The following is a 288,358-nucleotide window of genomic DNA, read 5'->3' as shown; positions in this document are numbered from 1 at the left end:
ATGCACCTGGAGAAAAGTGTATGTGGGCAGGGGTTCAGGGGTGCTATAGAGGGAACCAGGATAGCAGGACAGGAGGGAGATACATTGGGGATGCTCTCTACTCCCTTGCTCTGTGCCGTTCATTCTTAAAACTGTCCCTTACATCACGTCCATTTCCATCAATTCACTCCCCTGTTTCTCGTTACTCATGCTCTCTATATACCCCCCCCCCCCTTGCCACAACAGCTTTTGAGTATGAGAAGACCAACCACGTTCCGACGTCGCGGAGGATCGGGACGAGAGGGGAACGCAGGCGCAGGAACCCGGAGCAACAGTGTTCCCACACATTCTCGTCAGCAAACAGGAGAAGAGGATAGTAAACACACAAAGGGAGGCCTCGACCTCCTCACTTCAACACCCAAATCAAATGTTACGCTGGAGCTAAAGCACCAGGGTGCTGAGAATACAAAATACTCAACAGTTTGGCTGTGTCTCTGACCACAATGGGAAGATAGATTATTATCCCTGAGGGGGAAATTGGTTTTGCTGTTGAATTACCCAGTAAAATAGACATTTAAACAAAGCAGGACAAGGCCAGTAGATAAAGGATACATTGCATAAGGATGGCAGAGTGCCACAGTAAGAATAGACAGAGAGATAGATTTAAATAGGTAGTTTGTGTTAGACAGTGCGTGTCTCTTAAACTATTACAGACATTCATGTGCTGTTCACACAGAAACCAGCTCTAACACGCACAAACACACGCAAGCACACAACGATCTCTGTCCATTAAGATCACCTGCAGTAGAACTGTATTTAACAATAGAGGAAGACCTCCACAGAGACCAGACCTCCAATAGGGACTGGCTTTGTTGACTGTGTAGAGTACAGTGGGCAAGACAAGAGACACCCTGGCAAGCATTCAACTCTCCACCCTACTCTGACATGTCAATATGAGGAGAGACATCACTCACACACATAGTGACTGATACACACAGAGAGAGAGAGAGTCGGCAATACACACACACACACACTAAAATACAACCTGTGCACTCTCTGCTTTTGCAATATCAGCATAAAGACGTAGAAGAGAAAGAAAGCGAGAGAGAGAGGAATAGAAAAAGAGAGAAAGTGTTTAGAGAGAGGGCCATATGGGGTTGTTTATGACGAGAACGGTCGTAGGGGCGGGCAGCCCATCCTCTAGGGGTTCTTACTATAGAGGGTAATTGAGCTGCTGACATGTGTTCCTCTGCACCCAAAACAAAAGGCAGAAGAGACAAATAAACTAGCTATTTGCCCAGGGAAGTAGATCTGGCCCTTTCAGAGAGTAGGACTCACTGGCCTACTCACTGAATAAAACAGTACATCATCGCCATGGAGGCGTGACAGGGAAATGCTAGGGCCAGACCCAGCAGATGCACACGGGGCATAATGGTTAACTGAGAGCTTTTGACCCCAGCTGGAGTTAACAGTGTGGGGAGAAAGAAGGGAGGATGGGGAGGAAGAGCGGAGTGGGGCCTGGCTCTCACTTGACTTTCTAAGGAGCCCCCAGGAGTCTGTGCCAGCTGCCTGGGAATGAGGAAGGGAGGTAGGAGGGAGGGATAGAGAGATGGAGAGATGGTGAGAGAGACAGAGAGAGAGAAAGAGAGAGAGAGAGAGAGAGAGAGAGAGAGAGAGAGAGAGAGAGAGAGAGAGAGAGAGACAGAGAGACAGAAAGGGGAAGACAATGGTAGACAGGGAGATATGGGAGAGCTGTCTGCAGAGATCACACACAAAGAGAGCCAGCGATATGACATTAAAAAGGATGTATCACTCTCTAATATAGCTGAAGTGACAAAAAGCCCCAAACGGCCCTGTGCAGGACATTATGTGGACCCAGTGTGGGGCATCTTATTATTTAGTTCCAGTGGGGTGGAGTGAGGTGACAGTTTCACGGTGGCATTGCCACCCCCAGAGAAGGGACAAAGCAGCGGCACAGCACCCATGCAGGGCCACATGAACAGGCCAGTCTGCCACACGCTCCCCCCCAGCACCGACTAACCCCTGCCCAGCCGCCCAAGCCACCCGCTCCCCAGGTGCATAATGACCCTAGTGGGCCTACTCTCACAGTTTCACACCAAGCAATCACCATCATCATTCCAATTCCCTTTAGCATTACACATCCATGCAGGATTTCCATGTAATATAGGATGTCTATGTAATATGTTCTATAGCCCAGAGGAACGGAATGGGAGTCCATTAGCTGTCATGGTGAACTAAACATTATTCTAACCCTCTCTTCCTGAGGAGGAGATAGTTTTAACAGGCAGTGACCCCAAGCCGCCCTCTGACCCTGCCCAAACCACACTGCCATGTACTGCCGGAGATGGGAGGGGGACAGGAGAGGGGCGGATGGGGGCTACCTACCCCTTTACAGCCCAACATCACCTCTCCACAAAACATCATAGGCAGTGAACGGCCAGAGAGTTCAACCACCATTCCTCAGTTTCTCTTCTTTTCCATAACAAATGTTCTTGGCTGTGATGTCTGTCTTTCTTTCTTTCTGTTTCTCCCTTTACTGGTTAGTCTGTCTGTCCTGGTTTCCTTAGTTTTACATTTTGACATTTGTGGGATTTTTCTAAGCTTCTCTCACAGAAGTGAGAGATTGGTCGAGTCGAAGACAGTTGAGATGTACGAATACTGATGAAAAAACAGCTGCAGATAAAAGAAAATTGTGAGAAGACAGCTAAAAAGAGTCCCTTCTACCGTGTCCCTTCCCTTCTACGCTGAACTAAACTGCTATTCAACAACAAAAAAGCCTGGCTAAACAAAGTTAAGTGATTGACAACGCTGTCTGGCTTTACTCAATTAACTATCTCATTGTGTCCGAACCTTTTTTGCCAGGAGTCCCTTTGCCCTTGGCCCCCCGACTCCATTCTCTTCCAACTCCTTTATCCTCAACCATCACAGAGATTTGCTTGGCTAATATTTCCAAGGAAATAGAGAGCTCTTTTTATACAGGGACTCCTCTCCTTAACCTTCTATTGGTCGCTCTTCTCTTCTCTCTTCTTCTCTCTTTCTCTTTCAGCCACTTCAAACTGTCTCTCAGGGCAGTGGGGAGAATGTGACGGAGTCTATCAGCAACGAGGGGCAGGTCCAGGGCAGGACCCCGCTCCCTCACTTCAAAGTTGCCCTGCATTCATTAATTGTCCTTTGAATGATATCATGCCGATCACAATGAGGGTGCCAGTGGAGAAAGAAGCATTAATGAAGCATAGAGCCATTCACTTGCAGATAAGCCAGTCTTGAAAGTGATGCTGTGACGTAGGCTAAAGTGAATGTGGTGTGTATAGCTAGGGTGAGAGGAGTAAATCTGGAAGTGAATAGGAGGGGGGATGCTTTTGAATGCAACACTAACTGATGCAATCTGTTGCCACTAGCATAGCTACATTCTCAAAAAATGCTGGCCAGCAGAATCTGGACGTCGCTAACTAACCAGCTGACAATATTTTAAATGGTTTGCAGGAAACGACAATACACTGCAGAAGTAAAAAATAAACTACAACTTTTTTTTTTTAAACGATCACTAACTTTATCTTTATCACTTTATCCAAGAAAACAAGGAAATTCATGCAAGGGGGAAAAGTTGCCACGAAACAGATAAATATGGGACTATCAAGCTGTTTCTCTGTTTGGCTTGTGGTGACATTCAGGCACGTCGCCCGTGATTCAAGTCAGTATTCCACGTCCATTCATGTCTGAGGAGGTTGGGAGATGTGGTGGAAACTGGCAGTAAGCACTGTTACCTTCAAGTAGGTTTGGGTGGTGCTAGACCATTGTGGACAGGGATGGTAGAGGGGAATAAGCATAAGAGATTAGGTGGAAACTGGCAGTAAGCACTGTTACCTTCAAGTAGGTTTGGGTTGTGCTAGACCATTGTGGACAGGGATGGTAGAGGGGAATGAGCATAAGAGATTAGGTGGAAACTGGCAGTAAGCACTGTTACCTTCAAGTAGGTTTGGGTGGTGCTAGACCATTGTGGACAGGGATGGTAGAGGGGAATAAGCATAAGCGTCTTCCTCTGACTCCAAAAGTGGCATGTTCAAATCCAGCAATAGAAAGTTGTTTTTTATATATTTGTTTTAAGCCTATCCCAAACCTTAATCATTCAAAGTTAATGACTAACCTTAACCATTCAGAGTTAATGCCTAACTTTAAGAATGTGAGTTCATGCCTAAACTTAACCTTAAACACTTCAAAATTGGACAAATTTGAAATTTGAGAAACATGGATGATGGACTAATCCTGACGTGAGACTGTGAGAGCTTGTAGGACACCTAACACCAAATTCCCTAGGATACATCCACTATTAATCTATCACTGAGGTTAAAAACTCTTAGCCCTGGAATGAATTCTGATCCATCCATCAATCTCCTAGAAACAGTTGCTATATTCCAGGTATTGTGGCTTTGGATTTCTGGTTTAGCATATTGTAACAGTACAGTTCCACTGGCCAAGTTCAGTTGGGTTTACATAAGTAGTTATAACCCAGGCAGAGAGAAAGCCATGGATCACACACAGAGTCAAAACCCAGCTTTTCTCTACTCTAGGATTTCTCTGTTGCTCTGCCTGGAGGCAGAGATGGAAAGTAGCCTGTAGAAAACATTCCATTGGTTGCAATGAGGCTTTCGTTTGTTGTGACTGGAGACTCCCATCTCCCATCTCTCTCTCCATCTCTCTCAATCCCCCTGCTTAATTCACTAAAACAGCTTAAAAACGCATGGACTGTTGACAAATGCACAACATTAAAGAAATACAGAAAATCAATGTCTATCTTCCCTGATGGTTTTCCCTGTTCATCTTCCTTGATGGTTTTCCCTGTTCATCTTCCTTGATGGTTTTCCCTGTTCATCTTCCTTGATGGTTTTCCCTGTTCATCTTCCTTGATGGTTTTCCCTGTTCATCTTCCTTGATGGTTTTCCCTGTTCATCTTCCCTGATGGTTTTCCCTGTTCATCTTCCCTGATGGTTTTCCCTGTTCATCTTCCTTGATGGTTTTCCCTGTTCATCTTCCCTGATGGTTTTCCCTGTTCATCTTCCCTGATGGTTTTCCCTGTTCATCTTCCTTGATGGTTTTCCCTGTTCATCTTCCTTGATGGTTTTCCCTGTTCATCTTCCTTGATGGTTTTCCCTGTTCATCTTCCTTGATGGTTTTCCCTGTTCATCTTCCCTGATGGTTTTCCCTGTTCATCTTCCCTGATGGTTTTCCCTGTTCATCTTCCCTGATGGTTTTCCCTGTTCATCTTCCCTGATGGTTTTCCCTGTTCATCTTCCCTGATGGTTTTCCCTGTTCTATCTGAGGGGGTATCGGTGTATTCCTGACCTGAGCTTGTACTAGGCTATTATTGACTGACTGTGTGATATACATGGGTCTATTGACATTTCTAAATGCTCTGGGAGAATTGGCATTATGGAACGTTCTAATTGGTTTATATGGTTTGCGTATATACATTCAGACAAATCATATCAGTCAATGATATGATTAAACATCAACCAAATGTTTGCAAAGTATGCATATTACAGTGTATTCATGCTACGTTGAAAAATGTCTCACTTTCTCCGTAATCGATATCTTTGTCTCTCTCCCTGTATCCCTCTCTCTCTGCTCTCTGTCTCTTTTTCTCAACCTCTACTCTCTCTCAGTCCATGCCAAAGTAGTGGGGAGCCATTTTCCCCACTTTATTTACACAAACAAAGTCCTACTCAGTTTCTTTGACAAAAGCTGCTAAATCTTTCATGTTTTGTCAGCACTTGATTCCTCCTGTCCCCTGGCTATTTGCCTGCCCCAGGACAATGGAGCCAGGAGAATGGGAGCAGATTGTTGGAATGTGCCTCAATGAAACCAATTATTACATGTTGACTGCGTTCACCATGGCAGATTTGAAAGAACTGGGCTTATTCAATTTGGCACCGCAGGACTCCATTTTAAGAGAACTTACCCCTTTGACTGTTTGTATTTTCTTTTTTTCTCCCCTCCCTCCTCTCTTCTCTCTCCCCCATCGTTTTAAATGGAATCTGTAAGAGAAGGCCACTCCTCCATCATGAAATTGGTTACTTTTACTTAGCTAAATGAGGCTAAAGGAGTGTCATTGGTGATATAGTCATACAGACTATACAGAGGAACGGTGTCATTAATTAGGGGCCACTTACTAGGATAGTATTTATTGATTAATAAATGTAACCATCTGTTCCGTTCTGGAGGCACTTTTCATGCCAGTATCCTTTATGGAACTTGCTAATGCCAGATTTGGGTGGATATGTTTCTAGATATTTTTTTCATCAACATTAATTTGTTGTTAAAGATACTATGTATTTACTATTTCCTGTACTAATGCCTCTCACTGCTACTTCTAGTACAAGGTACAACCGTTTTTATAATGATAACACAACCATTTTAATTAAGGACACGCAGTAAATCAATTGTATATAGTTATATTTTATTTCCGCTAAACTTCATTATTACAGTTAAACAGGAAGTGGAATCATTCAACATCAGATTCATTTCCTGATTAAAAGCGCAACATTTCCAATTTGCTTGGGGGCATCCTTTTCCCAGAATGCTCTAGGTTCCCTGTAATACCATGCAGATATAGTAGCTACCCAGTCCCAGTATAGATACTTTTATCCCGGCCACAGAACTCTGCAGTGGCCTTTTACCAGACAAATAAATCTAAACGGAGCAGCTTTGATCTCGGCACTTAAGGGAAGCCAACAATGGAGGCCGAAGAGAAAGGGGCAGAGAGCAACAGTCCTCTCTCTCCCACAACTATCGCCTCTACAAACACCCACTTAATCAATATTTGGCCAGAAGACACAGTCCTCATACCCAAAACAGCCTTTTCATATTCTAATTAAGAGCTTTAAAGGACAAAGAAAACAATAAGACCAACTACTTCCACAGACACACAGAAGAGGGGAAAAGGAAAGTCATATTTTGAGAAAAAACGTTTCAGATATGCCATTATCAACAGTTGAGTTTGCACTGAGTTTATAAGTTGATGTAGTCATTATGGATAAGATAATGTTGCTAATGCGGGTGATAATGTAACTTTTTACAATGTCTTCGTCCGGTTCATAGGCCTATCTCACAATATCTGCAAGGCTGTCTAATCTATCTAAACAAGGCATCGACACGAATAGATTACAGAGAAAATTGGAGAGAATAATATCAGATATCGAAACACAATCATAAAGGAGCACCATAAATGCAACAAAATACAAGCCTACAAATTCGTTCCGACCCTGCAGGAAAGACCTTAACCAAACTGGCAGAGTCACTTTTAAAGGTTAATAAAGTCAATTGACTATCCTGATCTGTATTCGCGATGCCTCGCCTGGAAAGAGGGAGGAAAGCGGTTATATTGCATGAATGCGCGCGCCCCGGGCGAAGAGGAAGGGGGCGGGCTTTGTCCGGAGATGAAAGTGGGGAAAAATAAAAGATTTGAGTTTAATCTACTAGAAAAGGTTTTCACTGCGATGACTGATGCAGTACGGACTAGTAAAACCATGCATAAAAGAGCGATGTGGGCTCAATCATTTGAGGATGCTAGGAGGGGAGGTACAATTTTTTATATATTTTTTTATATATATATATATATATGTTTGATAGTTATTTATCTAATGTGGCCTTTCAAGTATTTGCTCTAAGTGGAACGAAATAGATATATTTAATATATATATACATATATTTATATATATATATAAACAAAGCAGGCAATGGGCACTGGGCACTTCAGACATATTTTATGAACTACTACATTACCAACAATATTATGCTCACATTTCTAGAATTGTATAACTATGTAAAAAAAATGTAAATAAGCATGTCAAGTCCATTTAGCCTACTATAAGCATAATGGGAAAGGCCTATGATATCATAGAGCCTACATTCCCTAAAACCCAACAGGTCACTAATCAACAGGTGTTCGGGGAAAATCCAGGTCACAGGGAGAAAGTAGATTTATCTCGGACTCGGAATGGTAAACGCCATCTCCTGACGCTGAGAAGCACTCCAAAGTAACATTTTTTAGGTGAAAACTGCTTTTTTTTTCTCTGGGCGCGCAGTCTATAAAACAGGCTGGATTTGCTATCGGTGTTATCTGAATTATTCATCGCTTATTGCGGGTCCATAATGTCTTCTCCCAGCCCTTTGTCAGCGCATTTTTTCTCCCTTTCTCTCCACATTTTGAAAAGCTTTGGCGTCTTTTTGTACACCACTGAGCCGCTTGCTATAGCAGACCTTTGTGCGCGAGATGCCGAAGTGTGAGTCTCAATGGACTCTCGCGCCTTTGTCTCCCAAGTTCATCCTCAAGTGCCGGATTGTGTGCAGAGGAACCGTCTCTTTTTATGGGAGACGGAACAGTTGGGCAAATGTTTGATCAACTTCATATGGAAACGTTTGGCTTTTGTAAAAGTTTCGTTTGGAAATAATAGCCTACAGGCATACAATTCAGAACTCCAAATTCATAAACAATAGACTATGTTGCAAAAATGTACATAATAGTTCTCTGTCAAGTGCCATTGGTTTTTGAATGTAACGTTTTTTATGTTCAAGTTAAAAAATATATAATATACACAGGACTCATTCCGCTTTATAAACCAACCGTAGCCTAAGAAAATTAATTTTAAAAACAATTCTGGTCAACAGATTTACTAAACAATTTCTGGACGTATATCATTTATTCCAACTTTATTCAATGCATGATTGGGAAATTGCGTAATGAAATAGAATAACTGAAAATGAAAGATAATTCCTATTTCCACAAATCAAATTGTAGGACTATTCCAATTCATGATTATACTTTATTTAGGCTACACCAACTGAGTCTTGTCTATCCTCTGAATTGAAATGGTACAGATATCTTCTAATTCCGTATCGTTAAGAGACAAATAGAAATTTTCCCCATTCTCAATTTCCCTAAATGTTCCACCAACAGACTCAAGAGGCCAACAAATAAACAAACCTTTACGAAACTTCTAAAGAATAACTCTACACATATTTTATCAAAACCTAATATAGAAAACTGAGAGGAAAAACAAGTATACGATGGTACTAATTCTGAAATAAAAAATAAGTAGGCCTATCTGTATCATAATTGCACACTTGTCCAATAGAACTCAACATCGTCGCCTAGGCCACATCAACATCGCCAGTGCTCTGCACTGCTTTAAATTAAAACCATTACTTACATCTATCCCCGAGGATGCCGTCAATGCTGTGTTTCGCCCTTCTTTCGTTCTCTTCCAATTCCCTCTTCTCGATTTCATCATCGTCTTCCTCGTCTTCTCCTGCACCTCCCCCGAATTTACAACGCATGGTGCGGCTGATTGAACTCACTTTCGAAACAAAATGTAAAATGATAGGCCTACGTTATTTTTTAAATGCCTGCAGGAATACGGGATAATGAGCAAACTTATGTCAAAACAGGTATTAGACATACTAACATGTCATATTGCCATTATAGCACCAGTTGATTTGTTCACACATGGTATTCATGTGTTGTTTTTTTAGGCAATGCATGGCATACTTTTAAACTTTCAGATAAGTTTACATGTACATTCAAATACTGTTTTCGTTATTTAGCCAACTGCGGTTATGATTTCTTAGGCCTAGGCTAGTATATCCTCTCTTGCCGAAATATTTGAGGCATTGCCTTTTTTTACTACGCAAAAGTTTAGACGATTTCAGTCAAGTAGGCCTATATCCTACCGTCCATGTTTGTTTACTATGAATGACATTATTTGAAAAGTGTAGATATATTGTAAAATATGCATTTTTAGTAATGTTGTACTTGTACAATTAATTTTAGTAATGATGTACTTGTACAGTTACAAATTGGTCAAGAAAATCAAATAAAATGTAACTACCTGAGGGGACGTTGTTTCTGTCGCAGATGCCGTCTTTGAGTAATGTATCCCTGATTTCCCAGCTGAACATTCCCGGGTTGTCTCTCCTGTATTCCTCGATCTTCTTATCCACGTCTGGGGTGGATGTCTGCTTCATGCCAAGAATGCATACACATTTCTTTCAATATATTGTTGTTGCAAAATACGGTTTCCTTTCTGAATAAATGAGACATTGCACAATATAAAATAAGTACCGTAAGGGGTGTGCCTATGCTTGCTTCTGTTAGAGTTTGATTGTTTACTTGGTTTATAAAACCTAGGTTTTGACTCTACATCCACTTGGTGGGTTAATAGAGTGTGTAAAAGTGCGTGTAAAACACCCCCCAAGTGTCCTTATCAATTAAAAAAGTAGGCTATTTCAAATTGGGAATTCATTAATAGCGTATGACAATTCCATAAATTATACCAACTGTAGGCCTACATTATTACGTGTCCGTTTAGATAGCACGTTACTTTTATGGCCTGTCATCTCCCATTAACTCTCTCGTGTCGTTAGTGATGATGACAGTGTTAGAGCATATGGGCTTGGTTTAAAGTTGAAACAATAAATATAAAATATTCTGCTATTAATTATCGTTGCCTATTTCAGGCAGGTCTTGCAATCCGGTTCTAGGGCCCTCACCTTCGGTTTGCTGCCTCCGATGGCCCCGGGCCTGATGGAGCCGGTCTCCTGATACCGGCAAAGGATTTTGGACACGCAGCCGTGGGAGACTCGGAGCTGGCGGGAGATGACACAGGGTCGAATGCCGTGGTGGGCCATCTCCACGATCTTGTGGCGAATGTGGTTGGGCAAGGGTCTGCCGTTAATAAACACTCCGCCGAGTTGATTCACCCGGCCCTGGCCTAACGGGGTAGAGACTGGAAGGAGGGAACGCATGTCATTCAATAATAACAATTTCTTCAACAAAAATAACAACAGCTGCAAAAAAAGCCCAAACAATCAGGCCTATATTTATTCATTCAACCTTTATTTATCCTGATTAAAACGAGGCTGTTTTTCAAGAGAGACCTGTTGCAAGAACATTTGTTGATATCTAAAATACCATTTAATCTAGCTAGATATAGGCAAAGGGTTGATTGGTATTGTTTTTACACTATACCTAATTAATAATGCACAGTGTAGCTACATCGATAAATATCAAAATCATAACATGAGCATTGTCGTTGTTTTGATAAAAGCTGCTATGTCAATTCAACGGAATCATGGGTTGCTACATGGCCTAGTAGTGTAGCCTAAAATGTTTATCACTGTCAAAATGCTAGTTCGTGTGTAGCCTAATTGTCTGTTGAAAGGCAAACAAAATTATTTATAGACGACCAACAATTTTGCATCTGTTCGAAGTTGACAAAATATCAACACTTGCTATCTGATTGAATCAATTACAAACAAACAAAATCTTCCAACACGCAAGAAACATGCACTTAGTTCCATTTGGACCCATATTTATTTGCAACTGCCTACCTTCCAGAGAGTAGCCTCCCCGCGGGTAGTTCTGGTGGTGTGTCGGGCGCATCATTCTCGGTATGCCCCCGGCTAGAGCTGTCATGTCTCCTAAACCTCCGCAAACAAAGCTTTGCGCTGGACCAAAATCAACACCAAAACGGGAACTTCAGAACAATTCTGGGATCCCCCCAAAAGTTATAGACTACACTTTGGCTTTGATGGAGCAACAGGACAGCCTCCACGTCCTAGGGAAAAGCAAGTTGCTTCGTCAAAATAACAACAACATGCAAATGAAAACACAAGATAAATCCTTTGAGAATGGTACATTTGTCGATATCCAATATGGAGAGTGAAAATAGTGGACGTTTGACAAAGCGATGTTTGCCTCTGTTGAAATTGGAAGACGCTTAGATGGAGTTCTTGTTGACACTTGATGTGAATTGAAAAGATGCGTGGAAGTGAAACATTTTAGAAGATGTTTCTCTCATTTCTACCCCAGTCTTTCCAGGCCTCTGATTGGCGTAGAGGCGAAAGTCCTGAGGGCCGAGGAGACTTTTTGATTGGCCGACAGAGGAAAATGTATCATGTCGTGGCCTCACTGGTTCAAGGCGATGTGTTTTGAGTCTTGCGGTGCCCTCGAGCTTTTTGTTTTACAGGATCTGATCCAGGATCAGCCCTCCATCCAATACATTATATCTGGTCCAACCATGTCGATGGATGAAGATGCGTCTTTCACTGAAGGCTACGCTACCCCCTGAGTCTGTAAGTAAAGAGTCACTCATGTATCCATTTATTATGATGTGACTAAAATCACATACACAAACACAGTTTGTTAATGCTATGCACAGTGATGCTACAAACACAGGAATGTATTGTACTATTTAGACAGTATTGCACTAATTAGAATAAAAGGAGCACCGCTCGGTCGACCCAGCAGGATATGACGCCGGGAGTGCAGTAAAAGTTGTCTGTAGCGAAATAAGTACAATTGTGTGAAGACATTATTTATAACTTCATGAGTGTCAACTGACCCCCCTTTCTCTCTCTCTCTCTCACAATTAAATTCAAATAGTTTTTTTGGTATGCATGGAAACATGTTTACATTGCCAAAGCAAGTGAAATAGATAATAAACAAAAGTTAAATAAACTATCAGAAATTAACAGTAAACATTACTAATAAATAAACATAAATATCGTGTTTGTTCACTGGTTGCCCTGTCCTTATCTCTCGCTCTCGCGCGCGCTCTGCCTCTCTCTCATCACACACACGCGCGCGCATACGCACAAGCACGCACGCACACAATTGTTCCCAGTTCAGAAGCGCAGTCTTTGTGGAGGCTAATTGAACACGTCCCGTCAGTCAAAAAGCTTCTTCCATTCACCACTCCAATCAATCAAAAGGATCGAGATCATTCCAAAATATGCCTTTGAGTTAGTTCTATGCAAACAACGGGTTATTTGTCTCAAAATTCCACATAGCCTAATATTACCCACCGATTGTTTGGTCACATTTCCAATCAGTAAACTGAACGAAAATACAGTTTTGTATGAGGATATGTATATGAGAGATGTAGGGTGGCTCGGGGTTAAACGTCCCCCTCCTGTAATTTTCACAGAAACCACTTTACCTGGATGCCACTAGTCTTGCTCAACTTAACATTTAATCTGTCTCAGCTCAACTTTTTAAATCACTCCCCCAAAAATATTTTGAGGTTCATTTATCTGTTTTTTTTGTCATTTAGAAAATATACGACATGTCCAAAGTATGTGAGCATCCCTTAAAATTAGTGGCTTCCTCTATTTCAGCCACACCGGTTGCTGACAAGTGCATAAAATTGAGCACACAGACAAGCAATCCCCATAGACAAACATTGGGAGTAGAATGGCCTTACTGAAGAGTTCAGTGACTTTCAACGTGGCACCGTCATAGGATGTCACCAACAAGTCAGTTTGTCAAGTTTCTGCCCTGCTAGAGCTGCCCTGGTCAACTGTAAGTGCTGTTATTGGGAAGTGGAAACGTCTAGGAGTAATAATGGCTCAGCCGCGTCTGTCCTCAGTTGCAACACTCATTACCGAGTTCCAAACTGCCTCTGGAAGCAACGGCAACACAATAACTGTTCATTGGGAGCTTCATGAAATAGGTTTCCATGGCAGAGCAGCCACATTTAAGCCTAAGATCACCATGTGCAATGCCAAGCATCAGCTGGAGTGGTGTAAAGCTTGCCGCCATTGAACTCTGGAGCAGTTCTCTCGAATCACACTTCGCCATGTGGCAGTCCTACATACAAATCTGAGTTTGGCGGATGCCAGGAGAACCCTACCTGCCCGAATGCATAGCGCTGACTGTAAAGTTTGGTGGATGAGGAATAATGTAAGGGGGCTGTATTTCATGATTCGGGCTAGGCCCCTTGGTTCCAATGAAGGGAAATCTTAACGCTACAGCATACAATGGCATTCTAGACAATTCTGTGCTTACAACTTTATGACAACAGTTTGGGGTAGGCCCTTTCCTGTTTCAGCATGACAATGCCCCCGTGTCCAAAGCGAGGTCCATACAGAAATGGTTTGTCGAGATCGAGACCCTCGGTAGGCCAGTTGTGCACAAGTTCTCATTTACAACTGCGACCCGGCCAAGACAAAGCAAACCGACGAAAACAACGACACAGAGTTACACATAAACAAACGTACAGCCAATGACACAAAATAAAAGAAAAATGTAAACATCTATGTAGAGGCAATCAATGTAAATCAATGATACCTAATATTAGCATTTTCCAAATCATTGTCCAAATAGTAAGTAACTTCTTTGAGTTACACAATCCATTTTGAGAAACTTCAGGATGATTTGGACAGGAAGGGCGAATATAAAAAGAGGGACAGTGGATCAAAATCTCATCATAGCGGGTGTATTAATAGTGAGATAGTACAATGCCATTTTGTTTGGATATTTGATTGATCTATTTAAAATAGGATATCTTAGCTTTTAAGAGTCAATTATTTAAAAATATCTTTGCCTGTAGAGGGGGGCGTTTTGACCTGATAATGGGTCAAAACGCCCCCTTTCTAAAGATTCTACTTTTATTGAATAACAACAGCAACAACAAACATTTTTGCCCACTTATTTCCGATCAAAATGTGTTTGCCTAAGGATAGCCAGTATGCACATATCTAAATATCTTTCTGTCAGAAATTTGACATTTCTTAAGGGGGCATTTTCCCCTACAGGCTACTTGTGGCAGTCGTGGCAGTTTGGGGCCTGGAATATAGTCAACTTGATCAACAATTCATAATCCCACATTAACTATTTTGTCATGTTTTTTGTTGTTGCATTAAAGGGATTTGGGCATATCAGCAGCTATTACCCTATTGTGCTCTATAAAAGGCCAATGACAACGTGGTCAACTCCAACAGATTGAGCCCTACAACATTACTGTGGTTGATATTCACCACAGCTGAATTTTGTTGACAAAAATACTTCTGTGTATAAACAGAAAAGTCTATTCGAGAGTGGTTTTCCTTCGGAATATTGGATGGCATAATTGCCATCTCCGTATCTCTGAGTGCGCGCCCGGGTGCACCGCGGACCTTAATAAGAGGTGATTATCGAGCGTCGCGGTCCCAGGTGCTCCATAACCGGATTAAGGCCGTCACTGTGGAGCAAGGAGCCGCCATACCAAGCTGGAATCTCCACAAGGGAGAGCGTCATTGGATATGATTTTAATTGATTTTGCTGGGATAGCTGAACACTAATAAATGCTTCTGATGAGTAGGCCCTATGCCTAAAGCCAATCATAGCCTAGTATTTGCATAATGGTGTCACTTCTTTATCAATGGGAATAACTTCGTTATATGTTGTTTTTAGCGATGTCCTTGAGGTGTTAAAAAAGAGCAACAGATGATTAGTATGTCTTATTCATATATCTACATATTAAAAAATACATGGAATATTAAGCATATTATTATTACTATTATTATTACAATTGGGGCTCTTATTATTTCTGATAAATATCCATTAATAATAAAACATTGTATGATTTTAAAAAATCTTACACAATGTTAACTATGAAGACAAACAGGCATAATAATAATAATAATAATAATCGTTAACATTCTTATTGAATATCCATTACTAGTATAGGCTACGGCATTAAAAATCATTAGGAAAGTGGTTGTTTGCAGCTTTTCTTCTAACCCTGTTCCATGACCATTGCTGTCGTTTTTGTCACCTGAGAACAGAAGAAGAATGACTGTTAGCCAAAAGACATCTTAGAGATGGAAATGGGGTATCCCATAGTTAATGAAGGCCTGCTTTTACGTTAAACCTTTGGGGAACTGAAACGTCTCTTCCAAATGTTGTCTTTCTACAGGAACGCACGAGGGGAATATGGTATGGACACGGGAGTTATTTCACGTGCAAATGGAGAAATTGCTCTCTTTCTCAGAGTTTCAGCACAAAAGTCTACATGTGGAACTTCTTCGCCTAATGGTCGACTAATTCAACATTAGGACCATGCATGACCTATGGTTCAACCACACGTTGGTGTAACTAACACATGCTTGCAAATGTTCGATTATTGACACAGAGACATGAGAGATCATTTGACTGTTTTGTGGTCTTGTTGAACTGTGACAATTAGCCATGTTTTATGGTCGGAGGCGTATGCGTTATTTGTGATAATCTAATGTACTAATATGGTAAACGTTATAAAGAATTTTCGCAATATATCTGATAACACGATTATTATTAATTTTACGGGCATGGGACTTAACCTTCCAATCGTGCAGTAACAAAACATGTTGGCCTGTTAATAACGTAGTAATAATGATAATAATAATAATAATGATCAATCATAATACAAATAATAATATATCATAATAATATATTGTGACATTTGAAACATGCACTACAGTGAGATCTCTGAAAAGTGTATTTCTTTGCAGTTTTCTAAAGAAATGGCGTGGCTACTTCTTACAGCAACAACCCCAGCATGTAGCCTGATAATGTTTTTGTTCACAGGGTTCGAGGTGAGATACATTCCCCTTTCCTCCTACACAAATACATCCACGAAACATGAAGGACTTACTGAAACTCTATATCGCCATAAAAGATGGAATGGTGCAAAAACAAAGTTATGATACGAAGTTTGATTATCATGAAAGGGATACTGGATATCCGTGTCAAATCAATTAGTGAAGGGGAAAATCTAAGTCAGAAATTTCCTCGATCAGTCAGAAATTTCCTCAACAAAATGCATCGGAAAATGAAGACCAAAATGCCTCAGTGTAGAAAATAAAACTCGTTGTATTCAGTGCAGGCTCAGAACCAACATAACCTTGTGATGTATCAGAGAGCAAAATGTATTTAAAAAAAAAGAAAAACAATAAATCTGTCACGTATAGGCCGGGAGGAAACAAGAAAGTACCGTTAGGAATTTGGTCTGGTTCTGATCTCAGAATTCTGTCATTTTCGATATAATAAACCCACATCTCATGGTATTTTGATTCATTTATTTATTGACGAGTTCTTTCAATTATGAAAGATGACTTGTGTTTTTGGGAAATTGTAGCCTAATATAAATACATTGTTCAAAAGTCTAGTTCAATCTGACCCTTTAATAGCAACAATATAACAGTATGAATCAGAAAATTAAAAAAAACGTCAATTTTGGAGGTTTCGAGTTTTTCTTTTCAATGATCCCTTTTAAAGTCAGAGGTGCATAATGTGGGAACCTAATCATTCTCCCATTATGATGACAGAATACCATGCGTTTACAGTCGGAACTTATTGCTGTGATGACTTTACACACTGTTTTCAGGTCATTAAAATAAATAAGGAATGGTTGATAGCCATTTCCCATTTACTTTGAGTGTAAACAACGATGTATTAAGTCCACAGATAAATGTTTGCCACTGTGACAGGGGCGGTAATTCTCACATGAAAGTAACATGCCTTTATATAAACCAAGTACTGTCATAGCCAATTTTTGTGTAGGCTACACTGTCCCCAAGATATGATATGTGTTAAAACAATAGCCTATCAGCAAAGCCCAGTCAGAACTTTAGCTCTCAATGCAACCATATATGGATATTTGCAAAAAGGTTGCAAACAAAGAATAGCTTCTCAGGGACAAAATATTATTATGGTTATTGGTCAATTGGTTGCCCATATAGCCTACAGGTAAGGTAGGACTTGTGGGCCTAAGCTCATTCAACAATGGATATGTTACCTCTAATGTGTTTGATGTTATCAATTACATGCAATCTGAGGCCCGTCACCCAGAGCTCAAACTGGGGGCATTTTGCATGACAGTGAGCCTATAAAGTGGATTTGGTGAGCAGAAGAAAGAGAATAAGAGAGAAAGATGAGTAGAGGGGCATGGGAGCCCTCAGGCCATGCAGCAGTTGACTTTAATACTATTAATGACCATAGATGATGACTGGAGACAATGGTGAGTTTATAGTTTATTAGCCCTATGGTGAACTTATATGGCTATACCTACACCCCCATGCATAGCCCTCCATCCATACCCCCAGGCTACTGTGTGAGCACCTTGGTCCTCCTCCTGTATACCCTAAACTAAACCATAAGCTCTCAATTGACCTTTCACCCTGCAGGAGCCTGGGTCATCCTCGCTCTGATGTTGGCATCTTGATGTCAAATACCACCGTTGGTTCATTTAAAAATAATTACACTACTGTAATACTGAATCACATGCTATCATGGTCCAAACACACCAACACAGTCATGAACATTGCACGACAAAGCATCTTTCTCCTCAGGAGCCTGAAAAGATTTGACATGGGCTCTCAGATCCTCAAAATGTTTTACAGCTGCACCACCGAGAGCATCGTGACTGGCTGCGTCACCGCTTGGTATGGCAACTACTTGACATCCAACTGCAAGACGCTACAGAGAGTAGTGCGTCTTGGATATAGGTCTTTAATACGTCTTTAACAGTTTGCATCTAGAGTGTCTCCCCTCTTCAAAGGGGGAGACACTCTAGACCCAATTTGTTAACCTGCCCTGCCTTTCTAAAATCTTTGAAAGCCAAGTTAACAAACTGATCACTGACCATTTTGAATCCCAAGTACCTTCTCCACTATGCAATCTGGTTTCCGAACTGGTCATGGGTGCACCTCAGCCAAGCTCAAGTTCCTGAACGATATCATAACCACCATCGATAAAAGACAGTACTGTGCAGCCCTCTTCATCGACCTGGCCAAGGCTTTCGACTCTGTCAATCACCGCATTCTTATCGGCAGACTCAACAGCCATGGCTTCTCAAATGACTGCCCCGTCTGGTTCACCAACTACTTCCCAGACAGAGTTCAGTGTGTCAAATCGGAGGGCATGTTGTCCGGACCTCTGGCAGTTTCTATGGGGGTGCCACAGGGTTCAATACTCGGGCCGACTCTTTTCTCTGTATATATCAATGATTTCGCTCTTGCTGCTGGTGATTCTCTGATCCACCTCTACACAGACAACACCATTCTGTATACATCTGGCCCTTCTTTGGACACTGTGCTAACAAACCTCCATACGAGCTTCAACGCCATACAACACTCCTTCCGTGGCCTTCAACTGCTTTTAAATGGTAGTAAAACTAAGTGCATGCTCTTCAACCGATTGCTGCCCGCACACCTCCCGCCCGACTAGCATCACTAGTCTGGACGGTTCTGAGCTAGAATATGTGGACAACTACAAATACCTAGGTGTCTGGTTAGACTGTAAACTCTCCTTCCAGACTCACATTAAGCATCTCCAATCCTATTTCGCAACAAAGCCTCCTTTACTCATGCTGCCAAACATACCCCCGTAAAACTGACTATCCTACCAATCCTTGACTTCGGCGATGTAATTTACAAAATAGCCCCCAGCAATCTACCCCCCACTGCAACCTGTATGCTCTCGATGGCTGGCCATCACTACATATTTGTCACCAAACCCACTGGCTCCAGGTCATCTATAAGTCTTTGCTAGGTAAAGCCCCGCATTACCTCAGCTCACTGGTCACCATAGCAACACCCAGCATGCACTCCAGCAGGTATATTTCACTGGTCATCCCCAAAGCCAACACTTCCTTTTGGCCGCCTTTCCTTCCAGTGCTCTGCTGCCAATGACTGGAATGAATTGCAAAAATCACCAAAGCTGGAGTCTTATATCTCCCTCACTAACTTTAAGCATCAGCTGTCAGCGCAGCTTACCGATTCACTGTACCTGTACACAGCCAATCTGTAAATAGCACACCAAACTACCTCATCCTAATATTATTACTGACCCTCTTGCTCTTTTGCACCCCAGTATCTCGACTTGCACATCATCATCTGCACATCTATCACTCCAGTGTTAATGCTAAATTGTAATTATTTCACCACTATGGCCTATTTATTGCCTACCTCCCTACTCTTCTGCACACACTGTACATAGATCTTTCTATTTTTTTCTATTGTGTCATTGATTGTACATTTGTTTATGTGTAACTCCACAGAGTTGTGTTGTTTTTGTCGCACTGTTTGCTTTATCTATGACAGGTCGCAGTTGTAAATGAGAACTTGTTCTCAACTGGCCTACCTGGTTAAATAAAGGTTAAATAAAAAATTGAACTGTTATGCTTATTGTGATATAGTTTGATATACGCAGAATTCAATATAATTCCCAATGCAAAAACCAAATGATGCCCCTGGTGCATTTGGAAAGTATTCAGATCCCTTGACTTTTCCACATTTTGTTACATTAAAGCCTTATTCTAAAATGGATTAAATTAAATTAAAATCATCAATCTACACAATACCTCATAATGACAAAGCAAAAAATATATATACTTATTATTGCACATTGCACCACAGATGTTTCTACAACTTGATTGGAGTCCACCTGTGGTAAGTTCAATTGATTGGACATGATTTGGAAAGGCACACACCTGTCTATATAAGGTCCCACAGTTGACAGTGCATGACAGAGCAAAAACCAAGCCATGAGGTCGAAGGAATTGTCCGTAGAGCTCCGAAACATGATTGTGTCAAGGCACAGATCTGGGGAAGGGTACCAAAACATTTCTGCATCATTGAAGGTCCCCAAGAACACAGTGGCCTCCATCATTCTTAAATTCAAGAAGTTTGGAACCACCAAGGCTCTTCCTAGAGCTGGCCGCCCGGCCAAACTGAGCAATTGTCAGGGAGATGAACAAGAACCTGATAGTAACTCTGACAGAGCTCCAGAGTTCCTCTGTGGAGATGGGAGAACCTTCCAGAATGACAACCATCTCTGCAGCATTCCACCAATCAAGCCTTTATGGTAGAGTGGCCAGACGGAAGCCACTCCTCAGTAAATGGCACAGGACAGCCTGCTTAGAGTTTGCTAAAAGGCACCTAAAGGACTCTGAGATCATGAGAAACAAGATTCTCTGGTCTGATGAAACCAATAATTAAGTTTTTGGCCTGAATTCCAAGCTTCATGTCTATAGGAAACCTGGCACCAGATCGCTGCTCCCGAGTGGCGCAGCGGTCTAAGGCACTGCATCTCAGTAAAAGAGGCATCACTACAGTCCCTGGTTCGTATCCAGGCTGTAGCACATCTGGCCGTGATTGGGAGTCCCATAGGGCGGAGCACAATTGGCCCAGCGACGTCCGGGTTTGGCTGGGGTAGGCCGTCATTGTAAATAAGAATTTATTCTTAACTGACTTTCCTAGTTAAATAAAAGGTTAAATAAATAAAATTAAATAAAAATGCTGTGGGGATGTTTTTCAGTGGCAGGGACTGGGAGACTAGTCAGTATCGAGGGAAAGTTGAATGTACAGAGAGATCCTTGATGAAAACCTTTTCCAGAGCACTCAGGACCTTCGACAACAACCCTAAGCACACAGCCAAGACAACGCATTGAGTGGCCCACCCAGAGCCCGAACCTGAACCTGATCAAACATCTCTAGAGAGACCTGATAGCTGTGAAATGATGCTCTCCATCCAACCTGACAGAGCTTGAGAGGATCTGCCTAGAAGAATGGGAGAAACTCCCCAAATAGAGATGTGCCAAGCTTGTAGCATCATACACAGGAAGACTCAAGGCTGTAATCACTGCCAAAGGTGCTTCGACAAAGTACTGAGCAAAGAGTCTGAATACTTATAGTACCAATCAAAAGTTGGGACACACCTACTCATTACAGGGTTTTTCTTTATTTTTAGTATTTTCTATATTGTAGAATAATAGTGAAGACATCAAAACTATGAAACAACACATAGAGAATCATGTAGTAACCAAAAAAGTGTTAAACAAATCAAAATATATTTTCTATTTGAGATTCTTCAAAGTATGAATGAGTAGTTGTGTCCAAACTTTTGACTGGTACGGTATGTAAATGTTATATTTCAGTTTTTTATTTGAATACATTTGCAAAAATGTCTAAAAAAAACCTGTTTTGGCTTCATGGGGTATTGTGTGTAGATTGATGAAGGGAAAAAACAATGTAATACATTTTTTAATAATGCTGTTATGTAACAAAATGTTAAGAGGTCTGACTACTTTCCGAATGCGCTATAGCTACATATCGGTATGATTCCTCATAGAAATAGATACATTGTATTATGGTTTTCTTGGCAGTCTACTAATTTTCGTGGTTGTAAATAGAACTATACGTATTGAAAAGTGTTTATTGAAGTCTGGTATTGCTTCCTTGATTACATGGGTCGAATTTGATCCACAGAAGTGTATTGTGCATATCACAACGAGTTGCTGTACTTATGAGCGGTTTTCTATGTTTGAAGAGGGCCTATAGGCGTATTTATTTGGCAAGACAGCTGTGCATGGCTGCATCTCACTGTAGCAGGCTGTATGTTTTGGTTATTTAGATCTCCAGTCGTCTTTTGTTTACTGCGTTTGTTTACTGTTAATGTGACAAGCCTAAATAATAATAATAATAATATAGCTCGTGTCATGCCTTTATGGATCAGATGTTTTGTTTACTGGGCTTATTTGGGACTGCTGTTTTGTTCTGTTCGCATTAATTCGTTCTCATTCACAGTTGTGTCTTTATTCTAAGTCAAACTGCTATTCACTATGTTTGTTTGCATGCATGAATAACAAGGCTACTACTTTCAGCATTTAGTTTGCATTATTTTAATAAGACAGCTGTGTGTGCGGCTGCATTCACATAAGATGTTTGTAATAGGTGAACTACCCTATCTATCTTGTAGCTTATATTCATTACCAAAACGGCCTTGCTTTACTGTGTAGGGCGCTGTCCATTGTGCTGATACAGTACAGCGGAGATAGGCTACAGATTTCGCGTCCACCTGTCACTTCAAAAACCCTCAATGATTTTGGAGTCTCAGCATTTGTTTATTGTTATATAGCGCAATATAAGCAGAATTCAATATCATTCCAAAATGTTACCCCCTCACCGATTTCAACTGCCCTCTTAGTCACTTTATCCTGACGCTCAGTCTGGTGTGTTAATTTGTTTGAGTGTGTGTGTCTCTGTGTGTCTCTGTGTGTGTGTGTGTGTGTGTGTGTGTGTGTGTGTGTGTGTGTGTGTGTGTGTGTGTGTGTGTGTGTGTGTGTGTGTGTGTGTGTGTGTGTGTGTGTGTGTGTGCAGGGACGGACTTGGACGAAAGAAACCCTTGAGCCCCACTGTTAGCCAGATAATGATCATTTTGTGCAACAAAAAAAACATATCTTAGACAGGCACACTAAGCTAAAGATGGACTAGCCCATCTGGCATTTGCCATAAATGTGTGTATGTGTTTGTTCTTTTTTTTGTGCGTGCACATGTGTGTACAAAAAGTACTTATCACGTCGTAGTGCTATAAGAAATGTCCCACCATGGTGCCTCATCAACCTGTAACCTAATACCTTCACCATTGTGGGAGTAGATTTCCCCCATCAACATTGGAACCCCATATCTCTCCCTGATCTAATTGTGAATAATATCATTATTTAATCTCTCCATCTAGGGAACTCGATGGAAAATGTTTTAGTGTGAACAATATTCACTTTGACAGGGAGTGTATTTCCCACCATGAGAATAAGAAAAAGGGATACCAAGTAGAGGATGTGGGTAGCCTACCATCTCTGCTTGATGATGTGGAAAACCCTGCATTGTTCTCTTTATAAGACCAGAACCTAAAACAGTACATTCTGTCAGTGTAAAGGCTTCCAATGATAGGCTTTTATAGTAGCTTAGTGTATCACAGATTGTGACAAGTACATTGAGATTCATGCAGTATCAGTGAGCTGCACAGAATTCAGTCGTTTCATTGTATGAAACATTGTACAGTGTAACTGTATGAGCCACAGGAGGGTGCCAGTGGTAATCCTTATTCTGATTTGAGGCTGAGATTCGCACCCTCTGGGCCCAGTTTTTCAAAGGTTATCTATGCGGAATTCGGCTATCGGATAGGATTAAATGCATAGAAATGGAATAAATAGAACGGAAGTCCCATTCATGTCAATGATTTGTGAGTTCTGTTCATCCTATGTCTATGTATTTAATCCTATCCGATAAGCGAAATCCAGATAGATAACTTTGAAAAACTGGGCCCAGGTGAGGCAATGTAGTCATAACAATCAATATGAACTACAAATACATGTACACTTATCCAGTAATGCCAGATCAAAAAGGAAGGACAGGGCTGGCAGATCAAGACTCAAGGATCAATTCTATTACAAATATAACACTTGAGCACGGCCTGAATCAATGTCATATAAAACCATCTGAAGGACTACATCCTAGGGTCCGGCTAACTAAGAAACTGCTCTAAATCCTTTCTGCCATCAAATAGTACTAACCTATACCTAACATCCAGGACAGCAAGGGCAGATGACAATTGTTCATTAGCTTTATTCTTTGGTTCATGTGAATATGGGTGACACATTTGACACAGAAGAACACACAATCTGACTATGAGTCATGACCTAGCCTACATTCAGGGTGACATGACAGGCCCACCAGAGGCAGATGTGGAACACAATGTGATGCAACACTAAATAGGGCAGACATTTTACACAATTAAATTGGTCCAATAATATGGGATCACTAGCATGTGATACACCCCCCTTCTATGTCAACCAGGCTACTGAAAGGAGTGTATCATAGTTTACTTATTGTGTATAACAAACTTGAGTATATATAGTATACCCTACACTATAACCTAATAACTGACACGTCAATAAATTAATACAACGAAGTGAACACATTTTAAATGTAATCTCATAAAACATTTACATGTCTCCTGCTGGCATTGGAGGAGGCAGCACGCCCGGGTTCCGGGTCAGGCCTGTATCTCAACCAGCACACCAACCACGTCATAACAACAGAGAACATGGCCATGATGCTGGCTACAGACAAACAGATAGGGCCGACTGGAGACGGAGGGTTGTTGAAGTTATGCACGAATATGAGTCCCAGAAACAGCAGCACAAGCATGGAGACGAAGCCGAAAATGGCGCACACACAGCCTGTGGTTAGCACGATGCGCCTACAGTTCTGACAGCTCTCGTATCCAGCACTGTCGTAAGAGTTCGCAGCGGCATTACCTCCGACGACAGCTACAGACGGGATAGCCTGGTCCTGCGCAGCTACGGCTGCCTCGTTCGCCACCTCGCGGCGGTACGCGGCAGTGAGCGCTGGGTGCAAAGGAGGAGGATACGGTGGCAGGATGTCCTGCGGAAGACTGTCATCCTGGATGTAGAATGGATAAGCATCGGTAACTTTAGTGTTGTTGGGCAGGTTGTGTATCCTGTACTCAGGCACCGGGGTCCGGTGGCGACAGAGAGGGCAGCCGATGCGCCATCCTCGGTCCTCACGAAGGTGGAGAGTATTCAGACACTCCTCACAGAAAGTGTGCAAACATTCCAGAATTTTGGGCGTGCGACGGTCCAGGTCGAAGTAGTTATAGCATATTTTACACTCATATTCCTCATAGAGGGAAACATCTTCATACACCTGCGCCCCGATTCCTTTAGTTCCTGCTACACTCTGCGCCTCTGCCATGTCATCCTCGAATGTTTACATGCTCAAAATAACTTCTGATGTGATGCGATCAAATGATTTCCACTGCCTCTCACCCGGGCTCACACAGACGCAGTGAGTTCCATCGCCGCCATTCTGTGTGGTTTTGTTATCATCAAATCCCGGAATAGAGATATAATACCGTAATACGACGCAATGGGAATTTGATGAGGTAATGCTGGGGGTTTCCTAGCTGAGTCGGTGAAGAAGCGGCAGCTGTTTTAGCCCTCTCTCTCACAGAGGACAGGACAGAGCAGCATTCACGGTTCCCTTCCCCCGCTGCTGAAGCTCGGCATGAACCAGAATCTAGGTTAGAGTCGTTCCCCCTGTAGAGCTGTTTGGTTCACAAGTCTGGGGCGCAACTGGGGTACTGGCACAACCCAGACCAGTGCCAGATTAGGCTACATGATCAGATTATTCAGGTTTAAACCCGTTTAGATCAAAACCTGTTACATACTTAAAGGAATTAACCCTTACTGCAAAACACCTAATCTATCCTCCTGCCAAGTACCTATTTGCGTAGCCTACAGCCTATCTGAACAAACAAAAACAATAGGCCTATTCGTAGTTTTAGAGATAGGCCTACATCTTGTCGTTTGAGTGAAATAGTTAACAATATCTTTATAGTGATCAGTATGCGCACTGCTGTTTTAGACATTTCAGCACCACACTTGGTGGACAGCGCCAGTGATTCTAATCAGCACCATGCGACGACACCTCCCGCCTGCTAAATCAAATCCTATTTTATTTTATTTGTCATATTCACATGGTTAGCAGATGTTAATGCGAGTGTAGCGAAATGCTTGTGCTTCTAGTTTCCCGACAATGCAGTAATAACCAACGAGTAATCTAGCCTAACAATTCCACAACTACTACCTTATACACACAAGTGTAAAGGGATAAAGAATATGTACATAAAGATATATAAATGAGTGATGGTACAGAACGGCATAGGCAAGATGCAGTAGATGGTATCGAGTACAGTATATACATATGAGTAATGTAGGGTATGTAAACATAAAAGTGGCATAGTTTAAAGTGGCTAGTGATACATGTATTACATAAAGATGGCAAGATGAGGTAGATGGTATAGAGTACAGTATATACATATGAGATGAGTAATGTAGGGTATGTAAACATTATATTAAGTGGCATTGTTTAAAGTGGCTAGTGATACATTTTTTACTCATCCCATCCAGAAAAAATGCTGACTCAAATGAGTTTTACAGGATTTTTGCCCCCTGTCATAGTTTATTGACCAACATGGGCAGCAAATAATGAAATAACTTATTTTTTAGCCAGTGCAGACAATCTGAACCAGTATCATAGGCAAACACTGACACAAAGTGAGTCGATGTGGAGTGTGTAGAATGTGATTTCAGAATGTGCAGTGTGGGCTTCTCGCTGTCTGTGTGTATAGCCTGAAGATGCCTTATACTGCATCATACAGTAGGGCAAAAAAGTATTTAGTCAGCCACCAATTGTGCAAGTTCTCCCACTTAAAAAGATGAGAGAGGCCTGTAATTTTCATCATAGGTACACTTCAACTATGACAGACAAAATGAGAAGAAAAAAAAAATCCAGAAAATCACATTGTAGGATTTTTAATGAATTTATTTGCAAATTATGGTGGAAAATAAGTATTTGGTCAATAACAAAAGTTTCTCAATAGTTTGTTATATACCCTTTGTTGGCAATGACAGAGGCCAAACATTTTCTGTAAGTCTTCACAAGGTTTTTACACACTGTTGCTGTTATTTTGGCCCATTCCTCCATGCAGATCTCCTCTAGAGCAGTGATGTTTTGGGGCTGTTGCTGGGCAACACAAACTTTCAACTCCCTCCAAAGATTTTCTATGGGGTTGAGATCTGGAGACTGGCTAGGCCACTCCAGGACCTTGAAATGCTTCTTACGAAGCCACTCCTTCGTTGCCCGGGCGGTGTGTTTTGTCATGCTGAAAGACCCAGCCACGTTTCATCTTCAATGCCCTTGCTGATGGAAGGAGGTTTTCACTCAAAATCTCACGATACATGGCCCCATTCATTCTTTCCTTTACATGGATTAGTCGTCCTGGTCCCTTTGCAGAAAAACAGCCCCAAAGCATGATGTTTCCACCCCATGGTTCACAGTAGGTATGGTGTTCTTTGAATGCAACTCAGCATTCTTTGTCCTCCAAGCAAGACGAGTTGAGTTTTTACCAAAAAGTTATATTTTGGTTTCATCTGACCATATGACATTCTCCCAATCTTCTTCTGGATCATCCAAATGCTCTCTAGCAAACTTCAGATGGGCCTGGACATGTACTGGCTTAAGCAGGGGGACACGTCTGGCACTGCAGGATTTGAGTCCCTGGCGGCGTAGTGTGTTACTGATGGTAGGCTTTACTGATTACTTTACTGATTTACTGATTGTTACTTTGGTCCCAGCTCTCTGCAGGTCATTCACTAGGTCCCCCTGTGTGGTTCTGGTTCTTGTGATCATTTTGACCCCACGAGGTGAGATCTTGCGTGGAGCCCCAGATCGAGGGAGATTATCAGTGGTCTTGTATGTCTTCCATTTACTAATAATTGCTCCCACAGTTGATTTCTTCAAACCAAGCTGCTTACCTATTGCAGATTCAGTCTTCAATATCTTCTACAATTTAGTTTCTGGTGTCCTCCAGCTCTTTGGTCTTGGCCATAGTGGAGTTTGGAGTGTGACTGTTTGAGGTTGTGGACAGGTGTCTTTTATACTGATAACAAGTTCAAACAGTGGCCATTAATACAGGTAACGAGTGGAGGACAGAGGAGCCTCTTAAAGAAGAAGTTACAGGTCTGTAAGAGCCAGAAATCTTGCTTGTTTGTAGGTGACCAAATACTTATTTTCCACCATAATTTGTAAAGAAATTCATTAAAAATCCTACAATGTGATTTTCTGGATTTTCTTTTCTCATTTTGTCTGTCATCTTTTTAAGTGGGAGAACTTGCACAATTGGTGGCTGACTAAAGACTTTTTTGCCCCACTGTGTATACTTTAACTGTTTAATCCCAGCCCCAGGCTTTAGGTTACACTCAGACTCGGTTTGTTGTTCTGCACACACACCCACACACACACACACACACACACACACACACACACACACACACACACACACACACACACACACACACACACACACACACACACACACACACACACACACACACACACACACACACACACACACACACACACACACACACACACACATACACACACACACACACTCATCCTAATCAATAAGACTAGAACCTCCAAATGTATGGATCATCAGGTGAATTTCATGTGTTGATATGTGATGTAGATTAGGCTGTATCTGACAAATTGGAGGTAAATGAACACCATACCTTGAATAAACATTTTCAGATGTCATTTTATGTTTTTATTGATGTTTTCATTATTGTATTTTGCCAATATCAGCATCAGCAATAGCCAGCATCTCTTTGACATGATAATTTAAGTGAAAAATGATCCTCAACCCTTGACCTGTCTGAGTTAACCCTTAGGTACAGATTTGTATTATGTTGTCAGTCAGTCAGCCTCCCTGTTAGCTAGGTGTGTTGGAACAAAGCACAGGTTAAGTGTTCAGTGTCTGACAGAGCCTCTGAAGGAATTGGTGTGTGTGATTGTGTTGCATATTCTGTGGGAGGTTGTACATGAAGCTGATGTGTGTGTGTGTGTGTGTGTGTGTGTGTAGTGTGTGTGTGTGTGCATGTGTTGTACGTGAATGCATTACTTACGTACACGTTCATATACTGCATGTATCTGTGTGTCTGAGTGTAACCTACAGCCTGGGGCTGGGATTATACAGTATAAGCAAAACAGCTTTCAACTCAACTAGCACCACCAGCTGCAATGTAGCCAGGCTACAAACAGCAGGACCTGGTCCCTCCCTGTACCAACCCCATCTCATTTGGGATTAACTCTACCTCAGTTCACCATGGGGTTGTCTGTGCCTGTGGAGGCCATAGTGGAAAGCAAGGCTGATGACTGTAAGGGTTTGTAAGCAAATAAAGTCCATCTTAAAACTGAGAAGTAGGAGGTGAGAACAAGGAGTGTAATAAAGGTCTCAGGCAATGGAGGAAGAGTTGGCCAGGATCTCCTCACTGCTCAGAACTAGGGTTCATCTGATTCACTTGTGTCAAATATACAATTCTCTGTGTGTGTGTGTGTGTGTGTGTGTGTTTGTGTGTGTGTGTGTGTGTAACTTGATGGCAACATTTCTTTAATGGGGGTAAATTATGGTCATTTAAAAAATAGCATTAGTTGAAGTCAAAATGTCTTCATCCATCTTGTGAAAAGCTATTGGATGAAACGATCACAACAAATGCAGCTTAAAGCAGTACATCGCCCTCTATTCTCCTATCAGAGATCTCCATTGTCTCCGGGGGGGTAACTGTTCCCCAAACTCTCATTTTAACTAGTCATCTTGCCTCTCTGATTGATTCTGATATAGAACATGCCTGAAAGAATTCTGGCAACAAAGTGGGTATTTGTTTCCCGTTTGGTATTGTTTTAAGAGGAGAATGGGCTGGGTAGTTAAAGTCTGTCTCTTTCATGTCCCTCAAAGGGGCTCCTTCACTTGGTCATCCAGCCGGTGAAAAAGGGCACTTAAATGCCAACGTGACAAAAGCGTGAGAAGAAAGAGAGGGTGCCAGGCTACTGGGCTGCCATTGGGGAGCCATAGATAACACGGTGTCTGGGAAAGGGGGCTTCGTTTGGGAGAGACTGCAGGGCTTAAAGTTAAAGATGACTTTGAAATCTGCACTCCACCTCCTCTCTGTCCTCATCCCTCTTTCCCTCCCTCCATCACTCTCTCCACCAGCCACCCTCTCTCTGAAAAATAAATCTGCCGCCAGAGAGCAGGGGATGAGCCAGGAGAAGATCCTCTTTAAGACGACAGAGAAGGATCCTTTTGTTCCTCTAATCCACCTAGCCCCTCTTATCCCCCTCCTTACACCCCCCCCCCCCCCCCTCCCCTTGGCACATTTCAAGCCCAACTGGACGTCAAAGGGGCTGCATGCTCAGGCAGGGACTCAATGGTTACATTTTTCATTCTACTTCATCACTCAGAAAAATGGGATAATCTGAGCGTTATTTTTTTATACATTCTCTCCCCTTGTTTTTTAAGGGTAACAGACATAAATATCTGTATTTGGGACTTTAATTGTATATCTTCATGATTCTGAACTGCTCTCAACTGTAGCTGGCAGTTTACCAGAATTTAGCCAGCATTTAAGTTAATAGGAGCTTGATCTTTGCAGTCTTGCTATGGAAACCATACAATCATCTCTATAACAGTGCCATAGCAACCATAATGAGAAACATCACCCCAATTTCTTGTAATGTAATCTAATTCCATTCATTCATACAATTCCCCATTGACGCTTTACCATTCATCATATATTATGGTGGGTATTAGAGAAATGACTAAACACATTACTCATCATCATAATCATGAAATAATCACATGACATGGGTCAATATTGATGCTGCTCAGAGTGACTCCCAATGGAGAGTCTGTCAGCTAGTCTAAGCCTGTCAGGGAGAAGAGGTCATCACCTATGGTTAGGTCTCAGGATACTATGCATTTCCCTCTCTTCCTCTGTCTGCCTTTAGGGTCACCACTAAGTGTGCACCTAGGCACCAGGGCAAGCAGCTCAAGTGCGTGTCGGTGTCATTATCAGATTGGACACACATATTTACAGAGGAGACGAAAGTGCTTCCTCGGTTTATAACATCTGCCCTCTGATGGTGGGTGAATCATCTTGATGACCTAGATGAGAAAGGAATAGCCTGGGGACATCTATTACTGCCTCCTTGTACACACAGATGCTGTGTGTGTGTGTGTGTGTCTACTAACACGTGTGTGTCCATTGTTTACATGAGTATGTTGGGGAACCTAACCCTATTAGACACATGGTCAATATACACCATGTGAAAGGATGATCGTTCTTGCTTTAATAAGCATGCCAATACCCTGGAGATGTTTGGCTGTACTGAGTGGATATCATCAGTCTAGGGTCAGGGGGTCAAGAGGGGCTTACCTGGCCATTTCACTTGCATGTCGTTTCTAAGGTGAGCATTCGCTCTGTAGCTCTTTCCACATGCGAAAATCCGAATTAAATTTCACACTTCCTCTTTCACTCCCTCTCTTTTGTATTACAACCCTATTTTCAGAGCTGTAGTACTCAAGGCCGTTCTCGAGACCATATATTGAGTGTCTTGGTCTTGTCTCGGTGTCGGATACATTTGTACTCTGTTTTTACTTGGTCTCGGACAGTGAGGACTCGTAATTTCTTCCAGAGACCAGCCGAGACCAGCGGAGTAAAAAACTCATAATTATCCGTTTCCATTCAGTCAGCGCATAAAACCGCTTCGCCTGGCCAAATATATACACTCATTTCTTGAATCATTAATACAGTATCTTAACAGCCTTTATATATATTATAAACATGCTTGCGCAGTGGCGAACCTACAGGCCTTCAGTGTGTGACAGGTTCGTGATTCTGAAAGGACAGCAACCGTAATAGCAGCGCACTCACGTACGATAGCGCACTCTTTGTAAAACAAAGGGCCAGTGGTGTAGTGGAGACTATACGCAGGTATAAGCCATATGCCCGTTTCCTTTCATTGCTATACTCACTTCTTAATCCCTACTGATGCTTACCAAAGTTGAAGTGGAGGTATAGGACTTATCAATTATGTAGTACAATAGAGAAACCATGCACAAATTAGCCTATACAGTCGCAAATCACGTGAAATATATTCACATTCGCTCCGAACACAGCCTAGTTTAGCGGAATATTATCTGCAGACAGGCAGCATGAGTGTGCAGCTCTCAACTGTTTTTTGTTGGCATGGAGCAGCTCACAGAAGAATGACATCGGTAGCCGGTAGGGTAGGAAAGACGTTTCAACTTATGATATTTACCAGTAAATGCTACCTAAGACAATAATGAGTATGCAAACCAGGTATTGAAAAAGTCCGAAGTGTTGGTTAGTAGGCTATTTGCGATGCGCAATTGTCATCATGCATCAGGGGCGTAGACATGGATGGGCCTGGGTGGACAAAGGCCCACCCACTGGGGAGCCAGGCCCTGACAGGCCCACCCAAACAGATTGATGTGTTTTAAGCATTGTTGTGGACTTAGACAATCACATTTTTGTATTTAAAAAAAAAACATGATTTTGAGAGTGAAAATCTGAAAAATCTATAGGAAAACTAATTTAAAAACGGGGTGCCTTTCCTTCGCTGGGCGGGCCATTTGGAAACTTTTTGGCAGAATTTGAGTATACCCACTTCTCCAGGCACCACTACACCACTGCATAGGACAGATGGGAAGACAGCAGTCACACACAGCATGATGTTAAAGGACAAGAAGTCCATAAAATTTGACATAATAAGCCAGTAGGTTCCAATCATAAGAATACAAAAACACAATCATTAGGCATTTCCCAATATTTGTTTTCTGCCTCCATTCAGGGTGCACTGTTTCAGTTTCAATGACTCACTATTCTGGAAAAAAAACAGACAAATGTAACAGGCTGGGAATGTCAATACAATCAAACTAGCAAGGGCAATGATCACAAGTCAGTCATAACGTGGCTAATAGGCTAGCGTATCTATTTATATAGCAAGCTAAAAACACGGAGCCTAACGTTAGCTAGCTAGCTATCTTCTAGGAGGATGTCATGTCCTGCCATTGGAGGAGTGGGTGAGTGACTTTTAGCTATACACAGCTAGAGATGCAGTTGTACTTTGGTTAGCTAGTTCAAAAATCTATTGCATTTGCAAAATCACTCTGGCTATCTACTCCGATTTCAGAGCACTCTCGTCTGAATGTGTCAGAGTGCAGAATAACTGATGAATTTACAAAACGCAACATCCGCTGAATATGACGTAGACAAAAAAGTAATTGTTAGTCAAGAACTCTCTACATAACATGTATAAACAGCCTAGCCATCTCTGCTACAACAAGTATTTACTTTGAAAAAATGTAACCTTTATTTAACTAGGCAAGTCAGTTAAAACAAATTCTTATTTACAATTATCTACACCAGCCAAACCCAGATGACCCTGGGCCAATTGTGCCAGATGTGATACATCCTGGATACGAACCAGGGTGTCTGTAGTTACGCGTCTAGCACTGAGAAGCAGTGCCTTAGACCGCTGCGCCACTCGGGAGCCCAAAATCATCAGAGTGAGGTGCTCTCTCATTTGTATCTGGAAGTAGCTAGCTAGCAAGCTAGCCAACTTTAGCCAGTTACCTTGCGTGCTTAGTTGGGACAAGCATGCATTGGCAGGCAAGCTGCAGAACGACGAGGAGGCTACAATTCCCCATCGTTTATCAGTGAAATTTTGACGTCCAACTAGCTGAAAAAGTTTGAGAGAGTTTATCTAATGTTCCTTCATTAGATTTTAGCTCATCTTTTTCATTTTACCTTTACTTTACCAGGTAAGTTGACTGAGAACACATTCTCATTTACAGCAACAACCTGGGGAATAGTTACAGGGGAGAGGAGGGGTGGATGATTGAGCCAATTGTAAACTGGGGATGATTAGGTGACCGTGATGGTATGAAGGACAGATTGGTAATTTAGCCAGGACACCAGGGTTAACCCCTCTGCTCTTACAATAAGTGCCATGGGATCTTTAGTGACCACAGACAGTCAGGACACCCGTTTAACGTGCCATCCGGAAGATGGCAGCCTACACAGAGCAATGTCCCCAATCACTACCCTGGGGCATTGGGATATTTTTTTTAGACCAGAGGAAAGTATGCCTCCTACTGGCAGCAGAATCTGGTCTCTCATCCAGGGACTGACCAGGACCAACCCTGCTTAGCTTCAGAGGCAAGCCAGCAGTGGGATGCAGGGTGGTATGCTGCTGGCATCTTGCACTGGCATCTTGCCCTGGCAAGCATTTGTTGTTGATCTTGTTGTTGATGTGCATAACTGAGGGGGAGAGAGCTTACCTTTTCATGGTGTGGTTGATCAATAGGACTGTAAAGTTCCCAAATGTAAGAGGACTCCTCCTGTGGTGTTTACATATTTGCAGAAATCCATTCAGGTGGATTTTGTGGCTTTTGGCGAATGCGTTCTAATGATCTAAAGTCACGCTGTTGCAACTGCCTGTAAACACACAGTCCAGTTCAAAGTGAATGATGGCAGAACCAACTGCCTGTAAACACACAGTCCAGTTCAAAGTGAATGATGGCAGAACCAACTGCCTGTAAACACACAGTCCAGTTCAAAGTGAATGATGGCAGAACCAACTGCCTGTAAACACACATTCCAGTTCAAAGTGAATGATGGCAGGCCTTACTGCCTGTAAACACATAGTCCAGTTCAAAGTGAATGATGGCAGGCCTTACTGCCTGTAAACACACAGTCCAGTTCAAAGTGAATGATGACAGAACAAACTGCCTGTAAACACACAGTCCAGTTCAAAGTGAATGATGACAGGCCCTACTGCCTGTAAACACACAGTCCAGTTCAAAGTGAATGATGACAGGCCCTACTGCCTGTAAACACACAGTCCAGTTCAAAGTGAATGATGACAGAACCAACTGCCTGTAAACACACAGTCCAGTTCAAAGTGAATGATGGCAGGCCCTACTGCCTGTAAACACACAGTCCAGTTCAAAGTGAATGATGGCAGGCCCTACTGCCTGTAAACACACAGTCCAGTTCAAAGTGAATGATGGTAAGCCCGTGTGGCAAATGGCTTGTTTGTATAAAGGTCTACTGTAGCTCTGATTGGCTATAGTGCACCAGTTTGTGTAGACTCCGGTCCTAGGCAAGACAGATGTATATATTTTTTTATCTCAATGTCTATCAATTGTCCAAACCCATGGCCGCTTCCTACTCTATATTGCTATAGAATTTTCACAAATGCCTTAGTATACTTAATTCCCAAACATTCTAAGAATTTATGAAAATTACCATATCTAAGTGGTCACTTGTCAGAAAATGATTGAAAAGGTGTCATATTCTTCCTGGGGATGTAAATTAACAGATTTGAATAAGATGTCATGTTGCTAACATGCTGTCAGTTCCACTTTAAATGCAACAATGTTTCAAGGGTGCTGCAGATTTGGCATGGGTCCCCAGATCCTCAAAAGGTTCTACAGCTACACCATCGAGATTGCATCACCGCCTGGTATGGCAACTGCTTGGCATCTGACTGCAAGGCACTACAGAGGGTAGTGCGAACGGCCCAGTACATCACTGGGGCCAAGCTTCCTGCCACCCAGGACCTATATAATAGGCGGTGTAAGAGGAAAGCCCATAAAATTGTCAGAGACTCCAGTCACCCAAGTTATAGACTGTTTTCTCTGCTACCGCACGGCAAGTGGTACCAGAGCGCCAAGTCTAGGACCAAATGGCTCCTCAACAGCTTCTACCCCCAAGCCATGAGACTGCTGAACAATTCATAAAATTGCCACCGGACAATTTACATTGACACCCCCCCCCCCCCCTTTTGTACACTGCTGCTACTCGCTATGCATAGTCACTTCGCCCCCACCTACATATACAGATTACCTCAACTAGCCTGCACCCCCGCACACTGACTCGGTACCGGTGCCCCTGTATATAGCCTCCACACTGACTCGGTACCGGTGCCCCTGTATATAGCCTCCACACTGACTCGGTACCGGTGCCCCTGTATATAGCCTCCACACTGACTCGGTACCGGTGCCCCTGTATATAGCCTCGTTATTGTTATTGTGTTACCTTTAACTTTTTATCTACTTGGTAAATATTTTCTTCTTCTTGAACTGCACTGTTGGTTAAGGTCTTGAAAGTAAGCATTTCACGGTAAAGTCTACACTTGTTGTATTCAGCGCATGTGACAAATAAAGTTTCATTTGATAGGCAAGTACTTTTATAATTGCTCTGGATGTCTTTTATGATCAATTTATGCCTTGTAAAGTCTCAGAAATGTGCAATATCTTACCTAAAAATGCATTATTAGGCACACAGTCAATTAACTTGAAGTTCAACATCTCTTATCTCTATTCAAAATTGTATAATTTTATTCTCAGAAGTGGGTGATGGGTGATTAATCTCCATACAGTTGATGAATGTCAGAGACAAATAGAACTGCACTGCCCAGTCATCAGAACATTATACATGTATAGTGCCTACCTACAGTGCATTCGTAAAGTATGCAGACCCTTCACTTTTTCCACATTTTGTTACGTTACAGCCTTATTCTAAAATGGATTCAATTGTTTTATTTACCTTATCAATGTACACACAATACCCTATGACGACAAAGCAAAAACAGGTTTGTAGAAATGTTTGCAAATCTATAAAACATTTAAAAAATGAAATATAACATTTACGTAAGTATTCAGACCCTTTATTCAGTACATTGTGGAAGCACCGTTTGCAGCGATTACAGACTTGAGTCTTCTTGGGTATGACACCAGCAGCTGGGCACACCTGTATTTGGGGAGTTCCTCCCATTGTTCTCTGCAGATCCTCTTAAGCTCTGTCAGGTTGGATGGGGAACGTCGCTGCACAGCTATTTTCAGGTCTCTCCAGAGATGTTCGATCGGGTTCAAGTCCGGACTCTGGCTGAGCCACTCAAGGACATTCAGAGACTTGTCCAGAAGTCACTCCTGCGTTGTCTTGGCTGTGTGCTTAGGGTCATTGTCCTGTTGGAAGGTAAACCTTCGCCCCAGTCTGAGGTCCTGAGTGCTCTGGAGCAGGTTTTCATCAAGGATCTCTCTGTACTTTGCTCTGTTCATCTTTTCCTCGATCCTGACTAGTCTCCCAGTCCCTGCTACTGAAAAACATCCCCACAGCATGTTGCTGCCAGCACCATGCTTCACCATAGGGATGGTGCCAGGTTTCCTCCAGACTTGACACAGAGTCCTTTAGGTGCCGTTTTGGCAAACTCCAAGCGGGCTGTCATTTGCTTTTTACTGAGGAGAGGCTTCCGTCTGGCCACTCTACCATAAAGGCCTGATTGGGGGAGTGCTGCAGAGAACATTGTCCTTCTGGAAGGTTCTCCCATCTCCACAGAGGAACTCTGGAGCTTCTTGGTCACCTCCTGACCAAGGCCCTTCTTCCCCGATTGCTCAGTTTGGCCGAGCGGCCAGCTCTAGGAAGAGTCTTGGTGGTTCCAAACTTCTTTGATTTAGGAATGATAGAGCCCACTGGGTTCTTGGGGACCTTCAATGCAGCAGAAATGTTTTGGTACCCTTCCTGTCTAGGCGCTCTACGGACAATTCCTTCGACCTCATGGCTTGGTTTCTGCTCTGACATGCACTGTCAACTGTGGGACCTTCTATAGACAGGTGTGTGCCTTTCCAAATCTTGTCCAATCAATTGAATTTACCACAGGTGGACTCCAATCAAGTTGTAGAAACATCTCAAGGATGATCAATTGATACAGGATGCACCTGAGCTCAATTTTACATCTACTATGTAAGTAAGTTATTTCAACAAAGAAAAATAATTTTAAAAAACTGTTTTTGTTTTTTCACTCTGGGGTATTGTGTGTAGATGTAACGGATGTGAAACGCTAGCTTAGTTAGCGGTGGTGCGCGCTAAATAGCGTTTCAATCGGTGACGTCACTTGCTCTGAGACCTTGAAGTAGTAGTTCCCATCGCTCCACAAAAGCCGCGGCCCTTTCAGAGCAAGGGGAACTACTACTTCAAGGTCTCAGAGCAAGTGACGTCACCGATTGAAACGCTATTTAGCGCGCACCACCGCTATCTAAGCTAGCGTTTCACATCCGTTACATAGATAGATGAGATAGATGAGGAAATTTTTTATTGAATCAATTTCAGAATAATGCTGTAACGTAATAAAAGGTGGAAAAGTCAATGGGTCTGAATACTTTCCGAATGCACTGTACTTTCTGTGGCAAGTGGACCAAATGATTAAATCACGCTACAATAGCCTACATTCCCCTCTGAGCATTGTTGTTATTGTTCTGCTGTTTTTTATTATTATCATATTGTACATAGACCTCTGTGTGACCGACCGGGCACAGTCAAATAATTTGGTTGCAAAATGTACTGGACTGCCGTACACATTAGAAGGCCCTGCCTACACCATAGTATAATTATTGTGATGCATAATTGCCATGGCAATTTTGAACGTCCAGTCAATTAGCGTTATGGTTAATGTAGTCATTTTAAAGATTCAAAATTGACGCTGAATCTCCCATAGTAACTGTGCCATTCCTAACACAAAAACAGGGCATGCAAGAGGACGACTCGCTTCTTTTGATCGTAAAATGAAGAAAATAGGAGCATCATTGTAGGAGAAGACCCTCCCGCAGCTGAGATGCTCAAGGTATTATAATATACAGTGGGATCCGAAATTATTGACGCCCTTGATGAAGATTACCGAAAATATGCCTACTGTATAAAATAAATAATTCAAATACTGAACTATATTGTATGCAAACATTTTGGGTAAATTATATTATTTTGTAGGCTACTAATACAATTGCTCAGTGAAATAGATTTTGTTTAACAAGTAATATTCGTTTTTCTCAAAAAGGTAGGGGTCAAAAGTATTGACACCCCTGGTTTGCAATACCTTTCAGTACCTCACCTTGTGAGGATAACAGCACTTAACATTTTTTTATTTGTACCGTCCATCATAATTTTACATCCAACCACTGAAAATCGCATGAGCAATTCGACACAAATAAATAGTCAATACACAACAAAAAAATTGGAAACACATCGGAATATAAAGTGGCCAGTGGCATGTAAGAGGAGAACGTGCTTCTTTTGTTCGTAAAATGAAGATAATTGGAGCATAATTGTCGGATAATAAAATATGCAGTGGAATCCAAATTTATTGACGTCCTTGATAAAAAATGAGCACAGATATTTGTATACAATAAATAATTCAAATACTGAACTATATTGTATGCAACAAAAAAAATGAAAATGATATTATAGGCCTACTAATACTGCTCAGAGAAAGAGATTTTGTTGACAAGTAATACTTTTTCTCTCAAAAAGGAAAAGGGTCAAAATTATTGACACCCCTGTTTTCATTACCTTACCTTGCGAGGATAATGGCACTGAGCCTTTTTCTCATGCTTAGAGAACACATTGGGAGGGATCTTAACCATTACTCCATACAGAATCCTTCAAGATCTTCCTCTGCGGTTATGGACTGCACTCTTCAATTCTAACCACATGTTTTCAATGGGTTTCAAGTCAGGAGACTGAGATGGCGTACGTGGCCAAAGAGCTAAATGTTCATACCATAGAACAAATGTAAAGAGTGTGTAAAGCTGTCATCAAGGCAAATGGTGGTTACTTTGAAGAATATAAAGTAGATTTTGATTTGTTGAACACTTTTTTAATTACTATATGATTGCTTATATAACACATGTGTACAAAATAGTAAAAAATTTAAAACCCTTGAATGAGTAGGTGTGTCCAAACTTTTGACTGGTACTATAAATCCAGAAAGAAATGGATAATTGGTCACAAAATCACAATTTTGCAATGGCCATCTGTCACATGGGCTGACGCTGGAGAGACGAAGCAGGTACGGGGAGTCAAACATTTAATAAGGAACGGACATGGAACGAGACAGGAACAGTGTCAGCATAAGAGTAAACACAGACAAAAAAAACAATAAATGCAGCAGCCGGGGAACAGACCAATGGAACTGACAAATATAGGGGAGGTAATAAACAGGCGATGACGGAGTCCAATATCGCTGAAGCGCATGACGAGGGAAAACAGGTGTGCGTAATGGATGATAGGAGCACGTGATGCAGGGCAGCCTGGCGTTTGAGGGCGGGGGGCGGGAGCAGACCTGACACCATCTCAGTCTCCGGACTTGAAACCCATAGGGGTAGGACTCCATAAGCACAAACGAAGGACATCAATGATGTACAAAGGATTCGTTTTAGAGGATGTGTTCTCCAACTAATGGGAATGTGTTCTCCAACTCATACACCATCTTGTGAAAAGGCTCAGTGCCGTTATCCTCACAAGGTGAGGTATTGGAATGTATTGAATACAGGGATGTCTATCATTTTGACCCCTACCTTTTTAAACAAAATTACTTTCACTGAGAACTTGTATTAGTATAAAATAATATAATTTCCCACATTTTTTTGCATACATTATAGCTGAGTATTTGAATGATTTATTTTATACAGTCATTTTTGCTCATCTTTATCAAGGGTGTCAATCATTTCAGACCCCACTGTAAATTATTTACAGTTTATAATAATGCCTGGTTGGATCTTGAAATTATCCTAAAAATGTTATATTTTTAAACTAATAGCCAGCCTATCAATTTATATTCCTGTGTCTATGTTCTTCCTTAATTGGCTGTCAATGTTGTGCAATGTTACTGCTATAGAGTAAACGTTTGTTTATGAATAAATGATTTCCTGTTTATAATGGTTGGAATCCAACCTTTGGATCAAGAAATGATTGCAGGCCTATGTTGCAAATGAGCACAAACTAAACCACATGGTGCAATACATCTGACTTGACTGTCGATAGAATGTGTCAATGTTTTCAAACAATACATTGTTTTAATGTATTTTTATTTATTTGTTGGGCCTAATGCAAAACATAGTTGAATATTGTATTTTGCGCTGTGACCCATATTTCCATAAGAAATCAAATCAAAATGTGTTTGTCACATACGCCAAATACAACAGTGTACAGTCGTGGCCAAAAGTTTTGAGAATGACACAAATATTAATTTTCACAAAGTCTGCTGCCTCAGTTTGTATGATGGCAATTTGCATATACTCCAGAATGTTATGAAAAGTGATCAGATGAATTGCAATTAATAGCAAAGTCCCTATTTGCCATGCATATGAACTGACTGCCCCCAAAACATTTCCACTGCATTTCAGTCCTGCCACAAAAGGACCAGCTGACATCATGTCAGTGATTCTCTCATTAACACGGGTGTGAGGGTTGACGAGGACAAGGCTGGAGATCACTTTGTCATGCTATTTGAGTCCGAATAACAGACTGGAAGCTTCAAAAGGAGGGTGGTGCTTGGATTCATTGTTCTTCCTCTGTCAACCATGGTTACCTGCAAGGAAACACGTGCCGTTATCATTGCTTTGCACAAAAAGGGCTTCACAGGCAAGGATATTGCTGCCAGTAAGATTGCACCTAAATCAGCCATTTATCGGATCATCAAGAACTTCAAGGAGAGAGGGTCAATTGTGGTGAAGAAGGCTTCAGGGTGCCCAGGAAAGTCCAGCAAGTGCCAGGACCATCTCCTAAAGTTGATTCAGGATCGGGGCACCACCAGCACAGAGCTTGCTCAGGAATGGCAGCAGGCAGGTGTGAGTGCATTTGCACGCACAGTGAGGCGAAGACTTTTGGAGGATGGCCTGGTGTCAAGAAGGGCAGCAAAGAAGCCACTTATCTCCAGGAAAAACATCAGGGACAGACTGATATTCTGCAAAAGGTACAGTCATTTTCTCTGATGAATCCCCTTTGCGATTGTTTGGGGCATCCGGAAAAAAGCTTGTCTGGAGAAGACCAGGTTAGCGCTACCATCAGTCCTGTGTCATGCCAACAGTAAAGCATCCTGAGACTATTCATGTGTGGGGTTGCTTCTCAGCCAAGGGAGTGGGCTAACTCACAATTTTGAATGTTACCAACACATCCCCGAGAGCAACTTCTCCCAAACACCCAGGAACAGTTTGGTGACGAAAAATGCATTTTCCAGCATGATGGAGCACCTTGCCATAAGGCAAAAGTGATAACTAAGTGGCTCGGGAACAAAACATCAATATTTTGGGTCCATGGCCAGGAAACTCCCCAGACCTTAATCCCAATTGAGAACTTGTGGTCAATCCTCAAGAGGCGGGTGGACAAACAAAAACCCACAAATTCTGACAAACTCCGAGCATTGATTATGCAAGAATGGGCTGCCATCAGTCAGGATCTGGCCCAGAAGTTAATTGACAGCCTGCCAGGGCGGATTGCAGAGGTCTTGAAAAAGAAGGGTCAACACTGCAAATATTGACTCTTTGCATCAACTTCATGTAATTGTCAATAAAAGCCTTTGACACTTATGAAATGCTTGTAATTATACTTCAGTATTCCATAGTAACATCTGACAAAATATCTAAAGACACTGAGGCAGTAGACTTTGTGAAAATTAATATATGTGTCATTCTCAAAACTTTTGGCCATGACTGTAGACCTTACTGTGAAATGCTTACTTAGAAGCCCTTAACAAACAATGCTGTTCAAGAAAGAGTTGTAAGAAAATATTTACTAAATAAACTAAAGTAAAAAACTAAATAAAAGTAACACAATAAAATTACAATAACGAGGCTATATACAGGGGGTACCGGTACCGAGTCAATGTGGGGGGGTACAGGTTAGTCAAGGTAATTTGTACATGTAGGTAGATAAAGTGTAAATGGGAGGGTCAATGTAAATAGTCAGGGTGAACATTTCATAAATTGTTCAGCAGTCTTATGGCTAAGGGGACGAAGTTGGTAAGGAGCCTTTTGGACCTAGACATGGCGCTCCAGTACCGCTTGCCGTGTGGAAGCAGAGAGAAGAGTCTATGACTTGGGTGACTGGAGTCTTTGACAACTAGACACAGCCTAGTATAAAGGTCCTGGATTGAAGGAAGCTTGGTCCCAGTGATGTACTGGGCTGTACGCATTACCCTCTGTAGCGCCTTATGCTTGGATACCGCACAGTTGCCATACCAGGTGGTGATGCAACAGGTCAGGATGCTCTCGATGGTGCAGCTGTAGAACTTTTTGAGGATCTGGGGATCCATGGGGATCCATGCCAAATCTTTCCTGAGGGGGAAAAGGCGTTGTCGTGCCCTCTTCACAACTGTCTTGGTGTGTTTGGACCATGATAGGACCATGATAATTTGCTGGTGATGTGGACACCAAGGAACTTGAAACTCTCGACCTGTGTTCGGCCCATCTTTTCCTGTAGGCTACAATCAGCTCCTTTGTCTTGCTCACATTGAGAGAAAGGTTGTTGTCCTGACACCACACTGCAAGGTCTCTGACCTCCTCCCTATAGGCTGTCTCATTGTTGTCAGTGATCAGGCACTGTTGTATCGTCAGCAAACTTAATGATGGTGTTGGAGTCGTGCTTGGCTACACAGTTGTGGGTGAACAGGAAGTAGAGGAGGGGCCTAAGCACATACCCCTGAGGGGCCTCAGTGTTGAGGATTAGCGTGACGTGTTGGTGCCTATCCTTACCATGTTGGGGCGGCCCATCAGGAAATCCAGGATCCAGTTGCAGAGGGACGTGTTTAGTCCCAGGGTCGTTAGCTTAGTGATGAGCTTTATGGGCACTATGGTGTTGAACGCTAGGCTGTAGTCAGTGAACAGCATTCTAACATAGGTGTTCCTTTTATCCAGGTGGGAAAGGGCCATGTGGAGCACGGTTGAGATTGTGTCATCTGTGGATCTGTTGGGGTGGTATGACAATTGGAGTGGGGTTGAGGATCCCGGGATGATGGTGTTGATGTGAGCCATGACCAGCCTTTCAAAGCACTTTATGGTTACCGACATGAGTGCTACGGGGCGGTGGTCATTTAGGCAGGTTATCTTCACTTAAGCAGGGACTTTGGTGGTCTGCTTGAAACATGTTGGTATTACAACCTCAGTCAGGGAGAGGTTGAAAATGTCAGTGAAGACAATTGCCAGTTGGTCCACGCATGCAATGAGTACACGTCCAGGTAATCCAAATGGCCCCGTGGCCTTGTGCAGTTGACCTATTTAAAGGTCTTGTTCACATCGGCTACGGAGAGCGTGATCACACAGTCATCCGGAACAGCTGGTGCTCTCATGCTTGCTTCAGTGTTGCTTGTCTCAAAGCAAGCATAACAGTAATTTAGCTCGTCTGGTAGGATGTTGCCTGTAATCCATGGCTTCTGTTTGGGATATGTACATATGGCAATGGCGATTTTAACATGTAAATCTTGGTGGGGGAAAAAAAACAAAAGTGGAATGAATGCCAGCAAAGCCACTACACAACACAAAACTAAACAATACATTAATTGCACTATAATGGTGGCAAACGGCGCCCACAAACTGTTAGGGCCTACCTAAAGCTGTCCCAACAGCAGTCCCAACATCTTACTACTGCTACACCTGGCTATTAGCAGAGCCTTGTCTGGCAGTGAACAGTTTATTCAAAAATAACTTTTAAAAAAACATAGCTGATATGGCTGACTTGATTAAAACAAATGTGGTTTCTAATGACAATTGAGATGTACAAACTATGGCATAAGGGGACGACAAACGGATAATAGGCTATCCGTAATATCGATTAAGAGAATAAGCGAGCTAGGACGGACAATATAACTATTTGTTATATTACACTTTTGAAATGTACAGCGACAGAATTAAGGACATGGGCTGTTCTTACAGTGCTCTCCCTGTACACCAAGTTAGAACCGTAGGATAAATAAAGGGGGCATATAAGCAGATAATGAAAGCTCTTACAATACACAATGATTACATTTCTCTAAAGCAGTAGAACAATCAGAACAGTAAGAGGGACAAGGAAGAAGAAGGTGAGGCACATGGGCTAACATTGTACTAAACAACATATTAACTTATTATTTGTATTTTTACCCCTTTTTCATGGTATCCAATAGTTTTTTAGTAGTATCTTGTCTCATCGCTACAACTCCCGTACGGGCTCGGGAGAGACGAAGGTTGAAAGTCATGCGTCCTCCGATACACAACCCAACCAAGCCGCACTGCTTCTTAACACAGCACGCACCTGGCAACCTTGGCATGCACTGCTCCCGGCCCACCACAGGAGTCGCTGACAAGGATATCCCTACCGGCCAAGCCCTCCCTAACGACGCTAGGTCAATTGTGCGTCGTCCCACAGACCTCCCGGTCGCGGCCGGTTGCAACAGAGCCTGGGTGCGAACCCAGGGTCTCTGGTGGCACAGCTGGCACTGTAGCGCCCTTAACCACTGCGCCACCCGGGAGTTTATGAAGCAGCATTCAATACATTTTTGGGCTCACATTGTTGTGCTCGTCTCACTTGAAGAGGAAGGTGGTGCGGCGGTCCTCCAAGTTGTTTTGAGCGAGGCACAAATCATGCTTCATTGACAGCATGGCCAATGTTGAAGTTTATCATTTAAAACTTGGAAAAGAGCCCCTTAATCCCATATTTGGGACCACACAGCCACTGTCACTGATTCCTACCAAACCACTCGTTGAATTTGCGATTTCCAACTTGTTGTGTAATGCTTATGTCCAATGGCGTAGCCGGACGTAGCTGTTCTGTCCTGCCGATGCACGGAAAACGTTGCACGTTGGACAATAAAACGGATGATAGAGGCGGGTTACCCACTCACCGACGAATTATCATAAAACACCCCGATCTCCGCCCCCTATACCTCCGTCTTTTCTTCACGCAAATGACGGTGATTTGGGCCTGGTGACTCATTAAAGAAAGAATCTTTGTCCAGTTCAAGATGAGTAATCACTGTTCTGATATCCAGAAGCTCTGGAAGAGACGGTAGCAGCAACATTATGCAGAAAATACAAACAATGCGAAAATACAAACAATGCGAAAAAACACACAAAATAGCACAGTTGGTTAGAAGCCGTAAAACGGCAGCCATCCCCTTCAGTGCCATTCTTTTGACCTAATGCAAATCAGAGTTGAAAATTGTATTTTGCTCTGTGACCCTTATTTACCATAAGGCTTCAAGATCATGATAGGCCTAGTTAAATTTTGAAAATGTAAATTTTTACATTGAATTCATGGATTTTTACACCGGAGGGTTCCAGGAATGATTATTTCCCCTATTACCACCCCTGATTACAACTATATTTATTTGGTTGACTGAACTGTGCATTGATATTTTAGTAAGCTTGCCATGGAATAGCCTATCCTATGCTCCCCAGTCAGAGTATGTGAGCAGGACGGAACTTGGAGCAGAGCAAGGAGCGGAGCGTGCCCAATTTGACTGGTGTATGGAGAAAGATTTCAAAGGCTGGAGCCTCGGCCTTCTAGCCCTCTCCATTTCGCTTCCTTCACGAGCTCAGGGCATGCCCGGTCCAGCATTCATTTGTAGTCTACATGCGTGTTGCTATTGCCCCTTTCTTTAGCTACTGTCATGGAGTTAACAAAATAATTTCATACAGAAACTGATAGAACACAAAGGTGCTAAATCAAGGTGACTTACGAAGATGAGGACCAACACCAAGAGAGGGAGTGCGGTGATTTAGTGTCCACAACTAAATAATCATTTTGGAATCTGAAAATACGCTTACGTAGTACTTACTCTGTGCACATGCTAAAATAAAGGAACGAGGTAGGTAGATAACTAAGGGTGTCATTGTAGCCAAGTATTTATAAACTAAAAATCAGATCTCTTAAACATTTCCTTACTTTTCTTTCTATTATCTATACAATAGGACAGGGTTCGTCAACTATAGGTTTGGCCTCGGGACAATTTTTTTCTGAGATAATAGTTGGTGGGCCAGAGCATAATTAGTATATAATATTATCACAATGAATTTGCCTACACTACAAATTGAACAACATTTGTAACACATCTGATTAGTGCATAATACATTCAGAGACAATAACATAATAATTTCGATCTGATTACCATGTAAAATCACCATGTCTCTATTACAATGATTATTTTTGTCTATTTCTTTGTGCGTTGGTGAGGAAAACAGGTCTACGTAGCCTACTAAGTCTACACTAACGTAAACTCACGTAAACTCGTACATCGCCTTGGTCCGTACAATTGCCCTTATTTTAGCGCCCCAAAAACGTAATACTTCCAGATCAACTGTAATGTCAATACTATTGTAAAGAACAATTTCTCCCCTTTCAAACAGAATCTATTACATGACCTAAACGCTGCCTGTTTCGGCATAATTCAAGCAGGCAATGAGCCCCGTCGGGTCTTTTTAAAAATGGCGGGTGGGGAAGCGAAACTAATGCTTGATAGTGAGAAGGAGAGATGTTGTGTGGGAAAATGGCTTTTTTTCACTTGATCTGTCCAACTTATCACCTTATCGCCTCTAAAATGTTAATAAAACACTATAAAGAGTTTCTATAATGTGTCATTACATACCTATTTGAACATTTGTGTCGAATTTCAATAGGGTTTTTAGGGGGTGCTAAAGTGATCTTAGAAGTAAACAGCGGCTTTGAGAATGATGATCGCATGCAATAATGACCAAAAAAATGAATCCCCCTTAACCCGTCCATTTCTTGTTTTTAAAGGATGGGAGAAGTGCTACACCTGGTGGAGAGAAATTGTTAGACATAAATAGTAGCTTTATGCGTGCTGTATGTTACGACATGACACGTGTCGATGTAACGGAGGGTCAGTTTTTTCTACTTTTCTCCAATACTATAGAGCCATTACCATGTCGATCAACGCTTGAATAGAACCTAGTTCACACCCCCGATTTTGAAGTCAACACAGTCGCTACAGTCCCATTAGTTTTCTTTGTAGCTTCGTTTGAATGTCGCGGTTACGCACATTTGTACGGAATGGGGTGAGTTTACGTTACTTTTTTACGTCAACATTCGTTCAAAACAATTAGCTTGATAGCAAGACAAAAAGTCACTCAAAAAGTATCAAAGAAAGGTAGATAATGAAAATCGAAGTGTGTCTTATTTGCAATGAAAATGTCGCTGTTTGCAAAGGCGTCATTATTAGCATGTCCTGCCCCGCCTCAGACAGGGGCTGGACGCAGACACATTGAAGAGTTAACTGCAAGCTACACACACACGGTTGACATGTTATGTCACTTAAACGGGTTACATATGCAGTTACAAGGAGGGAAAACAGTCGTGGATATGGTGGAAAAACTTGAGGCCTTTATTATTAGGAAGCTTGAGGTTTTCGATTTGGACATGTAATCTGGAAGACTACTGCATTTCAGCACACTTATGAAACGACAGGCAGAGGGACCAGGCCACAGCATTGTCACAGAGGTGATGGAAGATTTCAACAAGCAGCTGAGGGACAACTTCTCCACCAGATTTGAAGACTACAGCATGCCCAAGGATATCATTGCGTTTGTACGTGATCCGCGGAGAATTAAAATCAAATCATGTTTTTATTTTTTATTCATTACATTCATGTGTTTACCAGATGTTATTGCGGGTGTAGCGAAATGGTTGTGATTCTAGTTTCGACAGTGCAGCAATATCAAACAAATAATAGTTAACGATTTCACAACAAATACCCAATACGCATAAATCTAAGTAAAGGAATGGAATTAAGAATATATAAATATATGGAGGAGGAATGTCAGAGCGGCATAGACTAAGATACAGTAGATAGTATAGAATACAGTATATACATATGATATGAGTAATGCAAGATATGTAAAGATTATTATTATTAGTGTCATTATTAAAAGATATTAAATTAAAGTTATTAAATGATCCCCCCCTTGCTAAGAAAATGATACCCTCGCTGGATGAGGCCGAAATTCAAACTGAGCTGATTGAATTCCAGACACCGAGCCAAATCAGGGAAGAGCTCAGGAGTGCGGAGTCCTTGTGTGCGTTCTGGGTGACATGCTCAGAGGAACACAGCACATAAAGAAGCGTGCATTTTATGTGGTAACAATGTTTGGATCGACTTACACATGCGAGTCCTCATTTTTCTATATGAACGTAATATAAACTCACGACAGGAATCCGGCTTTCACATAGGTCAATCGAAGAGTGCCTACGCATCAAAATCACATCCATCTCACGGTGGATCGCTCATTAATGTCTCAATCAAAATTACGGATTGCCTCTTGTCCGCTCATCCTTCCCTTATGCCATAGTTTGTACATCTCAATTGTCAGTAGAACCACATTTCTTTAAGCAAGTCAGCCAAATTAGGCTGAATGAACTGTTTTGCTGCCAGACAAGGCTCTGTTGATAGGCAGGTGTGGCGGTGGTAAGGATTCACTCCATGGTGCTGAAAAGAAAGCTCTGCTGTTGGGACAGCTTTATGTAGGTCCTAACGGTTTCTGTGCACTGTTTGTCACCGTTATACTGCAATTAATGTATTGTTTGGTGTTGTGGTTTTGCTGGCATGCATCTAAAAAGTTGTTTTTTTTTCCAAGCAAGATTTACATGCTAAAATCGCTACTGATCTCATGCGACATCCACAAGATCCTGTCCGAGGGGAAATTCAACTTTTTCCGTTGAGTAAGTAACTTAGTGGCCTATATGACTGTATTTGGTAAATACTAACATTACTGAGTGCTTATCCAGGGATATTTAGGTCTCAAACTGACAGTATTTTCTGTTTGTTAAAGGAGCAGGGCAAGCAGGCTCTCACGACACAGATATTTTATTTATTTATTTTATTTTACCTTTATTTAACCAGGTAGGCAAGTTGAGAACAAGTTCTCATTTACAATTGCGACCTGGCAATTAATGATATTCAGACACAGACATTTACTTTTTTTCTTTAAATTATTGTTTTATGTAAGATGCTACATTTTTGGCCAGTTGCAATTGTAAGTGGGCCTAATGAAAAACAATTCCATTTCTAATAGGACATATTTTTTTTTTGTGAAAGATGCTGTAAAGCCTCATAGCCGACCTCCGTCAGTTACATTATTTTATATAGGCCTAGGCTCGGAAGAAATAAGCCCTCTTGTTGTTTATAAAGTCTAATAAAATAAAAAAAGATTGTTGAAATGAGTTACGCGACTGGTGTAGGTTTCTCCGTCTGTTGCTGTGCAACACTTGCATACCACATTAGCTATATTTTCAGCACCAGGAGCTCGCTGTTCACCTCCTATTGATTGCGCTGTGGTTGCATCTGTACGTTTCCGCTCCACAAAATGGGCCGCTGCCTACCTTATTAGTTGACTGTCTCCTGCATACTCTCTCCTTATGAATTGATTGAAAATGTAACTTTTGTAATTGTTGAGGTAGGGTAACTTCCTTCTTTGCTTTTGGGAGTTTTTTTTTTAAATAAAAGAATATTCAGAATACAAATTTTTTTTTGGGGGGGGGGGGGGGGGCAAATAATATACCCGAGCCCGCAGTTGGGGAACCCTGCAATACTGTCATTGATTTTGGCCCAATAGGCCTGCATATTCCCACGTTCAATGGGCATTCCGTTTTGATTGGGTTATTTTCCTAAAAACCTTTAGGCCTATCTATAGAAAGAAAAAAAAACTCTGCCTGTCTGCCCAGCCTGCCACTTGCACCATCACATGAGCCTGAAGCCACAGACTGGCCAAACTCGTGATTCTAAAAATGAATTCTAAAAATGAACTCAAAGGCATTATTAAGTCATTTTTCGTTTAATATGTATTTCATTCTAAGTAGGTCACTGCCTATATGCGCAATTTATAGACTATAATGATTTAATTTAACTAAATGTTGTATATGCTGAGGGCTTTATTTCCCAAACAGCCTATTGTGTCGCCCTCGCAAATGCTTCACAATGTATTTATTTGTAGGCTTAGGCTATAGCCTTCAAATAATTGAAATAATATAGCCTAAATAATTCATTTTCGTTCCTTCTTACGCTCCCTGTCTGGCGCCTGACCTATTTAGAGTGTTCATATGCTGTATAAGGACATGGAGCACCTGAGCGCTCAACTCCGCTCACATGCTCTGTTCTCAGTACCCAGGTTATAATTTATTACAGATTCATGTACAGGCGTGTGCCTTTCCAAATCATGTCCAATCAATTGAATTTACCACAGGTGGACTCCAATAAAGCTGTAGAAACATCTCAAGGATGATCAATGGAAAAAGGATGCACCTGAGCTGAATTTCGAGTCTCATAGCAAATAGTCTGAATACTTATGTAAATAAGGTATTTCATTTATTTGTTATTTTTTATACCTATAAAAACCTGTTTTTCACTTTGTCATTATAGGGTATTGTGTATAGATTAATGAGGAGTTTTTTGTATTTAATCCATTTCAGAATAAGGCTGTAACATAACATTTTGAAAAAGTAAAGGGCTCTGAATACTTTCCGAATGCACTGTATGATAAAATAAGACACGACATATAAACACTTTAGAGAAGTAAATGTTACATGATTAGATAATGAAATATTGGTTAATTCAAAGTAACAATTCATAGAGATCAATATGTAAACATTACACAAGATCAATACATTTTGGTGTTTGTCTGACTTCCTTGCAGAGGGTACATGGAAGAGAGGCTCCCCTGACAGATTCTCTTAATGCCCTGTTTGGGATCAATGAGGATACAATTCTTCAGGCCCTGGGTGATCAATCTAGCTCTTCTGGCTTACCTGGATTGGCCAGATCTGTTGTCAGAGATGTTGTGAGTCAGGTGAGCCATGCAAGCCACTGAAAAGATGATATCTGTTATCTCTGCCAAGCTACAATGATTTGGTCACTGGACAGGTTGTGCCTCAAGCAAAGACCACTCCATCTAAGGAGGACAGGGACATTGAGGCTTGCCTTACACCATTGTCAGGAGAGATCATGGCTGTCATGGTTGACTCAGGCGAATGCCAGGAAAGAGCAAGGAACAATGAATGTGTTCGTGACATCACACACAAATATGTATTTTGGCATTACGGGATTGTGTTGGTGGTCTTAATCTGCAAAAAATCTCTGACAGCGATTGTATACTCTGGCAACATGTTGAGGCAAAACAATCTCATACTTTCACCTTCTGCTTGGATCTCCTTTAATGTCAACCATTGAGAAACTCTCTAGTGTTGACCTGAAGTCAGAAGCCTCAATATCAAGAGGTTCTTCTGAGACTTCAAACAAGAGCTTCCAATGTGGTGCTTCCATTTCTGACTTAAAACTTTACTCAAATCAAATCAAATGTTATTTGTTACATACACATGGTTAGCAGATGTTAATGCGAGTGTAGCGAAATGCTTGTGCTTCTAGTTCCGACAATGCAGTAATAACCAACAAGTAATCTAACCTAACAATTCCACAACTCCTACCTTATATACACAAGTGTAAAGGGATAAAGAATATGTACATAAAGATATATGAATGAGTGATGGTACAGAACGGCATAGGCAAGATGCAGTAGATGGTATCGAGTACAGTATATACATATGAGATGAGTAATCTAGGGTATGTAAACATAAAAGTGGAATAGTTTAAAGTGGCTAGTGATACATGTATTACATAAAGATGGCAAGATGCAGTAGATGATATAGAGTACAGTATATACATATATATATGAGATGAGTAATGTAGGGTATGTAAACATTATATTAAGTGGCATTGTTTAAAGTGGCTAGTGACACATTTTTTACCTCAATTTCCATCAATTTCCATTATTAAAGTGAGCTGGAGTTGACTCAGTATGTTGGCAGCACCCACTCAATGTTAGTGGTGGCTGTTTAACAGTCTGGTGGCCTTGAGATAGAAGCTGTTTTTCAGTCTCTCAGGTCCCTGCTTTGATGCACCTGTACTGACCTCGCCTTCTGGATGATAGCGGGGTGAACAGGCAGTGGCTCGGGTGGTTGTTGTCCTTGATGATCTTTATGGCCTCCCTGTGACATCGGGTGGTGTAGGTGTCCAAGAGGGCAGGTATTTTGCCCCCGGTGATGCGTTGTGCAGACCTCACTACTCTCTGGAGAGCCTTACGGTTGTGGGCGGAGCAGTTGCCGTACCAGGCGGTGATACAGCCCGACAGGATGCTCTCGATTGTGCATCTGTAGAAGTTTGTGAGTGCTTTTGGTGACAAGCCAAATTTCTTCAGCCTCCTGAGGTTGAAGAGGCGCTGCTGCGCCTTCTTCACAACGCTGTCTGTGTGGGTGGACCAATTCAGTTTGTCCGTGATGTGTACGCCGAGGAACTTAAAACTTACTACCCTCTCCATTACTGTCCCGTCGATGTGGATAGGGGGGTACTCCCTCTGCTGTTTCCTGAAGTCCACGATCATCTCCTTTGTTTTGTTGACGTTGAGTGTGAGGTTATTTTCCTGACACCACACTCCGAGGGCCCTCACCTCCTCGTCGTTGTTGGTAATCAAGCCTACCACTGTAGTGTCATCCGCAAACTGTTTGATTGAGTTGGAGGCATGCATGGCCACGCAGTCGTGGTTGAACAGGGAGTACAGGAGAGGGCTTAGAATGCACCCTTGTGGGGCCCCAGTGATGTGGTTCAGCGGGGTGGAGATGTTGTTACCTACCCTCACCACCTGGGTAGCACAGACTATTTATCACCACCCGCTGAAAAACCTGAGAGTTTTTCAGTCAGCATCCGCAATTGGATCTGAAAACCACTGTTGCATCGATGCCTACAAGCCAAGAAAAGCATCATACAAATCTTGGATACCATCCAAGGGGACAGGTCTTGGATACCATCCAAGAGGACAGGTCTTGGATACCATCCAAGAGGACAGGTCTTGGACACCATCCAAGAGGACAGGTCTTGGACACCATCCAAGAGGACAGGTCTTGGACACCATCCAGAGGACAGGTCTTGGACACCATCCAAGAGGACAGGTCTTGGACACCATCCAAGAGGACAGGTCTTGGATACCATCCAAGGGGACAGGTCTTGGATACCATCCAAGGGGACAGGTCTTGGATCCCATCCAAGAGGACAGGTCTTGGATACCATCCAAGAGGACAGGTCTTAGACACCATCCAAGAGGACAGGTCTTGGACACCATCCAAGAGGACAGGTCCAAGAGGACCTCAGGGGAGCTGGTACGACTCCATGACATTGCGGGAACGGTGCTGGTAAGTGTGGAGCTAGTTCGCAATGAGGACAATAAAGAGGGGGATTGGCAAGAGCCTCAAAGGCGTTCATCTCATTTATCTACAGTGTCAAAGGCCTCAAGGTTGCAGAAATTTTACAATACCCCCATACTCCCAGGAACTCCAATATCAACTGAGTTGCTGGACAATAACTTTCCTGGATAATCGTTAGAAGCACATGTATTGAGTGGCCAAAGAAAAACCATGAATGACGTGGTGAGCATTATCATTGAAAATCCTGAAGTGCAGCAGCAGATTCCTTCTCCAGACTCTGATCTAACAGGGCTGGAAGAACTTATCTCAAAGGAGAAGATTCATATATTGTATCATGACATTGTGAATCAACTTGAGAGCCTCATTCGGGGGCAGAACAGCATCTGACTTATCAAATCGGTGGCATTCGACTGTTTAACTGCACAAGGAGAGAAAACCAAGCGGGGAAGCCCTTCTCCTCCAAACTCATCTAATGTTCACTGAGCAGTCAGTGAAGCGACTGCTGCTTCCTTTGATGTTCCATCCAGAGCATCAAGCCACCGAAGCTCAAGTTCCACTACTTCTCAAGTGACTGTCCTAGATGGTAGTAGCTCTCTGGTGTCTGGCAGATTCACGATGATACTAAGAAAATGTTCACAAGGGCAACCTGTCACCTAGTAATGGACAACGTATCTGGTGCCTCTAGTGCCACAATGGAGGCGGAACATCATGGAAAAGTGACTCTCCCAGCTGAAATTTGACCAGTTAAAGTGGCCGACAACATCCATAACAGAGAGGCATCTGTCTTAGCCACTGGATTTGAGGAGGCCCGGAGTGATTCCAATTCTTCTCAGGCTGTGAGGCAAAGGGAGGTTCAAATTCCTCCCAAATATCACCAAGTTCAGAATAACCTCAAGGTAGGCCTACACCAGAAATGTTCCTGGTTTGAGTTTCATTATGAAGTATTGTTGTAAGTTGTATTAGGTAGTAATAAAGGTAGGCCTATTTGTTATCTTGCTACACAGTATGAACATGTAACAAACTTCATACTTGTCTCGTTTTCAATGAACAACCCTTTGAATTGCTGTTGTAAAAGTTATGGGGTTTTAAGAATGTCCTTTGTGATTAATTAACATTTTCTTTCTTTTGCATCAAGCGGGGCAACAAAAATTAAGTCCAGCCCTCCAAGGAAGCACAGGACAAGATTAAGGTTCCCCATGAGGAGGAGCATTGCATAAGTAAGTCTGTCAGCTAATCTATAATGTTATTGCAGTTCTATAGTTGCCATGACACCCTAGTAGCAGCTGAAGTACCTGATCATTTTCTCTTCTCTCTCTTGCACTCCCCATAGTGCCGAAAGCGGGAAATTATTCCATCCACCTCTCAACCCTAGGAGAAGAAACAAAAACCCTCCATCTTTGTCAGGATGTACTCAACCATAAACAAAGGCCTTTGCAACTCCTTCAAAGGTTCATCCATCAAGTAACAATTGTATCAACAAGAATCCCGGGAAACATATTCCAGTTTGTGTTAGCGAAACAATCCTGTAGCTTAGTATCTGCTTCATTCTTCACTTCCATATTGAGCACGTCACTGGTACTTCCTGTTTGAGTTTTTGCTTATAAGCAGGAATATGGTCAGATTTGCCAAATGGAGATTTCCCAAATCGAGGGAGAACTTTATATGCATCTCTATGCGTGGACTAAAGGTGATCTAAAGTTTTATATTAAAGTCTGTATTAAAGTCACCAGCCATTAGGAGTGCTACCTCTGGGTGTGCTGCCTCTATCAATAGGTCTGTCACCTCCGACTCATTGAAGTAGTCCTCATCCAAATTGAGGGTAGGGATAGTTGTTCTGCTGTCCAGAAACTCTTTTCGGTCATAGGAAACGATGGCGGAAACATTATGTACAAAAAAAAGTTCAGATGAGTGCAAAAAAATGCACAAAATAGCACAATTGGTCAGGAGCCCATAAAACGTCTGCCATTACAAACATGAATAGGCTATTAGGCTACCGGTAGCAAGGCTATAGTATAGGCTAATGTCCAAGGTGCTCATGGAACACCCTTCAATCGTCAGCCTCAGCTGGTTGCTGCCCAGATTCAAGCTTCCTTCATGATGATTCAATCGTCCTTCATGATGATGAGTTACTGTCTGGCAGAGAAGGCGAAAGGAAGTAGGGATGCACTGAAGTGTTAGCCTACTGTAGTAACTGAAATTTGGCCACTGACTGTAGGCCTATAACTCTCACATGTATAGGAGTGGATAAATGTGATTTCTTTCTTTCAGCATCTTGAGAGAACGCAAATCAAAGTTAGGGAGCATGAAAAAGTGATGTCTTTGTCAGCGACATACAAGCAGACGTACTGAAATCTTATCATATTAATGTTGGATCATTTTCACAATTTTTAATTTCCTTGAAACCGGTCAAACTGATATAATTTGGAAATTTTGCAGGGGAAATCTTTCCACTGTTTTAGAGTTAGGCTATTTTAGGCATTTTCTCCCCGGTCCATACCCAACTTCGCTCAGGGAACAGAAAACTTGAACAATGTCACGATTAGGCTTATTATTGATGCATTCATTCTATCGATTTATTACATGGTTCTAGTAAGCACTATTTTTTGTGTCTTCTAGGGCAACAAGTAACGACAGAAGACGTAACGCTACATCAGTGGAGGCTGGTGGGGGGAGCTATAGGAGGACGGGCTCATTGTAATGGCTGGAATGGAATAAATGCAACAGAGTCGAACATGTGGTTTCCATATGTATGATGTGTTTGATACTGTTCCATTTATTCCATTCCAGCCATTACAATGAGCCTGTCCTCCTATAGCTGCTCCCACCAGCCTCCTCTGAGCTACATGTAGGCTTATCTAATTATAGACAAGTTGGGTAACACATAGCCTACCAGATGTCGGAAATTTATGCAGAAAAATATATAAAATATGGGTGAAAGTATTAGGCCGAGTTGACTGTCAGGGACCGTGACGTGCATGGAAGGCAGTGGACATCAATCAATTCAGGCTACAAGTATGCCTAATGAAAATCGCTGAATGTCATTACACTTTTCATGTTTTAATAGACGTCTCTTTACATTCATCAAATGGCGTGTGCACAGTGCACTGTTTTAGATGCTGGAATCATTATAGGGTGGATCGAACGTGCGCAGACAAGCCTACTTTTCAAAGTGATTTGTTTGACAATCAGATAAAAACATCATGCCTGGTTGTGTTCGTGCCACATTAAAAGGTAATATATTTGTACATTATGCTCATTAAAAAAAATCTCATAGGAGGCTCTACACCCCTGTCAAAAAATTGTTCCGCCATCCCTGCTGTCCAGCTGTTAAATCAAATTTAAAGCCAATTCTGAAAATGCGATCCAGAAGCTTCATATGGAGGGTGTGACGCAATTGCGGAGCCTCCCGAGGCTTGAAAGGAGGCCAAATGAGCTGCATAGTCAATCCAACATCTGCATTGATCATGCAGCATTTAGGGCATTCATATGTCTTGCGCTTATAGGAGCAGTGCAGAGCTGTTGAGCAGAGCTGTTGTGAAGGAAGTTGTCAAAGAAGTGAGTTTGTGTTTATACAGGACCTCCCACTCGCACCTACCGCCACACAGTCTTCTCAATGCTGAGCTATACAGAGCTATATGGAGCCCTCCACATTGTTACAAAAGTTGAGAGGCACACAGCAATGTGGTACAGAGCTTGATTTGGCCTCTGCATGCCTCCTGAGGCTACGCAATTGCATACGAAGCCTCAGACCATATTATGGATCAAGCATGAATTGGCTTTAGAAGGTGCTGCATGGCCAATCTGTGTCTGCATTGGCCGTGCAGCATTTATGGTGATATGGCCTCTGCAGAAGTCAGAACATTCATACTTCTTGAGCTTCGCAGAGCAGCGCAGAGCGGTTGTGAAGGAAGTTGTCAAAGAAGTGAATATGTGTTTATACAGGACCTACCGCCCCCAATCATGTCAATGTGGAGCTATACGAAGCCCTCCACATTGTTACAACATTTGAGAGGCGCACAGCGAAGTGGTACGGAGCTTGTTTTGGCCTCTGCATGTCTCCGGAGGCTCCGCAGTTGTGGCACACCCTCCAAAGGAAGCCTCAGACCACATTTTCAGATCAAGCATAAATTGGCTTTTACAATGTGGAGGGCTCCACATATCTCCATATAGCTCCACATTGACATGATTGGTTGACGGTAAGTGTACATCCTGTATAAACACAAACTCATCTTTTTGACAACTTACTTGACAACAAACATGGAGAACTTTGATGAAAGGCTATAAGAACAAGTCCCCAAATAAAAAAAACATTGTTATGATACCTCGTGTTGGGTTTTCAAAGACATGAATATGAGGGTTCTGGGGATATATGCTGTAAAGAGGTCAATGCAATGCAGACCATAGGGGATAGAAGGATTGGCGCACATTCAACAAATCTGATCTAACAAATGAATATTTGTCTAATCCGTCATTATTGATGTTTTGTAACAGGCCCACAATATGGTTACTAAAATCCGATTTGACTATATTTGGCTGTTTTTGCTGCGTAACATTTAGAATTTTTGAAAACATGACTGCTAAATGCTAACTCCCATTCATATAAACTGGTAGCATTGCTAGCATACAGAAATTAGTGGTGGGTCTAACGGTTTTTAACTGTAATGCAGTTGATTGATGACGATGACATAAACATGTATTGGGAATGACATCCATACAAGCATTATACTCCAAATTTGACCTGAACATAGTGTGAAATAGACATATAAACAATAGCCTAATTGTAGGTTCATTTTGCTGGAAGGTAATGGGGAGAATTGGGACGGAGATGCAGCTTGGAAAAAGGTGCAGTCTTTTTACTTTATGCTATCTTGTCTGAGCTCCTATGTCAAGCACTGGGAAACGGACTCCAACATCTCAGAAGAGGTATGGTCTTGTCTTTTCGTTTAGCCAGTTGCTTGTAATTAGCTGGATGGCTATAGAGATTAGCCCTGAATCACTAGAGTGGTGCAGTGCAGACCAATTTATTGGATGCATATGGCAGCTTCCCGAAGCGCAAGAAGTATGAATATTCTGACTTTCGCAAAGGCCACATCACAGTAAACGCTGTACAGCCACTGCAGACATCAGATCGACCATGCAGAGCATTTTACTGCAGCCAAAAGTCACCTGCATCCATGTGTGATGCACTGAAAAGGGGTCTATAGCACAGAGTTTCTAAACCCAGAGATGCAACATCGTGAGACTTCCAAGAACGCTTGTGAAAGAGACCAAATAGACCAAGCCAGGGTTTAGGGTTTGAGAAGTCAAAGAGAATTAAAAAAGTACTCCTTAGTTCTACATTTTCTCAAAATCTAAAGGCACAACCTAAATTCGAGCAAATGTCTTAAGTAGTTGAACATGTTATTACTCCAACCTTGTGAAAGTGACAAACTGACACATTATCATTTTCATCAAAAACAACTTTATATCAAAGGAGTGCCTTTGACATGACGGCCTGGATATGCACAGTAGGGCGCAAGATGACCGTTAGACCCGATGATGTGCTTCTACACATGAGCTTAGTTAGACAATGTCCACATTACATCTCCTACAAGTGTAATCTGAGATTTATATTGGAGAAGCAGTTTTATCTTCATACTGTACTGTCTTTGTCTACAGACTTTCGATCAGCGTTCTCCATGTTTGTTGTCAAGGAAGTTGTCAAGGAAGTAAGTTTGTGTTTATACAGGATGTACCGCCCCCAACTACCGTCAACCAATCATGTCAATGCAGAGCAATATGGAGCCTTCCACATTGTAAAAGCCAATTTATGCTTGGTTTGGAGGTTCCATAACAGGTTGTGACAACACTTCCTTGACAACTTGCTTCAGAACAGCTCTGCTCTGCTCCATGAAGTGCAAGAAGTAGGAATACCCTAACTTCTGCAGAGGCTGTATCACAGTAAAAGATGTTCAATCAGACATCTGCAGTGACTGTACAGCATTTGCTGTGGTGTGGCCTCAGCATTCATACTTGTGCTTTGCAGAGCAGAACTGTTGTGAAGGAAGTTGTCTTGGAAGTGAGTGTGTGTTTATACAGGACCTCCCACCTCCATCTACCTTCAACCAATCATGTTAATGTGGAGCTATATGGAGCCCTCCACATTGTTGCAAAATTTGTGACTCATGGCAATGTGGTATGGAGCTCGATTTTGGCCCCTGCAAGCCTCTGGAGGCTCCACAATTATGTCACACCCTCCATATGGAGCCTCTGGCCCACATTTTCAGATCAAGCATAAATTGGCATTATAGATCATCAGATCATTGCACTGGCCTTGCTCTGGCGTGCTGACCCTCGTGAAGTCGTGAAGTGGTACATCATCATCATCATCATCATCATCACTATCGGCACATTCGGCAGGTCCTCCTCTCTGAACGCCAGTAACCCCGTTGACATCACTGCTGCCTCTAGCACGCGCCACTTTCAGCGGTCCAATCGCAGACAGGAGAACTGCCTCTGTCTTGACAACTTTTCCCCATCACTTCCGGGCTGATAACAAGGGCCATACATGCCCGCAGATTTCCACTAAAATCTCTTAGTTTGATGTATACATTGGTACCATTGCTTTGATGTTTGGGCGTGACATGATGACAAAAGCCAGCAAATGATTTTGGTGTATTGACGAAATTATTCCAAGAGCCGCGAGAATAGCGGGCGAGAAAGCGGTGAGATTGCATTGTTTTTGCTCTCGATTCTTGCAGATGTGCTGCAATGTTAGCTAGCTAACGTTAGCTGGCTAGTAATACTCTTTCGTTGCTTTCTACCTATCTTTCGACAGATCAAATGTTATTCTTTGTAATTGAAATGAGACCAATGTCAGCTGGCTTTGGTCGAAACGTCTTTTTGGTATTAGTTAGCTTGTGTGTCTCTCTAATCCACAGCACACCTGTAATGCCGGGCTGATGATGGTGATGCTAACGTCGATAGCATTTGATAGGCGCTGTCTTGCGTCCCTCCACCTGTCTGGCAGTGTTAAAGTCATCTGCTATGTAGCTAGCTAGCATAGACGGTGGTTGTGACAAAATGGATTCTTCATGGCATTTTGAGTGTATTGATCTACCCATTTATGTCACGTTTGATTGCATTTTATTAGGGTTGTTTGTTAAATAACGTAGGCTATGTTTTTGTCTGTTTTATCTAACTAGCTAACATACCGGTAGCATAACAGATGGCTATAGTCTGACTGTGTGACCCAGTTTAGGATGGTCAGGTACCTTGATTTGATTAACCTATGCCAGTATGCCAGCAACTGATGCTATGGCACCACATGAGCCATAGTTCACATATAGGTAACTGTTGTGCAAACTGTTTATGATGACGCTGGTGGACAGTGGTGGATTTCTCCAGATTATCTGTCCTTTTTTGTTTTTAATTAACAACAGACACTATCTCTTTCAAAGACTCTAGGAATGTTGTCTTTACTTTCTGGTCGAGTGAAGGTAGACAGTTTACACAGCAGAGCATGCCTTCTGAGTGATTGAGAGTTCTGTTTTTGAGAGCAGAACCAGACTTGACCTAGGCTTTCCCTAACCATAACGAAAAACAATGACTCATTTGTTTACATTTACAGGAATAGGCCTAACTAGATATGTCTGTGCTGTTAGGCCTGAATTTCAGTTTGCATCCCATTAAGCCATATGGTCTGCCAGCCATTATTAATGTGTCATGACTCATGTACATGGAGACACAGAGTAGCCTAAAACTTGACTGGTTGGTCTCCTGAGGTATGTCCTTAGGCAGTTATTAGCGGGCAATTCCACAGTAATAGAGTGACACCGAGACTCTGATTTCTTTTCACTTTAAAATGTACAGTGCATTCGGAAAGTATTCAGACCTCTTTTTCAACATTTTATGTTTCAGCCTTATTAAAAAATGGATTACATTGATGAGGGGGGGGGGGGAAACAATCTACACACAATACCCCATAATGATAAAGCAATTTTTTTTTGAAAATGTATTAAAAATAAATATCTGAAATAAACATTTACATAAGTATTCAGACCCTTTACTCTGTACTTTGTTGAAGCACCTTTGGCAGTGATTACAGCCCAGAGTCTTGGGTATGACGCTACAAGCTTGGCACACCTGTATTTGTGGAGTTTCTCTCATTCTTCTCTGCAGATCCTCCCAAGATCAATCCGGTTGAATGGGGAGTGCCGCGGCACAGCTATCTCTTTCCCGAGATATTCGATCGGGTTTATGTCCAGGCTCTAGCTGGGCCACTCAAGGACATTTTCCTGAAGCCACTCCTGCATTGTCTTGGCTGTGTGCTTAGGGTCAATGTCCTGTTGGAAGGTGAACCTTTGCCCCAGTCCGAGGTCCTGAGTGCTCTGGAGCTACTGAAAAAACATCCTCACAGCACGATGCTGCCACCACCATGCTTCACCGCAGGGATGGTGTGAGGTTTCCTCCAGACATGAAGCTTGGCATTCAGGCCAAAGAGTTGAATCTGGGTTTCAGACCAGAGAATCTTGTTTCTCATGGTCTGAGAGTCTTTAGGTGGCTTTTGGCAAACTCCAAGCTGGCTGTCATGTGCCTTTTACTGAGGAGTGGCTTCCGTCTGGCCACTCTACCATAAAGGCCTGATTGGTGGAGTGCTTCAGAGATGGTTGTTCTTCTGTAAGGTTCTCCCATCTCCCCAGAGGAACTCTGGAGCTCTGTCAGAGAGACCATTTTGTTCTTGGTCACCTCCCTGACCAAGGCCCTTCTCCCCCGATTGCTCAGTTTGGCCGGGCAGCCAGCTTTAGGAAGAGTCTTGGTGGTTCCAAACTTCTTCAATTTAAGAATAATGGAGGCCACTGTGTTCTTAGGGACATTCAGTGCTGCATATTGTTTTTGACCATCCTTCCCCAAATCTGTGTCTAGACACAATCCTGTCTCGGAGCACTACGGACAATTCCTTAGATCTCATGGCTTGGCTTGTGCTCTGACAACACGGTCAACTGTGGGATCTGATAGACAGGCGTGTGCCTTTCCAAATCATGTCCAATCAAGAGAATTTACAACAGATGGAGTCCCAACAAAATTGTAGAAACATCTCAAGGATGATCATTGGAAACAGGATGCACCTGAGCTCAATTTTGAGTCTCATAGCAAAGGGTCTGAATACTTATATAATAAGGGATTTCTGTTTTTATTTTTTATATTAAAAACCTGTTTTTGCTTTGTCATTATGGGGTACTGTGTGTAGATTGATGTGGAAAAAGTTAACTTAATCCATTTTAGATTAAGGCTGTGATGTAACACAATCTGGAAAAAGTCAAGGGGCCTGAATACTTTCCAAATGCACTGTATGTCAAGTAAAAACCAATGATTGCACATTTCCAAAAAATGTAACAAAAAACACATTTACTTGAACAAGGTGCAGATGCAAGGTTTGGTAACAGAATGGCAGTTTGTGCTGTTTGTGCTGTGATTCTGTTATCAAACTTTGCATCTGCACTGGTCTTCAAGTAAATGTGTTTTTGTACACATTTCTGTGGAAATGTTTAAGTTGTCCATGTGCAGAGTTGTAGTGTTTGTTGAACTTTGCAGTCATCGGTTTTTGCTTGACATACATTTTTAAAGTGAGAAATCTGAGTCAGTGTCACACCATTACCATGTAATTGCCCTAACCTCTAGCCTCTCTACTATAGAGGCTGGACCTGTATATCTGCTCTCGGGTGACAAAGCCTTGAATTTCTGGTGAATGAATCAACAGAAATTTGACGAAGAGCTGTGGTACTTTGCATCAGTAGCTTGACTATCTTATTGTATTCTGACTTGGTGATGTGTGCATCAACATCATAGGCTGCTGGTTTAAGAGTCAAGAATGCACAATCATTGACCGGGGTACAGACAGAGTTCTCTTCTGGACGGTCATGGGTTAGTTTAGCCTCAGCCTAGCTTCCCACACAACATGTACGAATACCTACTTATTAAGGGAAGTGTGTGTAACGGGGTTATTCTACTTCTCTACATGCACAACTAGGCCTATAGTCTCCCTTGAGGTTAATTACTTTTTATGGAACAAAATCTCTTGGGAGGAAATCTAGCTCAAGTATAGTAGCAATGCTCTCAATGTGTTATGGAACCCAATCCTAGTTTTGAAGCATGAACACTGAGATAAGGCAAAGGGCTCGACAATTGCAGAAAGAGACACTAAGATGTGATCTAAACAACCACAGATGGTTGAATCACAGCCTTGTGGATATAATCTGTTATCTCTTCAATTAAACATTTGTGATGGTAGTAATTAGAGGTTGACCGATTAATCGGAATGGCCGATTTCAAGTTTTCATAACAGTATTTTTGGGTGCCGATTTGCAGATTTAATATATATATATTATACCTTTATTTAACTAGGCAAGTCAGTTAAGAACATATTCTTATTTTCAATGAAGGCCTATGAACGGTGGGTTAACTGCCTCGTTCAGGGGCAGAACGACAGATTTTCACCTTGTCGGCTCGGGGGATCCATTCTTGCAACCTTACAGTTAACTAGTCCAATGCAATAACGACCTGCCTCTCTCTCGTTGCACTCCACAAGGAGTGCAGTAAGGTAATTTGCTAGGTAAATTGCTAGCTAGCAATTAAACCTATCTTATAAAACACAATCAAACAATCACTAGTTAACTACACATGGTTGATGATATTACTAGATATTATCTAGCGTGTCCTGCGTTGCATATAATCTGACTGAGCATACAAGTATCTAAGTATCTGACTGAGCGGTGGTAGGCAGAAGCAGGCACGTAAACATTCATTCAAACAGCACTTGCGTGCGTTTTGCCAGCAGCTCTTCGTTGTGCGTCAAGCATTGCGCTGTTTATGACTTCAAGCCTATCAACTCCCGAGATGAGGCTGGTGTAACCGATGTGAAATGGCTAGCTAGTTACTAGTTAGCGCGCGCTAATAGCGTTTCAAACATCACTCGCTCTGAGCCTTCTAGTAGTTGTTCCCCTTGCTCTGCATGGGTAACGCTGCTTTGAGGGTGGCTGTTGTCATTGTGTTGCTGGTTCGAGACCAGGGAGGAGCGAGGAGAGAGACGGAAGCTATACTGTTACACTGGCAATACTAAAGTGCCAATAGTCAAAGGTTAATGAAATACAAATGGTATAGAGGGAAATAGTCCTATAATTCCTATAGTAACTACAACCTAAAACTTCTTACCTGGGAATATTGAAGACTCATGTTAAAAGGAACCACCAGCTTTTATATGTTCTCATGTTCTGAGCAAGGAACTGAAACGTTAGCTTTCTTACATGGCACATATTGCACTTTTACTTCTCCAACACTTTGTTTTTGCATTATTTAAACCAAATTGAACATGTTTAATTATTTACTTGAGGCTAAATTGATTTTATTGATGTATTATATTAAGTTAAAATAAGTGTTCATTCAGTATTGTTGTAATTGTCATTATTACAAATAAAATAAATTGGCTGATTAATCGGTATCCGCTTTTTGGTCCTCCAATAATCGGTATCTGCTTTTTGATCCTCCAATAATCGGTATCGGCGTTGAACAATCATAATCGGTCGACCTCTAGTAGTAATACCGTAAAGATAAGTACGAGATTCTACAAACTATAAACAATAGCATAGCCCCATGCACTGTAGTCTTATCTAGCAATAGTAGCCTAATAGTAGTAGTAGAAAATGTTGTTATTATTACAAAGAAGGTTGGTAGCACAGGTTGCCAATCTGTTTAATACCAAATAGAAATGGTTTCCCCAAATGCGGATTCAATCTTTAAATACTTGGACTGGACTGACATGTTGTAGCCTATTGGGGAATGGGGAAATTCACGTTGTTAATATTTGAAGAAGTGTCATTCTGATGTTTGGCCCAGGGTACAGTAGGCAATATTTTCTGATAAGGTTTAGAGAGGTGTGGATGGACATGGGTAGGCCTAAAGTTCTTTTGTTTGTTATTCCACTGCAATAGACCACTTATTTGTTTCCCAGCAGTGGCTGAATATCCTTTGAAAACAGTTTGTTATTTCAACCACAGTGATGCTTTGTGTAACGGAGACCCACCAAGCCCAACCCAACCCCAGGTCGTATTTGTTAGGGAACATCGTAGTAAAACATTTTGCAACAGAAAACAAACATTTGTATTTCTTATTGGACAGGTTTAAGTCGCCCCACCCTGTTTCTTCCATTTGGTGCCAAATGAATGACCCACCCACACCTGGCTTTTGTGTCCTTGTCCCAGAGAGGGCGAGAGAGGAAGTGAACAGGAATAGTGCTGCTGACCAAGGAAGAGGCTGAGGAGAGAATAGGGATGTGCCTCCTCCCCAGACATTGATTTATCACATTTTCATGCCAGTCTACACCCTGTCCCTGCAGCTGGCTCGTGCAGATAGTATACAGACCCAAACACAGGATGGTGCAAGATACACAACCCAACAATACAGTTTGGTAGAGCTTTGTCTGCATGCCATATTGTTGATTGGTTGTTGTTTTGTAGGTTCACCGTTGATTAGATGTTATCTGATACCTGCTTGCCTAGCATGACAGCCAGTTTTGGTACGTTACTAATGTTTTGTTTGAGTCTCATTTAAAAATAAAACAACATTTGATCTGTCTATCCCTCCCGCTCCACCGCCTGTCTTCATCTCTGACGTGTGTTGTCTGTTCTCTCCCTACAGGTAACCTGACTCTTCTACCGAGCAGCGTCTGTTAGTCCAAGCAGATCCACCAAAGGGACCACCAGTGCATGACAAGGAACACAACCAGTCTCCAAAAGAAGTATCTGGGTGTGTCCCTCACCCTTCCTGCCCTGCCCACCTCAACTGACTCCACCCCCTGACCCTTGAACCCTGACCTGCAAGATGAAACTGAAAGAGGACATGAACCCGCTGCTGCTGCAAGTCTTCCGCTCAGTGGTCTGGGTCTGCTCTTTCATTACCTTCCTGCCATGGTACTTCCTCTCGGGTGCCGGCACCAACCTAGACCGGGCACGGCGGGTCAAGGCGCGGTCGGTGAGTGGGCGTCCAGCGGGCCCTTACCGGGCGACCAACCAAGCGGGCGGTATCCATCAGAAGCTGGTGTGGTCCTTGCACCTGGGGGTGGACACCCTGGACAAGGTGATGGTGCACGGGGCGACCAGGTTCCCAGAGAGGGACTGCCTGGGCACCAGAGAGGTGTTGAACGAGGAGGACGAGCTCCAACCCAACGGGAAGGTCTTCAAGAAGGTGAGGAAGAGAGGGGAAAAGTGGATTTGAATAGCTTTCTGGATGTAATGTATGATATGTTGTGTTTTATGTTGTACATGAGAAAGCCTCCTCACTACTGTTGCAGTAGTACTAGGAGGACATTAGATGGCACTGTCTGACCACTTTCGAACGCTGCAGAGGTTGTGTATGACTCTGGTTTTTAGAGTTAATTCTGGGATAATAGTGCTGTCGGTGTGTGACTGTTTAGTAGCGCACTACTAGTATGTGTTATTTGTGAAGGTTATCCTAGGGGAGTATCAGTGGATGTCATACGAGGAGACCTACCAGGCAGCAGTGTGTTTTGGAAGTGGTCTGGCTGCGCTGGGCCAGAGGCCTCAGTGTAACATCGCCATTTTCTGTGAGACCAGGGCTGAGTGGATGATAGCAGCACAGGCCTGCTTCATATACAACTTTCCATGTGAGTGGTTATGTGACAGACCGTAACACACATTATAGCAGCACAGAAACACACTCACACACCTTCTTTCGTAGGATGAATCTCTAACCCAGTGTGTTATTCTACCAGTGGTGACGTTGTACTCTACTCTGGGCGGAGCGGCCATCGCCCACGGTCTCAATGAAACAGAGATCACCCACATCATCACCAGCAAAGACCTGCTACACAGCCGTCTCAAGGTAGGCTCTGCTCACCTTGTCCTGATTACTTCCTGCGATGCCATATGAGACAGTACAAACTCCAGCCAGATATTGAAATATGCCCACATTTTAAATGGTGTTACCCCATGTCCTGTTATGGCAAACTAGATGGTTTATATTGAAAATATGCCCACATGTTATGAATACGTTCACCCATAAATATGCATTGGAACTAGGGCTGTTAAAGTTAACGTGAGATGTTTACCGGCTGAATGTTTTGGGATGCTGTTAATTGCGTCTCCATTTCTTCACCGCATGGATCCTTTTAAGCGTACGTGTTTCTTCACGGACCATTTTAAGAGCTGAAGATTGTGTGCCTCTAGCCACACTCATGTAGAAGTTACGCCAAATATTACCGGACCAATGTTTTTTCTTCGGATTCGTGTGTGTGTCGCGGGCCGTTTGAACTAGTCGTGAGCCTCTCTTTTTTTGTTTGATAACTTGTCCCCTGACTAGGCTATGCACACATTTGGCACAGGAAGAACTGAAAAAGAATAGGATACTCAAAGAGATGCTTAAAATGTAGGCTGCATATGCAAGAGTGGTGTGTGTGAAGTTCTCTGAACAGTACAGATGGTTACAGTATTTTCATAAGTGTTGGACAAGTTTAACATTTCTTTGTATCCATAGAGCCAGTTCTTTTCTTTCCTATAGTCACACGTATTTACAATGCCTGACGTGTTAACAGTACTTAAAGCTGTGTGTGTGTGTGTCTGTCCAACTGCAATGTAGTCGATCTCAAACACGCATTTGACTTACTCAGTCAATAGCTACTTACTCTCTCCTCTCCTCCTCCCCTCTCCTCCCAGGCGATCCTGTTAGAGGTGCCTCGGCTGCAGCACATTATCGTGGTGGACAGTAAGCCAACCAGCTGGCCTGGCTTCCCCCGCGGCATCATGGTCCACAACTTGGTTGCCGTGCAGGAGCTGGGCTCTCGACCCGACAACAGTAAGGCGGGAGGGTAGGGGGTGGGTAGGTTGTATGTTGGGGTCTATGTGATGTGTGACACAGTATAGTACTTCTGCCCTGTGTTCTTGTTGACTCTATACCCATATGGTGATATGTACCCTCTCTGTCATAGCCTATCAGATTGTATTAGCCCTGTGCGTGCTCTCTTGACAGAAAGATATCCGTACTCTGATGCTCCCGCATTGTGCAATGTTCTGACCTGAAGGTCTTGGTCTGTGTGACCTCTAACCTCCCTGCTGCTCCCCTCTCCGTCTATGTGGCTGTGTGTAGTGGCGGTGGCACGCCGGCAGCCCCTGCCCTCTGACATCGCTGTCATCATGTACACCAGCGGCTCCACCGGCATCCCCAAGGGTGTGATGATCTCCCATAGCAACATCATCGCGGGCATCACGGGCATGGCAGAGCGCATCCCAGACCTGGAGTACGTACAGAGCACTAGGGTGTCTTCTAGATTCTCTCTCCTTTTTTTCCCTCGCTCTCAATGCCCCTTTCCCCTCATGTGCCCTGATCACTGTCTCTCTTTTTCTCTTTTCATTATTCTCTCTTTGCCACCTTTTCCCCTATAGTATGTCAACCTCTCTCTCTCTTTCTCCTCTCTTCTCTCACCTCCTCAGCGTCTCCTTCCCTCTGTAGTATGTTGTGTGTCTGTATGTTTGGCTATTGAATAAAATGGTTTTTGTTTCCATTCGTGCAGTGAGACAGACACCTACATTGGGTACCTACCGCTGGCTCATGTTCTGGAGCTCAGTGCAGAGATGGTGTGTATCTCTCACGGCTGCCGCATCGGATACTCCTCCCCACAGACGCTAGCAGACCAGGTACACACACACGCCAAGCACACACAAGCCAAGAAATAATCCCACGCATGCCAAGCACCACCACCAGATCTCTTCTAAGCTCTCTTCCTGTTCTCTGCCCTCTCACTGATCCACTCTCTCTTTCCTCTCTCTTCTCTCTCCATCCCAGTCGACAAAGATTAAGAAGGGCAGTAAAGGAGACACCAGTGTTCTGAAGCCTACACTCATGGCTGCTGTACCTGTAAGCACCCAATCAGACCTCTTTTACATGTCCTTGTCTCCAAAGCTACCATAAAATATATAAACGGTTAATATTCAGTTAGAATTTGCACTGGTGTTTAATTTATGACTTGAGTAAGATACACAGAACGTTTTGGCATGGCCCCTTTAATTGAAGTGGTATTTTTCCTCTTTCCTTCTCTCTCCCTCTGTCTCCCTCCTATAGGAAATCATGGATCGCATCTATAAGAATGTGATGACCAAGGTGGAGGAGATGAGCAGTGTGCAGAGAACCCTGTTTGTGTTGGCCTACAACTATAAGATGGAACAGATGACCAAGGGCTACAGGACCCCGCTCTGTGACAGGTAACACACACCTATTGCACAGCAAAAAAAACAAATGAATGTGCACGCACGCGCGCATACACACACACACAATGAGTAATGATTGATAGACTATAATTCCACTTTTTCCCCTTTCACTTGCTCAGTGGTGCGCACAACAATCAAACCAATACTCTCGATGTAGCTTGGGGCATTGCTGTGGGGGGGGGATCTTGCATTAAAAAGAAACATACGGTTCACACAGATTTTTACTGTGTGGTGAATGACTTGTTGTTTGCCTTGGTGTTATAGTTACAGTGCCATCAAAGTATTCATACCCCTTGACTTATTCCAATTTTTTAATTTTTTAATTTGTATTAAAAAAATCCAAAGAACATAATTCCACTTTGACATTATGGGGTATTGTGTGTGTAGGCCTGTGACAAAAAAGAATCTCAATGGAATTCATGTTTAATTCAGGCTGTAACACAACAAAATGTGGAAAAAGTCTGGGGTGTGAATATTTTCTGAAGGCTCTGTATCCTCTGACTCACTGTCATATCCTCTTTCCAGACTTATTTTTTTTCTTCTCCCCCCACCGCTCTCTCTCTCCAGTCTGGTGTTTAGGAAGGTGCGCTCATTGTTAGGAGGTCACATGCGGGTGCTGTTGTCGGGCGGCGCGCCCCTTTCTGCCGCCACACAGCGCTTCATGAACATCTGCCTCTGCTGTCCCGTGGGCCAGGGCTACGGCCTCACTGAGACCTGCGGAGCTGGCACCATCAGTGAGAGTAAGAGGGAGGGTTAGAGGGAAGGTAGATGGAGGTCTAATAAGAAGGGAGGGAGGATGAAGGAGAGGGTAGGATGTAGACTCCCGCTGCCTGGGAGAGCGGGATGGGGCGTGATGGAGAGAAAGCCAAGTGATTGTACACACTAGTGTGCTATGCTATGTTCTCACACTTATTTTTTCACTCTGTGTCAGTGTGGGACTACAGCACAGGCCGGGTCGGAGCTCCTCTGGTCTGCTCTGAGATCACCCTCAAGGACTGGGAAGAGGGTGAGTACATGGCATTGGGACTGTAGAATGGGTGATAGTAGGGGAGGGCTGGGAAGAGTACAGGTGAGACTGGAGGGTGGATTTCGGTGGGTTGGGCCGGGAGGTTGGGGGCTTGGGTGAATTGGAAGGGGTGGTGCTGAAAATAGCCCTCATATTCTCCTTCTCTTCCCCAGGCGGTTACTACAGCACAGACAAGCCCAACCCAAGAGGTGAGATTGTGATCGGCGGGCCCAATGTGACCATGGGTTACTACAAGAACGAGGTGAAGAACCGCGAGGACTTCTTCGTGGACAGCAACGGCCAGCGCTGGTTCTGTACGGGAGACATCGGGGAGCTTCACCCTGACGGCTGCCTCAAGATCATCGGTGACGAACCAGGCGACCAAGAGAACATTCTAGACTAGAGACCCCTAGCTTAGGCGCAGAACATGTTTTCATCAGTAGTGGAAGGGGGATTGTGGTGTGTGTGTGTGTGTGTGTGTGTCTAACAGTGTGTTCCTCTTGTGTAGACCGAAAGAAGGACCTGGTGAAGCTCCAGGCTGGGGAGTATGTGTCTCTGGGGAAGGTGGAGGCCATGCTGAAGAACTGCCCTTTCGTAGACAACATCTGTGCTTACGCAAACAGGTAATCATTGCACATATGACTTTATATGCTACCCGTGTGACTAGACTCTATATACACTCCCATACCTATTTATATGGATGGTGAAACTGACACTTTTAATTTGGCGCTATACCTCAGCATTTTGGATTTGAGATCAAATGTCTCACAGTACAGAATGTCACCTTATATTTGAGGGTATTTTCATAAATATCTGTTTTACTGTTTAGAAATGAAAGCACTATTTGAAGGTGTTAAGACAAATGCACTTATAAGTAGTCAAAAGTTGACTATTTGCTTCCACAGTCATTGCAGGCAATAACTACATCAAGCTTGTGACTCTGCATACTTGTTGGATGCATTTTCAGTTTGTTTGGGTTGTTTCGGATTATTTTTGTGCCCAATAGAAATGAATGGTAAATAATGTATTGAGACATTTTGGCGTCACTTTTATTGTAAATAAGAATAGAATGTTTCTGAACACTTCTACATTAGTGTGGATGCTACCATGATTACGGATAATCATCATTGAATTGTGAATAAAAAGTGACTCCAAAATGACGCTACATTATTTAGCATTGGGCATGACATAATCTGAAACGCAAACAAAACAAACTGCAAATGCATCCCATAAATGTGTTGCGTGCTAGGAATTTGGGACCAAATACTAAACTTTTGACTACTTTAATAAACTACAAGTGAATTTGTCCAAATACTTGAATCCTTCAAATGGGGAGACTAGATACATAGTGCATTTATTTCCAAACAGAAAACAGGTGTGAAAACACCCTAAAATATAAGGTGACATTCTGTACTGTTGCCTCATATGAAACACTTGATCTCAAATTCAAAATGCTGGAGTACAGAACCAAATTAAAAGTTTTAGCGTCTCTGTCCATATATATACTGTACATAGGGGATTTATTAGGATCCCCATTAGCTGCTGCCAAAGCATCACATGAAACATGACATAATACATAGGACAAAACATTATTAGTCAAGGACTGAAATACTTCCATGTAAAACGTGTCACACAGCCTGCATGTCACTACATACAGGATTCAGAAAGTATTCAGAACCTTTCCTTTTTCCCAATTTTCTTTACTTTACAGCCTTATTCTATAACGGATTCAATTGTTTTTTCACCCTCAATCTACACGCAAAAACTGGTTTAGAAATCTTTGAAAATTTATTCAAAATAAATAACTGAAATATAACATTTAGATAAGTATTCATACCCTTTACTCAGTACTTTGTTGAAGCACCTTTGGCAGCGATTACAGCCTCGAGTCTTCTTGGGTATGACGCTACAAGCTTGGCACACTTGTAGTTGAGGAGTTTCTCCCATTCTTCTCTGCAGATCCTCTCAAGCTCTGTCAGGTTGGCTGGGGAGCGTTGCAGCACAGCTATTTTCAGGTTTCTCTATAAATATTAGATCGGGTTCAAGTCCAGGCTCTGGCTGGGCCACTCAGGGACATTTAGACCTGTCTCAAAGCCACTCCTGTATTGTCTTGGCTGTGTGCTTAAGGTCGTTGTCCTGTTGGAAGGTGAACCTTGGCCCCAGTCTGAGGTCCTGAGCGCTCTGGATCTGTTTTTCTTTAAGGATCTCTCTTTACTTTGCTCTGTTCATCTTTCTTTTGATCCTGACTAGTCTCCCGGTCCCTGCTGCTGAAAAACATCTCCACAGCATGATGCTGCCACCACCATGCTTGAAAAAAATTATGAGTATTTTTTACTTCACCGTAGGGATGGTGCCAGGTTTCCTCCAGACGTGACGCTTGACATTCAGGCCAAAGAGTTCAATCTTGGTTTCATCAGACCAGAGATTCTTTTTTTTCATGGTCTGAGAGTCCTTTAGGTGCGAAGCGGGCTGTCATGTGCCTTTTACTGAGGAGTGGCTTCCGTCGGGCCACTCTAACGTTAAGGCCTGATTGGTGGAGTGCTGCAGAGATGGTTATCCTTCTGGAAGGTTCTCCTATCTCCACAGAGGAACTCTGGAGCTCTGTCAGTGACCATCGGGTTCTTGGGCACCCCCCTGACCAAGGCCCTTCTCCCCAGATTGCTCAGTTTGGCCGGGCGGCTAGCTCTAGGAAGAGTCTTGGTGGTTCCAAACTTCCATTTAAGAATGATGGGGACTATCAATGCTGCAGACATTTTTTGGTACCCATCCCCAGATCTGTGCCTCGACACCATCCTGTCTCTGAGCTCTACGGACAATTTCTTCAACTTCATGGCTTGGTTTTTTGCTTTGACATGCACTGTCAACTGTGGGACCTTTTATATAGCGAGGAGTGTACCTTTCCAAATCATGTCCAATCAATTTAATTTACCACAGGTGGACTCTAATCAAGTTGTAGAAACATCAAGGATGGTCAATGGTAACAGGAATAAAATGTATTTAATCAATTTTAGAATAAGGATGTAATGTAACAATGTGAGAAAAGTGACACACTATCTAAGTCTAATACATAGTACAATACACTATCAAATGGCTCTCTCTTCACAGTCCCCTTTGTGCAGTAATGTGTTCTTTAATCTGTTTTTATTAGTGGTTTTATTGTTAGCTAGCTTTTAGTTTTTGAGATATTTAGCACCAACCTATTGCTAGTTACCCTTTCTAAAACTGACTGGAGCTCTATATTAAGTGCCTGAGTTATTTATTTTACTACTGCTGCCGACGTGTATACTGTTGAGACATCAGCGTACAGACACACAGGCTTTATTCAAAGTCAGTGGAATGTCATTTGTAAAAACAAAAATCAATAATAGTCCTAGCTGGCTGCCCTGCGGTACACCACAGTCAAATTAATTTGCATGAGTGTGGCTTACATTAACGAAAACCCTCTGTTCTATTAGATAAGTAACTCTATCCATAATAAGGCAGAAGATGCAAATCCATAACAACAATGTTTTTTTAGCAATAGGTTATGATCAATGACATCAAAAGCTGTACTGAAGTCTAACAAAACAGCTTCCATAATCTTCTTACTATTAATTTCTTTCATCCAATCATCAGTCATTTGTGTCAGTGCTGACCTTGTTGAGTGCCCTTCCCTATAAGCATGCTGAAAGTCTTCATTTGTTTTCTGTAAAATAACATTCTATTTGATCAAACACACATTTTTCCAAAGTTTACTAAGCACTTGTAACAGGCTGTTTGAACCATTTAAAGGGAGCTCTGCTATTCTTGAGTAGCGGTGACTTTTGCCTCCTTCCTTGTATGGGTGCGCACTCTGTTTTCTAGTCTTTAATTGAAGATGTGGCAAACAGGAGTCACAATGTATTCCGCTACCAACCTCAGCAATTTACCACCCAGGTTGTTGGTACCAGGGGGTTTGTCCTTATTTATAGATAGCAACAATTGTTTCACCTCTTCCACACCCACTTTTTGGAACTCAAAACTACAGTGCTAGTCTTTCATTATTTGGTCCATTATGCGTGAATATGAAGGCTCAGCATTTGTTGTTTGCCTGTCAAATGAAGTTTGCTAATGTGGTTAGCAATATCAAAGGGTTTTATGAGCCATCTGCCTCAATGAAGGATGGAGCTGAGTTTGCTTTTTTGCCTAGAATTTAATTTAAAGTACTCCGGAGCTTTTTACTATTCTTCTTTTATATCATTTGTCTTTGTTCCATAGTATAGTTTATTTTTGTTTAGTTACGTGATTTCTCAATTTACTGTGTTTGCCAGTCTGCTGTGTTGTCAAGACTTATTTGCTATTCCCTTATTATCTGTCTCTTTGTCAACTCTTTCCATCTCTGTCTCCATCTCCTGTCTGTGCCATCCATGTTCTCTCTCTCCATCCTATATCCTGGGGGTTCCCAACCTTTACCCCCTCATGGACCCCTATTTCAACGAGATGTGTTAAATGCACCACCAGGTTCCTGTAATTCAACGTAGTTCAACATATCTATTGTTGGGTGTGCTATTACATGGTAATAATCTACAAAATCAAGTCTTGCCCATATTTGATGTTATTTCCCTACCAAATATATTGTAATTCCCATTCAAAGTGAAGCCCCCCCCCCCCCCACCCCCTTCAAATCAATGAGGCCCTGCTATTCCCCCAGGACACTTTGGTGACCACTAGGTTGGGAACCACTACTCTATCCTATTCTGACTCATCTTTCTCTCAATCTCAACCTTTTATTAACTCATAGTATTCTTATTGCTGCTCTAGTTTCAACTGTTCTGCCTTATTATTATTCGACCATGCTGGTCATTTATGAACATTTGAACATCTTGGCCATGTTCTGTTATAATCTCCACCCGGCACAGCCAGAAGAGGACTGGCCACCCCACATAGCCTGGTTCCTCTCTAGGTTTCTTCCTAGGTATTGGCCTTTCTAGGGAGTTTTTCCTAGCCACCGTGCTTCTACACCTGCATTGCTTGCTGTTTGGGGTTTTAGGCTGGGTTTCTGTACAGCACTTTGAGATATCAGCTGATGTACGAAGGGCTATATAAATACATTTGATTTGATTTGATTTATTAATCTAATAATATAAAATGGAAATACAGATCTACTGTATTTGCTTAATAAAACTAATGCTACTTCCCTCCTCTCTTAGTGACCAGTCATATGTGATTGGCTTTGTGGTGCCCAATCAAAAGCAGCTGACCGTGCTGGCGGAGCAGAGAGGGTTACGGGGCAGCTGGGAGGAGATCTGTAACAACACTGACATGGAAAGAGACGTCCTCCGCATCATCACCGAGGCCGCCCTGTCAGGTAGGATGGAGGGGTGGGAAGGTATGGAGGGAAGTAAGCGTTAGTTAGGGAAGACTGGGGAGGGAGGGAAGAGGAAATGGAGAAAGGGGAGACTGATAGAGAGAGGAAAGGGGTTTCTGGTTGTATCAAGAGTATTGTTTCTCCTCCTAACCCTCACCCATCTTCATGGTCATGACGTATCTAAAGTCCAGTGTTGTTTCCCACAGCCAAACTTGAGCGCTTTGAGATCCCTAAGAAGATCCGTCTTAGTGCAGAGCCCTGGACCCCAGAGACTGGCCTGGTTACGGACGCATTCAAACTCAAACGTAAGGAGCTCAAATCACATTACCAGGATGATATCGAAAGGATGTACGGTGGCAAGTAACACACACACACACTTTCTAAGACACACACACAGGTAAAGACATATGCAAGGAATCTAAAAAACACTACCACGATGACATGGAGACTGGAGAGGATGTACAGCGGCAAGTTAAACACACACACACAGAGGGAAAGAGGAGGAACGACCCATTGTACTTCCTCAACCTCTTGACTTCCCTTCCGACTAGTTACAATCAAACGGAAAATAATTGTCAGTCAATCCAGACCCCCAACAAAGACGGAGAGGCCAAGCCAGTTGGAGTGACATCCGTTGCTTCTCTTCTTCAAAGGTTTTTCTGGGTCTGTGTGTTGTTATGATGACGATGGCATCGTTGACATGACCCGGCGAAGACACAGGAAAAAGACTGCTTCGGGCACTATGTCCCCCCCCGGCATGTGTGTAGTCCAGACACCCGATGGGAGACTGGTTTGTTGTTGTGTTACTGTGGCCTGAGTCGTGTTCGGAAGAAAACTGACAAACGGAACGACTACCTAAACTTGTCCAATAAGAAACACTTGTTTTCCGTTGCAAAATGTTTTGTTACAGTAAACACCAATGAATATGACCCTGAAAAAGGAGGCCCTTCGATTTAAATGTCCCATATCCAGGTTTGAGTCTATGCTGGGATCTCTTTTCTTGTATATGTTTTTTTTGGGTGTAGTGATATTTGTTGTTCTGTTCATGTTTCATTACGGTTCTTTAACTTATACGGTTTGTCTTCATTCGCTTCTGAAGCCCATTCAATGAACATCCTGTGTCTGAGAGAAATCAAGTGTTTCAAAGCCATGAAAGATTTTTTTAAAGCAACTCGCATTCTTAATTTGCTTTTCTTATATTTTTCTGAACGGTTTGTTTCTCATTTATATTGTTTTTTTCTCCTGGTTCTATTCTATTTTTCTATTGGTTCTATTCTATGGAAGAGTATGTGTTTAGTGATTTGACTAGATGAAGTCCTGTCACTCTTTTTTTTCTGTGTGTTAGTGATGTAATCTCCTTCTGGCTCTGTTCCTCTGTGGCTGGCTGATGTGATGTTCCTAGGTTGGCTCGTAGAACCTGTTTGTCATAAATAATCAGTGTTGGGGAAATTACTCTGAAAATATAGTTTACCAAGTTACCAATTACTTCATACTGGAAGAAGTTAGGATACACTAAAGCTACCCTTCAGAAAACTATTTCAGTTAGGTAGAATATAGTTAACTGCATATCTAAATCTGAAATGTCAGTGACTACAAATGGCAAGACAGATCACTCTGGAGTCAGATGTTAACAGAATGTGTAAATTAGCCTATTAAAAACAAAAACTGTTTCAAGGGATAATTAGGCAGATCTGAAAAAGAAAATAATTTTCTACTTCCACCATACTACATTTTTTGTGAAAATAAATTATGTAGCCTAGTTCCAGTAGTTAGCTACACCACTACATGGCAAAAAAGTAATGAACTACTGAAAACACTACCTACATTTGAATTTAGTTCACCACTAAGCTACTGCAAAATGCTGTTAAATTACTAGTTAAACTACATGTAGTTCACTTCTCCCAAACTCTATGAATAATGTAGTCTGATCCTCTGACTATTATTGGGATGCATGAGTTAACCAGAGCAAGAAGAACTGATCTGGGACCAGGTTAGTAATGATGGTGAAGTGTCCAAGGTGGCTTCAGGGAAGTAGAATGAAGTTGCCCCAAAAGCTACGTTTTTCTTGTCTCCCCTGTGGTTGTGGAGAGGATAAGCTGATCCTTGATCTGTGCCTAAGGGCAACTTGTCATCATGGGCTGTCAATCCTACTGAGGCTCTTATTTCTATCACTTAACCAGCAGGGGCCTATATATATATATATATATCACTTAACCCTGCTGGTTAAGTGATAGAAATAAGAGCCTCAGTAGGATTGACAGCCCATGATGACAAGTTGCCCTTAGGCACAGATCAAGGATCAGCTTATCTTAAAATAAATTGGTGATCCTAACTGACCTAAGACAGGGAATTTTTACTAGGGTTAGTAAAAACAGGCTCAAAAATGGCCAGAGACAAAGAACTTTATATATATATATATATATACAGTTGAAGTGGGAAGTTTACATACACCTTAGCCAAATACCTTTGAACTAAGTTTTTCACAATACCTGACATTTAATCCTAGTAAAAATTCCCTGTCTTAGGTCAGTTAGGATCACCACTTTATTTTAAGAATGTGAAATGTCAGAATAATATTAGAGCGAATTATTGATTGATTTCATCACATTCCCAGTGGGTCAGAAGTTTACATACACTCAATTAGTATTTGGTAACATTGCCTTTTTAAATTGCTTTATTTTGGGTCAAATGTCAAATGTCCAATGTGTTGGGTAGCTTTCCACAAGCTTCCCACAATAAGTTGGGTGAATTTTGGCCCTTCCTCCTGATAGAGATGGTGTAACTGAGTCAGGTTTGTAGGCCTCCTTGCTCATACACGCTTTTCAGTTCTGCCCACAAACTTTCTATAGGATTGAGGTCAGGGCTTTGATGGCCACTCCAATACCTTGACTTTGTTGACCTTAAGCCATTTTGCCACAACTTTGGAAGTATGCTTGGGGTCATTGTCCATTTGGAAGTATGCTTGGGGTCATTGTCCATTTGGAAGTATGCTTGGGGTCATTGTCCATTTGGAAGTATGCTTGGGGTCATTGTCCATTTGGAAGACCCATTTGTGACCAAGCTTTAACTTTAACTTTAACTGATGTCTTGAGATGTTGCTTCAATATATCCAAATCATTTTCCAGTGTAGTCATTGTTAATGTTGTAAATGACTACAAACGACTATGACTACATAGGCGTACAGACTACATAGGCGTACAGAGGCCCATTATCAGCAACCTTCACTCCTGTGTTCTAGCGGCACGTTGTTAGCTAATCCATGTTTATCATTTTAAAAGGCTAATTGATCATTAGAAAACCCTTTTGCAATTATGTTAGCACAGCTGAAATCTGTTGTTCTGTTTAAAGAAGCAATAAAACTGGCCTTCTTTAGACTAGTTGAGTATCTGGAGCATCAGCATTTGTGGGTTTGATTACAGGCTCAAAATGGCCAGAGACAAAGAACTTTCTTCTGAAACTCGTCAGTCTATTCTTGTTCTGAGAAATTGCCAAGAAACTGAAGATCTCGTACAACGTGGTGTACTACTCCCTTCACAGAACAGTGCAAACTGGCCCTAACCAGAATAGAAAGAGGAGTGGGAGGCCCCGGTGCACAACTGAGCAAGACGACAAGTACATTAGAAAGTCTAGTTTGAGAAACAGACGCCTCACAAGTCCTCAACTGGCAGCTTCATTAAATAGTACCCGCAAAACACCAGTCTCAACGTCAACAGTGAAGAGGCGACTCCGGGATGCTGGCCTTCTAAGTGACCCCAAACTTTTGAACAGTAGTGTATATATAATAATGTCCAAACGTACAGCTAGGGGTGTGTGTGGTTTGTGCGTGTGCTGATGTTTGGGTTGGTTTCTGTGTGTGTGTGTGTGTGTGTGTGTACTTACTGCCCTGAGCTTGTTCCAAGTTCCCCATTTTTCTGAAGCCCACTGGATGCCCACTCACATGATCTGTGTCAGTCTGTTACCTTTCAATGTTTTCTCCAGTAAAACAATGGTACCTACCTACACCGTATGCTGCTCAACCAGGTCTGTAGCTCCATAAACCATATCACATGAACTATCTGGCTCCGTAAACTACAAAACCCTGTAAAACTGGCTCAAACCTGCCATGTTACTCCTGAAAATGATGTCCAATGTAACTCAAGCATGTCTCCAAGAGAACCAATGAATTGTAGTCCAGATCTGTAGTTGTTTGGAAGACTGTGTGTCATACACTGGCACTGTCTACTCCATTGGACCCTTCTGATATTACAGTAATACATCCTCCTATTTCTATGTTACAGCTCTGTTACTATGATTGATGAAATACAGATTAAATGTGCAATACTTATACAAAACACAAATTCTAAAACTAAATGATGTAATGGAAAAATGCAGAGAGAGAGAGCCCCTCCACAGTGTATGAATGTATGGGTGCGGGCCTGTCTCTTTCCAGACAGACAGAAGGGCAGACAGTAAACATTGTTATACAAGTAGTAGCGTAGTCTCTATGGAGTGATATTAGTGCCAACAGAAATGTAATCTGAATTCAATCATTTTAAATGTAATCAAATTTGTTGGCACTATTATGACAAAATACCAATTTTTCTGGATTGTGAAAGTACTGTGCTGATGACGATACCCAATTATATTGGGAACTCTGTAGTGAAGACTAATATTTTGGCCTTAACTGTTGTGAATGTAAAAGAAAAGAGACACTAATCAGGTTTCCATCCGAGCTTCTTATGCGAGTAAAGTAGGTCAGATAAAAAATGTCACGACAAGCCTGATGGAAACAGGAAATTTGCAAATGTGGACACAACTAAATACGCCTTGCGTGGGAACTTTTTGTGTCAAACTAATTATGGCGGTGGAAACGCCTTTATGCGCAAATATTGATATAATAACCATGTCTAAGTAAACTTGGAGTCGTGCAATGGAATGTTGTGTGGTCCTCCCACTACGACTTGGAAAAGCATGCAGTTTATTAGGCTACAGATGAAATAAGTTATGATAAACTTCACAGGGTGGTGAAAGTGCACAGTGATGAGCTTGATGCTCTTTTCCAATAAATATTGAGCATCTTATTCTTGTGACTTGATTATCGATGACTGGCTGCCATTCGACAAATAAAAATAACCTCACTCTTTTGTCCCTAATAATCTCATGTGTAGGCTATACCCGCACTTTATCGGCAAGCTGTTGTTTAGAGCGCAAGTGCCAAGCCCAGTGTGCGCATTCACCATATAATGCAACATTTATTGTGACAAAACCATCAGTACAGTTTAAAATGCGATGGATTTTAAAATATTTTTTATGTACACTATGTCATCACGCACAGCCTTTTGTCTACAACAAGTCAATTTGATGGAAACACTGGTGGGAAACTGTACATCTTTTCATGCAGATTTTAGAATATTTGCATGATAATCTGTCACTAATTGGATACAACTTTTAGCTAATGATGAAGAAAAAGGTACTGCAGGTGAACAGTGATTTGGGTCACATGATTCCTTGTGAATATATTTACATTAGTTTTATCGATAAGGCCAACATTTCCCAACTTTGATTAGGTATTAGTTATTTTGGATACGCACTTCAAAGGTATGTCACATCCTTCCCCAAAAGGACCTTTCTATGGATTTAATTTCAGGAAGATCAAAAACATCATAAATATCTTTGGGTCATATGTATAGGCTGCCATATTGTATCTGTTGTCTGCAAATTAATTACTGTGTTTGATTTGTGCAATGTACAGTCTAGGAGACGATATTCAATATTTTGTCAACGGCTGTACATTTTGAAATGTATTGACTTACATTTCTTGTATTTGGGATTGTAGGCGATTTTAAATATATATATTTTTAACAAGGGTCAATAACACTAGTGGTTATCCTTAGTCTCAACTGGAGTCTTCAGCTGTCCCAATTAAACATTTCATCACTTGATTTGTCAACAATTCTGGGCAAATAATATTGTGAAGTCCAAAGACAGTTTAGTCTGGTGAATTTGAATGATTTATACTCGTTATCTGTGAACACAGCTCTGGTACACTCACAAATCCACTGATAGTATGAACAAAGTCAAAGAAAGTCCCCTTCTCAGAGGTTTGATATCGATTGGAATATCAGCATTCAAACACTCCCCTGTTTTGAGTCTAAAATACTGCTACTGTTTACGAATGGGGAACCCAGATGCAGGCTAATTCCCTTCTTACATTTCCTGACATTTCCTTCTCGGGACATTTCATTGGTTCATTGTATTCAACTCCCAACCAGTCGATCCAGTCCGCTGCTCTGCTATCCCATACCAGCCTACAATTGGTGGGTTGTCTTGTTACACGGGTCAGAAGATTTCTACATGGTTCATAGGAATATACAAAGTGCTTTGTCCGAGTGTTTGTCTCTGAGGATACACGTGTATATACATAATGTGTCCTAGTAGTGACGTCATCCACAAACTACTTTGGCATCCTTCGGTACATCAGTGTGGTGTACAGATGAATTTGACCACTCCTATTGTTTCTCGTACTGTAAATATGTTGGGAGGGGAAGGGTTAATATGATCAAAGCTTTTGAAAATATACCAGTTGTACAGGTGTAATACCTCCTGTTGTTGACCAGTTTTTGGGGTCTTTATCATTCTCCTTTTGTGTGGGTTACTGGCCTTTTCACAAGTGTCTCGTTCCTTATTTATTTGTAATTTGGCCTTGTCAAGAAAATACAAGTTTGTGATTGGTATAAAAATGCTCATATTTGTATGTGTTCCGTTTCATTCATAGTTATGGGGATTATATAGATTCTTGTGGGTGTCTTTTTGAATGATTCTGTACATGTATGTATAACACCTGTACATTCCATCACAGACAGTGACCCTCACAACGGTCCTAAGGTTAGGAGAATTAATGTAGCTGGTTAGGAGAATTAGGTTAAGGTTAAGAAAAGGGCTAGGGTTAGCTAAAATGCAAAAAAAATATCAACTTTTGATGTAAATTTGACAAGCTGGATCCCTATTAGCTATGACCAGCTTGAGTAGAATTGTGTCTTGAAGCTAGCGTTTCTATGGCAACGAAGCCCAGGAGGAAGTGTGTTTTAAAAATATATATAAACTAGGGTACCGGGGAGGAATTCCTACACCGGATATCTTGTTACAGCTGTTAAGTCATTGATAATCTGCCATTTTGTTTGTCATTTCATTAAGTTATAAGCAGGGTCATAGCTATATTCAATAAAATTCACAAGTTGATTTAACCCTTTATCATGGTCGGTGTCTTGACGGATTTGTCCAAAATCGTATGACAGAAAACATTAACTTCTCTGTTCTTGCATTTTATGGCAGTGTAAATTGTTGTTATGTCATATATTAAGCATTAATCAGTTACATTAGACATTGAACTTGAACCATGTAAGAATTCTGGATCTAGCTGTGTCACGAGATTTTTATTTTAAATATATATATATATATATATATATATATAGCGATCTCAGAAATGCAGTGTAACTACGTAACATTTTGTGTCTCCTTATGTTACTTGGTAAAAACAGTTTGTGCACACAAATCCAAAATAATAAATGCAGTTGAAAAAGCAAATGCTTCAAACCCGAAAGAGAGACCTTGATACTTCAAACCTAAATTGATGCTGTCATTTACGTGGTTCTTCAAAAATGAAGCATAGTTGTTGGATGCAGTAGAGGTGTCATAAAACCTAGCTGTCCAAGGGGATTTTATGGAAACATTTCAAATAAGGGCTGTGTTTCGTGTAGGCTACCCTGGTGTGCCGTTTTGATAATCATGTAAATCTCTCTCGGACACGGTGACTTTTGTCAATATATTTGGCTCTATTTACTCTGATTCGAAGATGCGCATTAGCATCAAAGTAGACATCATGCAACACTACAAATCCCTGCACGTCATCTGTAGCTGACAACAACAGGTTTGTGTCAATTTAAAACTTGCACAAGACAGTTCACAGAATTTTAAAGAAATGTAGCCAACAGTTAATCCACAGGTTCTGATCGGTTTCTTCCAGATCATGACATGTTGTAGTTCTTTATGATAGCCACATTAGCAGCTAATTAGCGTTTCATTTTCGGGGATAAATACAGGCGAATACAGTGGGGCAAAAAAGTATTTAGTCAGCCACCAATTGTGCAAGTTCTCCCACTTAAGATGAGAGGCCTGTAATTTTCATCATAGGTACACTTCAACTATGACAGACAAAATGAGAAAAAAAAATCCAGAAAATCACATTGTAGGATTTTTTATGAATTTATTTGCAAATTATGGTGGAAAATAAGTATTTGGTCACCTACAAACAAGCAAGATTTCTGGCTCTCACAGACCTGTAACTTCTTCTTTAAGAGGCTCCTCTGTCCTCCACTCGTTACTTGTATTAATGGCACCTGTTTGAACTTGTTATCAGTATAAAAGACACCTGTCCACAACCTCAAACAGTCACACTCCAAACTCCACTATGGCCAAGAGAGCGGACAAAGGACACCAGAAACAAAATTGTAGCCCTGCACCAGGCTGGGAAGACTATTCAGTGCAATAGGTAAGCAGCTTGGTTTGAAGAAATCAACTGTGGGAGCAATTATTAGGAAATGGAAGACATAAAAGACCACTGATAATCTCCCTCGATCTGGGGCTCCACGCAAGATCTCACCCGTGGGGTCTAAATGATCACAAGAACGGTGAGCAAAAATCCCAGAACCACATGGGGGGACCTAGTGAATGACCTGCAGAGAGCTGGGACCAAAGTAACAAAGCCTACCATCAGTAACGCACTACGCCGCTAGGGACTCAAATCCTGCAGTGCCAGACGTGTCCCCCTGCTTAAGTCAGTACATGTCCAGGCCTGTCTGAAGTTTGCTAGAGAGCATTTGGATGATCCAGAAGAAGATTGGGAAAATGTCATATGGTCAGATGAAACCAAAATAGAGCTTTTTGGTAAAAACTCAACTCGTCGTGTTTGGAGGACAAAGAATGCTGAGTTGCATCCTAAGAACACCATACCTACTGTGAAGCATGGGGGTGGAAACATCATGCTTTGGGGCTGTTTTTCTGCAAAGGGACCAGGACGACTGATCCGTGTAAAGGAAAGAATGAATGGGGCCATGTATCGTGAGATTTTGAGTGAAAGCCTCCTTCCATCAGCAAGGGCATTGAAGATGAAACGTGGCTGGGTTTCTGTACAGCACAATGTGACACCAGCTGATGTAAGAAGGGCTTTATAAATACATTTGATTGAAATTTGATATGTAAACTTCTGACGCATGCGTGTGTGCGCATAACAGCAGCAGTCTGGTTCGGCTTTGTACCGGTCCTTCTGGACAATTCAGTTAAAATGACATACCTGAGACAATCCGGTCTGACCCAGACCCATGACATTATTTAGAATTCTGGATCCGGACCATCTCAAATCCTGGATAGAGTCTTGGGTATTCGGGTGTAGATGGATCTGTGAAGACCTCTAGGAGACCATACGTGGCTGTTACCTCAGCTCACAGGCTTTGTTTTGTGTGCATGTGTTTATGTAGTGTGCACATGTGGTACAGTATATTCAGAAAGTATTCAGACCCCTTCACATTGTTACAGCCCTATTCTAAAATGGATTGAATAAATTTTTCCCTCATCAATCTACACACATTACCACGTAATGACAAAGCAAAAACAGTTTTGTAGGCATTTTAGCAAATTTATAAAAAAATGTAAATACCTTATTTATGTAAGTATTCAGACCTTTGCTATGAGACTCAATTTACCTCAGGTGCATCCTGTTTCCATTGATCATCCTTGATGTTTTTACCACTTGATAGGAGTCCACCAGAGCAAAAACCAAGCCATTGAGGTCAAAGGAATTGTCCATAGAGCTCAGAGATGATTGTGTCGATGCACATATCTGGGGATGGGTACCAAAAACATTCTGCAGCATTGAAGGTCCCCAAGAACACGGTGGCCTCCATCATTCATAAATTGAAGAAGTTTGGAACCACCAAGACTCTTCCTAGAGCTGGCCACCAGGCCAATCTGCGCAATCATGGGAGAAGGCCCTTGGTCAGGGAAGTGACCAAGAACCCGATGGTCTCTCTGACAGAGCTCCAGAGTTCCTCTGTGGAGGGAGATGGGAGATCCTTCCAGAAGGACACCCATCTCTGCAGCACTCCACCAATCAGGCCTTTATGGTAGAGTGGCCAGAAAGAAGACACTCTTCACTAAAAGGCATGACAGCCCGCTTGGAGTTTGCCAAAACGGCACTTAAAGGCTTCTCAGACCATGAGAAACAAGATTCTCTCGTTTGATGAAACCAAAATGGAACTCCTTGGCCTGAATGCCAAGCGTCACGTCTGGAGGAAACAAGGCACCTGGCCAATAGGATCCCTACGGTGAAGCATGGTGGTCGCAGCAGATGTTTTTCAGTGGCAGGGACTTGGTGACTAGTTAGGATCGAGGCAAAGATGAACGGAGCAGAGAGATCCTTGATGAAAACCTGCTCCAGAGCGCTCAAGACCTCAGACTGGGGCGAAGGTTCACCTTCCTACAGGACAATGACCCTAAGCACACAGCCAAGACAACGCAGGAGTGGCTTCAGGACAAGCCTCTGAATGTCCTTGAGTGGCCCAGCAAGAGCCCAGACTTGAACCCAATCGAACATCTCTGTAGAGACTTGAAAATAGCTGTGCAGCGACGCTCCCCATCCAACCTGGCATAGTTTGAGAAGATCTCCCCAAATACAGGTATGCCAAGCTTGAAGCGTCATAACAAGACTCGGGGCTATAATCGCTGCGAAACGTGCTTCAACTACTCTTTTCTCTGTATATATCAATGAAGTCGCTCTTGCTGCTGGTGATTCTCTGATCCACCTCTACGCAAACGACACCATTCTGTATAAATCGGGCCCTTCTTTGTACACTGTGCTAACAAAACACCAAACAAGCTTCAATGCCATACAACACTCCCTTTTAAATGCAAGTAAAACTAAGTGCATGCTCTTCAACCGATTGCTGCCCGCACCCTCCCGCCCGACTAGCATCACCACCCTGGACGGTTCTGACTTAGAATATGTGGACAACTACAAATACCTAGGTGTCTGGTGGCAGAGTAGCCTAGTGGTTAGAGCGTTGGACTAGTAACCGGAAGGTTGCAAGTTCAAACCCCCGAGCTGACAAGGTACAAATCTGTCGTTCTGCCCCTGAACAGGCAGTTAACCCACTGTTCCTAGGCCGTCATTGAAAATAAGAATTTGTTCTTAACTGATCTTGCCTAGTTAAATAAAAATAAAATAAAAGACTGTAAACTCTCCTTCCAGACTCACATTAAGCATCTCCAATCCAAAATGAAATCTAGAATCGGCTTCCTATTTTGCAACAAAGTCTCCTTCACTCATGCTGCCATACCCTCGTAAAACGGACTATCCTACCGATCCTTGACTACGGCTATGTAATTTACAAAATAGCCTCCAACACTGTACTCAGCAAATTGGATGCAGTCTATCACAGTGCCATCCGTTTTGTCACCAAAGCCCCATATACTACCCACCACTGCGACCTGTATGCTCTCGTTGGCTGGCCCTCACTGCATATTCGTTGCCAAACCCACTGGCTCCAGGTCACCTATAAGTCTTTGCTAGGTAAAGCCCCGCCTTACCTCAGCTCACTGGTCACCATAGCAAATCCCACCCATAGCACGCACACCAGCAGGTATATTTCACTGGTCATCCCCAAAGCAAACACTTCCTTTGGCCGCCTTTCCTTACAGTTCTCTGCTGCTAATAACTGGAAAGAATTGCAAAAATCACATCTCCCTATCTAACTTCAAGCATCAACTGTCAGAGCAGCTTACCGATCACTGTACCTGTACACAGCCGATCTGTAAATAGCACACCCAACTACCTCATCCCCATATTAATTATTTTGCTCCTTTGCACCCCAGTACCGCTACTTGCACACTCATCTTCTGCACATCTATTACCCGTGTTTAATGCTATACTGTAATAATTTTTCCACTATGGCCTACTTATTGCATCACTCCCCTTATCCTACCTCATTTGCAAACACTGTATATAGACTTGCTCTATTGTATTATTGACTGTATGTCTGTTTATTCCATGTGTTACTGTGTTGTTTGTGTCACACTGCTTTGCTTTATCTTGGCCAGGTAGCAGTTGTAAATGACTCAATTACTGACAGTTGTGGCTGCTTTGTGTGATGTATTGTCTCTACCTTCTTGTCCTTTGTGTAGTTGTCTGTGCCCAGTAATGTTTGTACCATGTTTTGTGCTGCTACCATGCTGTGTTGCTGCTTGTTAGGTTGTCGACTTAGGTCTCTCTCTATGTAGTATTGTGTGGTCTTTGTCGTGATTTGTGTGATTGTAAATGAGAATTCTCTTAACTGACTTGCCAAATTAAATAAAGTCCACCACCCAATGAACACAACTGTGGGAAGCATTGGCGTCAACATGGGCCATCATCCCTGTGGAACGTTTGACACCTTGTAGAGTCCATGCCCGACAAATCGAAGCTGTTCTGAGAGCAAAAGGGGGTGCAACTCCATATTAGGAATATGTTCCTAATGTTTTAGACACTGCACCACTTCTGACCAGAGCCGAGCCCCATTACATTTTAATCCAGCGTTTCCCAAACTGTCCTGGGGACCCCAAGGGCTGCACTTCTTGTTCCTTTGCCATAACACTACACATGATTTAATTTGAATCAGTTGTGTAGTCCTAAGGGAAAAAACAAAACGTGCAGCCCTTTGGGTCCCCAGGATCAAGTTTGGGAAAAATGGTTTTAGTCATTTAGCAGATGCTCTTACCCAGTGACTTACGGGAGCAATTAGGGTTAGGTGCCTTGCTCAAGGGCACAGATTTCTTTCACCTAGTCGGCTTGAGGCCTGGTAAGACATTGTTTACTAGATAGGGTTGCCATTTGGTATGTCATCACCAGTTCCAACAAATCTCTATTAAACTGTAGTTTAGATTAACCCATCACCACTAAGCTCAGGGTCGCACATGAATAGTAAACAGAAGAAAACCGACCAAAACACTAGAACTTGTCCAATGAGACATTGTTTTCGGTTGCAAAATGAACAACCCTGCATCTCCTAGGATCTGGAGTGAGGGTTCCCCAAGGTACAGATCTAGCATCAGCTTCCTCTCCCCCAATCCTAACCTTAACCATTAGAGGGGGAATGCAAAACTAAACCAAGATCAGTGTCAAGGGTAACTTCACCCTACCATGAACACATGGGACAATGTGAATTTGAGACAAAAAACAAGACATGCTGGTCCAAACAATGCCCTGGGATTTATTTGTGAGAATTCAGGAGGATTTTCTCGTTCATTTAGAGGGTCTCAAAGAAAAAACCTCATGGATCGATTATGATGCCATTGGAATGGGCATTCAGATTGTGGTACAAAAACTAACCAGTAGCCTTGCTAAGTACCGTACTCTTCACAGAAGAGAGCTTGTATTTCCAAGAGGAAGGCACCCGATACGCGTTGTTTACCTCGGCCTGGCAGCCTTCAGGAAAATTATTCTAAAAGCAAACAAATTTATTTTTATACATTTTTCCTTGTTATGTATAAACTGGAATGATACATGTAGTCAAACAGTTACTGCATTAGTCTCCCTTATATTTCATCAACAAGTAACAAAATAATGAAGTTTCATTAAGGAGCATCAAAAAAACAGAAGGGGGGGGGGGGGTTTACAAAAATATTAAAAAATTAAAATAATTGGGGAAGGCATCTTAAACAGGTAATCCGACAACAAACCAGAGCTAAATCATAAAAGCAGCATTAACCCAAACAAACTAGTGCTTAGATAAGTCAGACAGCAGTGACTTCTGAGAAGAAACTTCATCCTCATTTTGTTACTTGTCTCAAAAACAATTAAAAATGGAAGTTCTTAAGCAACCGATTACCCACCGACTGACAAACTGATGCCTTAAATCCACAGCCACCAACTCTGCATGAATGCATGTCACCATTTGTTTCCATGATACAATGAACCAACAACCAGGAATCTGTGAGAGGACCGCCTGGTTATGTTCACAATACACAAAATACAGAGAAGTTCATAGCTACCTAAACACATCGACTACAGCACGGGAAGCAATGAGGGAAGAGTTTACAAAAAAATAACAATTAAAACAAAAAACTGATTTTTTCCCCCTAAACACTGCACAATAAATAGATAACAGCAGGTTCCACACCATGCACTGACGTGACGACACTGTTGTACAACTCCTCACACCACTTGCAGTTTGTCTTTTGAAAATGTTTAATCCCCAAGTGCAAAACATCACAAATGAACAATTTCTGTATTCAAGTAATGTTATATACAAGGGTGGTAGGGTATTACAAATATGCACTACTGTACATACAATTGCCATATTCATAATTTACAGACGTTGATATTTCTTAACAGTAAAAAAAAAGAGAAGACAAGCATTGCAATTAAGTCCCAACAGTTGCCATGGAAACAGTGTTGCATGCTGTGTGTGCACATACCACTGCCCCTTCCTTGCATTCACAACTCTACGATGCATAGCACCTAAATGAGTTCCCGGCTGAGCCCTTAGTCCTGCCTGTGTTCGGAGGCTACGTGACCTCCATGGCCACTGTGTTGTCCGATATGCTGTTTAGTGCTGGCTTGTCTTGATCCTGATTTTCCCTGGATGCAGGTGGAGAGAAAATATAAACAAATCAAATTCAAAGACTGCTCAACAGTATCTACATTCATTATTGACTCAAATGGACCGGTAGGTAATATTCTTGAAGCAGCAGTTTAAGCCACGGTGATCTGAACACTTGAGTAATGGTCCATTTCTCTACACTGTGTCCCAAATTGACTCTATTCCCTCTGTAGTATACTACAGCTCTATCAGAGCCCTGGTCAATAGTGCACTATGAAGGGTTTAGGGTGCCATTTGTGACAGGCACACACATCCATTCCCTCCCCCCCTCTCACCTTGGCACAATGTCCATTGACGGGGTGTTTGTGGAGACCTTGGGCATTTGACAGTTAGCGGCCAGCTTTAAGGCAGATGACGACACAGCGACGTGGGCGTGGCTTAGTGTCCGGGGTATGTGGCGCTTGGTGAGGGCCCCCCCAGCAGGACCCCCGAGTGAGGACATGCTCAGACGGAGGTTGTTGTTATTCCCCATCAGGACCTGAGTGGCGGTGGACTTGGCAGCATTGGTGTGGGGGGTGCCGTTGTTGAAAGTGCTGGGCAAGAGGAAGGGGGAGGAGGGGGTAGTGGTGGTCAGAGGGCTAGGGGTGGAGGTGGGGGCAGAAGGCGACAGAGATGCTGTGCTAGTGAGGTTCAAGCCCTTGTAGACACCTGTTGGAAGGGAGAACAGAACACAAATCATTAAGTCTGCATGGTTCTCGCTGAAGCTATACAAGCAGTATCCCCTTTGATCAGTTCCAACCTTTTGTTTGCTTCTGTGAAAGCTCTGCGTTTAATTGGAAAAGCACTTGCACGTCTGAGATTACTTGTTGAAGGTGAGTGGGAATTATTTGCTGATATGTTGAAAGAAAAAGAAACTTGCACACTAACTTTACCAGATTGACATTGGCTACATACCGGCCTTATGGCATTGGTCAGTTTACAAAGTCCAAAGTAATACCTACAAAAGCAATGTGCGAGTTTCTCTTTTCTTTCAAGCTCTTCTTTTAATACAAACGCTTTGGTGCAGTCAATGTTACCTGAGGGTGAAAGGACCCCGTTGACCCCACACCCCGGCCCTTCCTCATCCTTAGTCTTCAAGGCCAGCAGCTGGTCTGTGGTCACCAGGGCAGTTGCAGCAAACTGGGCACTGGCAGAATCTAACATCTTGGAGACCAAAACCTGGAAGAGGAGGACAACAATAACTTATTAACACAAAACTGAAGAGACAACCTGAGATGGCCAGAGAATGGAGCTATATGTAACATGCATCTCAAGAGTAGGAGTGCAGATCTAGGAACAGGTCCCTCCTAGATCAGTAATCGAATACTGAACAGCCCAGGTCAGAGAGCAGGCTAACCTGTGTGCTGTTGGCAGTGGAGGCGGCGCTGTTGGCTTGTTGCTGCTGTTGGATCTGCTCAAGCTGCTGTTTCTGCATCAAGGCCAGCTGCTCCTGATGCTGCTGGTATTGTTGGGCGGTGAAAGCTGCAGGAAACGGAGAGAGAAAAGAGAACCGGTCACTTCAATATGGGGTGCAACCAATTTTCCGTCCAATCTTTTTGTCACTGCAAATTTCAGGTCTGCTGAGCACAAACTTGAATGTTGTGAAAATTCTGTGCAACTTCCAGCGTGCGTTTACTGTGAACACGGAGGTTGAACCCGCTTTAAGTTAGTTTCAGACATTGGTCAAGTAGGCTACTGTGGATGATCATAATGTAGACCTACCACCAAAAAACTATGGGGAATGCATCCCATAACATGGAAATAGGTGTTCTATCACTCAGCCTATACTAGCAGCCAATGTAGACCTATATTCCATGAGACTTTTGAAATAAAAACCATGCAGGGCTCGACATTAACCGGTTTATCCACTTGTCCTTCAGACAAGGTGACTGAAAATGTGTTGTTTGATGCAAGAAACACCTTTACAAAATAAAATGCATTAGTATCCCCATACCATTATTTCAAAGAAATCAGAAATGATGCTACCCCTGTGCCCTTTGGCTACTTAGCTTATTCAAGCCAGTCTCAAAATACAACACTGCCGGTTGAAGAACAAAAAAAAGCTCTTTACCCAACTCACTTTTCACATAGGTCTAATGTACATGTTCTGTGTTCTGTACTCTTGTAAGAAGCAATCACTACCCCATTGCTCACTACAAATGAGCTATAACTCCCTAACTAGTAAAGGATATGAACAAATGTGCCCAAGTCGCTACATGCGCTTGTTTTGAAAGCGAGAGCTGCATCTACTCACGACTGCTCATACTGTAAACAGTCTAGTTCAAAGTGACTGGCACAGATATATTATGGCAATGGTCTATTTGCATATAGGCCAACTGCAACTCTGATTGGTTACGACACACCGATCTGTGTAGAGTACGGGCCTGAGTTATGACTGTCAGTGCAATAGAATCCTACTCCGATGTGTTCTGCCTACAACAAAATGTCATGCAAAGTTTTGCACAGTTCCTTTTGTTTCTGGAATGTTGCATTGAAAGCTTAGAATCAACACAATATTAGCCACTAACATAAGGAATTGTTTTTAAGATGGTCATACCAAGGATTATTTATATTTAATTTCAAAATTTAAGACCCCTTAAGGTATCAAACATTTTTTGGGATGAATCATTAAATTTGGCATTACCGCTGTCAGCCAATAGAAACACATTGAATAACATTCCCCCCAAATCTAAAGTTTGTTCTGATGTGTCCGTCCTACAAAAAAACAAAAACAGGAAACAATATTTTTATGTACAGTGCATTTAGAAAATATTCAGACTCTTTTCCACTTTTTGTTATGTTACAGTCTTATTCTAAAGTGGATAAAACATTTTTTTAAAGTACTCAAATCTACACAACCCTTTGCTATGAGACTCAATTGAGCTCAGGTGCAGCCTGTTTCCATTGATCATCTGAGATGTTTCTACAATTTGAGTCCACCTGTGTTAAATTCAATTGATGGGACATGATTTGGAAAGGCACACCTGTCTATATAAGGTCCCACAGTTGACAGTGCATGTCAGAGCAAAAACCAAGCCATGAGGTCGAAAGAGTTGCTCCAAGACAGGATTGTGTCGAGGCACAGATGTGGGGAAGGGTACCAAAAACATTATGCAGCATGGAAGGTCCCCAAGAAGAGAAAGGCCTCCATTCTTAAATGGAAGAAGTTTGGAATCACCAAGACTCTTCCTAGAGCTGGCCGCCCGGCCAAACCGAGCAATCAGGGTGGGCCTTGGTCAAGAACCCGATGGCCACTCTGACAGAGCTCCAGAGTTCCTCTGTGGAGATGGAAGAACCTTCCAGAAGGACAACCATGCAACAATCCCTGCAGCACTCCACCAATCAGGCCTTAAATGGTAGTGTGGCCAGACAGAAGCCACTCTTCTGTAAAAGGCACATGACAGCCTCTCAGACCATGAGAAACAAGATTCTATGGTCTGATGAAACCAAGATTGAACTTTTTGGCCTGAATGCCAAGCGTCATGTCTGGAGGAAACCTGGCACCGCTCATCACCTGGCCAATTCCATCCCTATGGTGAAGCATGGTGGTGGCAGCATCATGCTGTGGGGATGTTCTTCAGCAGCAGGGACTGGGAGACTAATCAGGACCGAGGTAAAGCTGAACAGAGCAAAGTACAGAGAGATCCTTGATGAAAACATGCTCCAGAGCGCTCAGGACCTCAGACTGGGGTGAAGGTTCACCTTCCAACAGGACAACGACCCTAAGCACACAGCCAAGACCATGCAGGAGTGGCTTCGGGACAAGTCTCTGAATGTCCTTGAGTGGCCCAGCCAGAGCCCGGACTTGAACCCAATCGAACATCTCTGGAGAGATCTGAAAATAGCTGTGCAGCGATGCTCCCCATCCAACCTGACAGAGCTTTAGACGATCTGCAGAGAAGAAAACTCCAAATACAGCTGTGCCAAGCTTGTAGCGTCATACACAAGACGACTTGAGGCTGTAATCACTGTCAAAGGTACTTCAACAAAGTACTAAGTAAAGGGTCTAAATACTAATGTGGTATCATTTTTTTTTGCTTTGTCATTATGGGGTAGTGTGTGTAGATTGAGGATAAAATAAAAATCAATTTTAGAATAAGGCTGTACCGTAACAAAATATCCCCTTATTTTAGGCACCAAACTATCTCCATACATACACTTCCATTCATTTTTCAAAATGGCACCGGGGCCGTCAGACAAGTCTCGAGGCTGCTACTGGCAGAAAAGGCTGTACAGACTTCAGACGAATCTTGTGGGCATCCAAGAGCAAAAAGGAGAACACCATCGTATTCATGAGACTCATCTTTCAATAGTGGTCATAAATGGTTTAGGCCAAACCGTTTGGACCCCACACACCATTTTGTGAAAAGACCAATTTTCAGGATGTCTCATGGTCTGATAAACATCACTCTAGCTCTGCAACCTTTCAGCACAGATGCGGAAGGGCGATATTAGCGGATGTGGTGATTGAGACGCAGCGCACGGAACCCGCTAGCGGGCTGAAATTCCACAACATATAGTGATCGCTACATAGTCATATTAAACATTCATGAAAATACAAGTGTCTCACATGTATCGAAAGCCTAGAATCTTGCTAATCCAACTTTGTCAGATTTAAAAAAAGGATTTACTGCGAAAGAATACGATGCGATTATCTGAGCATAGAGCCCAATAAATAAAAAAAACAGCACAGGTGTAACATAATCACAAACTGCATTAAAATAAATAGTTTACCTTTGACGATCTTCGTCTGTTTGCAATTCCAATGCTCATTGTTACACAATGAATGATCTTTTGTTTGATAAAATCCGTTTTTATAGCCTAACACGAAACATTTTGTGAACCGCTTGTGTCGTGAATTATCATGCTAATGCCCTTGTTTGAAATTAATATAAAATATTATTTGTGATTCTTTTTTACATTTTAGAAGCAATATATAAACATGTAATGTGAGATGCGTGTCTGCCGCCCCACCCAAACCCACATGAAATAGCTTATTTGATGCTGTTGAGGAGAGGGCAGGACCACATAAATGGCCAAAGTGAAATGGAGACAGTAGATACAGCTGGTCTGTTGTAATATAATAAAGACAGATCTAGATGAAATGTCATAATATAAAAGAGAGTAGATCTAGCAGGGAATAGTAATATAATAATATATTCAACCTTCAACTCTATATATATATATATATATATATATATATCTGTTTATCATACCTGTTGATACAGGGCTCATGTGAAACTATTCTAACTGAACATTTTCTTTCACAGTGACATGGAATCTGGTGTCCTGTGTGAATTTAAGTATGCTCTGTCGAATTCTCCTGAGCCCTAGGACCATGCGTCAGGACTACCTCGCATGATGACTCCTTTCTGTCCCCAGTTCACCTGGCCTTGCCGCTGTTCCAGTTTCAACTGTTCTGCCTGCGGCTATGGAACCCTAAACTGTTAATTTTTACTCTTGAGGTGCTGTCCTGTTGCACCCTCTACAACCACTGATCTCCACCCGGCACAGCCAGAAGAGGACTGGCAACCTCTCATAGCCTGGTTCCTCTCTAGGTTTCTTCCTAGCCACCGTGCTTCTACACCTGCATTGCTTGCTGTTTGGAGTTTTAGGCTGGGGCTATATAAGTAGATTTGAATTGATAAAGGACTGAGGGTCTTCCAAATATTGAAAGTGTGTTATTTTGTAAATGTGATATATATATATATATATATATATATATCACATTTACAAAATAACATGTATATATATTTTTATTTTATTTTTATCAATACGTTTTTTTCCCTCCATTTGGGGGGGGTGTGTTAGAATACCATTTTGGTATTTTGTATATAGTTATTTGTTTCAAAATGTATACCTTCACCAATTTGGCCACTTGGGTACATTTGGGCAACTTGTGTGGGACACCTCGGTGACTTCATGATAAATGTCATGTAGCATTTTGGAAGTTATCATTCTGAAACTTTGCACTAGTACTGTTGCCCTCATGTTTTTCACTGAAATTGTCCCCATCATCCTATCTGAATGTTTGTGTTCATATTTTTGTGCAGTATACATGTATGTAGGGGTAAAAGTGACAAGGCCATCAGGATGGATAATAAACAGATTAGCAGCAGCCTATGTGAAGTATGAAAGTGTGTCTGTGTGAGGCATCAATATACGCGTGCAAATAGCCCGGTTAGCCATTTGATCAGCTGTTCAGCAGTCTTGGGGGGTGTAGAGGCTGATCAGGAGCATTTTGATCCCGAAATTGGCGCTCCGGTCTAAGGCACTGCATCTCAGTGCAAGAGGCGTCACTACAGTCCAGGCTGCATCACATCTGGCAGTGATTATGAGTCCCATAGGGAGGCGCACAATTCTCAGAAACAGACTCAATGAGGGTGGTATGAGGGTCCGACGTACACAGGTGGGGGTTGTGCTTACAGCCCAACACCGTGCAGGACGTTTGGCATTTGCCAGAGAACACCAAGATTGGCAAATTCGCCACTGGCGCCCTGTGCTCTTCACAGATGAAAGCAGGTTCACACTGAGCACATGTGACAGACGTGACAGAGTCTGGAGACGCCGTGGAGAACGTTCTGCTGCCGGCAACATCCTCCAGCATGACCGGTTTGGCGGTGGGTCAGTCATGGTGTGGGGTGGCATTTCTTTGGGGGGGGGCCGCACAGCCCTCCATGTGCTCGCCAGAGGTAGCATGACTGCCATTAGGTACCGAGATGAGATCCTCAGACCCCTTGTGAGACCATATGCTGGCGCGGTTGGCCCTGGGTTCCTCCTAATGCAAGACAATGCTACACCTCATGTGGCTGGAGTGTGTCAGCAGTTCCTGCAAGAGAAAGGCATTGATGCTATGGACTGGCCCGCCCGTTCCCCAGACCTGAATCCAATTGAGCACATCTGGGACATCATGTCTCGCTCCATCCACCAATGCCACGTTGCACCACAGACTGTCCAGGAGTTGGCGGATGCTTTAGTCCAGGTCTGGGAGGAGATCCCTCAGGAGACCATCCGCCACCTCATCAGGAGCATGCCCAGGCGTTGTAGGGAGGTCATACAGGCACATGGAGGCCACACACACTACTGAGCCTAATTTTGACTTGTTTTAAGGACATTACATCCAAGTTGGATCAGCCTGTAGTGTGGTTTTCCACTTTAATTTTGAGTGGGACTCCAAATCCAGACCTCCATGGGTTGATACATTTGATTTCCATTGATAAGTTTTGTGTGATTTTGTTGTCAGCACATTCAACTATGTAAAGAAAAAAGTATTTAATAAAAATATTTCATTCATTCAGATCTAGGATGTGTTATTTTAGTGTTCCCTTTATTTTTTGGAGCAGTGTATATATAGACGTGGACTGTGTGCTTGTCTATGGAACGGCGTGCGTGCGCAGATAAACCAATAACCTCAGGCCCTACTCACCAGCTGTGGGGGCCGTGTGGCCAGCTCCTCTCAGGGGGCCAGTGGTGCCAGCCAGGGTAGCGGTGATACGACTCTGGCCCCTGCCCAGCCTCCTGAACAAAGGATCTGTGATTGTGTTGTCCTCATCGTGTAGTGATAGTGTCCGGGGCCTAAAGTGCCTCCATCGGCTCGACTTAATGTTCAACAGTATCCGACTGAGGTCCGCAGAAGAGGAAGAATAAGAAGAGGTTCTGTCCGAGGTATTTGTTTGTGAGGTACTAGCAAACTTGTCTGTGACTGGAGAGTGGGGCGGCAGGTCAAGCATTTCAGAGTCCAGCCCATGAAATACATTGTCAAAGTCTGTGTGCGCCCTGTCCAGCAAAACCCTGAGGGAGAGAGAACAGGGTTAAGTCCTTCTGTTAGCAAGGCATTCATTCATGCCATTGGTCACAGAAAACTATTACATTGATCTCACATCAACAGATCTTAATATGAATTGGAGAGTGGTTATATTTGTCATGACACATCACTCAGCTGTTTACCCAAACAGTGGAGGCGGCAACCCTCCGTTTGAATCCCAGATTGCCCCTTTCACCCTACAGTAACCTACCTGCCCCCCCGTCCCAGGCGGCGTCGTGCCATGCCAAGGCAGCGTGGTGGCACGGTGAGAGTGGTGAGGCAGTAGCGGTAACGAGTGTCTCCCAGACCTCCCTCTGACGGACTGACCCACGGCCAGCTGCCGCAGTGGTCCAACCGAGACTAGTGAGACAGACACAGGAGGAGCCATTAGACATAGGACAAGTTTTAGACATGGTCTCTAGCTCAGTAGAGCATGGAGCTTAAAATGCCAAGATAGTGGGCTCGATTCCTGGGACCAGCCACATGTAAAAACATGTACTCATGACTAACAAGTCTTGGATAAAAGCGTCTGCTAAATGGCATATTATTTATAATGCAAGTTACAATACATGGCCAGACAGAATGCCACAGGGACAATATGATTACATGCGTGTTCAATTTCCTGCATTTTGTTTTGAATTAAATACAAAAGTATGTGGACACCCCTACAAATCAGTGATCTCTGCTACTTCAGCCACACCCGTTGTTTGACAATTGAATAAAATCGAGCAGACAGCCATGTAACCTCCATAGACAAATATTGCCAGTAGAATGGCCTAACTGAAGAGCTCAGTGACTTAACGTTGCATCGTCATAGGATGCCACCTTTCCAACAAGTCAGTTGATCAAATGTCTACCCTGCTAGAGCTGTCCCGGTCAACAGTAAGTGCTGTTATTGTGAAGTGGAAACGTCTAGGAGCAACAACGGCTCAGCCGCGAAGTGGTAGGCCACATAAGGAATAATGGTCTGGGGCCGTTTATGGTTCGGGCTAGGCCACTTAGTTCCAGTGAAGGGAAATCTTAACGCTACAGCATACAATGACATTCTAGATGATTCTGTGCTTCCAACTTGGGGAAGGCCGTTTCCTGTTTCAGAATGACAGTGCCCCTGTGCACAAAGTGAGGTCCATACAGAAATGGTTTGTCGAGATCAGTGTGGAAGAACTTGATTGGCCTGACCTCAACCCCATCGAACACCTTTGTGATGAATTGGAATGCTGACTGCGAGCCAGGCCTATTGCCCAACATCAGTGTCCGACCCCACTAATGCTCTTATGACTGAATGGAAACAAGTCCCTGCAATGTTCCAACTAGTGATGCACTGATACGGCATTTTTGGCTGATAGCGATATCCGATATTTTTCTTGCCCCCAAAAATTATACTGATAACAGATATTTAAAATGTTTGTGACCTTTTAAGCATTCTAGTACAGTTAAATAGTTACACAGCGGTCTAAGGAACTGCATCTCAGTGTAAAAGGCTTGAAAGACACTGGTTCGAATCCAGGCTGTGATTGGGAGTCCCATATGGCGGCACACCATTGGCCCAGTATCGTTCGGGCCGTCATTGTAAATAAGAATTTGTTCTTAACAGACTTGCCAAGTTATCTTTTTAAAAAGTTAACCAAAAAAGTTATTTTGTTGGCATTTACGCATGCCCCCATTACCAGTAAAACATAATCATAACGTATTACCTTCACTTACTTGCTGTTTCGTTCATTTGTTCAGTCGTTCATTCTCAACCAGGATTTCTATGGAATGCCGTTTGGGTCTTTGCGTGTCAAAAAGAACACAGTAGCACTGCCGAAGCATCATTTGTTTGACCGCAACTCCTGGGGTAGCTAGCTTTAGCGTGGTACCTAGCTAGCACCAATACAACCAACCTAAAAACATTGACCAGTAGAAACTGTGGTAATTTTCATTATTCTTAACAATGATTTAGGAGTCTTTGTGATTAAGTATTAGCTAGGTTGCCACTTGTTGCTCGGCTATTGAAATTTAACTTTCTATCCTAAGCTGTCAATTATATGCATATTCTAGCATCTGGTCCTAAGAAATAGGCGTTTTACTTTGGTAACGTTATTTTTCCAAAAATAAAAACAGTGCCCCTTAGTTTCAAGAGGTTAACGCTGATGTTAACAAATCCAAGCAGGAGGTGACTCATGTTTTGAAACCGTTGTGTTCCTATGCACCCCTATTGGCCACTGAAAGGGATATCAACCAGATTCCTTTTTCTACGCATTCCCTAAGGCGTCTCCAGCATTTTGACGTAGTTTCACGCCTTTATGTTGAAGAATGAGCGTAAACGACTACATTGCGTCAGTGGCCAGCTGAGGGCTCTGAGTGATTCTTGCGTAAAAGACAGAGGTAGTCATTTTTCCTCTCGCTCCTACTGAAAAGCCAGGTTGATATATTATTGAATAGATATTTGAAAAACACCTTGAGTATTGATTATAAAAAAACGTTTGCCATGTTTCTGTCGATATTATGGATATAATTTGTATTTTTTTTCCCGGCGTTGTCGTGACCGCTATTTCCGGTGGATTTCTGAACATAACGTGACAAACAAATGAGGAATTTTGGGTATAAAAATAATCTTTATGGAACAAAAGGAACATTTGCTGTCTAACTGGAAGTCTCGTGAGTGAAAACATCCAAAGCTCAAAAGGTAAACGGTTAATTTGATTGCTTTTCTGATTTTTGTGACCAAGCTTCCTGCTGCTAGCTGGACATAATGCTATGCTAGGCTATCGATAAACTTACAAACGCTTGTCTTGCTTTGGCTGTAAAGCATAATTTCAAAATCTGAGACGACAGGATGATTAACAAATGGCTAAGCGGTTTTTTCACTATATTTCACTTGTGATTTAATGAATATGAATATTTTCTACTAATATTTTTGGACCGTTGCGCTATGCTAATTAGTGTAGTTGATGACAATTCTCCCGGATCCGGGATGGGTAGTTCCAAGAATTATTCAACTAGAAATCAGAACGATGTTGGCATTTTCAGCTAATATCGCCCAATTCCGATATGTTCACCAATATATCGTGCATCCCTAGTTCCAACATCTAGTGAAAAGCCTTCTCAGAAGTGTGGATGCTGTTACAGCAGTAAAGGGGTGAACCAACTCCATATTAATGCCCATCATTTTGGAATGAGATGTTCAACAAGCTTTTGGTCATATAGTATATAATGTACAGATATTGGGTACAAAATTTACTTGTGTAAATGTACAATAAAGTTATCAGATGAGTCATTTATACTCACAGCATAATATTGACAACCTGCTTTCCTTCGGAATGAAAAGGAACCATCGGGGTCATTCTCCTCCTCAGCTTCTGAAGAGCCAGAGTGCATCTAGGAGAGGGAGAGCAGTCAGGTCACCAAAAGTACATTATGACCAATTAAAAAAAGTTTCCCGCACAGATGTCCAAGGCCCAATCCCAAATCCACCCTAAGCACTTGGAGATTTGACAATAATATGGTCATAGCACCATCTTGCCCTCTGATAGTCTAGGTGGAAGTCTCAACATATTGCTTATACTAATCAAATCCTCTCAGATCTACAAGTGCATAGGACGTTGGGTTGCGTCTCAAATGGACCCCTAGACCCATGTCTAACCGCTCTGCCTACCTGGGAGTGCAGCTCATCATCTGAACTGGGGAAGTCATACTGGTGGACGTCCTTAGCGTTGAACACAGAGGGGCCAGAGTAGTGAGGGGCAGCAGCTGACAGGGGTAAGACTTTAGGCTTCCTCTCATACTTCCTCTTCTGCCTGACGACCTCAGTCTTCTCCGGCTAGAAGGGAAGGACAGACATTTCAATTTGTCACTCACTTGCAATTTCTTGGGAGGGAAAGCAGGAAAAAAAAACTTTAGTAATTGGCCCGTACTCACAAAGTATCTGAGTAGAGATGCTGATCTAGGATCAGGTCACTGTCTCCATTGTGATCCAAAAGGCAAAACTGATCCTAGATCAGCAGCACTCCTACTAGGAGACACTATGTGAATACGGGCCAATGAGAGATCAACCTCTTTTTTCTCTCCAACTCACACACCCACCTTGGACTTGTACTCCTTGAGGTCCATGTGGTCCTGATGTCTGTACTGGTTGCTGTTGGTCAGCGGCGCCAGGGGAATTATATGGGCAGGCTTGGCCAGAGCTCGCTGGGCCAGCACTTCAGCCATGATCTCACCACCGAAGTCCGACATAACGTTCCTGGAAGGGCAAAGGTCAAAGTCATAATCAACAATTTTAATAAAATAACTGGATTTCAATCAAATCACCAGACAAAACTATTTTGGAACAGAAGTACAACTCTATTAAACAGATCCTAACTATTCCACTACAGTAGTACCATAGAGATCCTATAGGCCTAATCAATGTTGGCAAGATGGCTAGCAAACATACACTGCTCAAAAGAAATAAAGGGAATACTTAAACACAATGTAACTCCAAGTCAATCACACTTCTGTGAAATCAAACTGTCCACTTAGGAAGCAACACTGATTGACAATAAATTTCACATGCTGTTGTGCAAATGGAATAGACAACTGGTGGAAATTATAGGCAATTAGCAAGACACCCCCAATAAAGGAGTGTTTCTGCAGGTGGTGACCACAGGCCACTTCTCAGTTCCTATGCTTGCTGACTGATGTTTTGGTCACTTTGCTGGCGGTGCTTTCACTCTAGTGGTACCATGAGACGGAGTCTACAACCCACACAAGTGGCTCAGGTAGTGCAGCTCATGCAGGATGGCACATCAATGCGAGCTGTAGCAAGAAGGTTTGCTGTGTCTTGTCAGCGTAGTGTCCAGAGCATGGAGGCGCTACCAGGAGACAGGCCAGAACATCAGGAGACGTGAAGGAGGCCGTAGGAGGGCAACAACCCAGCAGCAGGACCGCTATCTCCACCTTTGTGCAAGGAGGAGCAGGAGGAGCACTGCCAGAGCCCTGCAAAATGACCTCCAGCAGGCCACAAATGTGCATGTGTCTGCTCAAACGGTCAGAAACAGACTTCATGAGCGTGGTATGAGGGACCGACGTCCAGAGGTGGGGGTTGTGCTTTACAGCCCAACACCGTGCAGGACGTTTGGCATTTGCCAGAGAACACCAAGATTGGCAAATTCACCACTGGCGCCCTGTGCTCTTCACAGATGAAAGCAGGTTCACACTGAGCACGTGACAGAGTCAGGAGATGCCGTGGAGAACGTTCTGCTGCCGGCAACATCCTCCAGCATGACCGGTTTGGCGGTGGGTCAGTCATGGTGTGGGGTGGCATTTCTTTGGGGGGAGGGGGGGGGGGGGCCGCACAGCCCTCCATGTGCTCGCCAGAGGTAGCCTGACTGCCATTAGGTACCAAGATGAGATCCTCAGACCCCTTGTGAGACCATATGCTGGTGCGGTTGGACCTGGGTTCCTCCTAATGCAAGACAATGCTACACCTCATGTGGCTGGAGTGTGTCAGCAGTTCCTGCAAGAGGAAGGCATTGATGCTATGGACTGGTCTGCCCGTTCCCCAGACCTGAATCCAATTGAGCACATCTGGGACATCATGTCTCGCTCCATCCACCAATGCCACGTTGCACCACAGACTGTCCAGGAGTTGGCGGATGCTTTAGTCCAGGTCTGGGAGGAGATCCCTCAGGAGACCATCCGCCACCTCATCAGGAGCATGCCCAGGCGTTGTAGGGAGGTCATACAGGCACGTGGAGGCCACACACTACTGAGCCTCATTTTGACTAGTTTTAAGGACATTACATCAAAGTTGGATCAGCCTGTAGTGTGGTTTCCACTTTAATTTTGAGTGGGACTCCAAATCCAGACCTCCATGGGTTGATACATTTGATTTCCATTGATAATTTGTGTGATTTTGTTGTCAGTACATTCAACTATGTAAAGAAAAAAGTATTTAATAAGAATATTTCATTCATCTAGGATGTGTTATTTTAGTGTTCCCTTTATTTTTTTGAGCAGTGTATATACACCCAAGCAGATATTGTATACATGTTGTATACATTATTTTACCATATTTGATCAGTTTCCAGAATGAAAGTTGTCCTGACTAAGAGGACTGGCATCTGAGCAATATGACTTAAAAAGAAAAACTTGTACATCTATGAGTAGTACCCACCTCTTCTCTACGATCTCCAGGGTGAGGTGCAGCAGCTCTCTCTTGCTCTTCTCCCTCCTCTTGATCATCTCCAGGATGGTGACGGCTCGGCTCAGGTCCCGTCGCAGTTTCAGCATCTTCTCATATCCAGCCTCCTCGTTCTTACGGTTCTGAGGGGGGCAATTTCACCATTAATTAACTAATCTGCTGTCAATAACCTAGGGTAAGCCTATAAATCAGTTGAAATGGAAATGCATAGGGGTACACACACACACACACACACACACTTGGGGCCAGTTTCCTGGACACAAAGCCTAGTCCTAAACTAAAAACCATGCTCAGCAGGAATTTCTAATGACCAGGACTAGGCTTTATCAGTGTACGGGAATCGTGTCAACTACCCCTTATAATATTATCAGAGACCTGGCCGTGCCAGGACAACAACCTCTCCCTCAATGTGATCAAGACAAAGGAGATGATTGTAGACTACAGAAAAAGGAGGACCGAGCACGCCCCCATTCTCGTCGATGGGGCTGTAGTGGAGCAGGTTGATAGCTTCAAGATCCTTGGTGTCCACATCACCAACAAACATGGTCCAAGCACAAAAAGACATTTGTGAAGAGGGCACGACAAAACTTATTCCCCCCCCAGGAAACTAAAAAGATTTGGCATGGGTCATCAGATCCTCAAAGGTCCTACAGCTGCACCATCGAGAGCATCCTGCCTGGTAAGGAAACTGCTCGACCTCTGACCGCAAGGCACTACAGAGTAGAGGTCGACCGATTATGATTTTTCAACGCCGATACCGATTATTGGAGGACCAAAAAAGCCGATACCGATTAATCAGCCAATTTTGTGTTATTTTTTTTATTTGTAATAATGACAATTACAACAATACTGAATGAACACTTATTTTAACTTTATATAATACATCAATAAAATCTATTTAGCCTCAAATAAATAATGAAACATGTTCAATTTGGTTTAAATAATGCAAAAACAAAGTGAAGAAAGTAAAAGTGCAATATGTGCTATGTAAGAAAGCTAACGTTTCAGTTCCTTGCTCAGAACATGAGAACATATGAAAGTTGGTGGTTCCTTTTAACATGAGTCTTCAATATTCCCAGGTAAGAAGTTTTAGGTTGTAGTTATAGGAATTATAGGACTATTTCCCTCTATAGCATTTGTATTTCATTAACCTTTGACTATTGGCACTTTAGTGTTGCCAGTGTAACAGTATAGCTTCCGTCCCTCTCCTCGCTCCTCCCTGGGCTCGAACAAGCAACACAACGACAACAGCCACCATCGAAGCAGCGTTACCCATGCAGAGCAAGGGGAACAGCTACTAGAAGTCTCGGAGCGAGTGACGTTTGAAACGCTATTAGCGCGCGCTAACTAGCCAGCCATTTCACTTCGGTTACACCAGCCTCATCTCGGGAGTAGATAGGCTTGAAGTCAAACAGCGCAATGCTTGACTCACAACGAAGAGCTGCTGGCAAAACGCACGAAAGCGCTGTTTGAATTAATGTTTACGCGCCTGCTTCTGCCTACCACCGCTCAGTCAGATAGTTGTATGCTCAGTCAGATTATATGCAACGCAGGACACGCTAGATAATATCTAGTAATATCAACCATGTGTAGTTAACTAGTGATTGTTTGATTGTGTTTTATAAGATAAGTTTAATGCTAGCTAGCAAATGACCTTGGCTTACTGCATTCGCGTAACAGGCAGTCTCCTTGTGGAGTGCAACGAGAGAGGCAGGTCGTTATTGCGTTGGACTAGTTAACTGTAAGGTTGCTATATATATATATATATTTTTTATTCGGTGCATTTAAATACAGATTTCCGATTGTTATGAGAACTTCATATCGGCCATTCCAAATAATCGGTCGACCTCTACTACAGAGAGTAGTGCGAACGGCCCAGCTGCTATCCAGGACCTCTATACCAGGCGGTGTCAGAGGAAGGCCATAAAAATTGTCAGACTCCAGCCACCTTAGACTGTTCTCTCTGCTACGCTACCGCACGGCAAGTCTATGTCCAAGAGGCTTCTAAACAGCTTCTTTACCCCCAAGCCATAAGACTCCTTCCTGAACATTTAATCAAATGGCTACCCAGACTATTTGCATTGCTGCCCCCCCTTTACAGTGCTGCTACTCTGTTATTAGCTATGCATAGTCACTAATAACTATACATGTACATATTACCTCGACTAACCACTGCCACCGCACATTGACTCTGTACCGGTACCCCCTGTATATAGCCTCGCTATTGTTATTTTACTGCTGCTCTTAAAAGATTTGATATCTATATATTTTTTTTTAACTGCATTGTTGGTTAGGGCTTGTAAGTAAACATTTCACGGTAAGCTCTACTAAACCTGTTGTATTCGGCGCATGTGACAAATAAAATTTGATTTGCCCTGGTCTAGAGGTGGGATCCTACCTTTCTGGTCTGCATCTTCTCCGTCCTTCTGCGAAAGGCCACGTAGGGGTCTGAGGTGCTGGAGCCGTCCCTTTTCTCCTGCTTCACAGTGGGGTGCAGCGTGCCGTGCTTGCCGTTTTTCCTCTTCCTGGTCCAATAGTCAAACACTTCCTTGATCAGCTCGTCATCCTCCTTCAACAGCAGCTTGGCCTCCTGCAGGCTCACTGCCTGATTGGGAGAAGAGGTGAGGGAGGAGCAGGGAGTCACATTTGGGAGGCGGCAGAGTCTCTGTTCTGATCCCCTGATTGTAGAGTAACAATTTCTGGTTTCTGTAGCGTGACACAGCTTGATGTGCAAGACAGTACACCCCCTGGACAGGATGCTAGTCTGATGCTATGACTGCCCATTGTAGGCTACTCCCCCTTATCCCATCAAATGCACCCTATTCCCTGTGTAGTGCTCTATTTTTGACCAAGGCACTTAGGGCTCCCGTCAAAAGTAGTACCCTATATGTAGGGAATAGTGTGCCATTTAGGATGCAGATTCCAAGACTTACCTGCTGCCCACTGCCTTTCTCCAGACGGTCGACCATCTCCTCAAACTGCAGGAAGGTGATCTCCATCTTCTTCTTTAGTTTGTGAACAAACACCTCGTCTTCTGTGTCCAGGTCATAGTCCGGCTGCTCTGTGTCCAGGGTGAAAGCTACAGGTGAGAGAGGGAGAGGTGAGAACTTCAGACATGAGAATGGAGTAGAGATGGGGTGACAAATGTAAAGTTAGACAGACCATACCGATCATTTTCACAGGTACTTTGCTGATATTGTTCATGACGATAAGTAGTCTATACTAGAGAAATGTGAAGTTTGAAATGAAATATATTTGCTAATATGGGTGATTAATTGTTAACCGCTCTAGGGTATGTGGGACGCTAGCGTCCCACCTGGCCAACATCCAGTGATATTGTAGAGCACCAAATTCAAATACGGAAATACTCATAAAAATTCAGAAAACAAAGCATATTTTACATGGGTTTAAAGATGAACTTCTTGTGAATCCAACCACAGTGTCAGATTTAAAAAATGCTTTACAGCGAAAGCAAACCTTACGATTATTTGAGAATAGGCCAGCAGACAAAATCATTAACCAGTAACCAGCCAAGCAGAAGAGTTACACAACTCAGAAATAGAGATAAGATTAATCCCTTACCTTTGATGATCTTCATATGGTTGCACTCAGAAGACATTCATTTACTCAATAAATGTTCCATTTGTTCAATAAAGTCTCTTTAACCTCTTGAAGCTAGGGGGCACTATTTTTATGTTTGGAAAAAATAACGTTCCCAATGTAAACGGCCTATTTCTCAGGACCAGATGATAGAATATGCATATAATTGACAGATTAGGATAAAAAAAACTCAAAACCGATATTGCAGGGGAAACCCTGAGGAAAATCTAACCAGGAAGTGGCTTCTATTTGGAAAACTCCATGTTCCATAGCCTCCCATTGCTCCATTTAAAGGGATATCAACCAGATTCCTTTTCCTATCGCTTCCTCAAGGTGTCAGTCTTCAGACATAGTTTCAGGCTTTTATTTTGAAGAATGAGCGTGAACGACCACATTGCGCAAGTGGATAGGTGGGGGCTCTGAGTGAATTGTGCGCAAAAGAGAAAGGCGGCCATTGTTACTCCCGGTCCTGGTGAAAAGCCAACTGTCCCGGTTGATATATTATCGAATAGATATTTGAAAAACACCCTGAGGATTGATTATAAAAAAACATCTGACATGTTTCTGTGGACATTATGGATATAATTTGGAATTTCTGTCTGCGTTGATGTGACCGCTCTTTCCGGTGGATTCCTGGGCATAACGCACCAAACCAACGGAGGGATTTGGATATAAAACATATCTTTATGGAACAAAAGGAACATTTGTTGTCTAACTGGGAGTCTCGTGAGTGAAAACATCCGAAGATCAAAGGTAAACGATTCATTTGATTGCTTTTCTGATTTTCGTGACCAAGTTACCGGATGCTAAGTGTACTTATTGTTTTGTCAAGCGATCGATAAACTTAAACGCTTGTATTGCTTTCGCTGTAAAGCATCATTTCAAAATCTGAGACGACAGGTAACAAAAGGCTAAATAAACTGTGTTTTGCAATATTGCACTTGTGATTTCATGAATATTTTCTAGTAATATTATTTGACTGTTGCGCTATGCTATTCAGCGTTGCTGATGACAATTATACCGGATCCGGGATGGGTGGTTCAGAGGTTAAAATCCAAAAACCTCAGTTTTTCCCCGCTCGTTTTCTTCAGTAATCCACAGGCTCAAACAGTCGAAAAGGGCAGACAAAATAAATCTAAATTGTATCCGTAAAGTTCATAGAAACATGTCAGACGATCCTCAGGTTGTTTTTAGCCTAAACGATCGATAATATTTCAACCGGACAATAAAGTCTTCAATATAAAAAGGTTGACAAGAAAGGCACTCTCTCGGGATTGCGCATGAAAATGCTCTGACACAGCAGGGTCCACTCATTCAGACTGGTCTTACTCCCTCATTTATCAGAATACAAGCCTGAAAGAATTTCTAAAGACTGTTGACATCTAGTGGAAGGCATAGGAACTGCAATTTGAGTCCTAAGTCAATGGATACTGTAATGGCATTGAATAGAAAACTACCTCCTGAATGGATTTCTCAGGTTTTCGCCTGCCAAATCAGTTCTGTTATACTCAGACACAATTTTAACAGTTGGAAACTTTAGAGTGTTTTCTATCCAAATCTACCAGTTATATGCAGGCTGTTTAATTTGGGCATGCTTTTCATCCAAAATTCCAAATGCTGCCCCTACCCTAGAGAAGTTAATGAAACAATTGATAGCTACAACAACCTTGAAAATAGAACCAGTGTAAATTTTCAACAATTTGGCATGCGGCTCACTCCGGAGAACTCTTAACCTCTCTGGGATATTTGGAACACCTGGCCAAAAGCTAGTGAAAATGCAGAGCGCCAAATTCAAATAAATTACTATAAAAATCAAACATGTAAGATACCAAATTAAAGCTACACTTGTTGTGAATCCAGCCAACATGTCAGATTTCAAAAATACTTTTTGGCGAAAGGAAACAATGCTTTTATCTGAGGGTAGCACCACCGTATACAAAGAAAGAAAGCATATTTCAACCACGCAGGCGCGACACAAAACGCAGAAATAAAAATATTTAATCATGCCTTACCTTTGACGAGCTTCTTTTGTTGGCACTCCAATATGTCCCATAAACATCACAAATGGTCCTTTTATCGATTAATTCCGTCCATATATATCCAAAATGTCAATTTATTTGGCGTGTTTGATCCAGAAAAACACTGGTTCCAACTTGCGCAACGTGACTACAAAATATCTCAAAAGATACCTGTAAACTTCGCCAAAACATTTCAAACTACTTGTGTAATACAACTTTAGTTATTTTCTAAAGTAAATAATTGATCAAATTGAAGACAGGATGATCTGTGCTCAATAAAGGAAGAAAACAAACTGACGCTAGCTTTCTGGTCACGCGCCTCTATCAAACAGTACACATGAAGTGACACTCGTTTTGAACAGGGCTACTTCTTCATTACACAAAGGAAAAACCTCAACCAATTTCTAAAGACTGACATCCAGTGGAAGTGGTAGGAACTGCAAGCAAGTTCCTTAGAAATCTGGATTCCAATGAAAACCCATTGAAAAGAGAGTGACCTCAAAATAAAAATCTGAATGGTTTGTCCTAGGAGTTTCGCCTGCTATGTAAGTTCTGTTATACTCAAAGACATGCTTCAAACAGTTTTAGGAACTTCAGTGTTTTCTATCCAAATCTACTAATAATATGCATATCTTATCTTCTGGGCATGAGTAGCAGGCAGTTGAATGTGGGCCTGCTTTTCATCCAAAATTCCAAATGTTGCCCCCTATCCTAGAGAACTTAAGGTCTGCCCACGCCTGCAAAAGCTACGCGTCCATGACGCCCCAGTGTAGCTCTCCTGTTACCACTGAGCACACATGCTAACGTAGTAGCATCACAGTAGACTGGTGCTTAAGCCAATGCATATCCATTCCAACAGTTCAAAAGAAGAGCTGGATGCTCCCCTTTCCTATTACGGGATACAGGAGACCTTCTAGCCCATCTTCCCAGTTTGACATAATGCTGACTTATGTTCTGAGCTACTAGTATTACAAGACTAAAGCAATGGTTGTATTGATTGGGGTAAAGTGATTCATTTACATTTGGCCGGTTCAGCAAATCAAGCCAGAGAAACTTTATGGCAGCATCTTGGCAACTGCATTTAAATGTAGCTTTCAAAGCCCAAGACGGATGACAATGCTGAATCCAAAACTAACACACCTTCATATAAATCAATTAAATTCCAATCATGTTAGATTGAGTTTTCGGCAGCCTCTACTAACAAGGTAATGTGAATTAACGCAATTGCCTAGCTATAATGACACAGAAAAAGGTTGTGGGGAAAAAATTAAGTTACATATTGCAATATTATTTTGGGAGGATATAGATATGACTAAGTAACAATTGTTGTGCTTCTGTAGTTAGCAACAACAACTTTTCAGAACTTATTTCCCTTACTGATCAAAATTAGTTTGTCTTTCCTCTCTGCAGCAGACATATGGTGAGCAATATGTTGGGAACATCAAAGCACATTATCGAATCGGCACCTAAGTATCGTGATATTATATTGTGAGTTCCCTGGCAATTCCCAGGCCCATCTCACATCGGACAATAATGACATAAGCCCAGGAAATACAATTTAGCTGAGCTCTTATCTTGAGCAATAACAAATAGTATGATTCATGTACAAGAGGATTAGGCCTACTAAATTACTACAAAGGCTAGATCCCGCAACGCTTAAGAATTATGCCTTACAAGTCAACTACTACCAACAAAACTCCTTGCCATAGAGTGGTGGGGAGGAGGAGTCTACAGAAGCAATTTGACCTTTCATTTTCCAGATTCAGGTTCACTCAAACAACATTTTACTATTGACAGTCTCAAAGTCAGCTGTAATTGTATATAGATTGGCTCTCCTTCAATATGTATTAGTTAGTCTCTGAATTGGTTCATGCAACTTTGCCACCAGGGCATAAAACTACTCATCACTATTGCCTAGCAACAGATAAACCACATACTCAGATGTTATCAACACCTCTCCATAAACCAAGCTGAGGTATGACCAAATCCCAAATGCCAAATCCCAACTTCCTAGGGACTTGTGGAGATCTAAGAGGATGTGCCAGCTGCAATCAATATGGAAACAGTTCCACCCTCTGATAGGCTAGGTGGAAGATTCATCTTATACCAATCAAATCCTGTCAGATTGCCCAAAGTGCATAGGGAGAGTGTTTGGGTCGATTTGAGATTGAGCGGTAGTATAGGCTACTAGAGCCTTGCAGCCAGGTCCACTACTCACGCTGTATGTGAATAAGCTGCTTTGGCATCTTGAACTCTCCGGGGTAGAGGGACTCGTAGTAGGCAATGTTGCCGTCTGCCTCCGGGACAGGGATGACCATGTTGTGTTTCTCTCCATACACCGACTGAGCCGACATGGCCCTCTGGAGATGGTGTTCCTAGAGAAAGAGATCTTAATAATAAGCAACACATTCGGCAGAAGCTTTTATCTGAAGCGACTTACAATCATGCGTGCAAACATTTTCATGTGGGTGGACCCAGCGGGAAACAAACCCTCGATCCTGGTATTGTAGTCACCATGCTCTATCAACTGTGCCACACAGAACCAGAGAGAGGAGTAGAGGAATGAGGTCAAATTAATGAACATACCTCTGCCCAACAGGCCCTAGGATTTAACAATCAAATCAGACCACTTTAATAGGTCAATTGACAGGGTCAGCTGGAAGTTGAAGTAATTGACGCCTAGAGTACATAAGTCAGAGTGAATCTCAAGCACTGTGCAATCTTATCCGTTTGCTAGGATTAAATCAAGGGTCAAATCATTACTGATAGAAACAGAATCACCTTCAGAGTTTAGGTGATTGTTTTTCTAGTACTCTCTCTCTCTCACAAAGGACTGGAAAATGGAAAATATATAACAGCAGGACTTGGAAAGGCCAGGGTAAAAGTGCTGGAATGGTAGTCAGTCACCGATTTACTAGGCTATTCCCCAGGTGCAAAACCCAAGTACACTTTATATCCAAGGCAATATGTAGGCTTAACTCATACCAGTTCCGTAACTAAAAATTCATATTCTTCGGTTTCAAAGTCTGGGAGCTAGTTTGGACCAGGCACCTGGCAGATTATGCACTTTACAGCAACAAATAATGACCGTCATCTCAAATCACTACAAACCACCAGTGGAACAGGGTTCCATTAGCCGGTAAAAGCCAGCTTATGGCCAATAAAAAATGAGTGATTTATAAAAAAAAAATTTAACGTTTATTTAAAAAATGCAATCCCATTGCAATGTTTTCCACGAGTAGCTAGCCAAATAGAAAAAGTAGTCTGCCAGGCAACCACCGACTGTTTGCTCATTGCTGTTGCTCTAAGATGGCAACGCCGAGCAAATGCACCAATTGAATCTCAACAAGGAAACAGTCGGTACTGGTATTTGATTAACAATTATTGAAAAAGTATGGATTTCAGAAAACAAGGATGTGCAAGCAACTACAGAGGACAAACATAGGTACACGGTGGGCATTCCATAAAACATTTAAGTATTGACCTTCGGTGAATCAATGTATTCAGCGCTAGATTCCATAAAGCCTGGTCTCTTACCAATGTCTGCTTTTTACCTGATCCAAATATTTATGCAATAATGGTATAACTGATCAAACTTCTATAGGCCACACACACAATATTCTGCCCTTATGAACTCATGTATTTTAGTGTGGTATTGTGTTTACAATTGAAAACACAAAATGTATGAATTTAGTGTATTGCTATTTGTTTTTGGATATCGTCTAGGCCAGGGGCACTCAAGTACTATTTGAGAAGGTCCAGTCACAAAGGTCCAGGTGGATCATGTAATTAAAACGGCGTAGTAAACGCCCACCTCACAAAAAAAACTGTTCACACCCCGCTTATTGGCAGAGGGAACATTTTGCAGTTGAAAGCAATTATACACATTTAACATGGAGAAAATCTTTTTTTTTACATTTAAAGGCAAATTTTCTGCAATTCTACACATTCTTCCATGTCTTATGTGTGGTTATATGATACCAGGGGTCGAAGCCCAACCTGCGGTCCATATTGACCACGTTCTGGGTCCTGATTTGGTCTACCAGTTGAGAATTGAGGGGGGGGGGGGGGGGGGGCTCTTGGCTCATATGACCTTTAACACATCTTTTGAGATTAAAGTATTTCACTGCCAGATATGAATTGCCACAAAGATCAGAATATCAACAAGTGTTTGCAACTCTGGTCTATGAATTGCAGTTTGCCATTTATTTCACTGATCCAGATAAATTCTTTAAGGCCTAATATGCAGCCGTTTTTATCTCAATATGGTGAGTGGCGGACGATTCTCCTCCATTGTTTAAATCTCTAGTTTGGGAACACTTCGGCTTCCCAGTAGATTTCAACGGCGATGGACAGAGAGTTATGGATGAAACGTTAACAGTACGTCACCACTGTTCAATAGCCTATGTAGCTGCCAACACCTCAAACATGTTGACACGTTTACACTGAAATTACCCCACTTTTCCTACCACCAAAGCAAGACAGAAATGCAGAGACAACTTCATCTCCTCTGCATTCAAGCAGCTTTTCACAGTCGATTCTGACCATGCCATTCTAGGTGGTTGAGAACGTGGTAGTACCTGCTCTAGCCTATATAAGCAAGCCAAAGTTGTTAATTTCACTGAACAAAAATATAAAAACGCAACAATTGCAAAGATTTTACTGAGTTACAGTTCATAAGGAAATCAGTCAATTCCTTTGGCCCTAATCTATGGATTTTACATGACTGGGAATACAGATAAGCATTGTCGGTCCCAGATACTTATGTTGTCTCACTCTTCAAAGTTGCTGGATATTGGCGGGACTTGGAACACTGTCGTACACGTCGATCCAGATCATCTAACATACTCAAATGGGTGACATGTCTGGTGAGCATGCAGGCCATGGAAGAACTGGGATATTTTCAGCTTCCAGGAATTGTGTACAGATTCTTGCGGCCATCACGAGGTGATGGCGGCGGACGATTGGCACGACAATGAGCCTCAGTATCTAGTCACGGTATTTCTGCATTCAAATTGCCATCGATAAAATGCAAATGTGTATGTAGCTTATGTCTGCCCATGCCATAACCCCACAGCACTCTGTTCAATGTTGACGTCAACAAACCGCTTGCCCACACACTGTCTGCTATCTGACCGGTAGAGTTGAAACCAGGAGTCGCCTGTGAAGGGCACAGTTCTCCAGCGTGTCAGTGGCCATCGAAGGTGAGCATTTGCCCACTGAAGTCCGACACAATGCCTAACGTCAGTCAGGTCAAGAGCCTGGTGAGGAGAACAAGCACGCAGATGAGCTACCGAGATTATTTCTGACAGTTTGTGCAGAAATTCTTTGGTTGTGCAAACCCACAGTTTCATCAGTTGTCCCGGTGGCTGGTCTCAGACGATCCCGCAGGTCAAAAAGCCAGATGTGGAGGTCCTGGGCTGGCGTGGTCATTATGGTCTGCAGTTGTGAGGCTGGTTGGAAGTCCTGTCAAATTCTCTAAAACAACATTGGAGGCAGTTTATTGTAGAGAAAGGAACATAAAATTCTCTGGCAACAACTCTGGTGGACATACCTGCAGTCAGCATGCAAATTGCACGCTCCCATTAAAAAAAACATCCGTGGCAAAAACGTGACCCCAAAAACCCAAAATGAACCGTGGGTTCGGCGAACCACTACACCCCTACCAGCAACTACAAGGAAATAACACTGATTGAACGAGCACTAAAAGTGTACAAAAATTTGATCAGTTGCACAATATATAAACCACAATACAATACATTGACAACACTTGGACTTTAAAGAATCCTGTACGAGTCTGCCAACTTCCACCGGCTTCAAGTTTCCTTTTAAGAGGCATTTTCTCAGCTATCTGCAACACAGAATTGACTGAAGAAGCAGTCATTAAACATGGGCTTTTCTACACAGAAAGGAGCAGTTGACTACTCCACTGTCAACACGGATTAAAATCAGACGACCTACAGTGCCTTCTGAAAGTATTCACACCCCTTCACTTCTTCAAAATGTTACAGCCTGAATTTAAAATAGATTAAATTGAGATTGTGTCACTGGCCTATACACAATACCCCATAATCAAATTACGGACTCTTCTTTAAATCTGCGTATTCCTCCAAAGCTTAGTTGTCCTGAGTCTGCACAACTCTGCCAGGACCTAGGATCAAGAGAGACACTCAAGTGTTTTAGTACTATATCTCGACACAATGATGAAAATAATCATGCCCTCAACCTTCAAGCTGCATACTAAAAGTGGCAGTAATAAAGCCTCTTGAAAAAGCCAAACCTTAAACAAGAAAATATTTTTTTAAACTACAAATAGGAATCTCCCATTTCTCTCAAACTTTTGGGAACAATCTGTTGCGCAGCAACTCACTGCCTTCCTGAAGACAAACAATGTATACGAAACGCTTCAGTTAGGTTTTAGACCCCATCATAGCACTGCTCCTAGACCTTATTGCTGCTTTTGATACCACCGATCACCACATTATTTGAGAGATTGGAAACCCAAATTTCGCTGAAACACAGTGAAGCCCGAAAATTGCCCTCCCTGGAAGTCTGTGTTTTAGACATGTGGATTGCGGCAAGTGTTCTACTTCTAGATTCAGACAAAAAGAGATTCTTGTTCTAGGTCCCAAGAAACAAAGATCTTCTGTTGAATCTGACAATGATTCTTACTTTCTGATTTTTGCAATGTTACTCTGGACCCTGATCTCTTTTGACGAACATATCAAGACTGTTTCAAGGACAGCCCCCCCCCCCATCTACATAACATTGCAAAAAGCAGAAACGTTGTCAAAAAAAAAATGCTGAAAAATAATCCATGCTTTTGTTACTTCTAGGTTAGACTACTGCAATGCTCTACTATCCTGTGTGAATTTAAGTATGCTCTCTATTTCTCCTTCGTTCTTTCCCTTACCCAGAGGACCTGAACCCTAGGACTATGCCTCAGGACAACCTGGCATGATGACTCCTTGCTGTCCCCAGTCCACCTGGCTGTGCTGCTACTCCAGTTACAACTGTTCTGCCTGCGGCTATTGAATCCTGACCTGTTCACCAGACGTGCTACCTGTCCCAGACCTGCTGTTTTCAACTCGAGACAGCAGGAGCGGTAGAGAAACTCTGAATGACCAGCTATGAAAAGCCAACTGACATTTACTCCTGAGGTGCTGACCTGTTGCACCATCTCCAAACACTGTAATTATTATTATTTGACCCTGCAGGTCATTATGAACATATTGGCCATGTTCTGTAATAATCTCCACCCGGCACAGCCAGAAAAGGACTGGCCACCTCTCATAGCCTGGTTCCTCTAGGTTCCGACCTAGGTTCTGGCCTTTCCAGGGACTTTTTCCATGTCACCGTGCTTCTACACCTGTATTGCTTGCGGTTTTAGGATGGGTTTCTTGTACAGCACTGTGACATCAGCTGATGTAAAAAAGGGCTTCAAAAATACATTTGATTGATGTCAAAGTGGAATTATATTAACAAAATAAAGATAAAAAGCTGAAATGTGTTGAGTCAATAAGTATTCAACCCCTTTGATATGGCAAGCACCAACAAGTTCAGAAGTAAACATTTGCTTAACTCATAAATTGCATCGACTCACCTTGTGTGCAATTATAGTATTTATCATGATCTGAATGACTACTTTATTTGCTGTACCCCACATACAATTCTTTAAAAAAGGTCCCTCAGTCAAGCAGTGAATTTCAAACAGATTCAACCAAAGACGTTTCCCAATGCCTTACTAAGGGGCCCTATTTATTGGAAGAGGAGTTAAAATAAAAAAGTTGAAATTGAAAATCAAGGAGCATGGTGAAGTTATTCATTACACTTGGTGTATGAATACACAGTCAATACAAAGATACAGGCATTCATACTAACTCAGTTGCCGGAGGGGAAGGAAACCGCTCAGGAATTTCATCATGAGGCCAATGGTGACTTTAGACCTAATAAGACTAGATTCGTTTTACTGTGGGAGGTTGGACAAGGTAATTATATACACGAGCATAAAAACTCCATCATTAGTCCCGTCCAAATATGCGGTGGCAGAAGTTTTTACATGGGAGGAGAGTAACAAATCCAGCCAGAATAACCTACTGTTTATTGGAAAAAGCCACGGTCCTCTGAAAATACTAGCCATGTGCAAATCGACATCCATGTGTTTAGAAAGTATGTCTGAGTTTGACAGGTGTTGCTCACAGTTTGAGCAAGAAAACTGATTCGATAAATTGAAAAACTATGCACTATACAGTGCATTTGGAAATTATTCAGACCACTTAACAAAATCTTTAAAAGTTAGGTCACAGCCTTGTTTTTTTCCACCCTCATCTACACACAATACCCCATAATGACAAAGCAAAGACAGGTTTTTAGAAATGTTTGCTAATAAAAAAATCACATTTACATAAGTATTCAGAACAACAAGTGGCTGGGCCAGTCAAGGACATTCAGAGACTTGTCCCGAAGCCACTCCTGCGTTGTCTTGGCTGTGTGCTTACGGTCGTTGTCCTGTTGGAAGGGGAACCAACACCCCAGTCTGAGGTCCTGAGCAGGTTTTCATCAAGGATCTCTGTACTTTGCTCCGTTCATCGCTGCCTCGATTCTGACTAGTCTCCCAGTCCCTGCCCAGTCTTGGCATTCAGGCCAAAGACTTCAATTTTGGTTTCATCAGACCAGTGAATCATGTTTCTCACGGCATAAGAGTCCTTTAGGTGCCGTTTGGCAAACTCCAAATGGGATGTCATGTGCCTTTTACTGAAGAGTGGCTTCAGTCTGACCATTCTACCATAAAAAGGCCTGATTGGTGGAGCTCTTCAAAGAATGTTGTCCTTGTGGAAAGTTGTCCCATCTCCACAGAGAAACTCTGGAACTCTGTCAGTGACCATCAGGTTCTTGGTCACTTCCCTAACCAAGACCCTTCTCCCCTGATTGCTCAGTTTGCCCAGGCAGCCAGCTCTAGTTAGAGTCTTGGTGGTTCCAAACTTCTTCCATTTAAGAATGATGGAGGCCACTGTGTCCTTGGGGACCTTCAATGCTGCACAATTTTGTTGGTACCCTTCCCCAGATCTGTGCCTCAACACAATCCTGTCTCTACGAACAATTCGCTCGACCTTATGGCTTAGTTTTTGCTCTGTCTTCTGTGGGACCTTATATTAGGCAGGTGTGTGCGCCTTTCCAAATCATGTCCAATCAATTTAAATTTACCACAGGTGCTCCAATCAAGTTGTAGAAACATCAAGGATGAAAAAATGTAAACTGGATGCAACGGAGCTCATTTCGAGTCTCATAGCAAAGGGTTTTGTTGGTCAAAAAGTTAGGATACACCTACTCATTCAAGGGTTTCTTTATTTTTACATTGTAGAATAGTGAAGATATCCAAACTATGAAATAACAAATGCAATCGTGTGTTTGCCTTTGCCTGGTTGAGGGAATGCAGAGTGCGTGCAAAGCTGTCAAGGCAACGGGTGGCTACTTTGAAGAATCTCAAATATAAAATATGAGTAGTTTAACACTTTAGTTACTACTTGATTCCTTGTTCTGTTTCCACTATTCTACAATGTAGAAAATAGTAAAAATTAAGAAAAACCCTTTAACCTCTTTGGGACCGAGTAGCTTGGATGAATAATATATGCTATATATGCCAGTTGCTAATATATGCATATTATTATTATTAACAGTTTCTAAAACTGTTTGAATGATGTCTGTGAGTATAACAGAACTCATAGCAGGCAAAAACCTGAGAAAAATCCAACCAGGAAGTAGGAAATCTGACATTTGTAGTTTTCCAAGTCAATGCCTATCGAATATACAGTGTCTATGGGGTCATATTGCACTTCCTAAGGCTTCCCACTAGATGTCAACCGTCTTTAGAAACTTGTTTCAGGCTTCTGCAATAAAGGAGGGGGGAATGGGAGATGAATGAGTCAGTGGTCCGACAGAGTTAGCTCTCGTTCCAGTGCTTTTCTACAGACAATGGAATTCTCCGGTTGGAACATTATTGAAGTTATGTTAAAAACATCCTAAAGATTGATTCCATACATCATTTGACATGTTTCTATGACCTGTAATGGAACTTTGAGTTTTTGTCTGGACGTAGTGCTCGCGCCTCATGAAGATGGATTACTGGGCTGAACACGCTAACAACAAGTGGCTATTTGGACATAAACAATGGACTTTATGGAACAAATCAGTCATTCATTGTCGAACTGGGATTCATGGGAGTGCATTCTGATGAAGATCGAAGGTAAGTGAATATTTATAATGTTATTTCTAACTTCTGTTGACTCCAACATGGCAGATATTTATTTTGCTGGATTGGGCTCTGGAGAGCCATACTCAGATTATGCTTTTTCCGTAATAAAAAAAAAATGAATTCGGACAGCGGTTGCATTAAGGAGAATTGGATCTAAAAATACCATGCATAACACGTGTAACTTTTAGCAATGTTTATTATGTGTATTTCTGGGATTTGATGTGGCTATCTGCAAAATCACCAGATGTTTTGGAATCAAAACATTACTGCACGTAATGCACCAATGTAAACTGAGATTTTTGGATATAAATACGCACATTATCGAACAAAACATACATGTATTGTGTAACATGATGTCCTATGAGTGTCATCTGATGAAGATCAAAGGTTAGTGATTCATTTTCATCTCTATTTCTGTTTTGTGAGACTTCGATCTTTGGCTGGGAAAATGGTTGTGTGTTTTTGTGACTTGGCGCTGACCTAACATAATCATATGTTGTGCTTTCGCTGTAAAGCCTTTTTGAAATTGGACATGATGGGTAGATTAACAAGGAGTTTTTCATTTGCTGTATTGGACTTGTTAATGTGTGAAAGTTACGTATTTAAAAAAAAAAAAAATGAATTTCACGGGCTGCCTTTTCAGCGGAATGTTGTCGAGGGGTTCCGCTAGATTTCCACGTTTAACATTTTACTTCATATTATGAGGCACGTCTTATCTTGCTTTAAGGTGGCCTAGCAAAAACCCGACAATAGAAACATGGAACCAATTATATTATGCCATTGAAACAAGTAGCCTATTTCTCTCATGTTCTATTGGTTTTCAAATCAACTCGTTGTTCAGAAGTCAGTGGCACAATCCTAGTCATATTAGCAACCCATCCGAATTGTTGAATCTTCAGATGTCCCCTCTTATTTCTCATGGATATTTTAATCTCCGTCACATGAATCCACTCACATGTGGGGTGCGCTTTTGGAAACGGTTTTCCCGCTAATTGCATTACGGAACAAACATCTGCGAGCAGCCTACTGCCGGGTGTGCATTACTATGCTTATGTGAAGAAATAATAGTATATGAACACTAAGCCAAACGTTCTGGTCTGCTGCATCAGCCTGCTTTTCAAAAGTGTAATTATTTTATTTATTTTTTATATACTGGTTGTATGAATTTGGGCATCATCGTCCCACAACGGTCCCAGACAGGTCAATTGTTCTACTATGGGGGAATAGTAGATTGAATTAAGCTAGTGATTTTGCTGTATCGTCGGTAGATGACGTAATGACGCCACAAAAAATATAGCACTACACGTACAACACAGCCCAATGTATGCTGTGTGGATCGAGCAGTCAACAAGTCGAGCAGTCGTTTGAAAGAGTAAGAACATTTCAGCGAGACAATGCAAAATCCATTAACGCCAAGATAATGGAATTCATTGCCCTTGACAATCAACAGTTCTGTCGTGGATGATGTTGGCTTTCGCCGACTGGTCGAGCACCGGTACACACTACCAAGTAGGCGCTATTTTTCAAATGTTGCCATACCGGAGTTAGACAGTATTGTTGAAACGCACATCTGAGTTAAAGACCCCAGCCACGCCAGTCAGACTGTTCTCTCTACTACCGCAAGGCAAGCGGTACCGGAGTCGCAAAGTCTAGGACAAAAAGGCTTCTCAACAGTTTTTATCCCCAAGCCATAAGACTCCTGAACAGGTAACCAAATGGTTACCCGGACTATTTGCATTGTGTACCCCCCACCACTGCTCTTTTACGCTGCTGCAACTCCATTTATCATATATGCATAGTCACTAACTATACATTCATGTACATACTACCTAAAATGGCCCGACCAACCAGTGCTCCCGCACATTGGCTAACCGGGCTATCTGCATTGTTTCCCACCACCCGCCAACCCCTCTTTTTACACTTCTGCTACTCTCTGTTCATCATACATGCAGTCACTTTAACGATACCTACATGTACATACAACCTCAATAAGCCTGACTAACAGGTGTCTGTATATAGCCTTGCTACTCTTTTTTCAAATGTATTTTTTCTGTTGTTTTAGTTCTTTACTTTACCTACACACCTTTTCCCCCCCCGCACCATTGGTTAGAGCCTGCAAGTAAGCATTTCACAGGTTGTATTCGGCGCACATGACAAATAAACTTGGATTTACTTGCTACGGGCGTCACTGCTATTAGCTTCACGACTGACATTTGGACCAGCGATGTCAGCCCCATGAGCATGCTGAGTCTGACAGCACAGTGGGTCTACTAGGATTTCATACTGGGGAAAGCCGTATTGCATGCTCAAGAATGTTGGACAAAATGGTAAAAATGGAAACCGTGACAGTGCGCAACGAGGAAGAGGCCACAGAGAGCTGAAACTTCACTGCTTGACGAAATCCTGGTTGAGACTGAACAACGAAACAGCTAAGCAAGTAAGTGAAAGAAATAGGTTTGATTATGTTTTACTGGTAATGGGGACATACGTAAATCCCAACAAATTAACTTTTTGGTTAGTCAGTGTGTGTGTCCACTATTTAACTGTACTAGAATGCTTAAAAAGGCTGCAATTTTTTTTCTTATAAAATCGGTATCGGGTTTTTTGGCAAGGAAAATATCGGCTTGGACAGTATCCAGATTGGCACAAAATCGGTATGACATAACGGGATATGCGGTAATAAGGGGCACTGACCACAACGGCCACTGTTTTCAAACCCCACTGATGCTCTGTAATCCGAAGGTTAGCAATGCTAACAAATCCCATAGAGAATGCTAATTAAATGCTAACTAGTGCGTTGGGCTGGAGGCGAAATAAACACCTATTTAGACGAGGTGCTGGCTAGTGGAGTATAACACTTGAAAAAGAAAAAGGAGAGCCGCACACTCTAGAAGCTCAGATGCAATAATTGAGCTCCTAGAGTGCGGTTCTCCTTTTCTTTAACTAGTGCATTGTGAACATTTTGTACAGTTTGTGGCCTAAACTATATAAGTAACACACAAAAAATGATACTCACAGTTTGCTGTACGCACAAAACAAATATTAACCAGCAATGCTCTTGATCCAGGAGAGGATTATGTGCTGTTACCAAGCAAATGCTCGATTTTGATAGAAGCTTACCACCTAGCTACTAAATTAGCCTACCAAATGCACAACTTCTGAGCATTTAGTACATTTTAGACAGTTGATAGTGAAGGTATCTAGCTGGCAAACATTTAGTTGTGAATTCCATACTGTAATTAGATCACCTGGCGCATGATGCACAACAGTGAATGACTCACAAGGTCCCGGTCTCTCGTCGTTGTGTGCGTGTAAACAAAAACCACGTGACTGTGGACCACCGTAAAATTCAATGTGACAGATGAAATGAAGAAATGAACTTTATTTCCAAACTTATTGCACATGTTGACTACAGGTACTTAAAAAGTAGTTACAAATATTAAAATGTATTAAAACTTCAGAAATAGTTTCAACGGTATTGAAAAAGCATTGCGGCTTTATCGAAATACCCCGGTAAACCACCCAAGCCTACTCATTATACATTACATCCCATCCCCCAAAATTGGACTATAAACTGTGCCTTCCTGTGTTATACTTATGATAAAATGTTTATTATATTCTTTAATTTAAGTACGTATTCTTATCGTTTATTGTGGTTGCATTGTCGAGAAGGAACCTGCAAGTAAGCATTTTGTTGGACAATGTATAAGTACCCCGTGTATACGACCAATAAAACTTGAAACGCTGCTGCATCCTCGAGTTGCATGTTCTTTTAAGATGAATTACCATCATCTGAATAGGATTTCTGTCATCCTGAAGAAAAGTGCCGGGGGGGGGGTACTCGTCTGACAGTAGTAAAACTAACGGGCCTCTGGCTCTCAGACCTGGGCATTGTGCCATTGGCAGCCTGTCAAGACAGCAGAAGCACAGCGTGGTCCCAGATTTGTACATATAATCTCTCCGGAGTGTGTGATTATGGTTTCACTGTGCCGCTCGCCACAGCTCTACTCTGGGGTCCCTAGCAAGCTTCAACTAGGGCCCAAGCCTCTGGTCAAAAGTAGTGCACTATAAGGAAGAGTGCCATTTGGGATGAAGCCATAGTTAGTCCCCTCCAGGATTCCACGATTGATCAACAATTCCCTGCATATACACTAAGTACACCTGCTCTTTCCATGAGACTTATTAATTCCACTTCAAAAATCAGTGTAGTTAAAAGGGGAGACCAGTTTTTAATCCTTGAGACAATAGACATGGATTGTGTCTTTTCAATGATGGTGAAAGTCACACGTAAGTGTCAAGTGTAGACAACCAGAGGGTGAATGGGCAAGACAAAAGATTTAACTGCCTTTGAAACGGTGTATGGAAGTAGGTGACCGGCACACCGGTTTGTGTCAAGAACTGCAACGCTGCTGGGTTTTCACACTCAACAGTTTCCAGTGTGTATCAAGAATGGTCCACCACCCAAAGGATATCCAGCTAACATGACAACTGTGGGAAGCATTGGAGTCAACATGGGCCAGCATCGCTGTGGAACGCTTTCGACAGCTAGTAGATGCCATGCCCTGACGAATTTAAGCTTTTTTGAAGGGGAAAAAGGGGCAGGGTGCAACTCAATATTAGGAAGGCGTTCCTAATGTTTGGTATACTCAGTGTAGAGTGTTGAGGTGGTGTTTACCGTGTCCAGAAGATACTTCATCATTCATTTTCTGTATTCAGGGTTCACTCAAACATCATTTTAAGCTTTGTTTTACTGACAGTTGTAGCTGATTTTGGGATTGTATATCAATTTGCACTCAAATATAAGCATTCTGATTTATTTGTTTCAGTCTCTGAATTGTTTAATCAAACTTTGCTGCAGTCAAGTCTCCTAAATTAGCCTAGTCCAAGCTTGTTTGACAACTTTGCTAGCGCTAGTTAGAAATACTACAACCTCAACTTCAAAACTCCTTTGCTAGTTCTACAATTATGTAACTCAGAAATTCACTGGAAAGAAACTTAATTATTTGTTTTATAATTCTGTTGAATGGTAATGACTGGTTTGAGATATGTCGGAAGACTACGGCGGCAAAGGATATCATGGATGTTAGCTGGATGTTTTTGACTTGGAACTGTGACACCGGGCTCTCCCCGCTTGGCCTGATGTGATATGTAGTGATTTTGCCAAGATAGATATATATATAGTCTTGTACCCTTAACGTTTTAAAACTTAATGTTGTATTTGTTGATTAAAATCAGACTTTAATAATATAATGAGTAATCCAGGAATGTCATGGGTTAATTGACACAAGAAAACAGCAACTCTACAGAGCATGACTACAATGAATGGCTAAATACACAGTGTACAGCAGAGCTCCTACTCCTCACCACACTGTTACGAGGGCTTGCAAATTTGACCAATCACCACAGTATCTCCTCTTAAATCAACCAAATCATTATAATAATACCGATAACCTTCCATGACAATCACAGCCCTAGTTGTATATGCCAAATAAAGTGAGCTTCTCTCTAGGCTTGGGCAGTATACGGGTATTTGGAAAAAGCCACGGGACAGTTTAAGTTAAATACCTGCAGTCAACTTGTGCAATACGTTAGCATTCATTGTGACGCTTACTGTGGTTCCCCAGAACAGGTGAGCCAGTCATGTGTTTGTAATTAGCACAACAGGAGAAAGCGAGCTGGTGAGTCTGTAAGTGTTCTTTATCTATCAGCGAGTGTCTGTTATGCGGCTCACATGAGGTGATGAAGTCACACCTGTATGCAATTCACTACTAAATGTTTGCCATCTGATATCTTATGACTTTCTGCCAGAAGTCAAAGAGCTCTGGATGAGTTCTGTACAGTTGCCATTTTTTCCCCCTGTGCTTCCTAGAGTTTTTTCCCTTCTCTGTTCTTCTCCCATCTGCTCCGTGTACACACGATGCTCTTCCTTCACAAATGCATGCGTCACAACTTTGTTTATTTGCACAATTTCCCTTGTAAAATGTCCACTCACCGAAAATAACATTCAGTAGCTACTAGCTATGCTTATATAACTTTATGAGCATGATTTAGCTGTCTACTCCTGCATTTTTGTGACCCTTGTGTGCCATGCTGGTAATACCATAAATCACAGGATGAGAAGGACGATATGAAAATCTAGATTCCGCCCAAACCTACTTCTCTCTAGTTGCAAAGGGTTGGCGGTAGCGTAGGTGAAGAGGAACAGAACCCTTCCCATACAAAGCAACGAACACCATCTCTGCTGCCCAACCCAGAATATTAGTAAATCCTACATGGACAGAGTCACCTGCAGGTTTGCCTTGGCTGCAGCACACAGAGGCTAAATCGATGCCTTAAGTCCACACTACAGAAACCTTTGGCTACATCCCGATTCTCCACCCTTCTACCAAAGACTGCAATTGCACACTCAGTCATGATATCTTCCTCCAGCCAATTGGTACTACATTAAATACATGACTGGGAGTGTAGACTTTGGGAAAAGTGTGGAGAATCGTGATGCAACCTTACTCTTCCCAAGGGCTGAGAATAGTGCACTTCCCAGCAAGTTTGTTCCTACATTACAATAGATATGTGGTTTGCATAGAAATCAATAGACTGTTAGCATTCTCCAAGGCTTGCTGAGAAAATTGTTGACAACCAATTACATTTTCAGTACTCTGGAATCGGCTCCAAAGGCCAGCTCCAATATAGGCTATGCAGCTTCTAGATACTTCAGTATTTCCATTGCATTCATCCAAAGCCTTGAAGGGGGGGGGGGTACACTTGCTGCCAAACATAAGGACATGACCGAAACGTCGGCGACTACTAAGCTTTTTTTTTTACCTTCAGTTTTGGGCTGGATTTGTCAATGCGTCATTCATATATGCATAATCTTTGATCAGAATTACTGTTTTACCTCCACCACAAAATCCCTAGTTCGAAAGCAACCATTTTTCTGGAAGCTGTGCTGCACCATGTTCCCCCATGTGTGCCAAGTCTCCTAACAATTGGAGTTCAACCAATGAGCTTCAGCCCCTGGCCATATGAGTGACAGCTAGCAAGATGCACCCACCACAGCAGAGCGAGAGCAATGATGTGGTGCACATATTTTACATAGTAGGTAGCCTAGCGGTTAAGTGTGTTGGGCCAGTAACCCAAAAATCTGCCGTTTTGCCCTTGGGCAAGGCAGTTAACCCTCAACAACAACTACTCCCTGGGAGCTGATGACATGGATGACGATTGAGGCAACCCCCACAACTCTGACTCAGAGGGGTTGCGTTAGATGCAGAAGACACATTTAAGTTGAATGCGTTCAGTTGTGTAACTGGCTAGGTATCCCCCTTTCCACCTAGCATTCCATTTTCAGGGACCACTTTTGGCTTGTGAGCACTACTTTAAAATCTACTGGCTAAAAAGTACCAGGGAATACATTTTATCAAAACACTCCCTTTGTATAGGCTACTTCCCTAGCGATGGCAATGGGCTAGCAGAGGATAAACTGACTGAACCATCCGTCTCTCCCTCCTCCAGACCACAACAGTCTATCTAGAAATAGGCGATCCCTTAAAATGTGTATCGATTGCTGTCAGGTCTGCTCTGGGGGCCCACGGCTGCTCCTCTTGTCCTTCTGCCTACCAGGCAGCTACAGTTCCAGCCGTTGTAAATGTCACTTAACATGGCCTGCCACAGGGGGCAAGGACTGAATGACAGGGCCACGGAGAATCAGAACATCTAGGGAGTAGAATTCATAACTTGACTACTGTTAGACTCTGGAGGAGTACAAAAAAAATGGGCCCTGGTGAAAAGTAGTGCACTGTATAGGGTGAGATTTGGGATACACACAGAGCATGCCTGGAGAGAAGAACTGGTTATGTAACTCCACTACTGTGAGACTAAGAAGTGGTCTACACAGCTACTTCTATAAATTGTTTCCTGAAACCATCTGGGGACATATATAATGCACGCCTCAGGGTAGGAGTGCTGATCTAGCGGCAGGTCCCTTTCAGTCCAAGTAATCTTATTCATTGTGATCTACAAGGAAAAACTAATCCCAAATCAGCCTTTCTACCCCTGAGACTCTTGATAAATACAGCCCCTGTGCTAATCTCACCAAGGCTCAACACCTCTGAGGGGAAGATGATATGTCGCTGAATCCCAAAGTGCAGCCATTTCCCCTATATAGTGTAGTACTTCTGACCAGAGCCCTATGGGCCTTGGCCAAAAGAAGTGCACTACATAGGGAGTAAGTTGCTATTTGTGGCAAAAACCATCTGGCTCTCTCAAAGGATAACAGGTCATAGATAGTCACGCATTTGTGGTGAAACCATTTATCACCTGATTTCAGATGTATCACAGCAGAGATTTGGGTCAGGTAGGCTAGCCCATCACGCAACACATTACAGGTGAATGCGGTCACAGCAGTGAGAAACTGGTCGACTGCCAACGTGTGTGTTCAAGGAAAACTGGCACTCAGACAAAACATATCCCTCCAATTCCCTCTGCATCATGTCTCAGACATCGACCCAGTGACAGTGAGTTCACCCAACAAACACTGGCTGTGTGGACTGACACAGTTAACCGTTATAAAAAGTTGAGCAGCCAGGTTAGGCACACGCATAGCGCAAGCTAGAGCGTCGATTCCCCCACCAAAACATCCATTAAAAACTACTTTGTGACATAAGGTGGATACCATGCTTATCTCATTTCCCATGCCAGTCACTGAGAAGCTGTCTGTTGCCAGACAGCTCCCCTTTGACAGGGTGCTCAGAATACTGCATAAATAAACAGACCACTCCGATTGTTATGTGCCTCTATTATGCAACACAGTACATAAGAATGGAGTGGAGGCTTCTTTGTGAAAAGGCCCACTGCTGGGACTCCTGCTGTGAGCCTCAGAGCTCAGATACATTGTGTCATAGAGGAATGTCAAGAAGACATGTCCTGGCCTAGCCATAAATAAATCAACACATTCAAATCGAAATGTGCAATTAAAGTAGTCCTCCAGCAATAAAATTAAAACATGTTTTAAATAAAACTTCAGTTGAAGTGCGATATCCCAAGTATAAATACAGTAAAGTACACAAAGGGTGAAATAAAAAGGGTATTTTAGACAACTGGTCTGCAGGGAGTGGGAGCATCTTACCTTAGAGAAAACAGTGTAGGTAGGCAATCACTAGAAACAGGTTTCAACTGAAGCATGGCATGTATAAAATATGGAAACAATATTTATTTTTTTAACTAATAAAACTACAAAGCTGGCTATACAAGTTAGTGCACTGAAATGTAAACACAGACCGGTCCAAGAGACATGACAGCGGATAACCAAAAACAGAAGCTACATGTCATATTGACAGGTACAAACGTCCACATCATAACAAGGCCACGTGCCTAGCCTAGCCTTGAATCCTTGAGCGTGAAGCCAAATATGAACCTAGAGGTGCCCAGCAAAATACAAATTGTATATCGCCAACCATATGCTTATTGAAAGTAAAGCAAAACAGTGCAGCCATGAGTGATTACTCTCATGCATTCGTTGGCGCGCTAATTTATAATAATTCAACAGATCACACCGTGAGTCAATGCATAGGCTATTTGGAGAGCACACTTATGGTTGAAACTAAAAAGACAGACGATCCACGCAAGGCACACAAAGTTTTCATCCCCCCCCACCCCAGTATCGCCATCATCCCACAGGCACAGTTTGAGGACATATACAATTTCCGATATTTAGCTCCCCCTTGCACCGGTCCTTTGCCATTACGCCAGCACAAGGCCCATCCCAAAGACAGACAACAAAATGTCGGATTGACGGGAGTCACGTGATTCCTTTGTACTTTGAAAATCATCTCAAGTGAAAACAACCAGCTAAAACCAGAATATAGTATAATATATAGAACTAATAACTCGTAGTGATTTGTAAAGTGTATTAGTGTATTATTAGCATGGTATCTACATCACTTTTTCGTCGTCTTATTGAAAATACAATTGGCAGCCATTTTGTGCAAACTTGCGCAGAAAAAAAGAGTAACACCTCTCAGAATATAAAAATAAGTTAACGTGTTTCTTCTCAAAATGTTGAACTATAAAACATACCGATTCCTCTTCTTTTTCCATCCCCGTCGGCATCTGCGGCACTGCCCGGTTAATAGATGCATATTCGTGCAGGTCTGGTAAATCCTCACATCGGAAGACGGGTAGTGGCTTGGACGCGTCCAGCGCCCGTGCCCGAAACGACAATTTACTCATTTTTTATAATTCGAGATGCAACATAAATCTATCCGATCTCCTAAAATTCACAACGGTCTCTTGTTGCGCTTTCATGGATGACTGTTGTTTTTCAGAAATCTACGGTTCGACTGGTTGAAAGCTATATTTAGGGCGTCGAACGGAGCCGGGAAGGCCCGGATCTTGGTCGCTCTCTTTCGGTCTATTTTTTCCAGAGGCTTCGCTGTCTATCGGTGGTTGAGTACGCCATGGCCAACATGGCGGACATTAAAAACTCTTTATAACGCTCCGTTCGCACAGAGCAGCCCAACCCACCGATCATCGAACAGCCATTCCCACACGGTTCCGAGCGCGTGCGCGACGGTGGGGGTGGGGCGAAGCGCCCCCACAGTAAACAAGTAAACAATTTGGAGAACTAGTTTGATTCAGGTTACATATGGGATTGCAATAACAAAGGGGCATTAACACTACAGAATATTTCGCTGCATGTCCCTAATTGATTGCAAACTAAATAGCCTACATTTGCCAATTCATCATCAGTGACTAAATAATTCTGAATTGTCACAGTAACATTATATTTATTTCAACCTTTATTTAACCAGGGAGGCCAGTTAAGAACAAGTTCTCATTTACAACTGCAACCTGGCCAAGATAATGCAAAGCGACAAAAACAACAAAGTTACACATGGGATAAACAAACTCACAGTCAATAACACAATAGAAAAATATATATACAGTGTGTGCAAATAAGGTAAGAGTGTACCTGGTGTATTATCATGCACATTTTTCTCCTGCTTCTGTTTTACGTGTGATTTGTACATTTAGAGGGGGTTTGCTGTATCTTGCTGATGCAGTGATAACACACCTAGATCCTATATAAAATGTCAAATAAAACCTTTGAGATGAAGCACGAACAACAAGTTTTTTTTAAATAACTATATTATAAATGTAAAATAAACCATCACTAAATAGTGATCATTCACTAAATAGTGACTAAATTACCAGTAAGGTAAAAACTGAAAAGCTTCCAAAAGTATTTTCAAAGTTAAAAAATGTCACCTTCTTGTGATAAATCGTATAACAGTGGCCCTCTCCAACAGAACTCTGTGGGTCCTCTGTATCCCACAGTAATTTTAATATTTGGAAAAATTAAGAATCTCAAAATAAAGGGTTCTGGTACCTTGAATAAGTAAGCCTTTCCAAGCCAGAGGCTCCTGCCCTATGGACCAATCTCCAGTTTCTTTAATGTAAGCCCAATATTGGACTAAAAGGAGCCTAACCTTACTCCTTAGTCCAAGGACCTTACATGTTCTGTTTGGCTCTAGAAGCCAAAACAGCCAATACTCCCATCTAACGTGAATCAATTCTTAATAACGGTATCACTCTAGAAACATAAATCCCTCTTTCATATTTCAAAATAACTTCAAATGTAAAACACATACTTACTGTACACTGTTTTAACTCAGTTGCAGCCGACAGTATTTTACAATGACAACACGTTTATGGCATCCGTCTTCCGTTTACACACTGGTCTTCGGAGGCACAGACAGCTAATTATCCCTAGTCCACTGACTTCTGTCTGTTTCCGTAAACAAGTGCTGTAACATGGAAATATGACTGTGTGGGAACCCTAACCCTATAAAAAAAAGGTGTGTATCAGGGCCTCCCGAGTGGCGCAGCAGTCTAAGGCACTGCATCACAGTGCTAGAGGTGTCACTATCACGACCACAATTAGCTCAGCGTCGTCTGGCTTAGGGGAGGGTTTGGCCCGGGTGGGGCTTTACTTGGCTAATCGCGCTCTAGTGACTACTTGTGGCGGGCCGGATGCCGGTGTTGTTAAGAAGCGCGGTTTGGCGGGTCATGTTTCAGGGGACGCCTGACTCGACCTTCGCCTCCAGAGTCCATTGGGGAGCTACAGCAATGAGACAATATCGAAGGGGGAGATTTTTAAAATATATATTATTAAACAGTGTGTATAAATTTAACCTTTTGTTTTGTGAAAGATAAGGTCCTTACGCTTCCAAAACTGTACCGCATGCGTGTTAATGTTCAGACCGAGCGTCACGGCTCTTAACAAAAAACTCCCTTGGACAGAAGATGCCTTCGTCCAAATGACTCGCGTGTAATTTAATGGATCTGAGAGTCATGATCACAGCGTACTGCTGGAAAGTATGCTAGTCTGTCACAGGGCCTTAACCCTATAACTCCTTAATGCTGAATGGCAAGCAGAGGCATCTGGTGCTAAAGCCCATATTATAAAAACATTATCTGGGCTTACCTATAGTAATGGCAGACATCGGGTCTAGCCAGGATCCAAGAGTTGTAGATTCCACCCCGGGTAATCCATTTCAAAAGACAGCATTATTGGGATCTGAATGGGAATAAAAAACACATATGAGTTATAATTTCTTTGAGTGTTGGTAATTATAGGGGTCATCAAATCAAATCAAATTTTATTTGTCACATACACATGGTTAGCAGATGTTAATGCGAGTGTAGCGAAATGCTTGTGCTTCTAGTTCCGACAATGCAGTAATAACCAACAAGTAATCTAACTAACAATTCCAAAACTACTGTCTTATACACAGTGTAAGGGGATAAAGAATATGTACATAAGGATATATGAATGAGTGATGGTACAGAGCAGCATAGGCAAGATACAGTAGATGATATCGAGTACAGTATATACATATGAGATGAGTATGTAAACAAAGTGGCATAGTTAAAGTGGCTAGTGATACATGTATTACATAAGGATGCAGTCGATGATATAGAGTACAGTATATACGTATGCATATGAGATGAATAATGTAGGGTAAGTAACATTATATAAGGTAGCATTGTTTAAAGTGGCTAGTGATATATTTACATCATTTCCTATCAATTCCCATTATTAAAGTGGCTGGAGTTGAGTCAGTGTCATTGTCAGTGTGTTGGCAGCAGCCACTCAATGTTAGTGGTGGCTGTTTAACAGTCTGATGGCCTTGAGATAGAAGCTGTTTTTCAGTCTCTCGGTCCCAGCTTTGATGCACCTGTACTGACCTCGCCTTCTGGATGATAGCGGGGTGAACAGGCAGTGGCTCGGGTGGTTGATGTCCTTGATGATCTTTATGGCCTTCCTGTAACATCGGGTGGTGTAGGTGTCCTGGAGGGCAGGTAGTTTGCCCCCGGTGATGCGTTGTGCAGACCTCACTACCCTCTGGAGAGCCTTACGGTTGAGGGCGGAGCAGTTGCCGTACCAGGCGGTGATACAGCCCGACAGGATGCTCTCGATTGTGCATCTGTAGAAGTTTGGGAGTGCTTTTGGTGACAAGCCGAATTTCTTCAGCCTCCTGAAGAGGCGCTGCTGCGCCTTCTTCACGATGCTGTCTGTGTGAGTGGACCAATTCAGTTTGTCTGTGATGTGTATGCCGAGGAACTTAAAACTTGCTACCCTCTCCACTACTGTTCCATCGATGTGGAGGGGGGTGTTCCCTCTGCTGTTTCCTGAAGTCCACAATAATGTCCTTAGTTTTGTTGACGTTGAGTGTGAGGTTATTTTCCTGACACCACACTCCGAGGGCCCTCACCTCCTCCCTGTAGGCCGTCTCGTCGTTGTTGGTAATCAAGCCTACCACTGTTGTGTCGTCCGCAAACTTGATGATTGAGTTGGTGGACTGGGACATGACGCAATACGAAACATGTCCCAGTCCACGTGATGGAAGCAGTCTTGGAGTGTGGAGTCAGCTTGGTCGGACCAGCGTTGGACAGACCTCAGCGTGGGAGCCTCTTGTTTTAGTTTCTGTCTGTAGGCAGGGATCAACAAAATGGAGTCGTGGTCAGCTTTTCCGAAAGGGGGGCGGGGCAGGGCCTTATATGCGTCGCGGAAGTTAGAGTAACAATGATCCAAGGTCTTTCCACCCCTGGTTGCGCAATCGATATGCAGATAAAATTTAGGGAGTCTTGTTTTCAGATTAGCCTTGTTAAAATCCCCAGCTACAATGAATGCAGCCTCCGGATAAATCGTTTCCAGAGAGTTAAATAAAGTTTGTTCAGAGCCATCGATGTGTCTGCTTGGGGGGGGGATATATACGGCTGTGATTATAATCGAAGAGAATTCTCTTGGTAGATAATGCGGTCTACATTTGATTGTGAGGAATTCTAAATCAGGTGAACAGAAGGATTTGAGTTCCTGGTAGGATGGGACTGGGACAGCGATTCCAATTGCAAAGAGCAACTTAAATCAAAATGTGCCTCAGAGTAGGAGTGCTGATCAAGAATCAGTCCCCCCGTCCATGTCATCTTATTCATCATGATCAAAAAAGGCTAAACTGATCCTGAAATCATCACTCCTTCACCAACATCCTTTAATACAGGCCCAGGGCTAGGAGTACCTTGAGCAAGCCACTCCACAGGTGTATTATGTTAATTACCATCATTCCAAACAACTTGGCATTGGTCATCACAGATTCCTTCAGTCGAATTTCAACTACTAAGGGTGCGTTCGTAAATTCACTCTGGCTATCTACTCCAATTTCAGACGAGTGTGCCAGAGCTCAGAATAACTAAGGAATTTACAAATGCTCAACACCTGTTAAATACAGCGGGTGTCAATAAAATTCTGCAAAAGCGCATAATTAAATTGTCAGCAGCTAAATTAGTCACCAATGCTCTGGATAACAAAAACCAGGAGGCTGCTGAGGGGAGGACAGCTCATAATGGCTGGAATAGTCAATGGAATTGTCAAAGACATGGTTTCCATGTGGTTGATCCCACTCCATTGACTCCATTCCAGCCATGATTGTAAGCGGTCCTCCCCTCAGCAACCTCCACTGATAAAAACAGCCTAACCAGCACTGCTAGGGCGAGATGTTCTCATTTGTGTCTGGAAGTAGCTAGCCAACTAGCTTGGGTGCTTGACTGCTGTTGTGAGGTCAGAACGCTCGGATCAACCCTACTCCTCAGTCTGACCTTCCAGTGTGTGCGCTGAATTTACGAACGCCTAGAGCGCATTCTGGCACGGCAGATTGAATTTACAAACACACCCTAAATCTGAATGTGTGCAGTTCCTTTTTAGATCACTGGTTGTTGGCTGGCAGTGTTTAGCTATCAAATGCATTCCTTGATGGCATTAACGTAAACTAGTTAGCTATAACGTGACATTCAAATTAACGTTAGTGGTTATAAAACGGTATTGCCCAGTTGATACATCAGATTTTAGTATGACACTTTCTGGAAATGACCGTAACGTTAGCTGGCTGACCTTTTTTTCCACACAATATAAAAAAACACTTTGTTTTGCATTTCGCACGTCAGAACGAACAACCTTTGAAAGCCAATGACAAGTTACAACACAATCGCAAGCCAAACAATAGAACACAGTTTTACTTAGCTAGACAAAAACAATGACGTCAGCTAACTAGCTAGCTAACAATGAAGCTGTCTCGCGACTGTAACGTTAGCCAACCACCGATGTCACGTCGATCAGCAAGCCAACTTGCCATTCGATTAAATTGTAATAACTGTAACTGTCTAGCTACCCATCTTGCAAACAAACCGATTTTCACGAGACAGTTTCGATCAGTAAATTGATGAAGTCAAAGATATCAGAAAAACGTACCATTACATTTACTCCAGGATGGGTGATAACATTTCTGATGATCATGAGATTGAATCCCCAAATGGCCAGACGGCATAAGTGAAACGTAGCAAACAGTATCGTCAAAAAATCTCAATGGAGTTGTTAGGAAAATACTATTTAAAAAAAACTGATTTTCGTATCGGAAAGCCTCCGCCGAACTAATCCGTTGTTGAAATCAGGAAATTACAAGGTTAATTTTAAAGAAGATTAGCTAGCTATAAAAACTAGCTGGCTAACGAATAGGAGAAGATAACTGTCTTGTTGGGGGTTAACAACTTTGCCACAAAAGACGCATCCTGATTGGCCGGCGGCTAGCACCAATCACCTGTAGAGCGCGCTGTGTTGATGAGCTCAAATCCCAAAAGGAGAACGTTCCATCTGTTGTAGCTACATAGTATAGTGAACACGAGTCCTCTATCTAGGTGATTACCTTGGGAATGGACTACCTAACGGACACATGAATAATAAACGCATAGAAAAGCTGTCTTTTTCAATTGCAGTGCTGCCTGCTGGTGCCTGACTTCATTCAGGTTCGGATAGGGAGAGGTCAATCTGTACAAAACTTACCTTTCCACATAAATCAGTGAATTTACCTGGGATTTACATTTTATGTGATGGAAAAAATAATAATTCAACCAGGAAGACCCTTTGAGGTCAGACCTCTTTCACAATGTAGACATTTTCCTAACACTTTCAACCAAAACTAATTTAAACTATTGGGCATTCTCCCAACCAACATTGGAGTGCAGGTCCCTCAAACCCATTTAATAGAACGCTGTGCCTCCAACTCCTGGTAGCAATGTTCAGCACCACTGTATCCTGTGGAATGCCCTTGTTCCCCTCCCTGGCTGCAGTGGCAGTGTTGCTGCCACACAACTCAAGCATCCAGTGGTGTAAAAAGTATCCAATTATCACGCTTGAGTAAAAGTAAAGATACCTTACCAGAAAATGACTCAAGTGAAAGTCACCCAGTAAAATACTTGAAACTCTAAAAGTATTCTGTTTTAAATATACTAACAGTTGAAGTTGGAAGTCTACATACACCTTAGCCAAGTACATTTAAACTCAGTTTTTCACAATTCCTGACATTGAATCCTAGTAAAAAAAATCCCTGTCTTAGGATCACCACTTTATTTTAAAAACGTGAAATGTCATAATAATAGTAGAGAGAAGGATTTATTTAAGCTTTTATTTCATCACATTCCCAGTGGGTCAGAAGTTTACATACACTCAATTAGTATTTTGTAGCATTGACTTTAAATTGTTTAACTTGGGTAAAACATTTTGTTTAGCCTTCCACAAGCTTCCCACAATAAGTTGGGTGAATTTTGTGCAATTCCTTCTGACAGAGCTGGTGTAACTGAGTCAGGTTTGTAAGCCTCCTTGCGCGCACACTTTTTCAGTTCTGCCCACAAATATTCTATATGATTGAGGTCAGGGATTTGTGATGGCCACTCCAATACCTTGGCTTTGTTGTCCTTAAGCCGTTTTGCCACAACTTTGGAAGTATGCTTGGGGTCATTGTCCATTTGGAAGACCCATTTCCAACCAAGCATTAACTTCCTGACTGATGACTTGAGATGTTGCTTCAATATATCAACATCATTTTCCTCATGATCTCATTTATTTCGAAGTGTACCAGACCCTCCTGCAGCAATGCACCCCCACAACATGATGCTGCCACCTCCGTGCTTCTTGGTTGGGATGGTGTCCTTCGGCTTGCAAGCCTGCCCCTTTTTCCTCCCAACATAACGATGGTCATTATGGCCAAACAGTTCTATTTTTGTTTCATCAGACCAGAGGTCATTTCTCCAAAAAGTACGATATTTGTCCCCATGTGCAGTTGCAAACCGTAGTCTGGCTTTTTTTATGATGGTTTTGGAGCAGTGGCTTCTTCCTTGCTGAGCGGCCTTTCAGGTTATGTCAATATAGGACTCATTTTACCATGGATATAGATACTTTTGTACCTGTTTCCTACAGCAACTTCACAAGGTCCATTGCTGTTGTTCTGGGATTGATTTGCACTTTTCACACCAAAGTACGTTCATCTCTAGGAGACAGAATGCGTCTCCTTCCTGAGCGGTAGGACGGCTGCATGGTTCCATAGTGTTGTACAGATGAACGTGGTACCTTCAGGTGTTTGGAAATTTCTCCCAAGGATGAACCAGACTTGTGGAGGTCTACCATTTTTTTCTGAGGTCTTGGCAGGTTTCTTTTGATTTTCCCATGATGTCAAGCAAAGAGGCACTGAGTTTGAACGTTGGCCTTGAAATACATCCACAGGTACACCTCCAATTGACTCAAATTATGTCAATTAGCCTATCAGAAGCTTCTAAAGGCATGACATAATTTCTGGATTTTCCAAGCTGTTTAAAGGCACAGTCAACTTAGTGTATGTAAACTTCTGACCCACTGGAATTGTGATACAGTAAATTATATGTGAAATAATCTATCTGTAAACAATTGTTGGAAAACTGACTTGTGTCATGCACAAAGTAGATGTCCTAACCGACTTGCCAAAACTATAGTTTGTTAACAAGAAATTTGTGGAGTGGTTGAAAAACAAGTGTTAATGACTCCAACCTAAGTGCATGTAAACTTCTGTATGCATTATCATACTGAAACATGAGGTGATGGTGGTGGATTAATGGCACGATCTCGTCACAGTATTCTGTGCATTTAAATTGCCATCGATAAAATCCAATTGTGTTTGTTGTCCATAGGTTATGCCTGCCCATACCATAACACCACCACCACCATGGGGCACTCTGTTCACAATGTTGACATCAGCAAACCGCTTGCCCACACAGCGCCATACACACTGTCTGCCATCTGCCTTCTTGTTTTAAGTGTCTTGTTTCAGTTATCGAAATTTTATTCTGAATGGGCTTCTGAAAGGTACAGTTGAAACCGGGATTCCACCGTGAAGAGCACACTTCTCCAATCTGCCAGTGGCCATCGACGGTGAGGATTGCCCCACTGAAGTCAGTTACGATGCTGAACAGCAGTCAGGTCAAGACCCTTGTGAGGACGACAAGCACGCATATGAGCTTCCTTGAGAAGTTTTCTGACCGTTTGTGCAGAAATTATTTGGTTGTGCAAACCCAGTTTCACCAGCTGCCCGGGTGGCTGGTCTCAGACGATCCCGCAGGTGAAGAAGTTGGATGTGGAGGTCCTGGGCTGGCGTGGTTACACGTGGCCTTTTATTGTTCCCAGCACAAGGTTCACCTGTGTAATGATCGTGCTGTTTAATCAGCTTCTTGATATGCCACACCTGTCAGGTGGATGGATTATCTTGGAAAAGGAGAAATGCTCACCAATAGGGATGTAACAAATTTGTGCACATTTCAAAGAAATACGCTTTTTGTGAGTATGGAAAATTTCAGGGATCTTTTATTTCAGCTCATGAAACATGGGACCAACACTTTACACGTAGCATTAATATTTTAGTTCAGTGTAGTTCATCGATCAATAAGAAAGAGTTCCAATCCTCTCTTCCTTTCCCCACTTTGACCACTCCCAGACAATAACAATTCTTGCTTGAGAAATTGCTCTTCGCTAAGAAGCTATTTGTTTGTTTTTGATCATTTTAATTGAAAACAATCACTTAATTGTTACCCAGAAATGATTGGATATTGAGATAAAAACAGCTGCATTGGACCTTTAACTGTAGAAAACATGTGGGTAGCATAAGATGGGCAGTGAGTAGAAAGCTGGATTCCCTGAACATTCCCTGGACATTGTAACCTTGGATACATTCCACTGGATTCTCTCTAACAGTAAGATAAAGCAAGGACACATTAAACAATCATTAACACACACACATGCAGCATGTAGCAATGTTAGGGCAATTTGTATTGGAACTTTATTTAATAAATGAGTTTAGAAATAAAGTATTGCAAAATGTGAATTTGATTAAATAAAAATACCCTTTAAAAACAAAGAGCACGGCGTGTTCTTACAACTGTTTTAAATTTGACAAAGATCTGACTGACGTCATTCCCATAACACTGATGTTTATAACTGAAATGTAATTACAATTATTCAATGGAAGACGAGTTTGATCAAACCATCAAATTAGAAAAGGATTAAGGTGAGAATGATTTGACAGCAAAAAAGAAAGCTGGGGCTTTAGGTCAAGTAAAAAAACATTCAGAACCCCATTCAGAATTACATTTCTGAAACAAAACACTTAAAACGAGAAGGCAGTGAGTTATGTCATATTTGGCATTGCTATTAATGAGGAGTTTAATAGGGACCTGAGTCTTCTTTAAAACAAAAAAATGTAAACCTGAAACCCATAATACCACTACTGTACTTGATGTCATTTCATTTATAAAGATTCACAAATATCGTGACAAACCCCAAAAATGATTAAACTGATTGTTCAGGTTGAAGAAAGTCATTGAAAAGAAACATACCTTTGCTTCCAGACCTTTTCTGTCACTAAAATATGGCTTAGACAGAATCCATTGCCTACAAACTGTACACATAACAATTTATTGCTGTCCCAATGGCCAGCTATCGCTACATATCTTGTCCAATATCGACATCCAATTTCACGCTCAAAACAGAAAGAATGGCTCCACGGTTCTTTTAAAGGCACAACCTCACCTTCAATGACCCTACCAATCTAGTGGCAAAATATCACTTTTAAAGGATTCTCTCAAGTTCCACAAACAAGTTAAAACCCAAGTTTATACATACTGTACAATTCAAACAATGCATAGAAAAAGCAGTTAGTAAAACATACTGAAATAGTGGCTAAATGCCCTGCTATTATTTGGCAACTAAAAAAACAAAAGTGAACATAAAAACACCCCTCCTTCATTGTTCTTTTGCATACAGTGTTGTAATGACAGAGGAAGCTCCATCATTTACCCTCGTATTTTGGATTGAAAACAGTTGTTACGGCACTCTTGTAGATGGGATTCACTCCCTGCAAAAGACAAGTAAAGAGAGAGAGTGAGGCAAATACTATGTCTTTGTCCCAAATGTCCCAATATAATGCTATACCTTTGACCAGAGCCCATAGGGGAATGAACAGGGTGCCATTTGGAATGTAGCCCAAAAAGAGAATAATCAGGTTGGAGCCACTTCACAAATCACAGTTTGGTTCAAATTAAATCCATCCAGAGCAGCCGCTCCATGGTTTGGACAATAATATTTTCAACATTTTGTGAACAAAGCAGTCACATGTCAAATAATATAGCATGTTAATGGCACACACAACATGCAGTGAAATACATGTTAAACCGTAACCCATTTAATAGATGTGGTCGTCCCAATGTGAAAGACCACCGTAGATTTTTTCTTTATGTTTTATTCTAAGTTAATTTCTTAGACAAATGTGTTGTTCAATTTGCCTCAGTACCATAAACCTTAAACTCACTGCTGAAATGAGAAAATGGATCTCTTGCAGCTTTTGTCTTGAAGAAGAGAATGAACATATGAGCTGAAAACGGGTGTGGAAAACCCTCAAGCTCAAAACACTCCAAAGGGAAAGTAAAGTACCTGCAGGAAGAAGGGAAAAGAAAGATGGGCAACACAAAATGACCACGACTTTACTCCCATAGCTTGGGTTCTGGAACTTATTAATAGGGCCCTTGTATATAGGATTCTCTTGCTATGGTCGATAATGAGACAAACAGGGGTTCGAGAAAAGAAAGACAAGAAAGAGCATGAAAAGAAGGTGAAGCAGTAAAAGATGACAGGATGGAGGGATGGTTTCAAGCAAAGCAGAAAGGCTTAGCCACCATTACCAGGAACTGGTATAAAGTAGAAGCCGCACAATTTGAAGAATGGCAAAGTATAATCCAATAAATGTTTAATATGGAAACTTGACAAATGCCTAAAGACTCCAAAAACCAGTATTTGAAAGTAACTGGGAGAAATGGATATCATTCACAAACCAGGAAGACTTGATTAACTAATATCTTGTTAACAATACAACATCACAACTCTGTTTCGTTCTTTATATTATTCTGTACCTATTGGATGGCAAATTCTGTTTGTTTTAATTTATTCTTTAGTAAAAACAAATGTCTGTTTGTTTTTCTACTGTTTTTGCTGAAAAAAAGTATAATAAAATCCAAGTTGAAGTATTTAACCTACTAAATAGTGTACATACAGAATACAAACATATCCAACCAAAATGGTATAGCAAAAGCCATGCTCTTGAGACGGAGGTTCTGTCCCAAATAGCACCCTATTCCCATTATAGTGCACTTCCACAACTTTTGACCAAGGCCCACAAGGCTCTGTTCAAAAGTAGTGCACTCTATAGGGAATAGTGTGCCATTTGGCCCTAGACCAGAGGCTATAGTCTCTCTCAGCACACAAGTGCTCTGTCATTCTACTATGAACATGGAATACTGTTGCTATGACTTCAGAGCACACTGAGCAGCTAGATTGAGCTTCTTTTGGTAACATCAGCTTTATTACCTATTATGGACATGTAGTACTGATGAGTGGACAGATGGTGGCAGCACTGCCACCCTAGCCTAGCCAGGGAAAGGCCCATAGAGGAAAGGTGAATAAAGTCTGTCTCAGCCTGAGCAGCATGCCAGGGCCATGTTTCTGTGCTGCAGTTGTTGGCACAGAACAGAAAGGAAAGGGGAGATTGAGCCAAAGAGATAACCAAGGCACACATATAACAGTTAGTGTTCACACAGAATCCCCTCTGGCCTTCAAAGGCACTGATATCTGCAATGTAAACAATAAAAAGCATCCACTGCAATTATTTTCTGAAAGCAAGTTTGTTGGTGTGATCCGCCTTACCGTGTCCCACTTTGCGTTCATTTTCTCCTTCTCGAACTTGGCAAATTCCCTGCGGTCGTGGATGATCATGAGCAGCTTCCATATGAGAAGGAGGGCCAGGCCGATCAGCACGATGCCCGCCACCACGCCAGCCACGATGGGGATAATATCAGGACCCGCTGGGCACTCTGGAGCACAGAAGGGCACACACACACACACACACACACGTGTAGAGTCAATGGCAACATTCTGCATTTACAGTTAATCACATACAATGGACATGGGCCTACACTGTGTGTGTGGTCCCTAATGGCATCTTATTCCCTTTGTAGTGCACAACTTCCTTTTGTAGTACACTACTTTTGACCAGAGACCACAGGGCCCTAGTCAAAAGGTTTTATTAGTGACACAGCCTGTAAAATGCTATACAGACATCGAGCCATTAGGGCAGGCTATTCTTAAAATGGATAATCAAATATTTGTATTTCTTTCAGAGAGTTGAGCAGCAACATCCGTCCACTCACCCAGAGTGTCAACCACGTAGACCTCCCTCTCTGTGTGGTTCCTGACGGCGTAGGTGTAGTAGAACCAGCAGTCGTTGGCATCCCTCTCCTTACAGTGGGATAGGGGGTAGGACTGGTCGGCTGGCTGGGGCAGCTTGTCCCGGTCCTTCACTCTGATCAGGTTGAAGTAGCTGCAGTCCCTCTCACACGTGTCCTTCTTCTCTCCTGTGTCAAAGGCCCGGCACTGAACACAGTCCCTGTAGAGGACAATCATCAATCAAACAAACGTCATTGTCCCAGAGCTAAATTTGGTCTGTAACCAGGGGTAACATGATAAAAGTCCATACAAAATACCTAAAAACAGATCGCACAAACAAACTAAAAGACTGCTTAGACACCCTGTGTTGTCAGGCTCACTTGTGCTCAGCGCAGACTCCGGAGCAGGTGGGGCAGATCTCACAGGTGGGACCCTGGAACTTGGGGTTGGTGCATTTGCAGACGCCACACTCGCAGGTGCCCCGGCCATTACATATCTGCTTGTTGGCTGCTAGGCAGGTGGAGGTGTCCAGGGAACAGTCGCAGGCGCTGCCCGTGTAGTTGGCATCACAGATACACACCCTGCACTCACAACGTCCATGTCCTAGTAGAGAGGAGGAGGGGAGAAAATAAAAGGTTCAATCAATGCTAGGCCTACACAACTCAACCACCCATTTGAAGAATCACCAAATCTAAAACATTTTCTTTCAGACCATGTCTGAGGAAAGCGGTGGAGAAAATTGAGGTTTGTTCAGTTGTTTATTCTTTAAATTAGCCTACTCATTATGGCGGTGGTAATGTTACAGTACGCAGCAGTGTCGAATGAATTCAATGTGTCAATGAAAACTTGCATAAAAGTACTCAAACCAAGGGGGCAAGCCACGGGTCCTACCTCCACAGAGTTTGTTGCTGGAGCGGTCACAGTTGAAGTTGTCACACTCGCAGAACTTCCCACTGTAACGCTCTTCTGGGTTCTCTCTCTTTTTACACTCACAGGTTCCACACACACAGTCTCCGTTGTTGCTGCAGATGTCTGTACCGTTGTCCTTCCGACAGTTAGCGTCCAGGTCATCCGTCCTCACCTCGTCTGTACTGCACTCACACAGTCTGCCAATACGGCCCTCGTTGCACCTGAGAGAAAGCAAGAGACTTAGTATGCATCCCAAATGACACCCGTATCGACACCCTAGGCCTGCAGGGCTCAGGTCAAATGTAGTGCACTATATAGGGAATAGGGTGCCATTTGGGATGCACACATGCACTCAGCGTATGGTTTCAGAACAACATTTCACACCCAAAAAAGTAGAACTAAAACAACTGTTTTTATATCGTACCTGCAGGCTCCACACTCAAAGGTCCCGTTGCCATTGTGGCACATCTCGCTGAGAGGTTTCCCATCTTTGGAACATTCACATTCGCAGATGAAGTTGAGGACGATCTCCACATTCTCAGTAAAACCCAGGGGCTTGATTGTAATGGTCTCGGACTTGCCTTGAGGCGGACACTTCTCGGACTTGATGGCAATCTCAAAGGACACCTAGATGATAGGATGAAGGTAAATAGGGCGATTCAGTCGAAAAGTCAACCTGCGCATGCACAAAATGTTAGTCATTTCCAAACTAAAAGTCCATTATGCTGTATTGGGGCAAAAAATGGTTTTGTTAGTCTAAATGCTATGTAAAATGGTTTGTTAGTCTAAATGCTATGTAAAATGGTTTTGTTAGTCTAAATGCTATGTAAAATGGTTTTGTTAGTCTAAATGCTATGTAAAATGGTTTTGTTAGTCTAAATGCTATGTAAAATGGTTTTGTTAGTCTAAATGCTATGTAAAATGGTTTTGTTAGTCTAAATGCTATGTAAAATGGTTTTGTTAGTCTAAATGCTATGTAAAATGGTTTTGTTAGTCTAAATGCTATGTAAAATGGTTTTGTTACAGTCTAAATGCTATGTAAAATGGTTGAGTTATATAGTGCTATTCAACTGGTAATTTTCCATGACTGTTTAGTTTTCCTCTTCTCACAGGAGTGATTTGCTGCTGGCTCTTTATCTCTACGGGCTCCAGAGGCCATGCTCAATGTTAACATCTTCATGCAGCTGAATAGGCTGTAAAGAACTCATCACGCCCCTCTCTTAGACATGTAGGCTGTGAGAACGGGTGTATAATGCTTTAAGGAAGTGGAGCTAAGTACCCTTCATCTCTCAAGCAGCTCTTTGTGTAAGAAGTATATAATGACTGTGTGTGACTCTGTAACTTTGAGTTTCCTCTCAGATGTATTCTGAGTGTAATCTCCCTTGCATTTGCTTGAATAAACTCTTATTGACTGGATAATGTGCTCTGCCTGATCCTTGGAACGAGTTTTCCTCAACAGCTGGAATCTCCCGTCAGTAAACTCCTGGACACTGGCACTGAGAAAGAACTCTTGAGCAGAAAAGTTGACAGTAAATATTCTCAACGATATCCTCTCTTCTTGTTTTTCATTAGTAAACTCCTAAAATGTCTTGGATGGTTTAGACATTTTTCCAGATGTAACACATTTTTATTCTCAACCCATATTTCAATAGAGACCAGATGACTAAGGAAGGCTGTGCTAGCTCACACTTACCTCATCTCCAATGGAGATGTTCGAGCATTTTCTTCCATTCTCTCCTGTTCCAACCCAACCGTTCTTGCAGATGGACTTGTATGTTATGGATACACCTTCAGGCAGCTTGCCGTTTTCCAGAATGACTTCAGATGACAGAGACTATCACACGACATACAGAGAATATCTTCAGATGACAGAGACTATCACACGACATAGAGAGAATATCTTCAGATGACAGAGACTATCACACGACATACAGAGAATATCTTCAGATGACAGAGACTACCACCAGTGCTTGACCTGGGCAGGAGCTCACCGGAGCGGAGTACAAGCACCTCTAATGTTCTGCTGCTTGAGTTCCTGTTTCTCTTCTAGAATATTAGATCAAAAGTATTGTGGAGCTCCTGCACCTAAATATAAACAGGCATCCAAAATGACTACCGGCACTTATTTCAGTACAAGTCAAGCACTGCAAACAACACACAGAGAAGTTCTTCAGATGACAGAGAATATCAAACAACACACAGAGAAGTTTTCAGATGACAGAGAATATCAAACAACACACAGAGAAGTTTTCAGATGACAGAGAATATCAAACAACACACAGAGAAGTTTTCAGATGACAGAGAATATCAAACAACACACAGAGAAGTTTTCAGATGACAGAGAATATCAAACAACACACAGAGAAGTTTTCAGATGACAGAGAATATCAAACAACACACAGAGAAGTTTTCAGATGACAGAGAATATCAAACAACATACAGATAATTTCAACAAAATATGTCAATAGAAGAACAGTAGTGCACTATATAGGGAATAGTGTCCAGTGCACTATATAGGGAATAGGGTCCAGTGCACTATATAGGGAATAGTGTACAGTGCACTATATAGGGAATAGTGTCCAGTGCACTATATAGGGAATAGTGTCCAGTGCACTATATAGGGAATAGGGTCCAGTGCACTATATAGGGAATAGGGTCCAGTGCACTATATAGGGAATAGGGTCCAGTGCACTATATAGGGAATAGGGTCCAGTGCACTATATAGGGAATAGTGTCCAGTGCACTATATAGGGAATAGTGTCCAGTGCACTATATAGGGAATAGTGTCCAGTGCACTATATAGGGAATAGGGTCCAGTGCACTATATAGGGAATAGTGTACAGTGCACTATATAGGGAATAGTGTCCAGTGCACTATATAGGGAATAGTGCCCAGTGCACTATATAGGGAATAGGGTCCAGTGCACTATATAGGGAATAGGGTCCAGTGCACTATATAGGGAATAGGGTCCAGTGCACTATATAGGGAATAGTGTCCAGTGCACTATATAGGGAATAGTGTCCAGTGCACTATATAGGGAATAGGGTCCAGTGCACTATATAGGGAATAGTGTCCAGTGCACTATATAGGGAATAGTGTCCAGTGCACTATATAGGGAATAGGGTCCAGTGCACTATATAGGGAATAGTGTCCAGTGCACTATATAGGGAATAGGGTCCAGTGCACTATATAGGGAATAGGGTCCAGTGCACTATATAGGGAATAGGGTCCAGTGCACTATATAGGGAATAGGGTCCAGTGCACTATATAGGGAATAGGGTCCAGTGCACTATATAGGGAATAGGGTCCAGTGCACTATATAGGGAATAGGGTCCAGTGCACTATATAGGGAATAGGGTCCAATGCACTATATAGGGAATAGGGTCCAGTGCACTATATAGGGAATAGGGTCCAGTGCACTATATAGGGAATAGGGTCCAGTGCACTATGTAGGGAATAGGGTCCAGTGCACTATGTAGGGAATAGGGTCCAGTGCACTATATAGGGAATAGGGTCCAGTGCACTATATAGGGAATAGGGTCCAGTGCACTATATAGGGAATAGTGTCCAGTGCACTATATAGGGAATAGGGTCCAGTGCACTATATAGGGAATAGTGTACAGTGCACTATATAGGGAATAGGGTCCAGTGCACTATATAGGGAATAGGGTCCAGTGCACTATATAGGGAATAGGGTCCAGTGCACTATATAGGGAATAGGGTCCAGTGCACTATATAGGGAATAGGGTCCAGTGCACTATATAGGGAATAGGGTCCAGTGCACTATATAGGGAATAGGGTCCAATGCACTATATAGGGAATAGGGTCCAGTGCACTATATAGGGAATAGGGTCCAGTGCACTATATAGGGAATAGGGTCCAGTGCACTATATAGGGAATAGTGTACAGTGCACTATATAGGGAATAGTGTCCAGTGCACTATATAGGGAATAGGGTCCAGTGCACTATATAGGGAATAGGGTCCAGTGCACTATATAGGGAATAGGGTCCAGTGCACTATATAGGGAATAGGGTCCAGTGCACTATATAGGGAATAGGTCCAGTGCACTATATAGGGAATAGGTCCAGTGCACTATATAGGGAATAGGGTCCAGTGCACTATATAGGGAATAGGGTCCAGTGCACTATATAGGGAATAGGGTCCAATGCACTATATAGGGAATAGGGTCCAATGCACTATATAGGGAATAGGGTCCAGTGCACTATATAGGGAATAGGGTCCAGTGCACTATATAGGGAATAGGGTCCAGTGCACTATATAGGGAATAGGGTCCAGTGCACTATATAGGGAATAGGGTTCAGTGAACAATATAGGGAATAGGGTCCAGTGCACTATATAGGGAATAGTGTCCAGTGCACTATATAGGGAATAGGGTCCAGTGCACTATATAGGGAATAGTGTACAGTGCACTATATAGGGAATAGTGTCCAGTGCACTATATAGGGAATAGTGTCCAGTGCACTATATAGGGAATAGTGTCCAGTGCACTATATAGGGAATAGGGTCCAGTGCACTATATAGGGAATAGGGTCCAGTGCACTATATAGGGAATAGGGTCCAGTGCACTATATAGGGAATAGTGTCCAGTGCACTATATAGGGAATAGGGTCCAGTGCACTATATAGGGAATAGTGTCCAGTGCACTATATAGGGAATAGGGTCCAGTGCACTATATAGGGAATAGTGTCCAGTGCACTATATAGGGAATAGGGTCCAGTGCACTATATAGGGAATAGGGTCCAGTGCACTATATAGGGAATAGTGTCCAGTGCACTATATAGGGAATAGTGTCCAGTGCACTATATAGGGAATAGGGTCCAGTGCACTATATAGGGAATAGGGTTCAGTGAACAATATAGGGAATAGGGTCCAGTGCACTATATAGCGAATAGGGTCCAGTGCACTATATAGGGAAAAGGGTCCAATGTACTATTTAGGGAATAGGGCCCAGTGCACTATATAGGGAATAGGGTCCAGTGCACTATATAGGGAAAAGGGTCCAATGCACTATATAGGGAATAGGGTCCAGTGCACTATATAGGGAATAGGGTCCAGTGAACAATATAGGGAATAGGGTCCAGTGCACTATATAGGGTATAGGGTCCAATGCACTATATAGGGAATAGGGTCCAGTGCACTATATAGGGAATAGGGTCCAGTGCACTATATAGGGAAAAGGGTCCAATGTACTATTTAGGGAATAGGGCCCAGTGCACTATATAGGGAATAGGGTCCAGTGCACTATATAGGGAATAGGGCCCAGTGCACTATATAGGGAATAGGGTCCCATTTGGGAACCATCCCAGGTATTTATTTCCTGCACAGTAATTATTAGCTTTACATCAAACAGCCATTCCAAGTCAAAGTTAGGGAGTTAAACTCACGTTGTAAGAATCGATAATGAGCTTGATGACGTTGCTGGAGTTGGAGGACAGAGTTCCTACTGCTGACTTGGGGATGAGGTTCTTCAGTTCCTTGTAAACAGGCTGGAATTCCTCAGTAACAGCAAAAATGGTCTGAATGTTGTTGTCGCTCAGTTTCTGGACCAAATGGGCAATGGAGGGATAGTCCTGTCAATTGAAAAGAAATGCAAGATGAAAATGTCAAAACAAAGATCCAATGATCCATACCACTGAGACGTGCCAGCATACAGCATGTTATACCATATACTAGGGGTAGGCAACTAGATTCAGCCGAGGGATGATTTTTGTCAGAGCGGATGGTAGAGGCGCCGGAACATAATTGTAATAATTTGTACACTGCAAATTGACCACAACTAAGCCCAAAAATGTAATGTATTGAAAATAACAATAATTTCATACTTCGATAACATTGAGACACGATCATGTCTCTTTTTTTATTTGCGGGAATACTTGGGTATTTCCTAAATATATATATATTTTTGCTGAATTCCTTGTGATTTCAGTCTTTTTTGACCAAAAACAAACCAAAAATGTTTTACTAAAAATATTGGGGGGCACCCCCCAAAAAAACACTTGCGGGGCGGTTTTGACCCGCGGGCCCGCCTTTTGCCGACCCTTGCCATATATGATACGTTAACTTTATTAGGGCTGTCCCCGACTAAAAAAAATATTGGTCGACCAAGAGTTGTCTGTTTTTTCAATCGATTGGTAGAAATGTTAAAACGTGCATTTTTCAAATAATTGACAAATCCTATGTGTTTAAATCAAATCAACTATATTCACTGAGGTTTTCTGATGCCTTAAGCACACTGTTTGATTAAACAATTAAGACTCACAAAAGACTAAAGGGAGCCCGACCAGCAATTGATTTGATTGTGCCGGGCTGGCTCAGAAAAAGACAGTGAGTAACTGTGTGACTAGCACCCATTGTCTCTCTCTGCTCTCTGCTGCAGTGACCACCACAGAACAAGTGTTTATCGCGCTGTCCATGTCGCTGCAGTTGCAACATAATAACAGCCATTTCTGACTGAAAAGTTCTGTTACCGAAATCCCTAATTTGTTTAGGAAAAACATTCCCTAATCCCTCAACCCTTGCTCTCTTTAAGTGACACATGCAGGCTATGTATCGCATGCACATGACCAAAGACCTATTTGTATGGGACTAGTATTATTAGAGAACGTTGGTTATGTAATTATTACTCCAGAACGTCCGTTATTCCAAAGGATGATTCGGACAGGATTAGTTTTACCAAACTGACCCTTGTAAAAAAAAAAAAATCTTCTATAAATTGACAGTTATGATGGAAGCCTGGAGGTTTTTATTCTAGGCATGAAGATACAGTATTTCAACATGTCCAGGTGATCAAATCAAATCAAATGTTATTTGTCACATATGCATGGTTAGCAGATGTTAATGCGAGTGCAGCGAAATGCTTGTGCTTCTAGTTCCGACCATGCAGTAATATCTAACAACTAATCAAACCTAATAATTTCACAACTACCCTTATACACACAAGTGTAAAGGAATGAATAAGAATATGTACATAAAAATATATGAATGAGTGATGGCCGAACGGCATAGGCAAGATACAGTAGGTGGTATAGAGTACAGTATATACATATGAGATGAGTAATGTAGGGTATGAAAACATTATATAAAGTTGCATAGTTTAAAGTGACTAGTGATACATTTAATTACATCAAGATGGCAAGATATAGTAGATGGTTTAGAGTACAGTATATACATATGAGATGAGTAATGTAGGGTATGTAAACATGATATAAAGTGGCATTCTTTAAAGTGGCTAGTGATACATTTATTACATCAAAGTGGCTAGATTTTAGTCAGTATGTTGGCAGCAGCCACTCAATGTTAGTGATGGCTGTTTAACAGTCTGATGGCCTTGAGATAGAAGTTATTTTTCAGACTCTCGGTCCCCGCTTTGATGCACATTTACTGACCTCGCCTTCTGGATGATAGCGAGGTGAACAGGCAGTGGCTCGGGTGGTTGTTGTCCTTGATGATCTTTTTGGCCTTCCTGTGACATCGGGTGGTGTAGGTTTCCTGGAGGGCAGGTAGTTTGCCCCCGGTGATGCATTGTGCAGACCTCACTACCCTCTGGAGAGCCTTACGGTTATGGGCGGAGAAGTTGCCGTACCAAGCGGTGATACAGCCCGTCAGGATGCTCTCGATTGTGCATCTGTAAAAGTTTGAGTGTTTTTGGCAACAAGCCGAATTTCTTCAGCCTCCTGAGGTTGAAGAGGTGCTGCTGCGCCACCTTCACCACGCTGTCTGTGTGGGTGGACCATTTCAGTTTGACCATGATGTGTACGCCGAGGAACTTAAAACTTTCCACCCTCTCCACTACTGTCCCATCAATGTGGATAGGGGGCTGATCCCTCAAGTCCACGATCATCTCCTTTGTTATGTTGACATTGAGTGTGAGGTTATTTTCCTGACACCACACTCCGAGGGCCCTCACCTCCTCCCTGTAGGCCGTCTCGTCGTTGTTGGTAATCAAGCCTACCACTGTAGTGTCATCTGCAAACTTGATGATTAAGTTGGAGGCGTGCATGGCCACGCAGTCGTGGGTGAACAGGGAGTACAGGAAAGGGCTATGGTTTGCAATTGCACACGAGGACAAGGATCGTACATTTTGGAGAAATGTCCTCTGGTCTGATGAAACAAAAATAGAACTGTTTGGCCATAATGACCATCGTTATGTTTGGAGGAAAAAGGGGGAGGCTTGCAAGCCGAAGAACACCATCACAACCGTGAAGCACGGGGGTGGCAGCATCATGTTGTGGGGGGTGCTTTGGTGCAGCAGGGTCTGGTGCACTTCACAAAATAGATGGAATCATGAGGGAGGAAGGGAAATGATGTGGATATATCAAGACATCAGTCAGGAAGTTAAAGCTTGGTCACAAATGAGTCTTCCAAATGGACAATGACCCCAAGCAAACTTCCAAAATTGTTGCAAAATGGCTTAAGAACAAAAAAATCTAGGTATTGGAGTGGCCATCACAAATCCCTGACCTCAATCCTATAGAATATTTGTGGGCAGAACTGAAAAAGTGTGTGTGAGCAAGTAGGTTTACAAACCTGACTCAGTTACACCAGCTCTGTCAGGAGGAATGGGCCAAAATTCACCTAACTTATTGTGGGAAGCTTGTGGAAGGCTACTCGAAACATTTGACCCAAGTTAAACAATTTAAAGTCAATGCTACCAAATACTAATTCAGTGTATGGTAACTTCTGACCCACTGGGAATGTGATGAAAGAAATAAAAGCTGAAATAAATAATTCTCTCTACTATTATTCTGACATTGCACATTCTTAAAATAAAGTGGCGATCCTAACTGACTTAAGACAGTGACCAGACAGTGACCACTATCCAACATGGGAGAAAGCTTATTTTTTATAAAATAATATTATTTTATTAGTGTTGCAGCATTGTTCTTGTGTAATATAACCATATACAATTTCAGTAGCACATGTTTTAGAGTGATGGATTGTGCCATCCCCACAGCCTCCACAATGGATCAGTCCACTCAGACAGGCGCAAATCCGACAGGTGTCTTGTACACCATGAAATTACTGTTATAATATTTTTTGCTACTGCTCGACTAAAGAAATATCGGTTGACCAACAGCCCATTGACCCAACAATCGACCAGTAAACTAAATGGGGTCAGCCCTAAACTTTATTGTCCGTGTACATGGAAAGTCATTTTGTGAGTTCAGCATGCAAAATACACAAAATCAATACACTACAATAAAAACAAATGCAATAGAAAATGTCTGGAAAGTATAGAGTAAGTAGAGAAACACATACGTAGTAATGGCTCATGGTGTACATGTTGTTCTCCAGATGACACTTCCCATCGTTGGGCAGAACGATGCCGCCCAACTTGCCGTCTCCAGCAAAGTGGAAGCCAGCATCAGTGGAGAACACCAACAGACGTGTGACGTTCCTCCAGCCAATGGCATCCTGCAGGGGGAGGGGTAAAAACACATCCAATTAGAGCCCCCAAAAGAAAACAAATGCATCCAACTTTTTCAGTGAATCCTAATCATTTGTTGTAATGCTTTGGACTGACTGGTATTATCTCAATCATGAACCATTCTAGCCGATTATGAAGCTTTCTGTACTTCTGGGCTGGTATTTAAAAAGTGTATTCGATTAAAAGTGCTGATCTAGGATCAGGTCCCCCCGTCCATGTAATCTTATTCATCATGGTCAAAAAGGCTACATTGATCCTAGATCAGTACTACTACTCTGAGATGCTTTATGATTACAGGCCCTGAAGGGAGACTATCCCACTATGGCCCAGGTCAGGTCACTCACCCCACAGACGGCCACCTGCATGATGGCATCGAATCCTCCCTCAGGGGAGTCCAGGTTTCCAGAGATCTGCTGCTTACTGACCAGGCTGTTGAACTCCTTCCCGTTCTCAGTCAGCTTCAGCACGTTCTTATAGCTGAAGGGGCTGGTGCAGGTGTCGTTGTTGGTGCTGGTGCAGGGGTTCAGCAGTCTGGCTGGGGTAGTGCTGATGTATGGCATCACCGTCTTCTCCACAAAGGAGCCGAAACCTGGTCAGGAAAACAGCCAATGTTGAGAAGAAGAACAACAAGATACTTCATTGATCCATTTCCCTTGCAATCCATTGAAATCTGTCTTTTGCTCTGATCCCGACCCCTTACAAAATACACAAACACAGGTTGGAACAGAGGATAGCCACAGTGAAGTACCCAATGAGCGGTTTTACCTTCCTTCTTTCTGAATGACCTTACTTTGAACATTTTGAGTATGTGAAGTTTCATGTCTTTTACCGATTTTGAAGTCTGAGGTGACCTCCTTCATCTCACGCATCAGATCAGTCCCCAGATTCTTGACATTCTCCAAATCGTCTTTCATGGAGAAGGAGAGATCCATCAAGTAGTAGAGGTCGATGGGGTAGTCCTCTGCCCTCTTGAACTTCAACTTAAAGGTCTGGGCCTCACCTTCATGTGAGAAAGGAATGGAACAGATTCAGAGAACATGAAGACTCTTCATCATTCAATATTTTACAAATATCAACAGGATTCTGCCTGGAAACTTGGATTCAGAAAAGAAAGATTGCATATTCTAATATGCCATGTTTAGATAAAGTATCATATAGCTACATGGCCAATGAGCTGGTCAGGTCAGGAGGCAGGGCCCATATTCACAAAACCTCTTAGAGTAGGAGTGCTGATCGAGGATCAGGTCCTCCATGTCCATCTTATTCGTTATGATCTAAAAGGTCAAACTGATCCAATATCAGCATAGGTCAGGAGTCAGATCTTTACCGGATCGGAGGTTGAGGGTGAGTTTCTGAGGCTGGATCTGAGTGATCTGGTCAGCCTTCAGCTTCTCTGCCATGTCCTTCTTGCGGTTGGTGACAGCCTTGTTCTTGTTGATGGAGGTGCTTCCCCGGGGGTTCTCAATCTTGGCCTTAGTGCAGCCCTTTGTGATCAGGGACTGTAGCTCATCACAGCGTGCTGACTTAGACTCTCCCTGCTTCAGGAAGTCCTGCACAGAGACAAATATGACAAATAAAAAAAACAAGAAAATGTGGGTTATGTTATTTGTAATTACTTCTTTGATTGGTTTTCAAAATAGTCAACATACACATGATGAAGTACTCATTGTGATATGACATTTCTGATGATTTTGCAGTATGAAGAAGGAGCAAGTTCGGTCAGAAGTTCAGTCAGATCCATGAGTGGTTTCAAGTTGGGTGGAAAATATGGTGGGTGCTGTCGAGTGGGTGAAGGTAACCCAAAGTGAATTGTCACGTTTGTTTGTGTTTCTTCAGATCAGAGGGAGCAGGCTCTCCGTGCGACACAACTTGGGAAAAGACCTGTATCTTGCTTTGCGCTAAGGTACAGGGCACCATTAAAGGGAGGGATTTCTGGAAAACCGTTAAGTGCGGAGGTGGAGCAATTGAAGTTGAAGATTCCTGGTGTTTGTGACGCCTACCGTTTGGTGTGACTCAGACCCAGTGGAGAGCGTGGTGAAACAGGTGACAGCCTGCTATTTTGAACTGAATTTAGTCTTTACCTGACAAAGTAATGTTAGGATATATGAGTTATGCTGTTAGAACTTTTGTGCCGACTACACTGCGGTGTTCTAGGTGTCACGTTTATGGGCATGTAGAAGCAGTGTGTAGTAGGGGCATTCCAAAATGTGGGATATGTGCAGAGATGGGACAGAGGAGTGGTGTAGTTTCGGTGGGAAAAGCTGTGGGTCAACTGTAGGGGTGCTCATGTTGCTGGGGATTGGTGGTGTTCGGTGTGAGAAAGGAAGGTTGAGGTTGCCAGCCTCAGAGTAGTGCAGAAGGTGTGGTATGCTGAGGCAGTGAAGAAAGTAGAGGAGGGAGGATGAAGGGTAAATGATTCTGAGAGGATCCCTGTGAATAGTACATCTGTACCAGAACAGAGGTATAGGGCAATGAGTGATATACACTACATGACCCAAAGTATGTGGACACCTACTTGTCGGACATCTCATTCCAAAATCATGGGCATTAATATGGAGTTGGTCGACCCTTCGCAGCTATAACAGCCTCCACTCTTCTGGGAAGGCTTTCCACTAGATGTTGGAACATCGCTGCAGGGACTTGCTTCCATTCAGCCACAAGTGCATTAGTGAGGTTGGACACTGATGATGGGTGATTAGGCCTGGCTCGCAGTCTGCATTCCAATTCATCCCAAAGGTGTTAGATGGGGATGAGGTCAGGGCTCTGTGCAGGCAAGTCAAGGTATTCCACACCGATCTCAACGAATCGTTTCTGTATGGACCTCGTTTTGTGCACAGGGGCATTGTCATGCTGAAACAGGAAAGGGCCTTCCCCAAACTGTTGCCACAAATAATTTGGAAGCACAGAATTGTCTAGAATGTCATTGTACCCTGGAGCGTTAAGGTTTCCCTTCACTGGAACTAAGGGGACTAGTCCGAACCATGAAAAACAACCCCCGAACATTATTCATCCTCCACCAAACTTTACATTTGGTACTATGAATCGGGGAAGGTAGCGTTCTCCTGGCATGCGCCAAATCCAGGTTAATCCGTTGGACTGCCAATGGTGAAGTGTGATTCATCACTCCAGACAACGCGTTTCCACTGCTTCAGAGTCCAATGGCGGTGAGCTTTACATCACCACAGCTGACGCTTGGCATTGCACATGGTGATCTTAGGCTTGTGTGCGTGCGGCTGCTCGGCAATGGAAACCCATTTCATGAAGCTACCGACGAACAGTTCTTGTGCTGACGTTGCTTCCAGAGGCAGTTTGGAACTAAGTAGTGAATGTTGCAACCGAGGACAGGCGATGTTTACGTACTACTCGCTTCAGCACTCAGAATCCCCATTCTGTGAGCTTGTGTGGCCTACCACTTCACGGCTGATTCGTTGTTGCTCCTAGACGTTCCCACTTCACAACAACAGCCCTTACAGTTGACCGGGGCAGCCTTAGCAGGGCAGAAATTTGACGAACTGACTTGTTGGAAAGGTGGCATCCTATGACGGTGCCACATTGAAAGACACAGCTCCTTAGTAAGGCCATTCTAATGCCAATGTTTGTCTATGGAGATTGGATGGCTGTGTGCTCGATTTTACACACGTTAGCAACGGGTGTTGCTGAAAAACCTGAATCAAATCATTTGAAGGGGTGTCCGCTTTGTATGTTTCAGTAAGGTTGGTTTCTTAGTGTTCATAGCAATGGTTATCAACTGTACTGCAGAAATGGAAGGTAAGTCACAGAACATAGATGTTGTGGTGACAGCTGCAGAGAAATATTTACGGGTACGAGATTACTTTTTTACCCCTTTTTCGTGATATCCAATTGGTAGTTACAGTCTTGTCCCATCGTTGCAACACCCGAACGGACCCGGGAGAGGCGAATTTCGAGATGCATGCGTCCTCCGGAACACTACCCTGCCAAGTCGCACTGCTTCTTGATACACTGCTCACTTAACCCAGAAGCCAGCCACACCAGGAAACACTGTACAAGTGGTGACTGAAGTCTGAGTGCATGAGCATTGACCGCCACAAAGCGTGATGGGACAAGAACATCCCGGCCAGCCAAACCCTCCCCTAACAGGGAACCCAAACCGGCTGGGCGCATGCGCCATCGTGCACTATCGTGCATACATTTATTTTGTCCCCCTACACCAAATGCGATCACAACACGCAGGTTAAAATATCAAAACAAACTCTGAACCAATGACAACATTAATTTGGGGACATAAAGCATTAAACATGTACAGTGCCTTGCGAAAGTATTCGGCCCCCTTGAACTTTGCGACCTTTTGCCACATTTCAGGCTTCAAACATAAAGATATAAAACTGTATTTTTTTGTGAAGAATCAACAACAAGTGGGACACAATCATGAAGTGGAACGACATTTATTGGATATTTCAAACTTTTTTAACAAATCAAAAACTGAAAAATTGGGCGTGCAAAATTATTCAGCCCCCTTAAGTTAATACTTTGTAGCGCCATCTTTTGCTGCGATTACAGATGTAAGTCGCTTGGGGTATGTCTCTATCAGTTTTGCACATCGAGAGACTGACATTTTTTCCCATTCCTCCTTGCAAAACAGCTCGAGCTCAGTGAGGTTGGATGGAGAGCATTTGTGAACAGCAGTTTTCAGTTCTTTCCACAGATTCTCGATTGGATTCAGGTCTGGACTTTGACTTGGCCATTCTAACACCTGGATATGTTTATTTTTGAACCATTCCATTGTAGATTTTGCTTTATGTTTTGGATCATTGTCTTGTTGGAAGACAAATCTCCGTCCCAGTCTCAGGTCTTTTGCAGACTCCATCAGGTTTTCTTCCAGAATGGTCCTGTATTTGTCTCCATCCATCTTCCCATCAATTTTAACCATCTTCCCTGTCCCTGTTGAAGAAAAGCAGGCCCAAACCATGATGCTGCCACCACCATGTTTGACAGTGGGGATGGTGTGTTCAGGGTGATGAGCTGTGTTGCTTTTACGCCAAACATAACATTTTGCATTGTTGCCAAAAAGTTCAATTTTGGTTTCATCTGACCAGAGCACCTTCTTCCACATGTTTGGTGTGTCTCCCAGGTGGCTTGTGGCAAACTTTAAACAACACCTTTTATGGATATCTTTAAGAAATGGCTTTCTTCTTGCCACTCTTCCATAAAGGCCAGATTTGTGCAATATACGACTGATTGTTGTCCTATGGACAGAGTCTCCCACCTCAGCTGTAGATCTCTGCAGTTCATCCAGAGTGATCATGGGCCTCTTGGCTGCATCTCTGATCAGTCTTCTCCTTGTATGAGCTGAAAGTTTAGAGGGATGGCCAGGTCTTGGTAGATTTGCAGCGGTCTGATACTCCTTCCATTTCAATATTATCGCTTGCACAGTGCTCCTTGGGATGTTTAAAGCTTGGGAAATCTTTTTGTATCCAAATCCGGCTTTAAACTTCTTCACAACAGTATCTCGGACCTGCCTGGTGTGTTCCTTGTTCTTCATGATGCTCTCTGCGCTTTTAACGGACCTCTGAGACTATCACAGTGCAGGTGCATTTATACGGAGACTTGATTACACACAGGTGGATTGTATTTATCATCATTAGTCATTTAGGTCAACATTGGATCATTCAGAGATCCTCACTGATCTTCTGGAGAGAGTTTGCTGCACTGAAAGTAAAGGGGCTGAATAATTTTGCACGCCCAATTTTTCAGTTTTTGATTTGTTAAAAAAGTTTGAAATATCCAATAAATGTCGTTCCACTTCATGATTGTGTCCCACTTGTTGATGATTCTTCACAAAAAAAATACAGTTTAATATCTTTATGTTTGAAGCCTGAAATGTGGCAAAAGGTCGCAAAGTTCAAGGGGGCCGAATACTTTCGCAAGGCACTGTATACACAGTACCAGTCAAACGTTTGTACACACCTACTCATTCAAGGGTTTTTCTTTATTTTTACAATTTTCTATATTGTAGAATAATAGTGAAGACATCAAACCTATGAAATAACACACATGGAGTCATGTAGTAAACAAAAAAGTGTTAAAGTATTTTATATTTGAGATTCTTCAAAGTAGCCACCCTTTGCCTTGATGACAGCTTTGCACACTCTTGGCATTCTCTCAACCAGCTTTATGAGGTAGTCACCTGGAATGCATTTCAATGAACAGGTGTGCCTTGTTAAAAGTTAATTTATGGAATTTATTTCCTTCTTAATGCGTTTGAGCCAATCAGTTGTGTTGTGACAAGGTAGGGGTGGTATACAGTAGAGAGCCTTAATTGGTAAAAGAACAAGTGCATATTATAGCAAGAAGAGAAATGACAGTCCATCATTACTTTTGGACATGAAGGTCAGTCAATATGGAACATTTCAGGAAGTTTCTTCAAGTGCAGTCACAAAAACCCTCATGCGCTATGATGAAACTGCCTCTCATGAGGACCATCACAGTAAAGGAAGACTCAGATTTACCTCTGCTGCAGAGGATAAATTAATTAGAGTTAACTGCACCTCAGATTGCAGCCCAAATCAATGCTTCACAGAGTTTCAGTAACAGACACATCTCAACATCAACTGTCCATAGGAAACTGCGTGAATCAGACCTCCATGGTCGAACTGCTGCAAAGAAACCACTAGTTAAGAACACCAATAAGAATAAGAAACTTGCTTGGGCAAAGAAACACGAGCAATGTACATTAGACCGTGGAAATCTGTCCTTTGGTCTGATGAGTCCAAATATGAGATATTTGGTTCCAACCGCTGTGTCTTTGTGAGACGCAGAGTAGGTGAACGGATGATCTCTGCATGTGTGGTTCCCACCATGAAGGATGGAGGGGGAGGTGTGATGGTGTGGGGGTGCTTTGCTGGTGACATTTTCTGTGATTTATTTAGATTTCAAGGCACACTTAACCAGCATGGCTACCACAGCATTCTGCAGCGATACGCCTACCCATCTGGTTTGCGCTTAGTGGGACTATCATTTGTTTTTCAACAGGGAAATGACCCAAAACACACTTATATTCTGTGTAAGGGCTATTTGACCAAGGAGAGCTGCATCAGATGACCTGGCCTCCGCAATCACCCGACCTCAACCCAATTGAGATGGTTTGGGATGAGTTGGACAGCAGAGTGAAGGAAAAGCAGCCAACTGGTGCTCAGCATATGTGGGAACTCCTTCAAGACTGTTGGAAAAGCATTCCTCATGAAGCTGGTTAAGAGAATGCCAAGACTGTGCAAAGCTGTTGTCAAGGCAAAAGGGTGACGACTTTGAATAATATTCATTTATTTGTTCAACACTTTTTTGGGTACTACATGATTCCATATGTGTTATTTCATTGTTTTGATGTCTTCACTATTATTCTACAACGTAGAAAATAGTAAAAAGAAAGAAAAACCCTTGAATGAGTAGGTGTGTCCAAACGTTTGACTGGTACTGTATATAATACATTTTTGGGGTTCCCCTTTTCCCATTTTGTATCACAAAGAGTAATGTATAGTTCAGTTGGCAGCGGTAATGCAACATATTAGATGCCAACCGCCGGTAAACCTCAGGAAGCGTCAGGGTGAGTTCTTTTCCGTGACTCAAGACAGCTCTGATTGACTATACTCTGGGCTGGCGGCAACTATTTCACAGCAAGTGCCCATACACTGGTATTCAAATCATATCCCTGCCATTGTTCAACTCCTAACACAAACACTTGTGTTAGCTGCTTCCAGTGAGATAAGTCTCAAGACTGTGCCTCTGTAAGCATGTGCTTTCAAACAACTTACAATGTCTGTACACCATCCACATTTCTCTGCCACTTGGATGCATTCCCCACATGATTGTGCATTGGCCTTGATGCAATCACTGCCCTCTGAAAGGAAGAAACAATACATATTTTTGAATACAGCCACAACTATTTGCCAAGAGGCAGCATTCAGAAAATGTGCATTGCAAATGGCACTCTATTCCCTACTATAGTGCACTACTTTGCTTTACTATGGTCAAAAAGTAGTGCAATTCATTGTGAATAGGGTGCCATTTGGGACGCAGTTTGTAACTACATTTTTCCTCTCTTCCTGGCTCAACATGGTTTTTCATTTCTTCCAATCTGTTCAATTGCGAGTCATGTTGCTGAGGCCAGGCAGCTGGTAGCTGTAGGCAGCTCAATACATGACATCATCCCATTAGTCCAACCTCCTCTACCACAATATCGTAGTCTGAAGAATGCCTTCTATTCATTGCTTTTTGATGCACAAAGTAGACTAATGTTTTAGGTGTATAACAAAAATGTAAAATGTAGCCCTAAAACAATTGTGTGTGTGTGTGTAAGTCAAATAACCTTACCTTGCTGTGCACTGCAGAAACATAAGATTCCTAATAATGTTGCTATTGAAAGTAGTCTCAGATCCATCTGAAAGGAGACAAAACAGAGTGGTTGATTCAAACTACTGGACATGAATTTAGTGAAGCAAATCTCATATGGTATACCTGTCTTCAAACAGCATGAAAACAACCACTTAGGATCTTTCCAGCCGCTTCTCTCACAGAGATAGCTTTGCAGGGACTGCAAGGACATTTTTCTTTGTTTCACTGGCCTACAGCCTGCTTGATTAACAAACAAGGTAAAAAAAAGTCACATGCTTTTAAGTGTGAGGACGTGTTGTACCGTGAGAACATCAGTCTCGGGAGACCATTGTGAGGAGTTTTGAGAAGTGTGTAATGCATTCAGCACAACATGAACAACATGAACAAAGACTGTTAGTTTATTGGATGGATAGACTGCTGTTTAAGCAAGCCAAAGGTAGTCGGAGAGTGGCAGGGATGTGAATATCTAGTCAGGTAATCTTTAGATAAGGAGCTCCACACCCCAGGGTCATAACAAAGTCATTGCGTTTTCAGAAGCACTTTAAAGACATTGTCTAAGTTCGTGCCACTTGATCACATATAACACAAATAGGCCTGGCCACTAATGCAGCACTCCACCAACGACTCCACCATTGGCACTGAACAAAAGACAGGAGAAGAAAAAGTCATCAACGGAATTCTTCTAATCATTGTTGTCATAAGAGGTCTGCATTTGAAAACACCTAGGAAAAAGGCTTAATTATGGCTAACATTCCTATTGGACTATGTCTTTGCAGAACAGACCTAGGCTTTGTCCCAAATGGCATCAATATCCCATATAAAGTCCCCCATGGGCCCTGGTCAAAAGTAGTGCACTATGTAGGGAATAGGGTGCCATTTGGGAAGCAGTCTTTGACAAGTCCACTGCTTCCTAACACAGAACAGAGAATGGAGAGGTGCGGATCTGCTACTCCCATATTTGGTCAGGCAGCTACACGCCTCCCCAAGTCCTCCTCCTACCCACTCCAGCTCTCCCACCAGTGACACATTTCCTCTGATGACCTGCCAAGTCCTCCTCCTCCTACCCACTCCAACTCTCCCACCAGTGACACATTTCCTCTGATGACCTGCCCAGTCCTCCTCCTCCTACCCACTCCAGCTCTCCCACCAGTGACACATTTCCTCTGATGGCCTGCCCTGCCCAGTCCTCCTCCTCCTACCCACTCCAGCTCTCCCACCAGTGACACATTTCCTCTGATGGCCTGCCCAGTCCTCCTCCTCCTACCTACTCCAACTCTCCCACCAGTGACACATTTCCTCTGATGGCCTGCCCAGTCCTCCTCCTCCTACCCACACCAGCTCTCCCACCAGTGACACATTTCCTCTGATGGCCTGCCCTGCCAAGTCCTCCTCCTCCTACCCACTCCAGCTCTCCCACCAGTGACACATTTCCTCTGATGGCCTGCCCAGTCCTCCTCCTCCTACCCACCCCAGCTCTCCCACCAGTGATACATTTCCTCTGATGGCCTGCCCAGTCCTCCTCCTCCTACCCACTCCAGCTCTCCCACCAGTGACACATTTCCTCTGATGGCCTGCCTAGTCCTCCTCCCATTTAAATTATGAAGTCAGCCTTTCTCTCTCTTCCTCTTCTTCTTCCTCCCCCTCCTCCCTCCCGGGCTTCTCTCAGCCCGGTAGAAGACACATAGCATACCAGAGAGACAAACAGTGCCGGCAACAACTTGATTAGAGAGCAGTCAGAGAGCATTAACCATTTCTCTTCTTGATACGACCTACAGTATGTCTGACTGAGGGTTAGGAAAGGCTTTGTTCCTGTTCCTCACTAACACGACAAGTATGTCTGTCATCCAAACATATCACTGAAATATGTAAAAAGTACACCCTGAAATGTGATGTTTGTTAACCTTGGAAAAATGATGAGGTTGGGCAGGAGCTTTGTCTCTAGTTTAGACCACAGACTCTACAGCTATTTGATTTTGTACACAACCATGAATGCAGTCGTGTTGTCTATCCTATAGAAAAATAACCACGTCCTGTGAGTACTGGCCAGGCCATCTAATTCAAAGCCCCCCAAAGAGCTTCAGTGATAACCATCAGAGAGAGAGCAAGCGGACTTCAAATCTTCACCCTGTCACAAGTGGTTTCAGCAGTCCCATCCAACATGTGAAATAAAAAGTGTAAAAGAGAGAGAGGGATGTTGGCCATCTAGACCTAGCCTAAATCATCAGTAGCGTCTATGAATCACAAGATTAGGGTAGGCCGTCATTGTAAATAAGAATAGTTCTTAACTGACTTGCCTGGTTAAATTTGGGTCTATGGGGTACTATCAATAAAGTTATTGACTTATTCATATTATACTACTATCTCTTTCCTTATCATATGTGAGACTAAATGCCATTTGTAATATGTTTTGATGCAGATATGCGTCTGATAACGGAACATTCCATAGAATTCATTAAAACAGCTATAACTCATTCACAGTAAAAGATATGACTATTTTCCATCCTTACTAAATAAGGAAAACTCAATATGCTCTTAGTTTATTCTCTAATCTTCATTAGGAAGTTGAGTAAATGGCAGTTGTTTAGAATTTTCTTTGTTGATTTTTTTGCATAAAATACACATTTTCATAGGTATTTTTAATTGACTGATTACCATTTAATTGAAAAGGGCTGTTTCTCAGCTTTCAAAATATGCATCATGTTTTCATATATGGTTTGACACCAGCAAATGTAGCTCAATAATGCATGCAGAGTTCAGGTCTCTCAGACATTTTTGGGATTCAGCTGGTGATATAACAATGCCAATATGGCGATTTACAGTTAGAGTTAGCTAGTGATCTAAAGCCTAGTGTTTCAATTTCCCTTTAAATGTTATCTAGCTATTATGTCATGTTTTATGCCGACCCTAGGAAGAGTAGCTGCTGCTTTGATAAAATACGAAATCCAAAAGGGAGACATCAGGGTCATAGTCACTAGTAGACACCAAACAGAAGAAAATGGACTGAAAAAGGGATCTATCTGAACTTCTTTTTCCTTTGCAAAAAGTTTTGCTATAGTTTGATGTGCACTAATGAAATTGACAGTTAAACATGATCCAACCCAAAGGCAGCAATGCCAGTCCCTCTAATAATCTAGACTCCTCCCAAACTTCCTGAACAGTATCTTTGTTTACAGCTCAGGGTATCATCTTGTATAGAGCACCAAAAATGTAGGGGGTTGACTGATCTAGGCCGTGTCCCAAATGGAACCCTATTCCCTATATAGTGCAATACTTTTGACCAGGACCAATGTCAAATGTGCATTATGTAGGAAATAGGGTGCCATTTGGGACGCACACCCTAGAGCAGTCTAGGTCTACTCCCCATGAGGCTCAGATCGACCGTTGGAGAGAGGGGATATCTCTGGTGAAACAGAGCCCAGAAAACTAAAACATGCACGTTAACCTCTGCACTGATAACAGCAGATAGCACCACATATAGACCCATCCTTCTCATGTAGCCTAAACTAATCCACACTGGAGAGCATGCTAGAACTGGTATGCAGAATTTAGCAATAAGAGACAATTCCGCCAATTGAGCAACATTCTGTCAATGTGTTTATAGTTTAAACCATCTTGATGTGGATTGAGAGGGTAGCCTCTCCCCACAGGAGTGATTACTACCTTTGAGGGTTTAGAGCTTGAGGTAGTCACCTCATACAAGTACTTGGGAATATGGCTAGATGGTGCACTGTCCTTCTCTCAGCACATATCAAAGCTGCAGGCTAAAGTTAAATCTAAACTTGGTTTCCTCTATCATAATCGCTCCTATTTCACCTCAGCTGCCAAACTAACCCTGATTCAGATGACCATCCTACCCATGCTAGATCACGGAGACATCATTTATAGATCGGCAGGTAAGGGTGCTCTCGAGCGCCTATATGTTCTTTACCATTCGGCCATCAGATTTGCCACCAATGCTCCCGCCCACTGGTTGATGCATATTTATAAAACTCTCTTAGGCCTCACTCCCCCCTATCTGAGATATCTATTGCAGCCCTCATCCTCCACATACAACAACCGTTCTGCCAGTCATTAAAGGTCCCCAAAGCACACACATCCCTGGGTCGCTCGTCTTTTCAGTTCGCTGCAGCTAGCGACTGGAACGAGCTGCAACAAACACTCAAACTGGACAGTTATCTCAAAGACTAAATCATGGACATTCTTACTGACAGTTGTGGCTTCTTTGTGTGATGTATTGTCTCTACGTTCTTGCCCTTTGTGCAGTTGTCTGTGCCCAATGAATCAAATCAAAGTTTCTTTGTCACGTGGGCCGAATACAACAGGTGTACGTAGACCTTACATTGAAATGCTTACTTACAGGCTCTAACCAATAGTGCGGAGGGAAAAAAGTATGTGTGTGTGTGTGTGTGTGTAGGTAAGTAAAGAAATAAAACAACAGTAAAAAGACATTTGAAAATAAGAGTAGCAAGGCTATATTGTACCATGCTTTGTGCTGCTACCATGTGCTGATGCTATGTTGTGTTGCTACTAGGGTTGCAAATGGTCGGAAACTTTCTGGGAAATTTCCGGATATTTTCCATGGGAAGTTAAGCTGGGAATTTGGCTTAAATTCATCAAAAAAGTTAGCTTATAACAGTGAACCTTTTTTGTGGGATACACACGAGGCAATTCTAGGTCTTGTGGCATATTTTGGTTAAAAACGATCCCCAATTCAATGGAATTCCAACCCTCTGCATGTACATTGCATTCTTCCAGCACATATACAGCGGATTCTCAAGATCTTGCACACTAATGAGATGCTATTGAGCCCACACTACTACACTGTCTGAGCCAAGGACTTACATGCTTTCTAGTAAATTTTGATTACAATACTGAGTGGGATGAATATCGAGTGTATATGACATATGTGATTTTTTGTTAACTAGTAAATGGTAGCCTACAGCAAAGTGTGTTTAAATCATTTCTAACTTGTTAACAACTTCTGCTAGGTAGTTTTTGCTACCATGTGGGTTTTAGCTTGCTTGAGCCTGCTAACTGAGGAGTGTTAATTCACCTGTTTCCATACGTTTCATTTGAAAACATTTATCTTACAAAGGAGTTGTTTAATCTAACTGCTTAACTATTTATCTGTACATGGAATTGTATTTTATTTGTACTTATTTTTTTCTCATCTTTACAGGACAGTTCCACGGGCACTATCTGATGTGTGGAGACATTTCACTGCAGTTAATGTAGAAGGAAAAGCTGTGTACATTTGCAAATACTGTGCCAAATCATATGTGAAGAATGCAACAAAGGTGCGGAATCATCTGGCCAAGTGCATAAAGTTCCCTCAGTGCTCACAACAAGCAACCTCTGACAAAGGTCCCTCTACTTGAATTCGAGGTGAAAATGATGAATCATACATCTTATCGATAGCAACAGCTCATGGTCCTCATGGAATCAGAGTTTTTTTTTTACTCAATAGAGGAACGTCGTCAGATAAATGCTGATGAATGTCTTGCTCGAGCTGTGCATGCAACTGGTTCACCTCTGCTCACAGGCAATGTGTATTGGAAGAGATTTCTGATTGTTCTTTGCCCATCATACACCCCTCCAACTAGACATACTTTATCTACTCGGTTTCTAGATGCAGAGTTCAACAGAGTTCAAGTGAAGGTCAAGCAAATCCTAGAGAAAGCAGACTGTACTGCAATCATCTCTGATGGGTGGTTGAATGTTCGTGGGCAAGGAATAATTAACAATATCATCTCCACCCCTCAACCAATTTTCTACAAGAGCACAGACACAAGGGACAACAGACACACCAGTCTCTACATTGCAGATGAGCTGAAGGCAGTCATCAATGACCTTGGACCACAGAAGGTATTTGCACTGGTGACAGACAATGCTGTGAACATGAATGCTGCTTGGTCTAAAGTAGAGGAGTCCTACCCTCACATCACACCCATTGGCTTACTGCTCATGCATTGAATCTGCTGCTCAAGGACATCATGGCACTGAAAACAATGGATATACTCTACAAGAGAGCCAAGGAAATGGTTAGGTAAGTGAAGGCTCATCAAGTTAAAGCAGCAATCTTCCTCACCAAGCAAAATGAGAAGAATAAGAGCACCACATTGAAGCTGCCTAGCAACACCTATTGGAGTGGTGTTGTCATCATGTTTGACAATCTTCTGGAGGGGAAGGAGTCTCCCCAAGAAATAGCCATATCACAGTCTGCTGATATGGACAGCCCCTTCAAGAGGATCCTCCTGGATGATGCATTTTGGGAGAGAGTGGTAAGCACTCCTGAACCCTAGCAGTAGCCATTGCACGAATTGAGGAAGACAATGCCATCCTGTCTGATGTTCAGACTCTGCTTGCAGATGTAAGAGAAGAAATCTGTACTGTCCTGCCCACTTCACTGTTGCTCCAAGCAGACAAAATTGCAGTTCTGAAATACATCAAAAAGCATGAAGACTTCTGCCTGAAGCCCATACATGCCGCAGCGTACATGTTGGACCCCAAGTATGCTGCAAGAGCATCCTGTCTGGTGCAGAGATCAACAAGGCCTATGGTGTGAAGGCAAGGTTGAGGGCAAGGTTCTTGGCAGTCTGGCGAAGTACACTTTCAAAGCAAGGGCTTTGGGATGGAGATGCAATATGGCAGTTGTGCCAACATATCTCATCAGCCACCTGCTGGAAGGGACTTTGTGGATCTGAGGCTATTTCCCCTGTTGCCTCCATCATCCTCCAAATCCCACCAACATCAGCCGCCTCAGAACACAACTGGTCTTTGTTTGGGAACACACACACCAAAGCATGTAACAGGCTGACCAATACAAGGGTTTAAAATATGGTGGCCATCCGGGCAAATTTGAGGCTTTTTGAGCCTGACAACGAGCTATCCTCAACAAGGGTGGAAAGTGACAGTGAAGATGAGGCCTCAGAGTCTGATGTTCAAAAGGTGGACATTGAGGAGGTCCAGGGAGAAGACATGGAAGCCTGAGAGGAAGACAACCAAAGCTTTAGTTTCTAGACTATAATTTTACAGATGTATGTTGAAAACATGCGCAATGATGCGATGGATCATTGGGGATCATTCAATATTCCCTTTCTTTTGTTGTTCAGTGAAATCATCTCATGTGAAGTCAACTAATTTAATACAATTTAAATTTGTAACTAAAATTGTGTTTTAAAATTTCTATTGAAAGGATTTAATCATTTGCAATTATGTCTACGTATTAATTAAGTCCCCGCAGCAATGTACCAACATCTAGAGGAAAGCCTTCCCAGAAGAGTGGAGGCTGTTTATAGCAGCAAAGGGAGGACCAACTCGAAAGGCAACTTACAAATCAACCGCCCCAGGTGTCCGCTCATCCAAATACATCATATCAATTCATGAGATAGCCCACCACAAAGGACATCAGCCACAGCCTTTGTGGTGGGCTATCTCATGAATTGATATGATGTATTTAGGTGAGCGGACACCTGGGGTGGTTGATTTGTGAGTTGCCCTTCGTGACTGCTCCCATACCCTATAATTATGTATTCCTTTGTGTCTCATTTGTATACCGGAAAACCAGAAAATCTACATCCCTGATTGGCAGATGAGTGACAACCCTGAATAGAAGAACCTCCTACTCATATGTAGGTCTTTACAAATGCTGTTTTGAATTAAAAAACACACTGAAGAAGTCTGTAAAGCCGAAATGTCTCTGTACGGCATCTCTGATGCAGTGAAATTAATTAAAAACATTGAATAATGAAGTGACAAAAACAGTCACTCCAAGCCCTTGGCAGCTACAATTTGCTTGAATTGTCATATTACTACCACTACTATTGTGAAAAAAACTAAAACATCAAAGACTTTCAGGGAATTCAAGGAGAAGTCTCTTTTATGTTGGAGCTGGTACATTTGTAACATGGTATGTTTTAAGAGCCTAATATTTATACAGTGTGAATAAACTCTGGCGAATCATGGCTTTTTATGGTCAGGTTCAACAAGCAAAAGAGAAAGAGAACAATCCTTTGATGTCACGTGACAAGGGGGTCATCTAGTATATCTATTTCTATGTTGGTGCTAATGTGGTTCCCAGTTAGAGGCCTCTAATGTGGTTCTCAGTTAATTGTTGCCTCTGATTGGGGATCATATTTAGGCAGCTATTTCCCCACCTGTGTTTTGTGGGATATTGATTGTGTGTTAGTGTGTTTGGGCACTACGTCCTCACAGTCTTAGTAAGTTTTGTTGTTTTGGTTTTGTTAGTTTCACTTAAATAAATATGTGAAACTATACTCACGCTGCGCCTTGGTCCTCTCATTTTCAAGATCGTGACAGAATATCCCACCAAACAAGAACCGAGCAACGATGGGAAAAATAAGTTGGACCTGGGAAGAATTCATGGAAGGACAGGAGACCCTTCCTTGGCAGGAGTCGCAGAGGACGCAAGAAGGACGGCAACGACACCGGGGACTGTGGCCACAGAAACCCCAAGATTAGTTTTTTTGGGGGGGGCACATGGAGCTGGCGGCTGAGCGAAGGGAAGAGCCAGAGACCATCTGGGAGGAGATAGAGGTGGTCGGTCGACGCAAGGAGAGTACCAGAGCCCGCCTGGGAGTTGATGGAACAGTGTGAGGAGGGATACCGGAGAATGGAGTTGGCTAGGAGTATACGGTTTGGAGGAGCGTGTCATCAGTCCGGTGAAACCTGGGCCTCCCCAGTCCGGTACATCCTGTGTCTCCTCCTCGCACTCTCCCCGAAGTGCGTGTCCCCAGCCACGTACGTCCTGTGCCTGCTTTCTGCACTCGCCTTGAATTGCCAGAGACTGTCAGGGAGGCATTGGAGAAGTTAGGAGAGAGAGAGATGAGAGAGATGTTGTGCAAGTGTGTTCTGCTCAACATCCGACCAGAGGATCCGGTTAGCAGTCTGGTGCAACCTGGGCTGGCTCCACACTTCTGACCTCCAGTGTGCCTCCCCAGTCCGGTACGACCTGTGTCTCCTCCTCTCACTCGCCCTGAAGTGCGTGTCCCAAGTCAGGTACGTCCTGTGCCTGCTCCACGCACTCGACATGAAGTGTGTGTCACCAGTCCAGTGCCACCTGTGCCGGATCCACGCATCAGGCCTCCAGTGCGCCTTCCCAGTCCGGTATGTCCTGTGCCTGCTACTCGCACTAGCCCTGAAGTGTGTGCCACCAGTCCAGTGCCACCTGTGCAGGCTCCACGCACTAGGCCTCCAGTGCGCCTTCCCAGTCCGGTATGTCCGGTGCCAGCTTCCCGCACTCGCCCTGAAGTACGTATCTCCAGTGCGGTGCCACCTGTACCGGCTCCACGCAATAGGCCTCCAGTGCACATTCACAGTCCAGAGCTTCCGGCGATGGTTCACAGTCCGAAGCTTCCGGCGACGGTCCGCGGTCCGGAGCCTCCTGCGACGGTCCCCGGTCCGGAACCTTCTGCGACGGTCCACGGTCCGGAACCTCCTGCGATGGTCCACGGTACGGAACCTCCAGCGAGGGTCAACGTTCCGGAGCTTCCAGGCAAAGTGTCTAGGCCAGCTCCAAGGCTGAAGCCTTACTCTGCGCCGGTGTCCAGTCCAGCTCCAAGGCCGGAGCCTTCCTCTGCGCCGGTGCCCAGTCCAGGCACGACGTCCAGTCCAGCTCCAGGGCAGGAGCTTTCCTCTGCACCGATGGCCAGTCCAGACACGGCATCCAGTCCAGCTCCATGGCCGGAGCTTTCTTCTGCGCCGGTGCTCAGTCCAGGCACGGAGGCCAACCCAGCTCCATGGCAGGAGACTCCCTCTGCACCGGTGCCCAGTCCAGGCACGGCGTTCAGCCCGGCGCCATGGCTGGATCCGGGGTCTGGGCGGGGGCTATGACCTGCACCGGAGCCGACACAGACACTAATCACCCCCCCTACCCTCCCCAATTGGTTACAGGTTTTGCGGCCAGAGTCCGCACCTTTGGGGGGGGGGGGGTACTGTCACGCCCTGACCATAGAGAGCCCTTGGTTCTCTATGGTATAGTAGGTCAGGGCGTGACTAGGGGGTGATCTAGTATATCTATTTCTATGTTGGTGCTAATGTGGTTCCCAATTAGAGGCAGCTGTTTATCGTTGCCTCTGATTGGGGATCATATTTAGGTAGCTATTTCCCCACCTGTGTTTTGTGGGATATTGGTTGTTAGTGTGTTTGGGCACTACGTCCTCACAGTCTTAGTACGTTTCGTTATTTTGGTTTTATACTCACGCTGCGCCTTGGTCCGCTCATTTCCAAGATCGTGACAACTGAAGACTGAAGGACTTCACAATAACATTCTGGTCATTCAGCAGAAACTCTTATCCACAGTGACTTACAGTCAGTGTATTCAATTAAGGTAGGTAAAACAACCACAGCTCACTGCAATGAAAATCTTACAACAACAAAAAATTCGACATTATATTACCACAGTCTACCACTGACCAGACAAATGGATTTCTATGGTCTAAAACAGAGCCCAGAGAGGACACTAGAGGGAACTCAATCCTCTAAGCCAGTGGTCACCAACATTTTCGCAGTCAAAAAGCAAGCAGAGATCAACCGCTCCGTTTAAAAAAAAAACATTACTTCATAAAAAGAATGAATAACACAAACCTGTTTAGAGAGGGGGAGAAAGTACAAGACCTAACACCTATTCCCTAAGTCAGTTGGTTGTGTTTATGGGATGTTTCATCTTAGTGCTAAGTGGTAGCTAAACTATCTAACACTTTGATCTGGTGATGTAGCCACTTGAACCTGACTGTAAGTAACAGAGAGCACACCTGCATGGATTTTCTCACGGCCTCACTCACCTCGCTGTTACTTCTACGACGCTGGTCAACCACATGAAAATGTTATCGTCCATGGACCACCTTGGACTGCACGGTGCATACAAATAGGGAGGAGTACAAAATGAGTACATTTGATGGTATTCATTATTCATTATTAGCGTGTTAAATAAATGTGTACGTGCTTTTGAGTCTATAGATTATCTCAACACTTTTAATGTGGGAATGGTTGCTATGAATGATAACCACACAAAATATGTTTGCATCTTTAATTGTGCTGAGTTAGCAGTCTAAGTAAGGTGAACGAACACCCAACACCCACTGCCTGTGTCACAGTCCACTCCCCGCTCCCCTCTCCCTCTGTCCATTAGCTCTCCTAGCAGCAGGGCAGCGAATGAAGCCATTTCCTTAATTAAACTGCTGTGCACGCTGTGCTCTCTTAACAGCACTGTGTGGATGGATCAGGAAGAGCATTCAGTTGTACCGGTGAGTACAAGGGAATATTGAGGAAACCCAACCTAAACTGAGGAATTTTTCTTCTTTATCCAGTTAATTTGTATGTTTAACAGGGGGCATCTACCGAGCTACTAGCCAGTAAGCTACTCAATCATGTGAATGAGAGCTGTCTTCTTGAGATGATATGAGCTGTAATGCAGTGCTGATCAAGTATCAGGTCTCCCCCTGTTCATGGAATCTCATTCACTGTGATCTAAAAGGCTAAACTGATCCTAGATCATCGCTTCTACTCTGAGACGCTTGATACAAAAAGCCCCCTTTCAACACAAAACGTGTAACTGCTCTCCGAAAACGAGTTGGGGGTGGGGGCTGATCTAGCTCGTACTCAGAGAATGAGACAATACATTCCAACTTAATAGGCCCTTGTTCCAGATCCAGACCTCCACCCATGAAACGCAGTGTCCATGACTCAGAAGAATTTCCCCCATGAAGAGTCTAGGACCACTCAATTCAGTCAACACTGCCAGGACTGGGGGTCTAGCTTGAAATGTGACTCATATGTGACTGGGAAATCTGAAGGGAATAGTCAGCCATCTGTTGAATCAGTTGGACAACTGGGGGAGGCATATGTGTCAAGTGTCTCAGAGTAGGAGTGCTGACATAGGATACGTTTCGGCTTTTAGATCACAATGAATAACATTACATGGCAGGCGAGGACCTGATCCTAGATCAGCACTCCTACTCTGGGATGCTTCATATAGTAATAGGTCTATGACCCCATGACTACAGTATGATATTATCCGGACACTCCTAGTCTAGCGTCCCAAATGGTACCCTTCTCCCTTATAGTGTGCTACTTTTGACCAGAGTCCTAGTGCATTACTTTTTAAGTAGTGTGCTATAAAGGGAATAGGGGGCCATTTGGGACACTGACCTAGGCCAGCCCAGTGATAATGGCGCTGTTAAGTCATAACAATGTAACTAGGGGAAGTGACTGATTGGGTCAGCCCAACAACACCACTAGTTATCGGTGTGCTATTAACAAGCCTCTGAAGTCACTGTGTGTGTGTGTGTGTGTGTGTGTGTGTGTGTGTGTGTGTGTGTGTGTGTGTGTGTGTGTGTGTGTGTGTGTGTGTGTGTGTGTGTGTGTGTGTGTGTGTAAAATCAAATACAAGAGGGGGTTCACTTGTTGACTCCTGTCCTTAAGACAATGTAAATACTATGTTATTAAACATTCTAGTTCTATCTACCAGACAGGATCTCCTAATCAAAGACAGTCATTTTACCCCACCTACTCTGACTAAGGCCTTTTAACAAGGCCACTTTTGTCCTTAAAACAAGAACATAGCTGTGTGCTGTCTGTGCCACGCTTGCTATCAGGATTGGTGGCAGTGCTTTCTTACACAGCAGCTCAACAAATCATTCTGCGCCTCGCATTCGGTTGGACCGTCGCCTGAAGCTCTGGAGTGGGGATCGTCGCCTGAAGCTCTGGAGTGGGGATCGTCGCCTGAAGCCCTGGACTGGGGACCGTCGCCTGAAGCTCTGGACTGGGAAGGCGCACTTGAGGGAGAGTGCGAGGAGCAGGCACAGGACGTACCGGACTGGGGACACGCACCGGACTGGGTGGGGGGAGGGGCGTATGTGTCAAGCGTCTCAGCGTAGGAGTGCTGACTTAGGATACGTTGCGGCTTTTAGATCACAATGAATAACATTAGCTGTGTGCTGTCTGTGCCACGCTTGCTATCAGGATTGGTGGCAGTGCTTTCTTACACAGCAGCTCAACAAATCATTCTGCTCCTCGCATTCGGTTGGTGCGGAACGCCATGCAATCGGTGCATTGAAAATCTCTTCCCAACTATTTTGCAATCTACAGTGCATTCGTAAAGTATGCAGACCCTTCACTTTTTCCACATTTTGTTACGTTTCAGCCTTATTCTAAAATTGATTTAATTGTTTTTTTCCCTCATCAATCTACACACAACACTCCATAACGACCAAGCAAAAACAGTTTTTTTATACATTTTTGGACATTTATAAACAATTAAAAACTGAAATATCACATTTACATAAGTATTCAGACCCTTTAATACTTTGTTGAAGCACCTTTGGCAGCGATTACAGTCTTGAGTCTTCTTGTGTATGACTCTACAAGCTTGTTCAATCTTGGTTTCATCAGATCAGAGAATATTGTTTCTCATGGTCCGAGAGTCCTTTAGGTGCCTTTTGGCAAACTCCAAGCGGGCTGTCATGTGTCTTTTACTGAGGAGTAGCTTCTGTCTGGCCACTCTACCATAAAGGCCTGATTGGTGGAGTGCTGCAGAGATGGTTGTCCTTCTGGAAGGTTCTCCCATCTCCACAGAGGAACACTGGAGCTCTGTCAGAGACCATCTGGTTCTTGGTCACCTCCCTGACCAAGGCCCTTCTCCCCCGATTGCTCCATTTGGCCGGGCAGCCAGCTCTAGGGAGAGTCTTGGTGATTCCAAACTTCTTCTATTTAAGAATGATGGAGGTGAGTGTGCTCTTGGGGTCCTTCAATGCTGCAAAAAAAACAGTTGGTACCCTTCCCCAGATCTGTCTCGACACAATCCTGTCACCATACTCTACGGACAATTCCTTTGACCTCATGGCTTGGTTTTTACTCTGACATGGACACTCAACTGTGGGACCTAATATAGACAGGTGTGTGCCTTTCCAAATCATGTCCAATCAATTTAATTTACCAATCAAGTTGTAGAAACATCTCAAGGATGATCAAAGGAAACAGGATGCCACTGAGCTCAATTTTGAGTCTCATAGCAAAAGGTCTGAATATGTATGTAAATAAGGCACTGCATCTCAGTACTAAAGGCGTCACTACAGACCCTGGTCCGATTCAAGGCTCTATCACAACGGGCGTGATTGGGAGTACCATAAGGCTGCGCACAATTGGCCCAGCCTCATCCGGGTTTGGCCAGGGTAGGCCATCATTGTAAATAAGAATTTGTTGCAGCTGACTTGCCTAGTTAAATAAAGGTTAAATAATAAAAAATAAGAATATTTATTATATATATATATATATCTCAATGAGTGCTGTGAGACACTCCCATGCAAAAGTCTAGCTCAATGAAACAATCTGCCATTTAAGCATCTGTGCGATTACATTAGAAATCTATGTATACTGTACATAATCTACCACATATTGATTGACATGGTACATTTTAGGCTACCTCAGGGAGACACACTCGAAGTATGGCCACTCGGGAGCCTAATATAGGCTGTAACTATTATTGATACAATATATCCCCTTCAAAATCACCAAATTACATCATGGAATAGGGCGTAGATTTAAGAATAGACTAACCTAACTAACTTTCAGCCTCTGAAACATGTCAAAGAATTTATGGTAGGCAGGAAGGCCTACGCTGTTATAGAAAGTAGCCGACTGACAGTAGAATAAAATGGGGGACAAACAAATACAAAGTATACCAACCAAAATGCGTCAAATTGCCATTAACATGGGCCTACGGCTGGACAATATAGGAACGTGAAGTTGGTAAAGATAAACACAGAAACGTCAATGTAGGCCTATTTAATACGAGTGAATTTCCAAAGTTAATCGGTTTCGCTTAGCCCTGTCCGACTGCCGCTATCCCCACCCAAAGTTACCCAGCCCATTCCCCATCCCCTTTGTAGAATCTCTTGGATATTCATACATTTTTCGTACATTTTTGACACAGCCTTCATAGACCTACCAGATATGCTGGATAATCATTTTAGAAAATAACGTACATCATCTTACCTTGACTCGTGTTTTCTAAAATATCTATATTTTTTAAATAATTTCAGAACCTCATTTGAGGCAAAATATCCCGTGCGCTTTTTCTAGATTAAAAAAAACTTGACTCGCGGAGGGGTCCCTAATCTGTAGACTACTCTTTTCACGGAAGAAAATACCCCAAGTATCAGTGACGTTGCCTATCCGTAAATAATAATTGCCTCGTACAAAATTGCAAAACGTCGAGGAAAAACGGTCTGCAAAAATGACAACTAGGGGCAGGAGTCCAGCTTGCCCGAACACGTTACAATATGTCCGCAGTAGCTCAGTCAAAGGCTAAATATTTTTCCCTTCAGCAGAGTGGACAATGAATTTCGGGCACCTCTTATTATCTAGAACCTCCCACACAGGACATGCCGACTGTACTTGGAGCGCAATGAAGCAAGCTCACAGACAGACAGACCTGTGAACCTTCCTGTGAGTAGGCAAAGTAAAACTACTTAATTATATGAGAAACTGTACTTTGTTCAAAGATGTTGAGGTGTTGCAGGGCACATCCATTCTTAGAAGTTGCATTTGCTGTGATATGGATCGTTAAACAATGATTCAATATGAAAAACACATTTATAAACATGTTTGGAAGGTTCTACCTACTGATAAGAGCTGTTGCTATGTGTCGATTCAACACTCGTACTTCAGATAAAGATCACATTCTAGAGATAAACAGTGTGTGAAACTTATATATATATATATATTTATTTATTTATTTTTTCACCTTTATTTAACCAGGTAGGCTAGTTGAGAACAAGTTCTCATTTGCAACTGCGACCTGGCCAAGATAAAGCATAGCAGTGTGAGCAGACAACAAAGAGTTACACATGGAGTAAACAATTAACAAGTCAATAACGCAGTAGAAAACAAAGGGGGAGTCTATATACAATGTGTGCAAAAGGCATGAGGTAGGCAAATAATTACAATTTTGCAGATTAACACTGGAGTGATGAATGATCAGATGGTCATGTACAGGTAGAGATATTGGTGTGCAAAAGAGCAGAAAAGTAAATAAATAAAAACAGTATGGGGATGAGGTAGGTGAAAAAGGGTGGGCTATTTACCAATGGACTATGTACAGCTGCAGTGATCGGTTAGCTGCTCAGATAGCTGATGTTTGAAGTTGGTGAGGGAGATAAAAGTCTCCAACTTCAGCGATTTTTGCAATTCGTTCCAGTCACAGGCAGCAGAGTACTGGAACGAAAGGCGGCCAAATGAGGTGTTGGCTTTAGGGATGATCAGTGAGATACACCTGCTGGAGCGCGTGCTACGGATGGGTGTTGCCATCGTGACCAGTGAGCTGAGATAAGGCGGAGCTTTACCTAGCATGGACTTGTAGATGACCTGGAGCCAGTGGGTCTGGCGACGAATATGTAGCGAGGGCCAGCCGACTAGCGCATACAAGTCGCAGTTTTGGGTGGTATAAGGTGCTTTAGTGACAAAACGGATGGCACTGTGATAGACTGCATCCAGTTTGCTGAGTAGAGTGTTGGAAGCCATTTTGTAGATGACATCGCCGAAGTCGAGGATCGGTAGGATAGTCAGTTTTACTAGGGTAAGCTTGGCGGCGTGAGTGAAGGAGGCTTTGTTGCGGAATAGAAAGCCGACTCTTGATTTGATTTTCGATTGGAGATGTTTGATATGAGTCTGGAAGGAGAGTTTGCAGTCTAGCCAGACACCTAGGTACTTATAGACGTCCACATATTCTAGGTCGGAACCATCCAGGGTGGTGATGCTAGTCGGGCATGCGGGTGCAGGCAGCGACCGGTTGAAAAGCATGCATTTGGTTTTACTAGCGTTTAAGAGCAGTTGGAGGCCACGGAAGGAGTGTTGTATGGCATTGAAGCTTGTTTGGAGGTTAGATAGCACAGTGTCCAATGACGGGCCGAAAGTATATAGAATGGTGTCGTCTGCGTAGAGATGGATCAGGGAGTCGCCCGCAGCAAGAGCAACATCATTGATATACACAGAGAAAAGAGTCGGCCCGAGAATTGAACCCTGTGGCACCCCCATAGAGACTGCCAGAGGACCGGACAGCATGCCCTCCGATTTGACACACTGATCTCTGTCTGCAAAGTAATTGGTGAACCAGGCAAGGCAGTCATCCGAAAAACCGAGGCTACTGAGTCTGCCGATAAGAATATGGTGATTGACAGAGTCGAAAGCCTTGGCAAGGTCGATGAAGACGGCTGCACAGTACTGTCTTTTATCGATGGCGGTTATGATATCGTTTAGTACCTTGAGTGTGGCTGAGGTGCACCCATGACCGGCTCGGAAACCAGATTGCACAGCGGAGAAGGTACGGTGGGATTCGAGATGGTCAGTGACCTTTACTCTCCAACACTCTTTTTGGGGCATATACTTGTGTTTAAACTACACAAACTGAATGTTGTTTGGTGAAAAGTATAGTAAACGCCTCCTAAGAGACAATGTAGTTTAGTGAAACCACTGTTGGCTTGTTTTTGTGATCAGTGAACAAACATGAAGCTTTAGTGACCCTATTGTTGACCCTGTTGCAGAGCATTGTTTATTTGTAAGACAGCGTAGTTTAAGTTGTGCTGTCTTACTGCTGAGGAAGCGTTCTCCTGTTTTTTCCCATCAAATTTCACTTCTTCCAAACTGTGACACTAGTATACTATAACATCAACATTTTTACTCAGTTGGTAGAGCATGGAGCTTGCAATGTCAGGATGGTGGGACCACCCGTACATAAAAAAATGGACTGGGGAGGCACACTGGAGGCCTGATGCGTGGGGCCAGAACAAGTGGCACCGGACTGGTGACACGCACTTCAGGGCGAGTGCGGGGAGCAGGCACAGGACGCACCGGACTGGGAAGGCGCACTGGAGGCCTAGTGCGTGGAGCCGGAACAGGTGGCACCAGACTGGTGACACGCACCTCAGTGAGAGGTGCAAGGAGCAGGCACAGGACGTACCGGACTGGGACCACGCACTTCAGGGAGAGTGCGAGGAGGAGACACATGACGTACCGGACTGGAGAGGTGCACTTGAGGCCAGAAGTGTGGAACCGGCACAGGTTGCACCAGACTGCTAACCGGATCCTCTGGTCGGATGTTGAGCAGAACACACTTGCACAACATCTCTCTCATCTCACTCTCTCCCAACTTTGCCATTGCCTCCCTGACAGTCTCTGGCTCTTCCCTCTGCTCAGCCACCAGCTCCATGTGCCTTCCCCCAAAAAACTTGGTTGTCCTTGGGCTTTCTGTAGCCGCGAACCCTGTCGTAGTCGCTGTCCTCCATAATCTCCTTCCGTCTGTCGCCAAGGAAGGGTTTCACAAAAATGCTACCTAAATATGATCCCCAATTAGAGACAACGATAGCCAGCTGCCTCTAAATGGGAATCATACCAAACACCAACATAGAAAAACTAAACTAGAACCCCAAATAGAAAATAATAACTAGAAAACCCCCCAGTCACGCCCTGACCTACTCTACCATAGAAAATAAGGGCTCTCTATGGTCAGGACGTGACAATAATTAAATAAAACTAAATATATAAATTATGAATAAACTAAGAAAGGCTAAGTAATGATTCATTAATCTAGGTACCAATGAAGCTGTAAATGAAAGACATTACGTTAACACAGAACAATAGTCCTTTGTATTCAAATCAATGTATTTGATGATGTTAGGATAATATCATTGTGTAGCCAAATAATTAGTCACAAACAAAACAATGTTTTTTTACAATTTGCGCCTGAAATGACATACCCAAATCTAACTGCCTATATTCAATTCAATTCAATTCAAGGGCTTTATTGGCATGGGAAACATGTGTTAACATTGCCAAAGCAAGTGAGGTAGACAACATACAAAGTGAATATATAAAGTGAAAAACAACAAAAATTAACAGTAAACATTACACATACAGAAGTTTCAAAACAGTAAAGACATTACAAATAAGCATAAATATGGGTTGTATTTACAATGGTGTTTGTTCTTCACTGGTTGCCCTTTTCTCGTGGCAACAGGTCACAAATCTTGCTGCTGTGATGGCACAGCAGAATTTCACACAGAATTCACACAGAATTTCACCCATATGGGAGTTTTTCAAAATTGGATTTGTTTTCGAATTCTTTGTGGATCTGTGTAATCTGAGGGAAATATGTCTCTCTAATATGGTCATACATTGGGCAGGAGGTTAGGAAGTGCAGCTCAGTTTCCACCTCATTTTGTGGGCAGTGAGCACATAGCCTGTCTTCTCTTGAGAGCCATGTCTGCCTACGGCGGCCTTTCTCAATAGCAAGGCTATGCTCCCTGAGTCTGTATATTGTCAAAGATTTCCTTAATTGTGGGTCAGTCACATTGGTCTGTACATAGCCTATAGCTGTCTGTACATAGCCTATAGAGTCTGTACATAGCCTATAGCTCAGGCCCTGAAGCAAGGATATGCATATTATTGATATCATTTGAAAGGAAACACTTTTGTGGATGTTTGTGGAAATGTGAAATGAATGTAGGAGAATATAACACATTAGATCTGGTAAAAAAATTGAGATGTAATTGAGATTTTGGCCACTAGATGGCAGCAGTGTATGTGAAAAGTTTTAGACTGATCATCACTCCACCAATCAGGCCTTTATGGTAGAATGGACAGACAGAAGCCACTCCTCCAGTAAAAAACACATGACAGCATGCTTGGAGTTTGCTAAAAGGCACCTAAAGGACTCTCAGATCATGAGAAACAAGATTCTCTGGTCTGATGAAACCAAGATTGAACTCTTTGGCCTGAATGCCAAGCGTCACGTCTGGAGGAAACCTGGAACCCGCCCTACGGTGAAGCATGTTGGTTGCAGCATCATGCTGTGGGGAGGTTTTTCAGCTGCAAGGACTGGGAGACAGGATTGAGGGAAAGATGAATGGAGCAAAGTACAGAGAGATCCTTGATGAAAACCTGCTCCAGAGAGATACAGACCTCAGACTGGGGCAAAGGTTCACCTTCCAACAGGACAACGACCCGAAGCACACAGCCAAGACAACGCAGGAACGGCTTCGGGACAAGTCTCTGAATGTCCTTGAGTGGCCCAGCCAGAGCCCGAAATTGAACCCTAATCAAACATCTCTGGAGAGACCTGAAAATAGCTGTGCAGCGACGTTCCCCATCCATCCTAACAGAGCTTGAGAGGATCTGCAGAGAAGAATGGGGGAAACTCCCCAAATACAGGTGTGCCAAGCTTGTAGCATCATACCCAAGAAGACTAGAGGCCTTAATCGCTACTAAAGGTGCTTCAACGAAGTACTGAGTAACGGGTATGTAAATGTGATTTCAGTATTTTATTTTAAAATACATTTGCAAAAATGTCTAAAAAGCTGTTTTGCTTTGTCACGATGGAGTATGGTGTATAGACTGATGAGGAGAAGAAAACAAAACAGGTTGTAACATAACAAAATGTGGAAAAACTAAAAGAGGGGTCTGATTACTTTCGGAATCAAATCAAATCAAATCAAATCAAATTTATTTATATAGCCCTTCGTACATCAGCTGATATCTCAAAGTGCTGTACAGAAACCCAGCCTAAAACCCCAAACAGCAAGCAATGCAGGTGGAGAAGCACAGTGGCTAGGAAAAACTCCCTAGAAAGGCCAATACCTAGGAAGAAACCTAGAGAGGAACCAGGCTATGTGGGGTGGCCAGTCCTCTTCTGGCTGTGCCGGGTGGAGATTATAACAGAACATGGTCAAGATGTTCAATGTTCATAAATGACCAGCATGGTCGAATAATAATAAGGCAGAACAGTTGAAACTAGAGCAGCAGCACAGTCAGGTGGAAGTTGAAACTGGAGCAGCAGCATGGCCAGGTAGACTGGGGACAGCAAGGAGTCATCATGTCAGGTAGTCCTGGGGCATGGTCCTAGGGCTCAGGTCAGTTGAAACTGGAACAGCAGCATGGCCAGGTGGACTGGGGACAGCAAGGAGTCATCATGTCAGGTAGTCCTGGGGCATGGTCCTAGGGCTCAGGTCCTCCGAGAGAGAGAAAGAAAGAGAGAAGGAGAGAATTAGAGAACGCACACTTAGATTCACACAGGACACCGAATAGGACAGGAGAAGTACTCCAGATATAACAAACTGACCCCAGCCCCCCGACACATAAACTACTGCAGCATAAATACTGGAGGCTGAGACAGGAGGGGTCAGGAGACACTGTGGCCCCATCCGAGGACACCCCCGGACAGGGCCAAACAGGAAGGATATAACCCCACCCACTTTGCCAAAGCACAGCCCCCACACCACTAGAGGGATATCTTCAACCACCAACTTACCATCCTGAGACAAGGCTGAGTATAGCCCACAAAGATCTCCGCCACTGGAATACACTGTAGATTGCAACATAGTTGGGAAGAGATTTCCACGTATCGATTCATGGTGTTTATGGTTTATGAACTGATACACAAAACGACACTGGATTCAAAAATTAGAGTTTTTCCAATTTCAATTATTATACAAAATTATTGCAACCAATAGAATGTTATATACAGTCGAAGTCGGAAGTTTACAGACACCTTAGCCAAATCGATTTAAACTAAGTTTTCACAATTCCTGACATTTAATCATAGCAAAAATTCCCTGTCTTAGGTCAGTTAGGATCACCACTTTATTTCAAGAATGTGAAATGTCAGAATAATAGTAGAGAGAATTATTTATTTCAGCTTTTAATTCTTTCAACACATTCCCAGTGGGTCAGAAGATTATGTACACTCAATTAGTATTTGGTAGCATTGCCTTGAAATTGTTTATCTTGGCTCAAACGTTTCGGGTCGCCTTCCACAAGCTTTCCACAATAAGTTGGGTGAATGTTGGCCCATTCCTCCTGACAGAGCTGGTGTAACTGAGTCAGGTTTGTAGGCCTCCTTGCTCGCACACGCTTTTTCAGTTCTGCCCACACATTTTCTATAGGACTGAGGTTAGGGCTTTGTGATGGCCACTCCAATACCTTAACTTTGTTGTCCTTAAGCCATTTTGCCACAACTTTGGAAGTATGCTTGGGGTCATTGTCCATTTGGAAGTCCTATTTGCGACCAAGCCTTAACTTCCTGACTGATGTCTTGAGATGTTGCTTCAATATATCCACATCATTTTCCTTCCTCCCTCATGTTGCCATCTATTTTGTGAATTGCACCAGTACCTCCTGCAGCAATGCACACCCACAAAATGATGCTGCCAACCCCGTACTTCACGGTTGGGATGGTATTCTTCGGCTTGCAAGCATCCCCCTTTTTCCTCCAAACATAACGATGGTCATCATTTTATTTTAATTTTATTTCACCTTTATTTAACCAGGTAGGCAAGTTGAGAACAAGTTCTCATTTACAATTGAAACCTGGCCAAGATAAAGCAAAGCAGTTCGACAGATACAACGACACAGAGTTACACATGGAGTAAAACAAACATACAGTCAATAATAACAGTAGAAAAATAAGTCTATATACAATGTGAGCAAATGAGATAAGGGAGGTAAAGGCAAAAAAAAGTCCATGGTGTCGAAGTAAATACAATATAGCAAGTAAAACACTGGAATGGTAGATGTGCAGTGGAAGAATGTGCAAAGTAGAGATAGAAATAATGGGGTGCAAAGGAGCAAAATAAATAAAAATACAGTAGGGGGAGAGGTAGTTGTTTGGGCTAAATTATAGATGGGCTATGTACAGGTGCAGTAATCTGTGAGCTGCTCTGACAGCTGGTGCTTAAAGCTAGTGAGGGAGATAAGTGCTTCCAGTTTCAGAGACTTTTGTAGTTCGGCCTAACAGTTATTATTGTTTTATCAGACCAGAGGATATTTCTCCAAAAAGTACAATCTTTGTCCCCATGTGCAGTTGCAAACCGTAGTCTGGCTTTTTTATGGCGGTTCTGGAGCAGTGGCTTCTTCCTTGCTGAGCGGCCTTTCAGGTTATGTCAATATAGGACTTGTTTTACTGTGGATATAGATACTTTTGTACCTGTTTCCTCCAGCATCTTCACAAGGTCCTTTTGCTGTTGTTCTGGGATTGATTAGCACACCTAAGTACGTTCATCTCTAGGAGACAGAACGAGGCTGCGTGGTCCCATGGTGTTTATACTTGCGTACTATTGTTTATACAGATGAACGTGGTACCTTCAGGCGTTTGGAAATTGCTCCCGAAGATGAACCAGACTTGTGGAGGTCTACCATTTTTTTCTGAGGTCTTGGCTGATTTCTTTTGAAAGACGCAGTGAGTTGGAAGGTAGGCCTTGAAATACATCCACGGGTACACCTCCAATTGACTCAAATGACGTCAATTAGCCTATCAGAAGCTTCTAAAGCCATGACATAATTTTATGTAATTTTCCAAGCTGTTTAAAGGCACTGTCAGCTTAGTGTATGTAAACTTCTGACCCACTGGAATTGTGATACAGTGAATTATATGTGAAATATAATCTGTGAAATAATCTGTCTTGTGTCATGCACAAAGTAGATGTCCTAACCGACTTACCAAAACTATAGTTTGTTAACAAGAAATTTCTGGAGTGGTTGAAAAATGAGTTTTAATGACTCCAACCTAAGTGTTTGTAAACTTCCGACTTCAATTGTATATAGGAGATACAACCATCGAAGCTCTGCAGATTTTGCTGAGAAGAGACAGAATCATTACATCGTAAGTAGCTATTAATAAGTAGCTTGTTTTTGGTCGCAGGCTCAGGAATGGCTGAAGAATTGTAACATTTACCTGGAGCTAACTCTGCAAATAGCACTGCTGGGTGATTTAAAAAGTCATAGTCAATCGATCAATAATGTAATACTCTTAGCAAAAATGTTTATCTTGAATTTACAATATGTAGAATCTATGAGAAATGAAAGGTTCAGAACTTTTGAGAAACATCACAGCACAGTTGAAAAATAAATGGCAAATAGAATTTGGGTAGTTTGAGGACCGCACATTTCTAATTTGGGTCTTGAGCTGAAAAAGCTTAAGGACCTCTGGTCTATGGTGATATTAAGAATAGCTCTATATCTGATAGCTCTATGGTGATGGTGGCTTTATCAGGACATTTCTCCTTAACCACACACATGTTCTTCGCACATTGCTACAGTATCTCTACCCGTAAACAACTATACTTTACAGGAACTGAGCTGTGCTGGTAATTCACTGTATTTGATCACGTAATACCCCCAATAACTGTATGTGTGAGAAACTGTAACACACTGACAATGCACTAGATTACTTGATTTGTTGCTATTGATTTGGAGTGGCCCGTCACGTGCAGCATTCTATACAACACCGCCCTCCAGTGTTCAATGTGGATATGACAAAGGACACATTAAAAGGGTACAACTTTGGGTATGTGATGGGGCAACTACACAATTATCACTTTCTGAACCAAAACAACTTGAAATAGTTCATCTTATTCAAACTTTTATTTGATCCAATTCTTTGGAATGTAGTAGTCATTGATCAGAGTCAGAAACAACATAGACAGATGGGTCTTGAAGCTGACCAGGGAGTCAAATGGCACCCTATTCCCTACATCGTGCACTACTTTTGACCAGAGCCCTATGGGTGCACTATATAGGGAATAGGGACATTTGGGATGGAGTCCAAGTAAAGAAACATTACTTGAGTCATTAAGGCCTCAACTGCTTACGTCTTTTTTCTTTTTTTTATCTGGGACTGCAAATTACAGAAGCAGTATTGAAACATTTTGTAGAAAAGAAAATGGCACAGACATTTGTGACAGTACAAAAAACACAAGGTGATATAACATACCAAGTTAAACATTACGTAAGTAAAGAGAGAGCTTTTTCAATAATGAAAAACATCTCCATAATTGTACATTTCAGAACTATATCATCTGAAACCATATAAAAGAGTTATCTGTAACACTGTCTTATCCTTCTTTTGCTTTCTTTCTCTTTTTTTCACAAGTGAATATCATAAACAACACAAAGATCTTTTAAATATATCAGTGCAACATTGTTTTCACATCTAGTGCTGCAGCATCCTTTCCTATTGACGAAGACGACACCAAAACATTATGCCTTTACAAGGGGTGGAACCATAGAAATATGACTCATTTGAATTGCAATCATTCTAATCCTATGGAATGTGGAATACTGTTATGAGCTCGAAGCAGAACTATGAAACAGCTGTTTAACTAGCTACCACCGCACGAAGAAAACATGAAGGAATCTAAACATAGAAGCTCATAGACCCCGTCGGAAGGAATAAGCTACATCACATCCATTGATTAAACCTTGGACCTATGTCTTCGCCATTTCATACAGTGCTTTGTTTTGTCTGAACTCTTCACATTAACATTCAATACAGACAAAAAGGAGAGCAAAGAGGATGTAGGCTACAGTACATAAAAACAGCATGTCACACGGGTCTCTTTCATTCCATCAAGGGCCATCATTCTCCCACAGACATGTAGGGCCGGTTTCCCAGACGTAGGGTAAGCCTAGTCCAGGACTTGAAAGCATTCTCAACGAGATTCTGAATCTATGTCTGAGAAACTGGCCCATAAGGTCCCAGGTATTGTCATAGCATTTTCTTCGTAGAGATGCTTCAGCCAACCAGTCTGTTGTCTGACTACGTCTCAAATAGCACCATATTCCATATATAGTACACTACTTTTATATAGCCCATAGGGCTCTGGTAAAAATGTGTGCACTCTGTAGGGAATAGGGTGTCATTTTGGACACTTCTTCACTCTCTCCTTGTTAGGCCTTTGTAGCCAATTGTTGCCCCTATTAATAAGGCTCAATACTGATGATCATGGCTGAATCTGAACATCTCTCAAAAGGCCATAACCATTGGCTATAATAACCCTAATTTCCCAGGCAGCATTGGGGGAGCAATACAAGATGACAGCCAGATAACATTGCCTATGATACATAAACCACAAAGAAAGGATACTGCAGCATTTTGTCTCTTTTTATAAAGGTGCTCAAATATATTAAAACCTATGTACAATAAGTTGGATGTGTCATGTGCTATGGAGGGATGGCATGGAATCCTGCCAATCTGACCCTGCTCTACCAATCTAACGTACTGCTATGATCAGAATCAGACTCTACCAGCCGATGCCTAACGTACTGCATTGATCAGAATCAGACTCTACCAGCCGATGCCTAACATACTGCTATGATCAGAACAGAATCAGACTCCACCAGCCGATGCCTAACGTACTGCTATGATCAGAATCAGACTCCACCAGCCGATGCCTAATGTACTGCTATGATCAGAATCAGACTCTACCAGCCGATGCCTAACGTACTGCTATCATCAGAATCAGACTCTATATGTCGATGCCTAACGTACTGCTATGATCAGAACAGAATCAGACTCTAAAATCAGCACAAAATCAGACTACCAGACAATACCTAACGTACTGCCATGATCAGAACAGAATCAGACTACCAGCCAATACCTAACGTACTGCCATGATCAGAACAGAATCAGACTACCAGCCAATACCTAACGTACTGCCATGATCAGAACAGAATCAGACTACCAGCCAATACCTAACGTACTGCCATGATCAGAACAGAATCAGACTACCAGCCAATACCTAACGTACTGCCATGATCAGAACAGAATCAGACTACCAGCCAATACCTAACGTACTGCCATGATCAGAACAGAATCAGACTACCAGCTGATGCCTACGTACTGGTAGGACCAAAACAGAATCAGACTGCAAGCCGATGCCTAACGTACTGCTATGATCAAAATCGGACTCTACCAGCTGATGCCTAACGTACTGCTATGATCAGAATCAGACTCTACCAGCCGATGCCTAACGTACTGCTATGATTAGAAGAGAATCAGTGGAGAAAAGGCAACAGAAACTTTCAAAAAGGCACTGTGGAACTAGACACAGGTCTAGGGCCAGGGCAAGCACCCTCTGGATGCATACACACATGCATGCACATACACTTGCTCACGTACGCACATGCATGCGTACATGCACGCACACACACACACAAACAAGATGCACAAATTGATGCAGACATACAAACTGATAACATGGCCAGCCGAAGAGCCACGTGTCAGGATAGTGAATATACGTTTCTATGCGCTTTCTGTGAATAATAATGACCTCTGATGAAAAATAAAATATCCTATCCTTCCAAAAGAAAAATAACAAAAACACGATAAATATTTCCATCTCAATTGGTCTCATCACCAGCATCTGATTACAGAAAAACAAAGCACCTCACAAAACAAACAATCCTTTTTGCAGTACATGTTTTATTTATACACAGTGCCCACTACGGGTAGGTTCCTTTCACTGCAGCTCCTGAGAATAGCATGGCTCAGTCACAACCTCCCACCATCACTATAGCCAGCTGCATCCCAAATGCCACCCTATCCCCTACATAGTGCACTATATCAGGAATAGGACAACACTTGAGTCACAACTCACAACCCTCCGTCCGGTGGTCTAGTTCCTCCAGCTATGAGGCTGCTTGTGTTCTCTTCCCTCAGAGGATGACGCTCACGCCTCTGAGTAGCTGTTCTGTGCATTCAGCTTGCTGTCCTTCTTTAGCTTGACGCCGTCCACCAGCTCAAAGTTATAGTTCTCCAGAGCCGATAAGTTCCTGCTGTCGGACATGTGGCCGTGCGAGCAGGCACAGTAGAGGACGACACCACAGATAGCTCCCAGGAAAACCCCCAGAGCGCTCATAGCGATGATGGTGATAAGAATGGGGTCCAGGGTTTTCAGCATGTTGCCTGGGCCACCCAGCTCGCTATTCTCCACTTCCTCTGGGTAGTAGGGCTCCATCGCTGAAATAGAGATGGAAAAAAATACATTTAGTAGCCTGGGGTGGTCTAGACAAGCAGTTACTACTGCTGCCTTCAAAGCACACATGTACTATATGCCAGTTCTGGCATGGGTTTGAATCTGGCCCACGTCCTTCTAACACAGCATCTCTCCTCTTTACTTTCTTGTCCCTCTACACTTTAGTTGTTAAGGATGGAAGATCCTGTTAAAACACTTTGACAGTTGGATACATACAGTATATGGCCTAGCATGAGCTCGAATTGAGAATGTTAGAGATTTTTATTTATATTACAAGCTCAATGAGCAGTGAGGTACTGCACTCACGGTATATGCAGATCTCTGTTGGCTGGGACGTAGGAGCCTCTGGTATATCTGGGTCTGGAGGAGAAACAAAGTTGTTCTACATCATAAGCAGGATCAGTATTGTAACAAACTACCATTCTGGTTACCTTCCTAAAGATGTCCAGAAGTCCTGGTTGAAGGATTTCACATTTCCTGCCTGTTCCCTTCCAATAAGGTTTGAACCTTAGCAGAGTCAAGGTGGGCAGTGACCAGGGTTGATGGGTGGGAACCCATTTACCGGGATTTACAGCCCAAAACCACTCCCTTTTCACGGGATAAATAGCTGCGAGAATCCGGTCAATTATAATAAATTATTGAAATGTATCATTTATATACAGCATGGCGTGAAATGGAACTGTTAAATTATATGCAATGTTTAAATCTGGCTTCTCTACGGCCTCTGCATGATGAATCATCAATGCTCAGGGTGGGGACAGACAGCCCATCTCACAACACTAACCTGCTGAGGTTACATTTTTAAAAACCTTGGTTAACATAGAGATTCTGGGAACATCGGTAGGTGGGGGGAAATTAACTATATTCTGGTAATCCGAACAATTAAACATATGCAGTGGTACTTAATGAATATGATGTCAGTTCGGTTGTCATCTGAGACATTCTCATCGATGATAAGGTGACAAACTCTACAGTGGAAAGTCTACACATCAGAGGTATCGGATTCACATGGAATTGTTGTTCAATTTAAATGTTTGAATATGAAATTATTTGTGATGGGATGGAATGTGATTTTAGCTTCTAAAATGTGAGATTTGGGTTTTCATAAGATAGGGCTGCTCAATCAGTGATCAAGAGCGACATCATTGATATATACAGAGAAAAGAGTCTGCCCGATAATTGAACCCTGTGGCACCCCCATAGAGACTGCCAGAGGTCCGGACAACAGGCCCTCCGATTTGACACACTGAAGTCTATCTGAGAAGTATTTGGTGAACCAGGCAAGGCAGTCATTTGAGTAACCAAGGCTGTTGAGTCTGCCGAGAAGAATGCGGTGATTGACAGAGTCGAAAGACTTGGCCAGGTCGATAAAGACGGCTGTACAGTACTGTCTTTTATCGATGGCGGTTATGATATCGTTTAGGACCTTGAGCGTGGCTGAGGTGCACCCATGACCAGCTCGGAAACCAGATTGCATAGCGGAGAAGGTACGGTGGGATTCGAAATGGTCGGTGATCTGTTTGTTAACTTGGATTTCGAAGACTTAAGAAAGGCAGGGCAGGATAGATATAGGTCTGTAACAGTTTGGGTTTAGAGTTTCTCCCCCTTTGAAGAGGGGGATGACCACAGCAGCTTTCCAATCTTTAGGAATCTCAGACGATACGAAAGAGAGGTTGAACAGGCTAGTAATATGGGTTGCAACAATTGGGGCGGATAGAAAGAGAGGGTCCAGATTATCTAGCCCAGCTTTTTTGTAGGGGTCCAGATTTTTCAGATCTTCCAGAACATCAGCTATCTGAAGTTGGGTGAAGGAGAAGCAGGGGGCTTGGGCAAGTTGCTGCGGGGGTTGCAGAGCTGTTGGCCTGGGTAGGTGTAGCCAGGTGGAAAGCACAGCCAGCCGTAGTAAAATGCTTATTGAAATTCTTGATTATTGTAGATTTATCAGTGGTGACAGTGTTTCCTAGCCTCAGTGTAGTGGGCAGGTGGGAGGAGGTACTATTATTCTCGATGGACTTTACAGTGTCCCAAAACCTTTTGGAATTTGTGCTACAGGATGCAAATTTCTGTTTGAAAAAGCTAGCTTTTGCTTTCCTAACGGACTGTGTATATTGGTTCCTAACTTCCCTGAAAAGTTGCATATCGTGGGGGCAGTTCAATGCTAATGCAGTACGCCACAGGATGTTTATGTATTGGTCAAGGGCAGTCAAGTCTGGAATGAACCAAGAGCTATACAGTTGAAGTCAGACGTTTACATACACTTAGGTTGGAGTCATTAAAACTTGTTTTTCAACCATTCCACAAATGTCTTGACACAAGTAATTTTTCCAACAATTGTTTACAGACAGATTATTTCACTTATAATTCACTGTATCACAATTCCAGTGGGTCAGAAGTTTACATACACTATGTTGACTGTGCCTTTAAACAGCTTGGAAAAGTCAATTGGAGGTGTACCTGTGGATGTATTTCAAGGCAAAACCATTTCCAAATGCCTGAAGGTACCACGTTCATCTGTACAAACAATAGTACGCAAGTATAAACACTATGGGACCACGCAGCCGTCACACTGCTCAGGAAGGAGATCTGTCTCCTAGAGATGAATGTACTCTGGTGCGAAAAGTGCAAATCAATCCCAGAACAACAGCAAAGGACCTTGTGAAGATGCTGGAGGAAACCGGTACAAAAGTATCTATATCCACAGTAAAAAGAGTCCTATATCGATATAACTTGAAAGGCCGCTCAGCAAGGAAGAAGCCACTGCTCCAAAACCACATTAAAAAGCCAGAGTACGGCTTGCAACTGCACATGGGGACAAATATTGTACTTTTTGGAGAAATGTCCTCTGGTCTGATGAAACAAAAAATAGAACTGTTTGGCCATAATGACCAGCGTTATGTTTGGAGGAAAAAGGGGCAGGCTTGCAAGCCGAAGAACATCATCCCAACCAAGAGGCACGGGGGTGGCAGCATCAGGTTGTGGGGGTGCATTGCTGCAGGAGGGACTGGTACACTTCACGAAATAGATGGCTTCATGAGGAAATAAAATTATGTGGATATATAGATATATAGATATATGGATATATCTCAAGACATCAGGAAGTTAAAGCTTGGTCGCAAATGGGTCTTCCAAATGGACAATGACCCCAAGCATACTTCCAAAGTTGTGGCAAAATGGCTTAAGGACAACAAAATCAAGGTATTGGCGTGGCCATCACAAAGCCTTAACATCAATTCCATGGAAAATGTGTGGGCAGAACTGAAAGAGTGTGTGCGAGCAAGGAAAATGCAAATTAATTACTTAAAAATCATACAATGTGATTTTCTGGATTATTGTTTTAGATTCTGTCTCTCACAGTTGAAGTGTACCTATGACAAAAATTACAGACCTCTACATGCTTTGTAATTAGGAAAACCTGCAAAATCAGCAGTGTATCAAATACTTGTTCTCCCCACTGTAGATGTCATAGCCTACCGTTTTTCAATGCAGTATTAGCCTTATATTTAGCTAATTAATGATGGGTTAATAATAATACGTTTCTAATTTATAACCTTTGTCACTTGTGCAATACGCACGCACCTGTGCTCCGCTGGCCTCTCTTATTAAAAAATGCTCCTTTGCTCTTGGAGTCCCATGCAGGAAAAGCTAGACTAGAATAGCTTGCTGGACACAATTTTTTTTTGCACTTGTTATACCAATAGACTATCTGAAGATGGACTCAAGCATAGCCACGGGAAGTAGGGGTGCTCAGGGTGCTGCAACACCCCCTGAAAAATATACATATATTTTAAAAAGAAAACATATTGTTTTTGAAAACGCACCTCTGCTTTGTCAAAAAATGTAGTATTTAGTATAATTAAGAACAGCCGGATTCAGATTACAGCATTGATTCTTTATGTGTATGACACTAAAAGCACTCCTGTATTTTTTGGAGTTTCTCCCATTCTTCTCTGCAGATCCTCTCAAGCTCTGTCAGGTTGGACGGAGAGCGTTGCTGCACAGCTATTTTCAGGTCTCTCTACAGAGATGTTCGATCGGTATCAAGTCCGAGCTCTGGCTGGGCCACTCAAGGACATTCAGAGACTTGTCCCGAAGCCACTCCTGCATTGTTTTGGCTGTGTGCTTAGTGTCAATGTCCCATTGGAAGGTGAACCTTACCCCCAGTCTGAGGACCTGAGCGCTCTGGAGCAGGTTTTCATCAAGGATCTCTCTGTATTTGGCGCCGTTCAACTTTGCCTCGATCCTGACTAGTCTCCCAGTCCCTGCCGCTCAAAAACATCGCCACAACATGATGCTGCCACCACCATGCATCAATGTAGGGATGGTGCCAGGTTTCCTCCAGACGTGACTCTTGGCATTCAGGCCAAAGAGTTCCATCTTAGTTTCATCAGAACAGAGAATCTTGTTGCTCATGGTCTGAGAGTCTTTAGGCGCCTTTTGGCAAATTCCAAGCGGGCTGTCAGGATGCACCCGTGCAGAATTTCGCATCTGTAAATAAGGTATTTCTGTTTTTTTTTTTTATAAATATCTTTGCAAAAATGTATAAAAACCCGTTTTCACTTTGTCCTTATGGGGTATCGTGTGTGATATTTTATCATCAAGGCTGTAACGTAACAAAATGTCCTTACATTTAACTGGTATACTTTTGTTTTGTATATACATTTACAAAAATGTCTAAACCTGTTTTTGCTTTGTCATTATGGGGTATTGTGTCTAGATTGCTGAGGTATTTTATTATATTGAATCAATTTAGAATAAGGCTGTAACGTAACAAAATGTGGAAAAAGTCAAGGGGTCTGAATACTTTCCGAAGGCACTGCCTATTGAAAATTGCTCTATTGGCTTTTTTGGGCTTGGTCTCATTAAATGTCTTTAATGTAGGGCTCATAAAATGCATTTAATGTATGGCTCATCAGGCTCAGGTAGCATCAGGCTTGATAAAAAAATCTAATCCAGACATAGGCCTTATTTATATGATTTTGAATGGCACTTCCGGTTTTGGCGGGAAATACTGGGCTACCCGGGAAAAAAGTTATTTATTCTCAGGATTGAACATTTGCAAAATACCAGGAAAATATTCAACACTAGCAGTGACACTTACCCTTACACTCCTCTGGTGTGAGTCCATCCAGGATCTTTATATTGTCCAGCGCGATGTGTCCTGTGCTCCTGTCTCCCACTCCCTCAATCACCACCTAGGAACAACAACACAAACACACAGGTGAAATACTGCTATATAGTGTATTACTTTTGACTAGGGCCCATATAGTGCATTACTTTTGACCAGGGACCATACTGCTCTTGTCAAAAGTAGCACACTACTCTATATAGGGAATAGGGTGCAATTTGGAATGTAACCTAGGTCTAAGAGGCTCATAACCTAGGTCTAAGAAGCTCGTTACCTAGGCCTAAGATGCCCGTAACCTACAGATGTAAGATCTTAATTTGATCACCCTGTTGCAGGAGACATTTCCTGCAATGCAGGACATTTAAAACTTTTAGTGTATTTGAGGTTCAAAAAGGCTTTCCACTTTAAAATTTCAGACTTGATTTTACCATATGAAAAAAAAATTAAACCCCCCAGAAAATGTCCATTAATTACCTTGGATGCCTTGTGTAAATAAGGCATGTGTAAATAAAATCACCTGGGAGCCTGAACAGCATTGTGCAGCGGTTTCCTTTTTTTATAGCATTTTTTATTAATTATATTACACATAATAATTCACTTTTCCTGTTGCTGCAGGATTTTTTTCCTGCTGGAGCAAACTGGCTCAAATTAAGATCCTACATCTGTATTTCCGAAGAGACTCGTAACCTAGCCTAGTGCTTTACCTCATAGGGTGTGCTTGAGTGGGGCACCAACAGCCGTCCCTCCCTCCATCTGCTGCCCTGGTGTCCACTGACGGTCCAGAGTAGTGCCTCCGCCCGCCCCTCCTCTGTCTGTCTCCTCTGTTTGATGTGCAGGGTGCCAGCGTGCTCCCCGAAAATGTGGTACCAGAAGGACACACACAGGTTGGTGTCTGGGGCGGTGACAGGCAGGCTGGCTAGGCGTGCCACCCTCTCCTCCACCTCGTCCTCCTCCTGCTCGTCCTCCTCCTGCTCGTCCTCCTCGTCTTCCATTTCAGTCTCAGCAGCCAGCTGCATGTAGATGAAGTTCCCTGGAACTCCTGTAGAGGGCAGTAAGAGACAAGCTAAGAGACAAGTGAAGTATTTTCTGAGTCCATGTTCATTGTGTTAGTCCTTATTTACTACAGTGTGTGTGTGTGTGTGTTAGTGTGTGTATGTGTGTGTGTGTGTGTGTGTGTGTGTGTGTGTGTGTGTGTGTGTGTGTGTGTGTGTGTGTGTGTGTGTGTGTGTGTGTGTGTGTGTGTGTGTGTGTGTGTGTGTGTGCGTGTGTGTACTCTGTTCTCTTCTCCTCCCACCCACCTGTGTGGTCCAGGTTGGGCCCTTTGTGGACGGTGGGGGCCCCGCTGGTCTGAATCATCCACTCAGCACCAGTATCCTTCTCCAGTGTCCAGCCACAGAACGACGGGTTGCCCGCCCAGCCAAAGTCACAAGCAAACCACAGGTACTCTGGAAAAGAGGTCAACCTTGTAAGTAACCACGCTCGTTTCCTCTGGCTATGTGTAACTATTCTACACAATGTGAAAAGAGGGTGAGGTAAGGAAGTGAAAACATGTAATTTCTAATTTCCTAATAACAATTTAAACTTCCACTACCATGAAAATACTTTCGCACTGCTGAGGCAAGCCCACAATTTTTCTTAAGAAACATTACAATTTCCAGAGAGAAGGAAAAGTGAAGGGACCTTCCAGAGAGAAGGAAGAGTGAAGGGACCTTCCAGAGGGATGGAAGAGTGAAGGGACCTTCCAGAGAGAAGGAAGAGTGAAGGGACCTTCCAGAGAGAAGGAAGAGTGAAGGGACCTTCCAGAGGGATGGAAGAGTGAAGGGACATTCCAGAGAGAAGGAAGAGTGAAGGGACCTTCCAGAGAGAAGGAAGAGTGAAGGGACCTTCCAGAGAGAAGGAAGAGTGAAGGGACCTTCCAGAGAGAAGGAAGAGTGAAGGGACCTTCCAGAGAGAAGGAAAAGTGAAGGGACCTTCCAGAGAGAAGGAAGAGTGAAGGGACCTTCCAGAGAGAAGGAAGAGTGAAGGGACCTTCCAGAGAGAAGGAAGAGTGAAGGGACCTTCCAGAGGGATGGAAGAGTGAAGGGACATTCCAGAGAGAAGGAAGAGTGAAGGGACCTTCCAGAGAGAAGGAAGAGTGAAGGGACCTTCCAGAGAGAAGGAAGAGTGAAGGGACCTTCCAGAGAGAAGGAAGAGTGAAGGGACCTTCCAGAGAGAAGGAAGAGTGAAGGGACCTTCCAGAGGGATGGAAGAGTGAAGGGACATTCCAGAGAGAAGGAAGAGTGAAGGGACCTTCCAGAGAGAAGGAAGAGTGAAGGGACCTTCCAGAGAGAAGGAAAAGTGAAGGGACCTTCCAGAGAGAAGGAAGAGTGAAGGGACCTTCCAGAGAGAAGGAAGAGTGAAGGGACCTTCCAGAGGGAAGGAAGAGTGAAGGGACCTTCCAGAGGGAAGGAAGAGTGAAGGGACCTTCCAGAGGGAAGGAAGAGTGAAGGGACCTTCCAGAGGGAAGGAAGAGTGAAGGGACCTTCCAGAGGGAAGGAAGAGGGAAGGGACCTTCCAGAGGGAAGGAAGAGTGAAGGGACCTTCCAGAGAGAAGGAAGAGTGAAGGGACCTTCCAGAGAGAAGGAAGAGTGAAGGGACCTTCCAGAGAGAAGGAAAAGTGAAGGGACCTTCCAGAGAGAAGGAAGAGTGAAGGGACCTTCCAGAGGGATGGAAGAGTGAAGGGACCTTCCAGAGAGAAGGAAGAGTGAAGGGACCTTTCAGAGAGAAGGAAGAGTGAAGGGACCTTCCAGAGAGAAGGAAGAGTGAAGGGACCTTCCAGAGAGAAGGAAGAGTGAAGGGACCTTCCAGAGGGATGGAAGAGTGAAGGGACATTCCAGAGAGAAGGAAGAGTGAAGGGACCTTCCAGAGAGAAGGAAGAGTGAAGGGACCTTCCAGAGAGAAGGAAGAGTGAAGGGACCTTCCAGAGAGAAGGAAGAGTGAAGGGACCTTCCAGAGAGAAGGAAGAGTGAAGGGACCTTCCAGAGGGATGGAAGAGTGAAGGGACATTCCAGAGAGAAGGAAGAGTGAAGGGACCTTCCAGAGAGAAGGAAGAGTGAAGGGACCTTCCAGAGAGAAGGAAGAGTGAAGGGACCTTCCAGAGAGAAGGAAGAGTGAAGGGACCTTCCAGAGAGAAGGAAGAGTGAAGGGACCTTCCAGAGGGATGGAAGAGTGAAGGGACCTTCCAGAGAGAAGGAAGAGTGAAGGGACCTTCCAGAGAGAAGGAAGAGTGAAGGGACCTTCCAGAGAGAAGGAAGAGTGAAGGGACCTTCCAGAGAGAAGGAAGAGTGAAGGGACCTTCCAGAGAGAAGGAAGAGTGAAGGGACCTTCCAGAGGGATGGAAGAGTGAAGGGACATTCCAGAGAGAAGGAAGAGTGAAGGGACATTCCAGAGAGAAGGAAGAGTGAAGGGACCTTCCAGAGAGAAGGAAGAGTGAAGGGACCTTCCAGAGAGAAGGAAGAGTGAAGGGACCTTCCAGAGAGAAGGAAGAGTGAAGGGACCTTCCAGAGAGAAGGAAGAGTGAAGGGACCTTCCAGAGGGATGGAAGAGTGAAGGGACATTCCAGAGAGAAGGAAGAGTGAAGGGACCTTCCATAGAGAAGGAAGAGTGAAGGGACCTTCCAGAGAGAAGGAAAAGTGAAGGGACCTTCCAGAGAGAAGGAAGAGTGAAGGGACCTTCCAGAGAGAAGGAAGAGTGAAGGGACCTTCCAGAGAGAAGGAAGAGTGAAGGAACCTTCCAGAGAGAAGGGAGGAGTGCCATCAGAACAGAACAGCGTTGAAGACCCAAACCATTTCCAGACCGTACACTACGAGACAGAAACCCATTTTCCATCCCCACTATGCCAGCTCTGCACAGTAACCCTGTGGGCCCTGGGCAAAAGTAGTGCACTATAAAGGGAATAGGGGGCTATTTGGGGCAAAACATTACACGGTGGTGATTAACCAACGCATCCAAATGAATGCTACTGCTATGAATACCAAGAGTTTTTATTTAGACGTTGCTGTAGCAGTCAGAGAATAAGTAACTGTTGTTTTGCCCTCTGGTTGTTGACATATGACCCCTTTACTCAGTTCATTGAAACCCAATATTCCTGTTTCTGTAGTTCAGTTTTTTCCATCTCAAAGACTGGTTGCTGGTCAACAGTTATAAAGGGAATTTCAAATCAAATTTGATTTGGGAGCCACCTGCTGAAAGTAGACTAATGTAGAACAGTAATGGAAATGTTCCTTCTCTTTTGTGCCTGTTTGCCAGATCTGTTTGTCCTTTAGCCAACTCCACTGTTGGTCTATGTCATACCCAACATGCTAACAAACAACAGAGGAGTGGGCCAAAGCACAGAGAGAGAGAGAGATGGATGGATGGATGAAGTGAATGAGGCGGTACATTATGGGCGTTCTCACCTGGCACAAGCTCTTCCTCCAGGGTTGGGTCTGCCAATGTGGTGCCACCTGTCAGACACAGACGGGCACAGTCAGGGATGCAAACAAAATAGATCCTGTAGATAGAGGTTGTTAGCGGAGAAGGAGGGATGGAGAGAGAGAGGTCATGAGCAGATGAGCTCCCACATTGTTCAGCATGTTTTTTTTAAATAGTTACATTTAGAGTTAGACAAACTTCGATTTTTTTGGCAGGGACATATTCAGGATGCTACCCTAAACAACATAACCTTCACTCCAAATCAAAACTTTAAACCTACAACCTGATTTTGGACGGAATTACCTGGAATTACCTGGAATGCTTCCTACACCAAGGATTATTATTCCCAAACGGTACAGAAAATGCTCTGTCAAACAAACAGAAACCTGAAAACACCATCCAACCTGGAACTGAGTGAGTAATACTTAGTCTGAAGCTATTTTTTACTTTCAAAAGCCAAGAAGAAAAATACAATGATATATTTTACTTTATAAGGACTGAATGCTAATGCTACAAAGCTTGCTAGGACAAAGAGATACAACTTCAATTATCACTGATGTGTGAAGCGAGAGGTTTCAAAGCCCTTGAGCCCAACAATTCCAGGAGAGCCCCAACCAAATGGAGAGGCCTTAGAAGCACCCTCCTGCTGTTCAGAGGTAATTAAAATACAGTACCATTTGAATGTAAAGAACAATAAGACAAGAAAATAGAACAAAATTAACCTCTTTATGCAAAATCAAGAGACAATTTTCGCTGACTATTATAAAAATGGGAACATAAGCAACCTTATCTTCCACACAGACCCTCCCCTGGCATGGTGCAGTGCTATATTAACACAGTACCCCTCTGTTAAGAGGGGGGGGGGGGGTGTTACCGATGGGTGGAAACTCAGGATACTAGACAACGAGGAGTGAGCTAATATAAACCTCTATAAGTCTGGAACAGTAATGGTACAGGGCAACCGCAAACGGTTTCAGATGGACTTTCACCTAATCTAAGAAATAGCTCAGCAGGAGAAGCTCTCCCTTGAGAAAGATACCCCCAACCCAAGAGGGTCAGACCAGACCTCTTCATAACATAACCCCACAGACGAGCAACCCCATGCAGAAAGTCAACCTCCCAGCACAGAGTACTACGCCCTCATTGAAATGAGGGAGAAATTCACCGAGCTGGAGGTAAGGCAGGTGGAGCTAGAACAGCAGGTGATTACACCCCAGTCAGCACAGACCCAGACAACAGTCCAGCACAACAACACCCCCTTAACTAGACCTGGAGAGCTGGAGGTGGAGAGAGACATATCTGCACTCTGGACTGTAGTGAGACAACTTCAACAGGAGAAGAGCAGGAGAACAGAGCACTAGAGGAGAGGATCAGACTGCTGGAGGAGAGGGTAAGGGGAATGGCATGTGACAGACAACCCATTAGCGAGGTGGTCACCCCCCACAGTGAAGCCAGCAGAACAGCCCACCTCAGCTCCCAACAAAAGTCTCGACACCACAGCAGAACAGTCCACCCCAGATCTTGACCAAGTCAACAACCCAGCGAGACAGACAAATGAAGAACCCCAAGTTCAGGGGATCTCACCCCCTCTGAGCACCCCCCCCTGTCAGCCACCCTGATAGCCCTCCTGACACCCCCCCACACCCACTGAGGACATACACAAGACACAGATTGTTCTCCTTATGGACTCAAACAAAAAATATATACAAGAGAAAAAAAAGGAGTGTCTAAACTCTTGTGTCCAAACACCCAGTGCGCCCTAGACCTTCTGTCTGAGGACCAACTAGGTTCACCCAGCGTGCCCTAGACCTTCTGTCTGAGGACCAATTAGGTTCACCCAGCGTGCCCTAGACCTTCTGTCTGATGACCAACTAGGTTCACCCAGCGTGCCCTAGACCTTCTGTCTGAGGACCAACTAGGTTCACCCAGCGTGCCCTAGACCTTCTGTCTGAGGACCAATTAGGTTCACCCAGCGTGCCCTAGACCTTCTGTCTGATGACCAACTAGGTTCACCCAGCGTGCCCTAGACCTTCTGTCTGAGGACCAACTAGGTTCACCCAGCGTGCCCTAGACCTTCTGTCTGAGGACCAACTAGGTTCACCCAGCGTGCCCTAGACCTTCTGTCTGAGGACCAATTAGGTTCACCCAGCGTGCCCTAGACCTTCTGTCTGATGACCAACTAGGTTCACCCAGCGTGCCCTAGACCTTCTGTCTGAGGACCAACTAGGTTCACCCAGCGTGCCCTAGACCTTCTGTCTGAGGACCAACTAGGTTCACCCAGCGTGCCCTAGACCTTCTGTCTGAGGACCAATTAGGTTCACCCAGCGTGCCCTAGACCTTCTGTCTGATGACCAACTAGGTTCACCCAGCGTGCCCTAGACCTTCTGTCTGAGGACCAACTAGGTTCACCCAGCGTGCCCTAGACCTTCTGTCTGAGGACCAACTAGGTTCACCCAGCGTGCCCTAGACCTTCTGTCTGAGGACCAATTAGGTTCACCCAGCGTGCCCTAGACCTTCTGTCTGATGACCAACTAGGTTCACCCAGCGTGCCCTAGACCTTCTGTCTGAGGACCAACTAGGTTCACCCAGCGTGCCCTAGACCTTCTGTCTGAGGACCAATTATGTTCACCCAGCGTGCCCTAGACCTTCTGTCTGAGGACCAATTATGTTCACCCAGCGTGCCCTAGACCTTCTGTCTGAGGACCAACTAGGTTCACCCAGCGTGCCCTAGACCTTCTGTCTGAGGACCAATTATGTTCACCCAGCTTGCCCTAGACCTTCTGTCTGATGACCAACTAGGTTCACGCAGCGTGCCCTAGACCTTCTGTCTGAGGACCAACTAGGTTCACCCAGCGTGCCCTAGACCTTCTGTCTGAGGACCAATTAGGTTCACCCAGCGTGCCCTAGACCTTCTGTCTGATGACCAACTAGGTTCACCCAGCGTGCCCTAGACCTTCTGTCTGAGGACCAACTAGGTTCACCCAGCGTGCCCTAGACCTTCTGTCTGAGGACCAATTATGTTCACCCAGCGTGCCCTAGACCTTCTGTCTGAGGACCAATTATGTTCACCCAGCGTGCCCTAGACCTTCTGTCTGAGGACCAACTAGGTTCACCCAGCGTGCCCTAGACCTTCTGTCTGAGGACCAATTATGTTCACCCAGCTTGCCCTAGACCTTCTGTCTGATGACCAACTAGGTTCACGCAGCGTGCCCTAGACCTTCTGTCTGAGGACCAACTAGGTTCACCCAGCGTGCCCTAGACCTTCTGTCTGAGGACCAATTAGGTTCACCCAGCGTGCCCTAGACCTTCTGTCTGAGGACAAATTATGTTCACCCAGCGTGCCCTAGACCTTCTGTCTGAGGACCAACTAGGTTCACCCAGCGCGCCCTAGACCTTCTGTCTGAGGACCAACTAGGTTCACCCAGCGCGCCCTAGACCTTCTGTCTGAGGACCAACTAGGTTCACCCAGCGTGCCCTAGACCTTCTGTCTGAGGACCAATTATGTTCACCCAGCGTGCCCTAGACCTTCTGTCTGATGACCAACTAGGTTCACCCAGCGCGCCCTAGACCTTCTGTCTGAGGACCAACTAGGTTCACCCAGCGCGCCCTAGACCTTCTGTATGAGGACCAACTAGGTTCACCCAGCGCGCCTTAGACCTTCTGTCTGAGGACCAACTAGGTTCACCCAGTGTGCCCTAGACCTTCTGTCTGAGGACCAATTAGGTTCACCCAGCGTGCCCTAGACCTTCTGTATGAGGACCAACTAGGTTCACCCAGCGCGCCTTAGACCTTCTGTCTGAGGACCAACTAGGTTCACCCAGTGTGCCCAACACCTTCTGTCTGAGGACCAACTAGGTTCACCCAGCGTGCCCTAGACCTTCTGTCTGAGGACCAACTAGGTTCACCCAGCGTGCCCTAGACCTTCTGTCTGAGGACCAATTATGTTTCCCCAGCGTGCCCTAGACCTTCTGTCTGATGACCAACTATGTTCACCCAGCGCGCCCTAGACCTTCTGTCTGAGGACCAACTAGGTTCACCCAGCGTGCCCTAGACCTTCTGTCTGATGACCAACTAGGTTCACCCAGCGCACCCTAGACCTTCTGTCTGAGGACCAACTAGGTTCACCCAGCGCGCTCTAGACCTTCTGTATGAGGACCAACTAGGTTCACCCAGCGCGCCTTAGACCTTCTGTCTGAGGACCAACTAGGTTCACCCAGTGTGCCCTAGACCTTCTGTCTGAGGACCAATTAGGTTCACCCAGCGCGCCTTAGACCTTCTGTCTGAGGACCAACTAGGTTCACCCAGTGTGCCCAACACCTTCTGTCTGAGGACCAACTAGGTTCACCCAGCGTGCCCTAGACCTTCTGTCTGAGGACCAACTAGGTTCACCCAGCGCGCCCTAGACCTTCTGTCTGAGGACCAACTAGGGTCACCCAGCCACATATTAATACACACAGGCACAAACCACCTGAGAGCACAGCAGGAAAGGGTGGCCACAGTACTCAAGGGAGTGATTGAAAAAGCTTCTTCTACTTTGCCCATCCTGCTACCATACAGTGGTTAAACGCAAGTATTTCCTGTGACTCTGCCTCAAAATCAAATGTTTACCTGGCCCACCACTCCACCAGGGACTTGAACAGCCTTTATGACCAGGCCCACCTATACAAGGCAGCAGTGTCCACCTTCGCTCAGACCCTAAAGGACATTGCTCTCAAACGCAGCCCCAAACTTCTGACCCACTGGGAATGTGATGAAAGAAATTAAAGCTGAAATAAAACATTCTTTCTACTATTATTCTGACATTTCACATTCTTAAAATAAACTGGTGATCCTAACTGACCTAAGACAGGGAATTTTTACTAGGATTAAATGTCAGGAATTGTGAAAAACTGAGTTTAAATATGTAAACTTCCAACTTCAGCTGTATATACATAATGCCATTTGAACTGTCTTTATTCTTTTGGAACTTCTGTGAGTGTAATGTTTACTGTTAATTTCACGTTAGTTTATTATCTACTTCACTTGCTTTGGCAATGTAAACATATGTTTCCCATGCCAATAAAGCCCTTTGAATTGAATGGGGGGTTGTGAGTGAGTGAGTGAGTGAGTGAGTGGGTGGGTGAGTGAGTGAGTGAATGGGTGAGTGAGTAAGTGAGTGAGAGAGAGAGAGAAAAGGAGGGTGGTGGTCACCACCTGTTGTGTCATAGTCCTCCCCTCCTCCTGTTCCACTGTGACAGCTGGCCTCCTGGTCGTCACACTCTGACGTCAGGGTGGGCATGGTCACAGATGCGGTTGTGATGGCAGCGAACGTGGTTACAGCAAACATGGTTGCTACAGCCGTGGTCGGTGGGAGAGTTGTGGGCTCTGGAGGTAGAGAGAAGTAAAGAGAGAGAGAGTGAGTTGGTCCCCAACCAAGGAGGGCCTACAGCAGCACCTATATCTTCTGCATAGATTCTGTCAGACTTGGGCCCTGACAATAAATCTCAGGAAGACAAAAATAATGGTGTTCCAAAAAATTATATCTAGACACCGTTGCCCTAGAGCACACAAAAAAACTATATATACCTCGGCCTAAACATCAACGCCACAGGTAACTTCCACAAAGCTGTGAACGATCTGAGAGACAAGGCAAGAAGGGCCTTTTATGGTATCAAAAGGAACATAAAATTTGACATCCCAATTAGGATCTGGCTAAAAATACTTCAGTTATAGAACCCATTGCCCTTTATGGTTGTGAGGTCTGGGGTCCACTCACCAACCAAGAATTCACAATATTGGACAAACACCAAATTGAGATTCTGCATGCAGAATTCTGCAAAAATATCCTCAGTGTACAATTTAAAACACCAAATAATGCATACAGAGCAGAATTGGGCCGATACCTGCTAATGATCCAAATCCAGAAAAGAGACGTTAAATTCTTCAACCGCCTAAAAGGAAGTGATTCCCAAACCTTCCATAACAAAGCCATCACCTACATAGAGATGAACCTGGAGAAGAGTCCTCTAAGCAAGCTGGTCCTGGGGCTCTGTTCACAAACACACCCCGTAGAGTCCCAGGACAGCAACACAATTAGACCCAACCAAATCATGAGAAAACAAAAACATAATTACTTGACAAACTGGAAATAATTTACAAAAAAATAACAGAACAAACTAGAATGCTATTTGGCCCTAAACAGAGAGTATACAGTGGCAGAATACGTGACCAATGTGACTGACCCACAATTAAGGAAATCTTTGACAATGTACAGACTCAGGGAGCATAGCCTTGCTATTGAGAAAGTCCACCGTAGGCAGACCTGGCTCTCAAGAAAAGACAGCCTATGTGCTCACTGCCCACAAAATGAAGTGGAAACTGAGCTGCACTTCCCAACCTCCTGCCAAATGTATGACCATATTAGAGACACAAAGAATTTGAAAACAAATCAAATTTTGATAAACTAAAATACCACACGCAGCAAGATTTGTGACCTGTTGCCACAAGAATTGGGCAACGCGTGAATAACAAACACCATTATAAAAACAACCTATATTTATGTTTATTTATAAATAAATAATGGGACATTTGATATGTCTTTATTCTTTTTGAACTTTGGTGAGGGTAATATTTACTGTTTATTTTTTATTGTTTAACTTTTCTTTTATCTATTTTACTTGCTTTGGCAATGTAAACACATGTTTCCCATGCCAATAAAGCTATGAAATTGAAATGAAATTGGGTGAGAGAGGATAAGAATCCTTCAGGGAAATGATACCTCTGCTGTAGCAAGCAGACAGTCTACAGGTCAACCTTCTGTGATTGGATTAGGGGATATGGGGTTTTAGATGGCAATGTGCCTGACATGGTGACACCAAGCAGGCTTCCAGGCCACATGGTCTGGGTGGAGATAGAAAATGATTCAGTAACATGAGACTATGGAGAGAGGCTGGTAGCTACTGGTAGCACGATCACTACAGATAAACCCTAGTCCGACGCAGGCAGAGAGTGGTGGAACAGAGGGTTTGAAATAGGTGTGAAGGTGATTTGGAAAATGAATTGGAGTAGATTGCTCATAGTAAATTTTCCAATGCGCCCTTGTGAGTGTGTGTGAGTGTGCCCGCTCCCTAGTAAGTGTGTACATGCAGATGCTCTTTGATGTGGAGATTGTATTGATTTGGTACAGATCAAAGAAGTTGGAGCATGTAAGCAGCCAGCCACACTCTTCTTCTTCTTTAATTTTTTTACATTTATCAGACGATGTTATCCAGAGTGACTTACCGGAGCAATTATGGTTAGGTGCCTTGCTCAAGGGCACGTCAACAGGTTTTTCACCTAGTCGGCTCGGGGATTTGAATGAGAAACCTTTCGCTTACTATCCCAATGCTCTTAACTACTACGCTACCTGCCACCCATTCCACCACCTCTCCCCAACTCCACCGTCTGATTCTTATCCTCCTCAATACGAGGGTAACCAGACACCCCGTACCAGACACAGATATCCCCAACCCTCAGTCACCCACCCACTATGACTGGTCCACCTCCCCTCTCTCACCCTCCCACTATGACTGGTCCACCTCCCCTCTCTCACCCTCCCACTATGACTGGTCCACCTCCCCTCCCTCACGCTCCCACAATGACGGGTCCACCTCCCCTCCCTCACGCTCCCACTATGACTGGTCCACCTCCCCTCCCTCACCCTCCCACTATGACTGGTCCACCTCCCCTCTCTCACCCTCCCACTATGACTGGTCCACCTCCCCTCTCTCACCCTCCCACTATGACTGGTCCACCTCCCCTCTCTCACCCTCCCACTATGACTGGTCCACCTCCCCTCTCTCACCCTCCCACTATGACTGGTCCACCTCCCCTCTCTCACCCTCCCACTATGACTGGTCCACCTCCCCTCCCTCACGCTCCCACAATGACGGGTCCACCTCCCCTCCCTCACGCTCCCACTATGAACTATGACTGGTCCACCTCCCCTCTCTCACCCTCCCACTATGACTGGTCCACCTCCCCTCTCTCACCCTCCCACTATGACTGGTCTACCTCCCCTCCCTCACCCTCCCACTATGACTGGTCTACCTCCCCTCCCTCACCCTCCCACTATGACTGGTCTACCTCCCCTCCCTCACCCTCCCACTATGACTGGTCTACCTCCCCTCCCCCCCTCCCACAATGACTGGTCGACCTCCCCTCCTTCATCCCCCTCCCACTATGACTGGTACACCCCCCCCACCCTCCCACTATGACTGGTCCACCTCCCCTCCCTCACCCACCCTCCCACTATGACAGGTCTACCTCCCCTCCCCTCCCTCCCACTATGACTGGTCTACCTCCCCTCCCCTCCCTCCCACTACGACTGGTCTACCTCCCCTCCCACTATGACTGGTCCACCTCCCCTCCTTGACCCCCTCCCACTATGACTGGTACACCCCCTCCCTCACCCTCCCACTATGACTGGTCCACCTCCCCTCTCTCACCCTCCCACTATGACTGGTCTACCTCCCCTCCCTCACCCTCCCACTATGACTGGTCTACCCCTCCCTCCCCCACCTTCCCACTATGACTGGTCCACCTCCCCTCCCTCACCCTCCCACTATGACTGGTCTACCTCCCCTCCCTCACCCTCCCACAATGACTGGTCCACCTCCCCTCCTTCATCCCCCTCCCACTATGACTGGTACACCCCCTCCCCTCACTCTCCCAATATGACTGGTCCACCCCCCCTCCCTCACCATCCCACTATGACAGGTCTACCTCCCCTCCCCTCCCTCCCTCCCACTATGACTGGTCTACCTCCCCTTCCTCACCCTCCCACTATGACTGGTCGACCTCCCCTCCTTCACCCCCCTCCCACTGTGACTGGTACACCCCCCCTCCCTCACCCTCCCACTATGACTGGTCCACCTCCCCTCCCTCACCATCCACTATGACTGGTCTATCTCCCCTCCCTCACCATCCCGCTATGACTGGTCCACCTCCCCTCCCTCACCATCCCACTATGACTGGTCCACCTCCCCTCTCTCACCCTCCCACTATGACTGGTCCACCTCCCCTCTCTCACCCTCCCACTATGACTGGTCCACCTCCCCTCTCTCACCCTCCCACTATGACTGGTCCACCTCCCCTCCCTCACGCTCCCACAATGACGGGTCCACCTCCCCTCCCTCACGCTCCCACTATGAACTATGACTGGTCCACCTCCCCTCCCTCACGCTCCCACAATGACGGGTCCACCTCCCCTCCCTCACGCTCCCACTATGAACTATGACTGGTCCACCTCCCCTCTCTCACCCTCCCACTATGACTGGTCCACCTCCCCTCTCTCACCCTCCCACTATGACTGGTCTACCTCCCCTCCCTCACCCTCCCACTATGACTGGTCTACCTTCCCTCCCTCACCCTCCCACTATGACTGGTCTACCTCCCCTCCCTCACCCTCCCACTATGACTGGTCTACCTCCCCTCCCCCCTCCCACAATGACTGGTCGACCTCCCCTCCTTCATCCCCCTCCCACTATGACTGGTACACCCCCCCCACCCTCCCACTATGACAGGTCTACCTCCCCTCCCCTCCCTCCCACTATGACTGGTCTACCTACCCTCCCCTCCCTCCCACTACGACTGGTCTACCTCCCCTCCCTCACCCTCCCACTATGACTGGTCCACCTCCCCTCCTTGACCCCCCTCCCACTATGACTGGTACACCCACTCCCTCACCCTCCCACTATGACTGGTCCACCTCCCCTCTCTCACCCTCCCACTATGACTGGTCTACCTCCCCTCCCTCACCCTCCCACTATGACTGGTCTACCCCTCCCTCCCCCACCTTCCCACTATGACTGGTCCACCTCCCCTCCCTCACCCTCCCACTATGACTGGTCTACCTCCCCTCCCTCACCCTCCCACAATGACTGGTCCACCTCCCCTCCTTCATCCCCCTCCCACTATGACTGGTACCCCCCCCCCCCCCCTCACTCTCCCAATATGACTGGTCCACCTCCCCTCCCTCACCATCCCACTATGACAGGTCTACCTCCCCTCCCCTCCCTCCCTCCCACTATGACTGGTCTACCTCCCCTTCCTCACCCTCCCACTATGACTGGTCGACCTCCCCTCCTTCACCCCCCTCCCACTGTGACTGGTACACCCCCCCTCCCTCACCCTCCCACTATGACTGGTCCACCTCCCCTCCCTCACCATCCACTATGACTGGTCTACCTCCCCTCCCTCACCATCCCGCTATGACTGGTCCACCTCCCCTCCCTCACCATCCCACTATGACTGGTCCACCTCCCTTCCCTCACCCTCCCACTATGACTGGTCTAACTTCCCTCCCTCACCCATCCTCCCACTATGACTGGTCCACCTCCCCTCCCTCACCCTCCCACTATGACTGGTCCACCTCCCCTCTCTCACCCTCCCACTATGACTGGTCCACCTCCCCTCTCTCACCCTCCCACTATGACTGGTCCACCTCCCCTCCCTCACCCACCCACTGTGATTGGTCCACCTCCCCTCCCTCACCCACCCACTGTGACTGGTCCACCTCCCCTCCCTCACCCACCCACTGTGATTGGTCCACCTCCCCTCCCTCACCCACCCACTGTGATTGGTCCACCACCCCTCCCTCCCCCACCGACTATGACTGGTCTACCACCCCTCCCTCACCCACCCACTGTGACTGGTCCACCTCCCCTCCCTCACCAACCCACTGTGACTGGTCCATCCCCCCTCCCTCACCCACCGACTATGACTGGTCCATCCCCCCTCCCTCACCAACCCACTGTGACTGGTCCATCCCCCCTCCCCCTCCAGCCCAGTCAGGGCAGCCTGCTCTGGCACGCGTCAGCCTTTCATGTCTTTTATGTCCTAACCCTCCCACATAACACATAGCACATAACACACTCATTACACTTCCCACACTGACTGACAGGCAGGGTACAGTATACGACTGTCATCAAGCATGCAGCAAAGGCTAAATGCCCAAGTCTTGCCACTAACGCAGGTCTCGGGTCTGTAGTTAGGAGTAGGTAAGTGAAACCTATCTGGGATTCCATCTGTGTGTGGTCACTATGGTTGATGTCTAAATCTAGACCCTGTCAGAGGGGTCTTTTAATACTGAAAATAACTGAATACTGAAATAACCCTAGCCTGGTCCTAGATCTGTTTGTGCGTTTAGTCAACTCTGTGGCTGTCGTTGTTAAGTAAAACTGTTGCCATGACAATTAATGTGCATGCGTGTGTGTGCACATGTTTGTCTGTCTTTCTATTCGTCTGTGATCGTGTGTGTGTGTGCTGAGATGTTTGTGCTAACTCACCATGGATCTCACAGCCCAGCAGCTCCAGTCTGAGCCCCAGGCCATCGGGGGTGGCTCTCTCTGGGTAGACCCTGAGGAAGCGAGTCAGCAGAGGGCCCAGCGTACGCAGCTCTGGGGTGTCATGGTTCTGGTTTCCAATGAAGATCTGGAAGAGAGCCAGGAGAACAGAACAGCGATGAAGACCAAACCATTTCCAGACCGTACACTACGAGACAGAAACCCGTTTTCCATTCCCACTATGCCAGCTCTGCACAGTAACCCTGTGGGCCCTGGGCAAAAGTAGTGCACTATAAAGGGAATAGGGGGCTATTTTGGGCAAAACATTACAAGAAGGGTAATGTCAGTTCCACACACTGGAGCTGACATTACTTTCTATCAAAACAAAACCTTTGGGAGGATGACATCTAGGATCTAGCAGGGTTATGAAACTAATATTATATCCTTAATATATTATTATCCTTAATATAGTATTTTAAGTGAGAGGAAAATATTTAGCCCCTGCTGTGAGCAGGTAGCAGATGTCCGGGACACCAGGCCTGCTACCACCATGGTGCCATACCCTACACAGATAGCCTTTAAAGAACAGATTAAATCTGTTCTGGGAACATTCTTGTAACATCTCGTGAATGTGTTTTGCACCCTAAAAGAAACATTGTAGAATCATCATCACAGCTGGACAGTTTTTGTGTTATGAGAACATTTGCCGTGACTTAACAAATGTGCTGGGAATCTTCACAGAACCAATTTTGGTTTGCTGGGTAGGTTCTTATGTTTCCAATCTAAGTGAAGCCTGAAGTGGCAGTTTGAAAAACACTTTGTCTGCCTCCCAAATGGCTCACTATTACCTATATAGTGCACTAATTGTGACCAGAGCCCCGGTCAAAAGTGGTGCACTTTATAGGGAATAGGGTGCCATTTGGGATGCAACCTGGATGTATAGCTGAAGTCACAGAAATGGACTGTTTGTTCATCTTTCAAGACTGGAGGCTGGAAATTAGCTTTTTAAAAAGACAGGAAAAAGGACAGGGGGATATCTAACGCCGCATCCCAGATTGCACCCTATTCCCTATGTAGTAAGTATATTACTTTTGACAAGGGCGTGTACTACATAGGGAATATGGTGCACTTTAGGACAGATAATTCAAGTCAGACTGTCTTATGAAGGGGACAGGGAGTACAGAGAGTACTGCTGGATGTTTTGAATAGCTAGGTGCTGGTGGTTTGCACACAAACACATTTCATCCTTGACTTTACCAATAGGATATGTTGCACTCTTGTCAAAATATTTTTCTAAATTAGCGAGTTAATCACAGGATTTTGAGCTGTAATTCAAGATTTTTCATACAAAAGCAATTACAAGAATATTGAGATCTTGATTTTCCCAAAGTAACGGTTAGCAGAATCGGGTAAATAGATGAAGCACACTTTCTTTAACCTCAATGTCAACTTGTTTAGACAGCGCATTGTTGTGTTGTGTTTTTAGCTGTATATATAATGTATTGTGGATGTTTTCAATGTATTTTGAACGCTTTCAGACAACGTGTTTAATCATCATGAAAAAAAATGTGTGCACCAAAATTACAAACAGTCATCTCTGACAGCCCTACTTTCTACTGATCTGTGGGTCTCTGTTGAAAAGAGAGGAGATGAATGCACAGGATACCTGTCACGCCTTGACCTTTGGTTAGGTCGGGGTGTGACTAGGGTGGGCATTCTAGTTTCTTTATTTCTAGGTTGGCTTGGTATGGTTCCCAATCAGAGGCAGCTGTTTATCGTTGCCTCTGATTGGGGATCATATTTAGGCAGCTTTTTCCCACCTGTTTGTTGTGGGATCTTGTTTGTGTATAGTTGCCTTGAGCCCTGCGTAGCTTCACGTTCGTTACTTTCTCCTTTATTGTTTTTTTGCCGGATCACGTTAAATAAAGATGATGAAACCAACCCACGCTTTATTTTGGTCCGAGTCTGACAACAACGTTTGTGACAATACCAAACATGAATTCCCAGGTTGCTTCCTTTACCTTAGGCCTAGAGCTGTTGTCTTCCTTCACCATAGTAAAGTCAGAGCCATTGTTGCTGTAGCCCACCTTGAACTTCTTCATAAACACATTCTTGTCTCTGTAGAAGAAGAAGAATACTTCAGTGGCCTGTAGAATGGATTAATGAAGTTAATCCTCTGCCAAGATCCCAACCTCTGCGAAAGACACAAACACACACTGGCTCGAACCCTCCGGTTGCTGACCCGCCTATCTAACCTCCATATTACCTACCTGTGACGTCCTCCTTGGATGAGCAGGCCGCTGACCAGCTTGTCCTGGCCCAGGTCCATCTGCAGCCACTCGTTCCGGAAGGGATGTCTGGTCTGTTGCTGGGTCCAGCCCGACCTCCCTGTCAGCAACCTGGCGTTCTCTGGTACCCAGCCGCGCTCTGCGTGCGATGACGCGCTGATCTGGGCGTCTGAGATTTGACCAGAGACCATCCCCAGCATGCCGGAGCAAGGGTAGTCTGTGAAATAGAGAGCGAGAGAGAGGGGGCAGGGTGAAGCTGCTGTGTCCTCATGGGCTCTATAAGGTAATAGGATACCATTTCAGACACATCCTGAGTCTGAGTGAGACAGTATGTAACAGCTTTCCCTGTGGAGATCAACTCCCCCTAGTTCCCAGTCGTTCAGTGTTGAGGTCTATGTGAGTTCTTGTGTGATTTGTTTTTACCACTGCTCTTTGTGGGAACTCCCTCTATGTGTGTGTGTGTGTACATGGGTATACTGCATGAAATATAAGTGGACACAGAGACAGACTGTCTACTTCCTCCCTGTGTCATTCTAACCTCTTAATCACCTGGGCCTTGCACAGTAAAACAAACACACACACACACACACCACACACTAGCCCTGCAGTGAGAAAGAGTATAATACCATGATGTTCTCCTGCTGAGAGAAATAAGGGAGGATATGGATCTCTGAAATGAACCATGTGATGTGCTTTGTAACATCGTAAATACTGTATGTACGATGACTCAACTTGCCTTCTTGCCTTTTTCCATTGCACTTTTACAATAACAACCAAGCATGACCCTCAACCGGCTTAGGAGGCAGTGATTCTTCGCACTTACTAGGGAACCCGGTAACAGTATATGGTATATATTAGAAGTTAGGGGAAGAGCCAAAATATGCTTATGCAATTGTGTGTGTGTGTATGTTTGAGAGCTGCCTGGTGATGTCTGCCCTGATGTCTACAGCTGTGTGTGTGTGTGTACCTGATGTCTACAGCTGTGTGTGTACCTGATGTCTACAGCTATGTGTGTGTGTGTGTGTACCTGATGTCTTGCAGCTGTTTGTGTGTGTACCTGATGTCTTGCAGCTGTGTGTGTGTGTACCTGATGTCTACAGCTGTGTGTGTGTACCTGATGTTTAAAGCTGTGTGTGTGTACCTGATGTCTAAAGCTGTGTGTGTACCTGATGTCTTGCAGCCGTACACCTCGAAGCGCATGCAGATGCCTATCTCCCAAGACATGGGTCTGATGCGGACGTAACGGGCTAGAGTCTGCTTCGGTAGGAACGACCTTTTTTCCTCTGTAGGATTGTGGTTCCCCTGGAAAATCTGGAGAAGGAGAAGAAGAAGAAAACAAGAACAAGATGACTTTATTGTCCAACAGAAACATATATTCTGCTTTATTCCAGAATAATAGACAATATAGTCACTTTTGTTTAATAGAACTGTCTGAAACAGTTGTGTAAAATATGGCAGAAAAATGTCTGGCATTATTTGTCCAGAGTACAGGAACTCTTGCCTAAAGTATTGTGAAATGTGTATTGTGAAATGTGTGGTCTTGATGTTCAGACTGAACTCATTCTTTCTATTAGTTACAATGTAACACTATTCTGCAACCACTCTGGGTTACACCCTTCTAGGGCATTTTTCCTGACCACTGTGCTCTCGCTTCTGCTTTGGTTGCTCTTTGAGTTCACGGCAGGTTACTTTAAAGGTCTTTGTGACAACTGCTGATATAAAAAGGCTTAACTTATATCTTATCAGTCAGTCTTACCATCTGCTTGGATCCCTCCTTTATTGGGACCCAGTCCTCTCCATTGGAGCTCACGTCCACTTTGTAGGAGTGGACAAAGTACTCCTTCTTCGTCTCCTTGGAGATTGCTCCCTGTGTTCCCACAGCTGAAACAAAACGGAGGAATCCCAGGTCCACCTGGCAACACAAATTAGGCAAGAACATCCAGTTAGCTAGAACCCTGTTAGCTCATGCATTATTAGGCCAATCAGATATAAAGAAATGAAAGGCCTGTACAGGGAATATAAGAAGAAAATTGCAAACATGCAATACAGGCCTACTAACTGTGTTAGAAAAGAGCTGACAGAAGCCACTTTGAGCTACCTGTCCGGGCCGCTAGTATTTGTCCCTAAAGTGAGAGAGCCACTCACGGTCAGTTAAGATTTGGGTTGTAAGTGTTGATCATGTTAAGACACTCTGAATGAATAAACAGAGAGGCTGGGCTTGCATTCTGAGCAGGGCGGGGCCTGCTAGTACAATTGTGGCGGACAGGATGAAACCAGTCGGAAGGCACACAATACCCCTGCCGATGAGTACAGGAGCGTTGGCCCTTCCTCTGGGAGCAGGGGCAGATCCACAGGAAGTCAGCTCCACTGCCTGGGGAATTCAATTGTCTGTCTGGGGAAATCCTGAGCTGCTGGTCTCTCTAAGGCTGCATCCCAAATGGCACTCTATTCCCTATAGTGCACAACTTTTGACCAGGGCCTATAAGGTAGTGGTCAATATATGGAATATGGGGCTCAACCCTGGTCTCTCAAGGGCACAGGGGCATGGAGGGCAGGGCTGCCTGCTGGCTACACTGCTGCTGTTGGCTTCATGTATTCAATATTGATGTGCTTTAAAGTAGCTGGAGCACAGTGTGGTTGGTTGCTATGTGATAATAGTGTAGATGCGTTTGTTTCTGTACATTTGTCTTGAGACAGTGGCTTTTTTGCTTTGTCAAATGAAAGCATTTTCTTTCAAAAGTATCCTCCAAAAGAACCGATAGAGTGTCTTTGAGGTAATATTGATTTATAGACAAAAAACAGTGCAACTCCATGCCTTCTCCTTTTAGGGGGTTTGAATTATGAGGTGTTTTCTAGGTACATCATTTTCCATTTTGTTATGATGAAGTATGCTACAGTAAGTGTCCCACTCCGCAGCATGGTGCAGCTAGCCAGAGGCTAAGTCCCCAATGGCACCCTATTCCCTATAGTGCACTACGTTTGACTAGGGCTCTGGTCAAAAGTACAAAAGGAGTGCACTATGTAGGAAATACAGTCCCATTTGGAACACAGAGTAATGCTCCATTCTTCTTACTTCAGCTGAATATAATGAGCTACCTAATTCATGCATGCATGCCTTCGCTACATAAAATTATATTATTCATGTGTCGACAGTTTATATATTATTGATACTATTTCCAGGATACAATTCTTCACCATGTTGTCATTTTAATGTGGCCTGGATGGTGGAGGACAGGAATTGGTGCCTCGACTCCTTTGTTTTGAATCTTTGACCATATAGGTATTATGCTGATTCATTGCCTCATCTTGGCTTTTAACCAGTTTCCCCCGGATGCCACAGGTATGAATGAATCTACCAACCCATCACTGTGTGTAATTAATCCCCAACATGGCCGTTATTGTTGTACATAAGAGTTGAATTGTAGTGAGATTGACATGTAATTGAACCCTGTGAAGTATCCTCATGCAGGAAAGGTTTCCTTCCTCACCGAAGACAAAGCATTTATAGGTATACTGCTTGAGGAGAAACGTTTGTCATGGGTCTGTGATGTAGGGAACCAGGAAAGGGCTGTACATCTGGAGAACACATTTGGACCTGGCGGTGCTGTGAGTGAACATGTTGTTCCAGGACAGAGAGGAAAAGTGAAAACAACCAGTCCTCAGAGACTGTTGGAGGAGCTCCCATCATCCTAAGAGGAAGTGAAGAATGCAATACTTAGTTAGGTCGCATGTGATCCAGTGTCGATGTGCACATGTCAGAATCATACACTAAAATGTATTATACTTAGGCAGGGCGTGAGTTTTATTTTGGCATTTTGGATGTCATGGTAGAAGAATGGAAGCATTCTGTGCTATGCAGTCGTTAACATAATTGCATTGTTAGTGCAAAACTGAATAGAAGAGATCTGAATAGAAGCTCTTTACAATGCATTCAAAGCTGGTCCATGTAGAATATGTTAACATGGCCAAAACCGACAGCTCACATCTCAACTGACCTGACCATGAATGACCCTGTCACTTTAGAGAGTCTTGTTTAGTGGTAGGCCCAATAAGCTCACCGAATGGAACCACCGCCTGTTCTTGGATGCAACACTCACTACTGAGTTCCAAACTGCCTCTGGAAGCAATCTGGAGCAGTATTTATCCTCGCTGACAATCCTCCATGTGGTCGGAACCCCTTTTCCTGTCCTGATCTTAAGCAGTCTAAACCCAATAATATAGCACAGCACTTTCTTGAGAAAACACGGAGAGGTCTGAAAAAGTGGGTCACAGCAGTCAGTCACAGTGGCCTAGTGCTGATTACAAGCTCTTCCTCTCCTCGCCATAAAAACACCAATATCCTGTTTTGAAGGATGTGCCAATGTTTTTGTTGAATCTCATTTAGTGAAGGTCCGGCTGATGAATGCAGCTGGGTCTGCCTCTTATTGTTTTCTCCATTAAAGGCCTGAGCGGAGGGTTTAATTTTCAACCGCAGAGTGTTAGCACTGCCAAGTGTGGAGTAATTAGGAATACGGGAGAGTAATTAGCATCAGTCTTTTCATAGAGGAAGTCTGGCCAATATGCTTGGCCGGCCACTGTGGAGCTCATGTCAGATAGAATAGGAGGCGCTGGACAGAGTGTTCGGTTGCTGGACAGAACGTTCGATTCAGAGCCATCTATTGCGATAAAGGGCTCTGGTTCGTTTGCGAGATCAAGCTGAGACTGAGACTGAAGCTGAGAAACACGGTATTTCCTGCCAGGACAGTCCAGGACATTGTCCAAAACCCCTCTAGTTTGTACTCAAGCTGCTTGTCTGTCCACCTTTTGGCAAACATTTCAATTTGTACATATTTGTTGATGGGCACTTTGTATACAATGCTGTGCATGATTATGATTCTCAAAGAGATAACAAGTATGTGTATCAAATGTCCAGCGGAGCTTGTGTGCTATAAGTAGGTTGCCATTCATTTATAGAAGGCGGAGGGGAATATATAGAAACTCTAGGGATTTTACCAGGATAGGCTACAGTAAGGAACACAACAGCCCAGTTCGCAGGGGTACTCTGTCGTTCACACAGTCCACACAAATCCATGGGGGGCTATTTCTTCCTCTCCCAGAAAAGAAAGAGAGAGTGCCTTCAGATTACGCTATATATACACCCCTTCAGATTTGTGTATTCGGTTATTTCAGCCCCACCCGTTGCTGACAGGTGTATGAAATTTGAGCACACCGCCATGCAATCTCCATAGACAAACATTGGTAGTAGAATGACCTTACTGAAGAGCTCAGTGACTTTCAACGTGGCACCGTCATAGAATGCCACCTTTCCAACAAGACAATTCGTCAAATTTCTGCCCTGTTAGAGCTGCCCCGGTCAACTTTAAGTGCTGTTATTGTGAAGTGGAAACGTCTAGGAGCACGGCTCAGCTGAATAGGCTCAGCTGAAAAGTGGTAGGCCCAATAAGCTCACCGAACGGGACCACCGCCTGTTCTTGGATGCAACACTCACTACTGAGTTCCAAACTGCCTCTGGAAGCAATGTCAGCACAAGAACTGTTCATCAGGATCTGCATGAAATGGGTTTTCAATGTCAAGTGTCGGCTCGAGTGGTGTAAAGCTCACTGCCATTGGACTCTGGAGCAGTGAAAACGTGTTCTCTGGAGTGATGAATCATGCTTCATCATCTGGCAGTCCGACGGACAAATCTGTGTTTTTGGTGGATGTCAGGAGAACGCTACCTGCCCGAATGCATAGTGCCAACTGTAAAGTTGGGTGGAGGCAGAATAATGGTCTGGGACTGTTTTTCATGGTTCGGACTAGGCCCCTTAGTTCCAGTGAAGGGAAATCTTAACACTACAGCATACAACGACATTCTAGATGATTCTGTGCTTCCATCTTTGTGGCAACAGTTTGGGGCCATTTCCTGTTTCAGCATGACAATGAACCCGTGCACAAAGCAAGGTCCATAAAGAAATGGTTTGTCGAGATCAGTGTGTAAGAACTTGACTGGCCTGCACAGAGCCCTGACCTCAACCCCATCGAACACCTTTGGGATGAATTGGACGCTGACTGTGAGCCAGGCCTAATCTTGTCGCTGAGTGGAAGCAAGTTCCCGCAGCAAATTTCCAACATCTAGTGGAACACCTTCCCAGAAGAGTGGAGGCTGTTATAGCAGCAAATTATTGACCAACTCCATATTAATGGCCATTATTTTGATATAAGATGTTCGATGAGCAGGCGTTCACATACTTTTGGTCATGTAGTGTATGTTACTGCACTATTCTGTGGTAATGTAACGACATCCCACGATTCAAAGAACAACAGAATTATCATGCAATGGGGTCAAACTATGGAGGATGTCCCATTTGATACATGCTGTGTGTTTTCCTATCAGTTCCTTAAAAGCAGCTATTGCATTTGGTTGTATTAAAATACATTATAATCCCTGCATTATTCCTGGAATTCTGTTCTGTTTCGCGAAACTAGTGAAATCTTGATTGACATGTTCCTGTTCAGTTCATAGTGTTTGGTGTGTGTGTGTCAAGTTACATAACGCCCTCATATAACAATCTGCATTTACCACAAGAGGCCTCCCCCTGAGGTTGTTGCTGATACAAAATCTAGATTCTAGAAGCCATGTCCCTGTTGGACAGTTTGTTTACAGCGTGCATAGGTAGGAGCTTAATCAACCCAAACACCAACTAGTCCAGTCAGTCTGGCCTCTCAATCATAATCGGTGTTGTTTGTGACTTGGTGTTGTTTCTTTTTTGGCTTTTGTAGGTCTGGCGTCATTCACAAACACCCTCATGACCTGTGCTACTACAATCTCTCGCTCTCTCACACGCACACACACAATCAAATTTGCGCAGACACACACACTAGTGTATACACACACACGCACACAATCATACTCACGCATGCACACCTACAATCACATACAGTACACACACACACACACTTCACATGACAGTAGCTGAACAGGGAGCTGTAAAGGACTAAACACACTGTCCTAAAGAGTTTGAATACCCAACTCTTGCTCAATCCAGTGCTTACTATGCAGCCATAATGTTTTCTAGGCACCAATAGGATAAGTAATGTCAGAGACAGACACACAGAACCCTATTCCTCTATGTAGGGAACAGTGCCCATAGGGGTAAAATGGGAATAGGGTTCCGTTTGGGACTCAGACACCACACATGTAACCCAGCTTCCCCAGGGCTGTCTCTCTCTCATACCTGTATCCACTCTCTAGCAGAGTCTTCTGAGGGGGTCCATCCGTTCTCTTTGTAGTTGAGTCTGGAGCGTTCTGGGGACCAGTTGGGGTTGTACTGAGAGGAGGCAGTGATCTGATCTGAGGTAATCTCCCCTGACTCCATCCCCAGGCCCTCCAGACAGGTCAATTCTGTCAGAGGAGAAATTCAACATGAGTTACACTTTATTTGGACATTCCCCTCGAGATGATCAACATAATACCGATTCAATTTTCAATTTCAAACAACTCTGTTGTTACACAACAACTTGCTGGGGTTATGGTTAGAGTTAGGTTTAGGTTTAGTGTCAGGGTTAGGGTGAGGGCTATGAGACTCCCTCCACTGTCCTGTCGTGTTTGTCTAAGGCAGTGTTAAAAAAGAATTCAGCAAGGACACCATTTTTTTCAGGCAGAATTTCAGGGGACCCTATTTTTTTCCCCAAATAATTTCTCGTAACCTCAAATCTACATCAACAAATAACCTTCAATTCATTGCATTTTCATCTCTTATTAAAATGAAAGAAACCAATAAATACATTTACTCAATAAAATAGTATTTGTCTAATTATCTTTCTCAAAAACATTTGTATATTGTCCCATACAATAATCTGTACTCTTAATTTTTTGTTACTCAGTTTGAATACCTGTCACGCTGTGACTAGGGTGGACATTCTAGTTTCTTTATTTCTATGTTGGTGTGGTTCCCAATCAGAGGCAGCTGTCTATCGTTGTCTCTGATTGGGGATCATTATTAAATTGTCCTTTTTCATTTGGGTTTTGTGGGTCGTTTTCTGTTTAGTGTCTGCACCTGACAGGACTGTTTCGGTTTTCCCTTTTTGTTATTTTGTTTGAGTGTTTTGAGTATTACATTTATCATGAACACTTACCAAGCTGCGTTTTGGTCCACTCCTTCATACGACGATCGTTACTGATCTACCCACCAAAAAAGGACCAAGTAGCGTGGTCAAGAGGAGCAGGGAACCTGGGCCCGGGAGAAAAGAGAGTGGAGGACATCCTGGACCTGGGAGGAGATTATGGCAGGGGACAAGACCCTGCCATGGAAACAGGTGGAAACAGCGAAAGAGGAATGGCAACGATACGAGGGGACACGGCTTGCAAGGAAACCCGAGAGGCAGCTCCAAAAATATTTTTTGGGGGGGCACACAAGGAGAGTAGCAGAGTCAGGGTTCAGACCTGAGCCAACTCCTGGTGCTTACCGTGGGGAGTGTGTGACTGGTCAGGCACCGTGTTATGCAGTGATGCGCATGGTATCTCCAGTGCGCATTCATAGCCCGGTAAGATCTATTCCGGCTCCCCGCATTGGCCGGGCTAGAATGGGCATCCAGCCAGGAAGGATGGTGCCAGCTCAGCGCTCCTGGTCTCCAGTACACTTCCTTGGACCAGGATATCCTGTGCCGGCTCTGCGCACTGTTTCTACGGTGCGTCTGCACAGCCAAGTGTGTCCTGTGCCAGCTCCCCGCATTTGCAGGGCGAAGATAAACATTCAGCCAGGACGGGTTGTGCCAGCTCTACGCTCCAAACCTCCAGTGCGCCTCAACAGTCCAGTACGTCCTGTGCCTCCTCCCTGCACTCGCCCTGAGGTGCGTGTCATCAGCCCGGTGCCACCTGTACTGGTCCCACGCATCAGGCCTCCAGTGCGCCTCCACAGTCCAGTACATCCTGTGCCTCCTCCCCGCACTCGCCCTGAGGTGCATGTCTTCAGCCCAGTGCCACCTGTACCTTTCCCACGCATATCAGGCCTCCAGTGCGCCTCCACAGGCCAGAGCTTCCGGCGACAGTTCCCAGTCCAGAGCTTCTGGTGACGTTTCACAGTCCGGAACCTCGAGCGACGGGCCACAGTCCCGGAAGCTCGAGCAACGGTCCACAGTCCGGAGACGGTCCCCATTCCAGAGTTGGTCCCCAGTCCAGGGCCTGCAGAGCCTATCCCCAGTCCAGGGCCTGCAGAGCCTATCCCCAGTCCGGGGCCTGCAGAGCCCATCCCCAGTCCGGGGCCTGCAGAGCCCATCCCCAGTCCCGGGCCTGCAGAGCCCATCCCCAGTCCGGGGCCTGCAGAGCCCATCCCCAGTCCGGGGCCTGCAGAGCCCATCCCCAGTCCGGGGCCTGCAGAGCCCATCCCCAGTCCGGGGCCTGCAGAGCCCATCCCCAGTCCGGAGCCTCCGGCTACAGTCCCCGGTCCGGAACCTCCGGCGATGATCGGTGGTCTGGTTCCTCCGGCGATTATCTATGTCCCGCACCATAGCCACCGTGAAGGGATGCCCACCCGGGCTCTCCCCTTTAGAGTCAGGTTTTGCGGCCGGGGTCCGCACCTTTGGGGGGGTAGGGGGTACTGTCACGCCCTGGACATAGAGAGGTTTTTATTCTCTATTTTGGTTAGGCAAGGGTGTGACTAGGGTGGACATTCTAGTTTCTTTATTTCTATGTTGGTGTGGTTCCCAATTAGAGGCAGCTGTCTATCGTTGTCTCTGATTGGGGATCATATATAAGTTGTCCTTTTTCATTTGGGTTTTGTGGGTAGTTTTCTGTTTAGTGTCTGCACCTGACAGGACTGTTTCGGTTTTCCCTTTTTGTTATTTTGTTTGAGTGTTTTGAGTATTAAATTTGTCATGAACACTTACCAAGCTGCGTTTTGGTCCACTCCTTCATGCGTCAATCGTTACAATACCACTGGTCTAAAGAGACTCTCTGTATTAGTGTGACTCATAGAGGTCTAATTCACAAAGACAATTAACGTGTAATGTGATGTTAACTGTGTTTTACTGGAAACTAAAAGTGACTTGGTCAAAATCGAAATACAAATACAACAGGTAGACCTTACAGTGAAATGCTCAGAAGAAAAGAAGAGCATTGTGTTTCTCAACTGGACATGTTAAAAGATGACCCATTCAGAACATTTTGTAAGAAGCTAGAGCGTACCAAATTCCTCTGATTTAGTCGTGGTTGTAAATTCCTCACTCTCAACACCCCCGGAGTAGTACGTCGAATGCCTGTCTTTGTTAGTGTCTGTTTGGTGACCCTTTCCCCAGACACAGGTTCAGGTTAGGTTCACTGCCCTGATGCATGCACCCTTAACCCCAATTCAATCTCCTTAATGCTGAGCAGAGTGCCAAGCAGAGTGGGACTGGGTCCCATTTCTATCTACTCTTTACCTCTGTAAAATACCAGTGGTTGGTGTTCATGTTGGATGACCAAAACTCATCAAGAGGTTGTACAAAAACATCACAAACAGACTTCACATTGAAATTCCCCCAGACTCCTACAGTGATTTAGGGCCTTGCGACCTGTCCCTCTGACCCTGGTTGAAGGGTGTGTATGTGCGAGTGTTTGTTTGTTTGTGTTTGTGTGTGCACACTCACACGGCTCCCATCAGATTGTAAATCTGTCCACATAGCCTTTCTCTGGATGGCTAAGAGCAGTGCTGGTGTTAGAAAAATCTCTAATTATCCCAGATGGCTGTAGAAACACACACACACACATAAATACACACACACACCCTCCGTGGCTGGCTAGCTGTGTGTTTTCACAGTGGACCCACACAGAGCAGAGTGATGACTGGTCTTGTCACCAGGCCTCCAGCTAAGCGTGACAGATTGAAATGAAGGCTCCATGGTGAACCCAATCACATTGCCTTTTCCACAGCATTAGCTCCCTATCAGTCTGTTTGGTAGTAGAAATGTGTGTGCCTAAATGTTCTTAAAACTATTTTGGGAAAACTTCAGATACTTTTTTCCATTTCGTGGGAGGAAGGTTGGTGGAATGTAAAATTCTCAGAAATCAGTATTCCTCCTATTTCCCCGATGGCGTTATCTTATCTATAACAGTCGGAAACACCCCATACTGTGACTTTGATCGCATGAACTGTTGAAATAGTCTCTGATCGCAATGATATGTGGACATTTTGATGTTCTGTCAATGCCTGCTGAGCAAATGGAAGCGGAGGAAACGCATGAATAGAAATGAGAGAATTAGCAGAGCACTGAAGAGAGATGGAAGAAAGAACAGAGACTGTTTTGGATTCTCTACGATGGGAGTAAGTCCATCCTGCCTCTGTGTGTATGAGAGTTATCTAAACAGACCTTATGTCACCAGTCAGTCACACACACATTGTCCCCCCCGCCCCCATCCCTCCTACTGTGGGTGTGTTCGTAAATTCTATCTGGAGTGCCAGAGTTCAGTGTGTGCTCAGAGTGCGCTCTGGGCGTTTGTAAATTCAGAACGTTGTCAGATTGTCCATTAGTAAAATTCAGAGTGTTTCACTCTCGGAGGGTTCAGAGCGCACACTGGACGCTCTGGCCAAGGGGTAGAGTTGATCCTAGCGTTCTGACCTCACAACGGCAGTCAAGCAACCAAGCTAACCGGCTAAAGTTAGCTAGCTAATTCCAGACCATTTTACTCGCCGTGCAGAGCGGGTTAGGCTGTTTTCCTGTTACCTAGTTGGGGACTGTAACTGTGCTGCTGGCAACAATTGAATTATGATTTTTGCCAACATTTACTGACATATTCAATGCGTGTTGAGCGTTCATAAATTTGTCAGTTATTCTGTGCTCTGGCACGCTGAGACGAGAGCGCTCTGAAATCGGAGTAGATGGCCAGAGAGAATTTACGAACACCCTGGGCTAGAACGACCCTGGGCCGTAAGGCAGTAGGTCATACTAACCCTCTGGTCCCTGTCGTAGGCTCCTCTCTCTGACAGTGTAGTTGGCTGAGAAGCCCTCTCTGGCGATGGCGTTGTCTGTGTTGATGGTCATAGAAAGGATCCCTGTGTAGGAGATGACTCGGCCAGGACTGCTGTTACCACAGTACCGCCCAATGTGGGGTCCCACTGGGATAGGGAGAAGGAGAGAAGGGGGTGAAAGAGAGAGAGAGAAAGGGGAGAGAGAGGGGAGAGGGGTGAGGGGAGAGAGAAAGAAAGAGAAAGAGAGAGAGAGAGGAGAGAGAAAGAGAGAAAGAAAGAAAGAGAGAGAGAGAGGGGAGAGAGAAAGAAAGAGAGAAATTAAGATAGAGAGACGGGAGAGAGAAAGAAAGAGTAAGAGAGAAATGAAGAGAAAGAGAGAGGGGAGAGAGAAAGAAAGAGAAAGAGAGAAATGAAGAGAGAGAGAGGGAGGGGAGAGAGAAAGAAAGAGAAAGAGAGAAATGAAGAGAGAGAGGGGAGAGAGAAAGAAAGAGAAAGAGAGAAATGAAGAGAGAGAGAGAGAGAGGGGAGAGAGAAAGAAAGAGAAAGAGAGAAATGAAGAGAGAGAGAGAGAGAGGGGAGAGAGAAAGAAAGAGAAAGAGAGAAATGAAGAGAGAGAGAGAGAGAGAGAGAGAGAGGTGAGAGAAAGAAAGAGAAATAGAGAAATGAAGAGAGAGAGAGAGGGGAGAGAGAAAGAAAGAGAAAGAGAGAAATGAAGAGAGAGAGAGAGAGAGGGGAGAGAGAAAGAAAGAGAAAGAGAGAAATGAAGAGAGAGAGAGAGAGGGGAGAGAGAAAGAAAGAGAAAGAGAGAAATGAAGAGAGAGAGAGAGAGAGGGGAGAGAGAAAGAAAGAGAAAGAGAGAAATGAAGAGAGAGAGCAATGTAAATCCATCACAGCTACAACATCACAATTACCTCCTTCAATATCCCATGTTGCGATTGATTCAGCTTTTCTACAATTAAGCAATAAGGCACGAGGGGGTATGGTATATGGCCAATATACTATGGTTAAGGGCTGTTCTTATGGATACAGCCCTTATCCGTGGTATATTAGTCATATACCACAAACCCACAAGGTGCCTTATTGCTTTTATAAACTGGTTACCAATGTAATTAGAGCAGTAAAAATAAATGTTTTCTCATATTTGTGGTATACGGTCTGATATAGAAGAAAAAGAAACGCACACCTATTTGGGCGAGATGCTGGCTAGCGGAGTAGAAAACTTGAAAATATGGTCTGATATACCACGGCTGTCAGCCAATCAGCATTCAGGGCTCGAACCAACCAGTTTATAATCTGTAGTAATAGCCTAATTTACTGCACAAAGTCTCTATTCTAGAATGAACTTCCCTCCATTAAATGTTTCACTAACTTTCACTCTGTCATCTGACAAAACATTCTATCATGATCATGTGACAACCATTAGAGGATAACAGGTTGGAAGTTTCCGATGACCTCAGGTCTCACCTCGTTTGTGACTTTACACCTTGTGTCAAAAACAGACGTGACATGTCAGGTAGCAGAGACTATGGCACATTCACAGTGTTTATCATTAACACGTGTTCACAGCCAACATATAACAGGTCTGGTACAGAATAAATATCTCTCATCTCCAATTATGTGTCAAGAATTGTCTGATACTTCTCCTTTTCAAAATAAATCAAATCTCCTTTTCTCCTTTTCCCTTTTTGTTTCCATTTCAAATACATTGTGTTGCCTACCATCTGGGATGTCAAGCATGTACACACCTCGAACACAAAGCTTTGGCAGACCCCGGGACAGAAAACACACAGGTCTATTGAGAGACATGGCCGGCCTGGCATGTTTACAGCACTAACCCAGCTGTGAGGTGTGTGATTGTTTGGTCTTTGTGTGTTTCTATAGGGCTGTTTCCCAAATGGCACCCCATTCCCTATTAAGTGAACTACTTTTGAGCAGGGCCCATTGCGATCTGGTCAAAAGTAGTGTACTAAATAGTGAACAAGGTGCCATTGGAGACGCAGCCCTAGCCTGGCAAGGCTCTAGTATAGAGGAAGAAGTCTCAGGGAGCCAGACAAAGCAATGTGCCCAGCCAGGCACTCCTCTGATGCTTGTCAATGTACATTTCCTCCCATTCTCCTCAGACCCAATCACACAACAATGGAGACTGTGCAACGCGGTCAGTGAAACAACATAATTGTAGACAATGAATAGTGTAGGTTATGCCTGTCTCCTTAATGTGCTGGGCTAAATCAATCTGTGTGGCCTGGTGGATGAAAAACAACAGCGCTGCTGGCTGGTGAAACAACTCTCTCTCTTTCTCTCTCAATTCAATTCCATTTCAATGTAAGGGCTTTACTGGCATGGAAACATATGTTAACATTGCCAAAGCAAGTGAATTAGATAATAACCAAAAGTGAAATCAACAATACAAATTAACAGTAAACATTACACTCACAAAAATTCCAAAAGAATAAAGACATTACAAATGTCATATTATGTGCAAATACAAAAGGGAAAATAAATAAACATAAACATGGGTTGTATTTTACACTGGTTGCCCTTTTCTTGTGGCAACAGGTCACAAATCGTGCTGCTGTGATGGCACACTGTGGAATTTCACCCAATAGATATGGGAGTTGATCAACATTGGGTTTGTTTTCAAATTCTTTGTGTATCTATGTAATCTGAGGGAAATATGTGTCTCTAATATGGTCATACATTTGGCAGGATGTTTAATTGCAATATTGTAATTATTTCACCACTATGGCCTATTTATTGCCTTAACCCCCTTATCCTACTACATTTGCACACACTGTATATGGACTTTTCTATTGTGTTATTGACTGTACGTTTGTTTATTCCATGTGTAACTCTGTGTTGTTGTTTGTGTTGCACTGCTATGCTTTGTCTTGGCCAGGTCGCAGTTGTAAATGAGAACTTGTTCTCAACTAGCCTACCTGGTTAAATAAGGGTGAAATATATATATATATTTTAAAAGAGGTTAGGAAGTGCAGCTCAGTTTCCACTTCATTTTGTGGGCAGTGTGCACATAGCCTGTCTTCTCTTGAGGGCCAGGTTTGTCTACAGCGGCCTTTCTCAATAGCAAGGCTATGATGACTGAGTCTGTACATAGTCAAAGATTTCCTTCAGTTTTAGTCAGACACAGTGGTCACGTATTCTGCCACTGTATACTCTTTGTTTAGGGACAAAGAGCAGTCTGGTTTGCTCAGATTTTTTGTTAATTCTTTCCAGTGTGTCAAGTAATGATCTTTTCTCATGATTTGGTTGGGTCACACTCTCACTCTCTCACCTGCAGGGAACCCATCCCAGATCTCCAGCCAGTCGTAGCGACACAGTGCCCCGGGTGGAGGGGTGGTGTCAGGCTCCATGTCGAACGTGTCAAAGTCCACCACGATCTCTGACATTTTGGGGGCGATGATCATGAAGGTACAGTCCAGGTTGTTGGGGTACTTGTCAGGGAAGCCGGGTGTCTTTATAACGCCCTTAGACGAGGTGAAGTTTCTAGAACACTCAGGTCCTGATGAGAAGATGGGAAAAAATATGCATTGTATGTTAAACTTTGCATGTCTTTATCCTGTTTTGGTATATAATATTTGGGTCCATGGATGTAGTTTTGTGGCTTTATGTTTGTATTAAATGTATTAATGCTGTTATTTATCACCATAATCACTATTTGTCTGAAACACTAATCATACAGCAGTTGAGGATCTGAAAACAAGCAATATGTTGCCACAACTACAATGTTGTCACTTGGATTTATATAAACCATTGTTAGCAGGGGTTCATGGGTTCCTGAGTCCATTTACTCCATTATCACTGAGGTGTCCACTGAGCCTGTTCCTATAGGTCATACCTTCAGTGCCACTGGCTGGCTCTGTCTGTGTTTTGACTGGGGGGCGCCTGGTATTTACTGACTGCTGCAGTCAGACACAAACACCCTGGGTTGTTTTTGGAGACTTTGTGGCCCGACAAACCCCTCACCCCCACTCCACCTCACTCCAACAAACCCCTCACTCCCGCTCCACCTCACCCTCACTCCAACAAACCCCTCACCCCACTCACTCCAACAAACCCCTCACCCTCACTCCAACAAACCCCTCACCCCCACTCTACCTCTCCCCAACAAACACCTCACCCCCACTCCACCTCACTCCAATAAACCTCTCACCCCCACTCCACCTCACCCCAACAAACCACTCACCCCCACTCCACCTCACTCCAACAAACCCCTCACCCCTAACACCTCACCCCTACAAACCCCTCACACCCACCACCCCACCCCAACACACCTCTCACCCCCCAAAAAACCCTGCGCCCCTACCACGTCACCCCCACTCCACCACAACAAACCACTCACCTCCACTCCACTCCACCCCAACAAACCGCTCACCCCCACTCCACTCCAACAAACCGCTCACCCCCACTCCACCCCAACAAACCGCTCACCCCCACTCCACCCCAACAAACCGCTCACCCCCACTCCACTCCACCCCAACAAACCACTCACCGCCACTCCACTCCAACAAACTGCTCACCTTCACTCCACCCCAACAAACCGCTCACCCCCACTCCACTCCACTCCAACCCAACAAACCGCTCACCCCCACTCCACCCCAACAAACCGCTCACCGCCACTCCACTCCACCCCAACAAACTGCTCACCTCCACTCCACCCCAACAAACTGCTCACCTCCACCCCAACAAACAGCTCACCTCCACTTCACCCCAACAAACTGCTCACCTCCACTCCACCCCAACAAACTGCTCACCCCCACTCCACCCCAACAAACTGCTCACCTCCACCCCAACAAACTGCTCACCTCCACTTCACCCCAACAAACTGCTCACCTCCACTCCACCCCAACAAACCACGCACCCCAACTAACCGCTCATCGCCACTCCACCCCAACAAAACGCTCACCCCAACTAACCGCTCATCCCCACTCCACCCCTACAAACTGCTCACCCCCACTCCACCCCAACAAACTTCTCACCCCCACTCCACCCCAACAAACTGCTCACCCCCACGCCACCCCAACAAACTGCTCACCCCCACTCCACCCCAACAAGCTGCTCACCCCCACTCCACCCCAACAAACCGCTCACCTCCACTCCACTCCACCCCAACAAACCGCTCACACCCACTCCACCCCAACAAACTGCTCACCCCCACTCCACCCCAACAAACTGCTCACCCCCACTCCACCCCAACAAACTACTCACCCCCACTCCACCCCAACAAACCGCGCACCCCAACTAACCGCTCATCGCCACTCCACCCCAACAAACCGCTCAACCCAACTAACCGCTCATCCCCACTCCACCCCTACAAACTGCTCACCCCCACTCCACCCCAACAAACGGCTCACCCCCACTCCACCCCAACAAACCGCTCACCTCCACTCCACCCCAACAAACTGCTCACCCCCACTCCACCCCAACAAACTGCTCACCCCCACTCCACCCAACAAACTGCTCAGCTCCACTCCACCCCAACAAACTGCTCACCTCCACTCCACCCCAACAAACTGCTCACCTCCACTCCAACAAACTGCTCACCTCCACTCCAACAAACTGCTCACCTCCACTCCACCCCAACTAACCGCTCACCCCCACTCCACCCCAACAAACCGCTCACCCCCACTCCACCCCAACAAACCGCTGTGAGGAGATAAAGTCACTCTTGCTTGGCATTGTACACATTATGGCATTTTACACATTCAAGTTCTACAACTGATGTACAAGACGTTCGACACAACAGAGTTTGTCTACACAAAGATGCCTATGATGACAGACACAGTTCACAGTCCAAAAGTCAGGGAGTCAGTCGACTGTCATAAAATAACATCTGCAAGCCCAGGTTACTGTTGTAATGTTGACTGATGTAGAGAAGATGAGATGACAGACGCACACAGTGTTGATGTGGGTCACTGACCCACAGGAGAGAGATGTGTCTCTCGTGTTGCCGGGCCAGATGTGACCTCTGATACATGAGAGCATGCAACATAACAGAGAAGAGTAAGGGTTCCTCTCACTTGATGTTCACACAGGTGGCGTCATTATATGGGTGACATGATGAATGGCAGAGGAGAGGCGGGCAGGTTTTGATCTGGCTCAGCTGGTGTGAGAGAGAGTGTCTGTGAGAGAGAAAGAGAGAGAGAGAGAGAGTGTGTCAGAGAGAGAGAAAGAGAGAAAGAGTGTGTGATCTTGCCTGTACATTGTGTCTATCAACTAACCTCCTGCCAAACTCCACCCACTTGGACAGAGAACTTTCCCTGTCTAAGCCACAGTTTGATGTGGTCCTGGAAAAATGTCTGTCTTTCAAAACCACCAGACATGTGTTTTTGGTTTGAGGAATGTCAGTGAAACAATAGTGAGAGGAGAGGCCTAGACAGATATAGACTCATGGTTCTGTGGAACACCCAGTGTGTATCATTTATAAGACCACTGGTGCGTATTATGTGGTCAATGAGGGGAGGAGCTCTGGATATGGCGGCCGGATGTGTTCCAATCGTTCTGAATTCCAAATGGCACCCTATTCCCTATTGAGTGCACTTCTTTTGACAGGGGGCGTATAGGGCTCAGATCAAAAGTAGTGCGCAATGGAGAGAATAGGGTGCCATTTGGGACACAACCACATTCATCAGTCACCCTGACGATACACTATCTTTAACACAAATGGTGCTTGTCTTCATCATGAGAGCAGTTTATGACAATTTCCAGTGTCACTTTTCTCTCGTCGTAAAGATAGACCTATAGCCAGAGTCGTAGCTTGGCTTGTCACAGTATATTACACTTCCTAAATGGGAACAGAGCCATAGAGGTACCATATAGGGAGCAGAGCCATAGAGGGAACAGAGCCATAGAGGGAGCAGAGCCATAGATGTTCCATAGAGGGAACAGAGCCACAGAGGGAGCAGAGTCATAGAGGTTCCATATAGGGAACAGAGCCATAGAGGTTCCATAGAGGGAACAGAGCCATAGAGGTTCCATAGAGGGAACAGAGCCATAGAGGTTCCATAGAGGGAACAGAGCCATAGAGGGAACAGAGCCATAGAGGGAACAGAGCCATAGAGGGAACAGAGCCATAGAGGTTCCATAGAGGGAACAGAGCCATAGAGGGAGCAGAGCCATAGATGTTCCATAGAGGGAACAGAGCCATAGAGGTTCCATAGAGGGAACAGAGCCATAGAGGTTCCATAGAGGGAACAGAGCCATGGAGGGAGCAGAGCCATAGAGGTTCCATAGAGAGAACAGAGCCATAGAGGTTCCATAGAGGGAGCAGAGCCATAGAGGGAACAGAGCCATAGAGGTTCCACAGAGGGAACAGAGCCATAGAGGTTCCATAGAGGGAACAGAGCCATAGAGGTTCCATAGAGGGAGCAGAGCCATAGAGGTTCCATAGAGGGAACAGAGCCATATAGGGAACAGAGCCCTAGAGGTTCCATAGAGGGAACAGAGCCATAGAGGTTCCATAGAGGGAACATAGCCATAGAGATTCCATAGAGGGAACAGAGCCATAGAGGTTCCATAGAGGGAACAGAGCCATAGAGGGAGCCGAGCCATAGAAGGAGCAGAGCCATAGAGAGAGCAGAGCCATAGAGGGAACAGAGCCATAGAAGGAGCAGAGCCATAGAGAGAACAGAGCCATAGAGGGAACAGAGCCATAGAGGGAACAGAGCCATAGAGGGAACAGAGCCATAGAGGGAACAGAGCCATAGAGGGAGCAGATGCATAGATGTTCCATAGAGGGAGCAAAGCCATAGAGAGAACAGAGCCATAGAGGGAGCAGAGCCATAGATGTTCCATAGAGGGAACAGAGCCATAGAGGGAGCAGAGCCATAGAGGGAGCAGAGCCATAGAGAGAACAGAGCCATAGAGGGAGCAGAGCCACAGAAGGAGCAGAGCCATAGAGGGAGCAGAGCCATAGAGGGAGCAGAGCCATAGATGTTCCATAGAGGAAACAGAGCCTTAGAGGTTTCATAGAGGGAGCAGAGCCATAGAGGTTCCATAGATGGAGCAGAGCCATAGAGGGAGCAGAGCCATAGAGGGAGACGAGCCATAGAGGGAGCAGAGCCATAGAGGGAACAGAGCCGTAGAGGGAATAGAGCCGTAGATGGAACAGAGCCGTAGAGGGAGCAGAGCCATAGAGGGAGCAGAGCCATAGAGGTTCCATAGAGGGAACAGAGCCATATAGGGAACAGAGCCATAGAGGTTCTATAGAGGGAACAGAGCCATAGAGATTCCATAGAGGGAACAGAGCCATAGAGGGAACAGAGCCATAGAGGTTCCATAGAGGGAGCAGAGCCATAGATGTTCCATAGAGGGAGCCGAGCCATAGAAGGAGCAGAGCCATAGAAGCTGAGCCGTGCTTCTACACCTGCATTGCTTGCTGTTTGGGGTTTTAGGCTGGGTTTCTGTACAGCACTTTGAGATATCAGCTGATATACGAAGGGCTATATAAATACATTTGATTTGATTTGATTTGATAGAGAGAGCAGAGCCATAGAGGGAACAGAGCCATAGAAGGAGCAGAGCCATAGAGGGAACAGAGCCATAGATGTTCCATAGAGGGAACAGAGCCATAGAGGGAGCAGAGCCATAGAGGGAGCAGAGCCATAGAGAGAACAGAGCCATAGAGGGAGCAGAGCCACAGAAGGAGCAGAGCCATAGAGGGAGCAGAGCCATAGAGGGAGCAGAGCCATAGATGTTCCATAGAGGAAACAGAGCCTTAGAGGTTTCATAGAGGGAGCAGAGCCATAGAGGTTCCATAGAGGGAGCAGAGCCATAGAGGGAGCAGAGCCATAGAGGGAGACGAGCCATAGAGGGAGCAGAGCCATCGAGGGAACAGAGCCGTAGAGGGAATAGAGCCATAGATGGAACAGAGCCGTAGAGGGAGCAGAGCCATAGAGGGAATAGAGCCATAGAGGTTCCATAGAGGGAACAGAGCCATAGAGGGAGCAGAGCCATAGAGGAAGCAGAGCCATAGAGGGAACAGAGCCGTAGAGGGAATAGAGCCGTAGATGGAACAGAGCCGTAGAGGGAACAGAGCCATAGAGGTTCCATAGAGGGAACAGAGCCATAGAGGGAGCAGAGCCATAGAGGGAGCAGAGCCATAGAGGGAACAGAGCCGTAGAGGGAGCAGAGCCATAGAGGGAACAGAGCCGTAGAGGGAATAGAGCCGTAGATGGAACAGAGCCGTAGAGGGAACAGAGCCATAAAGGTTCCATAGAGGGAACAGAGCTGTAGAGGGAATAGAGCCGTAGATGTAGCAGAGCCGTAGAGGGAACAGAGCCGTAGATGGAGCAGAGCCGTAGAGGGAGCAGCGTGTAAAGAGGGAACAGAGCCGGAGAGGGAACAGAGCCGGAGAGGGAGCAGCGCGTAAAGAGGGAACAGAGCCATAGATGGAGCAGAGCCGTAGAGGGAACAGAGCCGTAGATGGAGCAGAGCCGTAGAGGGAGCAGAGCTGTAGAGGGAGCAGAGCCGTAGATGGAGCAGAGCCAAAGGGAGCAGCGCGTAAAGAGGGAACAGAGCCGTAGAGGGAGCAGAGCCGTAGAGGGAGCAGAGCCGTAGAGGCAGCAGAGCCGTAGAGGGAGCAGAGCCGTAGAGGGAACAGAGCCGTAGAGGGAGCAGAGCCGTAGAGGGAGAAGAGCTGTAGAGGGAGGAGAGGCAAATGCAGGCGCAATTTTTAAGTCATACATATGGCAGGTAGCCTCGAGGTTAGAGTGTTGGGCCAGTAACCGAAAGGTCACTGGTTCAAATACAGGAGCCAACAAGGTGAATAAACTGTTGCTGTGCCCTTGAGCATGTCACTTAACCCTAATTCCTCCAGGGGTGCTGGACAATGGTGATCCTGGCTGTGACCCCACTCCTCGTGGGTGTCTCAGGGGGACTTACACACGTGTGATTATTTCTTAAATGCATCCCAAATCATTCCCTATTCCCTATATAGTGCACTACTTTTGACTACTACTTTTTTTAAACAGTGCATTATATAGGGAATAGGGTGCCATTCGTCTCTCTAACACCCTCCCCCAACACCCCTGTCCTAGATTCAGATTCAGCCTATCTTTGCCAGAGCATTCATCTAATGTGCAGGTCACCCCTGAGCCTCCAAGGATAAACTGTCCATTAACTAAATGAGCCTGGGGCTACCGCACCTGTCCCTCCCTCCCTCCATCCGTCCGTCTGTCCGCTCCAGTGGAAAATTCCCAGCTTCTCCCACTAGCACTTCTAGAGCCAAACGGGAGCAGGAACAACTCAGCAGGAAGACTTAGCAACAACAGGAAACCTGCTCCTACTGCATCCATCCCCATTCTCTAACAACCACAAGCACCAGGCGTGGACGGGAGAGATACAGGCAGAGACTCAGACAGCCAGGTAATGGGTTCCAAGCAGTGATGACTGATAGAGGAAGAAATCAGAGGATGGGCTCATTGTCATGACTGGAATGGAATGGAAAGGTATCAAACACATGGTTCCCGTGTGTTGAATGTGTTTGATACCTTTCCATTCCATTCCAGCCATTACAATGAACCTGGCCACCATTGGTTCCAAGAGGAGTAGAGAGGAGTCTTTTCAGGAGAGTCAGTGTGTGTTGTACCTTCCTTATCATATCTGTTATGATTGGCTCTCAGTCAGCTGGATAGAGAGAGATTGGCCGGGCTAATAGGGATTGGATAAAGGACATGGGAATGGGGTTCCTTCCTTTAAAGGCTGATATGAATGTTTACAGTACTCTCCCTGTCCTGCATCCTGCCACCCGAGGGCCATTCAGGGTCCCTGGGTTCATTTGGCTTCAACAAGGGTGACCCACAGTACTGACGCTAGTTGTATAGGAAAGGATGAAGTAGCTTTAACTTTAGCTTGTAAGACCTTGAACAAAAGATTTAGCCTCTTAGCTGCGAATTCTAATTGGCCCTTAGTCTCCCATTGCCGTCAATGCATGACTTAGTGAAAATTCCTCATAGGTGGAAGTTAGGATTCACCCTTGTCTGTATTTGAACAGAGTGAAACAAGTAATAACACATAATAGTAAGAAATACTTTAGAAACGGTTCAACACCGTATCCAAAGAGGCTGACCTGTCTTGAAGACCTCGTAGCGCACTGAGAATCCAGCACCGGGAGACTCGTAGTCGGACACAAACTTGATTAGGAGCTCGTTGCCGCTGGAGATGATGGGGGAGGGGGCTATCTTCCCACAGAACTTCCCCAGGGTCGGAGCCTCCTCATCCCCACCGTTAAACACCTCCACATAGTCATACCTGATGATACAGAGAGGGGAGTAAGACTTACTTAAGACTTACTTGTTGTACAACACTGCTGCAATAGGTAAACAGTAGCTAAACAATAGGTAAAAGGTAGCTAAACAATAGGTAAAAGGTAGCTAAACAATAGCTAAACAATAGGTAAACAATAGGTAAACAATAGGTAAAAGGTAGCTAAACAATAGGTAAACAATAGGTAAATAATAGGTAAAAGGTAGCTAAACAATAGGTAAACAATAGGTAAAGGGTAGCTAAACAATAGCTAAACAGTAGCTAAACAATAGGTAAAAGGTAGCTAAACAATAGCTAAACAATAGGTAAACAATAGGTAAAAGGTAGCTAAACAATAGGTAAACAATAGGTAAAAGGTAGCTAAACAATAGGTAAAAGGTAGCTAAACAATAGGTAAAAGGTAGCTAAACAATAGGTAAACAATAGGTAAAAGGTAGCTAAACAATAGCTAAACAATAGGTAAACAATAGGTAAAATTTAGCTAAACAATAGCTAAACAATAGGTAAACAATAGGTAAACAATCGGTAAAAGGTAGCTAAACAATAGGTAAACAATAGGTAAACAATAGGTAAACAATAGGTAAAAGGTAGCTAAACAATAGGTAAACAATAGGTAAACAATAGGTAAAAGGTAGCTAAACAATAGGTAAACAATAGGTAAACAATAGGTAAAAGGTAGCTAAACAATAGGTAAACAATAGGTAAAAGGTAGCTAAACAATAGCTAAACAGTAGCTAAACAATAGGTAAAAGGTAGCTAAACAATAGCTAAACAATAGGTAAACAATAGGTAAAAGGTAGCTAAACAATAGGTAAACAATAGGTAAAAGGTAGCTAAACAATAGGTAAAAGGTAGCTAAACAATAGGTAAACAATAGGTAAAAGGTAGCTAAACAATAGGTAAACAATAGGTAAAAGGTAGCTAAACAATAGCTAAACAGTAGCTAAACAATAGGTAAAAGGTAGCTAAACAATAGGTAAACAATAGGTAAACAATAGGTAAAAGGTAGCTAAACAATAGGTAAACAATAGGTTAAAGGTAGCTAAACAATAGGTAAAAGGTAGCTAAACAATAGGTAAAAGGTAGCTAAACAATAGGTAAACAATAGGTAAAAGGTAGCTAAACAATAGCTAAACAATAGGTAAACAATAGGTAAAATTTAGCTAAACAATAGCTAAACAATAGGTAAACAATAGGTAAACAATCGGTAAAAGGTAGCTAAACAATAGGTAAACAATAGGTAAACAATAGCTAAACAATAGGTAAACAATAGGTAAAAGGTAGCTAAACAATAGGTAAACAATAGGTAAACAATAGGTAAACAATAGGTAAAAGGTAGCTAAACAATAGGTAAACAATAGGTAAACAATAGCTAAACAATAGGTAAACAATAGGTAAAAGGTAGCTAAACAATAGGTAAACAATAGGTAAAAGGTAGCTAAACAATAGGTAAACAATAGGTAAAAGGTAGCTAAACAATAGCTAAACAGTAGCTAAACAATAGGTAAAAGGTAGCTAAACAATAGCTAAACAATAGGTAAACAATAGGTAAAAGGTAGCTAAACAATAGGTAAACAATAGGTAAAAGGTAGCTAAACAATAGGTAAAAGGTAGCTAAACAATAGGTAAACAATAGGTAAAAGGTAGCTAAACAATAGCTAAACAATAGGTAAACAATAGGTAAAAGGTAGCTAAACAATAGCTAAACAATAGGTAAACAATAGGTAAACAATAGGTAAAAGGTAGCTAAACAATAGCTAAACAATAGGTAAACAATAGGTAAACAATCGGTAAAAGGTAGCTAAACAATAGGTAAACAATAGCTAAACAATAGGTAAACAATAGTTAAAAGGTAGCTAAACAATAGCTAAACAATAGCTAAACAATAGGTAAACAATAGGTAAAAGGTAGCTAAACAATAGGTAAACAATAGGTAAACAATAGCTAAACAATAGGTAAACAATAGGTAAAAGGTAGCTAAACAATAGCTAAACAATAGGTAAACAATAGGTAAACAATAGCTAAACAATAGCTAAACAATAGCTAAACAATAGGTAAAAGGTAGCTAAACAATAGGTAAAAGGTAGCTAAACAATAGGTAAACAATAGGTAAACAATAGGTAAACAATAGCTAAACAATAGCTAAACAATAGGTAAAAGGTAGCTAAACAATAGGTAAAAGGTAGCTAAACAATAGCTAAACAATAGGTAAAGGGTAGCTAAACAATAGCTAAACAATAGGTAAAAGGTAGCTAAACAATAGCTAAACAATAGGTAAAAGGTAGCTAAACAATAGCTAAACAATAGGTAAACAATAGGTAAACAATAGCTAAACAATAGCTAAACAATAGCTAAACAATAGGTAAAAGGTAGCTAAACAATAGGTAAAAGGTAGCTAAACAATAGCTAAACAATAGGTAAACAATAGGTAAACAATAGGTAAACAATAGCTAAACAATAGCTAAACAATAGGTAAAAGGTAGCTAAACAATAGGTAAAAGGTAGCTAAACAATAGCTAAACAATAGGTAAAAGGTAGCTAAACAATAGCTAAACAATAGGTAAAAGGTAGCTAAACAATAGCTAAACAATAGGTAAAAGGTAGCTAAACAATAGCTAAACAATAGGTAAACAATAGGTAAACAATAGGTAAACAATAGGTAAACAGTAGCTAAACAATAGCTAAACAATAGGTAAAAGGTAGCTAAACAATAGCTAAACAATAGGTAAAAGGTAGCTAAACAATAGGTAAACAATAGGTAAACAATAGGTAAACAATAGGTAAACAATAGCTAAACAATAGCTAAACAATAGGTAAAAGGTAGCTAAACAATAGCTAAACAATAGGTAAAAGGTAGCTAAACAATAGCTAAACAATAGGTAAACAATAGGTAAACAATAGGTAAACAATAGCTAAACAATAGGTAAAAGGTAGCTAAACAATAGGTAAAAGGTAGCTAAACAATAGCTAAACAATAGGTAAAAGGTAGCTAAACAATAGCTAAACAATAGGTAAAAGGTAGCTAAACAATAGCTAAACAATAGGTAAACAATAGGTAAACAATAGCTAAACAATAGCTAAACAATAGCTAAACAATAGGTAAAAGGTAGCTAAACAATAGCTAAACAATAGGTAAAAGGTAGCTAAACAATAGCTAAACAATAGGTAAAAGGTAGCTAAACAATAGCTAAACAATAGCTAAACAATAGGTAAACAATAGGTAAAAGGTAGCTAAACAATAGGTAAACAATAGGTAAAAGGTAGCTAAACAATAGCTAAACAATAGCTAAACAATAGGTAAAAGGTAGCTAAACAATAGCTAAACAATAGGTAAAAGGTAGCTAAACAATAGCTAAACAATAGCTAAACAATAGGTAAAAGGTAGCTAAACAATAGGTAAACAATAGGAAAAAGGTAGCTGAACAATAGGTAAACAATAGGTAAACAGTAACTAAACAATAACTAAACAATAGGTAAACAATAGATAAACAGCAGCTAAACAATAGGTCAAAGGTAGCTAAACAATAGGTAAACAATAGTGAAATAGATCATTATTTAGGTTTGGAGGTTTGACCACAGCACTGGGCCTCAACCTACTGCAATTAAGGAAAATACATGTTCATAGAGTGGTATGGTGAGCATGGCTGCGTCATGCTCATAACATGATGCAGCCACCACCATGCTTGAAAATATGAAGTGGTACTCAGGGATGTGTTGTGTTGGATTTGCCCCAAACATAACACTTCGTATTCAGGACATAAAGATACATTCTTTGCAGTTTTACTTTAGTGCCATATTGCAAACATGATGCATGTTTTGGAATATTTGTATTCTGTATAGGCTTCCTTCTTTTCACTCTGTCATTTAGGTTAATATTGTGGAGTAATTACAATGTTGTTGATCCATCCTCAGTTTTCATCTATCACAGCCATTAAACTCTGTAACTGTTTTAAAGTCACCATTGGCCTAATAGTGAAATCCCTGAGCGGTTTCCTTCCTCTCTGGCAACTGAGATAGGAAGGGCGCCTGTATCTTTGTGAACGGGTGTATTGATACACCATCGACAGTGTAATTAATAACTTCACCATGCTCAAAGGGATATTTAATGTCTCCTTTTTTATTTTATTTGAACCCATCTACCAATAGGTGCTCTTCTTTGCAAGGCATTGGAAAACTTCCCTGGTCTTTGTGGTTCTATCTGTGTTTGAAAATCACTGCTCGATTGAGGGACCTTACAAATACTTTGATGAAGTTATTTTGGCTTGCCATAACAAAGGGGTTGAAAACTTATTAACTAAAGATATTTCAGCTTTTCATTTTTTTATTAATTTGTAAAAAATTCTAAAAGCCAAATTCCACTTTGACATTTTGGGGTATTGTGTGAAGGCCAGTGAAACGAAATCTCAATTTAATAAATGTTCAGTTCAGGCTGTAACACAACAAAATGTGGAAAAAGTCCAAGGGTATGAATATTTTCTGAAGGCACTGTAGGTAATAGGGTGCCATTTGGGACATATCCTAGGCTTTACACACAGCTACTTCATCAGTTTGCCCAGGAGTTTGATTCTCAAGCACCTCTCTCTTTCTCTCTCTGTGTGTGTGTGTGTGTGTGTGTGTGTGTGTGTGTGTGTGTGTGTGTGTGTGTGTGTGTGTGTGTGTGTGTGTGTGTGTGTGTGTGTGTGTGTGTGTGTGTGTGTGTGTGTGTGTGTGTGTGTGTGTGTGTGTGTGTGTGTGTGTGTGTGTGTGTAATTGCGTTCTCAGCTGAGCTCTCTGGGTTTGGGTTTCTTTGTTTAAATCAGACTGCTAACACATTTATTAATTTTAGTTATTTAACCTTTTTTTTTTACCAAGTAGGTCAATGAAGAACAAATTCTTATTTCCAATTACGGCCCGGACATGTGGACCAATAGTATCTACTCTAACCACATGAACTCTTAATGTGAACACATTAACAGTTCAGCATTTTATGAATCCTGTGTAGTTGTTTCTTCCCAATCCCATGACTGCTGTGTCTAAGCAGGCTTGATGATGACGACAGCTGTCTCTGTTCCACTCAAAAAAAGTTCCCATCCTCGGGTGGATTAAAGAACACCAATAAAGGGTTCCACCTCTCCACTTTTTGCATGGCTGCCTAAATGTAGCCTGGCTGCCTATATGTAGCCTGGCTGCCTGTATGTAGCCTGGCTGCCTGTATGTTGCCTGGCTGCCTAAATGTAGCTGGCTGCCTAAATGTAGCCTGGCTGCCTGTATGTAGCCTGGCTGCCTGTATGTTGCCTGGCTGTCTAAATGTAGCCTGGCTGCCTAAATGTAGCCTGGCTGCCTGTATGTAGCCTGGCTGCCTAAATGTAGCCTGTCTGCCTATATGTAGCCTGGCTGACTATATGTAGCCTGGCTGCCTAAATGTAGCCTGGCTGCCTATATGTAGCCTGGCTGCCTGTATGTAGCCTGGCTGCCTATATGTAGCCTGGCTGAGTATATGTAGCCTGGCTGCCTAAATGTAGCCTGGCTGCCTATATGTAGCCTGGCTGCCTGTATGTTGCCTGGCTGCCTAAATGTAGCCTGGCTGCCTAAATGTAGCCTGGCTGCCTGTATGTAGCCTGGCTGCCTGTATGTTGCCTGGCTGTCTAAATGTAGCCTGGCTGCCTAAATGTAGCCTGGCTGCCTGTATGTAGCCTGGCTGCCTAAATGTAGCCTGGCTGCCTAAATGTAGCCTGTCTGCCTATATGTAGCCTGGCTGACTATATGTAGCCTGGCTGCCTAAATGTAGCCTGGCTGCCTATATGTAGCCTGGCTGCCTGTATGTAGCCTGGCTGCCTATATGTAGCCTGGCTGAGTATATGTAGCCTGGCTGCCTAAATGTAGCCTGGCTGCCTATATGTAGCCTGGCTGCCTCCATATAGCCTAACTGTCACACTCACATACTTGCACACACACACATAATCAAACATGTTTTGTCTTGTATACTGAGTATATCATGTACAATTATAATGAATATACTTTGTTTAACTGATTGAACAAAGGAGAGGGAAAAATGGGGTTGGCCCAACTGAACTGCTAAAAGAGTGGGGGTGGGAGGAGAGGGAAAGATGGGGTTGGCCCAACTGAACTGCTAAAAGAGTGGGGGTGGGAGGAGAGGGAAAAATGGGGTTGGCCCAACTGAACTGCTAAAAGAGTGGGGGTGGGAGGAGAGGGAAAAATGGGGTTGGCCCAACTGAACTGCTAAAAGAGTGGGGGTGGGAGGAGAGGGACAGATGGGGTTGGCCCAACTGAACTGCTAAAAGAGTGGGGGTGTGAGGAGAGGGAAAGATGGGGTTGGCCCAACTGAACTGCTAAAAGAGTGGGGGTGGGAGGAGAGGGAAAGATGGGGTTGGCCCAACTGAACTGCTAAAAGAGTGGGGGTGGGAGGAGAGGGAAAAATGGGGTTGGCCCAACTGAACTGCTAAAAGAGTGGGGGTGGGAGGAGAGGGAAAAATGGGGTTGGCCCAACTAAACTGCTAAAAGAGTGGGGGTGGGAGGAGAGGGAAAGATGGGGTTGGCCCAAGTGAACTGCTAAAAGAGTGGGGGTGGGAGGAGAGGGAAAAATGGGGTTGGCCCAACTGAACTGCTAAAAGAGTGGGGGTGGGAGGAGAGGGAAAAATGGGATTGGCCCAACTGAACTGCTAAAAGAGTGGGGGTGGGAGGAGAGGGAAAAATGGGGTTGGCCCAACTGAACTGCTAAAAGAGTGGGGGTGGGAGGAGAGGGAAAAATGGGGTTGGCCCAACTGAACTGCTAAAAGAGTGGGGGTGGGAGGAGAGAGAAAAATGGGGTTGGCCCAACTGAACTGCTAAAAGAGTGGGGGTGGGAGGAGAGGGAAAGATGGGGTTGGCCCAACTGAACTGCTAAAAGAGTGGGGGTGGGAGGAGAGGGAAAAATGGGATTGGCCCAACTGAACTGCTAAAGGAGTGGGGGTGGGAGGAGAGGGAAAAATGGGATTGGCCCAACTGAACTGCTAAAAGAGTGGGGGTGGGAGGAGAGGGAAAGATGGGATTGGCCCAACTGAACTGCTAAAGGAGTGGGGGTGGGAGGAGAGGGAAAGATGGGATTGGCCCAACTGAACTGCTAAAGGAGTGGGGGTGGGAGGAGAGGGAAAAATGGGGTTGGCCCAACTGAACTGCTAAAGGAGTAGGGGTGGGAGGAGAGGGAAAGAAAATCCATTTGTTTCTGTCTGCACCAGCAGGGAGGCACAATGTTACATTTTGTTCTAAGACACACCATTTGTAGGGTTGCATCTACTATTAGGGCTGGGGAGTGACAGAGTGAGATTGCGCTGTGATTGTCTCTCTTGCCTATACCAACAATGTTAGTTAGACTGTTAGCTAGGCTGTGAGAACCATGAACTCACTCCCTGTACATTTGTAGGTCATATCAAGACTCATCATCACACCCACATTCAGTACGTCACATGTTGAACCCAGAACGAAGGAGAGCTCGGTTTATTGTTTTGAAAGTCTCTGGAAAAAGTACTCTATTAAAAAAAGTCTGGTTATTAGCTAGCTACAGTGCCTTCAGAAAGTATTTATATCCTTTGACTTACAGTCTGTATTCAAAATGAATAAAAAAATATTAAAATCTTACCCATCTACACACAATATCCCATAATGACAAAGTGAAAACATGTTTTTAGAAATGTTTGCAAATGTATTGAAAATGAAATACAGTATCTTATTTCCATAAGTATTCACACCCATTAGTCGAAACATGTTAGAAACACCTTTGGCAGCAATTACAGCCATGAGTCTTTCTGGGTATGTCTCTAAAAGCTTTGCACACCTGGATTGTACAATATTTGCACATGATTATTTTCAAAATTCTTCAAGCTCTGTCAAATTGGTTGTTGATCAATACTAGGCAACCATTTTCAAGTCTTGCCCTAGATTTTCAAGCAGATTTAACTGTAACTCAGCCACTCAGGAACATTCTCTGTCTTCTTGGTAAGCAACTCCAGTGTAGATTTGGCCTTGTGTTTTAGGTTATTGCCCTGCTGAAAGGTTAATTAATCTTCCAGTGTCTGGTGGAAATCAAACTGAACCAGGTTTTCCTCTAGGATTTTGCCTGTGGTTACAGTAGTTCCAATCCGTAAATTTTTTTGTCCTGAAAAACTCCATAATGATTACAAGCATACCCATAACATGATGCAGCCACCCCTATGCTTGAAAATATGGAGCGTGGTACTCAGTAATTTGTTGTTTGGATTTGCCCCAAACATAACCCTTTGTATTCAGGACATGTTTTGTAATATTTTTATTGTGTACAGGCTTATTTCCTTTCACTCTGTCAATTAGGTTAGTATTGTGGAGTAACTACAATGTTGTTGATACATCCTCAGTTTTCTCCTATCACAGCCATTCAAATCTAACTGTTTTAAAGTCACCATTAGCCTCATGGTGAATTCTCTGAGTGGATTTCTTCCTCTCTGGCAACTGATAATGGATCATATGTCTGCAAAGCTTGATAATATGTGTGATGTTAACAGAGAGGTCTATTTTCTTGGTGACTTGACTGGTTAGCAACTAATGACTAATGACTAATGACTGTAACATGACCCAGGTTATTACTCAACCAACTAGAGTGCATTCCAATAGTGTTGGATCTTTGGCATCCACTTGTATTGATCATATTACAGTTTTTAACAATCACTTTGGCACTAATTTCAGAACATTGTGGTCATTTTTCAAAACTCTAGACACAAAACTCAAAACGGTCGTCACTTACAGGCTACAGGCTGTCCAATGTTCAAATCATTGCATTGTGCATTCATATAGTTAAAGAAACCTTGCACTTGCAGAATCATTGGTTCAAATAACTAATTTATCGTGAAATACCATAGGAACATTCATTTAGATCACCCACACACAAGATACCAAGAGTTTCACTGTGTTGTTGTTAAATATTAAATATTGTAGTACATATTGTAGTACAAAATATGTGATACATGTTTCATTATGCTACTAGACGTAAATGCATCACTGTAAAAGGACTAGTAGAGAGAATACTACAGACACAGTGGAATCATTGAACAAAATATGACATTTATTGATGAAATACAATAAAATCACAACATAGGTTTCTTTGAATCAAAGCAAAAATAATTAGCAACAAAAAAAGAAAAAACAGTTAAAGGTCAACTGCAGGTTCCTCACCTGGCTTACTGTAAAACATCACTGCAGTGTTCCTCACCTGGCTTACTGTAAAACATCACTGCAGTGTTCCTCACCTGGCTTACTGTAAAACATCACTGCAGTGTTCCTCACCTGGCTTACTGTAAAACATCACTGCAGTGTTCCTCACCTGGCTTACTGTAAAACATCACTGCAGTGTTCCTCACCTGGCTTACTGTAAAACATCACTGCAGTGTTCCTCATCTGGCTTACTGTAAAACATCACTGCAGTGTTCCTCACCTGGCTTACTGTAAAACATCACTGCAGTGTTCCTCACCTGGCTTACTGTAAAACATCACTGAGTGTTCCTCACCTGGCTTACTGTAAAACATCACTGCAGTGTTCCTCACCTGGCTTACTGTAAAACATCACTGCAGTGTTCCTCACCTGGCTTACTGTAAAACATCACTGCAGTGTTCCTCACCTGGCTTACTGTAAAACATCACTGCAGTGTTCCTCATCTGGCTTACTGTAAAACATCACTGCAGTGTTCCTCACCTGGCTTACTGTAAAACATCACTGCAGTGTTCCTCACCTGGCTTACTGTAAAACATCACTGCAGGTTCCTCACCTGGCTTACTGTAAAACATCACTGCAGTGTTCCTCACCTGGCTTACTGTAAAACATCACTGCAGTGTTCCTCACCTGGCTTACTGTAAAACATCACTGCAGTGTTCCTCACCTGGCTTACTGTAAAACATCACTGCAGTGTTCCTCACCTGGCTTACTGTAAAACATCACTGCAGTGTTCCTCACCTGGCTTACTGTAAAACATCACTGCAGTGTTCCTCACCTGGCTTACTGTAAAACATCACTGCAGTGTTCCTCACCTGGCTTACTGTAAAACATCACTGCAGTGTTCCTCATCTGGCTTACTGTAAAACATCACTGCAGTGTTCCTCATCTGGCTTACTGTAAAACATCACTGCAGTGTTCCTCACCTGGCTTACTGTAAAACATCACTGCAGTGTTCCTCACCTGGCTTACTGTAAAACATCACTGCAGTGTTCCTCACCTGGCTTACTGTAAAACATCACTGCAGTGTTCCTCACCTGGCTTACTGTAAAACATCACTGCAGTGTTCCTCATCTGGCTTACTGTAAAACATCACTGCAGTGTTCCTCATCTGGCTTACTGTAAAACATCACTGCAGTGTTCCTCACCTGGCTTACTGTAAAACATCACTGCAGTGTTCCTCATCTGGCTTACTGTAAAACATCACTGCAGTGTTCCTCACCTGGCTTACTGTAAAACATCACTGCAGTGTTCCTCACCTGGCTTACTGTAAAACATCACTGCAGTGTTCCTCATCTGGCTTACTGTAAAACATCACTGCAGTGTTCCTCACCTGGCTTACTGTAAAAAGCAAAACAAAAGATTGATTACTGTACTTCTATATTTCCCTCAACCCTGTCTTGTGGATTTGGCCACAGGTTCTCATCCACATCACAATGGATGTTTTCATTAGCCAAACATCTTTGGAAGAATCTTCGGGCGAATCCAGGTCTGACACTGGTCTGCCGTGATGTCATTGCATGCGTCATCCATGGCCTGGAGAAGGGCGCCTTGTTCGTGAAGGTGCCTATAATATACCTTCCACCTCCATGTGGAGACAAATTCCTCAATCGGGTTAAGGAAAGGAGAGTTTGGGGGTAAGTACAGGGTGGTAAATTGTGGATGGGCCTGAAACCATGCTTGCACCATTTGAGCATGGTGGAACCTGACATTATCCCACACAATGACATAGGTCATGCCATCAGCTCTACAGACCTGATTTAGCTCATCAAGGAAGGTTACATTCGAACAGCGAATCATGTGGCTGCCTGCAACTGAATATATAGAGTAGAGAGCTTTAGATGTTGTTTGACCAAACATTAGAATGGGCAAGATGCGTAATCTAAGCAACTTTGACCGTGGTATGATTGTTGATGCCACACATGGTGATTCCAGCATCTCAGAAACAGCTGCCTTCCTGGGATTCTTATGCACTACAGTCTCTAGAGTTTACAGTGACACATTCAGTGAGCGGCAGTTCTGTGGGCAAAACACCTTGTTAATGAAAGAGGTCAGAGGAGAATGTCCAGACTCATTCAAGCTAACAAAAAGGCCACAAATGCTCAAATAACAGCTGTTTAAAACAGTGGTGTGCAGAAGGGCATCTCTTAACGTACAACACCGTGAATAATTCAGGCTGTTGTGGAGGCAAAAGGGGGGTGCTACCCAGTACTAGATAGGTGTACCTAATAAAGTGGCCGGTGAGTGTACAGTAATGTTAAATCTGAAAACATGGTCTGGAAAAGTAGTACATGGGACCATAGAGACAGTGATAAAGAATGATGATGAAATATTACATCCATAGATAATGTAGTCCAATTGGTTCATGTTCCACGGTAATTGGTGTCAATGGTTCTCGTTATCCTGAAACTTTCATGATCTAAACATGGAATATTGTTCGTCAGTTTCCACAAAACTATGCATTAAGAGTAATACAACAGTTACTTATCATATTGAGCAGTTGTATCAATTGATAGTTAGATCATGGTAATGAAATGAATAGACAGTCATCTCAGATGTAATGTTTGACTTGTATTTTGATATGGTAATACTTTGATGTTATGTTGTGTCATTTTAGTTCAATGAACAAATGATCTTAGCTTTATGTGTATTGTATCCAAGCAATTGGGGGAAAAAAAGTGTTAAGAGTTTAGAAAAATTAGCATTTTGATCATTTGGTTGTGAGTTTTGAAAAATTACATCAAGGTTCCGAAATTAGTGCCAAAGTGATTGTAAAAAAAGTATATATTGAAAGTCAGTAGTTAACTTGTTCACTGAAAAATAGCATTGTATTTGGTCAAACACAATCCTCTCCATCAGTTTACTAAGGACAGTTTATTAAGAATAGGCAGTAAACTGAAAGGAGGCTTTACTATTTTTAGGCAGTGAAATGACCTTCGCTTCCTTCAATGCCTGTGGTCTTTTAGGCTTTGGTTAAAGCTGCAATATGTCACTTTTTGGGCGACCCGACCAAATTCTCATAGAAATGTGTGGTATGTCTGACTGTTTGATGAGACTACTCTGCCCTACTAAGGCAGGACCCAGCTGAGACAGAGTGTGTCCATCTGTTGACAGTTTCCAGTTTTCAGCCTGTTCGACACTGCAGCCTGGATTAACCCTGAGTGTGGCTAGGTCAGTGGAATAACTAATGCCTTAACTTCTCCCAGTGAGAGGAGAGGAGGGAGGGAGGCTTATAGCCTAGCAGGCACACTGAGTCATTCCGTGTGTGTGTGTGGATGTGTGTGTGTGTGTGTGTGTGTTCCTTGCAAGTATGTGTGTGTGAGGGTGGCTAAATTAAAGAAAAGCTGGGCCTGAAAATATTCCCATGGTGCCTTGATGATGGAATATGGATTGAACGCAGTTGTTGGAAGGGAGGGTAACACAACTAGCATACGACTCTATAGGGGTGTTAGACTAGCACGTTGAGTTGTTAAGAAAATCCTTACTGTAGACCAGAGGGCTACTATGGTTTCAAGCCCCAGATGGACTTGCTACTGTAGTGTGTGTGTGTGTGTGTGTGTGTGTGTGTGTGTGTGTGTGTGTGTGTGTGTGTGTGTGCAAAGCTCTTACCAGACCATCCTCACAAGAGGGCATGAATAACCTAACCAGTGATTCTATTGGACAATGTGAGGGCAGTTAGGCTATGTTCTGTAGCTGTAGTCTAAGTTTCTATTTAACAAGGGTGAGAGGAAAGAGTTTCAGTTGGTTAATAGGGCTGTCTCAGTGAGCAATGAAAGCCTCAAGTGTGTAGCCATCTGCATACTCTCTCCCCACGGCACCGCTTTTACAGGCATGATGCACAGGAATAAAATGCCATACGTACATAACATCACTGTAAGCTAGGCGCTAGTGCTTTACTAGAGGGCACTTCAAATGCTTCCCACAGGTCACATAAAGCCTGCTGTGAACAGAATTAATAGATGTTATAATGCAGAGTGTTCATTTAAGCATTGGAAACATATTTATGCCCTAAGCTGTCTGTGTCCAATAAACTGCAGTCAGGTGTGAAGATTGTCGTTATAATTACTGTTTGGAGTGATTGATGTTATTGTTTGATTGCGAGGATCTCTTGCCTGATGTGTCAATTACTCCGTGTTTGCATAGTAGACTATGAGCTAAACAAGGCACATGGGCAGAGGATAATAGACAGACTCCCTTAAGGACACGACATGGCATAGCGAATGTCAGCCGCACACAGTAGATCACATGCTGGGTGTCGGAGAACAATGTACCATTATTACCTCTTTAACAACAGAATGTTATTTCACAAGATCTACCAAAGGTGTCCAGAAACAGTGAAAGACACTATTAATGAGCACAACATAACCAAATAGCTGTCTGTTCTGGCATTGAACAAATTAATACAGTAAAATCGAACCTATGGGGCCAACCACATAAAATGTGTCACTATCTATACCCCATGCCTCAGTCAGCGTACCCCGTAGGTTTAACAAACATTTAAAGGGTGTTCCCAAGTCTAAATCCTGAGAAAGGAGACTCATATACCTGGGAGAGGTAAGAGGAAAAGGGCCCTAAATATAGGGAATACTTTATATTTGGGGCGCATCCTGGAAAGACGGACAGACAGGGAGGAGAGGAACAAGCTGTTACTTTTACTCTGAAAGGAAAGCACTGTTATCTAATGGGACTTACTGGGCTTTCTGATTGCAGCCGGCTGGCCACAAACACCTCTGGTTTCAGCCTTGTAGTGTCTGACACAACCAGAGATGGAAACATGAACATGGTGACTGGAGTCCTCATGATGACTGGTGATCAAGGCTTTTTTTCATCCATATTACTGCACAACAACAACACAGTTATCTAGACATTCATGTCTGTCCTGGCAGATCATTTTAATGCTTGTCCTGGCAGATCCTTTTAATGCTTGTCCTGGCAGATCATTTTAATGCTTGTCCTGGCAGATCATTTTAATGCTTGTCCTGGCAGATCCTTTTAATGCTTGTCCTGGCAGATCATTTTAATGCTTGTCCTGGCAGATCATTTTAATGCTTGTCCTGGCAGATCATTTTAATGCTTGTCCTGGCTATCATTATGTAGATGCCAATAATATATTTCTACACCATCCACATGGTTAGCCAGCCAGGCAGCCAGCCACACAGCAGTAACTCTTATTTTTAGACTGCAGCTGTACTCCAGTCCACTGCTTATTCTGTTTAAATACAGGAGGAAGGCCAGATAGATACATAACCATCTGTGGTGATAGATAGTCCTATAGCCCTTCCTAAATACAAGCGGTTGAGTTTTTATTTATTATTTAAAACAAGTTCTCATTTACAACCGCGACCTGGCCAAGATAAAGCAAAGCAGTACTACACAAACAACAACACAGAGTTACACATGGAATAAACAAATGTACAGTCAATAACACAATAGAAAAGTCCATATACAGTGTGTGCAAATGAGGTAAGATTAGGGAGGTAAGGCGAAATAATTACAATTTAGCAATTAAACACTGGAGTGATAAATGTGCAGAAGATGAATGTGCAAGTAGAGATACTGTGGTGCAAAGGAGCAAAAAACATAAATAACAATATGGGGATGAGGTAGTTGGATGGGCTATTTACAGATGGGCTATGTACAGGTGCAATGATCTGTAAGCTGCTCTGACAGCTGATGCTTAAAGTTAGTGAGGGAGATATGAGTCTCCAGCTTTAGTGATTTTTGCAATTCGTTCCAGTCATTGTCACCAGAGAACTGGAAGGAAAGGGGGCCAAAGTAGGAATTGGCTTTGGGGTGACAGGTGAAATATACCTGCTGGTGCGTATGCTACGGGTGGGTGCTGCTATGATGACCAGTGAGCTGAGATAAGGCGGGGCTTTACCTAGCAAAGACTTAGAGATGACCTGAAGCCAGTGGGATTGGCAACGAATATGAAGCGAGGGCCAGCCAGCGAGAGCATAGAGGTCGCAGTGGTGGGTAGTATATGGGGCTTTGGTGACAAAACGGATGGCACTGTGATAGACTGCATCCAATTTGAGTGTTGGAGGTTATTTTGTAAATGACATCGCCGAACTCAAGGATCGGTAGGATAGCCAGTTTTACAAGGGTATGTTTGTCAGAATAAGTGATGGATGCTTTGTTGCGAAATAGGAAGCCGATTCTAGATTTCATTTTGAATTGGAGATGCTTAATGTGAGTCTGGAAGGAGAGTTTACAGTGTAAACAGACACCTAGGTATTTGTAGTTGTCCACATATTCTAAGTCAGAGATGTCCAGAGTAGTGATGCTGGACAGGCGGGCAGGTGCGGGCAGCGATCGGTTGAAGAGCATGCATTTAGTTTTACTAGCATTTAAGAGCAATTGGAGGCCACGGAAGGAGAGTTGTATGGCATTGAAGCTCGCCTGGAGGTTAGTTAACACAGTGTCCAAAGAAGGGCCAGAAGTATACAGAATGGTGTCATCTGTGTAGAGGTGGATCAGAGAATCACCAGCACCAAGAGCGACATCATTGATGTATACAGAGAAAAGAGTGGCCGGGGGGACCTGATATCCATCCCAAATGGCACCCTATTCACTATACAGTATCATAAGGCTTACAGGGTCATAAGGCTTATAGCACTACAGATGTCCTATCTTAATTTGACCAGTTACTCACAGCAGGAAAATAAAGCTGCATCAACAGGAAATGAATATGTGGATTATAATATATATTTAGTTGGGTTTTTATATGTTTAGTTAGGATAAACCAAGTCTGACATTTTAAAGTGGAAATTACAAACTTTAGAAGCCTTTTTAAACCTTGAATACACAAAAATAATTTGTGACAAGCCAGTGATCAAATTAAGATAGTATATCTGTATATAAGGAATAGGGTTCCATTTGGGATGCAGGTCTGATCTCCAACTTCTCCACAGCCGTATCGAGAATGAGTCTCAGCAGTCAAGAATCAAAGACGTCTGCTGTCCTCTCCTCTCCTATAAACAATGCTGCTTTATGAGTTCAGACAGACTGGGGGGTCAGCCTGAGGGCCTGTTCTTGTGTTGGGAGCAGATACAAGGCATTCCTCCATGCCACTCGTGATAGAGAGTTATTATCCACCAGGGTCCCTGCTGTTGGTGGGCGGCTAACCATAACCCTGGCTCCAGAGGATGGGCTTCCTGTCTGTCTGACTCTGGATGAGTCTCAAATGGCACCCTATTCTGTATAGATTTCACTACTGTTGACCAGAGCCCTATGGGCCCTAGTCAAAAGTAGTGCACTAAATATGGAATAAGGTGCCATTTGAGACACCCACTGCAATGCTGAAGTGATATAGACCATCGGCTCACCCTCTCATCCTGAGGACACTAACTGGGTGACGGTCGGACTCCCCTTTGACCCCTTAAGGGACCCTGACCCCAGCAGTAAGAGGTCTCCCTGCATCCCTATGGTCTTTTCTGTCCACTATGAAATCATCTGAAGCTACAATGACATGATCCAAACAGAGTAAATAGGCACTATTTTTAACTGATTAGTTCATTGAGTTTGTTGTTCAGTGTCTCATGATTGTTGTTGGCACAGGCACACACACACACACACACACATCACGTTGCCATGGTAATAGGACAATATTACTATTCACAGTGAACTCTGGAGAAACCCACTGTCAAGGGGGACAGACTGTGTACATGCTGTAGACAGCAGACCTGTGTTCAAACACTATTTGAAATCTTTCAATTACTTTGAACATTTGCTTAAGCCTGCCTGTAGTGCCAGATGAGCTGGGTTTACAGTTATGCTACTATTCTATTGGTCTATGAAAGCCAGGCAAATTCAATCAAGCACAGATGAAGTATTTGAAATTATTTCAAATAATCCTTAAACCCAGGTCTGGTACACAGTTCTTGTGACTCATGAAGTATTTCCTAAGTCTTGAAGACATCTGGAAGGGGGTGCTTTCTGTCCACAGAGGGACAGCAGCTGTGAGATTGCAGCGCAGCACCGCTCTGAATCTGAGTTTTGTCTTAACTCTCTCCTCATTAATCTGCCCGTTAGGCTGTAATCTGACATGTGTTTTCATTTGGCTGTGCAGAACTTCAGCCTGCTCATGAGTAGGGAGGCAGAGGGCCTCTGGATGCTCTGATTACTGAAGTGCACTTTAGACTGAAGATGACTGAAGAGCACATTTTAGACCCATTGCCTGTGTCTGTCGGTTAACAACACACACAAAGCTTTTGTCCCAAATGGCACCCTACCATCAAAGGTAGTGCACCCTATATAGTGCATTACCCATCAAAGGTAGTGCACCCGATAGGGAACATGGTGCCATTTGGGATGCATCCACAATGTTTCGTCTGGCGTAAGCCAAGTGGTGAGTGACAACATTTATTTGGGAAAACGCATCCAAACAATCATGGCACCTGCTCTTTCTATGACACTGACTGACCAAGTGAATCCAGGTGAAGCTATGATCCCTTATTGATGTCACTTGTTAAATCCACTTCAGTGTAGCTGAAGGGGAGAAGACAGGTTAAAGAAGAAAGCCTTGAGACAATTGAGACATGGATGGTGTATATGTGCCATTAATTAGAGGGTGAATGGGCAAGACTTAAGTGCCTTTGAACGGGGTATGGTAGTAGGTGCCAGGCGCACCGGTTTCTGTCAGTGCTGCTGGGTTTTTCACGCTCAACAGTTTCCCGTTGTATCAAGAATGGTCCACCACCCAAAGGACATCCATCCAACTTGACACAACTGTGGGAAGCATTGAGTCAACATGGGCCAGCATCCCTGTGGAATACCATGCCCCTAATTGGGGCTGTTCTGTTATGTTTATGTAAGTGGCTCCAATGATGTGGCTATTCAGTGTAAGCCAGTCATAAGGTAAAAAAATGGGTCAACTGCAGTGCCAATGTACCGGGATTAAAAAATGCTTGGTGTCCATGGTGTGCACTTTGCACCAATACAGAGAGAGATCGAGATATCGAGATCAAGAGAGAGACAGAGAGAGAGAGAGAGACAGAGTGAGAGAGAGAGACAGACCGAGCGAGAGAGAGGGAGAGACAGAGAGAGAGATCGAGACAGAGAAAGAGAGAGAGAGATCGAGACAGAGACAGAGAGTGAGAGAGACTGAGACAGTGAGAGAGAGAGACAGACAGAGCGATAGAGGGAGAGACAGAGAGAGAGATCGAGACAGAGAAAGAGAGAGAGAGATCGAGACAGAGACAGAGAGTGAGAGAGACTGAGACAGAGACAGAGAGAGTGAGAGAGACCGAGACAGAGACAGAGAGACAGAGACAGAGAGAGACAGAGACAGAGACAGAGAGAGTGAGAGAGACAGAGAGAGAGAGACAGAGACAGAGAGACAGAGACAGAGACAGAGACAGAGACAGAGAGAGTGAGAGAGACCGAGAGAGACAGAGACAGAGAGAGTGAGAGTGAGAGAGACAGAGAGAGAGAGACAGAGACAGAGACAGAGAGATGGCATGTGGAGAAGAAAAACTGGAAACTGATGAGTGTATAGACAGCAGTGTGCACACAGTACAAATTCAGAAATGGAATATCATAAGAAAAGAGAGAATCCAGATGAAATCCAGAAGTCTGTCCAAGAGGTCATAGTACGACAGCCCATCAGGCTGACTAGCCTATGGCTCTATAACACTCACCACCAGCAGTCTAAATAAGTATTTCATCTGGTTGACCACAATGACCACAGAACAGTGGGGCAGTGGGAATGTCCATTGACCACACTGAGAGGATCATTCAATTAGGGTTGTATCCTTCACTGGACCATTCCTCTCCTGCAGGACACCCTATACCCTACATAGTCCCTACATAGTGCACTACTTACCCATGGTCCTGGTCAAAAGTAATGCAAAACATAGGGAATAGAGTGCATTTGGGACAGTCACTGTCTCTGACCAGGTTAGTAGCGGCACTGCTGGTTGGGAGTCTGTAGGTCTGCAGCTGTGGTTTTATTTGATAGGTGTCATACCACAAAGGTTATGCCAACTACAGACAACAAGGGAAAACAAGGCAAGAGTAAACATGTCGTCCCCCACAAATGATGCAGCCCCCCCTTGGGCCAATTGAGATATAACGTGTGACTAACATACTAACGCACGTGCCTCATCCATGTAGTTTAGGAGCCTGCAGGCTGGGTTTAGTCCTGTAATCACCCTACATCCTGGCATTTAGATTTGATTCAATTACATGGCTTGAAGTTCAAGAGAGAATAACTTCAGATAAGCACGCCAGTCGCAACTCTGAAGTTCACATAAATCTTTCATTGATGTAATTGGGAGGCTTTAGTTGAAATTAAAATCACGAGCACCAAATATCTTAAATTAGGATTTGTCCCGAAATTCCTACAGCAAACTATCTCTTGGATTTATGAGATTATGTAAAGAGGGGTTTTACAAGAATCTATTTACAACGCTGATATTGTTGTTTTAAAATTGGTATATAAAGGCCGATGTCACGAAATGGGTAAGGGGGTAATGGGGTAATGTAATAGTGTTGTTGCAGCTACTTAGTACATGGAGAGAAAAAAAAGAGTCTCCGAAGTAACTTCCATGGTATGGCAGACTCTTTACAGCACCAATCCCAATAGTGACAGTAAATACATGAAGACAGAGTGCTCTCGTGGGCCTGGAACCAGATTCACAAAACCTTCTTTAAGAAGGAATTACTTCATAACTGACATTGTTTCCTTAACTATAGACTTATGAAGAAAGTTAAGCAAAGTTGCTGTTCCTCGAAAAGGTTATTGGAAATATTCTTGCGCTATTTCTTATGTTTCTACTTCAGCAAAAAGTTAAGAAGAAATTAGAGTCTTGAAAATGAAGTGTTTAGAAATGTATTTCATTCCAAGATAGCTAAACCCTTGTCTTAAACTCAGAGCAGTGAGAGAAAAGCTCATGAAAGCAATGGAACACAAACACAACATATAATATAATGAACACCAGAGTAAAATCTAATGTATGCATGTGTGTATACAAGTATGTACAATACATGACCAAAAGTATGTGGAAACTTGCTCTTTAAACATCTCATTCCAAAATCATGGACATTAATATGGAGTTGGTCCCTCCTTTGCTGCTATAACACCCTCCACTCTTCTGGGAAGGCTTTCTACTAGATGTTGGTACATTGTGCTTCCATTCAGCCACAAGAGCATTAGTGAGGTCGGGCACTGATGTTGGGCGATTAGGCCTGGCTCGCAGTCTGCGCTCCAATTCATCCCAAAGGCGTTCGATGGGGATGAGGTCAGGGCTCTGTGCAGGTCAATCAAGTTCTTCCCCACTGATCTCAACAAACCTTTTCTGTATGGACCTTGCTTTGTGCACAGGAAAGGGCCTTCCCCAAACTGAAAGGGCCTTCCCCAAGCCTCAATGTGTTGGTTTCAATATGGTTGTACCCCTGTCCGGGGGTATCATCGGGTGCGACCACAGTGTCTCCTGACCCCTCCTGTCTCAGCCTCCAGTATTTATACTGCAGTAGTTTATGTTTCGGGGGTCTGTTATATCTGGAGTATTTCTCCTGTCTTATCCGGTGTCCTGTGTGAATTTAAGTATGCTCTCTCTAATTCTCTCTTTCTTTCTTTCTCTCTCTCTCTATCTCTCTCTCTCTCTCTCTCTCTCTCTCTCTCTCTCTCAGAGGACCTGAGCCCTAGGACCATGCCTAAGGACTACCTGGCATGATGACTCCTTGTTGTTCCCAGTCCACCTGGCTGTGCTGCTGCTCCAGTTTCAACTGTTCTGCCTGCGGCTATGGAACCCTGACCTGTTCACTGTGATTACTATTATTTGACCATGCTGGTAATTTATGAACATTTGAACATCTTGGCCATGTTCTGTTATAATCTCCACCCGGCACAGCCAGAAGAGGACTGGCCACCCCACATAGCCTGTTTCCTCTCTAGGTTTCTTCCTAGGTTTTGGCCTTTCTAGGGAGTTTTTCCTAGCCAGCGTGCTTCTACACCTGCATTTCTTGCTGTTTGGGGTTTTAGGCTGGGTTTCTGTACAGCAATTTGATGTATGAGCTGATGTAAGAATGGCTATATAAATACATTTGATTTGAAGTAGAATGACTCTTTCCGACATCTTGTTTTACATTTTCTCGGCAGTGGAGGCAAAAACAGGAAGGCCAAGTGTACTATTGGATACAACACGATTTGTTTGAGGTTCGGTTTCTAAGGAAGTAAATTGGGCTATGAACTCCAATAATCTCTTTGTTTGTGCTCAGTTCCATGGGTATTTCCCCTTTATTTCACCACAGTGAAGTTGACAGGGGTTTTAACAGCTAAACTCTATAAGTGACAGAGACTGGTTATATTAGAGCCGTAGAGGGTCATGTTATCCTTTGTTTATGTCCCGTCTTGTATGTAAATACCGTTAGTAGCTCTGTTACCGTGTACGTCTTCATGTCTTTACTGTCGCTATTGGGATCGGTGATGTAAGAGTCTGCCATACCATGGAAGTTACTTCTGAGACTCTTTTTCTTTCCATGTACTAAGTAGCTGCAACATAATTGAAAGCAGACAAAAACTCAGATTCTGAGAAAGAAAATGTTCTTTGCGAGCAAAAACTTGGTCATAATCGCACACTTGAGGAAAAAGTTCAAACAACCTCAAAAGAATATGTCTCAGATTACTCTATAATCCATATGTCTTGTTTTGGACTTCTGCTCCAGTTTCTGTTGAGGGATTTTTTTCATCGGTCATGCTATTTTAGTGTCAGTGTGAGGTAAGTCTGTTTTTGATTAGGCTCAGGACTGTGTCCCAAATTGCACCCTATTCCCTATATAGTTCACTACTTTTGACCAGGGCACATAGGGAATAGTGTGTGATTTGCTTGCTAAATAGGGAACAGGGCCTGATTTGGGACTCTGACTTTGATACTGCTCCACATTGGCATATCGAATGGACACCAGAGCATCTTCACAAAAGCCTGGTTGATGTTATTTAGATGTCTGACCACTCAAGGAATGCAAAGTGGTCAGTTCCGACTATGATATCAAGGGAAGAGCTCAAGATTGCATAAAAATGTAGCATTTGGAAACATAATTATAGACCAACACCTCCTTAGAAGAAAAAAAAACCCTGATGTTTTGTTCTATTTGGTTCCTTTGTTTGGATAGCTAGTTAATTACAGCCATATTCCAGGGACATGTGTGTTCTATTTGGTTCTTTAATTGAATTAATAATATAGGGTGGTGATGACATGCGCCTCATGGGTCGCGACCCAAATGGTACCCTATTCCCTATTTAGTGCACAAGTTTTGACCAGGGCCTTGGTCAAAAGTAGTGCACTATATAGGGAAGAGGGTGCCATTTGCGATGCAACCATGCACTGCAGCTTTCCCGGACATTGTATCTGAAGGAAGGAATTCAGTTGTGACAATACATTTGAATTAAAAGGAGACATTTGAAAAGAGTGGAACCACCATAGGACAATGACCTTAACCGTTGCAACTATGACTTTTATAGATGATATTGAAATATCATGTTTTGGAGTTTGATTAGCAGATGTTGTTAATGGGAGGAAAAATTGCACGTTTTTCTCTTAGGAAACTGTGATTTAGCCCAGGCCCCTCATTTGGCATTTTAAACATAGTCTCTTACCACAACTTTCACTTCTGCCAAACAATGACAATGAACTATAATATAAATCCTCACAACAAATATTAGAGTAAACCTATCATCACAGTCAAAAACACAGGCTAGGACAGGCTACACGTAGATACAGGTAGAGAATGCCTCCATTCCATGTTGGAACTGGAAGCATCCCAACCATGGTTCCAGAGAACAACAACTATCCTTACAGCTATACACTTTACAGGATCTGTCAGAATGCTAAACACTGCTAACATTTTATAGGTCCCTTGGTGGTGAAACGTGATCCAATAGCAGTTAAGGACCCCAGCGCGAGTCGGTGAGCCTATGATTTACACATAGTTTATGAAGCATTTAAAAAGACAGAGGGACCATAATAAAAATGGGTTTATTTATGGTAAATTGTGAACATATGGGCTTTTGTGAGAAGGCATTCTTACCCCGAGGTGCAGAGTGCGTGTGTGTGTGTGTGTGTGTGTGTGTGTGTGTGTGTGTGTGTGTGTGTGTGTGTGTGTGTGTGTGTGTGTGTGTGTGTGTGTGTGTGTGTGTGTGTGTGTGTGTGTGTGTGTGTGTGTGTGTGTGTGTGTGTGTGGTGTGTGTGTGTCATACTGTATGTGTAACCCAAATCATAATCAATGATCAGGACTAGATAGCACAGCTCAAGAATGGGACTAGGCAACATTCACCCACAACTAGGCAAAATATACATTATATAATTGACCCAACAATATTGTAGACAGCACTACACAGCAAAAAATATATATAAAATCAAATATCAAAACCAAAACACTTCACTCCAATTATATTTCCTCTCAACTGCCAATATCCTGAAGTAATGGATGATGCTCCAGTCTAGTTTTCTTTCATAATCAAATGATCAAATTGATCAAATCAAATTGCATTCGTCACATACAGATCAGTACAAATCAGTACTGTATGCATCACGTCTCATAGTAGGAGTGCTGATTTAGGATTCGTTTAGCCTTTTGCCAACAACCAATACAAATAAATTGGCCAGAGGGGACCTGATCCTAGATCACCTCTCCTACTCTGATACATATGGCCCCAGAGGGAAGGAAGTGAAACATCTTTGAAATACTGAACATTGTTCTTATTTTGACCAATAGGTGGCAGAGTTTCACACTTCATCCAGAAAAGAGCTCGTTACTTACTTGCAGTCTCTGTCCTCCAGATCAAAATGAGGGTTAAAGTTGATGAGTATCTTCTGTCCTGGGTCTGGGGCCGATATCACCCACATACATTGTTGTGATGGAGGGTATGAGGTCGGATAGCCAGGAGAGGTGAGATAATCTGCACTGGTTATCTCAATGTTATCTCCACATTTATCTGCAAACAAAAACAGATAGAGATAACTATTCAACAGGGAAATTACACATACAATCTGTTTTATAACAAAAGAAAAACAGTAGGGTGATGTGTAGGCCTCTAGTCTCCCCTCTAAAAAAACGATGTGATCATTCAGAAACAATATTGATATACTCAGTCAATCCCACATGGAAATAATTTACCAGGGGAAGATGTTAAAATACACATTTACCAGTGTGCTTGTTTCAAAACTAGTAGTGAAGCATGTGATATGAATAGGAAATAGGGTACTTTGTCATTTTCATATCCTTCTTTTTTTTTCTACATGAATAGTAAATAACATCAAATATGAAGAGATGCTCGCAAAAGAACCCGCACGTACCCACACCATAAACGATAAAGGACAACCAACAGCTTTTCAAAAACAAAAGTCATTGATTAATGTACAGTATTCCCTCTCTCCGATGTTGATGGAAAGACACCTTTAAATAAATAAACAAATAATACACTCTACCGTTTTGGATAACCTGACTTCCAATTGATTTAGAGAACAGGGCTACAGATGCGCCCAGCAAAACCCTCCAGCCTACTGTTGCCAAGATGCACCTCGGTAGGCGACCCGAAAACAGGTGAGTTGTGATGACAAATGGTGCAAATTAAGGATTTCTTTACAAGGCTAATGTTAGAAAATATATTTCAAGAGTCCACACTTACAACTTTGAGTCAATGAAGCCACAAAGAGGAGTTGGGTTGAAAAGAAAAGTATAAATCCACAATACATCATTGTGCTGTAAAATACACACGTGTAAAAAAAAAGTAAAAAATACTTGATATGTCCACCTTCTTATAGTGCGCAAAACAAAATAACAAACGTCTCGGAAATCTCTAAATTCTTCTGAGTGCTTCAGGTCGCAAGCAGCATCCTGTGTTATTATTCAACTACGGTTTCCTCTCTCTGGAAGTCGTGTATCTCTCCCAGAAAAAGAATGTGCCATTTCCAAGGAAAATTATAATAATCCAAACGCAGAAAACAATTGTTGATTAAGAAAACCCAGTCACCTAAAGTGCCCCGACAGGTATCAATCGAAAATTGATATTTTTACATAAAAAAATGTGACGAAAAAGTTCCAGAATTCAATAATATCTCATACACTCACTATCCCGTCTAAAATCAACCAAGGCATGAGTTAGCTACAAACACCTGCGTACTGAGAGTGCGAGCGGACTACCCAAATCTTAATCCTCTTGACTGCGTTCCGTTCGGTAAAGGTTCGCCCCTTTTCCGAAGCGCGCTGACTGACCGACAGAGTAGAATGTCAGAGGAGTCACTCTCATTCGACTTGACGCCAACTGTGAAAGTAACAGTGAGTGGTATTTCCACTCCCCAAATTCCAGCTCCAAGACGCGAACACGCACAGACTGATCACTATGAGACGAGTGGGCAGGAGCGAATGACACCGGTGCGCCCTCCTCCCGCTCGTGCACAGCAGAGGGAGAGGGCTGAATTGGAAGGAAAGAACATAATGGACATTGCACACAAAGGCATTCATTTTGATAAGAAACCTAAGCTGTTGCAAATGAAAAAACAACAAGTGATTAAAATATAACAATGGGCCCTTTTAACAACGGCATAAGGGTTTATGGGGAATTGTTACTTCATGCACTCGATGTTTTCCTTTACTGATAGCTCCTTGCACCTGGAATAGGATACTCATTCTTCTTATTCAATTACAGTAGTTTAATATCAGTATTTTATATATGTATTGTTATAACACCACTTCTATACACAAAGAGGAATATTTTGATCTGTGCAAAGCCAGTCTTCTGTTCCTATTAAGAATGCTGCTATGTCCCTAGCAGTTGTTCTGTAGCCTATTGCTTATAAGAGAGTGCGTAGGCCCAGTACTAAATTACCATCATACAACAGTCTGTTGAAAAAAGCAGGCTTTTATCTCTGAAGGGAGTGACAAAGAAAGAAAGTAACTCAATCATCAGCACACTGGCTATGAATACCCCCCCCCCCCCCCATATTGTCATGAGTAACATCCTCATTATGCAGGAATACATCTTAAACCCATATCAGCACCTGAAATAACGTGGTATAACTGTGCAAGCTCTGGATCAGGCAGGAAACAGGGGACGAGCCTCAGTGCCTTCAGAGGCACAGTTTAACCTGTGGGGTGAGTGGGAGCAGAGCAGGCAGTGGTGTGTGTGTGTGTGGGGGGGGGGGGCAGTGGTGTGTGGAGACTGGCCAGGGGATGGTCCTCACTGTTCAAATCAAATCTAATTAAATAAAATTAAAGTGTAAACAGATTTTCAATGTTGTCGCAGGTGCAGCAAAATGCTTGTGTTTCTAGCTCCAACGGTGCAGTAATATACAGTGCCTTGCGAAAGTATTCGGCCCCCTTGAACTTTGCGAGCTTTTGCCACATTTCAGGCTTCAAACATAAAGATTTAAAACTGTATTTTTTTGTGAAGAATCAACAACAAGTGGGACACAATCATGAAGTAGAACGACATTTATTGGATATTTCAAACTTTTTTAACAAATCAAAAACTGAAAAATTGGGCGTGCAAAATTATTCAGCCCCTTTACTTTCAGTGCAGCAAACTCTCTCCAGAAGTTCAGTGAGGATCTCTGAATGATCCAATGTTGACCTAAATGACTAATAATGATAAATACAATCCACCTGTGTGTAATCAAGTCTCCGTATAAATGCACCTGCACTGTGATAGTCTCAGAGGTCCGTTAAAAGCGCAGAGATCATCATGAAGAACAAGGAACACACCAGGCAGGTCCGAGATACTGTTGTGAAGAAGTTTAAAGCCGGAATTGGATACAAAAAGATTTCCCAAGCTTTAAACATCCCAAGGAGCACTGTGCAAGTGATAATATTGAAATGGAAGGAGTATCAGACCACTGCAAATCTACCAAGACCTGGCCGTCCCTCTAAACTTTCAGCTCATACAAGGAGAAGACTGATCAGAGATGCAGCCAAGAGGCCCATGATCACTCTGGATGAACTGCAGAGATCTACAGCTGAGGTGGGAGACTCTGTCCATAGGACAACAATCAGTCGTATATTGCACAAATCTGGCCTTTATGGAAGAGTGGCAAGAAGAAAGCCATTTCTTAAAGATATCCATAAAAAGTGTTGTTTAAAGTTTGCCACAAGCCACCTGGGAGACACACCAAACATGTGGAAGAAGGTGCTCTGGTCAGATGAAACCAAAATTGAACTTTTTGGCAACAATGCAAAACGTTATGTTTGGCGTAAAAGCAACACAGCTCATCACCCTGAACCTACCATCCCCACTGTCAAACATGGTGGTGGCAGCATCATGGTTTGGGCCTGCTTTTCTTCAGCAGGGACAGAGAAGATTGTTAAAATTGATGGGAAGATGGATGGAGCCAAATACAGGACCATTCTGGAAGAAAACCTGATGGAGTCTGCAAAAGACCTGAGACTGGGACGGAGATTTGTCTTCCAACAAGACAATGATCCAAAACATAAAGCAAAATCTACAATGGAATGGTTCAAAAATAAACATACCCAGGTGTTAGAATGGCCAAGTCAAAGTCCAGACCTGAATCCAATCGAGAATCTGTGGAAAGAACTGAAAACTGCTGTTCACAAATGCTCTCCATCCAACCTCACTGAGCTCGAGCTGTTTTGCAAGGAGGAATGGGAAAACATTTCAGTCTCTCGATGTGCAAAACTGATAGAGACATACCCCAAGCGACTTACAGCTGTAATCGCAGTAAAAGGTGGCGCTACAAAGTATTAATTTATGGGGGCTGAATAATTTTGCACGCCCAATTTTTCAGTTTTTGATTTGTTAAAAAAGTTTGAAATATCCAATAAATGTTATTCCACTTCATGATTGTGTCTCACTTGTTGTTGATTCTTCACAAAAAAATACAGTTTTATATCTTTATGTTTGAAGCCTGAAATGTGGCAAAAGGTCGCAAAGTTCAAGGGGGCCGAATACTTTCGCAAGGCACTGTATGAGTAGTAACAAACCTAAAATCAACATAGGCACAAAATACAGATTAAAAGGATTAACAATAAAGAAATAGCAGAACGAGCTATGTCATAGACCAGAATATAAATATGTATATATGTATACTGTATATACACATATCATGGTGTATATAGACAGAATATGAAGGTGTATACAGTCATCCTGGACTGAGTATGTTGAGTGAAAGGCATGCATTGTACTGTTACACATTTTATGTGACAGAATTACACTGTGTGTGTGTGTGTGTATGGTGAAAAATGATCTTACCTTGGGATTTCAAAATCAATCATGCACAACTTAAAGACACATAATCATCCTAAACATGACCAAGGCAGCAGCTTTTTCACCAGTAGATTATATGGTTCTGCTGTAATTTGAACCCACTGTTGTTTCACACAAGATTAATGTTAGCTGTAGAATACCATCAGGCACATGCATAGATAGGGCTCTACCTGAGAAGAGCACATGCCTTTTACCCTACCAGTCTTCAAAGTGCCCCTTTGTTATGGGTAAAAAAAAATGTATATATACAGTACTTCTTATCGCTTTTGTCCTGAACCTACTGCCCGCAAGACGTTGTTAAATTATCTTTAAATGTGTAGTTTAATTAGCCATTAAGATGTGACCATCTATTGCTTTTATGTAATTACATAATCAAAGTCATAATTGTTCAACGAGTCTGTGACTTGCAGTTGCCAATTTTTCTTCGGGGGGGTACCCTTTTTATTTTATTTGAGCACCTGCCCCCCCCCCCCCCCCCCCCAAAAGGTCTGTGCACGGCCCTGTCTTTCTTGTGTGTGGGTGTGTGTTTATGTGTGTGTGTGAGATTGAGAGTAGTAACACAGAGAGAAAGAGAGAGAAAAATAGATTTACAAAGACAGATTTACAGAGAGCGAGAGATAGAGACATTTATAGAGAGAGAGATTTGGAGAGAGAGAGATTTACAGAGAGAGAGAGAGAGGGAGATTTACAGAGAGAGAGAGAGAGATTGAGGGAGAGCGATTTAGAGGGAGAGAGACATTTACAGAGAGAGAGAAAGATTTACAGAGAGCAATTTAGAGAGAAAGAGATTTACAGAGATAGAGAGAGAGATTTAGAGGGAGAGAGAGGGAGATTTACAGAGAGAGATTTAGAGGGAGAGAGATTTACAGAGAGAGATTTAGAGGGAGAGAGATTTACAGAGAGAGATTTAGAGGGAGAGAGATTTACAGAGAGATATTTACAGAGATAGAGAGGGAGATTTACAGAGAGAGTGAGCTAACAAGGGATGTGTATGTGTGAGAAGAAGCTCACTATTGTAGCTAGCTAGTTTAGCTTTAAAATAGCCAACCCCCATCCCAGCCAACAGCAGAGCACTGAGAGAGAGAGTAAAGAGAGAGAGAGAGAAAGAGTGAGAGAAAGACAGAAAGAGGGAGAGAGGGTTTCTTTCTCTGAGGAGAGTAGATCAAACCACGAGGGCCTTAATGGAGGGAGAACTTCATCAACATAAATTGCATCATTTATGTTTTAGGCCTCACTGATTTACGAAAGACACACACACATACACACGACAGCTCGACTCTGTCCCCAACGTCGTATTTTAATGGTAATTACACAATGTGTGTGTCCCAAATGTCACCATGTTAACTATGTAATCCATTAATTTAGACCAGAGCCCTGGTCAAATATAGTGGACTAATTATACAGGGAACAGTGTGCCATTTGGGCCACACATGTTAGCACACTGATAATGGGATGTTAAGGCTCTTGTGAGGGTTCTTCATAGTATTGACTTCCGCCGAAGTGGGCTCCTCTCCTTGTTCGGGGCGGCGTTCGGCGATCGACGTCACCGGCTTTCTAGCCATCACCGCTCCATTTGTCTTGCCTTGTTTCCATACACACCTGGTTTTCATTTCCCCAATCAATCTACTTGTATTTAACCCTCTGTTTCCCATCATGTTTAGTGTGTAATTGTTTCATGTTATTGTGGTGTTTTATTACGCGCTTTACATTTGTTGTGTTCCGTGTTTTGAGCGTGTTTGATTTATGTAGTGCTCTCGTTGTGGAACTAAAATAAAAGTGTGCCTGTTTACATCACTCTACTCTCCTGCACCTGACTTCGCCTCTTATACACTCGATGAGGAGTATTTCCACATGGTCAGTCATCGGGACACCTGTGCCGTTGGTGTAAATCCTCCTGATAATGTGGGTTGAACAACAGGTTGAATACATTCACAATGTTGACGTGTGTGTGTGTGTGTGTGTGTGTGTTTTTCAATGACTGCCAGGTAATAAGCCAGGAAGGACGGAGGAGAGGAGCAGTTTCTGTAATTACATATTCATATCACCATAATTACAGGCTGAGGGACAGTGATGCATTACACAGTTATGGTGGACTTGAGGTGGAACGCCATCTTGAAGGTACCGCTCACAGTGGTGTATAGCCTTCTAGACACACATATCTACACTCACGCCTGTACACATGTAGCAAATCACACAAGTACTACCTTGGAAGAAGCCTTTTCTGCTGCTGCCAAGAACCACCTCTTGTTTGATCTCCTTTAACCTAGTCAAATCACACCACATTTCTAGCAGAGGAAGACATCTGGACACATTCAAATAACAGTCATTCTATTTCTATGGTTGGACACATCATGAGGTCATATAGCCGTGATAAGAACATAGTGTTTGAGGTGGATCTCATCCAGGGAACTGTCATCGTTTCACACCCAGCTTAGACAAAGGCCAAGCTGCCAGCGGTGCTGTCTGTTGGTGAACCGCCCTGCCAAGACTAGGGATTGTTTCCCAAATGTCACCCTATTCCCTATGTAGTGCACTAGTTTTGATGAAGGCTCTGGTGAAGAGTAATGCAATACACAGAGGACATGGTTCCATGCGAGACGTAGCCTAGAGCTTCAGGGGATCAGATAGGGAAGCAACCTCCTGTTCAGGCTAAAAGACCCATTGTCATAGGATCCAGGTTTAGCTCACTGTTTATTCTCTATCATTGACCCAGGCACCCTTCTACAGTTAATTTACGACTCTATCTTTCCTTGGCTCCTGTCTTTTTGTTGTCTCATCAGTTTGATTTGAATGTGAAGTGGATATATGAGTCTCTTGTCTCCTCTGCTGTGTAGAGAATACTTTTGCCATTGGGCCACAGCCTACCTTTTCAAAATGTTGTCTAATACCATTGAGGGTGTTGCTGAATTAGTGAATTAATCCCAAATATTTTGTAAATACAGTCATTTCAGCTATCACCACCACGAGAAGATTTCTTTCCTCACATAATTTACGTGACAGGTCTTACAGGGTGATATATTAATGTCTGTGACACATTCCTGTGGGAGATTTAAGTCAGCTCACATATTTGAAGTAACAGCTGTTTCAAATGTTCATTTTCCTCCTCGGAGCCTTGGTTATCAACGTTTGTATGGTGAATGTATTATAAAGTCTTATATGATATTGCTGTTGTGTATGATAGCTTTAAGCACTCTACTCTCTCAGAAAAAAAGGTGCAATCTACAACAGTGGAGGCTGGTGGGAGGAGCTATAGGAAGACGGGCTGATTGTAATGGCTGGAATGGAATGAATGGAATGGACTCAAACATGTGATTCCAACTATTATAATGAGCCCGTCCTCCTATAGCTCCTCCCACCAGCCTCCTGTGATCTATAACCTTTAAGGGTACTTTGGCTGTCCCCATAGGAGAACCCTTTGAAGAACCCTTTCTAGTTCCACGTAGAGCACATTTGGTTCCATGTAGAACCCCTTTCCATAGAGGGTTCTGCAGGACTCAGAAAGGTTCTACCTGGAACCCAAAAGGCATCTCATATGGGGACAGAACCCTTTTGTAACCCTTTTGAGATTGTACATCTGTTAACTACTTTCCTACTACAGTACTCTGTATTTGCCAACCAACACCCCTAAACACCCACCTTCCTATGACATGATGAATGATATGCTCAAGACATACAGTATGTGCATGACAACTTGCTTTGAAACTTGCTATGGAAATGTTGTTCTTTTTATAAAAGTGTCTCCAGAAATACAGCATGTGTCATAGGTTTTCAGAGTGAGAGGACGTTGATGATGATGTTGATATGTACATGTGTATGCTGATATGTATGCTGATTTGTATGATACACTCTTAGAAAGAGGGTTCCAAAAGGCTTCTTCGGCTATCCCCATAGGAGAACCCTTTTTGGTTCCAGGCAGAATCCTTAATGGTTCCAGGTAGAACTCTTTTTGGTTCTATGTAGAACCCCTCTGTGGAAAGGGTTCTACGTGGAACTCAAAAGGGTTTTACCTGAAACCAAAAAGGGTTCTTTAAAGGGTTCACCTATGGGGACAGCTGAAGAACCCTTTTAGGTTCTAGATAGCACCTTTTTTTTTATAAGAGTGTATGTATGGATACATATTCTGATATGTATATAGGCATGTACAGTATATAATTAACAGTGAATACTGTAGATAGGCCTTAGTATTGTGTCAGTACAGGACTTTTTTTTGTGCATCTTCTATTATTCCTATTTAAAACGTATGTAGCTCTGTCCTTGAACTGTTCTTGTCTATTCAGGTTTTGTATTAGTTATGTTTTATGTTATGTGTGGACCCCAGGAAGAGTAGCTGCTGCATGAACAACAGCTAATGGGGATCCAAACAAACAAACAAACTATTGAAATATATATACCCAAATATATCGAAGGCCTTCGCATGGTGTCAGTAGCCTAATAGACCACACCATGACTGGGCCCGGATCCCACACGGTTTCTTAAATAGTGCACTGCTTTTGACTAGAGATCTATGTCTATCGTCCCGGATCCAATCCCTGGTGATCAGGGGAGATGTTAATGAAGATAGTCCTGCTGTCCTAGTCACACAGAGACAGACAGACTCAGAGAATAGATTATGTATGGGGGAGTGTGTTTGTGTGTGTAAATGTTTTCCTACATTACCAGGACCACAATGTCCTGACAAGTCACCACAATGTCCTGACAAGTCACCACAATGTCCTGACAAGTCACCAGAATGTCCTGACAAGGTAGAAAAACAAGAAACATTTTGAAAAGTCAGGACCTTTTTCAGGTCCTGAATTTGTTAAAATGCTATTTTAGGATTAAGGGTTAGGTTTCGGGTTAAGGTTAGGGTTATGGTTAGGTTTAGGTTTAAAGTTTGAGGTTAAGGTTGGCGTTAGGTTTAGGGTTAAGATTAGGGTTAAGGTTAGGATTAGGCTTTTGGGGTTAAAGTTAGGGTTATTTTTTTAAATCCTGAAATTGTGTGTGTTTGTGTATTAGTGCCGGTTTCAAAGGAGCTGCTGGCAAATCGCCTGTCTGCAATTACCTCTGTTTTAGAGGGCTGAAACTTTCAGAAAGTTAAGTCCCTCCCTAGAGGGACCTATAGCTCTGAAGTCTCTGAAAGGTTAGGGTATCGTATGGTATCTCACAGGTTCTAAAGGCCTACACATTTTTCGAAATAAAACTATGTATTAGAGAAAAGAACGACAGATAAGCGTATACACTCTGCCTCTACACATCCTACCATCCATATTGATCATGTTACCTCTAACTAACCTGTTAGATTGAAAGCATCAGGAAGGATAAGACTGCCCTGAGAAAGAGAAAGCCTATAATTAGTTTAAATGTAACTTCATTCGGATGAAGTGCCTGAATTCGGTGACTAAACTGGCTTTTTCTGCTGGTTCGACAATGATTTTAATCGAAAAGTCCCCTGTTAGATATAATGGGAGAAAAGGCTCCAGCAGCTTCTAGCTCAAAGGTTCAAGTTAATAGATGACAGTGGAATCAGTTAGGCAGAGGTCAGCGATCTGACACAGCCTGGTCCTCTGACTGATTGAGACCCTAATTGAGTGGCTTTACCCTGGTCAGAGAGTGTGTCCTTACTAGCCTGTTGGTTGGCTTTACCCTGGTCAGATAGTGTGGCCTCACTGGCCTGTTGGTCGGCCTGTTGGTTGGGTTTTCCCTGGTCAGATAGTGTGGCCTCACTGGCCTGTTGGTTGGGTTTACCCTGGTCAGATAGTGTGGCCTCACTGGCCTGTTGGTTGGGTTTACCCTGGTCAGATAGTGTGGCCTCACTGGCCCTGGTCAGATAGTGTGGCCTCACTGGCCTGTTGGTTGGGTTTACCCTGGTCAGATAGTGTGGCCTCACTGGCCTGTTGGTTGGGTTTACCCTGGTCAGATAGTGTGGCCTCACTGGCCTGTTGGTCTGGTTTACCCTGGTCAGATAGTGTGGCCTCACTGGCCTGTTGGTTGGGTTTACCCTGGTCAGATAGTGTGGCCTCACTGGCTTGTTGATCGGGTTTACCCTGGTCAGATAGTTTGGCCTCACTGGCCTGTTGGTCGGGATTAACCTGGTCAGATAGTGTGGCCTCACTGGCCCTGGTAAGATAGTGTGGCCTCACTGGCCTGTTGGTTGGGGTTACCCTGGTCAGATAGTGTGGTCTCACTGGCCTGTTAGTCGGGTTTACCCTGGTCAGATAATGTGGCCTCACTGGCCTGTTGGTCGGGTTTACCCTGGTCAGATAGTGTGGCCTCACTGGCCTGTTGGTTGGGTTTATCCTGGTCAGATAGTGTGGCCTCACTGGTCTGTTGGTTGGGTTTACCCTGGTCAGATAGTGTGGCCTCACTGGCCTGTTGGTTGGGTTTATCCTGGTCAGATAGTTTGGCCTCACTGGCCTGTTGGTTGGGTTTACCCTGGTCAGGTAGTGTGGCCTCACTGGTCTGTTGGTTGGCCTGTTGGTTGGGGTTTACCCTGGTCAGATAATGTGGCCTCACTGGCCTGTTGGTCGGGATTACCCTGGTCAGATAGTGTGGCCTCACTGGCCTGTTGGTTGGGTTTATCCTGGTCAGATAGTGTGGCCTCACTGGTCTGTTGGTTGGGTTTACCCTGGTCAGATAGTGTGGCCTCACTGGCCTGTTGGTTGGGTTTATCCTGGTCAGATAGTGTGGCCTCACTGGCCTGTTGGTTGGGTTTACCCTGGTCAGATAGTGTGGGTCACTGGCCTGTTGGTCGGGTTTACCCTGGTCAGATAGTGTGGCCTCACTGGCCTGTTGGTTGGGTTTACCCTGGTCAGATAGTGTGGCCTCACTGGTGTGGTGGTTGGCCTGTTCTTTGGGTTTACCCTGGTCAGATAGTGTGGTCTCAGTGGCCTGTTGGTCGGGTTTACCCTGGTCAGATAGTGTAGCCTCACTGGCCTGTTGGTTGGGTTTACCCTGGTCAGATAGTGTGGCCTCACTGGCCTGTTGGTCGGGTTTACCCTGGTCAGATAGTGTGGCCTCACTGGCCTGTTGGTTGGGTTTACCCTGGTCAGATAGTGTGGCCTCACTGGTCTGTTGGTTGGCCTGTTGGTCGGGTTTACCCTGGTCAGATAGTGTGGCCTCACTGGCCTGTTGGTTGGGTTTACCCTGGTCAGATAGTGTGGCGTCACTGGTGTGGTGGTTGGCCTGTTCGTTGGGTTTACCCTGGTCAGATAGTGTGGTCTCAGTGGCCTGTTGGTCGGGTTTACCCTGGTCAGATAGTGTGGCCTCACTGGCCTGTTGGTTGGGTTTACCCTGGTCAGATAGTGTGGCCTCACTGGCCTGTTGGTTGGGTTTACCCTGGTCAGATAGTGTGGCCTCACTGGTCTGTTGGTTGGGTTTACCCTGGTCAGATAGTGTGGCCTCACTAGTCTGTTCGTTGGCCTGTTGGTTGGGGTTTATCCTGGTCAGATAGTGTGGCCTCACTGGTCTGTTGGTTGGGTTTACCCTGGTCAGATAGTGTGGCCTCACTGGCCTGTTGGTTGGGTTTATCCTGGTCAGATAGTTTGGCCTCACTGGCCTGTTGGTTGGGTTTACCCTGGCCAGATAGTGTGGCCTCACTGGCCTGTTGGTTGGGTTTACCCTGGTCAGATAGTGTGGCCTCACTGGTGTGGTGGTTGGCCTGTTCGTTGGGTTTACCCTGGTCAGATAGTGTGGTCTCAGTGGCCTGTTGGTCAGGTTTACCCTGGTCAGATAGTGTGGCCTCACTGGCCTGTTGGTTGGGTTTACCCTGGTCAGATAGTGTGGCCTCACTGGCCTGTTGGTTGGGTTTACCCTGGTCAGATAGTGTGGCCTCACTGGCCTGTTGGTCGGGTTTACCCTGGTCAGATAGTGTGGCCTCACGGGCCTGTTGGTCGGGTTTACCCTGGTCAGATCGTGTGGCCTCACTGTCCTGTTGGTTGGGTTTACCCTGGTCAGATAGTGTGGCCTCACTAGTCTGTTCGTTGGCCTGTTGGTTGGGGTTACCCTGGTCAGATAGTGTGGTCTCACTGGCCTGTTAGTCGGGTTTACCCTGGTCAGATAATGTGGCCTCACTGGCCTGTTGGTCGGGTTTACCCTGGTCAGATAGTGTGGCCTCACTGGCCTGTTGGTTGGGTTTATCCTGGTCAGATAGTGTGGCCTCACTGGTCTGTTGGTTGGGTTTACCCTGGTCAGATAGTGTGGCCTCACTGGCCTGTTGGTTGGGTTTATCCTGGTCAGATAGTTTGGCCTCACTGGCCTGTTGGTTGGGTTTACGCTGGTCAGGTAGTGTGGCCTCACTGGTCTGTTGGTCGGCCTGTTGGTTGGGTTTACCCTGGTCAGATAGTGTGGGTCACTGGCCTGTTGGTTGGGTTTGCCCTGGTCAGATAGTGTGGCCTCACTGGCCTGTTGGTCGGGTTTACCCTGGTCAGATAGTGTAGCCTCACTGGTCTGTTGGTTGGGTTTACCCTGGTCAGAATGTTTGGCCTCACTGGCCTGTTGGTCGGGTTTAACCAGGTCAGATAGTGTGGCCTCACTGGCCTGTTGGTCGGGTTTGCCCTGGTCAGATAGTGTAGCCTCACTGGTCTGTTGGTTGGGTTTACCCTGGTCAGAATGTTTGGCCTCACTGGCCTGTTGGTCGGGTTTAACCAGGTCAGATAGTGTGGGTCACTGGCCTTTTGGTCGGGTTTACCCTGGTCAGATAATGTGGCCTCACTGGCCTGTTGGTTGGGTTTACCCTGGTCAGATAGTGTGGCCTCACTGGTCTGGTGGTTGGCCTTTTCGTTGGGTTTACCCTGGTCAGATAGTGTGGTCTCAGTGGCCTGTTGGTCGGGTTTACCCTGTTCAGATAGTGTGGCCTCACTGGCCTGTTGGTTGGGTTTACCCTGGTCAGATAGTGTGGCCTCACTGGCCTGTTGGTCGGGTTTACCCTGGTCAGATAGTGTGGCCTCACTGGCCTGTTGGTTGGGTTCACCCTGGTCAGATAGTGTGGCCTCACTGGTCTGTTGGTTGGCCTGTTGGTTGGGTTTACCCTGGTCAGATAGTGTGGCCTCACTGGCCTGTTGGTCGGGTTTTCCCTGGTCAGATAGTGTGGCCTCACTGGCCTGTTTGTTGGGTTTACCCTGGTCAGATAGTTTGGCCTCACTGGCCTGTTGGTCGGATTTACCCTGGTCAGATAGTGTGGCCTCACGGGCCTGTTGGTCGGGTTTACCCTGGTCAGATCGTGTGGCCTCACTGGCCTGTTGGTCGGGTTTACCCTGGTCAGATAGTGTGGCCTCACTGGCCCTGGTAAGATAGTGTGGCCTCACTGGCCTGTCGGTTGGGTTTACCCTGGTCAGATAGTGTGGCCTCACTGGCCTGTTGGTCGGGTTTACCCTGGTCAGATAGTGTGGCCTCACTGGCTTGTTGGTCGGATTTACCCTGGTCAGATAGTGTGGCCTCACGGGCCTGTTGGTCGGGTTTACCCTGGTCAGATCGTGTGGCCTCACTGGCCTGTTGGTTGGGTTTATCCTGGTCAGATAGTGTGGCCTCACTGGTCTGTTGGTTGGGTTTACCCTGGTCAGATAGTGTGGCCTCACTGGTCTGTTGGTTGGCCTGTTGGTTGGGGTTACCCTGGTCAGATAGTGTGGTCTAACTGGCCTGTTAGTCGGGTTTACCCTGGTCAGATAATGTGGCCTCACTGGCCTGTTGGTCGGGTTTTCCCTGGTCAGATAGTGTGGCCTCACTGGCCTGTTGGTTGGGTTTATCCTGGTCAGATAGTGTGGCCTCACTGGCCCTGGTAAGATAGTGTGGCCTCACTGGCCTGTCGGTTGGGTTTACCCTGGTCAGATAGTGTGGCCTCACTGGCCTGTTGGTCGGGTTTACCCTGGTCAGATAGTGTAGCCTCACTGGCTTGTTGGTCGGATTTACCCTGGTCAGATAGTGTGGACTCACGGGCCTGTTGGTCGGGTTTACCCTGGTCAGATCGTGTGGCCTCACTGGCCTGTTGGTTGGGTTTATCCTGGTCAGATAGTGTGGCCTCACTGGTCTGTTGGTTGGGTTTACCCTGGTCAGATAGTGTGGCCTCACTGGTCTGTTGGTTGGCCTGTTGGTTGGGGTTACCCTGGTCAGATAGTGTGGTCTAACTGGCCTGTTAGTCGGGTTTACCCTGGTCAGATAATGTGGCCTCACTGGCCTGTTGGTCGGGTTTTCCCTGGTCAGATAGTGTGGCCTCACTGGCCTGTTGGTTGGGTTTATCCTGGTCAGATAGTGTGGCCTCACTGGTCTGTTGGTTGGGTTTACCCTGGTCAGATAGTGTGGCCTCACTGGCCTGTTGGTTGGGTTTATCCTGGTCAGATAGTGTGGCCTCACTGGCCTGTTGGTTGGGTTTACCCTGGTCAGATAGTGTGGGTCACTGGCCTGTTGGTCGGGTTTACCCTGGTCAGATAGTGTGGCCTCACTGGCCTGTTGGTTGGGTTTACCCTGGTCAGATAGTGTGGCCTCACTGGTGTGGTGGTTGGCCTATTCTTTGGGTTTACCCTGGTCAGATAGTGTGGTCTCAGTGGCCTGTTGGTCGGGTTTACCCTGGTCAGATAGTGTGGCCTCGCTGGCCTGTTGGTTGGGTTTACCCTGGTCAGATAGTGTGGCCTCACTGGCCTGTTGGTCGGGTTTACCCTGGTCAGATAGTGTGGCCTCACTGGCCTGTTGGTTGGGTTTACCCTGGTCAGATAGTGTGGCCTCACTGGTCTGTTGGTTGGCCTGTTGGTCGGGTTTACCCTGGTCAGATAGTATGGCCTCACTGGCCTGTTGGTTGGGTTTACCCTGGTCAGATAGTGTGGCCTCACTGGTGTGGTGGTTGGCCTGTTCGTTGGGTTTACCCTGGTCAGATAGTGTGGTCTCAGTGGCCTGTTGGTCGGGTTTACCCTGGTCAGATAGTGTGGCCTCACTGGCCTGTTGGTTTGGTTTACCCTGGTCAGATAGTGTGGCCTCACTGGCCTGTTGGTCGGGTTTACCCTGGTCAGATAGTGTGGCCTCACTGGCCTGTTGGTTGGGTTTACCCTGGTCAGATAGTGTGGCCTCACTGGTCTGTTATTTGGCCTGTTGGTCGGGTTTACCCTGGTCAGATAGTGTGGCCTCACTGGCCTGTTGGTTGGGTTTACCCTGGTCAGATAGTGTGGCCTCACTGGCCTGTTGGTTGGGTTTACCCTGGTCAGATAGTGTCGCCTCACTGGCCTGTTGGTCAGGTTTACCCTGGTCAGATAGTGTGGCCTCACTGGCCTGTTGGTCGGGTTTACCCTGGTCAGATAGTGTGGCCTCACGGGCCTGTTGGTCGGGTTTACCCTGGTCAGATAATGTGGCCTCACTGGCCTGTTGGTCGGGTTTACCCTGGTCAGATAGTGTGGCCTCACTGGCCTGTTGGTTGGGTTTATCCTGGTCAGATAGTGTGGCCTCACTGGTCTGTTGGTTGGGTTTACCCTGGTCAGATAGTGTGGCCTCAATGGCCTGTTGGTTGGGTTTATCCTGGTCAGATAGTGTGGCCTCACTGGCCTGTTGGTTGGGTTTACCCTGGTCAGGTAGTGTGGCCTCACTGGTCTGTTGGTCGGCCTGTTGGTTGGGTTTACCCTGGTCAGATAGTTTGGCCTCACTGGCCTGTTGGTCGGGATTAACCTGATCAGATGGTGTGGGTCACTGGCATGTTGGTTGGGTTTACCCTGGTCAGATAGTGTGGCCTCACTGGCCTGTTGGTTAGGTTTACCCTGGTCAGGTAGTGTGGCCTCACTGGTCTGTTGGTCGGCCTGTTGGTTGGGTTTACCCTGGTCAGATAGTGTGGCCTCACTGGCCTGTTGGTTGGGTTTACCCTGGTCAGATAGATTGGCCTCACTGGCGTGTTGATCGGGTTTACCCTGGTCAGATAGTGTGGGTCACTGGCATGTTGGTTGGGTTTACCCTGGTCAGATAGTGTGGCCTCACTGGTCTGTTGGTTGGCCTGTTGGTTGGGTTTACCCTGGTCAGATAGTGTGGCCTCACTGGCCTGCTGGTCGGGTTTACCCTGGTCAGATAGTGTAGCCTCACTGGCCTGTTGGTTGGGTTTACCCTGGTCAGATAGTGTGGCCTCACTGGCCTGTTGGTCGGGTTTACCCTGGTCAGATAGTGTGGCCTCACGGGCCTGTTGGTCGGGTTTACCCTGGTCAGATCGTGTGGACTCACTGTCCTGTTGGTTGGGTTTACCCTGGTCAGATAGTGTGGCCTCACTGGCCTGTTGGTTGGGTTTACCCTGGTCAGGTAGTGTGGCCTCACTGGTCTGTTGGTCGGCATGTTGGTTGGGTTTACCCTGGTCAGATAGTGTGGGTCACTGGCATGTTGGTTGGGTTTACCCTGGTCAGATAGTGTGGCCTCACTGGCCTGTTGGTTGGGTTTACCCTGGTCAGATAGATTGGCCTCACTGGCGTGTTGATCGGGTTTACCCTGGTCAGATAGTGTGGGTCACTGACATGTTGGTTGGGTTTACCCTGGTCAGATAGTGTGGCCTCACTGGTCTGTTGGTTGGCCTGTTGGTTGGGTTTACCCTGGTCAGATAGTGTGGCCTCACTGGCCTGCTGGTCGGGTTTACCCTGGTCAGATAGTGTGGCCTCACTGGCCTGTTGTTTGGGTTTACCCTGGTCAGATAGTGTGGCCTCACTGGCCTGTTGGTCGGGTTTACCCTGGTCAGATAGTGTGGGTCACTGGCATGTTGGTTGGGTTTACCCTGGTCAGATAGTGTGGCCTCACTGGCCTGTTGGTTGGGTTCACCCTGGTCAGATAGTGTGGCCTCACTGGTCTGTTGGTTGGCCTGTTGGTTGGGTTTACCCTGGTCAGATAGTTTGGCCTCACTGGCCTGTTGGTCGGATTTACCCTGGTCAGATAGTGTGGCCTCACGGGCCTGTTGGTCGGGTTTACCCTGGTCAGATCGTGTGGCCTCACTGGCCTGTTGGTCGGGTTTACCCTGGTCAGATAGTGTGGCCTCACTGGCCCTGGTAAGATAGTGTGGCCTCACTGGCCTGTCGGTTGGGTTTACCCTGGTCAGATAGTGTGGCCTCACTGGCCTGTTGGTCGGGTTTACCCTGGTCAGATAGTGTGGCCTCACTGGCTTGTTGGTCGGATTTACCCTGGTCAGATAGTGTGGCCTCACGGGCCTGTTGGTCGGGTTTACCCTGGTCAGATCGTGTGGCCTCACTGTCCTGTTGGTTGGGTTTACCCTGGTCAGATAGTGTGGCCTCACTGGTCTGTTGGTTGGCCTGTTGGTTGGGGTTACCCTGGTCAGATAGTGTGGTCTAACTGGCCTGTTAGTCGGGTTTACCCTGGTCAGATAGTGTGGCCTCACTGGCCTGTTGGTTGGGTTTACCCTGGTCAGATAGTGTGGCCTCACTGGCCTGTTGGTTGGGTTTACCCTGGTCAGATAGATTGGCCTCACTGGCGTGTTGATCGGGTTTACCCTGGTCAGATAGTGTGGGTCACTGACATGTTGGTTGGGTTTACCCTGGTCAGATAGTGTGGCCTCACTGGTCTGTTGGTTGGCCTGTTGGTTGGGTTTACCCTGGTCAGTTTGTGTGGCCTCACTGGCCTGCTGGTCGGGTTTACCCTGGTCAGATAGTGTTTCCTCACTGGCCTGTTGGTTGGGTTTACCCTGGTCAGATAGTGTGGCCTCACTGGCCTGTTGGTCGGGTTTACCCTGGTCAGATAGTGTGGCCTCACGGGCCTGTTGGTCGGGTTTACCCTGGTCAGATCGTGTGGCCTCACTGTCCTGTTGGTTGGGTTTACCCTGGTCAGATAGTGTGGCCTCACTGGCCTGTTGGTTGGGTTTACCCTGGTCAGGTAGTGTGGCCTCACTGGTCTGTTGGTCGGCATGTTGGTTGGGTTTACCCTGGTCAGATAGTGTGGGTCACTGGCATGTTGGTTGGGTTTACCCTGGTCAGATAGTGTGGCCTCACTGGCCTGTTGGTTGGGTTCACCCTGGTCAGATAGTGTGGCCTCACTGGTCTGTTGGTTGGCCTGTTGGTTGGGTTTACCCTGGTCAGATAGTTTGGCCTCACTGGCCTGTTGGTCGGATTTACCCTGGTCAGATAGTGTGGCCTCACGGGCCTGTTGGTCGGGTTTACCCTGGTCAGATCGTGTGGCCTCACTGGCCTGTTGGTCGGGTTTACCCTGGTCAGATAGTGTGGCCTCACTGGCCCTGGTAAGATAGTGTGGCCTCACTGGCCTGTCGGTTGGGTTTACCCTGGTCAGATAGTGTGGCCTCACTGGCCTGTTGGTTGGGTTTACCCTGGTCAGATAGATTGGCCTCACTGGCGTGTTGATCGGGTTTACCCTGGTCAGATAGTGTGGGTCACTGGCATGTTGGTTGGGTTTACCCTGGTCAGATAGTGTGGCCTCACTGGTCTGTTGGTTGGCCTGTTGGTTGGGTTTACCCTGGTCAGATAGTGTGGCCTCACTGGCCTGCTGGTCGGGTTTACCCTGGTCAGATAGTGTGGCCTCACTGGCCTGTTGGTTGGGTTTACCCTGGTCAGATAGTGTGGCCTCACTGGCCTGTTGGTCGGGTTTACCCTGGTCAGATAGTGTGGCCTCACGGGCCTGTTGGTCGGGTTTACCCTGGTCAGATCGTGTGGACTCACTGTCCTGTTGGTTGGGTTTACCCTGGTCAGATAGTGTGGCCTCACTGGCCTGTTGGTTGGGTTTACCCTGGTCAGGTAGTGTGGCCTCACTGGTCTGTTGGTCGGCATGTTGGTTGGGTTTACCCTGGTCAGATAGTGTGGGTCACTGGCATGTTGGTTGGGTTTACCCTGGTCAGATAGTGTGGCCTCACTGGCCTGTTGGTTGGGTTTACCCTGGTCAGATAGATTGGCCTCACTGGCGTGTTGATCGGGTTTACCCTGGTCAGATAGTGTGGGTCACTGACATGTTGGTTGGGTTTACCCTGGTCAGATAGTGTGGCCTCACTGGTCTGTTGGTTGGCCTGTTGGTTGGGTTTACCCTGGTCAGATAGTGTGGCCTCACTGGCCTGCTGGTCGGGTTTACCCTGGTCAGATAGTGTGGCCTCACTGGCCTGTTGGTTGGGTTTACCCTGGTCAGATAGTGTGGCCTCACTGGCCTGTTGGTCGGGTTTACCCTGGTCAGATAGTGTGGGTCACTGGCATGTTGGTTGGGTTTACCCTGGTCAGATAGTGTGGCCTCACTGGCCTGTTGGTTGGGTTCACCCTGGTCAGATAGTGTGGCCTCACTGGTCTGTTGGTTGGCCTGTTGGTTGGGTTTACCCTGGTCAGATAGTTTGGCCTCACTGGCCTGTTGGTCGGATTTACCCTGGTCAGATAGTGTGGCCTCACGGGCCTGTTGGTCGGGTTTACCCTGGTCAGATCGTGTGGCCTCACTGGCCTGTTGGTCGGGTTTACCCTGGTCAGATAGTGTGGCCTCACTGGCCCTGGTAAGATAGTGTGGCCTCACTGGCCTGTCGGTTGGGTTTACCCTGGTCAGATAGTGTGGCCTCACTGGCCTGTTGGTCGGGTTTACCCTGGTCAGATAGTGTGGCCTCACTGGCTTGTTGGTCGGATTTACCCTGGTCAGATAGTGTGGCCTCACGGGCCTGTTGGTCGGGTTTACCCTGGTCAGATCGTGTGGCCTCACTGTCCTGTTGGTTGGGTTTACCCTGGTCAGATAGTGTGGCCTCACTGGTCTGTTGGTTGGCCTGTTGGTTGGGGTTACCCTGGTCAGATAGTGTGGTCTAACTGGCCTGTTAGTCGGGTTTACCCTGGTCAGATAGTGTGGCCTCACTGGCCTGTTGGTTGGGTTTACCCTGGTCAGATAGTGTGGCCTCACTGGCCTGTTGGTTGGGTTTACCCTGGTCAGATAGATTGGCCTCACTGGCGTGTTGATCGGGTTTACCCTGGTCAGATAGTGTGGGTCACTGACATGTTGGTTGGGTTTACCCTGGTCAGATAGTGTGGCCTCACTGGTCTGTTGGTTGGCCTGTTGGTTGGGTTTACCCTGGTCAGTTTGTGTGGCCTCACTGGCCTGCTGGTCGGGTTTACCCTGGTCAGATAGTGTGGCCTCACTGGCCTGTTGGTTGGGTTTACCCTGGTCAGATAGTGTGGCCTCACTGGCCTGTTGGTCGGGTTTACCCTGGTCAGATAGTGTGGCCTCACGGGCCTGTTGGTCGGGTTTACCCTGGTCAGATCGTGTGGCCTCACTGTCCTGTTGGTTGGGTTTACCCTGGTCAGATAGTGTGGCCTCACTGGCCTGTTGGTTGGGTTTACCCTGGTCAGGTAGTGTGGCCTCACTGGTCTGTTGGTCGGCATGTTGGTTGGGTTTACCCTGGTCAGATAGTGTGGGTCACTGGCATGTTGGTTGGGTTTACCCTGGTCAGATAGTGTGGCCTCACTGGCCTGTTGGTTGGGTTCACCCTGGTCAGATAGTGTGGCCTCACTGGTCTGTTGGTTGGCCTGTTGGTTGGGTTTACCCTGGTCAGATAGTTTGGCCTCACTGGCCTGTTGGTCGGATTTACCCTGGTCAGATAGTGTGGCCTCACGGGCCTGTTGGTCGGGTTTACCCTGGTCAGATCGTGTGGCCTCACTGGCCTGTTGGTCGGGTTTACCCTGGTCAGATAGTGTGGCCTCACTGGCCCTGGTAAGATAGTGTGGCCTCACTGGCCTGTCGGTTGGGTTTACCCTGGTCAGATAGTGTGGCCTCACTGGCCTGTTGGTCGGGTTTACCCTGGTCAGATAGTGTGGCCTCACTGGCTTGTTGGTCGGATTTACCCTGGTCAGATAGTGTGGCCTCACGGGCCTGTTGGTCGGGTTTACCCTGGTCAGATCGTGTGGCCTCACTGTCCTGTTGGTTGGGTTTACCCTGGTCAGATAGTGTGGCCTCACTGGTCTGTTGGTTGGCCTGTTGGTTGGGGTTACCCTGGTCAGATAGTGTGGTCTAACTGGCCTGTTAGTCGGGTTTACCCTGGTCAGATAATGTGGCCTCACTGGCCTGTTGGTCGGGTTTTCCCTGGTCAGATAGTGTGGCCTCACTGGCCTGTTGGTTGGGTTTATCCTGGTCAGATAGTGTGGCCTCACTGGTCTGTTGGTTGGGTTTACCCTGGTCAGATAGTGTGGCCTCACTGGCCTGTTGGTTGGGTTTATCCTGGTCAGATAGTGTGGCCTCACTGGCCTGTTGGTTGGGTTTACCCTGGTCAGATAGTGTGGGTCACTGGCCTGTTGGTCGGGTTTACCCTGGTCAGATAGTGTGGCCTCACTGGCCTGTTGGTTGGGTTTACCCTGGTCAGATAGTGTGGCCTCACTGGTGTGGTGGTTGGCCTGTTCTTTGGGTTTACCCTGGTCAGATAGTGTGGTCTCAGTGGCCTGTTGGTCGGGTTTACCCTGGTCAGATAGTGTGGCCTCGCTGGCCTGTTGGTTGGGTTTACCCTGGTCAGATAGTGTGGCCTCACTGGCCTGTTGGTCGGGTTTACCCTGGTCAGATAGTGTGGCCTCACTGGCCTGTTGGTTGGGTTTACCCTGGTCAGATAGTGTGGCCTCACTGGTCTGTTGGTTGGCCTGTTGGTCGGGTTTACCCTGGTCAGATAGTATGGCCTCACTGGCCTGTTGGTTGGGTTTACCCTGGTCAGATAGTGTGGCCTCACTGGTGTGGTGGTTGGCCTGTTCGTTGGGTTTACCCTGGTCAGATAGTGTGGTCTCAGTGGCCTGTTGGTCGGGTTTACCCTGGTCAGATAGTGTGGCCTCACTGGTCTGTTGGTCGGCCTGTTGGTTGGGTTTACCCTGGTCAGATAGTTTGGCCTCACTGGCCTGTTGGTCGGGATTAACCTGATCAGATGGTGTGGGTCACTGGCATGTTGGTTGGGTTTACCCTGGTCAGATAGTGTGGCCTCACTGGCCTGTTGGTTAGGTTTACCCTGGTCAGGTAGTGTGGCCTCACTGGTCTGTTGGTCGGCCTGTTGGTTGGGTTTACCCTGGTCAGATAGTGTGGCCTCACTGGCCTGTTGGTTGGGTTTACCCTGGTCAGATAGATTGGCCTCACTGGCGTGTTGATCGGGTTTACCCTGGTCAGATAGTGTGGGTCACTGGCATGTTGGTTGGGTTTACCCTGGTCAGATAGTGTGGCCTCACTGGTCTGTTGGTTGGCCTGTTGGTTGGGTTTACCCTGGTCAGATAGTGTGGGCTCACTGGCCTGCTGGTCGGGTTTACCCTGGTCAGATAGTGTGGCCTCACTGGCCTGTTGGTTGGGTTTACCCTGGTCAGATAGTGTGGCCTCACTGGCCTGTTGGTTGGGTTTACCCTGGTCAGATAGTGTGGCCTCACGGGCCTGTTGGTCGGGTTTACCCTGGTCAGATCGTGTGGACTCACTGTCCTGTTGGTTGGGTTTACCCTGGTCAGATAGTGTGGCCTCACTGGCCTGTTGGTTGGGTTTACCCTGGTCAGGTAGTGTGGCCTCACTGGTCTGTTGGTCGGCATGTTGGTTGGGTTTACCCTGGTCAGATAGTGTGGGTCACTGGCATGTTGGTTGGGTTTACCCTGGTCAAATAGTGTGGGTCACTGACATGTTGGTTGGGTTTACCCTGGTCAGATAGTGTGGCCTCACTGGTCTGTTGGTTGGCCTGTTGGTTGGGTTTACCCTGGTCAGATAGTGTGGCCTCACTGGCCTGCTGGTCGGGTTTACCCTGGTCAGATAGTGTGGCCTCACTGGCCTGTTGGTCGGGTTTACCCTGGTCAGATAGTGTGGCCTCACGGGCCTGTTGGTCGGGTTTACCCTGGTCAGATCGTGTGGCCTCACTGTCCTGTTGGTTGGGTTTACCCTGGTCAGATAGTGTGGCCTCACTGGCCTGTTGGTTGGGTTTACCCTGGTCAGGTAGTGTGGCCTCACTGGTCTGTTGGTCGGCATGTTGGTTGGGTTTACCCTGGTCAGATAGTGTGGCCTCACTGGCCTGTTGGTTGGGTTTACCCTGGTCAGGTAGTGTGGCCTCACTGGTCTGTTGGTCGGCATGTTGGTTGGGTTTACCCTGGTCAGATAGTGTGGGTCACTGGCATGTTGGTTGGGTTTACCCTGGTCAGATAGTGTGGGTCACTGACATGTTGGTTGGGTTTACCCTGGTCAGATAGTGTGGCCTCACTGGTCTGTTGGTTGGCCTGTTGGTTGGGTTTACCCTGGTCAGATAGTGTGGCCTCACTGGCCTGCTGGTCGGGTTTACCCTGGTCAGATAGTGTGGCCTCACTGGCCTGTTGGTTGGGTTTACCCTGGTCAGATAGTGTGGCCTCACTGGCCTGTTGGTCGGGTTTACCCTGGTCAGATAGTGTGGCCTCACGGGCCTGTTGGTCGGGTTTACCCTGGTCAGATCGTGTGGCCTCACTGTCCTGTTGGTTGGGTTTACCCTGGTCAGATAGTGTGGCCTCACTGGCCTGTTGGTTGGGTTTACCCTGGTCAGGTAGTGTGGCCTCACTGGTCTGTTGGTCGGCATGTTGGTTGGGTTTACCCTGGTCAGATAGTGTGGGTCACTGGCATGTTGGTTGGGTTTACCCTGGTCAGATAGTGTGGCCTCACTGGCCTGTTGGTTGGGTTCACCCTGGTCAGATAGTGTGGCCTCACTGGTCTGTTGGTTGGCCTGTTGGTTGGGTTTACCCTGGTCAGATAGTTTGGCCTCACTGGCCTGTTGGTCGGATTTACCCTGGTCAGATAGTGTGGCCTCACGGGCCTGTTGGTCGGGTTTACCCTGGTCAGATCGTGTGGCCTCACTGGCCTGTTGGTCGGGTTTACCCTGGTCAGATAGTGTGGCCTCACTGGCCCTGGTAAGATAGTGTGGCCTCACTGGCCTGTCGGTTGGGTTTACCCTGGTCAGATAGTGTGGCCTCACTGGCCTGTTGGTCGGGTTTACCCTGGTCAGATAGTGTGGCCTCACTGGCTTGTTGGTCGGATTTACCCTGGTCAGATAGTGTGGCCTCACGGGCCTGTTGGTCGGGTTTACCCTGGTCAGATCGTGTGATCTCACTGTCCTGTTGGTTGGGTTTACCCTGGTCAGATAGTGTGGCCTCACTGGTCTGTTGGTTGGCCTGTTGGTTGGGGTTACCCTGGTCAGATAGTGTGGTCTAACTGGCCTGTTAGTCGGGTTTACCCTGGTCAGATAGTGTGGCCTCACTGGCCTGTTGGTTGGGTTTACCCTGGTCAGATAGTGTGGCCTCACTGGCCTGTTGGTTGGGTTTACCCTGGTCAGATAGATTGGCCTCACTGGCGTGTTGATCGGGTTTACCCTGGTCAGATAGTGTGAGTCACTGACATGTTGGTTGGGTTTACCCTGGTCAGATAGTGTGGCCTCACTGGCCTGTTGGTTGGCCTGTTGGTTGGGTTTACCCTGGTCAGATAGTGTGGCCTCACTGGCCTGCTGGTCGGGTTTACCCTGGTCAGATAGTGTGGCCTCACTGGCCTGTTGGTTGGGTTTACCCTGGTCAGATAGTGTGGCCTCACTGGCCTGTTGGTCGGGTTTACCCTGGTCAGACAGTGTGGCCTCACGGGCCTGTTGGTCGGGTTTACCCTGGTCAGATTCGTGTGGCCTCACTGTCCTGTTGGTTGGGTTTACCCTGGTCAGATAGTGTGGCCTCACTGGCCTGTTGGTTGGGTTTACCCTGGTCAGGTAGTGTGGCCTCACTGGTCTGTTGGTCGGCATGTTGGTTGGGTTTACCCTGGTCAGATAGTGTGGGTCACTGGCATGTTGGTTGGGTTTACCCTGGTCAGATAGTGTGGCCTCACTGGCCTGTTGGTTGGGTTCACCCTGGTCAGATAGTGTGGCCTCACTGGTCTGTTGGTTGGCCTGTTGGTTGGGTTTACCCTGGTCAGATAGTTTGGCCTCACTGGCCTGTTGGTCGGATTTACCCTGGTCAGATAGTGTGGCCTCACGGGCCTGTTGGTCGGGTTTACCCTGGTCAGATCGTGTGGCCTCACTGGCCTGTTGGTCGGGTTTACCCTGGTCAGATAGTGTGGCCTCACTGGCCCTGGTAAGATAGTGTGGCCTCACTGGCCTGTCGGTTGGGTTTACCCTGGTCAGATAGTGTGGCCTCACTGGCCTGTTGGTCGGGTTTACCCTGGTCAGATAGTGTGGCCTCACTGGCTTGTTGGTCGGATTTACCCTGGTCAGATAGTGTGGCCTCACGGGCCTGTTGGTCGGGTTTACCCTGGTCAGATCGTGTGGCCTCACTGTCCTGTTGGTTGGGTTTACCCTGGTCAGATAGTGTGGCCTCACTGGTCTGTTGGTTGGCCTGTTGGTTGGGGTTACCCTGGTCAGATAGTGTGGTCTAACTGGCCTGTTAGTCGGGTTTACCCTGGTCAGATAATGTGGCCTCACTGGCCTGTTGGTCGGGTTTTCCCTGGTCAGATAGTGTGGCCTCACTGGCCTGTTGGTTGGGTTTATCCTGGTCAGATAGTGTGGCCTCACTGGTCTGTTGGTTGGGTTTACCCTGGTCAGATAGTGTGGCCTCACTGGCCTGTTGGTTGGGTTTATCCTGGTCAGATAGTGTGGCCTCACTGGCCTGTTGGTTGGGTTTACCCTGGTCAGATAGTGTGGGTCACTGGCCTGTTGGTCGGGTTTACCCTGGTCAGATAGTGTGGCCTCACTGGCCTGTTGGTTGGGTTTACCCTGGTCAGATAGTGTGGCCTCACTGGTGTGGTGGTTGGCCTGTTCTTTGGGTTTACCCTGGTCAGATAGTGTGGTCTCAGTGGCCTGTTGGTCGGGTTTACCCTGGTCAGATAGTGTGGCCTCGCTGGCCTGTTGGTTGGGTTTACCCTGGTCAGATAGTGTGGCCTCACTGGCCTGTTGGTCGGGTTTACCCTGGTCAGATAGTGTGGCCTCACTGGCCTGTTGGTTGGGTTTACCCTGGTCAGATAGTGTGGCCTCACTGGTCTGTTGGTTGGCCTGTTGGTCAGGTTTACCCTGGTCAGATAGTATGGCCTCACTGGCCTGTTGGTTGGGTTTACCCTGGTCAGATAGTGTGGCCTCACTGGTGTGGTGGTTGGCCTGTTCGTTGGGTTTACCCTGGTCAGATAGTGTGGTCTCAGTGGCCTGTTGGTCGGGTTTACCCTGGTCAGATAGTGTGGCCTCACTGGCCTGTTGGTTTGGTTTACCCTGGTCAGATAGTGTGGCCTCACTGGCCTGTTGGTCGGGTTTACCCTGGTCAGATAGTGTGGCCTCACTGGCCTGTTGGTTGGGTTTACCCTGGTCAGATAGTGTGGCCTCACTGGTCTGTTGGTTGGCCTGTTGGTCGGGTTTACCCTGGTCAGATAGTGTGGCCTCACTGGCCTGTTGGTTGGGTTTACCCTGGTCAGATAGTGTCGCCTCACTGGCCTGTTGGTCGGGTTTACCCTGGTCAGATAGTGTGGCCTCACTGGCCTGTTGGTCGGGTTTACCCTGGTCAGATAGTGTGGCCTCACGGGCCTGTTGGTCGGGTTTACCCTGGTCAGATAATGTGGCCTCACTGGCCTGTTGGTCGGGTTTACCCTGGTCAGATAGTGTGGCCTCACTGGCCTGTTGGTTGGGTTTATCCTGGTCAGATAGTGTGGCCTCACTGGTCTGTTGGTTGGGTTTACCCTGGTCAGATAGTGTGGCCTCAATGGCCTGTTGGTTGGGTTTATCCTGGTCAGATAGTGTGGCCTCACTGGCCTGTTGGTTGGGTTTACCCTGGTCAGGTAGTGTGGCCTCACTGGTCTGTTGGTCGGCCTGTTGGTTGGGTTTACCCTGGTCAGATAGTTTGGCCTC

The 288,358-nt window shown here is 44.1% G+C and overlaps 5 protein-coding genes across 10 annotated transcripts in view; 1 reads left to right on the top strand and 4 right to left on the bottom strand.

The window, feature by feature from the left end:
- The window catches only part of LOC109872372 (paired box protein Pax-3-like), a 40,304-nt gene extending 28,497 nt beyond the window's left edge, over positions 1–11,807 (bottom strand). Inside the window, exons 1-4 of the mRNA XM_031807353.1 lie at positions 11,386–11,807; positions 10,546–10,781; positions 9,885–10,014; positions 9,207–9,353 (exon numbers count right to left, since the gene is read on the bottom strand). Coding sequence (XP_031663213.1) covers positions 9,207–9,353; positions 9,885–10,014; positions 10,546–10,781; positions 11,386–11,470 — 598 coding nt within the window. The 5' untranslated portion in view covers positions 11,471–11,807. The remainder of the gene's footprint in view (positions 1–9,206; positions 9,354–9,884; positions 10,015–10,545; positions 10,782–11,385) is intronic.
- A 48,796-nt stretch (positions 11,808–60,603) lies between these two features.
- LOC109872242 (long-chain-fatty-acid--CoA ligase 3-like) lies at positions 60,604–83,910 on the top strand. Of its 2 annotated transcripts, none has more exons than XM_020463412.2 (15): positions 60,604–60,799; positions 66,768–67,313; positions 67,575–67,752; positions 67,861–67,970; positions 68,801–68,939; positions 69,231–69,381; positions 69,655–69,778; positions 69,927–69,998; positions 70,203–70,342; positions 70,916–71,088; positions 71,280–71,354; positions 71,528–71,719; positions 71,863–71,977; positions 76,523–76,680; positions 76,887–83,910. In XM_020463412.2, the coding sequence occupies exons 2-15, from the start codon at positions 66,951–66,953 to the stop codon at positions 77,042–77,044; spliced, it is 2,148 nt and encodes a 715-aa protein (XP_020319001.1). In that variant the 5' UTR covers positions 60,604–60,799; positions 66,768–66,950; the 3' UTR covers positions 77,045–83,910. The 2 variants fall into 2 exon arrangements, with proteins under 2 accessions (XP_020319001.1, XP_031662280.1); XM_031806420.1 differs by lacking the exon at positions 60,604–60,799 and adding an exon at positions 66,277–66,645.
- A 6,024-nt stretch (positions 83,911–89,934) lies between these two features.
- LOC109871725 (enhancer of polycomb homolog 1) lies at positions 89,935–137,272 on the bottom strand. Of its 2 annotated transcripts, XM_020462697.2 has the most exons (15): positions 136,968–137,272; positions 133,647–133,739; positions 113,132–113,288; positions 108,229–108,374; positions 107,694–107,900; positions 105,269–105,417; positions 103,198–103,354; positions 102,770–102,934; positions 102,403–102,492; positions 99,344–99,492; positions 98,755–99,119; positions 92,686–92,810; positions 92,366–92,507; positions 91,625–91,997; positions 89,935–91,327 (listed from the first exon to the last, which is right to left on the bottom strand). In XM_020462697.2, exons 3-15 carry the CDS (start codon positions 113,265–113,267, stop codon positions 91,255–91,257), a joined length of 2,277 nt encoding a protein of 758 aa, XP_020318286.1. In that variant the 5' UTR covers positions 113,268–113,288; positions 133,647–133,739; positions 136,968–137,272; the 3' UTR covers positions 89,935–91,254. The 2 variants fall into 2 exon arrangements, with proteins under 2 accessions (XP_020318286.1, XP_020318285.1); XM_020462696.2 differs by lacking the exons at positions 133,647–133,739; positions 136,968–137,272 and adding an exon at positions 131,237–131,734.
- Positions 137,273–140,822: 3,550 nt separating this feature from the next.
- LOC109871869 (integrin beta-1-like) lies at positions 140,823–178,359 on the bottom strand. 4 transcript variants are annotated; one of them, XR_004205788.1, is made up of 16 exons: positions 178,025–178,359; positions 162,992–163,058; positions 162,433–162,518; positions 155,973–156,195; positions 155,475–155,645; positions 154,990–155,234; positions 154,477–154,632; positions 150,603–150,788; positions 146,890–147,030; positions 145,621–145,823; positions 145,179–145,417; positions 144,668–144,890; positions 144,272–144,507; positions 143,769–143,935; positions 142,381–142,502; positions 140,823–141,927 (listed from the first exon to the last, which is right to left on the bottom strand). XR_004205788.1 is itself a non-coding variant. In XM_020462879.2 (15 exons), the coding sequence occupies exons 2-15, from the start codon at positions 163,056–163,058 to the stop codon at positions 141,862–141,864; spliced, it is 2,409 nt and encodes an 802-aa protein (XP_020318468.1). In that variant the 5' UTR covers positions 178,025–178,358; the 3' UTR covers positions 140,823–141,861. The 4 variants fall into 4 exon arrangements, 3 of the variants coding, with proteins under 3 accessions (XP_020318468.1, XP_031662776.1, XP_031662777.1); XM_020462879.2 differs by lacking the exon at positions 142,381–142,502 and having other exon boundaries at positions 178,025–178,358; XM_031806916.1 differs by lacking the exons at positions 142,381–142,502; positions 178,025–178,359 and adding an exon at positions 173,815–173,875.
- Positions 178,360–187,422: 9,063 nt separating this feature from the next.
- On the bottom strand, positions 187,423–262,727 carry LOC109871787 (neuropilin-1a). Its single transcript, XM_031806691.1, has 18 exons — positions 262,048–262,727; positions 261,180–261,354; positions 237,006–237,187; positions 229,212–229,439; positions 225,905–226,069; positions 221,216–221,382; positions 215,758–215,913; positions 215,168–215,312; positions 213,984–214,218; positions 213,735–213,831; positions 211,717–211,861; positions 205,604–205,774; positions 200,395–200,442; positions 197,257–197,403; positions 196,663–196,997; positions 195,932–196,025; positions 191,140–191,193; positions 187,423–190,817 (listed from the first exon to the last, which is right to left on the bottom strand). Exons 1-18 carry the CDS (start codon positions 262,115–262,117, stop codon positions 190,528–190,530), a joined length of 2,904 nt encoding a protein of 967 aa, XP_031662551.1. The 5' UTR covers positions 262,118–262,727; the 3' UTR covers positions 187,423–190,527.
- Positions 262,728–288,358: the final 25,631 nt, after the last annotated feature.

The sequence above is a fragment of the Oncorhynchus kisutch genome, linkage group LG27 (assembly GCF_002021735.2).
Source record: "Oncorhynchus kisutch isolate 150728-3 linkage group LG27, Okis_V2, whole genome shotgun sequence".
NCBI classification, from domain to species: domain Eukaryota; kingdom Metazoa; phylum Chordata; class Actinopteri; order Salmoniformes; family Salmonidae; genus Oncorhynchus; species Oncorhynchus kisutch.
Note: the sequence above shows the minus strand (reverse complement) of the source record. Positions and strands in the feature narration are given on the sequence as shown.

Excerpts from the sequence above, each read along its gene's own strand:
- LOC109871787 (XM_031806691.1), bottom strand. The coding sequence starts at position 262,117 with ATGATGTATTGTGGATTTATACTTTTCTTTTCAACCCAACTCCTCTTT. Across the intron at positions 221,383-225,904 it reads CCTACGACAGGGACCAGAGG|AATTGACCTGTCTGGAGGGC; the intron begins GTTAGTATGACC and ends CTCCTCTGACAG. Across the intron at positions 211,862-213,734 it reads ACAACAGCTCTAGGCCTAAG|ATCTTCATTGGAAACCAGAA; the intron begins GTAAAGGAAGCA and ends GCTCTCTTCCAG.
- LOC109871725 (XM_020462696.2), bottom strand. The coding sequence starts at position 131,389 with ATGAGTAAATTGTCGTTTCGGGCACGGGCGCTGGACGCGTCCAAGCCA. Across the intron at positions 107,901-108,228 it reads AGAAAGGCAGTGGGCAGCAG|GCAGTGAGCCTGCAGGAGGC; the intron begins GTAAGTCTTGGA and ends TCTCCCAATCAG. Across the intron at positions 92,811-98,754 it reads CCACACGGCCCCCACAGCTG|CTTTCACCGCCCAACAATAC; the intron begins GTGAGTAGGGCC and ends CGTTTCCTGCAG.
- LOC109872242 (XM_020463412.2), top strand. The coding sequence starts at position 66,951 with ATGAAACTGAAAGAGGACATGAACCCGCTGCTGCTGCAAGTCTTCCGC. Across the intron at positions 67,971-68,800 it reads TGCTACACAGCCGTCTCAAG|GCGATCCTGTTAGAGGTGCC; the intron begins GTAGGCTCTGCT and ends CTCTCCTCCCAG. Across the intron at positions 71,978-76,522 it reads ATCTGTGCTTACGCAAACAG|TGACCAGTCATATGTGATTG; the intron begins GTAATCATTGCA and ends CTCCTCTCTTAG.
- LOC109871869 (XM_020462879.2), bottom strand. The coding sequence starts at position 163,058 with ATGGATCTGAGACTACTTTCAATAGCAACATTATTAGGAATCTTATGT. Across the intron at positions 162,519-162,991 it reads TTTCTGCAGTGCACAGCAAG|AGGGCAGTGATTGCATCAAG; the intron begins GTAAGGTTATTT and ends TCTTCCTTTCAG. Across the intron at positions 156,196-162,432 it reads GTGGATGGTGTACAGACATT|GACTTCCTGAAGCAGGGAGA; the intron begins GTAAGTTGTTTG and ends GTCTCTGTGCAG.